Source organism: Chiroxiphia lanceolata, chromosome 3, assembly GCF_009829145.1.
Source record: "Chiroxiphia lanceolata isolate bChiLan1 chromosome 3, bChiLan1.pri, whole genome shotgun sequence".
Taxonomy (NCBI): domain Eukaryota; kingdom Metazoa; phylum Chordata; class Aves; order Passeriformes; family Pipridae; genus Chiroxiphia; species Chiroxiphia lanceolata.
Genome location: NC_045639.1, coordinates 19144184 through 19432541, shown reverse-complemented (window position 1 = coordinate 19432541; position 288358 = coordinate 19144184). Strand labels below are relative to the sequence as shown.

The window sequence follows — 288358 nt, the reverse complement described above, 5'->3', positions numbered from 1 at the left end:
GCAGAACAGCCATCCAAATAAAACAATTGCAGTTAACTTATAAAACATGTCAACCTTAAAAACCCGATTGTATTGAAACTGTTTATGACTTTGAACTCAGTTATCTTACAGTCCTTTTATTTCCTTACAGCTCACTACAGATACTGTGATGTAACAGACAGTCTGTCTATTCCTTTGCTATGAAATTGGTTCAAGGTTGAGAGCGAATGCAGATACCCAAAGTTCAGCAGCACTAGTACTGTTGGAATCTAGGTTCAGAAGGTTTAATCTTACCTTTATGCTCTTGCATCAACCATCCAGGGGTGCTTTGCTTGCTATACTCATGGATTTAACTTTTTCATTCTGCATTTTCCATTTTGCCCAAAAAGTAGCCCTAAAACCTTTGCTTTTACTTGCTTTGATGCAAAACTTTCTCATTGAAAACTAATCCTTGGATTATCTTTGAAGGCTTCCTTTAAGAGCATTCAAAACAGATCTGAAGAAAATTTAGAGAAGCATGTTACTAAATAAACTTTCACAGTCTCTTACCTTGTCTTTTTAAAGGTTTTGTGTTAGAGCTTCACTGAATATAGATTAACGCACACCTAATTGCCTTTGCAGTAGCTGCTCAGAAAAGCTTTGGAAAAATTTGGTGAGGATTATTTGCCACACTATTAAACTAAAGAAGACTTTCAGAAAATATGTGTTTGGTCTTAGGTATTTGATAAACACTTAAAATTACTTTGAGAGTGCCTCTTGGCCTTTTTACTCAATTTGAGAGGACTACATCCAGCAGTGCTGTAGAACTCAAAGCCATATAATCTAAATATTTAGTTATAGTAGGCTTTGGTTACCTACATGACAACTCATTAACACCTCTGGGATTTATGGAAATAGGCACATAAAGCATACATCCCTTCATTTGTGCATACTATGTTGTCAAGCATTTAGGAGTTGGATACCACAGTGCACTACCCAGGCAGCATAAATCCTGAGGATGAGGATGCACTGTGTGAGCGAAGCAACTCTGTCTCTTGGTAAACTCTGGTGCTGCACATTTGAGAATCATCTGTATGAATGCAGTCAGAGGATGAACTGACATGAAGAGTTTACTGAAGAGCTAGTGCTTTCAGGGAAAAATAGTATCAATCTGGTGAAGATAGACTCAAAAGAGAGGCAGCACAAAGTAATGCTGATCTTGAGGATATGCTTTTAGGCTTTTCAGGTGTGAAAAACACAGTAGGCCAGAGTTTGGCATTATAGGTGTTCCTTCTCATTCCTTACAAAGGCCTCTGGGTCATCAGACTGACAAAGTCTGTCACCCTTTCAGCAGTGCACTTGAGAGAGAAACCTGTTCCAATCAGGGAACTTATTTTTTTCTTCTTAAATGTGGGTGAACTTAGTGATCACACTGACAACCTCAGAAACTGAAACCCTCTATTCTGGCACTCTAATTCCCAGACCATTTTTGCCATCTGCACTATGGGTTGTTGGGTCTGTTCAACTGGAGAGCACCACTACATTTAAAACTGCTTTTTGATACCTGCAAACTTTAGCTCACTAGGTCTCCAGTCAGAAGGTCTGTGGCATTAAGATGCAGGTTAAGCAGCCATTTATCCACTTATTTTGGCCTATAAATGTCCTCACTTCCCCTGGGATCAGTATGTTTGCAACAGCAGCTGTGAAAATCTAGTTCAGAATATAACTTCAATGCAGCCTTCCCAAGTCACCTAGGCATTTAAGGCTAGTGCCTCTCTTCATTCACACATGTATACCCCAAAATCTCTCCTAATTACAAAAGCCTGGAAAAAAAAAGATACACCTCACAGCAAGCCTCAGAATAAACAAACTCACTCTGCATAGGTCCAGAAGGAGAAAGAAGGTGTGTTCTGCATTTAAGTGGCTGCTAGCTTACATGCCACCTCTTATCTGAGAGGCAGGCTGCTGGTGCACACTGAGATAGGAGAACCAAGATCCAGCAGTGTTACCACACAAAAAGCTCATGTACATACCCGCTAAACTGTACAAAGGGGAACGTAAAAAGCAAGCCACTTGGCTGCTAACACAGAACGTGTTTTATTTACTGAATTGTGAGCTGTTCAAAGACCATGAGGTCCCTCATAAGAAGATGAGAGCTGTTTCTCACAGGTCCTGGACATTTTATGGATGGCTTAGTGTCAGATGGGTTGGGCTGGGTGACATTTTTATTTCCTACTTCCCCCCACCTCCCTGTACAGATCACAAAACGACAGAACAAATGTTTTGTTCATGTTAAATCTTTATTAATTTTCTCAAGACAAACAACAGAGAATTACTATAATCAGACTAACGTGGTGCTTTTCAAACTGCGATCCCTCTAACAGTTTAAAACTGTGTATAAATGAGTAGAAGAGAAAGTTACACTGACCTACATGAACAAGAGTAATTGGATCACTGTGTACAGTAAAACAGGCTTCTGTATTTTTATGACTAACTATAAAGGGCATGACCAGTATTAAAATTGTCTGGTATTTATTATAAGAGCATAATTTTTTTTCAGCTGCTAATTACTGTGCCACATTCTTCACCTTTGTGCCAAAACTTTCTGCATAAGATACAAGATTTCAAAGTTGTCAGAAAACTCTGGCTAAAGTCGCTCTGTCATTTCCAGCAGCAAGAAAAGTCTTTTGTGAATTTTAACTCCTTGGAAAAGTTTCCTGGGGAAGCTTTAATTTTTCCCTGTTTTGGCAAGTATTTCCTGGATTTCAAGTCAAAACAATAACTAGTCTATGATGGCCTCTGCCATGGATGGCCCAGCTGGCTCAAGTACCTCTACACAGCAGTTCCTTTAGAGACAGTAGAAATATTGTTATACCTGTAGTAACTTGCTCTGGGTCAGCATCAAAAGAAAGAACAGGGGCACATCCTCCCTGTACTCTTGCTGACCTCTCCTCCTACTCCTAACATAGTGTGGGGAACTACACTTGTCTGAATCAAGTGCAAAAATGGACCTTAATTCAATTAGGTGGGAAGACACAGGTGCTTACAGCTGGCAAAGGGGACAGACAGGAATTTGCACAACAGAGAGAGAGACAAAAGGGAATGGCAGCAGATGAAGACTTAGGAAGTAGGACACAGAGGAAAAGGGTAGCAAGAACCAGAAAAAAGAGAAGGGTGAGGGACAGAAGAGTAAGGGATGAGAGGCAAAACAAGTCTAGTCAATGGGTGGAGGAGGGAATTGGCTCTGCCTGGGTAAGCAGAGAGGGCAACTTGGAAAAACTTACTTAACAAGAATGTTTGTACTAAGATGAGCCCCTGAGGTGTGGATTTTGTAATGAGTTAAATGAGAAGTACAGATGTAGAACAAGGGAAAAGGATGGAGAGCTGGGTTGACACCTGTAAACAACTCAGTCAGTGTCCAGACCTGACTACCAAGGCTCGTTGTAGGCACATCTCACTCTGCCACTGCTGTCAGTAGCACCCAGGAAACCCACCAGCTAATTTTCCATCCCTGATGGCAGACCGTGCAACAGAGAAATGAGATGAACTGTTGACTGTGGTGATTAATTGTGGCATTAATACAGGAGGAAGAATTTGTTTCAGTGGATTTAGATGCTCCTGCTGCCCTCAGCACCCACAATACAGCACTGGACAACTGAACCACTCTATTTCTTTTTTGCTTTGTGTTTTTCTGACAATCACATACAAGAGAAGAGAGGGCTGTTTAAATCTATTCCTACTTGGGGAACAGAGATATGAAGGCAATTGTCCACTTTCCCTAGAAAGCCTTGGAGGCAGAGGGCTACTCTAAAAATCTTTACCTTTCAGTGAACCATGTGAGGAGACTCCTCAGGTGTCACTAAAGGTATTGCCCGTGGACAGCTGGACTGCATCAGCAAGATTCAGAAACCATACCCATCTGCTTGAATTTCTGCTGCTGATGCACTAGAAAATTTGCCTTGACTTCCATCTTCAGGAAAGAGCATATTTTCCTCATACGTATAATGACAAAAGAGATATGGAATCCCTTTTTTTCCATGTTTTTTTATACATTATATATATGTAGAGCATGTGAGTATACTTTTCAGAGTACAGCTATTAGGGGATTAACATTTCTTCTGAAAGAAAAGTAATAAAAATCCTACTCAGGTTGAATACAGAGAGAATTAGAGGAAATTAATGTGAAATTTTACCGAAGTGGGAATTACAAAATTAAGTCCAGAAGAAAGGAGCATTCCCTCTACAGTATAAAATGGCATTATCTTACCTGTAGGCACTACTGCAAGCAGGGAAGTTTCACCATACCAGAAACAGAGAGGTAAAACCACCCGCTAATCTACACACTATATTTATGGGATGGTACGAAATTCGTCCTTGGTTCATGCAATTTAAATTCAGTTGAAAGCAAAGTGGAATTATCAGGTATTTGGACAAAAGTCTATTGGACAGAGAGGGATGGCTGTGTTGTCCCAGAGATTTATTAGGAGTAGGATCCTGGAAATTCAGTGAGAACATCATTTAGCTGCACAGTTGCCATTAATTTCAGTTAATTTCCTTATAAGTGCTGATGTGTTCCTCCTCCCTGACTTCACCTAGAAGCACAATTTCAGAAGCTGTCTTCCAAGAAGTCACCATAAACAGAGACTTTGTCAGGAATTGCTGACAGTTCCCAACACAAAAGCCTATTAAATCCCTCAGCTAATTACATATCACCACAACTTAAGTCTAAGAGTAGCTCAAATGTTAAACAGTTGGGCATCTAAACACACAGGCACCAATATCAGTTATGCATCTGGGTTTGATGTTATACACCAGGAAAGTTAAAGCTTCAATACGATCTGCAGATACCTTTAATAATGAACAGAAACATTTTCCAATTCAAGACATTTTCCAATTAAACAAAACACATTAAACACTAAAATATAAACTTTCAGTTTTTTAATTTCTAATTCCAAAGCCTGGAAGTCAAACACAGGACTTACCTCACCTCAGCTAGAGCAGTATATAACAGCATATAACAGAAGATGCTTTTTCAGGTGGGGTCTCTCAGCTTTCCCCACAGCACATCCAGGTAACACTTTGCAAATATCTGGCTCCTATCTCAACTGAAATATTACTATTCTTAAGAAATATGTTTGTATGTGTATATAAAAACATACAGAGAGAGAAAAAGAACTCACATGTATCATGCATCAAAGAAAGTGAAATAGCTGCTGCAGGAATGAGAAAAACAGTCCCCATCTCTCCTCCCAAATGAAGAACTTTTAAATTCCTACGCTAGGACAAATAAACTAAAAGGCCAAACCTCTGTGCATCGAACAGAACCTTCTGCAAAAGATTTTGTGTAGCAGAGAACCTGTTTTTCCTCTGCATGCTTTCTCAAGCACAGGTTAACAAAAATCAGCAAAGAATACTTCAGCTCCGTAGTCACAGTTTTTTCAGTCAGTTCACAAACTGTGAACAATGCTCAAAGATAACCACATCTTTGACAAAATTTATAGCAGAATTACTAAAATATCGAGAGTGGAGACTGTGGATGACTGATATCTCAGGATTAGGTATTTCATAACAAGTACCTCCTCAGGGTGGCAGTATGCTTTGTCCCTTGTTTGGCCGGCCAGTGGATTAGGGAGAAAATTTCTCCTGCAGTTCGCTGTACACTTTAGAAAGACAATACATACACTGCTTGCACATTACTTACTGATAAACACATATGGTGGTAACTGGAAACATGCATGGGTTCAGGCACAAAATCCACTACCCTCACTAACAAAAGAATGAAGAAAACTACGTTTTACATGCCCATCTCAGAGAAGCAGTAAACAGTCTCTATAAGAGTCATTAAGCAGAAGTGTAGAGGGCTGGGAACGCTGAGCAACCACATGAGGCTATTTACCTGTTTCAGTGTCTCCGCGGGGTGCACGACAATAACAGCAGTCCATGAAGATAACGTAGTTTAACACATTGAAGAACAGACCTGAAACCCCAATAATGAGGACGAGCAGTACTTTCTCAGTCTTCTGAGGATTGATAAACCTCTTGATAGCCTCGACGAAGATGCTGAACATCAGAGCAGCGGCAAAAACAGAGTTGCCAAAAGCTCCCAGCACGTCTGCTCGGCTGAAGCCGAAAGTGCTGGCCTTGTGCCACTTGATACGGCTGAACCTGACGCCGAACAAACCGATGATCATGGAGATCAAATGAGAGAGAACAGTAAAGGCATCTGAGGCTAAGGAAAGAGAATTGCCCACGTAGGCTACGGAGATCTCAATGGCAAAAATGACAAGGCTCAGCACACACATGGCGATGAGCCTTATGCTCCGGCCTGAGTAGCGGCCCATTTCTGCTGCTCTCTTCCCCTCACTCCCAGGTTCAGCAAGACAGAGCTGCGTGGGGAGCAACTCACTGCCTGTGATTCTGCCCTTTATCTGTCAGTGCTGCTCACATGTGGGAGCCACTTTTATAGGAAGCAGTAAAGCAATAAATCAGTTTAAAGGGCAGTTTAGCAAGATTTGTCATGTGAAGGCAGCCTGAGGGCTCCAGTTCTGCAGGTGTTCCACCCTCAGGAGGCTTTTTTTCCTACAAAACCAAAAATAAGCCAAGGGAGACTACTGGGAGCACCAGCACTTGCTACTCTACTCAGTGGCAGTGTCCTAAAAAACTGAATAAGGCCGAGAGCATAAGAAGGTGGCTCAGAATTTTAAGTGGTTAGACAAGGCCTCTCTTTTGCACAAAACTCTCCTCTCATGTTTGTTTCTGCCATTTCTGTTGGCAGTAATTTTAATACTGAAAAAAATCTTATTACATACCTGTGGAAGAAGACATTTTAAATCCATGTTGAGTGGACATTATTTGTAAGAACATGCTAAACCTGTGAGAGTCACTGAAGATGTCGTACACAGAGTAAGCTTCAAAGACAACTGAATTTATCTTTCATTTTAGCAACCTAGTACAACAACTATTCAACTTCTTGTTCTTTTGTCATGTTTTAACATTGCCCGTGGAAATGGAGAAAATTTGGAGGCTATTTGCTAAACAAACAGCCAGTACACATGGAAGCTGAGGCTTAACAATAAACCACATTGTTTATTTCCCATTTAGAAAACCCTGCCTATCTCAAAATCCCAAAGTAAGCCTCATAGGCTTGCATGGGAAAGTCAGAGTTGGGGAAAGCACAACCAGAAATGAAGGGGGAAATAAGAGCTGCTGAAGTCCTTGCTTGTACTTTGTGCCATTTCTGGAACAGAGTAATATCCTGAAGCAGTAACATTTTTTGTCCCTCATTGTAGTGCCTCTTGAGCTCCCGATAGTTAACACATACTCAGAAACTGCAGCGAAGAAAATCTGTAGCACACTAGGCAATATGGGCCATAAGACCAGGTGCCTTCCTGAAAAGCTTGTGCTCCAGCTTTTTGTTTAAAATGCCCATTGTTGTACATATATACACAGTTAAAATGGAAGAAAATTACATGCAGTACGGCCGTGGAGAGATAAGATAATAATACTGATAACCTGAGCTAACCAACTGTCCCTGCTGACCTCAGACTTCCCCAGGTGAATTAACTTCACGTTAAAAACTCAAACACCCACCCCCAATTTTCATCTGGATTTTTGCTCACAGGGTTTCAACTGCCAAAATATTTATGTTTAAAGTCCAGTTTGTTAGAAGAAGCCTTGACTGTCAATACATGTCATTTTTTAACATTTGTTCATTTGTCTACCTACACACTGCAGCTGCAACTTGGAGGTTTCCCTCCCCTTCACTTTAAGAATACAATTATTCACCCTGGAAGGGTGAATTAGAAGAACTAATTATAAAATTGAAAATTGGTATCTACTCCTCTTCCTCTTCATTGTGTCCCACCTGTGTTATTACTTCTATTCCAGCTATTTCTATAGTAGTTTTTTCCTTCTTGTATTAAAGTGATGTTTAACTATGTATTTTATTATCGTAACTACAGAGTTACGATGAATTTTTTTTTCAAGTTATTCTCCTTTCAGTGGGAACAGTCGAAGGTCAAAGTTCAGAGCTCTCAAAATTCCTGCCTTAACACAAGGTTGAGATTACCAAAACAAGAGCTAAATGAAGCACTTCCTTTGCTCACCTATGCTCTATTTTTTAATAAGGAGCTGCTAGCACCATGTTAAGGCAGTTCGCTTACATTCCCCCTTACTATTCAACCCAAATTTATCAATATACAAGAACTAAGGAACATCATGAAATTTGCAATTCTATTATAAACATAAAGCAGTATTATTTAATCAACGGTGGTGTATTATTCCAATTCATACACCTATTTTTCTGACAGACAATCTATTAAGAGTCTGAAAGTTTTTTTCTATAATGCCTCACAGATAACTCAGATTGTGCTTTTGTTGAAAGGATGCTTGACATGAACATTATCTCTCCCAGGCAAACATTAGCCTCCCTGTGGAAGATAATCACAGGGAGATCTGCACTTGAGTCATCCACATTCCAGGCACTTACTATGGCCAGGAAGACACGTGTTTGGGAAAAGTAAGGGAAAAACAAAAGAAAAAGCAAAGGCTGGCCTTCCGTGAAATCTCTGGCTTCAAACCAACCCATCTGTAGGTTCAGAGCAACTCATTTCTAAGAACAGTGTGTCAACATGTTTACTCATGAATTTGATCAACTGGTTGAAGGCTGGTTGTTTGTTCAAACTGATAAGGCTGCAGCACTGTTAGAGGCTGCATTTAGTTTTGCCTTTCTTTTGTTCTGAGCTTTAACAGCTTCCACTCATTTTAAAAATATGGGTGTTGTAGAGCATTTCAATGGGAGCTGAAAGAGCTCATCTACTCTTAGAAATCTGGTCAAAAAACCTTGGCACACTCCTGTCTCTTACACCTGCAGACATTGAAGCTGAGGGTTGCTGCCTTTCCCCTTCCCCAGCACCAGAGAGCTGCCATGACAATCCCTCTGAAGGCTACTCTTACCCATCATTTCAGGCTGTGAAAACATCACTCTGGTGTTCACCCTCTTTCTCCAAGTACAGTTCCAGCCAGCATTAGAGGCAGCATCCCAGGAGAGACCTCTACCAGAATAGAATAGCCCTTTAGGGCCATTCCTCTGGTTTGTCAACCGAAACCAAAGATGAATGCATGCACTGATCTTAAGATGCAACTGAAGCAAACTCTTCAGGACTAACCACCACACAAGGAATATTACAGAGAATTTCTAAGTGTTCAAGCACTCTGATCAAGTTGATCTGAAATATTTAACCATTTTTGTACTTTTCTGTGGGAAAATTGGGGTATTATCACAAGGTGCATGATCCTAAACTGGACAGGCCACTGGTTCAAATTTAATATTCAAAATTTCGACCAGGAAGGCTGACCACAGGAATCCGGGCAAAAGCAAATATTTTGCATGTTTTTGAAAAGCAGAGGGGGGTGAAGATCTGGGAACAGCATTCTGTAAGTCTCCTGTATGCTTCAGTCTATGGCTACTACATAAAAGTAGGGGTTTGGAACAGGCAGCCACCGAGTGTTGTCCCAGTAAGAGTTGGGGGAGGATCTTACTAGTCCAACTTTTTAATTGCCAGGTTTTTACTCAACAATTTTCAGGGAAAGGGGTTTATATAGACAGCCTTAAAACCATACAGGAGAAAAAAACCCTAATACATTATGCATATGTCTTCCAAAAGTTATTTTGTGCGAGGGCTATCTTTTTTTTTTTTTAAAGCCAATCTTGTGCCCAAAGCGGAAGCAATGTTATTTTTAAAATAATTTCATAACTCTGTGACATCCAGCCTCCTCTGCTAAAGCAACACTTAGCAAGTACAGGAAAAGCAAAGAAGATTTTATGAAATATGTTGTAGATATAACCACAGCCTAAAATATTTAGCATGGAAAATCTCTCTCTTTGCATTACCTCTGCCTTTGCATTACTCACTGCAGTGTCACTCTCACACAGCTATAAAGGCCAGTTTATAAAATAAGAGAAACAGGCTTTGCAAAATATCCGGAAGAAATGGCATCCACCTGCATCTTGCTAACAATGTGGCATTTAATCTAAGAAAGCCTTTCAAACTTGTTTTACAATGGGGTGAAAATTTGGGAGGTGATTCTCCCCTCTACATTGCTCTTGTGAGATCCCACCTGGAGTACTGCATCCAGTTCTGGGGTCCCCAACACAAGACAGAGATGGACCTGCTGGAGAGACTCCAGAGAAGGCCACAAAAATGCTCAGAGGGCTGGAGTACCTCTCCTGTGAGGACAGGCTGAGAGAATTGGGGTTTTTCAGCTTGGAGAAGACAAGTCTTCAGATAGATCTCAAAATATCTTTCAGTACCTCAAGGGAGCCTACAACAAAGCTAGAGAGGGACATTATACATGAGCAGGTAGTGATAGGACAAGAGGGAATGGCTTTAAACTGAAAGAGGGTAGGTTCAGATTAGGTATTGGGAAGAAATTCTTTACTATGAAGGTGGTGAGGCACTGGAACAGGTTGCCCAGAGAAGTTCTGGACTCCCCATTCCCAGAGGTGTTCAAGACCAGGCTGGATGGGATTCTGAGTAACTTAATCTAATGGAAGGTGTCCCCATCCAGGGCAGGTGGGTTAGAACTAGATGATTTTTAAGGTCCCTTCCAACCCAAACCATTCTATGTTTCTATGAAAATATTCCTTGAAACAACTGACTCCAGAGGGAGTTTGCAAAAAGGGTAGTATTTACCATGCCTACAGGTTAGCAGCAAGTCTCTACTGAAAACTGAAAGATTTAAAGGCAAAATTAAAAGGAGATGTTTTCTCTATAAAGTAGATGTAGCACGCTAAACTGAATTGTAGTGTTTATGACATTCTCTCCAATCTTTCAGGAATTTTCTCAATGCACAAAAAACCACAAGTACCAAAACAGAAAAAAGACATGAGCAAAGGGTACCTATTCCTCACCCCTGAGCAACACAGCAAAAACCACCACAGCATATTACAGCTCACAATACATGTTTATTATTAGAGATGTTTACAGAAAAGTCTGTGAATTACTGCTAGCCTAAGATTGACAACTGGGGTGGGGGGTTATGGTTTATGGCTTTGTCTTTGAATTATGTAAAAAGTCACAAAACCGATTAAAGTTTAAGGGGCTATTTCAGTCTTATTAAAAAAAGTTCAATTCACAGATAAAGAGGAAGGTTCTTTCACTAATAATTTAGTAACTACGACCAAATAGGGTGTAAAACTTGGCAGGGTTTTTGCCGCACACACATCTTTCTCCACGCTGGAGTTCACGGAGAGGCTGGAAAGGTATGCAGAGGCTTTTTGCTCCCATGGAAGGGGCACCAGGCTCAAGATCTTGATCCCTGAAATAAAAGTATATTCATAAATAAATACTTTTATTAAAAAATAAAGGTGCAATAAGGTGTATTATACATAAAATCTTAAAATTACAGTAATTAATCTGAAAGTTCCAGAACCAAGGGAAGTAAATACATTGAATTATGCAGGAAAGTAACAGTCAAAGCCGAGAACTGTATGTGTTACACCCAGAGGCACTTTGCATTCCTGTTTTATAATCAAAACATCCTGATTTTGATCTTGGTAGATACTTTCCAGTTCAGTTACATTTAGTTGTATTTTACCTGGCAGTGGTCTTCTTGATCCAATCCTCGCACTCAACTTCCCCACAAAAAGGGATTTGTACAATCTGAAGGGAAGAGAGGAGGGGAGAAAAAAACCCCAAAAGTTATACATCTAAAAAAATCATTTTTGTCTCTGGAAGATTCCTAAACCTTCATATCTCATATGCACTCAAATTGGGAAAAGTTCCAATTGTTACAACTAAATTTTAATAGCTCTTTTTCATCAGAGATACAGATAAGCACAGTCATCCCTCCTAGTGCAGCATGGAAAAACATACACAAACCCAAAGTAGCATTGAAATTTAAATCAATTTTTTTTTAACCCAATACATCTTCCTTCTGAGGAAAGTATAAAGAGTTTTCCCCTGAAATGTTCCATTTGTTTTGTTTAGGAAAAGTTTCATATTTTCAAACTGCAGAACAAATGTTCGCTTACACACCGCAAGACAGTGCCATCCTAACAAAGTTTCCATTTTAATTCCATTACTATGAATTTTCATTTTGTTCTGAGCAAGACAATTTTATATATACATATTTTAAGAAAACAGAATTGCCAACAGCACATTTTTCTTGGGACTGTGGGGGTGGTTTCCTGCTGTTTCCTTCAGTTAGCTTAACTGAGGAAAATCAGGAAAGTAAAGTTGAAATGATAATGTTATACACTCCTCTCAGTAATACTCTTAGCTATTGCAGCAAATCTCTTTTCCCAACCATTATATTCAGTTTTACTGATTTTTTTTTTCATTTTTAATGGACTTTCAGAGAGAAAATTCACTTTGCTACTAAGAAGTAGCATTATTGTTAAAAAGACACCCCCTACACACGTTTGAACACTCAAGTAATGCTGACAGCTGAGGGCAACACCAGCTACTAAATTCAGTCTTCAGAATCTCATTTTAATTCTATCCAAACTGTGAATAAGGTTTATTCACTATGTCTTTCACCAAATTTACATTCTTACTGCAAAATTCTCAATTTGCCATTAACTGGTGTATACACCTTTATTAACAGACTTCACTTTATAGCTTCCCTTTCTTGCAACTGAAAAAAGGAACTATTACCACTCTACTACACTGTTCTTGCATTAATCTTTTATTAGTGAAATGAAACTGCTTAAATATCTGTGTAATTACCCTTTGAGTTTCAATTGACTTTGCATGAAACTTAAAAGAACACAGAAACAGTCCTCATTTTTAAAGAGCTAAGAGTCTGCAATTCCACTAAGGGAAAAACAGCAACAGGAATTAAACAGGGGCATGTCAGCTTACAAATTTTCCTATTAAACAGTAGCTAGTGTTAACAGAATGCTATAAATTTTGTTCCTATAACATATATAGGAACAGAGTGAAACAAACACAAAATGACATATCTTTTCAATTTTCTTCAATTCAGATATGCTGATTACAATAAACTTGTATAACCCAAGGACCAAAATGGTCAAAGTATCCAACTTGGAAAGTAAAAATATTTGAAGACAGTCAATCATCGATTCAGAGTGCTTGTTTAATTCAGAGATGAAAGATATGTGATGACACATCTTGAAATCATGACACATGAGAGCAGTAGTACTAGCTAAATATCTCTGCAGAGCACAATTATTTGTTAAATAAAGACTAAAGACTTGTGTTTAGTTTTGTGGAGGAAAATAAGGCAGTACTACTATTATAGCACCTATGCACAGAATGACATTTAAGACATCTATATCCTTGGCTTCATAAGCATGCTAAATCAGTCCCTCCTCTGAAGTTCATCATTATTCCTTTAAATTTTGTTCTAAATTGAATTTAAGTGCAACAGAAATGTAAGAAAATAGTGTGATTGAAGGTCAAGCCTAACCAGGAATAACTACTTGTGAATTCTTGGCACTCATGCATTTTTCATCAGAAATTTTCAGAGTAGATCTAACTGGTAAACAAACCCCCCTGATCTCGCTTTATAAAATACACAACCTTAATGACTTATGCTGGGGATCCTACCACTTGAACACTTTAAATACATCAACAATTTCACAAGTGACAGAATTTCAGGGTTAAAAAATTCTGTCAGTGCATCCCTGAAAAAGAAACAGTAGCTCAATTCTGTACTGAAGACTTCATCTCTCATCTAAACTTCAATACTTTCCCACAGATGTCTAGATCAGTACAGCTCAACCATCCACATGATGGGTTATTCTTACTATCATCCCAAGGAGGTTTCTGACTTGCAGTAACTCTTAATGAACCCGATGGCTTCTACTCAGGGGTCATTAAGGTAAAACTTCTTTGACGTAAATAGATCGTACTTTAAACTCTTACTTGGACTTTATTATGAGACTTAATAAGTGTTTTGTCACTGTTGGCATTAGAATAATGACAATAAGGTTATTGCAACCCAAATAAAATGTCTACATCAATCCCTCTGAAAAGCATATTCTGATAAAAACATCACATTTTATATGCAAATTAGCAAACTGCAGCATTGTAAGTCACTTCAAGACCCCCTGTCACCTCTGGCACAGGACTACATTTTGAACGGTGGTAACGCGAACACTGTATTCAGTAAATACCATATTTTAGCAAGAGAAGAAAGCAGCATGTATCACAAATCTTGGTAAAGGCAATTGATTTTTGTGCAGCTTTACAGGAGAGGCTTCACCCGCTTGTAAGGTGGGAGTCCCATAAAAATGACAGTAGCATTTATATATAATCTTTGAAATTTCTAGACCTTGATTATTTATAAGGGATACAAAGTGTGTGGAGGCAGAGGATTAGAAGTAGTAGATTTCCTTACCTTTCCTGAATCAAGCTCTTTCTGAAAGTCCTCCATATTATTGGCCACCACCATATGACTTCTTAGGTCCTCAGACGCTCTAAGAAAAGGCAAAAAAAACTCAGTCAGGGCAGATTCGTGCACATAATGTCACTGGCCAAATTAAGTTTTCAGAGTCAGTCAAAACAAAAAGTTACAAAACCAGTTATAGATTCATCAGAGTCTTCCTAATCAGTTTATCTTTCTACTGCTTCCCAAAGTGCTAAAATTGTGATTGATTGCTGATGGAGTATTCTCCAAGTTGCTGCACTTTTCACCATGTTAATTCACACTGTTGTGCATGTCAGTTCAACACTAACCAGATGTAGATAGAAATAAATATTACAGAGGTACACTTTTCTTTTTAAATTATGTTCTAAATCTAAATCACAAAATGGCTTTTAACTAGGTAAAAAAATTCTGCCTGTAAACAACTTTGATAACCACAGAAGAAAAAGGAAAAATTCATCTGCCACAGTGTTGCATCAGCACCTTGTTCTTTTCAGTGCAGCTATGAACGACAATTTGCAGGGACAGACATGTGAGGGATTCTGGCATATGCAGTAAGGGCAAATAACAGTTCCAAAAGCATTTGATTGCTTACAAGAAAACAATCCTATGGAAGTCAATAGGGTCTTAAAAGTTCTGAACACAGAACTTCAACTGCTGAAGTTTCTTGGACACTACCATGAACGGTGATTCCATTACTTCGCTGGGCATCCTGTTCCAATGCTTGACCACCCTTTCAGTGAAGAAACTTTCCCAATATGCAATCTAAACCTCCTCCAGTTCAACTTGAGACCATTTCCTCTCATCCTATCACTTGTTACCTGGTAGAAGAGACTGACCCACACCCAGCTACAACCTCCTTTCAGGGAGTTGTAGAGTGATAAGGTCTCCCCTGAACCTCCTTTTCTCCAGGCTGAACACCCCCAGCTCCCTCAGCTGCTCCTCATAAGACTTGTACTCCAGACACTTCAATGGGACAATAGTGTTCCATGAACTATTTATGGTGTATGTGTTTATTAATATTTCACATGAATTCACAGAAGTATTTTTTAAAATAATTTCATGAGAACAACAGGAAACTTATATCACTGTATGTAAAGAAGTTTAAGAGGCAGAAAAATTATATGTCACAAACAGAAAGATGTGCCTAACCTGTCTGTCTTCACAGATAAACCAACAACATGAGAAATTCTTCTGACAGGTAAAGTGCATCTGTGATTAGCACAGCCATTCACTGTACCTCTCAATTTACCTGCTGTAAAGGTTAGCATGGATCTCCTCCAAAATCTGCTTCAGTTTATCTTCTGCTTCATGTTCAGATAAGGTCAGCTTCTGTCCCGTGTCTCTTCTAACAGCTACAAACTGTTGGCTCTTCATGTCTCGTGGTCCCACTTCAACCCTGACTGGAACACCCTTCATGAAAAAAAAATTAGAAGTTATGATGAAGAACTAATTTTCAGAAGAGTTAATTTTCTCTCTCTCTCTCTCTCTCTCTCTCTCTCTGTGAGTAATTTTTTGTTTGTTTTTTTAAGCCCAGTCTTAACATGGAATCAATTTACACATATAAGTTTCTTTGGAAAAAAAATAAATTACCATATATTCCACAGCTTTTATGTATTTTTCTCTTTCCCATCCACACTCTCTTCACTTGTGCATTACCTTGCTTCACTAGTTTCGAGACTGCATTCGTGCCAACATTAAAGAAATATTGAAACACAGCTGATGCTGCCCTAAGACAGTTATCCCAGATAATGCAAATCAGGTTTATGAAGTCTGAACTATTAAGTCCTTTATAGTAATTATGTTCTTGCTCATCCAGTAATACATTTTAATTCTGTTTTCACAGACCACTTTCAACTGTATTAACAGCAAATAGCAATAGCCCTAATATCAACATTATTTGCATAGAACATTTGACTACAAACAGATAATTACCTTAGCAAAGCTTTTATGCTTCATAAACTTTGGTGATAGGACCACCTAATTTCTCATCTCCCATATACCATCAGATAAAAAGAGTCTCCATTTTACTAATAAGTGAAGAGTCCACTGAGTATAACTTACTGTCTCTATATCCTAACATGTATTGCAATCTGTACACATTTCTTCACGGAAAATGAAGAAAGTAAATGCAAATGCATTTTGGGGGATTCTTACCCCCTCACCCAGGGGAAATTGAATCAGTAAACTTATAAGCTAAAACCATTAAAGAGGTGAACAGGAGAATCAAAACATGTACCTAAGCTTTCTGCATGTGCTCTGCATTCGCTTCAGGTTCACAGCTTCCAAATGATTCCCTATACTTCCCCTGCCCTCCCACCTTATTTATGTTAAAAAGGTGAATAATGTAGTAAAATCTATTTGAAGGGTGAGATATCTACTCCTACTACAAAGCTACATAAAAAGCCATTCAGAACTGTTATTAAACAGCAATTTAAACAGAACGTTCTAATTTATGACACACAAAAAGCTGTCTCCATAATTAAAACTTACAGGAAAGTATTTGGTACTTTCCAGTGAAAGAAGAATGCCTCATGATCTCAGGAAAATTTCCAAAGAAAGCAACAGAACTAATACCAGACATTATAAACGAAGTACCAATAACTTGGTTATTTTAGGAAGTAACATTAGAAATCTGCTAAGCTGAAAAGTACGTAAGGCAAAATATTTTCCAGTTAATTCCTGTACTTTTTATTCAAGCACCTTTGTATTTTTTACCTTATGAAATTCATTATACACTCAATAAAATGAGTGTACTGTGCCTGCAATGAGCCTGAAGATGCAGTTTATGTATCATGTTGGACACATTAGTAGATTTTATAAAAAACATCAAGTCTGCCCCATGCCATGCCTCTTTGATAAACCTAATTTAATTTATAAAGTCTTCCAACATGGATTCATGGCATTAGAAATCCCTTTCAAAAAAAAAAAAAGCTTCACAAAGTAAAGAGGACTTGGACAAAATGGGAACTTTGAACAACTTGGTTAGCTTCTATCCTCTTACACTAACAATTAATATATCAAAATTAACTTTTAATTCAGAACAAAAATACAGTATCCCATAACATCACTCAACACATCATTCAATTTCTAATTACCATTACTACCACTGTTTCATTTTGGTCACTTATTTTGTTTTATAAAAGCCTCTTATACTTGAAAAAAAAAATTGCTCCTTTCTTTGCTGATACTGTCCAGGTCCGTCTTCTCTGCTCCACTGTGTGCACAGAAGGCACTGCTGTGAGCCTGGAGGCACTTTAGTATAAATTTTTAAACATGTAAGTAATTTATAATATTAATTTACTGACATGTAAATCCTCGCAAACAGAACAAGTCTCAGAAAATATCTTTTCTTCATTTATTAATGAAAGTGAACTCTGATTATCAGGCATCAATTCTTCATTTAGAGAAAATATTTGCCTGCAGAATACAAGGCACATGTAACATATCTTGTACATATTCCCCGCACATGGGCTTCAAAACACCTCCTGGAAAGAAATGTACCTTAAGTTCCCAGTGGTTGAACTTCCAACCAGGTGAGTAGTTGTCTCGTAAATCAGCCCGGACACGGATTTTAACACTAAGCAGCCTACTACAGTACTCATTACATTTCTTCAATAGAGCCCCTCTGTCCTCTTCAGAAAGGGAATTTGTGATGCCACAAGGAATAATTACAACCTGCAATAAAACATGACATGTACTTTACTTTATAAAAAAATTAGCTCCTAGTTATTATAAAAACTTAAAACTAAAATTGTGGCCCTGTATTCCAGTAATTTCTTTCAAGTTCTCAGAAATAAAGGATGCATTTCCCTTTTCATACAAACAATACAGGTAACATTATTTTAAATGGATGGACTATCAAAGGGGACTTGTTCACTGCAAGTTCCCTGATGATTTGTATTAAACTTTATACAGCACACTCTGTAATCAGCTCCTATCCCATGTTAAGTCTTCCAGCTGCCCAATATGAAATGTTCCTGAATTACAAGACAATAAAGGAAACAAAATGGTAGTTCAAGGCATTTTTACACACCTGAATACAGGCTACACGAGGTGGGAGTACCAATCCCATGTTATCTCCATGAATCATTGTCATTACACCGATAGTTCGAGTTGTAAGGCCCCAGGAATTCTGATAAGCAAACTGTTTTTCTCCTGGTTTCTTGGGATCTTCAAATACAATTTCAAACATCTTTGAGAAATTCTGCCCTAGATGATGTGATGTTGCTCCCTGAAATAGATGCACACAGAAAGTTCTACTCAGTGGAAAGTTACGTCTATCAAGCATCGGTTTAAATCTTTCACCTTACTGTATTCACTGAAAAAAAATTATTTTAGTAGATAAATACCTGGATAGCTCTTCCACTGGCAGATATAAATGCCTCTAAAGTGGTTGTATAATCACCCCCAGCAAATTTCTCCTTCTCTGTCTTCCTTCCTTTCACAACAGGTATTGCTAGGAGATCTTCATACACTTGAGCATACAGATCAAGTATCTGCAACACCTATGATGAATGTACTCTCTTAAGAATTACTCAGTATTTTGCATTTGTTACATCATGAAATAGTTCTACATGACAGAGTCTGAAATCTTAAAAATTTAACATTTTCTCAAGACTGTATTTAAAAACTAATCAATTACTTTAATATTTGGATGTTATTTTCTCTGAATCAAATAGCGACAACTATAAATCATGATAGAAAACTTCAGAAGAGTCACAGCAGAAATGCCAGTCCAATGGTTATACTGACTTCTAGTTTTCACCTAAGAGTCTGAACGTCTGCTAAATAAAGATATGTCATGACACTCAATGAAACAGCTGTCTTGTGGGCAAAGAAAACGTTAAAACTTCCAGCACTTGAAATGTGAATGCATTATTTAGATTTTTAAGAAAAAATTATTTTTAAGGAAAACAATTTTTAAGGAAAGCACTCTATATATCACTCTTCAAAATCCCCATATTGTTTGTAGACACTAAAGTTTCAGACATAGGTTACATTTGAGAAAAAAATGGGTTCGCGTATACTTTGCATTTTTCACAAGGGCTCCAAAGAAAAGAAGAGAGATTTCTATATGGTCATAGTAAAAGATCTGTTTGTGTTGCTATGGAGTAAGGTAACTTCCTGAAAGCAAAAGCACCAGTGCATTGTTTTTTACCTCCTCTGCTGCTTCTTCATATGTTGCAAATGCTGTATGACCCTCTTGCCAAAGGAACTCACGAGTGCGAAGGAAGGGTTGGGGATGTTTGAACTCCCAGCGCTGGAGGGGCAGAAATTAAAAAAATTGAACACTATGATTAACACCAAAGTGTCAAATTATTGTTAAAAATAATGATTATAAGCAAGTGGTAGAAAGTTCTCAATAAAGATAAAAAGTCAACTATTCACAGATTTCTACTTAATATAATCAACAGTATACATTGATAAAGATGTTTCATTAGAAACAGTGAGAAAAACAAATCATATAAAGCACATTAACACTTGTCTTGAAATATGTGCTGTGATCAGTATCACCATACCAAGTCCACATAAAATAATTCTCCTACAGTGTACTTACAATAACATAACCATAATAATGATACCCAGGAATCGTGTACACACATACCACAACACTGCACCACTGATTCAGCTTGATGGGAAGATCCCTGTGTGACTGCACCCACTTGGCATAGGAAGGATACATGACTGTAAAAAGAAAGCAGCTTTGAGTCTCTGCACAACACAGAATTTATGTCAAACCTTTCCTTTCAATACATGCAAACTTAACATTCTCTGCTCTCGAGGACTATGTTTTTATGTTTAATTTCCTTTAAAACACATTTTTTGTCCTAATACATGATACTTTCAAAGGAGTACTTTAGCTTCATCCGGAGTCTCTGCAAAATTGCTTCCTTGCTGCTGGTTAAAGTACAACCCCAAGCTTATTATTTAATGACACCAATTTTGAGTCACTGGCTTATAATATGTAAATACATCTGAGTTCACAAATAGGAATTCACTGACCTCACGATTTCAGGATGCCTTACTAGACCTGACTCAAGTAGGAAGTCATCCAGCCTCAGGTTTTAAAATGCTTCCTTAAATTACTCAGAGGACATTTTAGTAAAGGCTCATCTCACAACTACAGTCAAAATATATGCAAAACTGGAGAGAATTATCAGTTGAAGAATTTTTCTTACACTCTAAACCAAAAAGCAAATACATTTTTCAGACAAAGTAAGTCAGTCTCCAGGATATTAATGAAAAAAATTCCTAAACTGTGCATTTCCTTAAGAAGTCTAGTTAGGGGAATGTATAGTTGTGAGAGTTCCTGTAAGCAGCAGGAAAATGAGGAAATTTTTATAAGGAATTACAGAAAACATTCTAAAAAACGGGGGTTTCCACTTTTCAAAAGGGACTCTTGTCTATCAGCTACACTATACCTGTAACTGCTCTCTTTACAGCTAAACTACATGAAAAGAAGCCTACCTGTTTCACTAGTGGGACGTATAGCAATTGGTTCAGCCAGTTCTGTTTTCCCAGATCTTGTGACCCAAGCAACCTAAAAGAAAGAAAGAAAAAAAAAACCACAAAACCAAAACAAGTTTGGTAAAAAAAACCCAAACAAACAAACCAATCCAAACCCAACTTTCATATTCAGCTGCAGACTAAGTGGCTGGGTTTTCTTACAGTCAGATTAAAACAAATTTCTGAAGCATACCTCAGGAGCAAAGTCAGCAATATGAGACTTCTCTGTCTCTAAGGCAGCCTGGGACACAAACATGGGGAAGTAACAGTTTTCCACTCCAAGTTTCTTGATCTCTGCATCGAAGAAGTCTCTGATAGCTTCCCAAATAGCATGAGCCCAAGGACGAAGAACATAACAGCCACTCACATCATAGTATTCAATCATCTCTGCTTTTGTGATCACCTTTCAAAAGATCATTTGGACACTGAAGTTTCAGTTTATACACAAAGAACGCTCAGTAATTCAAGTGTATGGCATGCTGTTTAAGAGAAGTCTGCTATTCAAAAGTATTTGTGCTCAGAAAGTGAGCAACTATGATATAATTTAAGATGCTTGTATTATCTAGAGAAAGTTAATCAGGAACATTAAGTTTAATAATAGATCCGAATAATGTAAACACTTAACTAAATCTGAATTTCTTGAACCCAAGTAAGAGACTAAAGCCAATTTCCAGGAATCAAAAAACTACACTTTTGTAAGAAATGTCTCTAACTCATGTCTGAAGAGATTTTTATTCCTTATGCAAAAATTATACTACTGAGAGACAATGTACAGACCACTGATACCTAGTTACAATCTCTCCTAAGCAGACTAATCTAAACTAATCATTTCTACTCTAGTTGTTTTGAATCTCACAAGCCAGAAAACTCATTCAGTATCAACAGATTCTAAATTTATTATGCATCACCTTGAGCTGAAATAAAACTCCCAAGTCTGTGAAATTCCTATCACTTCACTAAAGTTTTACACTCTTAATGGGAAGAGGAATTCAGGTATGAATTAAGAAAATCATATATATTTATCATATATATGGAGTGGGGTGGTTGACTCTTCCTTTTTACAGTTTCCTAAATTTATTCAGCTCTTTAATCCAGGCACTTCTATTTAGACCATGATAGCAATGTAAGACATACAAAAGGAAAAGTACTTTGCTGTGTCTTAAAAAAAAAACAACAACCAAAACCCATAAATATAAGATATAAATTCATAACAGACTTTGATTTATAACAGAATGAAATAATTAAACTGATATGCACTTACCTGAGAGAACCACTCTGAAAGATTTTCTTCTTTTTTAACTTCTAGACCCAACCTATGGTATTAGAAAAGAACCAGATTTGTGCTGTACAGCATTTACCAGTGAAATTTATCCTAATCCTTTTTTTTTTTGGGGGGGAAGCAGGTATGGGGTGGAGGAGGGACAGAAAAAGAGGGTCATGGACCAGAATATTTAAGTTTTACTTTATAAAGCTAACTTTTGGCTGGGAGGAATTGCTAGTGTTTCCTTACCTTGGCTAACAAGAATATTTAATAAAGAATAGTTTCTTTACTACTGCTTGAACCCTTCTAATTGTCACCACGGTTGTATCAAAGAATCTCACAATGATGCGTTAAAAAATCCAATTTCCTCCAGTAAGAACTTAAGACTAACCAGACCTGTGTGTAAGCTGTTTTACTCTTTATTTCAAAACTTCTTACCTAGTCAGTGGCTACAATTTCAGGACGATATGCAACTTGAATTTACCATTCATGTGAATATCAATCACACTGTTCAAGATAGAAAACTGACACTACAATCAAAAAACAACAAGACTCTAAAGAAGGTTAAACTCACCAAACTCAAATGACAGTAGATAGAAGTAAAGTTTCAATATTTCTACAAACAGAGAAGTTTTAAGGGTGAAAAATCTATATTTCTGGCATAATTTCTATACAAAATAACCATGTCTCTGCCTCTAATATGTGATTTATGTATATGAAACAGGAAATACATAGTGATGCATAATACATGCTGTAGAAAGACCTCTAAACTTTCAGGATGGAAGCAGGAGAGGGAATGCACAGCAATCATCACTGAAAAGTTCCACCACCACCACCTTGCTCTGGGTTGGGCTATACTTTCCAAGGTCCTGACAAAAAATATTCTGGAAACCCTGGTACAAGGGTTTGTGTTTTTTCGTCAGGGATTATACTGAGCAAGACACAGCAGCACATTTGTAGAAGCAAATAATGAAGCACAGCAAGTTCTCAATGACAGTAACAGTACAGGATGCTGAGGCACAGCTAACACTAAATAAACTTTGGTAACTTGCTTTTGGCTTGATCCTAACTACGAACACAGTTATTTTGCAGATGTCCACATTTTTTCAGTGAAATGAGACACTTGTGAAACTCTAAATCTGAATAGAGATAAACAGCTGAAGTTTCTATCAAATAAGATTTAAGATTGTATCTTTACCTTGTTTGTTTCTTCGGGCCTTGACCCTCTCCTGATCCATCTGAGGAACGCTCATTACCACCCTGTCCTTGCAAAGGTTCTTTTTTAGGGCCATCATTTTGCTTCTGTTGCTTACTCTGCTTTTCAGACTTGTTCTCTTTCTCTTTCTTCTTCTTGTCTTTGTCATCTACACCACTAGCAGAAACTGGCTTATAGTCAACTCCTGCAACAGACTTATACTGGGCCTTCAGCTGAAGAAGTTCCTTAACAGCTACATCTATCTTTTCCTTGCAGAGGAAAAAAAAAAAGAAAAAAAACCAAATTTATAGAGAAATCACAGGAATAACATGGCTCTAGCCCACCAAAAAAACCAAACTATATATGGTATCATGGACATTTACAGAGTGTTGAGGTAAAAATCTGCAAAAGCCAGTACTTAACTTCCATGTTTTAACATTTTAAGGACTATATCTGACAGGACTGATTTTAAAAGTATGTTTCAGATCTCATAATTCAAATGCTACCTATTTTAAATGTACATTTCTACTTCCCATAACCACGCTGAATTTCAAATACACTTTTAGATTTAAATACACATATTACATTTTTATACTACAGTATGTATGTTCTTACCTTATCTGCTTTTTCTGCTTTTAATTTCCTAACTTCATCTCCTTGAAGAGCTACTTTGCTAAACAAGGCTTTAGCTTCAGGAGTGTCTGGACCACTGGGTACTGTGTTTGGTGCCTGAGGCAAAGCCCCTTGAGCTGCTGGTGGATGTCCTGGCTTGTACTCCTGCCCAGTCTTTTCCTTGTAGTCAGCTTTTAGAGAGAGGAGGAGTTTTACTGCTTCATCTATTTGGTCCTACATGGGGGAGAAACAGCAAGATGTATTGGTGAGAATTAAAGAGAACTGACAAGAAGCATTGATTTTCAGGCTATGAAAATAAAATTTCCACCTAGCAATAAACAGTGTTTTATAATAAGTGGAGGACTCTTCCCCAAGCAACAGGAGTGTTTTTGAGAGCTGTCACATTGTATCAGAATATTCCCACAGCCCATACGGTCAGTATAACCTGTTAAAAATTGCAGCAGAACTTACATTAAAAATACAATAAAGTCTTTCAAAAAAGATCTTTAAAAAACCACAACAAAACCAAAGCAAGCCAACCAATCATCACTGATGATGTTTTGTGAAGTTTAGAACAGTCCTGCTATTGTTGCAGCACACTAGATACTTTTTCAGTCACTTGTCTCAAATATAGCAAGAAAAAGTAAAATACATTAAAAAGTTCTGCAAGGTTGGCATCTGCCATGCTTATGCCTATTCATCTAGACATGAGAGGTTAAGCTTGACTTTCTAAACCTCAGAGTCAAGAAAGTATCCAACATCAGAATAGTCTTGTTTGGCCTTATCAGACCATGCATGACGTGGATACAGGGGAGTTTGAACATCACTTGGTGAAAGATTTCCCCCCAGTGGCAAAATGTGGTAAGAATTACAATTGCTTACTCTCACATTACTATTATACCTTGGAAGCTTTCTCTGCTTTGAGCCTGCGTACCACTTCCCCTTGTTGAGCTACATTATCATAAAGTGCTTTCCCATCCACTAAGCTACAGGTTGCCAAGTTACTGCAGCATACAGAAGATGGAAGTGCAGAAGAAGATATACAAGGAGGAGCTGAAGGTGGATTTCCAGGCTTGTACTCTTGACCTGTCTTTTGTTTATATTCTGCTTTTAGGCTTAAAAGAATTTTCACAGCCTCATCTATTTTTTCCTGAAGCAAGAAAGAAAAAACAGCAGTTGCAGATAAAGGTAGAAATAACAGAGATGTAACACAATAGCTGAGATAACATAACCTTTACCAGAATGGCACTAACACAGCTGTTGTAATAAAACTCCTAGAGCTATCTTGTTAGTATAAGTTGCCATTATTGAGTTTGTGGTAAAACTTTTTAGGCAGAACACCTACAAGTTGTACATCAAAGGACTGAATCAGGCAGTATATGTAAGGGTTGATTTCTGTGCCCTTGAAAGCCTCCCATTTAGGTGGCTTAGACCCCTCCAGTTACAGCAGTCCATGAGTTGTACACTGGAAAACAGCAGCAAATACTCAGATTCTGAATAAAGAACGGTTCTTTGGTCACAATCAAATAAGTCCCTAATTTATTATCACCATTCTGGCTTCGAGTTACAGTCTTTTTCAAGTTACTGCCTCTCTTCTGCTTCACTTATCACATATCACTAAAAGAAGAAGTTACTTTGCACTATCACAGAACTCATGCAGTCAGCCATATCATCAGCTCAGGAGAACCTGGGAAAGCACTTCACAGAACTTGTTTCTATTTTGCTCCTCGAGTTTCACAAAACTTGCAATATTAGGTTTTAGTCTAAACTGAAGATACTGTTGCACTCAGAAGTATCCACAGCTAGTACACCTTTGAGGCTTTCTCGGATTTGAGCCTGCGGACCACTTCGCCTTGTTCAGCTACTTTGTTGTACAGAAACTTGCTGTCTACTGGACATGGGGACGGAAGAGTAGAAACAGGAGAAGACTGAGGAGGGACAAGGACCACAGGTGGGCTTCCAGGTTTGTACTCCTGGCCTGTCTGTTGTTTATATTCAGCCTTTAGGGATAAAAGGACTTCCACAGCAGCACCTATCTCATCCTGAAAGAGAAAGGAAGGGGTAGAAAGAGGGAGGAAGAAAGATATAGAGACATAAGACCCTCAAGTGTACCATAAATACTTTCATGAAAAGACATGCAGTTTATGCACACCTATTCCATTTTCTTAAGTATTTAGTAGAGTTGTTCAGAGAAGTTTTCCCTACTGCTTTCCTATTTTAATAAATAATTCCCACTATGTAATATACAACCTTCACTGTCCTAAGTAAAATTATAACAATAAATTAGTTTAGAACTTCCCATTTATTTGGATTTTATGGTGTCACCAAGGCACTACTATTAACATTATTCAACCACCAGACACAGTGTGTTATTTTCTACCTTTTCTTGTTCTGCATTAGAAAGAACAGAAAGAACACATAGTAGCTACATTTTCTATGCTCCATTCCAGAGAGGAAGATGTCTCAAAAATATCTGTAGTATTTGGACCTTCCCTTTCCTTTTTGATTTTGGGGCTTTGTTTTATTTTTCAGGTCTAAATAGCAACAAGTCAATCCTATGAAGTCACATAATTTGACCATATTGAGTTAAATGAATAAATAAACGTTGTAGGACCAGATCTGGATACTTAATCAACTCATGCTGTGGGATGAACCCTGTCCACATTTCAGAACAGCAGTCTAAGAAATAGGGGAACTCACATGTATCTTTATGAATATTAACACAAACTCTGTCATACACATCTAATTGAAGAAGTAAGTACTGGAAAACACGAATCTTGACAGAACAGAGCCCAGTCCAAACAAAGATCACTATGAAAACCTGGATCCACAAGCACCCGTTCACCTCCACAAACAGAGAACAATGGGTTATGGAAACCCAGACCAAAAAAAAAAATCAGCCACCTTAGATGCTTTCTCAGCTTTCAGTTTTCGGACCACTTCTCCTTGTGCTGCTACTTTATCATACAGAGCTTTACTGTCCAGGGTACCAGAGGTCTCAAGCTTTGATGACTGTGCAGGTATGGACACTGGAGGATTTCCAGGCTTATACTCCTGGCCTGTCTTTTCTTTGTATTCTGCTTTCAAGGCCAGCAGTTGTTTCACAGCTTTATCAATATCTTCCTTTGCTGCCTTCTTAGCTTTCAAGTCACGAACTGTATCACCCTGTGCAGACACCCTGTTGTAAATGATCAGGTGACCTTCAGATACACTACAGGTTGGAGTAGAGGTGTGACCAACAAGTGGAGCAGATTTTCCTTTTACAGCTGAACTAGCCTTGAAAAAAAAAAGAAAAAGAAAGCCAAGTATTCAGCATGATAATCTTGTACAGAAATAGATGTACAGTAATACATTTTATGGCACTTTTCTAGACCACAAGCTTACCTCTTTCTTTGCAGTTTCAGCTTTGGTTTTCTCTTTTGACCCAGATGTTGGCATTTCCTTAGTGTGTCCATCAGGGATGTAAATCAAAATGCACGGAGCATCCTTACAGCTGTAAGGACTATAAAAGGATTTACAGAAAACACAACAATAAAGAATATACAAGGTACACATTAACCTTTATTGAAACAAATGTTCTACTCTTCCTAGAAGATGCCCACGCACAACTTTAAGTTTACCTTTGTACACAACTGCAGTTACCCGAAGTTACATAAATGGGGATCTGCACTGATTCCTCTTATACACCATTTTATTTTATAATATTAATATATATACTTATGTTATTACCTGCAGTGTAGGTGTTTGATAGCTTGCTAAAGAAGTGTACAATACTATGTGCATGCTCTAATTGGGAAAATGCCTGTTTTGTTCTGTAGCACTGTTCCTTAATTCTTGTACTTCAAATCACAAGGAGGTCAAAGTTAGGTGGGGTGCACCAAAAGTGCCAGGTACTTGGCTTAAAGACAGTTTGAAAAGGTAGGAACATACAAGCCAAAAGCCTGTCCACAGAAATACTCCACAGAAAGGTCATGGTGAAGGGGAAAATATTTGCAGACAACATTACTCTTGCCAATATGTGTGTGAAAACACTAAAACACAGCAAGCTAAAGCAAATTCTATGATGTCTGTTTAGGCCATTCTTAGGTAGCTTACCTCACTGGCTCATAGGGCTGATCACAAATAAAGAATCCTCTCCTCTGAAGTTGGATGATGTCCCCTTTTTTTAAGTCTCTAAGGCAAGGATCACCCAACATCAGTTCTTCTTGCTGTTAAGTGTTAAAAGAAATCAGTCCATGTCTAACAGAGCACAAAAAACAGTAGAGCTGTAGAAGGATAGTAGTGATTTTCTCATTTTGGAAGTGCTGAAATGTTAGTTAACTACAAGAGCAGCTGAACAAGTACTAGCAAGAAAATGCCACATTATAAGAATGTATCAAGACAAAAACTCAAACTATTGGTCCCAGAGGTATGAAAGTCAGGTAACACTTGAGAAATGTGAGTCAAATTTTAATTTTGAAATTATGAGAGGTTAAACGGAAACTAGATACACCAGCACATGATTTACTTGCTTGACAAATTAATCCAACCAGAAACACTGAACGTTTGAAAAAACCCCAAAAAACCACCAAACACTAAGCTTTGTGGAATTAAAGGGGACAGAAAGATAACTCACCTTGCTATTTCGGTTGATATATTGCTTGAAGTCTTCATCCTTGCCTAAAACTGGCTTAGTGATCAGATGCTCATAATTAACACAGACAGTTGGGATGAGGGGTGCACGTGGAGTTTCTGCTAACCAAGTGATCTTAGTTGTTTTTTTGAAGTCCTTATTATCCAAATTCAACTTGGCATTGATGGACACAATTTTTCCACTTGAATTTCTACAGGAAAACAGAAATAAGAGGAAAGCCTAAATGATTAGTTCTGATTCAATGCTACAGATTTCAGTGAATAGATTCACTGAAAAACAAGGTTCAGAGTTCATTTTTGAAGTGAGATACTGAAAATAAAAGAGTGTATTCACTCCTGAAGTTTTCCTTCAGTTTTGTTTTCTTAAATATCAATATAGAGTGAAAAGCAGGGGAAAAAACCTTTACATATTTATGTTCAACATCCCAACTCACCCCACTCTGCCACTGTCTCAACATAACCATTTCAAGGATGCTATGATGACATTAACGTCCCCTTCAGCACCTCAACAGTTCTGCAACTGACACTGACAGGTTTAGTTTCTTAGTACACAAAAGCAGGATTTGTTACAGGGTAGAAGTTGTTAAAATTACAGATTTTTCTTTCTGTCTGAAAAAACTGTTTCATGGTGGAAATATCACCATAGAAATGAGAGGGACATGCACTATCAGGGCTGACTGGTGATTTCAGACTTGAATCTGCAGTAAAATACACTCTATGCTAAAATGCAGTTTTGTGCCATATTTCAAAGTAGAGATCTATATACAGAATAATGGGATGGACATATATGAGCAACCATTAATATTTTATTGTTATAAGCTTCCTATTAAAAGAAAAATCAACAAAAAGCTGTAAATGAAAATTTAATTTCATCTCCCACTAATCAGGTTACCTGTTTAGTTTGGTGATGATAATATTGCCCCAATTTATGAATGTAACAACCTCTCCCTCTGTCAGGGTCTCTGCATCTGCGCCCTCGATCAGGACTCTGGAGCTGTACCACACAGGTTTCAACCCAACATCGGCATTCTGTGAATGATGATTTTAATTTCAAAGGATAGGTTGTTATTATATAAGCTGACTAAAGCTAGTGCAATGCTAGAACACCATTTTATTTATGACAGGAGACAGATGAAGATAGAAGATGGACAATAAAAGTAATGCAGAGCTACAGTATTCTTCCACAACTCTCTAGTTTCTTGTTCACAGGTGTTGCATGCATTCCTCTGACAGTACACCAGAAAAAATCCTATCTTCTATCAAACACTAGCTCCAGCACCACTGATAGCATATCCCTTTTCCATAAGGTCCATACATCTTTAAGATCTCACAGGTAAAAACAAAGGTTTTCTCATGCTTCCATTTTGCTATGCAAATTCCCTTAAAAACTAATGTCAAAACTCTCACTTTTGTTTTTTTATACAATTAATATGGGAATATATATGGACCTTCTTCCAGCTGCATATATTTTTAAAGACAGAAACCAGAACTATATCACTTATAACATTAAAAAATATTCAGCTTTAAAGCATCTCAACAATCAAGATAAAATTTTTTTTTAAAGGCAGACAGTTGTGAGTTCAGACTCTGTCAGCTGGTCAAGAGTTTGCAATTTGTTTCTTCTGGTCAGTATTTATTTCATTATATACTGGAGGCAGCATTTATTATTAATATCAATGTTTTAATAGGCTGGTTTGCATCTGACCAAACTTCAGACTTTTTGACCCTTGAAGAGTCACTCAAGGGTCAACTCAAGGTGCAATTCTCACTTGCACCTGCTCAAAACCTGTTTCCTTGTTATCAGCCATGGGGAAGAGGGGAAATTAGATGTCTGACTGTCAGTTACAAGAAATGGCTACAGGAACACTTGGAGCAACAAAATCAAAACAAAGAAACGAAGGAAAGCCTCAGCAATATTCACTTGTTTCTCAGTGTAAGTGTATATATAACTAAGAGATGCTTTCAGTGAAGCCTAAGTACAATTTGAGATGCTACACTCAAAGGAAAGCATCTTTGTTAATTGTAGTGCAAAAAAAAATTGTATCTGTAACATACTCCCCTTCTTATGGAATATTATTCTGTTCACTGGATACTAAGAGTAATAAATTTGCAAGTTCTTAGCCTTTGATAATAACTATTTGCTATACAAATGTAAAAGTCTTAGACAGTATAATTAACAGGTCAATATATCACTTCTCCACATAAGTCTAATTTTATGAATTATTTAAAAAACATCTCTTGCATTCCTCACTGTTATGAATAAGCAGTGTCTACTGTAGTATATCCATAAAGCTTGAATAAGATTTTATATTTAAACTTCTCTGTGAAAAATAGTATCAAACAATAAAAAGTCTGAGCAGCATTTCAGACTTGTAATGTCTCAACTCTTCTGAAAACTCCCAGAGAGGCCTTTCAATGCACCTTTTGTGTGCATTCTCCCTATTTACAAAAGCAGCTTCCTACGTGCTCTTAAAAGAACAAAGACGTTTATTTGTTGCCCAGTTTTTGACAATTCTGAGGAAAAAAAAGAACACCTTGGGTTTATCTCATGCTGTCTGAAAAAGGTAAAAGCAGAACTCTCCTTGCTGACTGCTCCAAGCCAAGGTACTTTCCAAACTTACTGATCTGCAATACCAGAATATTAAGAGAGTAAAGCAAGAACCTTTGGATGTTTAGCCACTTCTTTCATCTCCTCTTGAGCTTCAGGAATATTTACTGGGACCACTGCATCTTTCAGTAAAGCAGTGTACCGAGGTGCTACTGGGTCTATAACCTACAGAAAACAAATGAGGTGGATCATGAATATATGACACTGACAGAGAAATAAGATGCTGTACAAAACAATAACCACAAAAAAAAGGAATATTAACTGGTATTCTTTATGTTACTGCATTTTTTTAAAGTTTGCTTTAATATCACTTTCATCCAAAGCTATAGAATAGTGAGAAAACAGTGGTAATACTTCACAGTTTCCAATCTTTACTAAAATAGTCAGAGTAAAAACTATGAATTAGGTACTACTGACACCTGAAGTAACCAAAACTATGACCCATTGCCTCATAGGGAAGACATCAAAATATGCTTTGATATAGTTTTACTACATACATAGGCTATTACATCTGGAACACTTTCTCTCTAGGTAGCTGAATTTAAAGCAGTAATTTATCAGTGGAGCTTGTTCTTTTTCCAGCAGCATCAGACCTGATCCCATACTTATTTTCCAGGTCAGTACTCCAGCAGAATCTGGGACAGACTTGGCTATAGAGGAAGCACCAATTAAGTCTGCAATTTTCATACAGACACATTAGATACTATAATAAGGCAACACTGTAACATTGACTTCATTAGGATTTCTACAACATGAGATTGGCAAGAAAAAGGTGCCACTAAGATGTCTTCCTGGATTTTTGCTGCCTTTTATCAAACTCAGCTGCTGTAGTTTTTCACAGCACTCTTAATACCTGAAATACTGGTTTGCCAGTATTGGCTCAGAAGCACTTATATATCTAACTCAAGTAAAACAGTCATCTAAGGCCAAAAGCAGTATCAGAGATCTTCCAGTTTACCTGGAAACTAATACAGAGGAAAACACCTGCTTTTATTAATATGAAGTGACTTTTTTCCCCCCTTAGTTTATTCCTGTTCAAGTGAAAAACTACAGTTATATATGTTTCTATATTTTTGAAAAAATATTTAGCATCTAATTACTTGACATTAGCAAGTAAGGTGATATGATGACACACTTTTAAGAAGTCACATATTTGTAAGTTAGTAGTCACTGAAGTCAGACTCCTAAATGTTTGATGCACACTTTAAAAAAAGACTTGTGTATGTATCTCAAAATGTAGGTGTATTATGTGATTTTAATATCATAATTTTGATAACTGAACGACTGAATTTTAAGTGTTATTACCAGGTTCTTTATTGTACTTATTAAAACTCACAATCCTTCCTCAGATGACTAATGCTAAAAAGGCAGCAGGATCACATATAAAATATGAGCTCTCACACAGATGAAGTCTTTGAGCTCAGCAACCAATAACCTGTAAGCAACTAATTGTTTTTGTTCATATTGCAGATTGCACAAATACATGTAAATGAAATTGGTTAATAAGTTATGGTGCTGTCCGAGGGGCTGAGTCAGAGGTCTAAGAAACTCAGTTTAAAAGCCAATTAAAAAAGAAAAGAGCCCTGAAAGTTCATTGTGGGTTTTTCCCCTCAAACCAGTCATTAGTCATAAATGTATTTATGCAGCAACAGAAAGAACCAATTCATAAACCTAGGTGTATGTAGCAGATAAAATGCAAAATATATGGAGAAATACAAGACACATGCCAGACAAGCAAAAACTATTAAATGAACGGATTTGGTTACTATCTAAGCAAAACCAAGCAGGAATCCCAATGCAAAATAACAGGTGTTTCCACAATCACACAAAATATGCAATCCGCATTGAAACAATTCGCCTTATTATAGTGTCCAAGCATCCGCTGCCAAAAAGCGACTAATCATGTCAAGATGCAATATTCCTGATTTGACATCCAGTCAGAAACTCCAGCAGTGCTGGCTTTATCTCCACAGGCAGGAGGATATGCAGCGCGTTAGTCCTTTCGCCACAGAAAGGAAACGCGGCCAACGTGGATCGATTCGAGTAAGATTTGTGTTCGTGTTAACAAATAAGTCAAACCAGAAATGGGCGATTCCAATTAAAAACTTAGGAATAATGCATTTTCAGTGGGTTTGTAGAGCTCCTGTTATACAAGCAAATGTGACTGTGCTATGAAGCTGCAAAATGATAGCTTATGCTATGTATGCTTACAGCACTGTAAGCTATATGCTAAGGTAAAAAGCATTAAGTAATACCTTCTTACAGATAGCTCGCAGCTTGAAAGCAGAAAAATGAAATGCAGGTTTCATATCAGATTTACAGCAAATATCATTATCTTTTCCTGTACTAAGGCAAGTAAGTATTGGCATAGGACAATCAATAGGATTAGTGCTTCTTCAGGTTAGAAAGGGGTGGGGACATTCCATTTTCCTGAAAGTGTGCCAAATGATGCAACAGACTGCAACTGCTACTTGTTGTGATAAGCACTCCAATGAACGCCGGATTCTCTACATATCCCAGAAAGAGGGTATCGGGAGTAGCATCAAATTCAAGTAAGCACATACCTTTTTATTAAAGGACCAAATTTTATCCCACTCCATATTCACAACAGATCGAGAGGAGCCCTGGAAAAAAACCCAAACCAACACATTAATATAAATATTCTAGCCCTTACATTCATTTAAAACAAAGTCCTTTAAACTATAAACCCTCTACGATTTGCTTTAATCAAAACAGTTGAGAAAGGTATCTTAAGCTGCCAAATAATCACTTTTTGAAGTAAGAAACCTCCAAGTCCATTTTGCCATTGTTGAAGCAGTACACATAAAAGGAGCAAACCTTCATAAAAAGAAACATCCCAGTGACAAGCTTCACAAAAGCTTGCCCTTATCAAGAGAGATTCAAAGAATCAGAAGAAAACACCCACCTGAGCAGCAATAAATTGTTTTAGCCCTTCAACTGTCATGCCTCTTCTTAAGACACCACGTACAGTGGGAAATCTTGGGTCATCCCTAGTAGAAAAATGTTGCATTAGTGCCACACGCTAAATTCTACCTATTACTTACACTGATAAAAAAACTTAAATAATACTGCCACACACAAAAGGTGCAGCTTCAGTGTATTTTTCTCAGTGAACTAAGAGCTAGATGAGAAGATCTAACTGAAAAGACTGAGCTCTTATCCATACAAAATGTACTGCGCAGGTTTTCTTCTACTTCATCTCAGAAGGGAAGCCATCTGTCAGTGAAGTAGCTCCTTTCCTATACCTGTGAAATCTTAAGTCTCTCAAAAATGGGCATGGCAAAAGTTATATCCCTATCCCATTACTTCTTTTCCAATGGCAACTGAATAATGGAACCTGAAACAACAGGGTTTGATTCTTTCTTGCTCAAGAGAAACCAGAAACAGGTGAGTGACCATGACAATGTTATCTCTTGACAACATGATTCTATGATTTTTTTTTTCTCTAATGCAAGAAATAATTAAAAATACCTAATCTGAAATGTAACACATGAGTTGGTGGGAAAATAAATCAAACCTTGCTGAGGACCTAAAACAAGGAAGCTTACTGAAGGAAAGGTCATCATAAGACCAGCTATACCTCTAGGAAAAGAAAAATGCAGGGGGGGGGAAGGATAAATTTGGCTTCAGCAGAGGGGCTCCATACATAAGGTAAGAATCTATGCTTCCAACACAGTTGACAAACAGAACCAACCAAAAAAAAGAGCGCACTTGGCACATGTGAGCATGACAACCAGGTAGCCTAGGAAATTGTGTAAAATGATATTCTCATGGGCTGAGCACAGAATCACCAAACACCAGCTCAGGAAAAGCACTACCAGCAGCTGGCCAACTTGGAAGAAATCCATGGATAATGCTGACTCCTGTACTATGAGATGACTTCAGATGGTGTGGTCCCACAGCCAGCCCATTGTGGGAATGGACAAAGGAACCCCTCTGGACTCTGAACTACTTATAGAAGTGTAAACCCACAGTTCATCCCTTCTAGGTAAATACTGAGGTTACCAGGCCACCAAGCACTATCTGCATAAACAAAATAACATGAAAAAATTAACAGAAAGAAGGAGGGGGAGGGCAGGTGGGAGGGAAGTAGGATAGATTTGATGAGATGGATAGGACCAGAAGTTCTTCAATCCAGGCCTTCTTCTGACATTACTTAGGAATGCATCCAATGACTCAGAGTGGAAAATGTGTAAGTGGTACCCACAGCAAAAGCCAGAATCCAAAAATAAGCTACCTCATGTTTATAACAGGACATGAATATGTATGCACACAGTTACTGCAGAGTAGAAAACAGACACACTGTACATGCAGAAGCCACTGTAATTAATCTGTGTTCTTAAATATTGTTTAAATATTCACTCGTGCTGTCCAAAACCAAAAATGCATGTGTCAGTCACAAGTACCTTAGGAAATAATGTTGAACTAGAGACATGTAACATACCATCCATCCACAAGCCCTTCGTTGACAAACCACGTAAGCTTTCTCTTAGAGAGCACAGTGTTGTTGAGGTTTAGCCTGCTATACTCCCATATATATGGTTTCCTTATGCCCAGTGCCTCGATGATCCAGTAGAATTGTTCATCTCTGTCATGGTATTCAGTCGTTCTCAATGCATGTGTGACACCTTCAATACTATCAACAATAGGGCAGGCAAAGTCATATGTGGGATAAACTCTGAGAAAAAAAGACCTTTGATTAGCAGGGCAGAAGAACAAAACACTTTCCTCCCATGTAAACATTTAAACTAAGCATAATTTATATTCATGTATTACAGATATTTACAAACATATGATCCCGAAAACTTTCAAATCAAGACTAAAATAACACATACACAATGAGTTTTCAACAAAAAAATTCAAAGGGTAATACATTTTTAAAACAAAGAAAGCCTTAAAGAAATTAACTGATCACAGCCTTAATATTCAAGCCTAAAAAAACCAACCCTACACTGCTACTGTTCTTTTCAAACACAAAAAATGCTGACTTACAGGGTTTTTTCCTTAAATATCAAAAGGAATCATTAATAGATCAAATAATGAGCAAAGCTTTCATGCTTAAAAACAAACCCCTACCCACAGACAGTTTTACTGTTATAAGCACATTAAATCAGTGTTTCCAAAAATGGAGTTGTATAGCTGGAAACAGAGGTTTCAAACAGGTGCTGAACCATATCCTTGACCAATTTAGTAGGCTGATTTCAATGCACAATGTAATAAATTTTCCTTCTGCACAGCGACAGCAGTTGCTGTGAAAGTGGAAGCAGCCACCCAGTTAAGTAGATCAAGGAGGTTTTACAGCAATATAAAATCATAGCAATGTAAAATTGCCATAATTCTGTTTAAGCTCTGAGAGCTAGAGCAAACAGCTTTGTTGTCCAAGATACAGCCATCATACTTTGACTCAAAGTTCTCCATTGCATAGAATTTATGGTATTTATAGACCAAAACTGAAATAATATTCACTGCTGACAATGACGGTCAACTCACAGGCTTTAAAAGTCATTTGCAGAAGTTTCAGAAAGTCAGGAGATTCATTACATATTTGGATGAAAAAATGTTGCAGGTTCCAAGTATTAAAAGAAGCTTACTAAGGAAAGGTAAATGCCCTGAAAAGAGCAGAAGTTACTAGCTACACAAGGAGGAAGTGACATACTTGTAGGTACTTCCAGTACGAGGGTGAGGCTGGTTTTTACAACGATAAAGAGTTGGATCCCTCATACATCCATTATTACTACTCATATCTATTTTTGCTCGTAGACAACAAGTTTGTCCGTATTCTGTTCCCTTTTTCATTTCTTCCCACATTTGTAGATTTTTATTAACACCTAAGAACAACAAAAAGAAAGCATAGAACCACGGTTTATTACTGCAGTAATGAAAGATCAATGTCACCCCCCTCTTTAGATACTGGAATTCATCTTCATGCACTTCACGTGTTGAATTTTTTAAGTGGTAATAAATGGTGATGAACTCATACATATGCAAGTCTGCTGAACCTGTCCAAATATACACTTATTCCAGCCTTGCAGAACAAAGAACTAAATGCTTACAAGTTCCTGTAAGGACCTTAAACCTATGCAATTAGTCATCATATTCATATTTGTTAATAAAAATCAAGTTTTGATGCCAAATCAAAAAGACAACAAAGCAAGACTGACACTTAAAATATCTTACAGTTATTTCTGTGTTTAGATTCCATTCTCTGCTCACGCTCCGCTTTCATTTGTTCTGCAGGAGTATCATCCACATATGCCTTCCCTTCTTGAATAAGCTTCTCAGCATATTTCATTATTGTTTCAAAGTGGTCTGAGGTATATGTAAATTGATCTGGTTTGATGTGCAGCATTGCAACGTCTTCAAGAATAACCTGCAAAGTGTGAAACTGTACACTGTAATATTCAGGAAAGCAAATTTTCTTAAACCTTTATCCTCTTCATGCCAGATGTGATGCTTCTAATGCTCCACTGTCTAGGAAGGATAAGCCATAAGAATAACCATGAAAGAATAGAGAGTCACGCACTTATCATTCATTCACAGCCTATAATTACATGAGATCAGACTTAAAGAAGGAGGCAGGACAAGAAAAGGAGATGAAAGCCAAAGCAAATTACTTATTACACACTAAGGAGTGACTATGCAATGAAAACAACAGTGTACTGCAAGAGTTGCACATCTACATATTGTAAAATAAACATTTGAGAAAGGGAAGAAATATCTTAGCTGCCAGTAAAAGGCCTTTAAGCTTCTTAAGGTAAAGTTGACAGCAATGTCTTCCAAGCATAAGACTTAAATGTAATACCGTAAAACCGTACTGTTGCGAAAGAAGTGTGCAACAGTAGATTTGTATGCCATTTACCCCTGAATTAGCTGCACAGTGAATGGATTTCTCTGCTGTCTTATCATACCTTCTCAAAGTCTTCTTTCTCTTTTTCTGGATTTGTGTCATCAAATCTCATAATAAGTTTTCCTTTAAAATTAACCTGGTAGTGCTGATTTAGCAGGGCAGCTTTGGCATGACCAATATGCAGATACCTAAAAAGGAAGTAAAAAATAAATGTATACACTAGCACTACTTCAGCTAGATTTCTTTTTTTTTTTCTGTGAGAGAATGAGAAAGAATGGAAAGCAATACCTAAGTGTAACAAAAAAAGCCAACCCAGGATATTTGTTGAAATACTATACATTTATGAAAGCATATTATGTTTCTTCTACCATAAACTTAGTAGTTAAGCATTAAAACTATCTAAATCTATAAATTAGAGTGTCACTATGGATATAAAGACTGGACTGCAATTATCTCCAATTTTACAGACTAACTTAAACCAACTGCTGATGATACCCCATCACAGCTACCAGATAATCTGAACCTACCCAATTTCAGAAGAATGGAATTTTCTGAAATGGTGGTTGCAGTGTATTTTTAACATAAGCTATAAAGGTACTGACATTTTCAACTAAATATAAATCCTCAAATCCACAAAATAAAAATCACTTTCCAAAAAAAAAAAAAAAAAAAAAGTAATGTGTTCCTGAAGAACAGTATTTTAAATAAAACATCAGAATTAAGACACTGAAAACTACTAAAGTAAGTTCAGAACAGTATTTTCTACACATATACGTAAATAATACATAATTTATAATATTTGAGTAACACTTTATAGTGGACTAATAGAGTAAGATACACAACTACAGAAGTCACATGATGCTGAACAGCCAGTTTAATGAAGGAATGTAATCATGGAAATTTTACAGGTCATCAGGCAATTCCAAAAAGAAACAGGAAATGAAACACTGGCTGAAAAATGAATTTATTATATTGGCTCATCACATCTCCTCTGTGTGATCTTTAAGGGGTTTGTGCTTTGGTATTCCACACAGTCTAGACCCCTGGGCCTCTACCTGGTGTCAAGGTTCCCCAAGGAAGGCCATCCCATACATCTTTCCCTTCTCAAATCTAAGCTTCCTTGAAAAGCACTGAGTCCTTTGACCCAACTCACAAAGCCTGGACGTACACATCACAGCTCCTGGCAGTGCACACACCACCATCATCCATGGAAATGTCATCCTCCTGCTTCTCCTCATCCCAATGCTGTGCAGAACCATGTTACCTGCTGGCAACTAATCTTCCTATTCCAAGTTCAGGCAACAGTGCAATGACGTATAGAGGAGAAGTGAACACACAGTTCTAATGCAGACAAAGCTTTAAACACCCATTTGGCTTAACAACCTTGTCTGATAGGCTGATTAACCTCCTCACCAAAGCACACGTGGTTTTTTTTTAAGACAAAACACAAATAGAACCATCTCAAAGTATTCATGTTTCTTACCCACTTGCTTCAGGAGGGAACCTTACAATGACCTTTCCCATCTCTGCACCAGGAAGTTCAACAAACTTCCCAACATCCGCTTTCTTTTCTTTTTCTGTTGCCTTAAAAAGAGATATAATTACAGATTGCATTAGCTATATAATCAGATAAAAAAACTAGATAATAGCTTCTGTATCAAGGTCTCCTTTCAAACCAGACAAGAAAAAGCTGCCATACTGGACCCCAAATTCATCTCTTCACAACTTTGACATTACTCATAGCACACCAAAACAACATCAATTCTGGAGTTTTAAGTTATTCTGTCTTCCAGTCTGATCCAGGACTCAAAAGTCCCACCAAGTTGTCTAATTTATTCCATAAAAGAAAATAGTTGCAATCCAAGTTTTTATATCTCAATGTTCTTAACCCAAACATGATCAACAATTTCAATCAACCGAAGAGTGCAATCTTTGCAGGTCAATCAGGACCTCAAACGCTTTTTGGAAAAAGGAAACAATACATCTAAAGAGCAGCGTTGATTAAAAGAAGAGGTGCCAAATTTTCACGATTCCACTTAAGCACTGGAGTACACCATTCATCCCTTTCTAAATTTGAAAGTGACAGCTTTAGCTGTAAACAAGAGTTTACGAAAGTTTAGTTTACCGCACAACTGGTTCCTTTTAATTTTTAATTCTCTAACTTAAAATAACAAAATAAAGTTTTCTTGCAGTGTATCCACGAAAATAAAGCTACTCTCTCCAGAGGATCTCGGTAAACCTTACCATTTTAACCTTTGGTGTACCAGCAGCCCACTTGGCTCCTACTGACCGAAAAGCATGCTGTACCTCCAGGAAGGTGAACCATCGCTTTGCATGCACAGGAGCTTTGTTTTGCTGTAATTGCTCTTGCCATACATTATTATCTGTTAGAAAAAAAATAATTTTTCAAACTACTAAATTATAAAAATAAAATGATTACCAATAGCAGCTTTTTAAGACTAAAAAAAAATTATGGTTTTAAATAATCTACTTACTCTCTCTTCTGAAGACATATTTAGTCAAAGGGACACAAGCCATTTTTAAAGAAAATTAAATAAACAAACTCCCTCCAAATCCAAAACATACTGCATTCTTTCTTGGATTCATCAAGGCAAAAGGTGAGAGGGATGGTGAATATACATTTTTCTTTGTATTATCCATCTCAAAATTAGTAACAACTTTATTTCAAGGCAGAAATACAGGATATCCCTCTGTTGTGTCTACATTTGATATTTTCTAAGTTTTATCATAAGTGAAGCTTGCATCAATACTCTCCTTTATCTTTGAGGGGCTGTATTCCCACAACCTAATTTTCAAGGAACACAACTTCACTAGAAAGATTCAGATCGGGAAAAGGAGAGAAAAAAGGACACTTCCTTCAGATTTCTCTCAAGAGCAGTAACTTTAAAAAAATAACAAAAGCTGCTAGCTTTTAATCTTGATTATGCACTTTACTTCCAACAGGAATTTGGTTATACTGCATGGTAGATTGTCACCTATCACCTTAAGACATAGAGCTAAGAGAATATAAAAACTAAACCCATAAAAAGAGATCATCAAAGCTTCTTTTAACCCTCAAAGACTATTTCACAGAGTAACATATACCTCTTCTAATAATTCAAAGTAGACCAAAGAAATTTCCTCTACTAAGATAATATCATAGAAAGGTCCATGTATATAATTTTACATGGCACATTTTCATACTTAGGCAACAGGTAATAAAAGACACTCTTACAATTAACACAAAAGAGGTTAAAAAAAAAACCACCTAGGGATTACATCTCATAAATTTCCAAATATAACAATGATTTAAAAAAAAAATCTAGGGTTTCTAAGCTATACTATTGCCATCACTAGTGATGCACAGGTGAAAGCAGTGGACATGATAGTATATAGTCTCTCATACAGCTAAGAGGTACTAATAGCATCCATAAAAAAAGGAAATTTGGAGATTCCTGTTATACATTGATTGCAAGCCAATGAAACAGAGGACATGTACTGATACCTTTTAGTACAGCCCAGACACACAAGTCTGCAAGGCTCAGGGAGTTCCCGACCAAGTAGGTTCTTAGGGACAGACAGTGGTTCAGCTCTTGGACTGCTGAAAGAAACTGGGTGGCAGCAGATAACTTTGTGGCACTGAACTCCAGCCAATGGTCAATCTAGGTTGAAGGGACAAAAGATAGCTGAAGTTACTAAAGGAATGAGAATTAAGCTTGTTAGACAACTGAAATAACATACAATCCATTTAATAGTTGAATAGAAAATATTAACAGGATCATTAGCATTAAATATATCAGATAATGCATCATAATATATGTTGAAAGAATGCTTAAAATAAATTATACTGAAAAATTCATCCAGAATAATACTAAATGATTAAACTTAATTTCTTCCTCCAGCATGAATTCAAGCTGCTGAAAATACCAACTTTATTGAAGTTACTCTCATTGTTCTTAGGTACTTAATTATCATACAGAGCATATAATAATCATCCTTATCTTTTAACTATTCAGATACCATATTTGTGACTTATTTGATCTTCCTGGTACTGTTACTGGTTAAGTATACCACTTTCCCCTCAGTCCCTATCTTCTCTTCCTCATCTCCTTTCAGACTTGAAGCAATCAAATCCCTCCTCCGTCAGATCCCTCCCCTTTCTCCATGCAAAGCAGTTTTCTCCTATATCTTCATACACAAACAAACAAAAAAATATTAAGAATTAGATTGGGTAATAGTGTAGCCCTCTCTATAAATTGCATCCCTCAACTCTGTAAGAGACTAAGTGTCTCTTCTAGTCCTCTGGCCCTATTTCATGTGGAAGTGTTCCGTAAACTGCAACGGGAAGTTTTCCAATATTCAAGGCAACGTGGCAGGCACAGATGTAATTACAACCACCACAGAATTCAGTTCAACCATTTGCAGTTATGTTCCAAAATATGTGCACCACAAATGCAGCTGTCACGGTACTTCTCAAAGAACAGCTTTTATTTTTGAAAGACACGAAGCAAAAAGAACCATTTTATCAGCAACACCAATCTTTAAAGTGTGTTTGCCGAGGATTGGGCTTAAGTTAAAAACTAGGGGTTTGTACCTAAATAGCTACAAGATAACCTACAACTTTTTAAATGCCTTAAAAGTAAAATACTAAGACAACACTTCCCTTGAGACCAGCTATAAGGGCTGAAGAGTGATTACCACTAGCTTCAAGTAGTTGTAGAAAATACCTGAATCAAGTCCTTCAATTCCTTCCCCAGTTTCAGATACAATAAATTTCAATTTGTTAGTTTCATTTACCAGCTTAAATTGGTTGATTATTCTGAGGTAGACTCAGGAAGAAACTGTATTCAGGGTTTTGTTCATCAAATACAGCAAAAAGGACTTCAGCATTTCAATTTCACAAGGTGTTCCTTGGTGTTACACTGAAGTGTTACAAGGTAGCAACTGATGGCAACTGACAAAAGTGAGGAGGGAAAATCACATCTGTCACCTTCCAACTTGAATTTAGTGAACTCTCAGCTTAAGAGTTGTTATTGCAGGAGTGGGAAAGGGCAACCCTCTCAAAGCTCAGGCTTTTTACTCTTCTTTGTAAGAAAGAGAAAGCTTAGCAAAACAAAACCCTCAGCAACCCACTGAGTTGGAACCTCGGTCTGACAGTAAAGTGTAGAACAACGGATATGAGTTCAAAAACAACTAACCCAAAAACAATTCCCTCCCCAATTCTGAATGCAGGCCAAGAGAGAAAAAAGGTAAAAAAAACCCTCAAGCGAGAGGGGTGTGATTTCAGGCCAGGCAGGATGGGGTTTTGAACAACCTGGTCTAGTGGAAGGTGTCCCTGCCCACAGCAGGGGGTTGGAACTAGACGATATTTAAGGTCCCTTCCAGCTCAAACCATTCCATGATTCCTTCTCACCTCAGTGTGTTCCAACAGATTGGAGCCATACAACCCGGCAGATGCAGCAACTCTAGCCAGATACCGAGCTATCGAATTCACATCAGTAAATGAAACATGCCTAAAAAAAAGGAAGAGGCAAGATATAGGTTTATTAAATTACTACCTCCACTTCAACTTTAATTGTACACACATAGCTTAAACACGTGTAAAGCAAACAGAAAATAACTTCTGGGTGAACCAACAGGTACCACGTCACCAGCATAAAAAAAAAGAATTGAATAAACCTAGCAAAAGAATAAATAAGTCTTTGTTTCTCTATCACCAGATGGAATAATAAGCTCCTAAACTTAGACAGAAATAAAGAAAATAAAACTCTTTATTATGCTTTCAAATAATAAAACACTCGCTCCACGTTCTGACAGCATAACCTGAGCAATGTATTTTCCAGAGTATAAGGAGCTAATCAATATTTGTTTCCTTTTCATAGAAGAAGGGTGACTTTGAAGAGAATTCGTAGACAATTTACAGACGAATTCTGAAGTCTTCACTGTGGTTTTAAGGGCTAGATTCAGGGAAAGAAAAATCCTCTTAATTTTTTTACTCACTCAATTCATACTTCATTGAGACCATCCCTTGATGAACAAGCTTGCCTGACTATATTTCTTCTTTTTACCCTGTCTTCTCCATATAAAAGACTAAGTTTGAATTTGTTTTTCCTGTTCTCCTTATGAAAATTTGAAATAGATCTGGAGAAAAAAGGCTTTCCAAAGACCGTACTTCTATGTTTTCATCTTCCTTTTCTACCTTACATACAGTATTAAAAAAAGCTGCATACTGTCAGAAATCTAGCTTCCAATTCATCTAAGATATATTTGTATTTACTAAAGAGCTTTGGAAGAAAGAGGCATTACAGCCATCAGTTCTCCAGATAACACTCATCTCTAGAGTCTTGTGTAGGTGTAGATTGAAAAACAGAGCTCCAATTGCTCCTAAACCAGCACTGACATCAACAAAAGGAGTTCCTCTAAGTGTTCTTCTGAACATTTACTCAATTTAATGGATTGAATGCTACACTCCAACTTTTCCAACCAAGGTTACAATTCTGTTCTGTCATTGTTCTACACTTCCTTTTATACCTACTGCATCCCTGCATCCCGTATAAAATCAAAAGAATTTTTGGTAGCCCTCAAACCTTGCAAAAATCAATTAAAGTTCTCAAAATTATACAGAAGACTTCTTGATATATTAACAATTAGAATGAGTTCCATTTTTAGTACAAATGGATCAGTCAGTCTCATTAGGTTAACTGCATTAAAACCTAAGGAATATAGTCCTTTGTGGAGAGGGATTTTATGCCTTTTTTTTTTCTTCTTCTAGCTTTTCAAGCATCCAGGATCCAGCACATAGAAGACTCATAAAACATAACCAAAACCAAAAGCCACAGTAGGGTGTTCAACTTACACAAAGTATGTCCTATTATAATTTGACACTGCTATCAGATTTTAATGAAGCTTTTTCAAACTGAGGAAAATAAAACATTTTCAGTACATTTGCACTTGAGAAGTCTGTGAAACGTATTTTTATTGTTTTCAGTAGTTCACACTGAAACAAAACCCCATGATTATCCAAGCAAAATTGAATAAATGTATGAAATGGGACAATGTTACTCTGAGTAAAATCTTACTTGTTCTTGAAGTTGTTTATTTTCTTCAGGAAAAAAAAATACTTCCACCCAAACAGGGCTAATTGGCCTCTTTGGAAAAGTTATAAAAGGCTCTTTGCAGTTAGTGCCTGCTAACTCCAGGGCTAAGTAAGGAAGAATGAACAATGTAATGTTACAGGCAAAGAGTGTCTCTTCAAAGTGACACAAAATGCCACATAATTAAATACCAGGGCAGATATTCAAGAAGTAAAAGATGAGAGAAGGGGGGGAAAAAAAAGCAAACACAAAACAAAGTATAAACGATTTCCAATTGTAATAAATCTTCATTGAATTAATTTGTAAAAAGCATTGCAGAATGCTTGGATTCATCTACCTACAAGTAATTGCTCCCAACACAAAACAGAAAAGCTGTACTGCAGTTAGTAATCTGACAAGAGGCAGGTACACTAAAACACTCCAAAAAGCCACCAGCTAGTGCAGGCTGCTAAGTAGCTGAGTGGTTTGCTTAGGAGCTATTACTATATGAAATTTTGAAGCTAAGGCTTCAAAAATGACCTTTAAAATAAAATTTATCATCTCAAATTATCATCAAAAGTTAACTTTTGATTTATCATCAAAAGTTAATTTTTCAGCTAACTACCTGACAGCTAAGTTTCAGCTAGTTAGCTGAAAAGCTTGTTACCAGATTTTAACTAAGTTTCAAAAATAGAACCTAGAAGAATCACAAATTAAATGTTCTTTTTTTTTATTTCAAGTGAAGTCATTATAACTAATGTATTCCTGGAAAAGAAAAAAACCAAATCTGAAACATCCCAAGTGATTTTCAAGTCATGCCAAAACAAGATAGCTTCAGCAGAACTGATGCCATGAAATCCATTTACCAAAAGCATTAGTTGAGATATGAGTTCAGCTGATGCTTCCCACGTTACAGATACACTTTTAACAGACTTTAAAATAGAGAATCAATTTTTAAAATGATTGTACAACCAAGCAAGACAAAATTAATGCAATATTGAGGTTTGGAATAACTTTTTGAACATAATCCAACACCAGGGCTGAAAGGACACTAACAGACAAAAATTTCCATCTGATGGAACCATGACTCTAGACATTACCCTTGTGGGGCCAAAGTGCAGAAGAGCATTTGCTTTACATTTCTGACAAGTTCCATTACAGCCAAAAGAAGCATTTTTGCAATGCAGTAGGAAGAAAGCATGGTAATACAAAATTATTTAATAAAATATTATTTCAAAGCCAAGTGTATAAATTTATAATATTCCAAGATAATTCCCACATGTCAAAGGATTGTACACTATATATGCATATTTTTTGGTATATACATCCATACACTGCCTAAACTAAGTAAAATGAAACCAAAACCTGACTAATGCTACTTATGGGGAAAACTTTCTCATGCAACTGAAAAATATCCAATTAACTCTCTGTTATGTAAGCTGTATCCCACATGTGCATGACACACACTGAAAATTATTAAAGCTGTACCAATTAAGTCCCAGTACAACCTGCCACAGTTCTCTTGCTTTAATTCAAAAATCGCAAATTCAGTGCCATCACTAGGCACAGCAAAAGACAACATGCAATATCAGATTACAGTAAGAACTCATATCTGAGTTCAGGTCTAACATTTTAAACAGAAAAAAATATTTGCAACCTGTAAAACAACCACAACTGAAGACTGTGAGTCTTCCTGTGCTTCGATTGTTTTGCATTGATGCACACAGTGACAAGTTCTTTCCCTGAGGTTAGAAGACAGTGGAAATGCTCAGCTAGTGTTAATGTACAAGGATCTAGTCAGGAACTCTGCAACACAACACGAAATATGTTGCTTTTATAGCCATTCTACAGACATCCAGGTATACCAGTTTATGGTGCACTGATGGCTTTAACAGGAGCTTCTACTGAAACAGCTCACAAAATGAGAGTTTGTCAGCAAGTCTTTGAACAACAGATTTGCCCCCTCAATCTTTCAAAAACTAATCAATATTCAAAAACTACATTTATAATCACTAATTCCAAATTCATCATAGTGTTAGTATACTTTCAGTTACAACTGCAATGCTTATGGGTACAAATATGCTCCTTACTGTAGATACTAGAGGTCAGAGATTTCCACTGATATGTCAGTGGTACTTTAAGTAGCAGGATATCTCCTCTTGATATATCCAGATGTCCTACCTGATGTGGAATCCAATGTGACAGTGCAGCTTCCCAAAACTAACAGTGTTAGTCCTGTATTTCTGATATGCATTTAATCTTACTCAGACTGTAAAGACCATCTTCACGCCCTAAATCTGAAATTAATCATTCCAATGGCAGAGTATTTTTAGAAGGACAGACAATAGATTACTACAAAAATTTCCAATATCCTTTCCACAGGATGCAGATGGGATACACTGGATAGCACAGCACAGTTAATTAGCACTTTTCTGAGATAAAATCATGCCTTCACTTATATATGCAGCAGTGAGCCTAAAATAATGTCATATAAACATTTTAAATCCAGTCCACCACACACACAGAAGTCCAAGAAATCTTGTATACCGATCTTACCTAATATAAAATGGCCTTGCTTTTGATAATCCATGGCACCACAAAAAGTCCTAAACAATAGTGACTGGTGTAGCATAAATGATTATATATAAGTGCATGAAAATAAGAATACAAGAGTTTTTGCCATAAAGCTCTAGTTTAGAATACACTGTAAATGTTTTGCCCATGCTACAAAGAGACAACAGTAATGCAGTGATGAATAAAACTGTATTTTTTCTCTTCCACCTACTTCAAAAGGTTACTGTCAATGTTAAAACCATGTGACTTTTAAAACTGCTGACCCAAAGCTAGAAGGAGAGATGCAAAGTCACTTACTCGGACACACGGAGGATGGTTTCTTTGCCTTCTTCCACTGAAATTTCAACATCATTCTTCACATGCTCCACTGTCAGCAGAGCTCCTTTAAAAAGAACAAGAGAAAAAGATACTGAACTTCCTTCCAGGGAAGATACCTGAAGGAGTCAGTTCAGTCATCAGGTCCTATTGGAGAAGAAATGTAGCTGCTAGGGTATTGCTGTGAAAGGTAAGACTGCCCAGGGGAAAAAAAATCAATGTTCAGTCTTATATGCAAGAAGCTTCTCCTTCTTGGCAAGCCTTACAGCTGACAGTGTCCAGCATACAGTGATCTGCAGTGAGCTCAGCAAGTGTCAGCAGCAATACAATTTGCTTCCTAAAGGGTACTGTAAAAATTACATATATTGTCCCCCAATATATGAAGAGATGCTAAACAAGGTGCTTTTAATTATTGAACAGTATTACTAATGCACTCCATCCCAGCCCTGACACATGCAACAATGGAGATGAATTACTGAACATACCAGTACTTTCTGAAAGAGAATGAAACTATTTTTAACCTGAATTAAAGTTTATGAAAAGATTAGCCATTCAAAACCAATAAACTCTATCTATGTGAAAGTGCAGGAAGTTGACACAGGATTCTCAGAGTAAGTAGTTCAGTAGTGACGGTAAAAAATGGTCTCCGGAAAGAAAATAATTATCCAAGTTTTTAGGCTACATCACTGATTGGAAGACAGCTGTGCCCACATTCAAAGTGGCTTGATGCAAACCTGCTCTAATCTCTAGCACAACACAGCACAACACAGCAGCTCAAACAAAGCACTGAGCTAACTTGGCTGTATTTCTGGATTGGCTCTGGTCCAGAGTCAGCCTGCTGAGCATAAGCAGAGGATCTTGTGTTCTTCAACTTTGCTCAGAAGCACGTACAAAGACAGCAAGCTTTTGCATAGGTAAATATTACTTAAACAAAACTAGATAAAGGACTATACTCTTGGTCTTGAAAGACATCTAACCTGTTACAGCCTTCATGGTGTGCTGTACACTTTATCTTCCCTAGAACAACGCACGAACTACCCAAGGCAGATGATACTGGAAGCTATTAATACACTGGCCTAAATACAAACCACTGGAGCTAGGAATTCCCTAGCTCTCACCTCTGCCCAGCTGAAAACCCTTCTTCTGGCATTAACAGTAAGTCAAGGTTCTTCTTCCCATCCCTCAGTTATCCATCTGTGAAATTCAGGATGACATCCCTTATGCAATACATTTGTAAGACATTCAAGTATTTTAATAACATGCACGGAAATGCTTTGAAAATGACAAGTACTACGTGCACCAAGCTATGTAATTAATACTAATGACATTAAAAGCTACTACACTTTTCCCAGAGCACAGCAGACGTGAAGAATTGTATGAAGTAAGGACGAGTAGGATAGGCGAGCTTGTCTTCTTGATACAAATGTTTACCCTAATGTTTCATCTGTAACATTTAATATTTCTGACAATCACGCAATCTCCTGAATTAAATCTTTAGTGCTACTCACCAGCTACCAAAAGAAAAGAAGTCTCCAAAGCCCCTGAACCTAATGTTAATCATAATCCATGTTGCATCATTTTCTGGCAAACCATTATAAACAAGTATCAGAAGAAATTTTATTTAAAAGTTGTATGTTATTGTACCTTAAATCAGTAGTCATGCAAGTTGTAACTCTGGGAATAACATTCCCAGCTATCATTTGGGAACACGAAAAAGAAATCAATAAACTATGACAAAGAATGGGAAGTAAATTTATTTTGAATAGCTGTAACAAAATGGAGAAATGGTATGTAACACATACGAAATGCTGTTTCCAGATGGCTGAAAGTGCAATGAAGGAGGCTCTCATATTTTTAAAGGCAAAATAACCTCGAAGGGCAGTGAGCGAGCAACTGAAAGAGCACGGATTTCACAGCGCAACTTTGATCCAGCTCCCCGGGCAAGCCGAATTTTAGCAACAGATTAAAAACTGAAAATAAAAGATAGCAGCAACCAAGCAGAGCTCACAAGCACGCAGTCTGAACCAGGGCTGCCTTAAAATCCAGCCCCAACGCGCCAAGTCACTCGAGGGCTCCGTCCGTGACCGAGTTCTGGCAAGTGCCGGCCGCTGTCACCGCTGCCCGAGCGGACACCGAGAGGCACCGGGGACCCGCTGCCTCACCCGGCCGTGCCAGGGCCGCAGCGGGCACACGGCCCCGCGAAGGACGGGAGGCAGCGGGAAGGACGGGAGCGATGGCAAGGACGGGAGCGATGGCAAGGGCGGGCACGGGGCCCCGCGCTCGCCTCCGCACGCGGGGACAAGCGGCGCCGCATGATGCAACACGGCGGGCACGGGAGGGAGGGAGGGAGGGAGGGAGGGAGGGGACGGAGCCCGCCGGATCTCCCGGGAGACTGAGGATTGCGGGGGGGAGAGTGGGGCGGGAAGCGAGGTCCGGGCCGCACTTACCGAGCGGGGGGCTCCCCGCGTCCACGGTGAGGCTCAGCGCCGCCATTCCCGCCGTCGCCGCCGGAACCAGGGCAGGGAGCGGGGCGGGGCGCGCAGCGCTGCCAGCTCGGCAAAGGCCGGCCCGGCCACGGCGGCCCGGCAGGACCCGCCCCGGGGCGGGGGATGGACCGTCACTTCCGTCGGGAGAAGCCACGGAGACGGCGGAGCGGGAGGGGAAGGAATGTGATTTGTCCCGAAGTCCGCCGGGAGGAGGCGGAGAGGTCGGAGCCGGGCGGGAGGTGATGAGTGGGCGGCGCAGGGCGCTTTCCCGGCCCCGGGAAGCCGTCCGGGATGGGCGCCGGGAGGAGGCTGCGCCTCAGCGGGGCCAGGAGCCGGCGCTTCTCTTCTCTTAGCTGAGCCTTCCCGAGGGCTTTGAGGGAGTTGCTGCAAGAGCTCTTAGTTGGATGCGTGGCAGCAGCCGTGGAGATGCCTTCTACCCCTTTTCTGTGTATGATGGTCCAAACGAACAGCACGACACGTACAGACACGTCTGTTTTTGTAGGATGTTATTTGTTAAACTCCTGAGAAACGTGCAGATTTTGCAGCGGGTCAGATGAGTCATACAATATCCCGACTGGGAAGGGACCCACAAGGATCACCGGGTCCAGCTCCTGGCCCTGCACAGCACAGCCCCAAGAATCAGACCATGTGCCTGACAACAGTGTCCAAATGCTTCTTGAACTCTGCGAGGCTTGGTGCTGTGACCACTTCCCTGGGGAGCCTGTTCTAGTGCCCAGCCATCCTCTGGAGTCTTGGAACGAATTACAAAAATGCTGTGTCACCGGTTTTTCACAGGAGACTGACTCAAGTTCACTTTGTTGCAAGGACAATGCAGTGTCACTGTGATTTCCCCCCCCCCCCCGGTCAATTTTAGAGTTGTTACTGTAGCACCTAATGTGCTAGCAGAGAAATTATCAAATGCTTGACTGGTGGACCGGTGCTTTTTGTGCAGTGGATGCAGTGGTACAGACAGAGCATGACTGCACATTAGGTGCTGGGTTTTATGACTGATTCCTGCTGCTGGCTTTAATCTCAACTTTACTTAATATTCTCCTGTGTTAGCAGTTTTACAGTTTCTGTAAGCATGGAAAGTGTTTCCCTACATAAGTGTCTTTACACATCATGCAGAAGCTGGTGTATGCTATGTGTGTTCTACTGCTATTCAGGGAGAGCAGAAACAGAAGTTACAGCAGAATTAGAAACAGGCTTATGCTGAAGAGATTTTCAAACCTATTACAAGTTTCAAATGAAAATAAGGACATAGATACATAGATGAAAATTACTAACAGGGGGTTCTGTACTTAATACTTTAATGATTACATGGAAAGAATTATTAAGGCAGGCTTTACATTGTCTAAGTTGTTCTACATTTTATCTTAATGTGTTTTGCAAATTCACATGCAGATTTTGATGGGAAAGCTAAAGCATGCATAACAAAGAATCCTATATAAGATAAAGGTGAAAATTATGTAAAACTGAAGCAGTGAAATGAGAGTAATCTTGTACTTGCTATATGGCTCAAGCTTCAGTCACAATCAATATGTGGAATGACTAAACTTGTAATGGGCCAAAACATGAAGAAGGTTCTAATTAAAACAGGCTGAATCTGTCTTGCCTGCTCTTACCAGTCATGCACTTGAGGAAAGAGAAGGAAGGTAGGCTTTAGATCAAAGGATTAGAAGCACGCCTCATTCCTATATATGCGGCTTTAATCCAGTGTCATGATAGAATGAGGTAAGTCCTAATCTTGCTAATTTATCTAAATGTTATGCTAAGATGACCTCACTAAGGAAAGACCTTCCTTAGATCCTGTTCCATGTGTGCACATGGAGAGACTGGGAACACCTTAGCAAGAGTTGCCATGTTCATATCTTTTGGTGTCAAGGTGCTGCTTGCTGGAAATAGAGCCAGCTTTCAGCCAGTGAAGTCATATTGATGTTATCCTGTGGTGATGAAAGGATATAATCTAAGGACTCTTAAGAAAATTAGAGTTGTTAAACATCTTGTGTGATGAAAGGAGAGAGAAGTAACTTGAACATACTGCTGAAAACTGAAATTTGAAATTTTCTTCTGTATGAAAAAACATAACTTTTGTACCTTGAAGTGCTAGTTTAAAGATGTTTTGTGTGGATGAAGAGGGGCAGAGAGGAAGAAAGGGTGCAGTGGAGCCTGCAGGCTACTTTGACATTTATGGTGTCAGCACAGGTAACAGCAAAAAACCACGTAGGAGAGGAGCTTAGGGATTCAGTCTTTACATAAGCGAGCAGCTGTGTTCAGGCACCCTCCCTGACACCACATGCCTGAGAACCTGACATATGCCACTCTTTTCTCCACATGGAAGACAGAAGGAAAAGCAAAACTATGTGTTGTCTGTTGAAACTGGCATCTCTTCATGGCATGCCTCAGTGTGCATCACATTGGTAGGGAAAGGGAGGCCCTAAGACTCCTTAATTTGAGAGTAAGGGACTTGGGGCACAAAATCTGGAGAAAACGAAGGGCATAGAGGCCTCAGGGGTTCAAAATCCTAACTCCAGAATTCCAAATTCATCTTGAAGAGACTTCGCCTCTTTTGGCTAAGGTTGCCAATTTTACTAGTCATATGTAATTTAGTACTTGTTCTCTTTGTGTTCAAGTGGACTGAGCAGTTGAATCCTGCTTTTCTAACACCCATACCTATGGGAAAGCTGACTGAAACAGGCTCTCCAATTTTTAAGTTAATTTTTTGTGATATTGTCATTCTTCTTTCTCCTCCCCTAACATGCCTATGTTTCACAGGGAGGGCAAGAGGTACTGTCAGGTTCTTCAACTCCTGGGGCTGTTGGAAAGGCACCTGTTTATCTCAAAATTTGGACATGACAAATTTTAAGTTCTCCAATTTCTGTTATCCCCATGTATTTCAAAGTGACCTAGGATGTCCAAAGTGCCCAAAGACTGCAATGGCATAAGCCCTGATAGGGGCATTTCAAATCAGAGAGGTGCTTGGAACTCCTCCCCTTGTCACCTTTTCCTTGGGTTTTCCTCACCTGAGGTGTCCTGAATCCTGCTGTATTAACGCTTCACTGATCCTCAATGGATCCAATGACCCAGGAACCCCTATTTGGGATGCTGAAGGCCTAGATGGACTGTGTCCTGCCTTCTGCAAAACTCAGACAACCCAACCCACCACAAATAACAATTTCGGCCATCCCAAAACTGAGTGCAGATTGAAAAATTCAAAGATTCACTTCTAAGAATCAAACTGGCAACTTTATAACAAATGAGCTAATCCATCCAGGCAAATCCTTAGTCCATTTGTATTTAACACAATAACCTGTATTGGCTACATACAACAAAAAACATTGAGCAAGATCAGGTAAATGACTAACGTGATTTTGTGCCCAGAATTTTTAGATGATTTTTGGTCTGCAGTGTTATGATTTACAGTATATCATGCACAGTCATGAAGAATGAAAACTCCCAGCGAATACAGAATATAGCTATTGAAGAAATGTGACCATTTTCAAGTTGCCTGCTAAAAACAGCAAAACAATCTGATCCAACATTTACTTAGGGATTCTGTGTAATTTTGAAATTACTGAACACCTTAATAAAAGAATTCCGTTCAGATTCTATACAACAAGATTTCAAGCTCAGTTCTCTTCTTTCTTTCTTTTTCCCCAAGTTCACTTTCTCAGCCTTCCAGGCCAAGTGAAGATGCTTCCCTGCTTTAAGGCACTAGAGACTCTTTCACAGTGTTAGGAATACGACTGGCATAATAGTCATAATTCCTCAGAGTGGCGAGGACCCCAGCTGAATTCATGTGTTTCACTTCCTTGTTATACTGAAATGAATTTCCACGGATATCAGTTATCTTGCCTGCAAAAAAAAAAAAAAAAAGGAAAGAAAGAAAAAAATATTGCAGCAAAAAAGAGTTGGGAAGAGAGCATTTATTAGTCCAAGTGATATAACTAAAGCAGCACTCCTTAGTGTCTTCAGATGTGAAGTATCTTTGCTTCTAGTTTAAGCATAACAGGTTTTTTATTGACTGAAATCAAATAACTAGTGGGTTTTAGTTTTGTTTTTTTTTTCAATGATACTTAAATTCCTTGTGTCTCAGAAAAAGGAAAACAATATTTTTCTCTCATGGATTACTTAAAATGCTTCCTGACTAGCTTTTACATTGGCCATTGACAAGAAGGAAAGAAAAATCCTCAGTTCAAGTAAAAGCCAGGGTAAGTCTATACAACTGTAACATAATATAGAAACACACCAGTTGGTTTTGAATGAGTTCTAGAACAATGGAGATCTTCACACAAAATTTTAACCAGGAGATACCTCCTTAACAAGGAGGCTAAATACAGCACTGTGCTGCTCCAGACTGGTTGGGCTGCTTTGTGCTTGAGCTAACCTGTGTAAAGCTATCCCATTTATCAACTCTAGAGACTGCAGAGTTAAATAGTTGTAGTTAAATAGAGTTAAATAGTGCCATTATGAAGCCTGTTACCATTGCTTGACAGAATTGAGGAGATAAAACCTCGTAATTTTAGCACATAGTGGTAAAAGGTCTATCAATGTGAACAGCAGAAAAAAAAAAATAATAATATACTTCAAATCTTTGCCAGTGAGACTTTTCATAGCTTCTCAACCCCTTACACCTAGATAGGTGAAGTGGCTTATATTGTCTGGAGGTCACTAATTTTACTCAATTTTGGAGTTTGTACATCTGAGGAACAACATGATTTGACCTATTTTTGTTGGTTTGAATGATTCAATGTCCACATATTACATAATATGTTACTAATAATAAACCACTACATCCAGTTAGTAGGGCAGTAGGATTTTACTGAGAGATAGTAGCCAACAGAAAAAAAAAAAAGCCATTTGTTTTGAAAATATTAAAATTAATATACTCAAAATTTTGGAATTGGCTTTGTTAATTATTTGATAGTTGTTGACTCTATTAGTCCAGAGCAAAAGAGATCATGTCATGCTTTTCAGAGCATAGTGAGCTTGACCCATTGGCATTACTGTTGATTTCAGAGGGCTCAAAGCTCCTAGTGAGTCATAACTATTAAAAAATATGTACATATTGTCATTTTTCTTTCAAAAAACATGTTTGGAATTCTTTTTTTTTTCCTATGAAAAGTATAAATAAGTGAAATTGCATCAATTTTAAGTTATCTTGGAATTTTGAATGCTATGAACTTACCTCCCACAGCATGTAGAATAGCTTCAGGTGCACACGTATCCCATTTCTTGCACCCAGGGCTGGCAAATACATAAGCAGATGCCTTGCCTTCTATAAGTTGAATGACCTATTATGAATAGAGCATGGCAATCATTGCAAAGGATCTAGGCATTTAGAAACAGGTAGAAATAACACCAGGGAACATGGTTTAAATCCACTTATTCTATGTACTTACAGTCAGAAAAGGTACATCAGCCATTTCCTCTGATATTACAAGAAATTGTATTAAGATTTGGAAAGCTATACTGAGTTACCATACTCAATTCAATATTTTTGATTGTTGTAAATACACTCTATAGGATGAAAATCTGCTCTTAATTTCAGAAACAAATTCCCTTCTTGTGCAAGTACTAAAAAAATAAAGTGGAAACTGTCTACTCGTTGTGTTGGTGCCATTTTGGGCCTTGCACATATTGGAGAAGAGAGATCAGAAGGTCTGTTTTTGACAGCTATGACAAAATGAAGCTTTAAAACTGGTAGTAAAAGAGTATGCAGACAAGTTTTGCAAAAAATACCACTGCGTGCTTGTATTTTTATCCTTTCATATGTGCTGCTAGATAGTTGGAACAAAAACTGTATTAACATGAACTGGAGGACATGACTAATAATTGTGATTAAATTGAATTCCCATTTAGTCATCCTGGTCTTACAACTTTTTATTTTCACCCCTAGAAACAGAATACTGGGGAAGACAGACCTCAGCCATGACCAGCACAGCCACTGTTACAGATACACCTGCACAAATTCTGTTTACCTCACAGCAGACTGAATGCTAGAAGGAGTTGTGCTGGGGAAGGAGGAGGAAGTCTCCTGTACATTCATGCAAGTAAGCAAATGATTTCTGTAAAAAGTCTCTTTTTTAAAAAGGTGCCACTTTCCAGTAAAACCAGGAGATTTTGAGTTTTCATACCTTGTTTCCTGCTCCTCCAGCTCTGATGACAGTGTCTGGGTTCAAGGCACTGATGCACTCATTTACCAGGGCACTGCTGTGGGAACGGGTGGTAACGATGATGTGTTTCCCAGCAGGTGCTTCTGTGAGCTGAAATCCAAAGGCACCTATGCCCAGGACTCCCCAGATTGTCCTGCCCAACACAGCACCAGCTCCTGCCTGCAAAAAAGGTACACAGGTCCAGGTGATGGTTCATCACAGTGATCAGCATTTAGACCACAAAACGAAAGGAATACCTAGAGGCATCTTTGCATTTCAGGGAGTATAGTATTAATACTGGGTTATATACTTGAACAATGACACTTGAAAAAACCTGCTTTAGAGCCTAGAGTGAGAAACTGGCTCTCTTTCCCTCTATGGCAATGACATCATTTACCCTTTTCTTATCTGTGAGGTTATGCCGGTGCATTACATCCTAACTCCAGTGACTGACAGATTAATATTTGTATATTTCTGTACTTCAGGCACAATCTGCAACTGAAAATATCTTGTAATCTTAAATATTTTGTGATACATACCACATAGAACATGATAGGCATTACATCCGCTCAAGACCTTTTCTTTAAACTCCAGTAAGTTAAATTAATCAGGTTGCATCATGAGCTTCCCCTCTCCCCCTGGATAATACTGAAATAATCTCCAAATGTGTAAATGCCTGTAGGCTGGCCATCCTGGACTTAACACCTGAGACCTGGCATGATACACTCTAACCCAGCTGTCAGCTTGGTTTATTTAGAGCTGCAGTTTTATAGCAGTTACAACACATCACAAATGGACCGATTGCTAAAAAATTTCTAGCAAAGATTGCAAAACCAGTGATCTGTACTTGTTTTATGGTATGTACTTTACATATACCGTAGTAGCATGTACAGCATGTATGCAATATATACTGTATTAGTGGATTGCACAAGCCTTAGGATTCAGTATGGCTGTTAAGTAGGTCTCTGACATTCAGTTCCTGGAAACCAACATTTAAAATTGTATATATTTAATAAAAAACCCAACACCTTATATGACAACTTTAACTCAACTACACGCCAACTTTTCAGTTGAAAGTGTGCTAACTGAAAAGGCTTAGAAGGAACAGTTAGAAACCACTTAATGCTTTAAATAAACCAACAATTTAATACCTCATAGTTGTAATATGGCTGGTTAATAACTCCTGCTATTGCTTTGCCTCCATACGCAATTCCAATAAGAACCGTTACGTGGTCAAGGAGACCTGTACAGAAATATTATGAATGTAGTTATGTTTAAAAAGAGAAAGTGTATATATAAAAAAATAAACTTTCAGTAAAAGTCCACGAATTGATGCACAGGGTGGTATCTTAAAAATTCCAATACTAATCACAATTTTCAGGAGTAATAGGTTGGTTGATTTTTTTAGTAATTTAGTCTTGAGGTCTGCTAAAAAATGTCCCAGATAGAGTTCTCTTAATAGAACTACCTTATAATTATCATATAATGAGAAAGAAGTTTAAAGTTGCAACTAAATAGCAGTCTATGATGACATTCTTCTATAACTGTGATGGGAATTCTTTAGTGATTTTCGAAACCAGCAATTTGTTGGCAGTTGTATATCTCTTTCGCTGAAAAGGAGAAAAAACTCTGCCTAAAAAATTTCACATTAATCAACTAAAGGATGCAGTAGGAGGCTAGAGTGAGGTTTCATCCTACTGGTTTTTAGGGGTTGGGTTTTTTTTTCCCTTTCATTTTAAGGTCTATTTCTATGGAGACAAATTAGGCTTTGCCGAAAATAGTTTCTTCCCGTAAGTGAAGAACTGTGATTTGTGGGAAGATGCTTGTTTCATTTTGAAAAGGCTACAAGTACAGCTGTGGCATTTGGATCGTTTGAAGAGGAGGATGAAATAAAATTCAGCATATTCCTGTGTGAAGGGGAGATTTAATCCTTCAATTCAAAGTATTTGCAAAATTGTAAATTTAACTAAAAACTTAAGACAACCTGCCAGGAGTCAAAAGCAGCTCTTTGCACCCTGAAATGATAATCACTCAGTAGCCCATCAGAAATATTCAGTCCTGGTTAGAACTGAATGGAAGGATTAAAAAAATTCTATGGCGCTCAGAAAGCACAGAAACATCAGCCTTATGAAACAATATTTTAACTTCTATGATAAAATTATCTACATGTATATGCTACTTTATTGCATTGCTATTTTTTTAATCAGCAGAAATAAAAGAGAATCCAACCTTCAGTGTACTCCTTGGTTCCATCCAGAGGATCAACCCATATTACAAGCTTTAAGAATTAAAAAGTAAGGATAAAATTAACAAATACAAATCATGTCAATTATCTCGCAAAGTACATATTTTACTTTAGTGCTTTTATTTCTTTATGGCAGTAAGGAAATAAAGAGATCCAAAGTTTTAACATTATTATATGACTGAAGCCTGTAATAGTATTTTACACCAAAAAGAAAAGCTTAAAAATTGACAGGAATGTCTCAGCAAATCTCTTAATTGAAGTATGAAGGATTAAACTGAACATGGAAATGAGATTACTTCGTTATGTCCAAACTAGATTCTTTCCAAATTAATTTGAATCACAAACTGTAAGAAGCAAATTTCTACTTCCCATTACTGTACAAAGGGACATGCAGCATTTCCAGTTCTGGAGATGTGATTGTCATAACTACATTTCAGTTTTCAAATGAAAAAGAAACATTGACAACATTGAAACAACCATTTTTATTAACACACTCTTAGCTAAAATCAGTAAGTAATATAGATATTTATAATATGAAGACATATGAGTAACATTATCATATTACCTCCTCCTCTTTAATTCCTGTGTACTGAACAGGACAAGGTTTCTTCAGTATTTCTTCACAGTGCCCATCTTCAATTAATTCCTCAGTTACATCATCAGTGGGCAGATCCTAACAAAAGAATTCTTAGAATTATTAAAGAAAGGTGTTGGACTCACCTCAATTTGCTTTAGAACTGTGTATTTGCTTGTAGCTTGACAAAGCTAATGAATTGAAAAGGTGAAATGGGATGGAAATTTGTTTGTTTGGGTTGTTTTTAATTAAAACAGAAGGTTTCCTAAACCCTGCCAAAGTAAATTCCAGTGCAACTGAGAGCAAGATAAACTGTTAGTATGAAATACTAACCCTTAGTGAAATACATACTGTTAGCATGAAATAAACCAGGTACTTACTTCTTCTCCTATGATTGTCACCTTGGGAAACTTCCGTGCCAGGGAAGCACAAATGCTCATTTGTACAAGTCGGTCAGCTTTGGTCTGCAAGTCGTTGGGTCCAGCCTGTCCAAGGATGGATAGGAATTTGTGTATGAAAAAAAATACACCATACCAGCACAGTAGCCCATACAGCACTCTGAATATCTACCTTGTAATGAAAAAGAAGTCTGATTTGATTAATCGTCAACCCAGTAAGTGATTTTTGTGAGAGGCAGGCTAAAAACTGCAAGAAGCAGAGTTTCCCTGTGTACCCCAGAGCTAAGACAGACTGGTATGACATTAGAACAACGTTTACTGCTGTGTTCTTCTCATGCAATTGTACTCACTATGTATTTGTGCAAATACTACCCTATGTACAGAATGAATCAATACAAGTACGAACCCAGATACAACATATGAAGAGGGAAAGGCAAAAATGAAGATGTTAACGGGAAAAAATCATTATTCTAAGGCTCATTGGGTGGACGTGGCAAATTAGGAGAGAGGAGAAATACAGGGAAAGTGTTAATCAAAGGTCATTTAAAGGTCCAATTAATCTAGTTTGTTTAAAAAAATGTAACAGAAACAATTATGATGTATAAACTTCTAATTAGTGAATGGTTCCTTAGTCTAGCACAAAAAGACCATGGAAGGCCAGAAGATAACCAGGGAAATTCAGCTGGTCAATAACATCCATACATTTTTTCCATCAAAAAATACTTGAGAAGAAACAGTCGATTTGGTGTCTCAAGATGATATAAAACAATGAGGGCAAACCTTCCCAAAAGATATGACGTAGCCAAACACGTTGCCACATGGGTTACACTAATTTCTTAAATATTGATAATCTGCTATATAGTGAAAGTGGGTCATTCATTAACAATTTTTTGCCTTAATCTTCATGTATCTATGAATGGAGAATCCTTTTAGGTCCAGAGATAGCATCCTAATAAGAAATAATTTTGTTAGCACTGCCATCAAGAAAGACAAAGTTCATCCAAGACTTGCATCTTAATTGAATCAAACAAAAGTTTTATTTTATCTGCTTGTATCTTATTTGCTGACAACATGAAAAGTGTTTTATCCAGCTATGGAAGTTCGCCATAGGAATGGAATATTCCATTTGGAATCATGTTATGGGTTAATTTTTGCATACTCAAATCCTAGTCTGTCCATTACCCAATTGCTAATTTTTGCAAAATTTGATATTTTTCTTTGACATTTCCTTCTCATCCCCTAATAAATTTGATTGAAATTGGTCCTGAGCTTAGACTCAGAAAGATCAGGTTTACTGCAGAAAATGTCCTTTGTTCCAGGACATCAACCTAATAAACCAGGATAAAGTAGTTCTTCAAAACCATCAATAATGTGAGAATGGCTGGACAAGGTGTCTACCTACCAACTGGGAGGAAAAAAAGTGCAAGTGCTACAAAGAGAAGCAATATAAATACAGAGCTTAAAGCTGACTGAGGGAAAGAAAATTCTGGATATTAAGGAAAGGAAGAAGAGGAGCTAGCTAAAAATTCAGCTGTTGTTTTCCTCTCAAGATAAATGGATGGGAGGTAACTATGTTGAGGGAAAAGGTGGAACATTGCCTTCCGAGATGTTCTAAAGCTTCCAATAGGGCCAGTTGGAATTGGTTTTGGTGTTTGCTGGCTGCAGAAAGAGGATGAATGATGAGAAGCAGCACTCTCTGTTCATCTCTTCCATCCAGACTGCAAAGCAAAGGCACATACAGGTTCTCTCTCTTGCATTCTTCCTCTTTCTTCAGCAGCCACCTTTGGCAAGAAGCTTGTAGGAGTTTCAAGATCTCTAGTCCCTCAAACAGGAACCTTTTCTGTTGGTCATTGCTTTTGATCTAATTTTCTGTGAGTAGTATTCATTTAAAAAAAAAATTAAAAGTATATATAACGTCTTATTTAAAACCAATATCACCTGTTAATTTCGATAATTTTTGAATAACGCAAATATCAGCAATTACTTCAATGTAAAGACCAAAACCAATAAAGATATTTAATGAAGTCCATAATCTTGTGACATACCTGTAAAGCTAGAATTAACTTCAGAAGTTAATTCCATCTATTCTAGTACTGTAATCAAAACAAAGATCTTGGCTCATCAGTGCAATTTACTAATTTACAGCAAATTAAGAACTTCATGTAGATGATTGTAATTTAATTTCTGTTTTGTAGTTAGAATTAGATTTGAAGCTCTGATTTAATTTCGAAAACTGTGATTTATGATAAAATCTAAGGTTCTTTTTTGTTCTAGGAAATAAACACTGATTTATTCTAATCCAAAATTCATCAAGGGCACAGTATTTTAAGCTGTACTAAGGTGTTAAAACATAGGTGTAGAAACTAACAGGAAATATGCATTATTATAAATTTTGACGTGCTATCCAGAGCTTGTGTTTTGTGAAGGAAATCAGGACAAAATTATGGTGTTTCTTTTAAGTGTCTGAACATTCTTTAGAAATGCTGGTCAAAAGACACTTCTCTAGTGCTCTTTTAATCCTTTAACAAGGAATATTTCTAGTCTCAGAGGGGTGAGGACCGTATTCCCTTCCCCAGTTGCTGATTTTCAAAAATACCACTTTGACCTGTATCTAACTCAGCATTAACAAGAGAAATTGGAACAAAGTAAAAGCAATACCTTCTCCACTATCCCCAGGTCTCCTGTAGACATTACATTTCTAACAATTGTTGCAGCTTTTTCCGCCACAGAATATGCAGAGGCGACCACACGCATGAGCAGAGCTGGGGAGGCCATCCCGAGGGCTGAAAAGAAACAAAGAGCAAACTTGTATATTTCTCTCTTCACGAGAAGACAAAAAGTAAAATATTTTACATAACATTCCAAAAAGATACAGCTTAAACTGACAAGAAAGGGGAAAGCAGGTAACTGCCAATGTGAGTAGTAACGAAGCGAGCTTTGGCTTTTTTAAAAATACAGTTAACAAACACAGGGATATAAAGCTATTTTAGACAAGATTTTGCAAATATCCATGTTCTGTCTGATAGTGAACCTAGTTCTCACAAAAATAAAATAAAACCTGACATTAAAAAGAACAGCAGCAGAAACTCTATCATAAATATTAAGAAAAAGCTCAGTCAACACACCGTACTCATTTTTTGTACATTTTGAACATAAGTTCGTTTTCTCAGAACTGAATATACAGTGATGGTTTGTGCCCAGATTCAAGCACAAGGCTGCCAGAGAGGATGACATGAGCAACTTCACCTAATGTTTTCCTTTGTTTAAATATAAAATACATACGCTTTTGTAGATGGCCTAATTGTGGACAAAAAATAGGTAAAAGATACGCAGATACTGCAAACTTGTATGTGAAAGTCTGTTCATTGAATTTTACCATTCTTTCTGTAGTTCTTTAACTTCTCCTGATTTCTCCAAGGAAATCTATTTACATCTTTCTTCCTCCCTCAATACTGCATGCCCTGTCATTCTCCCTATTATGTTGTCTTCTACATCTGTTCCCCAGCATGCACCAGTGCAATTCACTGTGCCTTTAGTTCCCAAACTGAAGAGTAAGTATCACTCTTGGAAAGGCTAGCATTCCTCCCAGCTTGTTTTGTGCCTCGGGAAAAAAAAAGTATTGATAACTGTGCTGTATTCTTCAAAATGCAAAGCTAATTGCCTTTTATGTTTTCCTATCAGTTTTTTCCATCTGTGTAGATAACATGCTTTTTGGGTTGGGCTCACATGTGTGACACACTTCCAAGAAAATACTTGAGCACACAGCCAGAACAAAACATAGAGGAACTCATTAATCACCACACAGAAGAAGATATATTACCTGGGAAGTGTAATATAACAATCATTTCACCAATATCACAATCAGTATTTGCAGCAATTACAGCAAGCACTGCGTAAGTGGCAACAGGTCATTACAATACAACCTTTCCTTTCTTCCTTGAGAAACCAAGTGCATGGCTGTTCACAACAAAGGCAATGTCAGAGGTATCAAAATCCCAAATTTATCTGATTTAAGAACTTCTTGAGCACTTTAGAAACATTGTACCTGTATCTCTAAAGTCAGAAGCACTTGGAAGCTGAAGGAGTAGTGTGATTGTGTAAGTACACTCAAAAAGCACAGTTGCTAATGTTAATTATTATTTACTGCTCCAGGATGGGAGCAAAGTGCTCTGGAGTTCTGTAGAATAGCCAAGGTCCATACCCAAAGTGCACAGCTGGGTTATCTTGGCCTGGTAGCAATGGTTACAGAGGAAATTTTGGAAATGCCACCTGTGGCAAAAAGCCGCTCCCAAACAGCTGGAAGTTGTAGAGCAAATAGCACATGTGTTATAGCACATGAGCAGAGAGACACTATTTTAAGTCTGTACCATCACGTGAAAGAAGTCACCAAGAAGAAAAAGGGAACGTAGTTCAATCCATACTATCTGGAATACGAGTATTTCTGAGAGACGGCGAAAAAAATAGCATATTAGATGGGATGTTTGGATTAAAGAATTGAGCTCAGAAGAAGGTAATTAACATTTTAGGCTCAGCTTCTCATTAGTCATTTGACTTTTTACTGTACATTTGACCCTGCTTCATAAAATGAGATTAAAACTTAATTGTTTTAAAGGTTGGATTTATTTAACATTTGCATAAAGTTTCAAAAGACTCAGAAAGCAATACAGAATACCATCTTACACTCTTGAAGCTTGACCCAAGATGTTTCTTGGGCACATTTTTCTTGGCCATTCCTAAGGCAAACAAATATACTTTCTGTGGTGAACCCGAAATCTCTAGGCAAACCTTAAAAGTTAAAATATTTTTATGAAAAAACAAGATCTATTAAAAGAAACTGAAATGGGAGGTTCAGCACTCCCTCTTCAGCAACACAAAGTAACTAATTAATGAATTGCAAAGTATGGTATTACTGCAAAAGGTGTCTTAAATTTTTACAGGGCTGCATCTCCTGCATGGCACATCTTCTGGTGTATTGGACCTTTTTGGTTAGATAAGTGTGTGTGCTAGTTGGCTGTAAGTTTTTCACCCCTGTAACTTTTTGATCTCAAATTACCTAGTTGACTTTTAAGTTTATGGCACATTCTTTCTGATGAGGGCAATGTCTAATGTATACTTCCACAAGACATTCAAGAGTATATTGCTTGCTTTGGACAAAAGTAGTTTGACTCCTAGAAAACTGTATAATGTACAAAGACTGCACAGCAGCTGTCTCTCAAGTTAAATTTGCGTATAATTGTCAAAACACACCTTGTCCTCCAAAGACTATCCCTCCTTTCTCCTGGCCTAGCAACCAAATTATTGAATGGCCTCAACAAATCAGCCTGATTTACTAGCTATCAAAATAAATGAGTTCTTCAGCTTCTCTTCCACTTTTCAATTTTGATGTCTGTAAGTATTACAGGCTGGCTTCAATTAATTTATCGAAGCACACATAATGGATTTGTTGACGTTGCTATCTCAGACCCTTTTATGCAAATTTCCATTTTCCAAATTTATGACTTTGCCTGATGAAAGGAGAAAGTGGACATCACACAGAGCACTGTCTTTAAATGCAAGTGCTAAGCCACAACTTCTTGCTCGGAACTCTTCAACATCCAAGTGACCAGAGGTCCCTATTTCTTTACAATAAACTTCGGCACACATTTAGCAGAATATAAACTCTCCATCATGTCAGGAAACAATGTTTACCCGGCAGAAGCAAGCTAGGACTCGGGAGTGTGAATACCTGGCTCCCTCTGCGGTTCACCCACAGACTTCTAGGTGGGCTGTGTTACCTCATTTCAGCAATCAGGTAACATTGAGGTTTTAGGGTCAGAGGCCTTTTGAATTTGTACTAAAAAAAAAAAAAAAAAAGCCTGTTCTGATTCTCTTGCTATCGGTATTCCCGGTGGTGCACTGCCTGCAGCGCAGCTGGTATTCCTGAGCGCTGAGCGAGGCTCTCCAGTGCATCCAGCGGAGCGGGGCAGGGCACACCACGGGTGGTCGCGGGTGGCAGGAGCAGCTCTGCTGGTGCAGCAGCCAACTCACCGTCTCCAGTCTCGCTTTTCCCTGGATCTCCTCCGTCACCGCTCTCCAGCAGCGCGCGGGGCGCTCCAAGCTTCCCGGCCCTCGCCTTGCCAAGGACGGACCGCGGCCTCCGCGCCGGCTCCTCCGGAGAAAACTCACCGCCCTCACAGAAGCACCTGGGAACGCCCCAAATCTTCCGGCTGCGGGCGGGCCCGGAGCGCTGGCCCGGCCCCTCGGGAGCCCCGGCCCGGCCCCTCGGGAGCCCCGAGTCGCCTCCCTCCCGCCCTCCTGCGCGGTGTGTCCCGGCCCGCGGCCCGTCGCGCAGGCGGAAGCGGCGCTGAGGATGTTTCGGGCCTGGCGGGCGTCGCCGCTGTGCCGGGTCCGGGCCGGGGCCGCCCGGAGATGGGGCCGCGGCGCCGCCTCGGAGGCCGCAGCCGAGAGCCGGGAGGACTCCCGGTACCGGGACACGGTGCTGCTGCCGCGCAGCCGCTTCCCCGCGCAGCTCCCGGGACGGCTGCAGCCCGAGACCGAGCTGGAGACGCAGCAGGTGCGGCCGGGGCAGGGCGGGGTCCCCCAGGTGCGGGTCCCGGGGGGCCGTGGGGCTGTGCCGGGAGGGCCGTGGGGCTGCCCCAGGGGGTAAGAGCGAGCCCCGGCCCGGCAGGAGGGCGGGGTGGCGGCGAAGGTTCGTGTGCGGGCTCGCCGTGCTCTGGTGGGTCCGGGCTCTTGCCTGGCCCTGCTGCCTGAGGGTGGGAAGGTTCGGGGTGTTGAGGTGTTTCTGGTTCGGAGACTCACAACTTTGTTACAGCTTTCTTTGGAGAAAGAGTAGCGACCCTCCTGATAGCGCAGTGCCAGGGTATTGAACTCAGACCTAATATTTCACCTCCCTCGGGCTTTTAAATACTTTTAAACCACTGATGTCTTCTCTTGTGGAGAAGTTTGTTTTGCCCGCCTGCTTTGGTTGCGCATTTTGCTGTCTAGCCGAAATCCAGACTTGGATTTTTGGAAGTTTCGGAAGTGCAAAGACCTGTGGTGATTTTGGTGGTTTTTTCTTGTTGTCTCCACAGAAATGTGGTTTTTCAGAGCTGTACTCGTGGCAAAGGCAAAGGAAAGCAAAGCAGGAGTTTTGTCTGCACGACGGACCACCGTATGCCAACGGAGACCCTCATGTTGGCCATGCGTTAAACAAAGTAAATATTTACTTGTTAGTACTCTACTGTTCTGAAGTGGTAAACACTTATTGTCGTGTGCTCTGTGTTCTCCATTCACATTTAAATCAGTAACACTGTAAAATGTTTGGGGTTTTGGTAGATGGGGCTTTTAAAACAATATGTAGATTCCGTGGTGCCCTGGTGACACAGATACCGTACCACGCTATAAATACCACATGCTCAGTGTTCATTTACGAGGCTGAATGTTTCAGTCAGAACAGAACAGCTTCTTCAGAGAAAGTCCAGCCGGTTCTTCATTCCTAAGCAATATTAAATGCACAACTTATTTGTGTATTGAACTTACCACACATACACATAAGTGAACGTACATTTCTATATGTGTACATGTAATGATGTTGCTGTAATGCACGATTGAGCTGTGCCTTGCTGTTCTTTTTTTCTTTTGAGTGTTTTGCAAGTTTGTTCTGTTGCCTTTATTTTATTTTATCTGAGCATTTAGATCCATGGAACCACAATGATTAAATGCTGATGACTTTGAAAAATAAATTTCAGCTTTGAAATACTATTCCTAAATACTTTTGGTTACTTTTAGATTCAGTCCTGAGAAGAACAATGTTACATTGGCCGTAAAGTGGGAAAGACTAAAATGTCACCATGGCTTCTTACAGTACCAAAGCCTGGGCTGCAGCAAAATGCACTAGGCCAGGGCTGTAGATCCAGCTCAATGTTTTAAAAATGAGAGCAAGTAGGATTTGTTCACTTCAAGTCTTGCAAGTGTATAAACTGCATCTCTCAGTTACTCTGGTTGTGAATTCCTTTGATCAGAGGTCTTCTGAGATTCTGCCAATATACAAAATGATGGGCAAGAAAAATCACAAATGCGTGGTCTTGGAATCATACAATGGTTTGGGTTGGAAGGGACCTTAAAGATCACCTAGTTCCAAACCCTCTGCCATGGGAAGAGACGCATTCCGCTAGACCAGCTTGCTCAAAGGCTCGTCTAGCCTGGCCTTGAACACTGCCAGGAATGGGGAATGCATAACTCTTCTGGTCTTACATATAAATTTATCATGGAGCCTTTGATATTTCTATTTTTTAAGCAGGAGGATCTTAATCACAAATGTAGCTCTTCCACATGGGGGAGCTAAAGTGATAACAGACCTTTGTGGCTTTTCAGATTTTGAAAGACATCACTAATCGCTTCCACGTGATGAGAGGTTATAAAGTACATTATGTGCCAGGGTGGGATTGTCATGGATTGCCAATTGAGTTGAAGGCATTGTCAGAAGTCAAAGGAGCTGAAAATCTTTCACCGATGGAAATTCGGCAGAGAGGTAAATGAACTACTGTCTGCAGTATCTTTGTGGGAAAAGCTGCCTTAAGTATTAGTATGTCCTACTCGTGTTTTGTATTTGATGCTTTATAAATAACATTTTTACTTTATTGTGGGCTTTTCTATTAGCTATTGGTGACATTTTCTGTGATCACTGTGTGTGAATCCTGTGAAGTGGGATAACTGAACAGGCTTAGTTTGCTACTGTAATGGATATGCAGAGCATTGACCCTGGGTTTAAAAAAAAACAAAAGGAGGAGAGAGAATTTGGATGTCTGTTTTGATTAACTGTGCAGTGGCAGGAAGCTGATATTTATCAGATCAACATTCTTTTGGTTTTTGAAGGCTGAATTTGATTAGGAGCTAAAAAGATGCATGTAAAAGGTTCCATCAGGACAGCTTGGCTCAGTATCATAGGTAGGAATATATTTTATTGACTGTGTTTTAACAATGCTGCAAAACTATAGGGGGGATCCCTTTGGAGAAAGTCTATGTAGAGCAATGTATGGAAACTGTTTTAAAGAAATAATTTCAAATGTCATATGTGTTGAAACACATCATCATTCAGCTCCAAAGCTGTTTGTAATGAGCAATTTAAACTGCTTTAGTTTGAAACTGTGGTACTGAAATGGGCAAACGTATCTTCAGATGCATGTTACTTTGAAAATTTTGGATCAGCATCAACAGAGAGAGTTAACTTTCACTCTATTTTATGTTGAGAATGTGTTTTGAGAATTTTTTTTATAACAAAATATACTTTTTTTTCCCTTTTTCTTAGAAGTTAAGTTTATATTCTAAAGACATGTGCTTAATATCCGTGTTGTATTCAAAGTGCCACTCCTGAATCTCTTTACTCTTTGCAGCCATTTTATGTTACAACTAGTCTGAAATGTTTGTTTTGAACCATAACAGTTACTGCGTAGTTTCACTATGTTCAGGTCTGACTTTGCTGAAGAACATCAGTAGGGTATTTTAAATGGTATTTTATTGATCTTAGTGGGCTAAACTACGTGCTTAATGGAACTATTCCCTTCAGCCAGAGAATTTGCAGAAAGAGCAATTGAGAAACAGAAATCCGCCTTCATTCGTTGGGGTGTAATGGCAGATTGGGCCAACTGCTACCTTACATTTGACCCAAAGTACGAAGCAAACCAGCTGAGAGTCTTCTATAAAATGTATGATAAGGTATGTTGAACTTTTGTTGAAGTGTGTTTTGATTTGTCATGAGTTTTGATTCTCCTAACTTTCTTTATTCTCCTCCCTTTTCTCTCAGGGTTTTCATTTATCAAGACTATAAACCTGTATTCTGGTCCCCTTCAGCAAAGTAAGGATCAACTTACTGTTTGTCTTCAATATTTTAGCAGGGATATTGATAGCTTTTCGTTGTTCCAGTGTGTTAACTTTTGTTTGATATTACCCAGAACAGCCTTGGCTGAGCAGAGCTCGAGTACAATGAGCAGCACGTCAGTCGGTCTGTGTACGTGAAATTCCCGCTGTTAAAGTCGCGCCCTAAGCGAGCTCTGTGATAGGTATGACTTCTTGATAGATTTAAAGACTGACAGCTTTTATTTTTGTTCTAATTGTGAGTAAAGTACTTCTAATTTACATCTGTAGATGGATCCTCCCCTGCTAGTGTGCTAGTCTGGACCACGCAACCCTGGACTGTGCCAGCCAATCAAGCAGTTTGTTACATGCCAGATTCAGCGTAGGTGTCTTTAACTTAGTTCAGTACTCTGTGTCAGTCTTACTGATGTTTAGCAGCAAAGCTAAATGTTCTGGACTACCATTACAGTTTACTTAACCACCTTTTTTGTGTTTGGTTTGGTTTGTGGTTTTTTTTGTTTGTTTTTTAAGTGACACAGTTGTGAGCTTTGTTCTATATCTATTAGTATATTAATTTCTGCTTAATTTTTTTTTACTTCACAATGCAAGTTACCTTGAACTCTTTGGAGATTTATGAGTGAATTGGACATGTAAAACATACTTGTGTGTTTTTAAAGAGATGAAGCATTTAAAAAATCAGTAGCTTTGTGGTGGTTCTTTATTTAGTATCACAATGCACGTTTGCATTGCAGATACTCAATTGTGAAATGTAAAACTACTGGAGACCACTTCATTCTTGCTGCAGATAGAGTGGAATCTACAGCTGCTGTTCTGGACACGCAGTTTGAGGTTATATCAACGTGTAAAGGTAGGTTTAATATTGTTAATCTTAAGTTGCTTGGAAACCTCCTGGTAGGTTTCTGAAAACTGCTTTAGTTTGATGTATAGTAAGTTGTTATAATTTAAGGACATGCTCTACTAAAATAATACAAAGAAGAGTAGTAGTAGGCTGTCAGATTTACTTTAGTGTATGTAGCTAAAATTTCGTCTGTAGATTTCAAATTAATTTTTAAAATCTGTATTCATGCTTGGAAAATGAAACATGAAATGAAAGTCCATTCAGTATGAAAATCTTATGTACACTGAATGCACTTTGTCTTCCCATCCACTGCAGATGAGAACCAAGGGACTAATTACCAAGTACGACCTATTGCAGTATCACAGGTGGCTGGTGTTTGTCTGACAAACTAAAACAGTGAGTTGGCATCCTAACAAACTGCACAGTGATATTTCTAATAGCAGACTTGGATTCAGTGTCATGAGTGGGATTTAGTGTCATTTGTGAGCTTATTCATTTGCTTTTATCAGTGATTCAGTGCTGGAAATATGCATATCTGAAGGAGGTGAGAAGTCTGTTTCTATGACTTTTCAGGTTGCTTTGGTGGCTTTCCATGTCTTCTTTTTCAGAGGAAATCTTGGTTTTACCTAATGATAAATTTACCTGGAGGTGTTTTTTCTCATAGCTCCACCTTCTTGAACGTATGATTTACATATAACATACAACAGTGGAGTTGAACTTTCTTAAAAAGAAATTTCATATTGGAACCTCTTTTTATCTTCCCATATATCAGTAATTAATTATATTTTTTACCTTTCTGGTTTTGTATAGCTTAAGTGTCTGACAGCAGTTCTAAGCATGTTCCCTTCTAGGAGGAAAGCATTTGGTGAAGGCCATTTGTCCATAGGAAGCATCCTCGAGCTCTGTGATTCTTGACTTTCAGCAAGTCTTTTAATACTAAGATTCTTTCAGTGTTTCTTTAACCTTAAATTGTCCCTAGCTTCGTTTTGTGCTGCAGTCTCTTTATTAGTATGTAATTGGAGAATTTAAATGAATTGTTCATGAATATATTAATACATAGTGGCAACTAGGAGTAAATCCCAAATTCAGGGTTTTTAGCCTACTAAATAAATATGGAGATCTGTTTTCCAAAACACTCAGATAGTGGTCCCCAAGGAATGGGAGTGTGTGGAGTGTTTCTAGATGGAATGGCACTACTCAAGGAATTCCACTGTCTAAGGTAGAAGGAAAGCTTGTTCTTCAAAAAACAAACTGTGCACAGAATGAGGGACCGCAGAGAATTTGAAGCATTTGGACAGGGACCCACAGACCAGACAAAGAATAGCACATCTGAAGAGTATCCTGTGCATACACTTGGTGATCAGTTGCTCTTCTTCTGTTCTCTCATAAAAGAAGCTGAATGCGGTGAATTTTGTTGCCCTGTTTTATCTTCTGGGTTTTTTTATTTTTCAGGTACAGATTTGGTAGAGGGTTCTTGTGCTCATCCCACAATTCCTGGCAAAGTCTCTCCTTTGTTACCTGCAAATCATGTGACAATGGTGAAAGGAACAGGATTAGTTCATACAGCCCCAGCTCATGGAATGGAAGACTACAGTGTAGCTTCCCACCATCAGCTACCCACGGTACTCTTATTTTTTCAGCTCTTGATTTCCTGCAACTGTTTGATTGTGTGCCTCTAAAATGATTGTTGTAATTTGTGCATAAAACTTGAAAATGTTTTGAAGCATTCACAGAGGTGTATCACTAGTGACCTGCAGGAATGCAAGACTAAAGAAGTGTGTATCAGGATAAAAGGATGAAGTTTTTCTTCTGCTAGTTAAAGCTTGCAGGGGAGTGGTAGAACAGAATCAGATTTTTCTGCTCTTTATGTGGTTTTGTTTTTTAAAGGATGATGCAGACAATAATTCTCAGATACTGATTCTCACTACTCAAAATTGTCTGCTACATGCAGACAAGTAAATCACCAGTTTTGTAGGTCATTATTGCTATTCTTTTTTTAGCAAAGCTTGTTTTAAAGACATGCATAAATTAGCTCAGTTATGCATGGTCTGTTTGTGATTGGTTAAATGAAGATGCAGGATATGGGGAGGTTTAGGTTTATTTTTTATTTTTTACTCTTAATTTGAAAAGTCATTGAAATACCAGTGACTTGATGTAAGACAACTGTGGTATATCTGCAAATGCAATGGTGCTCATTTCTTCTGACACATAAAATTCACTTGCCTGATAAATTACTAACTGGCAGTTCACTAAATCTGAAGTGTACCTAAATATTTTGTTATTGTCATAAAGGAGTTACTCAGTAGAGTATTTAACTGGCATTGAATACAAAATGATAATTAATTACCATATGATATTTATTGACATGATTCATATATTTATTTTTAGGATTGCCTTGTGGATGAAAGTGGATTTTTTACTGAAGCTGCAGGTCCTGAACTTAAAAACAAGAATGTCCTTGAAGAGGGGAATGAAGCTGGTGAGTATTTGATGTTTGACCACTTGTTACTTTGTCGGGTACAGTCCTGTAGGTATTTTTTGAGGGTTCATATAAACTGAACACGTTTTGAACATGGATGAGGTACAGGCCCTTCTTGCTGTGTGTTGATTAGGGAAAGGACTGAGTTGAGGTTAACAGTAGCCCTATGTTCAAATTGGATTTTAATCTTGCCTCACTTTTTTCTCTCAGTCATTCAGATGCTTCAAGCAGCCGGGAGTTTGTTGAAAGAGGAGAAGTATGTGCACAGTTACCCCTATGACTGGAGGACTAAAAAACCAATGATCATTCGGGCCAGCAAGCAGTGGTTTGTAAACACAGCAAATGTGAAGGCTGCAGCACAGGTACATAATTTTACTTTCTTATGGGACATTTCAAGACAACTGATTCTGTTTGGCATCAGCAAAACAATCTTGCTGTAGCTCACTCCAGAATATGTTCTTCTCTAGGTTTTATGAACACTAGTTGAAAAGTGTTGGTTATTTGTAAAAGTTATGAATATTATCAAGTTTTTTTGTCAATATTGATATAATCCAGGGTAGATACATTGACTGGCATATTTGCTCATTGTTTTCACAGATGTATAGGTTTCTTAGAGGTACTGATTTTTTTTTTCTACAAAATATCTTTAAAAATACAATGTTTCAAGGGATTAAATCAGGAGACAAGTTTATCACTATCAAAATTATCTTTTTTGTTACGATAGCCTTGTGTGGCCAGACATCTTTGTTTGCTCCCCTGTTCATTTTGTCACAGTCCTATTTTAAATAACTTAAAACCATATTTTTTTTTTAATATGCAGTGCTCTTTGATATTATGTACATCCACACAGAAAATTTAGACCAGCACCTTAGGCTGTCTTGGGTAACAGTGATTTTATTCTAATTAGAGCATGAGGTGCATATTCCATATTCATCTTTGTCTAGAATGAAAGCATGATGGTTACTCAGCAGGGCTGGGAGTGAGTGGTAGCCCGCACTCAGTACTACAGTCTGTATGTGTCAGGGTGGGATTTCAAAGCAAATAACAGCACAAGACACCATGAGCTTTTAAACTTTAGATAGAGTTACTGATGTCATTCTTAACTCACTTCAGGGTGTGTCTGCTAGAGAATCAGAGTTGGCAGAAAAGCTTCGGTTGGGGAAATATACAGTATATACAGTCTTCAAATTGAAGAGCAACCAACAGTGAAGTAAACAAAGTAAACATGACAGTTGCCCAAGAACATCTTATTTAATACTGGGAGTGGGAGCATAGGCCTGTACTGTTTTTTACTGGCAGCATAAACAGTGTTTGTGTGAATGCTGAAGTGTGTTCAACAGTTCACTGTCTGCTTTATAGGACGTGCTGAAAAAAGTGAAAGTTATTCCTACATCTGCAGTGAACAGGATGCTTGAAATGCTGGACAGAAGGACGTTTTGGTGCATATCACGGCAAAGATGTTGGGGTGTCCCGATTCCTGTTTTTTATCAGAAGAGCACAGGAGAGTGCTTGCTAAACAGGTATCTGTCTAGCTGTATACACTAAGAAATTATAGAAGGAGCACTGTCTGTTGTGCTGCAGTTCCATGATGTTATAAACTTCTTACTATTTTAAGTATGAATACATGCTTTTACTTGTAGTTGTTTATACACAGAACTAATTTAGCTAGAAATTAGTACAGTCAGAAACTTGTTGCTGGAGGTGACTTGTATGTAAAAGGAATCAATTTACTTAGATACTTAAGTTACCTGAAAAGTCCCCTTGAGATTAATTGCTGCTTTCATCCCTCATTTCAAGTTAAGTTAGCTGGCAGTCATGACTGGCCTTTACATTTAAGCAAGCAGTGAAATCAAATAGTAGTTAGAATAGATTGCAACTGTAATTGTAGCACTGTAAGTTGAACAGTACAGGTACTGTGTCAAAGTAGGTTTTTACAGGTAAGTAGGTGCAATGAGATAACTGAAGTGGAATAACCATAACCACATTGGTTGCAGAATAAATAACTGCACTTTGTTTCAAAGTAAAATGAGAGTGGTTTTGAAAAGCCAGTCTCAACTGTAAGTAAATGACCTTTAGCTGTATGATTTGGTATGTCTAAAGCTTCACATGCTAGCCTGGTTCTGCTGTCTTTTGGTTAATAGTATCCAGATACTGCAAACACTGCATTTCAGGAATTCCAGATAGTAATGCAGAGGAAATCCAGGCTAGGCTTTAAAACAAGAAAACTCAACCAAATATGATTCTTTTCTGTTCTTTAAGGAGTAATAGAGTTCTGCTTCTACTCCTTTGCAGAACAGAGGTTTTCAGTTGTGAATGCCCTCTAAGACGTGATTTCATAAAAATAGTACTGTGGAGTTCCACATTCATTGATTATTTCCATAATTGTTTCCTGCCTTGAGATATGCTAGTGTAACTCAGTTTTATACACCTCAACCTTACAGCCTTTTGTACAGATTCATTCTGGGTAATAAGATTGCATGGCTGGAGATAAACTTAAATAGTGTGGCGGAACTTTTTTTATTCTGATATTGAATAAATGGACTGCAAGAGTCCAGCATGTTTCTCAGAGACTGTACTGAGCACACAAGTATAGTAGTAGGTGAGGCTTAGGGTGTGGAGGGCTGGGAATGGACTTTAAACAGTTAGTCCTTAGCTTCACCTAGTGTGACTGGGTGTGTAGGTGCACAGAGATGTACTTTGGCTCTTTCACCAGAGGCAGTAACTGTGAGAAAAGACCACAATGGCCATAGTCGTTTATAGTACCTGAGTAATGCTGACACACATCAGGAAATAAAGGGATGGAGACTTCGAGGGGTGTAAAATCACTTTACCTGCAAAAATCGTTACCATGTTAAAAAGTGTGTGTCTGTATAAAAAAATTACCATTTCTGAGGAATACTTATTGTATTCTACCTGAAGAGTAGGCTTGAGTGTGTGTATGTGTTGCTTAAGATGGTTAAAAATGTGGCTTAACAAGAAAATAAGAGTGTAATGAAAACCAGTTTAGCAGTTATCAGTCAAATGTGAAGGGCACCACGAAGCAATAGCTTCTTCAGAACATTGAGGAGGTGACCCAGCTGGGTACAGAAGGCATTTGGAAGGAGGAATGCATGGAAATTCCTTTAGGTTGTAGTAAAATTACCTTGAAAGCCAGTGACCTCTATTAAAAAACATGCCTTTTGTAAGTGCTTGAGCTGGGTGTGATTGTTGCTGGAGTTGTGTGAAATGTGGCAATCTGGGCATTTTGTTGTGATAAACTCTGCAGTAGTTTAACACCTTGACCTTTCTGTGTAGGTAGTGGCCCAGCAGTCACACATGTACCTGAAGGAACAAAGGGACAGTATGGCATGTTTGGGTAGAATTGATCTGGGGAATAAAAGACACACATTAAGGAAAAAAAACAGACATATCCATTATGCTTGAAAAGAGATTTATTTGGTTTGACTGACAGCTTCAGATGCTCATTTATAGCCAGTACTCTTTACTTCTAACTTTACTTACTCTAGGTAAAAATTTTAAAGACTAGTGTAAAACAGTAATTTAATATTTAAAGTTAACCATAGGAGACTTTTGTAACCAGAGTAGGAAAAGTGCACAGAATATTGGCCTATAGAAGTGACAGGCAAATTTAGAAGACAGTCTGTCAATTCATAGGTCATTTTCCTGGACACCAGTTCTTATTGAAATAAACAGCTAAGCCTCAATCTTTTGTTGCATTTACGTTATCTTTTGAACATTCTATCACAACAGGTTGCTGAAATATTTCTCAACACTTATGAAGTTTCATATTCAGATGGTGTGAATAATTAAAACAAGAGTAAATAACTTACATTTCAAACAAAAGCTGTTTTTAACCTGAGTGCTGGATAAACATGTTCCCAGTAGCAGCTGCTCTGTAGTTTTTGAGTGGCTATCAAAAGTAACAGCATCTCACTGGAAGTCAGTGTAGTCCCATGGAGTTGCTGTTACATATGAGAGCACCAATGGTCGATCTGGAGTGATCTTATTTATTTATCACCTGTAAGAAGACTTTTAAAAAGAAAAAAAAAGCCTCTAAAATAACTACTGTTTCCCTCTGTGAGAGTTGCCCCTGAATTTGTCACATGAAAAGCTGCAGAAAGCTCAGCTTTCAAGATGGAACTGCTTTCTCCAACAGAGTATTTTTCCCACACCAACAATTCAGTCTTTCTAACTTAAAAGCCAAGAGGTAGGTTGAAATCTTACATTCAACAAGCTGGATGCAGAATCTCCATGAGTCTTCTTTTTCTCCTGCTGTGGCCCCTCATAGCTCTAAAAGACATTTGAGTCCACGACACTATTGTCTGTGGTTATAAATTTAATGTGCTGGTGCTGATTAAAGTCTTTCTGTAGCCTATAATGCATCATATTGTGATCAGGAATTTTAAAATTACTATTAGAAAAATCTTACATGAAAGAGAGAGAAAAGAGAGAACTTTTTTTCATTATTGCCATTTTCAGTAAGAATACAGAGGTGAGATTCTGTGTGGTTTTTCTAAAGGTGGAGAAAAAAGACTTTAAATAGAGTGCATGCACAAATAGATGCTTATACTGTTTGTCAGCTTTCAAGATCTAATAGATTTCAAGAGAAAGCATTCTGATTCTAGGAAATTTTGTAACTCACAGAAGAGAAGAAAGAACTCCAAAACTAAAATGAGAGAATTGTATTTCTAGTAGTAGCTCAGAGCAGGTAATAAATGTGAAATACGTACTTTAATCTGACCTCATGCAGTAACTTCTTTACAAATTCACTGTTCAGATGCTGGTAATAAATAGTACTATTGCAAAGATTATTCTGATACCTGAAAACTTTTGTCAGCCTCCCTGTGACTTTGATTAACAAGTAACGTGAATTTCTGACAAAGGAAACCCCAACATGTTTTTGAAGTACCCTGTGCTCTGATTTTCTTTTTAAAATGTTAAGACATTTCAGTGAATTGAAAGCAATAGCAACTTACCTAAATACTTACTGGTGCAGTATCGATGTTCACGTAAAGCAGAAAATAACTTTTCCCCTTTGCTGCTGTTTGAAAAGAGATCGAGAGAACATCAGCTGCTGTATTCTTCTCTTCCTGACTATATCTTAATGCTGCCTAATTTCTGTTAAGAGATTAAATAAGTGTTCAGCATAATCAATATCAGACTCCAGAGTGATTGGCTGCTGTCGTGGTAGCGTGAATTGCCGTAGGGGTTTCAGTGTGAAAACGTAGCAGTGACACGTAATGCAAGTTCTTGTAGATAGCGCGTGAATACAGGGCAAAGTTTTACAATGCTGTTTATTGCTAACTCGGGGAATTATCATGCTCACATTGAAGCCTGCAGATTATAAAGTGATGAGTAGTTATTTGAGAAAGGTGGTTTTCACTGGCGACTTAGAGAAAAGTACTTTGCAAAAATCCTTCTCCTCACAGCGCAGATACCTTAAAAATTGTGATTTCTCTCCTTTGTGGTAAAAGTTAATCATAAGGATCTTGGGACAAGAGTAGAAGCGGAAGGGCAGAGGCTATGTTTGCATGTCTTGGGTTTTTCAAACTGTAGGAAGAAAAAAGATTCGTTGAAAAGGTACTATCTCCTCTTATGAAATAATTGCCTGTTAATGTTCACTTATATTCTCTAGGGAAACACTATATAACAAAAAGACTTGCACTGCTAAAATGTTTGGGGTTTTTTTAAACTTGATTTGAGACTGTGATAGAATTTTGAGAATATTGGTCAATAACAAATTGTATCCTGTAATAACAGTCACTGACCCCTTATTTCTTATAAGTGATTGATAACACAAATCTGACCTTCTTTTAGTTATCTGAAAACTTCTATCTGTAGCATAGTGAGTCTGTTGGTTCATGTGTCACGAAAATGCGTCTTGAAAAACATTCTACTCTTCATAAATTAATGGTGTAAGTCTTGGCATTGCGTAACAATACACTTGATAAAAGGTTAGTCCCTAATATGTTTTGTGATAATGGGTAGACAACTCTTGTGTGACATTGGCAATCGTTACTGTAAATGAAGGCAGTCATTTTATGATGGTTTCCCAAGGGAGAGCAATAGCAAGGTTTTATTTCCTTCTCCTCCCATCCCCCTCACTTCCAGTGGAAGGAGAACAGTTCACTCTCACTACAGGTAATGCAGTTTGCACTGACACAGTCTTTCATGGTCCCCCCCCCCTTCCTTAATTTCTCAAAATATTTATGTGATAGGCATGACCTTAATCATTTCTCTTCTGCTGAGGAGAGGTGTCATTGCAGTTAACAGTTGCAATGTCAGAAAATTGGTGGCACTTCAGGCTGTATCTCCTTTACTGAAAGTTTAGAATATCTGACAAACTGAAATTCCTGCTGTGATCAAACTGAATCCAGACAATTGCTGGAAAAAAATTTGTTTGTTAAGAGTATGTTTCTACATGTTGTCCAAGGAAGCTGCTAGTTTGGGTCTGTAGCTGGATTTATCACCTTTTAAAAATCCCTTCAAACATTGATATCATGAAATACTTGTTGAATGCTTTAAAAATGCATAGGTTGAAAATTAATTCATCACTAGAGTTTATGTCCCTCCACTAAAGTGTATTTGCAATACAAAAAAGATATGTGGTAGACAAGCTTAGTTCCTGTCTGAATTTTCTGCTTGGTTTACGGGGCATGCTGGTCGTTTTTCCATAATATTTGTGGGTATGACTCCTAATTAGAAAACTTTTCTGACTCTAAGTGAGGCCAGAGTAATTAGCTGAGCACTGGATTATGTCTTCCATGAATCATTCAACATAAATACGTACATTTTTTGTGGTAATAAACATGGTTTAGGGTAAATCATCCTCTTTTTAATTTAGCTACTCTTGTCTTCTGCTGCAGAGTTCCATGGGTAAGGCTTGGCCATTAACAGGAAGGCACTGAGACTGTGAAGAGAGCTCTTAAAATACTCATTTGAAAACAAATGGTTTTCTATAATTGTATTTAAAAATACACTCATAGAACGTTTTAGGTTGGAAGGAACTTAAAGATCATTTTAAAGGTCATTCCAACCCTGTGCCATGGGCAGGGGCATCTTCCACTAGATTGTTCAGAGCTCCATCCAGCCTGTCCTTGAACACTGCCAGGGATGGGGCATCCACAGCTTCTCTGGGCAACCTGTTCAAGTACCTCACTACCCTCAGTAAAGTGTGTAAAAAAAAAAAAAAAAAAGAATTTTTTCCTAATATCTGATCTAAACCTACTCTTTCAGTTTGAATCCATCTCCCTTTGTCCTGTCACTACATGCTCTTGTAAAATGTCCCTCTCCATCTTTCTTTCACTGGTAGTGTATTTGAAAAGAATCAAAGATGTTGGCAAGGAATGAAAAATACTGTCTTATATTGCTCTTTCTAAAATGTTCCCAGGGGCTACGGTTTGTGTCGTCACTGAAGGTCTGGGTGTAAAGTGAGGTACTGACCCTGTAGAAGAGAGAGAGAAATTCAGTGGGATAGTTTAGTCCAGGCTGAGACAAACAAACTTCTCCTTGACTTATTTGTTTTGGGTTTTTTTCCTGAGAGCTTTCCAAATTTGAAGGTTTAGTGTGAAGGAAGCAAGACCTAAGGATTACGTATCAGCTATCTGTCAGGAATCTACCAGGACTGGTGGTGGTGTTTGCTTTTGTCGTGGAGAAGTAACACTCTCACAAACTGAAAGTACAGGCAAATAGGCCTCTGTGCAAATATTTCTAAAAAGAAACAATGCCATTCAGAACTGGAGCTCCTCAGTGTTGTTTTACCAAGATAAATGTTAGCAGATACCAAATGTTACCAAGCCAAAAATTGTCCTGTCATCATTAAACTGGAAGGTGAATGATATCCATTCTGGTCTGAAAGGGTAAGAATGGTGGTGGTGTGCTAGCTGGCTGTTGATGTGTGAGTGTTACTGGGTAGTGGGGTTTACTCTTCAGAAAACCTGCTGGAATGTTCTACAGGAATTTACTTTGAGAAGTAAAGTGATTAACTGGTGATCGATTAATATAAAATCGTTGTTCTATCATTGCAATTAGAGCAATTGAGAGCAAAACTGCATTTTCTTTTTGCTGTTGCACCTCTTGTCATGAAATGACAGCTTCTTGGAGAGAACATGGGTTTTCTTTCTTTAACTCTTTGTGTAAGAGTCCACTAAATGTTTTAGTGACGGAGCTCAGCTTTTTAACAGAGCAGAAGAATATTGTGCTGAGGTCCAAATACAAAACCAAGTGATGACTAAAGATGATCATCTGCCTTTTTGTTTTTGAGATGGTTATGCCAGACCATTATTTTACTTTTTTCCCCTTTCACAATGCTGTGTCAAGAAGTTAGTTAAGTGATTAAATCTTCATTTCTCGAGTTATAAACAAAACTCTGGTGGCTTGAGTAACACATTGGGTTTAGTTTGAAGTTGGCAGGTCATGATGGTCTGCTGTACTCCTTAAACACAGCAGATGTCTTAAAAATCATCTCTTCAGTAAGTGCTCTGTGAGTCAGCAAAACAAAGTGTGGGGGGTTTCTTTTGTTTTTTCTAAGGTACCTAATTTATGTCTAGACTTGGCATTAAGCGATATTAAAAATCAATCCCCCATAGCCTTACCTGCTGGGGACGGGGATTGAATATGTCATAAATAGTGTGCAGAACTGCATGCCTTGTGGCTGCCTTATCTGTTCACATCAGAAAAAAACAGTTAGGTTTTTTTATTTTTCTTATTTCCGTAGTATTTGTTTATTTAAGGACCTTTGTCCTGGCTGGTGCTATGTGATACAAACTCCTAGATTGCCTTCAGAGTGTACAGTGAATGGTTGCTTGTTATCACCCCTCTGCTGGGTACAGAGGTTTCAGTTTCTTACGCTATTGGGATTAATACATTTTTATATATATATTTTATAATTTAAAATATGTATTGCTAAAAAGAGGGAATCCAGGCAACTGGAAGTCTAATATATATGTACATTTTGTAACTTCATTCCCCCATGAGTTCTCGAGGTGTCTTTATCCAGTTAAAAAATAAGCATGTTGTCAAAAAGAGCAGATATTTTAAGGGGAAATAGTTATGCAGTTTCTTTAAATTCAAGGTGAATAGCAAGTGAAATGGATTTTAAAAGTTTTCAAGCTGCTGGCGTCTTTTCTGAGTACCTGATTATTGAGTATTTGTAGAAAAAGATGTTTAGAATCCATGTGGGTTTCTGTATGTTTTACACAACCCTACCCATTGTGGAAGACAAAACTAGGAAGTCTTTAATGCAGGCAGAAAGCTTTGGAGTCTTGTCTGGATTAGAAGCTGGAAAATCACAGGTTCCCATAGCTTGGTCTCTGTATTGGTCTATCTCACTGCTTTGGGTCTGGGATACTTGTAGAAAGATACAATGAACTCATCAATTCTTCCTTCTAACGCAGTGAAACTATCACAGATGTCATCAAAGTAGTGGAGCAGCAAGGAACAGATGCGTGGTGGACCCTTCCTATTGAACAACTGCTCTCAAAAGAGGCTGTAGCGAAGGTAATCAATCTTTCGACTTCAAATACAGAACGTGCTCGAGACAGCTGAGTGATGGGAAATAATGGGAAACCTTCATATATTCCCATGATCCTTTTCAGCCTTGTTGCCCTCATGAGAAGGTGTCCTGTGAAAAGAATATTCAGACAGTAAGATCTGAGTGTGGCAAAATACATGCAGTCGGATCTGTGCTGTTAATTCAGGGCAGAGATCTCCATTCCCCTCCCTTTAGTTCAGGTCCTCCTTCCTGGGTGACAAACTAACACCTTCCTAGGTGACATCCTAAGTAACCAAATTATGAGCCCAAATATATATTAAATCTTTGTCATCAAAATTAGATTAGAATTTTTATTAAGTTCTTCCTGATGTTTTATTGTACTTTAACAATTGTGTACTTAAGCTAGCACACAAACTATGGTGTTCCTCTGCTGTTTGAGGTTTTTATTTGTAATTTTTCCTTGCCTTATTTTGGGTTTTTATCAGTAGTTATCTGAAAACTATTAGGAATAATTATCTAAATTATTTTGTGTTCACTCAGAGTTGGTAGCAGAGCCTGTACAAACTGGTCCAGAAACCAAATTTGCTTTTTTTTCTAGCTTTGAAATGCATTGATGATACGGAGTATTCTATTTGCATTATTTAATAATTGTTCTCTCAATAGGCTGGTGGTCGTGATGTTTCGGATTATGTCAAGGGACAGGATGTCCTAGACATCTGGTTTGACAGTGGAACTTCCTGGGCTCATGTTTTGGAAGGTACAGAATTAATATGTTGATCTTTCTTTAAAAATACTCGGAGAACAAAATACAACTGTTTTGTGTGACAGTGTTGGTGTCAGCGAAACTGAGGCAGATTATGGCAGCAGCAGACTGGTTGTGACTTCTTGTAAAGCTGCCTTTGCTTGTAAAGATAAGGATTTAATGTTGGCAAACTCATTTTCAGAGTAATTAAAGTTGAGATTTTTCTAATATTCTACTCTGAACGATTCTGCTATGTGGCAGATAGTGTATCTTCTGATCAGAACATACTTGTTTGGAGTGTAGATGTTTCATGGCACAAAAGGTATTTTGCTGCTAGTTGGTAACTCTTAAATCGTTTTCAGGTAACATATTTCAGTTTGTGCTCCTGTGTGCTATTTGAAACAGGACAAGATTGAGATCAGCTGCTGAGTCTAAGTTTTATAATTTAAAAGTGTAGGTGTGCTTTTTCACTTTTGATTACTTTCAGTAACTGAAGTAGTATATTGTGGCTTAAAATATTTATACTTGCTATAAGCTGTTTATAACTCCTACCACCAGTAGTTGCTACTTAGCAGGTAGCAGATATATATTTGTCTAAAAGTACATGAAATATACACTGTTTGCCTGGAGGATAGTCCAGAGTCAGGAGTCCTTTCCAGAGGAGGAGTCTGGTCCCATACATCAAGTCTGTTGGACTTTAAACCCTCTGTACACAGTTGCGTGATAACAATCTTGTTGAATTATAAAACACGTTAGTACCAGAGGCTTTATTTCTTAGCAACATGGTCAGGCAACAGTACCATCAGCAAACATTAATTTTCTAGAAGACCTTTACATTATATTGAAGTTTAAAATGTTTCAGATTTGATTTTTGAAAGGTAAAATAAAGTAGTGGTATTTTATGCACAGTTACGCACTTGTGTCCTTCAAGGGCTTAACACCTCAGCCTGCAAAAGTTACCTCTTATCCTGTGTAAAGGAAAGACATCTTTTAGTAAGGAACAGCAGAATCAAGACTTCTTGATTCACTGTTAATTTGTGTAAGGCTCCCCTGTTGATTCTATAGTTGATTCTATAATAAATGCTGGGTCTTTCACAGTACAGACTTCTTCTTTCATGGAAATCATTACAAGTTTCTCTTCTCTACCTAGTCCTCTCTTTCCATGAAATTTGCTGGAACATGGTGCATGTAAGGCATCTTCTTTTGCTGTCTGACATGGATGGGTGGCCCCACTGGTTCAAAAGCCAGGGATCTGACTGACAAGCAGTGTGACCTTGTAACCCTTTTTATCTTCATAAATGACACAAAAGTTGCATTACCTTTTTCTAATTGAGGCTCCCAGCCAGAAGTAAAGTACAGTTTCAGTGATTCATATCAAATTATTGTTTTAATTTACCCTTTATGAAAAATGCACTTTGCAAGAGAAGTTGTTGAATTAATAGTTTTGACTTCTGTTTCCCAATATGCTCCAGCTTTTAAAACTTTTTGCAGAACTTCTTCCAATGTCGATGAAAGTAATCTGCAAGGCTTGTGAACAGGCTAGCTGATGGTATTCTTCTCCAAAGTACTCTTGGAGAAAAATGGATGAAATTCATGGAGAAATCCAAAATTAGAGAATGTCATAACAGGAAGAAGAACTTTCCATGGCTAAAACTCAGGGAAGCACAGAGGCATATGGAAGCTGTCATGCTCCCTGTACTTGCTGCCTGTTAATTTTTTAGTAGGAGGTCAGCGATAACAGCAGTTGTTGCTGCCTCTGATGCCAGTGTTGTGGGGCAGTGGTTCTTCTGCAGCACATGAGTCACTGAGAGCAACTGGAGGATATAGGAGATGGCTAAAACTGAGACTATTATTTGTTTCACTCTGCCCTAAACACAAGCTACTGAACATTATAAATCAATTATCTATTAGTGACCAGCAGGAATTAAAGTTGTTACAGATTTCCCTGTCAGTTCCAACTTGCAAAAATAAGTCATTCTCTCCAACGTGTCTGTGACTCGGGGGAACTTGGGCTTGAGTTTTCACTGCACTTGAACCAGCTGTGTCTGAGCTTACTGAATGAGATGCAGCTGTGGCAAAATTCATCCCTTTAGCTGATGGCCTCACAGGTTGCTGTCAGAAAATATGGCAGGTTAGGAAGGGGGTGAAGAAGAGGAAGAAGAGACAGAGATTTTGCTCTAAGAGGTTAAAGGAATTGCTGCTCAGGGACAGCAAGCTCAGTGACCTAAATCGTAGGTTGCGTGCACAGTCATATTTCTAATGCTTGCCCTGCTGCACTTCCTATGAGAGACTGGGCATAGTTCTGATGGAAATGACTTAAAGTTGCTCTTGTTTTGGTAAATTATGATTGGCTTCCTTTTTTTCAGTCTAGGTGTGTCTAAGGTACCACTTCTAGCTAAATGACAAATTAACCAAACCGTTCTACATCAGCAGTGTGGCAGGTAGGAAGGTGTGATTTACTAAGATCAAAGATTTGGCTCCCACAGTCACAAACACAAAATTGTAGTTATAACTAGATTATGTGTGAAATAAATGCTGCTTGCTGGCACCACTGAGAGCAGATCCACAAGTGCAACATGCTCTGAAAAACCCACTGCTCCCAAAGTTTTGTTTTCTTAATGCTCTGTTTGCCTAACACTGTTTTCACTCAGTTTATTACTTGTACCTGCTAATTCTGTTTGTTTCTTGCTACACATGCCTCAAATATTTTTTTTGAAGAACTATTTTATGCAGTGTTAAAATTTTAAGTCCAAATGCCTCATACATGAATAAATTCATTTTCACAATGCTGCTGTGAGGTAGAAGAGTGTTAATCCACTACCTCCAAAAACAAACTGTGGTAAAAGCTTTTGTTCAAAAGCATGTGCTGATTTTGAATACTCAATGCCATGATGCCCAGGACTTCTTTTGTTGCTCTTTTGCTTTGAAGTTCAGCCTTTTGATAGTGCTTATTTCAGTGGCTGTTTTTAGAGCATCCATGTTAGAGAACTCTCTTCTGTCTTAAAATTCCCTTACGGGTCTTGACGTTTTCCTCATGGACAGAGTGCCATCTGCACTGCAACCCTGAGATGATTATTTTTTAAAATATTTCATACAAAATGCACACTGGACTCCACTGTGATCTGATTTGCCACTGGTAAAAGTCACACAGCTTCTTACCCATAGTTTTATATCACAATTATGGTACTTTTCAACATCATAACTTTTTTCCCTATCTTATTGGCTAATATTTAACTGAATGAATGCGATTATTTTACAGCTTGCCTATCTAAGTGTTTAAACTTTTGTGCTGACTGAGAGCATTGAATTTATCTTAGCTGGTTCATTCCTGGCATTAAAATAAAATACATTTAATCTAAAAGTCAAAGTCTGTAAGATCAAAGATATGGAATCTTGAAATCCAAACCAGAAGGATCATAAATTCTAATTCCCTTTAATGACCTATGTACTACATCTCAGTGTAAAATAAACAACTGAAAAGTCTCTTCAGGGTTGTTGGACATACTCTTCCATTTACAAAAAAAAAAAAAAAAAAGGCAGTGTCTTAATTAATTTATATATAAAATCTCAACTTTAATGAAACCGAGGTGGGGGAGCTATTTAAAAGGCAGGCTTTGTATATGCAAACCCCATGTTTGTGTGTTAAAGAGATAAAATGTTCAGGCCTCCATTAACTTTGCAAGCTACAGTAGCCACCTTGTCAGATGTACAGGTTCCTGTCAGAAAAGACCAATACAGGTTGTTGTTTGTAATCAGTTTGTTTAAACTCTTCTCTAAGTTGTAACTACTGGCATTTCCATGAAAAGTTCTCCTCTCTAAAACCAGTGGCTAGCAAACTAGATGTAAATAATGAACACATTTTTACAGATTTTCCAATGTTACTGTTTTCCTTACCCCAAACATTCTCTTTTATCTTGTCCTCACAAGTATTTTTGCAGTCTCTTAATATAAAGGCTGATCCTTACTTATTCTACTTTTAAAACCCAAACTCTTTGTAGATTTTGTTGAATGAATAAGCAAATGTGCTAAAAACCATAACATCCACCCACACATTTTTCCTGTGCTAACTGGCTCTGTATGGCCTTGACCTTTGTAATGTTGAACTTCCTTTTATTGCAGGATGGATCTAAATATCGAAACTTCCATTAAGTTAAACAAATAAATCAAGTATGTCAGCAGCAGAAAGAAGAGTTGTCTCAGGGGTCCTAGGAAGAGGATAAAAGGAGCTAGTAGATAAAAACTGAGCAGAGTGACTTTTAGTTGAATACTTGGAATCAAACCTAAATTCCTGACAAATATGTGTATGGTTTTACACATTTGTGGGCTTTGACTTGCATGTTCTGCTGTGTTTTAAGTTATTCTCTTCTCACTCTGGTGACCTGTCTGGGATTGCTTAGGACAAGGAGGGACTTCTTGAGTCAACAAGTCTTGTACCTTTTTGTACAGTGACTGAATTCCACCAGTAAAGCCATTTAAACCTTGCTGTCCTCTCTCAACCCTGGGGGATAGCTGGGTTTGTTCTGTTTTTAGTGTGGAGTCAGCTAATACCCAGCCTGTGTGCCTTGTAGCCCATTTTTCTCTGATGCCAACAGTACTCATTAGATCCAGATGTTCTTCCCTAGCATTCCTATTTTTTATGTGTGTGTATTTATAGTGAATAGTATTTCCACTCAGCCTTCACCTGGATAAACATGCCAGGCTCTTCCAGATGCCTCTGTCTCCCAACAGGCTTTCTTGTTTCCCATGTTGTCCCAGCCCTTTCCTGAAACTTTTAATTTTCCTGGAACACCAGTGACCAGAAATAGAAGTTCTGTCACAGGTGAGCTGGGGTCACTGCCAAAGCTCTCTGGACTCCTCTAAATAGCTGTGCCTTACACAGGCTGGTCAAGCACCTCTGTGGTTTGTGTCCTGAGTAATTCCAAACTGTGAAGTTTTGGATTGTGGCATAGATATTTATTAATTCCAAAGTATGTGATCTTTTCTTGGGTCTTTCACTTTGTTTAGGAGCACTTGGAAAGTATTTTTCCAACTCCTTATGAAGCACTCTGAGTGTGATAGCTTGTTTTTGTACTTTATTATTTTGGTTTGGGGGAGAGGTGGGTCTTGTTTTTTGTTTTAAAAAAGTGACACTAATTAATCCCTTGTATCATGGTTCAGTAACCACACACCATTTATGAAAGTGACTTATCCACTGACTTTAAACAGCAGAATAAATTATACTAATCACATTTTGTGTATTAATTGTTTGAAGATACAAGCTAATATTTCAAACAAAATTTTCTGCTTTTAAAGGTGCAGAGCAAAGAGCAGATACCTACCTTGAAGGAAAAGACCAACTGGGAGGTTGGTTTCAATCCTCTCTATTAACTAGTGTGGCAGTAAGGAAAAAGGCACCATACAAGTAAGTGTGTGGATTGCAAACACATTGCTACTCCTTTCATTGAGTATCAGGCTTTTGGTAGTGTGCACAGCAGTATATAAACAAGAGACATCAAACCATTACTTAGCATCTGATTTATGTTCTTATATTTTCAGTATAAAGTTTTTTCAGATTAGATTGGAAGGAATTTACTGTTTAATTTTTTTCCATCTTAATTTTAATAGATATTTTATTTCTCAGTCCTTTAGGTATTACATTATCAAATACAAGCCTGGCTTTTTGCCATCTCTCCCACTCCCATAATCAAAGGGATTCTTGTGGGAAGTGCAGTGTGAAAGTCTCCTAAAATCATTGACTTGTGAATTGAATGTTAGGCTGTAGGGAATTTGGAATGACTGTATGTTAATCTCCTGCTGGAGCTGTGGAATACTCTTTGTCCCCTGGAAGATGAAGAGCAGAGGGAAGGGTAATATGGATCAGTGGCAAGAAGGCTGCACAATTTTGGGAAAAGTGTTGGCTTACCAAGACAATAATACTTTAGTCTTTAATAAATCTGAAATCCATGCGTCCTGGATATCTAAACAATCTGTTGCTTGCACGGCAATATTAAATGAGGAAAATAAAGTTGTTTGCAGTACCTGGAAGGTAGAACAGTGTATTCATGGTTGGTTGAACTCAACGGATGGAGCCTCAGGCTTACTGAAATAGAGGGTTTCTGTATGTTTTGACTTAGGAATATCCTCATTAGAAATCTATTCTGAACACAGAATTTCACTGGGATTTGGTTTTCACTAAAATCTTTTCTTCAGGACTCTGGTAGTTCATGGATTTACTCTTGGTGAGAAAGGGGAGAAGATGTCTAAATCTATTGGCAATGTGGTTGACCCTGATGTCGTTATCAATGGAGGCGAAGTAAGTGAAACTCTTTGAGTTCTTAGAATCACTAGTTACAGCTTTTCACAACCAGATTCTGCAGCTGTCCTGTGGTGTGGTTGTCTCTAAACAGCTGTCTTGTAGCAGAACTCTGTAAGGCTCTTCTAAAGGCTTTGGCTGCACTGCAATTCTCTTTGGTTGGAGTGAAAACCTTGAGTTGTTTTGCTTCAGCTGAAGCGCCAAAACCCCCACATCTTTATTCTCTGCTGAGAGAAAATGCTAAAAGAAAAGAAAATTATGCAGAGGGTGTAGAATAGTTCCTTTTTATGTGGCCACAGAAACCCAGTACACCTGGCAATGCTGTTGATGGAGTAATGGAGGGGGGGACATTAAAAAAAAAATTAAAACAATTGACCTTTGCTTTCAAACTGAAACCTACAAGATGGTCCTGACAGCAGTAGAGCTGTCAGATGTAGCAGTTGCACCCCAGCAATCTGTCTGCTCTCAGCCTAGACTGTTACTGACTCTGGAAACTTCATTCCATGGTCAGGAATGTTGCATTGCAGGTGATGCTCTGATTTTTTTTTTTTTTTTTTCCTCCCTCTCCAGTCCTGCTGTTGCTCCTTCTGAGGCTGCAAAGCAGATTTTGCAACTCTCTCGACAAAAGAATCAATCCTTGCAAAGACTTATCTGATTTAATTAAAACACACAATTGCTCCTATTCTTTTGAAAAGGGCAGAATCCATTTTCAGAGTTGAAAACAGTCTGAAGGGGAAGAAAAAAGTATGTCACTTTAGATATTAATGTTGCTATTTTAATGATAAGCATTTGAAGAATTCAGGGCTGTGGGTGAGTTTATCTCAACTCACCCGGGTTCCAGCATTGCCTGAACACAGACTGCTGCAAGTATCTATTGTAGTCCTGCTGAACAGTAAATCCTGCAAAAAGAGGGTGAAGGCCTCCAAACACAGTGGCCTTCTGGGCACACGTACAGAGTTTTAGGTAGCCCTGCGAGGAGCAGGGAGCTGGACTTGGTGATCCCTCTGGGTCCCTTACAGCTGGAGATACTCCATGGCTCTGCAGCTCACAGCACTGCTCACCAGGCTGCAGGACTCCCAGCAGCTGTGTGCCTTTCTGTCCATCCTTAGGATCACACCAAGGATCCTCCCTATGGTGCCGATGTTCTCCGCTGGTGGGTGGCAGAATCCAATGTTTTTACGGAGGTGCTGATTGGGCCCGTGGTACTCAATGCTGCCAGAGATGACATCAACAAGGTAAGAGCCACCTATGCTAACGCTGTTCACTCTAATGACAGGCCCTCTTCGTAGTGGCTGCAAAGCTTTTCAGGCTTTAGACTAAAGGAAGCTTTTCCAAACTCATTTAGGGAGGTACTACTGTGGATCAAAGAGTGTACTAAGAAAAGGACTGATTTTTGCAGCGTGCCTTGGTAACAGCCAGTCTTTATTCTTCTGTAGGTCCTTTTGGCATATGTTCTCCATCATGCTTTTGTAACTATTCAAACAGTCATTTTGAAAAGTAGCCAATTTTAGTTAATTCATCATAGAATATGAGCATTTTGCTTTTCACCTGAAGTGCAGACCAATAGTGTTTAACTTTTCTGGGTTGTTTCTAGCTCCGGAATACACTGCGCTTCATGCTGGGAAACCTGGAAGGCTTCAATCCAGAGACCGATTCCATCCCCCCTTCAGAGATGTACATAGTGGATCAGTACATGCTGCATTTATTGCATGAGTATGGCAACAAGGTAAATTGTATAAATGGTAAATTAGATAAATGTGTGTGTACTGTTTTTCATTGGTTAGAAGCTCTAGGGAAAACTCTTTAAGTCTGTAAGTAGATTATGTGTCAAGTAGGCACATTACAACCACAGAGGATCCTTAGATGCAGTGTGTGCTCTCTTCAAGCCAATTTCAGCTTTTGAGGAAGGCTTTGTTTTAACATTCTTAACTTGGTTTTGACATCAACCAGTTTTTTTCCACTCCCCACCCCTGCCCAAGGTGTCAAATTAGAAGTCTCTAGAAATAGCTAAAAAAGGATATAAAAAGCCAAACCCAAAGAATTCTAGAGCTTTGGAAATGTGCTGTATGTAGTCCAGAAGTTTGTAATTTCTGTCACTCAGAACCATTCTGCTGAAACTATGAGCATAATTCCTGGGGTTCCCCTGGTTCACTCCCCTCAAACTCGAATTGAAATTATTTCTTTGGCCTAATGGTTAACTGAATTAATATTGTTTTTCCTTTCCAGCAACCTTTTAAAGAAAAGGTTCTCCCAGACTTTGTGTCACTGATTACAGTTTCTCTAAGTTTGGGTTTATCAGGGGCTGTCATTATGTGCCATGTGATGGAAACTGATACACTGTTCTTACCGGCCTCTGCTCCCTCTCCCAGGTTACAGACGCGTACAAAGAATATGAGTTTAGCAAAGTTGTCCGATTACTGCAAGCATTCTGTTCCAGAAACTTGTCTAACTTCTATTTCAGCATAATCAAAGACAGGTGAGTTCCTTCCTGCTGCCTTCAAAAGGGAGAAAACATGTTAATGGGTTTGAGATGGAGGTAGTAACATTGCAGGTGAATGCTGAGTGACTACAGGTATCTCAAAGAACCTCTGAGATTGTGCCCTAGTGCACTGCAGCTCCCCATGAAAGCTCAGCTGCTCTCAGCTGTTTGTCATAGTTGTGCTTCAGTGTTCTGTCCACTCGGGGTACTGATGGCTTTAAAAGGTAATGAAACATGCACATTTAAAACCAAATAAATATTTGAAGATAATCTTGGATCTGTATTTCTCCACAGAAGGGTGTACATCTGAACTTGGGAAGGTAGGGGGAAGGGCTTTTAGCATTTACCTGGACAACTGAATGCATTTATCTGGTTTTTTTCAATCAGCAAAAAATCCCAAGAGTGTGACAGATACCTTTGTAAATCTGAAAGGGCTGTTTCATGTTGGTAGGAGATGGGGGGTTATACTGGTCTTTAGATGCCAGAATGTGAGTAAAGGGTGGTGGGGGGGGAGATAAAAAAAATCCCTAATGCCAGGTTTTACAGTTGAACCAGAACAAAGGGCTGACAGCTGCAGGCTCAACTCCCTGATGACAGATTCTCTCTGTACAAATTAACAGGTACAAAATGGCCTTTCCTGTGACAATGTGGCTGTATATGCAGATGGTCCTGTCTGTAGCCCACTGCGCTTGCCTAGGAAGGGCTCTTAAGGGAAGCTTTTCTTAGGGTCAGACTTCTGTACTCTCATGGCTGTACTGGAAGTGTGGCTCTTGAGCAGGAACACTGACATGAACACAGGAATACTTTCCCAGTTTCATGGCTGTCTTGCAGGCTCTATTGTGAAGAAGCAAAAGATCCTAAGCGTCGCTCGTGTCAAACCGTGCTAGCGGAGGCTTTAGATGTAGTGGTCCGGTCCTTTGCACCAATCCTTCCTCACTTGGCAGAGGAGGTTTTCCAGCACATCCCTTATAAGAAAGGTAAAGCACATACAATATCTAAAGAGTTCTTTTAGTGCACTGTTTAATTGCACAGTTAAAAGAAATGCAAATACAGAGATGTGCCATTCTTTTTTATTCATTTAATAGACGCTCGAATAGAAAGAATAAACTAAGAATTCCTTTATTTTGCTTTCAAGACTCAGAGGGTGTGTTTCGTACCGGCTGGATTAATGCAAGCTCAGCATGGAAGAAGCCTGGCATTGAGGAAGCAATAGAAGGCGCTTGTGCAATGAGAGACTCTTTCCTTGGGTCCATCTCTGGCAAGAATGCTTTGGAATATGAAGTCATCATTGTAATTGAGCCTGGATTGCTGTTTGAATTAATGGAGGTAAAAAATGCAACTAAGAATAGTGTCCCCTGTGTGAAAAATACTAATTTCCATAAACTTTCTTCTGCTTTTTACTTCCCAGAAAACCACAGAAGAGTTGAGGCTGGAAGGGACTGCTGGAGCCTGTACAGCCCGAGCCCCTTGCTCAGGCAGGCTTAGTTAGAATAAGTTGCCCAGGACTGTGCCCAGTTGGGTTTTGAATACTTCTGAGGATGGAGACCCCACCACCACTCTGGGCTACCTGTGCCAGTGTTTGACCACCCACACAGTAAAAAGTGGGTTTGTGTTTTCGTGGAGAAGGATCATCTTCAACCTGCTGGCAGTGCTCTTTCTAACGCAGCATCCTACTGCGGAATGCTGCTGGCCATCCCTGTTGGGAGAGCAGAATGCTGGCTCATGGTCAGCTGTGTGGCCACCATGGCCACCAGCTTTCCAGCCAGCTGGGGCAGAGCTCGATGAGGTTGCCAGCCAGTTTCTCCATCCCACTGAAGTTCCTCTGATTGACAGCACAGCCAGCTGGTGTGTCAGCCCCTCCTTGGAGCACTGTCAGCAGCAAACTTGCTGAGGGTGTGCTCTGCCCCAGCACCCAGCTTATTAGTGCATAGGTTAGAAAGTACTGGACCCCATATTGACCCCTGGGCTACACCACTAGTCACTGGCCTCCTTAAAGCACCTGTTCTAGTGCCAGTGTTCCTCCAAAGTCATCTGCTTTCTTGATGTGAGGGTCAAAGTGAACTGCAGAGAGAACCTTTACACTGCAGTTCAAGTCTGTACTCCTGCTCCTGGTAGGAGTAAAGAAATTAGATCTTGGTTCAAATCATCCACTCTGAGTAGGAACCATGAGTTTGCATTTGCTTTACAGAGTGGACCATCTTAGAGTTTGCAGGGGTAGATGCCAGTTTGGGTGCTGGACTTTTCAAAACTATAGATATACACATATTTAGACACACGTGTAAACAAACTCATGCTCTCTCCCTGACAAGGCTCTGACAGCTGCTGCAATCACATACATAGCAATTTATTTTTGCTTTAACATCTTCTAGCAGAAGGAACAAAAACAGGTTGCAAGTCTGAATGTTCCCTCTCTCCCCTAGGCACTGCAGGCTGAAGAAACTTCTACTGATTCACAGCTGAATGAGATAATGATGGCTTCCCAGACAACCCTGCTGAGCGAGCTACCCAAAGAAACACCTGCAGATGCAAACATCACCAAAGGGACCTTTCTGATTAACTTGGAAGGTAAGAGAACTATTCCAGACAGGCACGAAGCAGGTGGTTCTTTCCTGCACTACAACATACTTGGTGTTCACATTGTATGTATAGTTGAGTTTTACCTACAGCTACAGCCTCTCTCTCAGCAATAACACTTCCTTTAACAGGTGGTGACATCTGTGAACAATCTTCCTATAAAGTTATAGCCCGACCAATTGCCAAAGCCAAATGTCCTCGCTGCAGGAAATACACTTCCGAGTCCTCAAGCACTCCCTGCCCACGGTGCCTGAACGTCCTTGCTGGAAAAGGGAGCACGTGAAGACAAAATGCCTGTGCCCAAGCTGCTCCCAAGTCCTGAGTATGGAAGTCTAACATAGCAATGGCTAACCAGCAGGTCTGCATACTGAAACCTGTAGAACCAGATGCTTGAGCCCCAGCCTGAGCAGAAGTATCATGTATTTTGGGGAACCTTATGTGTATATGTGTATATATATACACACACCTCCTTGTGTATATCACTTTCCAGCTGAATAAAAAGGGTGGTTAAAAATAACTGACCGATTTACTTGTTCTTAGCACTTCCATTTAAGTGAAACTCCCCCGTAAACCAGCTCTTGTATAACTTTTATACTGTCAGCTGGTAGTTCTGCAGAACCCCAGAGAACCCCACTACACTGGAGTGTGTACTCTTGTAAAAACAGAAGAAAAGGTGATGACCACCATTCCCAAAAAAGAAGGAAAAAACCACAATGAAACCTCAAATTTTATTTAATCAATTTACACAAATCCACAGCAAATTAGACACAAAATAGCACTATATACAGAGTATTACTTACAATACATTACAGATTTGACTGGCGTAGTGTGTCAGCTCTGATGTGATACTCAGTTACAGTAAAATCCTTTACGCAGCTGTACCAGGATCAAGGAATGTAATGCAGCTAAGAAGCACTTCTGGTTCTCCTGGGGTTCCTTGATGACCAAATCTCAAGCCTCCTCCTTTCTGCCTAAGTGTGAAGTGCTGCCAGGCGAGGTGTCAAGTCACCTGTACAATATTGCCATCTCCCGTTTCTCCCTTACAGCTGTTTTACCCTCAGTTATGGAAGGCAGTAGAGAAGTACACAGAACATAGACCAGGGCTGGCACTTACTTTTACTGGAATTCCTGCTATTCTTTGCTCCATCTGCAGGAAGTCAAAACATTTGGTATTAAATCAAGAAGCTGCCATCAGAGTGCAGGGGTAGGAAGTAGGGATGTGGAACAGATGAAGGAGGCTGTATGGAACAAGCCACCTGCATAACCTTTTTTGTGGGGGGAAGTCTAATCCTTAGATGACAGCAGCACGTACTTCAGAAGGAAAAAGACCAAATTCTAAATTCTGTCTCCAGCAAGGCAGAATATTATGAATGTTTCTTACACATAATGCAAGAGGAGCAGCTTACAAGACAGAGCTGTTAATTTCAGCCGACTTCAAGACAAAAACAGTTTACACCAATTTCATTTTTCTCTCCTGGCTTCCTTCAGGCAGACAGTGAACAGTAACTGATGCAAAATAATCATGTTCAATTCTACTCCAGTAGTGAAGATACTCACTATGTGGTTCCCTGTAGGTACCATCAGTAAAAGTGTTTATTTAAGGCTAAAGTACTCAGTACTACAGGTTTTCAGAGAAGTTGGATCAACTTTTCAAGCATTTTTGACTACAAGTTAACATGTGCAGAGATTGATAGCAATACTACGTCTTCTACAGTGATAGGATGGAGGAACAATCTTACAGTAAGACATTCCTTGACCTACTTAAACTCAGCAGAGCTTAATAATAATGGAGAGGGATGTAAATCCAGTTTTAGCTGAAGCCCAGCAGCCTAGAGACAATACTGGGAGATCCAGACTAAAAGATGAGTCCATATTCATGTCTGGAGAATTGGATTCTCCTTCCCAGGCTGTTCTCCCTTTGTATGAGGCCCCAGCACATTTGATCCTATGTCTAGTGCAGTTGTCATTCTCACATGTAATGCAGTTACAAGGCATGAGCCCAACACCAGCTCTAGCTTCAGAAAAAGCAGTATTGGCTTTACATGGTAACTTCAGAGACTGAAGTTCTTCTTGGGTCTAATTCTAAAGCTTCTTTTGAGAAACAAATCATACATGGAACATTGAAACTGCAGCAGTTACTGCCAGCATGAAATACAGAATTTCACAAGATGTGCTTTTGTTAAGAGACTAAAACTGCTGTCAAATATACCCAATTCAAACAACTGCATAAAGCACTCAAGTCAGAAATAAATAACAAAGCAGTTCAGATACTGACAAGTGTACTAGGAACTAAACATATTCGTACTAGTGCAGAATTTAAAATATACTCCAATTTAAAATTACCTCCTGAAATTCTGGGGTGGGGAGCATTTGTTCTTTTCATTGCTTAACAAGAGCCACGTGGAAGTTTCCCCTGTAAAGTTCAGCCTCTTTGTGTAAAACCATGCACTCTCCCTGTGCAGCAGATCACGCCGGGATGGCCTCCACAGCCTCGATGAGGTTCAGGGCCAGGCTGTACTGCCCGTGGTTCTCCGGCAGGTGCTCGATGACCTTGTTAACCAGCTTCGCTGTTGTTGCAATTGGCACTTCTACATTTTGAAGTTCCTTGGGGTCCTGTATAACAGAGTAAACACAGCGTTAGAGTAACTCTGCAGATTAGCCCTCCCAAACTTGCATAAAACAGATTGCTTAGGTTTATAAACAATTAAGCTGATGCTTTGACCCATGAAACTGCTTCACCCTCCCTGAAACAGAGCTTGCACGAGGAAAATCGGGACCAAATCCTTGTTTCTATGATTAAGAAACGGCCATTCAGATGTAATCTCTGTCTCGATGAACAGAAGCTTCTGAAAAATCAACCTGTTTTCCAAAATTGAGCTTAACTTACCATGGCTTTGAGCCACGTACAGAGTGTTGGAGGAAGCCTAGTGAGGAGCTCCATGCCCTCCTTTGTCTGCCCATGGAGTAAAACGAAGGCCAACCTCTGCCCAGCCAGGATGAGCAGCTGTGATGCAAGCACTTCTTTGTCAGCCACCTGAAGAAAGGCCTGAAAACAGGAATGTAAGGCACTAGAAACAGCTTCAGTATGACACAGCTCACTCATCTGGAGGCCTAAAAAGTGGTATCAAAATGAGGTGCTCAATACTAAAAGGACAAATAGTTTTTGATACTGTTTCTTGTGCTGTGTTACTGTAACGAAGCACACGCAGAGCCTCCGAGCAGCAGAAGGGTAAACAAAGGCAGAGAATTACTCTGTACTTTACACAGCGATTAGCATGAGCACAAGATCTGTCTTACAGTTCAGCAACATATTCCTAACTTCCATGTAATCTCTTGTTTGGTTTCACCCTCAAGGAAGGGGAGGGTTTTTTTGTAGCTTTTTTTTCTTTTCTAAAAGAGATTACAGGCAAAAAAAAGCAAATTCTTGAAACTATCAAATATAATAAAATAAAAATGGCCATGCTGGTTTAGACCAGCCATATAACTCCCTGTCATGTTTCCATGTATACACAGATTCTCAATGGGGGAAAAGGAAAAATTTGGGTAATTATTGGTCTTAAAAAAATACTTTTACAGTCTCTAACTTTTCAGCCTGGGGATTTGTCGAGCTTGATAAATCCTGCCTAACCCTTCCAGGCATCTTAAGTAAGCGAAAAAGTAATTTTAGCAGAATATATGACATAATGTTGTACTGATTTAAAAACTCTAAAAGCTGCTATTACCTCTTCACCGAGATGATCCATCCCATAACTATACAGTTCACAGACATAATGCCTTTTGACCAGATCCTCAGAGATCTGAAGATACTGAGCCAGGTCTGCAGCCAAAGTTGGCCAATTCTTCCCCTTTTCAAAAGGAAACAATTCCTCTTCTGAGACTTCTTTGTCCTTTTGTGACGAACACAGTGTTTGAACCGCTGCACTCACAACTTTGAGCAAGAACTGGGAAGCAAAAATTGCAGGTTACTTCAGTATTATTTGAAATTTTATGAGTTTAAGAATTTAGAGTGCAAAACTTATGCCTACCTGTTGTCGTATGGATAACACATTTGGATCCATATCCCCACTAGGTAGCAGCTGAATTGATGTGAGGTCTTTAAAAAATGCATTTTTGCCCTAAAATTGAGAACCAGAGACAGGCCTCAGGGATACAGGGGAATACAAAAAATCCATTTTGCTCTAATACTAAGCAGCCCACTTACTAATTTGCACTGCATCTTCTGTTTTGCTTTGAGGACAAAAATTAGTACTGTAAGTTAAAGCCACAGAAAAATCCAAACTTCTGTTCATGCAATCGTAACATGTCAAGGATTTCTTTTCAAACTTAAAACCACCTGCCTACTAAATTAGGTAGCTGATACCAGCTGGAGCTGAAATTTGGATATATTTCCTGGTCCCTGACTTTACACCAATGTGTCAAGTAGGAAGAAATGCAAAATAGCTGATAGGAATATAAATTTTATGTATTACCTATTGGTATAGTTGACACTGCTTAATTGTAAGGTCATTTGAACTACAGATCAATCAAATTTCAGGTAAAGGCCTGAATGATGGAACATGGTAGCCCTTGTTCCAGCCCACCATGCTCCAGCAGTGACATGATCAATGCCAAATATCTCTGGAAGTCCTGCTCTGCATCACTGCAGGCAGAAGGCAAGCTGGTACCAGTGCTATGTTAAAGGAGAGTAATGAATGTGTAGGTTTAGTTAGTGACTTGCCCTGTCACAAATTAGGTAGTAAACAGTCTTTGAAACTTTTAACCACCTTTTCAGCCATCAGTCAAAATTCTCTAAAGACCTGTTAGAGATTCTCTCAGAAAGCTCACACAGCAAATGGAAATCTTGAGTAAGTGAAGGAAAAAAGGCAGCGGCTGAGAATAACAGTTGTGTGTAAAAGAAAGGCAGGACAGGAACAGGACCCAATTTTGCATTTTTAAATGACAAAAAGTAGTAAAATGCTTTCTGCTAACAGATAAGCAAAAAGAAAAATGTATAAAACCAATGGAATTTGACTAATGGTAACCAGACTCAGTTTACAGACAAACAAGAACCTATGGCAAAAGGAGAGCAATATTCTGCATTTATTAAATTTCAGGAAATCATTAAGAAAGCCATGCAGTCTGACAGGATTAAATCATTTTCTCCCCAGCAGGAATTAAATGACATTTACACGAGTACTTTGTATTTAGATTTTCTTAAAATTCTAGTGTGGTGAAGCTAGGAGGAGGAGGAAAGCTCAATTTCTGGTACCTGCTTTGTATCAGGGTCAAGCTCTGACTGTAGATACACTGCATTTTAAGTGCAGTGACTTTTTGTAAGTGGTTTATATGGGTTAAATGACAAGTTGTTTATTCACTTTGAGATGCTCAGAATTGTGAAATAATCACGAGCAATAATGGATACAACAGTGACACTAACATAACATTTCTGACCTTTAAATATTTGTGTTTTCACTGATCTGGCACTTCTCAAAGCAACTAGAAAAACCTGTCATCCAGTGTTCTTGACATGCAGTATTTTCAGGCCAGCTAGTTATTAAAGAGCTGATCTTCATGCATCTAAGGTCACTACAAATCTTTTATTCATAAGGAAATGCACCAAATTTGGGTCTCATTCTGAATTCTGGTGACAACTTCATTAATGCACCACAGTGGACTAAGCATCTTTCATAAAATTATCAACTGTTTAAAGAGTGAAAGCTAGCATATATTACAGAGACCAAGAAGAAGGATAGCAATATTAAAATATATTCTTCCAAAAGTCATACCTTGCTATCAAACAGCGTCAGAGGCTTCACACTCTTCAGGGAAAACCTCATGATGGCATATAAGACAGTACACAACACAAACTGGTGTTCCACTAGTGGGTAGTGAATGCGTTTCTGCTCCAGGGCGAGTTCTACTATGGATACTGGTCCTTCTACTGACACCCAGGCATCTTCAGTGTCCAAGACAGGAGCCTGCATTTCATCACTAGTAACATCTGCCTGCCAGAGCAACACAGAAAAGCAGTCATGAACAAAATGTTATCTATACTGGCCTTCTCTCCAAAGGACACAGCTTTAACCACAAGTTCTCTGCACTGAAATGAAAAAGAAAATTTCCTATCGTCTAAAAGTTCATTAATATTTGTCTGAACTGAACAGTACCGAAGTTGGTAAAACCACAGCCTTTAAAATCAAATGTGAATCCATTAGTTCCTGACTTTCTATGGGAAAAATAAAAACTTACCTCCAGCAAAGTTTGCAGAAGTTCTGAACAGCAGCCAAGGAAAGCTGTCATCGCTGTGTCACTCATACCTACGTCCTGTTAACAAACAGTGTGATTTAAATTGTTTCAGTTGGAATTGAAACATGCTTTTATTAGCTCTGTATGTTTGAGAAGACAGTTGTTAACATAAAACACAAAGTTTGGCTCAGTTTATTAACCTGTTATATTTAAATGTAAACAAATACTCACTGAAGTACAACAAAGAATTAGAAATAACATGAAAAACTGGAATAAAGTTAAATGTAGCCATTTACAGTACTGTATCTCCAAGACTGAATCAAGTAATCCCATCTAGTAAATTTTATTTCCTGATCACATCAGTTGTCAGCATTAAATTTAGGGATTTCTATTTATTTCTTCCCACTTAGGCAAAAGTAGTATTACTTACCCGTCTGCATAATCTGTCCTTTGGAGCTTTTCCAACCTGTTTAAAAAAAAAAATAATTCATCATAACTAAGTAATTTTCATTGTAATATCTGTTACTCACATTTTAACCTTTTATTACTATTTTCCTAATACAAAATAAGAAAATAGTTCACTACAGCATGTTGGATATCTTGCTTTCAACCAAAGATTTGATGCAGATTGTACAGAAATTAACATCACTGATGTCCATATTTAGCTCATCCTTCTTAAACCCCAGGATTAGAAATAAGGCCCCAGGATCCTCATTCAAATCTTAAAGACAGCTAAGACATTCCCAGTGATTTCTAGAATACAGAACTAAAGCTGTAACACCAAGTGTGACCTTAGAAACACTAGGGAATAAGGGAAAAGGAAAGGAAGAGTGAACACTCCACCATATTCACTGACATGGATAAGGTCTAACAAGCAAGTTATTACATGGTTTCCATGCTTTTCCCATCTGAACTCTTCAGAAGTGACACCTCAATCATATTCTGTTTAGGAATGTTACTACAAGGTCCAATTTCTACAATGCTGCACATGATGAAGCTCATACAGGTAAGTGGAAGTTCTCTATTCCACAGTACAACATAAAAGTAATGATTACAAAATCATGGCAGAGTCTGAACAACAGCTGAAGTGAGATTCCAGGGTCCCAAATTATGGGACTATTTAAACTCAAGTGATCCATCATGCTGTTTCACAACTTTCAGCTGTCGATTTTGGGACTGATTAAATGCCAACAAATATGGAAACTCCATTTTTCTGGAAGTTGTGCTACTGCTTTGATAACATAAACCTTGAGAATTAATCATTGTCAACACTTCTCTTTGCATCTGGACTTTTGTGCTGAAGAACACTCAGCTGCTGCTGCACATCTGGCAAAGCAACAGGGAGATTCTCCTCACACAATTTAAACAGATCTATCACTAACTAGCACTACTCTTCCTAAACTGTTTTCCAGTAAACAGATCCACTGCCTAGTTATAAGCATGAAAAAACCTGAAATTTAGCAGGGACAAAAGACTGCTAAAATTCAAAGTAAACAAGCTACATACTAGAACAAAAGCTGAACTACAATAGTAGCAATAGTTAAAAGTTCTCAACAACATCCACAAAGTGTTCTGTGTTTTGCAGAATAAGAGCTTATATGTGCAAACCTCGGACCAACATTAGGAAAATTTGCTGCTTGTGGTAGTTTTGTGGTAGTAACTTAACAGGAAATAGGCACAGAGAAAACACTTCAAGCTGTTTGTTGTTTTCTAACAGAAATAAAAACTGTTTCACAAATACTTCTCATTTAGCAACTACAAACCAAATAGTGCACTTAAGTTTCAGCACACATCAGCCAGTGTTGATCAGCTGCCTATAGCTGATCATTCAACAGATTTGGTATTTTAAAACATGCATTCCTCACCAATTTCAAGAGTTAGCTACATAAAGCAAATAAACAGTGGGGGTTTCCATGGTTAAATGAATGACATTCCAAATACCTTAAAAAACCAAAACATTGTTTATAAAATCGTTCATAAATACTAGTCTCACTTTTCATCTAAAAACAAAAGCACAGCCTCAAAACCACTGTCCCACTACTGCACTCACCTTGTCCATGAGATATGTAGCAGAAGAAAGCCTTTTTACTATGAATGTATTCCACATCATCAGAGCGATACCTGGAACAATCACACACTTCTAAACTCCACATGAATAGAACAGGGATCTTACAAGATGGTGAATGAAACAAGAAGGATTTGTGAGTTATCCTCACTGCTTTATACTTAGAATTTAGATTTCTCAGGAGGAGGCTCCCTTGGTGATCAAATACAGTCACAAATGCAACGAATCATTGGTTAAAAATATTGTATTATGCAGACTGGGTTAAACACTGTAGGTACACAAAAAGAGTGCACCTTATTTGCATACATAAATAGTCTACAAAAAAAGAAAATGGTCATCATATTCATTAAAACAGGCTATAAAAAATACATGAAAACTAATTGACTGCAATTGACATGTTTCACTATTTAAATACAAATAAAAAATCATTTCAAAGCCATTTTATTTTAAAATGTTTCTAGTTAAACATACTGACTTTATCTAACCAATTTATTTTCACAGTTCTGATGGAAACTCAGTTTCATTGTGAAAAACAAAAGCTTGAAGGCCAGCAGAAAGTTTTGGGGTGCTTTGTTTTTCTTTAAGACAAAATGGCCATCACTACTATGTACTGCATACATTTACTCTAGTCAACAAACATCCATTCTTTCATTTTACAATTTCAACAAAGGTAATTTTTAATAATAATTTTGTACTTACCATGCTGAACGTGAGCATTAATGATGCATCTTAGATGATCTATAGACCTTGTGAGAAAACATGCTTCCTTATGTAAAAAAAAAAGGTAAAAGAACAAGTCATTACATTATTCAAAACTTGTCTGAAATGTAAATTATTAATTCTTAAAGGGTCCAGGTACATTATCCTAAAGCTACTATTTTAAGAATTATAAAACTTGTAACATTTACTGATATTGCAACTTTCCCTACCCGCATCTGACAAACGCATGTGCACATGGCAAAGTTTGTTTCAGTATTGTAATTTTAGGGTTTTTGGTTTTTTTTACTATATGTACTGCTAACACACTCTTTGCTGAAAGGCACCTCCAATGACTACAGTCATTTTTCAAATACAAAACTCCCTTTTGATAGATTAAATTTACTCGATTTTGTTATGATGGAGTAAGTTCTATTCTACAGCAAGTTATGTTGCACAGATCTAAGGAGTGCTGATTTCAGTTTTAATATCATCTGAACTTAGGACAACGTTTTCCATTAGAGAAACTATACGACAGCAGCAGAAAAGGAGAAAATTTTTATCTTTTCTGACAATTCCCAGCAGTGGCCAGGGAATCCAAGAACATTCAAGAAATCCCTCTCCTCCTTAAACAGAATGGATTCTAGTCTAAAAAATTTAGTATTCTGTGATCTGTTTCAGCATATCTAGAATGCAGAAAAAGTTCACCACTATTTTACAGTACCTAAACTGTTGCACACTTGCACAAAATACAATCAAAATCCTTTTCCAAGCTGCTTACTTTTACCCAGTTTCCACACTTCCACTTTTGAGAGTCTGATAGTCCTGGCATTGTGAGGTGCCATTCAGCCTCAGGATCTACATTCATCTTCCCAATTCAGTTTCTGCTTACCACTTACAACAGAGAAATCACAACTAGTAACTGCTTTCAAAGTCAGTTTTTCATGTCAGCAATTCATGTTTTTACGAACTCATTACTCTGTGCAAATGAATTTCTCTTACCTCTGGGTCCTTATTCCACTGCACTACATATTCCCAAGAGCAATGTGCATGGAGTACATCCACTTCAAGACTACATGGAAATTGCTGATATGCAACTTGCAGCAGCTCTAGAAGAAGAAAATCTGAAGTTAGAAGAGTGACCTCTTTCCACTGTAATTTCTGCTACAAAGCAGCAACTAAAACACCTCTGCAGATATTTATAATTTGAAAAATTCATGCTATTTTTCTTACCTAGGATTGTTTCCAAGCCTGCATCTGCTTCTGGTTCCTCAAGAAAGAGGTTATTATGCATTTCTACAGATTCTTCAGTACTATCTGTATTGGTTTTGTATTGGGCCAAATTCAGTACAAGAGGACTGAAACCTTGCTTAAAAACCCACTTTGCTACAGTGTCAGCAATACCTCCTAAGATATTAAAAAAAGAAAAAAAAAAGTATGAGGTATAGCCAATGTATTGCAGATTATTTATGATTCAGAATCTAAGGACAAGAGAAAACACAGGAATTTTAACTACTACCTTTAATTACGTAAGGATAACTCTACCATTAAAAGAACTTTAAAGTCATACATTTTTACAACTTTAAAGCACTATTCTACATGATGTGCATTGGTTTTTTAATTAATAATGGTATCCAGTAGAACAATTTCCAGTGCAGTGTTCATCATTACACAGGTAAGGATGGCTCAGAAGTCTATTAGAAAGACAATTAACAATGTCTCCAAGAGAAAAAAATGTACCTTTTCCAGCTTCAAGCAATTTCTTTACAGACAGCCTGCCCAAAGGCTCAGTCTGGAGTGATGAAACTCTTTTTGTCCTTTTGGTCACTTTGCTGTGCAGTAGTGTTTGAAGTATCAGACAATCCTCTAACTGTTTCAGCAGAAGCTTCCAATATTCAGTATCAAGGGAAAGTGCTTCCCAGGATTCCGTGTCTGAACCTACAACTATTTGGGAAAACTAACAGAACATATGAACTGATTTAGGTCTGTTCACTTAAAGCAGCACAGTTTTGTTTACAAAAAAAGTATAACCGAAAGCCATAGCCCAATACTGCTTTTTAAAGAATAATTTAGTTCAAAGTATGCATTAACTGCTATGTAAAGATAAGTTAACATCTCACACTTCTCAAAAGATGCACAGATCCTTAAATAAAAGCTTAAGGAAATAAAACAATCTAAAAGATCATATTCCCTTTATAATTTCCTATTTAGTCAAAAAGTGGCTTAGAATCCCTTCAAAAATATCTCCTTTTAAATCCTTCACTCCATACACCTTTTCTACATGTATGAATAATCCACCTATATTTCCACATCCTACCACCATACTAAAAATTCTTTACTGTGAGGGTGTAGAGGTACTGGCACAGGCTGCCCAGAGAAGCTGTGGATGTCCCATCCCTGCAAGTGTTCAAAGCCAGGTTGGATGGGGCTCTCAGCAACCTGGGCTAATGGAAGGTGTCCCCACCCACGGCATCATTTGGGGTTGAAACCAAATGATCTTTAAGGTCTCTTCCAAACCAAACCAAGGTTCTATTTACAAGACTGCATATCACCTAAGCCCCATATAATCTGTAGTAAAACACACATATGCCTAATACTGTTTAGAAATGGACTAATATTTTCCATCTTGAATTGCAACAGTGTGCAGTTTCACAGTCTTAATCACAACTTTGTGAAGATATTTTTTGCCAAGAAAGCCAAGCACCCATCACCTTAAGAAGGGTTAGTAACATAAGTCCTATAAAAATTCAACAGTACGCTTAAAAAAATAAAATCAGATAAAAAAAATAAACCACAGAAACGTGTTAAAACGTGTTTACCACCCAAAGTTCAGTGCACTTAAATTTATGTGGAAGCTGTGTAGGCTTTAAGATTGTCAGCATCATCTGCTATCACGAGAAAAACTCAATGTACAGTTTCCATCACATATTTAAATATGTTTTGTCAATGATTTCAATATATCATTAATTCACCTCAGCATAATATTCTTTAAGTTCAAATGCAAATTTTCAGGCTTGCAGGATGGCATGCTTATGCCCATGTTAGAATGGCAACAAATGAATGCTGAGGATGTTCTTTTATTACGAAGACAACAATTTGCACGGAACTGATATATTAAATAAAATAGAAGGGGCAGGTCCCAGACGACTCACCTTTTTCTCTGTCACACTGTCGATTATCTGTGCAGTTACAGAGTGTCCAACGTGAGCAGACAGCAAGGCAGCTGCGTTATTTTCCGACTGAACACAGGCCGTGCGCATTTGCTGCCACCAGGGGGAAACCGACTGAGTGTCCCATGACTCATCTATAGCGACTGAAGGGAACGGGAGAGCAGGAAACACCTTGGATCACTAGGTGTCAAAACTAGTACAGTAGCAACCAACCCTGAAACCAGCACTAATTAATACAGCTTGTATTAGGAGCAATTTCCAATTATTCTACATTATCATTTTTTTTACATGTTTCCAATTACTCTACATTATCATTTTTTATATATGCAGCACACAATTTCTACATTGTACAATTTCTACGTTCTACTTCAATTGAAAATGGAATGTGAATCACTCATTCTCCAAAATTCATCTGTAGGAAACAGACAGTAGATCTAGATCACTAGATAGCAAACCTGCTGTACACTCACTAGATCTAAGGAATAGTACAAAAAGACACTTCACAATGCAGACAGCTTCATTTGTGATTTCAAGATACCACATTCCGTGCATTCAAACTGTCTCTCTTCAGACTGCCTCATGTTCAGCAGCATTAATTTATTCAGACAGCAGCAGCAGCTTATTCATGCTTCCAGTGTCAAACTGATAATGGTGCCCCTATGGTCAAGTATATATAAGGGAACCTGGCACAGACTTACCCATAGCAGCTCTGTGTGAGGTAGGAGAATCAATATTCATTTATATGTACAACCTACCCCCAATAATGGCAAACTGACTTTACAGAGTACTCCTCAAGTTACAGAGATGTTTAATATACAAATGCTGCTAGAATAACAGTGCCTCAAGAACATCTGAGAGTCAGCACCAAGTAGAGACAGGACTATACATCCCAAAAATGTGAGGAAAATGAGCTGGACAGCTGCCTTTTGGTGCCAAAAGAAGTTGTGTCAACTTAGTGTTGAGTGAAAATACAAGGCATGAAACAGGCCTTTAACTGTGGCACTCTTCAGACTTTTACTGTATTTTTAGTTAGTCCATAAACATGCAGTACTTAGTTCTGGTACATAATTTGTGAGGCAGAAAAACCCTAAATGATAATACAGGTTAGTCAGAGTAGTAGATTTCTAATAGTAACAGCTGCATTTAAGTATTCCAAATGCACATCTCACCTTTCATTTTGCTCAGAAGTGACAGCATAGTGTGAAGGCAACTGACAGAATCTGGTTTGTCTAGAATATCTTTTTCCTTGGAAAGCCATAAATTGAGAAGGAGTGACTGTAAGAAAAGAGAATATGCAATTAAAGCAACAGAATGAAAGTTTAATATTGTAATATACCTAATGCAAATACTTTCTCAAACAAATTTTGTGTCACAGAACCTAAATGTTACATCCATTAACCATTATATTAACACGGGAAGTTAAAAATACACTGCATAAGGCACACAGTGACAGATTTTGAAATTAAACAATACCATCTCTAGCTTTAATTTAGAAAGATATTCGAGAAAACATTCTCTTTTAAAGGCTCAACTTGGCAAACATTAGTAGTTGTTAATGCTACAGCTGAAAACTTTATCACAGGCAAATAGTACCGAAATAAACATTTCCGTTGTTAAGTAGTGAATTCAGATAAAGTAGCACAAAACTACAATTACACGTAGATGAAAGATAAAGATGATTGTCTGAACACTACTACTGATTCTGAAAAATTTACTTTTCTTTTAAATTTCCTTGTTTGCTTGCAAAAAGGAATTCTAACAAACTAATTAGTCCCTGAAATTACCTACTCTCATAATTTTTGCTTCGTTGCAGAAGAAATGTTCAGCAAAATTTTATAACACTTGTAGTTATAAATGCATATTTTAGACATTCCCACATTTTCTACTGGAGAATTTTCTTTTCTCTTTTTTTTTTTTTTGGTATCTCTTAATGGGGAAATACAAATATGAGCAACTAAAGAACTGAATATTTGAACACAGCTTGAACACAACATTAATCCAAGAATCAACATGCAGAATTTTTCTTTTCAGTGTTTTGTTTTCAAAATACTAATTCAAAGTTTTAAATTATGCAATAAGTATCTTACCAACAAGGTTTGTGGAGTAAAACCTGCTGATTCCAATGCATCACACATTTCCTTTATGGAACTCTCCCCACACAAACACTTCCAGAAGAAAAAGCTGCCTGAAGCAAAAAATCAGTTGACATTATAAACGGCATCTAAAGCCACAGCCTCTCCCCTTACACTTATGTGAAAGATAATCTATTGATCAGATCACACTGAGTGCAATACAAAGGACTAAGTTACATCCAAGATACCCTGATGGTTTTCCCTTAGTGGATAAGAAGCTTCATTATACAGGACATGAGTGTTCTACTTTCCATGACTCCTGCAGTGGCAGGATTTATAACAAAACAAAGGTTATTGTACTGTTTGTATCTCCTGGTTTCAGCTGGGATGGAGTTGGTTTTCTTCCTAGTACCTAATACAGTGCTGTGTTTTGGATTTAGGATGAGAACAATGTTGCTAACACACTGATGTTGTTAGGTATTATTTACACTAATTTAAGGACTTTTCAGCTTCTGGCACCACTGCTCACCACTCCAGTGAGCAGGCTGGGGAGCAAAACAACTGGGAGGAGACACAGCCAGGACAGCTGGCTGAACTGGCCACAGGGATATTCCATACCATATGACATAATTTTAAGTACATAAACCAGGGAGGAAAGGTGGCTGGGGGCTCCTAGGTATCGGTCAGCAGGTGGTGAGCATTGTGAATCACTTGCTTTGTATACTATAATTCTTTTATGATCATCATTATTATTACTTTCACTTCCTTTTCTGTCCTAAACTGTTTTTATCTTAACCCACAAATTTTGCTTCTTGGGATTTTTCCCCAATTCTCTCCTTTGCCCTACTGTGGAAGGGAAGGGGAAGAGAGCACAAGCAGCTCTGTGGTGTTCACCTGCCCACCAGGTTAAACCACAACAGTCTTTTCTGATGCCCAACATGGGGCACAAAGGGTTGACACGATGACAGATCTGACCAGAGCATGTTAAAATAAATTTGTTATAAGCATTCATTATATTTGTTTAATAGTCAGTGGTCACAATGCTGATGTATTTGCTCTCAGAGTTGTTTTTTATGCAGCACGTTAATTGCTGTACGTGTTCCCTGCTGTGCTGTTTGTCACTTCTGGGAGCTGGGTTCAGGTTACAGCGACACAGTAAGATCTCTGGTCATGACACTCAATGGTATTTGTCCTCAGCATCTCTGTCCCTCGGGAGCCATCCAGCGGCAGCTATTCGCAATTACACCTTTTCTCCTCCAAGAGCCCATCCAGGGGGAAATGGCTTCCTCCACCTTCCCCTTCTCCTCCAGGTGAATCACAATCCTTCTCTGTTCAACGCTGCTCAGTACCCTCCAGGGGAAGTAAAGGTTTCTGGATTTCATGGCAAAGTGACAGGCACTGTTACATACTTCTTCAAGGCAAGACAGGCTGCTAAGGCCCCCAAATTAAGGCTAAGATATTTATAGCATATTATAATCAGTCTGAGTAATTTGGCAAACAGTTCAATACCTCTTACCTAAAGCCACATATTCTCCGTCTTCCATATTTTTCACATTAATCACATCCTTTTCATATTCCAAATATTCCAAGAACATTTTCACAGACAGTATGTCATCCTTCTCATCAGAAAACTGTACAGTGGTTTGAGTATTTTCTTTCTTGTAGTTCTCCAGTAAAGTTTCAAGCCTATGAAAATCTTTTTCTTCAAGCCGAAGCAGTTTAGCCAAGTCCTTAAAAGCAAAAGCCAAAAAAAATGCCACATCACAAGACTTACACAAATGGATGGTTTTCAAAACATAGTAAAAACTAAAAAAGGCAGAAGTCAAAATATCTCATCTTGAACATTAAAAAGGTCTTTCAAAAGGTCCAAAATGATTGAATAATCTCCAAAGCAGTTATTCACATAGCTCAAATGAAGACCTTGTCTAGTTTCCTTTTTAAGGACTAGAGCAGATATATTTCCCATTTTTAGATCATGCTCATGGTGTAACAATCGCCCATTAAGCAAACAAGCCTATATAATACCAGTATGGCTTTTAGCAGCTTTACAAATTATATCAAAAGCAAGTCAAATTATGCTGTTACAAAAAACAAATATCAAAATTTTTAACTTCTACTGGACCCAGAATATCCCTCCAAAACCAAGAATACGCTATGTACTTTCCATAAAGGACTGAAAACAGGAGATCCTGGTTCTACTTTAGTTTCTATCTCAACTTCATGTGACTCCCAAAGAACACTAGGTAGATGAATTACTAGACATTTTTACAAGGATGGAGGGAAGGTATAATAAACCATTATTTCACTAAAAGTTCCAGACCACAAAAATGGGTAACTCGCTTACCTATATATTTTACCTGAGGCCTTGAAAACATAATTTTATGCTTAAATCATCACTTGATTTTATAAGACAACCGAATTTTCAAGTTACTTACATTATCTGAAGGTGAAGTATCTTTCTGTATGCTTTGGGAATTTAGTTTGCTAATTAGTTCATAAAGATGTAACAGTTTTAACTTGTTTGCACAGAACTGCAGCAGTCCTTCATCCACACACTCCAGCTCTGAGGAGAAACAAAACTGCATTTGAACTTGAATATATAGCCTGGAGTAGTGAAACATACTGAGAACCAGAGGATTTCTGTCTCTCAGGTTAATTTTCTGATGCACTGCTGCTTGCAATGATTATATTCCCTTCACAGCAGTATAAAACAAGAATTATTTTTACAAGAGGTATTGGAGAAAGATATCAGGTTCACTTTTAAACTGAAGGAGGCTGACAATGTGGAACTGAACCAAGGCAAATCTACTGTCTTTTCCTGGTTTAAGGTCAAACCAGAGATTGTCAAAAATAAAAATACAGTTCCTCTTTCCTTTTACCAAGAACAACAACCTATAATCTTTTATTCATTCTGCCAACACTGTAAGCATACTTCTTGCATCAGAAGAAATTTAGGTACCTACTGACATGAATTAAATTTCATCTCAGCAAGACACTGTTTTTTGTATTTTGACAATCTTTGACTCAGAAACTTCATTATCTATTGACATTCAAATTCCACTAAGCATTAAAGCAACCAGAATATAGGAAACTAACACCAACACAATGTCAAAACCTCTGTTCCAACTTATTTATTTAACAGAGCATTTTGGATAGATCCTAAAAGGACCTTTCTATACAAAAGATACCTCTGAATATATCATTTTCACCTGACACTGCTTCTAGACATGATTTTCACCCTAGGAGCCCTTAAACACTTTTGACACACTGCTAGTAAAAATCATACAAACAAGAGAGGAACACACAGAGCTTGTCACACAGTCACTTAAACTTGTCTTCACACCACAGCACTCAGAGAGCCCAGCACCTGCTTTGCTTTATCTTTTACCTACTAGACAGAAGTGGAGATATATGCTTATGAAATTAGAAGGCTGGAACATCAGCCAAGTTTGTTCTTTATTGTGACTGCTGGGAAATACTGCTATGTATGACAATAGGAGCTTAATGATGAAAAATACACAAAGAAACAGGCCTCAGGAAGTACACAGCTCTGTCAACCTCTCTTCAGTGTTAAAGGCCATGTTTCTCTTTTAGTCTGGGTTTTTTTAAGAGTTCTAGCAGAAATGGATAATGCTAGCAATTTAGAATGCCAAACCAAAATTAGGTAGAGAACTGCATGTGTGAAGCTCTCAATTCCCTCTATCTTCTTCAAGAAAACTGTAAAAAACCATACCACGGATATAAATGAAGGAAAGATTTCTTCAAGGGTTTGAAACCACAAAAACACATTGTGAGTCTCACTCAGGCAGGAGAAGGGACAAATGATTTATTCAGTACTTGCACATAACAGTGGTAGGGACTTCTTGACTCCTGTTGCTAAAGACTCATCCTCTAACAAATCAATATGAATCCAGTGACAACAACAAAAAAAAAGCAGCAGGCTTCTATTGCTGAGAAAGTCCAGCACATGCAAAGGAAGTGGCAGACACATGCTTCTCCACTTTAATCCTCAATACCCAGTTGGGTTTCCAAAATGGGGTCACCTCAAGCACAAAGAAGTTTCACCCAATTTAGAAAGATCCAACTGCAGAATTTCAAAGAAACAATCCTGCAGAATTTTAGCAACAAGATTTTGAATTGGCAATGCCATTTCCTGACACAGGCTCTGAAATCTCTAGCAAAACATGTAGTATTTTGTAAACTTCAGCAAAGTTTACCAAAAAAAAAAAGGTACCAGGCATCTTATCACAGCTCAGATTCTCAGTGATAAAGATTTTGTGCTTCCACTACATTAAAATTCACAAATCCAAGGTACCAAATCCTTACTTCCTTCCTTGAAGAAAGAATAAATTGAAACATCCACAGGCCTGTGAAAGCTTTTTTCTGGAGGAAGCTTTTACTGGACACAAGTACCCAGCCCAGTTGTTGTTGTTGTTTGTTTGCTTTTAAATATAATCACAAGTTACCAGGCACACAGCAAGCATAGCAAAGCATACTTCCTAGCAAGCTATTTGCAGTCTGCATTTAAAAAAAAGACACGTGAAAGCAACAGCCTGTGATATCTAGCAGCAAAACTAAGCAGACCAAGTCTGGTCTCCCTGTGGAACAGAACAGTTCTACAGTAGTCTTACAGCACTGTAGACAAAGTGCAAATGCCTCTCTATATTTGCAAAATAAATATCCACCTACCCTGTTTTTTTAAATTATCCATTAATGTCTGAGTGATGTTTGTGAGAGATGAAAGTGGCACACGTTCACTTGTCAATATACTTTCCAAAGCCTGTTAAGCAGACATTCAACAGAATTAAAAATTTACTTAATTTTACCATAAAAAAATATAAATTAAGCCAACAATAGCTTGGACTATAGTTTTTCATCTGTATGTTGCCTTCACACATAATACGGAAAGGTCTGTCCTTTCTTTATTATTTTGACTTTTATCATGGAAGATGCCTTGGGGAAGTCATAAGTCAAAATTAATTCCAGCCAATGTGTTGTAAAAAAAAAAAAAACCAGAAAAAACCAACAAAACCTCAAACACGTCAATTATTTGCCTCAAGTAGCTTTAGGGAAAAAATGAAATATTTTGAACCATTTAAAAAGATTTAGCACTCTAATCTGATAATGCAGTATTTTTTCTAATATCAAAGTATACTGGCTTCTATATGTTCACCTGTTTTTTTGTAGCAGGGTATTTGATATCAAGTATTAATTCCTTTGCTTCAGCTTCAATTAAATCTGCAAACAAAGACACAATCACAACTTCAATTCATCTTTCTCAAATGCCTTATGAAGAGCAAGTCAACCTGCACCACAGTTAACATGCACGTGGCTTCATGCTATCAAGATGAAGAAGTTGCCAAGCTTGGGGAAAATGAAACAAAATAACAGTTCAGTGACATCTCTTACTCCAAGTCTGTCTTTTGGAAGAAATATACATTACTTAGAGGAAGAAGGATACCTAGACTCAAATGCTGAAGTAGATTACAAAGCACAGTGAATTGGAAATACACCGTGTTTCATGCGAGCACCCGAAGCAGTGTTTAATTGTGGCACAAGATTTACATGGCACACAAGGCTTATAATGGATTCTGGTATGAGACAAATTTAATCTGGTAGTTTATTAAACACAACAAAATAAAACAAAACCAACAACAACAACAAAAACCAACCAAACAAAACAAAACAAAAACCCACAAAAACAAACAAACAAAAACCCCCAAACAAAAACAAACAAACAAACAAGCAAACACCACAAAAAAACCAAACAAAAAAAAACCAACAAAACCCAAGCTACCTGAATCCTGTAACCCACAGCACATACACCTGTCAGAATGCACCACAGTCACCCTTGTGTTTGTACACTTACAGGACAGATAACCCAAGCAGCATTTGATAACATACAGTCTTAAGAAACTACACAAAAGAACCTACCTGGATCTGAGGTTTTAGCTTTGAGTAGAGCATTTAATTTCTTCACCAGATGCATATCCTTTGCTCGCTCACTCTTTTTATCACTGAAGGACAAGAATTTTAATTGTATGAGTGAAGAGAATTAAAGGGAATGATTCAAAAGGTTTGTATTTTTTTTTTAATTATTTACGCTATTTTAAGGTAACATCACATTAATGAAAATCAAGTTAATACATACAAATCAATTGGACTATTACAGAGTACTATTCAACTTGAAAACTAAAAACAGAATTGCTCTCTCTAAATAAAATACTGTTTCCAAAACCAAAAATGAAATTAATTTAGTTATATAGGGCTCAGAATGTCCTTACCTCAGTGCTAAATGGAAAGGTACATGGACAGTTTTCACACTTCCAGAGACTGGATCAACAAGGCATATCTGGTAAGTCTGGGGCTGCCATCCCTGACTGGTCACATTGTTTAGACCCATTATTTTATAACCAGGATACAACAACCTGAAACGAACAAAATATGGCCTTTAAAGAGAAGAACAAAATTATCAACCTTCCCCTTTCATTCACTAGATAAAAAGGCAACAAGTTTTACAAAGCTCAGGTTTAACAATGGCTAAACATGTTCTTCAGGAAAGACTGTAGAGTGATAAAATATGACAAAGTCCCCTTCTATAAAACAACACCAAGCTGCATTCAGTAGAAACACTGTGGGCAGCACAAAAGGTGCCTGCCAGCACTGCTGGCACTTCTACCATATCCCCACATCACTTTACCACCTGTTTCTTACCTACAATATTTCCCCACATTGAAGGCTCCAACCCGAGGCCCTTGCTGAGTGCTCCACACTTCCAGAATGCCTCTCCTTGGGGCATAGATCACAAGGAACTGAGCTACCCTGCTTGGACCCTGTGCATTTCCAAAAGGAGAAGAATCCATCTTCTCACTTTCCCTCTCCTGAAGGTCCTCTACAGTCTGTATCCAACCAACTTCTGCATCTCTGTATCCTTGGTAAGAGAAGATAGAAGTTCATTAGTATACACCAATTTATACACTGCATAACCTATTAAATAGGATAAGTTTTTATTCATATGTTTTCATCATTAAAATGCCTTTTTATGGAGACAAAAATACTCATCTTCTCTCTCTGCCACATAAAATCATCCTAGACAAGAAAGGCAGAGACGTTATCATGACATCACTGAACCATGTAATGGTTTAGCAAGTAGAACTCAAGACTCCAAACCACAAGTGAAATACTAATGTATAAACCAAGTTTATAACAAGATATATTATACTGAGAAGGTTGACAAGTATTCACAACTCAATTCATGACAAAAGGTATGATCCAAAACATTTAATTTAGCAGACAGTTTTGCTTAGAAAAGGAAAAGAGGAAGCTACTTCACATCTCAACAACCTCACTGGGGAAAGGCTGGCAAATTCTAAATATGTATCCAACTATCAAATAAACCTTGGGACTCTAACAGTACTACCTAGATAACGTGAAGCTCTCAGTAACAAAGAAAAAACACCAGAAAATATCAGAAAGCATAGATTATAACTAATAAGCTTCAAAATATAAGAGAAAAATGCCCAGGGGAAACATGATTACTCCAGCTATTACACTGTCAGTATGTCACTGAAGTAGCTACTATATTCATGACCACTAATCTTCTGAATTGGTTATGTGGAAGAGAGAGAAAAGAGCTAGAGATTTTCCACCTATTCTTAAAACTTATTTTCCACCTCATAAAAAGCTTCAAAATTGTGATTCTACAGAGGAATTAAAAATTGTAGTGGCATTAGATATAATCAAAATTTGAGAGCACTATTTTACAAAGAGCCCTCAATTTAGAAGAGATTGAGGGCTCCCTTCTTGCTCAATCTAACAAGCTGTATACCTTCTTACCCATTTTTCGAAACGTTTACTTTCTCAGTAGAATTAAAGAGGGTACTAGAGCTTATCAAAAGAAAGACTTTGGACAACAGAGCTAAAGCTCTTCTAAAAAATTGTTATGTTAAAACCTTTCTCTTGAGAAACAGTCTATGAACATAAAAAATTAAGAAAAATCTATATAATACAAACAGAAACAGACCAGATTTTAACTGTAGGCCACATAAGTATTTCAGGAATTTACAATAATACCCTTATAGACTTTATATTACGCCTGACTTGGGTTTGTAATAACGCAATCTATCAAAATTCTTGACATTTAAAGTCTGAACATTAAGAAGCCACAGTGTTTTGAAGAATATTATTTGCTATGCTAATATACCCCATCATACCTTTCCACATGCGAACCGCGAGTCCTCTTGTAACATCCAGTAAAATAACCCTTCCAAATTCATCTGTTACTGCTGCTAAAGTGTTACACGGGGAAAGACATATTCTTTCACCATGGCGACGGGAATCTGGAAGTCCAAACCTAAAAAATATAAACAATAAGCAAGCAAAACCACTAGATACCTCTTTTTCTTCAGAAATAGTTAACAGATTTTCTTATAAGGACTAAGATTTCTTTTGTTAAGGTAACGTAAGGTACGGGTAAAATTAAGAGAAAATTATGAAAAAAGTTCTTGTGTTGCCTACCAGGATATATTATAGATCTGTCTAAGTCCTACTGAAAAATCAAAGTTCAGAAACTAGGATAAGTGATGGTCTCGTCATGTGTCAGGCAAGGATCTCAGAGCACTGGGTTATTTTATATGCCCTCTCTTATTGCTGAAGAATCTTGAGAATACTTAAAAAAAAACAAGGGAGAACCATCAGGAATTAATTTAGTCTTTTATCAGATTTCTTGACAACATTAGGTTACAGTCTGTTGTTCCCATTCTCCTCTCTCCACAATCAACAGGGGAACAGGATACCTGCTAGTTTTTGTGAGGGGCATTAAACTATCATAATCAGCAAATATTTCATGTGGCTTCTTTGAAGCACTTTGGTGATAAACTTCAGGAGTGATATTTGTGTGCTTATACTGTCATTAAACTGTGCACACTGTTCTGGTACAGTAGCAATGAGCCCATGCATCGGAAGTGAAAGATATGAGAAATTATTTGTCCAGAACAATGAACTGAAATGAAACAAAGTTTAAAACAAATGACCTGCAAACTATCATCACTGCTTAAAGTCAAGAAAAATAAACATATTCATCAATTATTCACTTTTCAAAAATCATTCAAATACATAAAAACATACAAAATCTAAAGCAACTGAGACTGAAAAAAGCCAACTTACCTCACTGCCAAGGGGGTTGCAGGTTCCACTTTTGGTTTCTGTTTTTGGACAGGTTCTTCTTCATGTTTACTCTTCCAACCAAGCCAGCCACTTGCAATAGAAAAACACATAAGCAGAATTATACCAGTGGTCCTAAAAATCCTCAAACTATTATGCAGCTATTACTAAAACAAGCAAAAAAAGGTAATTTATTACCTGGCAGCATTAAACAATGCTGAAGTCAGTTTACTTGCAACTGCTAAGGCAACATGAGACAGCAGTGGCTGTGAACTACCCTGAAAGAAAGGAATAACGTGCTTAGAAAGTCAAGAAACAGTCAGCTGCGAGCCACCCTGAAATGAAGGAACAAAGCCTTTAGAAAGCCAAGAAATAGTTCTTACACTGAACTCAACTGCAGAATAGTTTTTCAGGCCTCCTATGGACTTTCAGCTCAGAAAGCATAGCTTTAAGACTCTGCAAAATTTTAATTCATTGCCCCCAGAAAAGCCATTCTGACATCTCTTTACCATTTCAAAATCCTCCTGCAAGTCACTTGGTAGCTCAGTATGTTTGTCTGCAACAGAAGTTAAAAAAACCCTGTGTATGATTTATCATGGAGAGTTAGCTGGTGCATGGCTTTGGCATCCTTGCAAATATCAATATAAGCAGTTTTTTCATAAACATATTGGAAAAGTAAGTACAAAAATCGAAAGTTGATTGATCCTGATAAGGACAGCACACACATAGGGTCTGAATGTACAAGACACAGCTACACCGACATCCTTTTCCTCCAATACAACAGAAGATGGTGTAAATGTGCCACAGGTTAAGCATAAATTTCAGTTTTCTTCTACAAGAAATCACTACAGTATACTCAGGCCATGTGTGTACATGATCAAAGGTCAAAGACCTCAAAAAATTCTTCAGATGCATGTTTACACAATATCAACTTAATTTTTAAAAAAAATTTAAGTCACTTAATTGGCAATAAAGTAAAAATTTTTTAACAATTAAGTTACTTGACTATCACATTCATTTTAGGATAGAAAATAAAAATTCTCATTAGCAGACATTACTATCATATCCACTCCAAATCATTCCAGTTTTAGAAGATCAAGAAGGGGAAATGTCAGCATAAAATGAGCATAAGAATACTTCAGAAATACTCATACAGGAAAAAGAAGGATCAATTATTCAAAGTTTCAGCAAGTCAGCTTTGTAGTACATACCTCCAGGGCAAAAAAGAAACCAGTGAAAGGATTGGCTCCAACAGTAACATACTGAGACATAGCAGGTGGGCTGTTTTTTATGGTTGCATTATATCCTCCTATATTGGAGGCAGTCTTCATTTGATCAAAAGGACACAGTGTCATGATGCCTAACAAAAACATTAAAGTGAATGTCTTATACTTCCAGAACAAAGGCATGCAATTGCTATAGAAGCCTAAATACATTCCTGCCTTCTGGACTGACCAGTCAACATTCAGGGGGAAGGGTGGAGAAACAGCTTTAACCACAGAAATTCCAAAGAATGCATCAGAAATAACCTAATGTACTTAGGTTAATTATGAAGCACAGTTCATTTGTTCAGGGGGGGAAAAAAATAAAAAAAAATCAGGAGAGTTTAGCAGCAAAAATACATGTACCAAATTCACTTCAGCTGTTTTGATAGCAGCCTTCTGACCTCTTACCTGCTTTTGTAGAAAGCATGGAAGAGAAATGAAGCTTACTGTCCCTCAGATCTGCCTCTCTGACAAGAACCTAGGCTGAGGGGTAAAAGTCTTTGAGAGCCTAAAAGTCAATTTGAATTTTTTGGAAAGGAACAATCTCAAATTTTATTTTCTTTGTGTGCTAGACTCAGGAAAGGCCCCTACCACTCTTAACCTGCCTGCCAGATGGTTCTTTGACCTCACAGAAATGGTAATAAATGCATCTGATCTAGTTTCTCTCAGTTGCTTCTTACCAAACAACAAAAGGACAAGACAGTTACAACTGTAACATCCTTTCTCCCCTCAAGTGGAGAAGGAAGGCTCAATCAGACTAGAAAAGAAAGTGAAATGTATTTTTGATAATGGTTAATGAGATCATTCACTATGACAGCCTTTTCCCACTATTTATTTCTATCCAACCAGTACCACTAAGTGCTCTCAACCCAAATTTAACAGTATGAAAGCATTAATTTCATTTATTTAAATACTTGAAATTAAACAGAAATGCTTACCAATACTAGCATGGTCAACAATCGTATCCACATCTTGCAAACCCCATTTCTTATAAGCTAATGGTGGAGGCTGAACATTCTCATTGCCAGATGCTGCAGCTGACAAAAGTTGACAAAACACAAAAAAATTTCTACTGAGTCAAAGACAAAGGAATAGCATAACAGAGGGGGGAAAACCCTGATGCAATCTGAAGTCAAAAAATAACCTAGTTTTAAATTCACATGCATTTAAACACCTCCTGAGCGAAAATGGCCTTTTGAAATATTTGCCTCCATGAAATTAAAATATTTTAAAAAATAACTGAATAGAACTGCATGTGATATTCCATCACAACTACATCTCATACTTGCAGAGAGCTTTGTTTCATGAGTTATTTATGGTATAATATTCTGTACAATTTTAAAAAGCAACTACAATTTATTTCTGTGGTCTGGGCATGTTTAAGTGCAAACTCCTCTGCCCAAGTACTTGCAAAGTCAGCACATTCATTAGATGTGTAACAGTGAGCAGTAAGAACAGTGGTAAAACTAAATGAATGATTGAAACTTTCAAAATACCTATTACCACAAGCACTGATGATCAAGAATGAAGGAAGATATGGCACTCCAGCTGCAGATATTGCAAAAAGCTGTAAGTGCTTCTCTGCAAATGGTGATCTCTCACTGAAAGAGTAGAGTGTGTCTTGGTTATTAAAGTAGATGGGTGGCTATTTCTCATTACAGTCTGTTTTCTTTTGCATTTGTTGCATGATTCACAGAATATCAGGTTTTAAATTTCTGATTTTCAAGAGTTTTGTCTTCTCTCATATTTTCATGGAAGCACTACCTTTTCATTAAGAAGGACACGCATTATTAGATAGACCCAGGGAACAATTTAGCAGGGCAGATCAGGATCTGAGAAGGGCTAAAACTAGATGTCTAGAGAAGAATGTTAGAATAAGGACATATATTTGATGCTTCCTCTAAAACAGTTTCTGAAGACAAAAAGAATCAAGCTCTAAGCACTCAGTAACCTCCACAGCTTTCTTCACTAATTTGGTAGTTTCCCTCTGAGCTCAAGCGTGCCTTTAGCATCCACATCAACCTCAGGCAAAGAATTCCACAATCTACCTCACACTGCATAAACATGCCTACTTTTTATCTTCCATTTACTATCACCTAGCTTCATTTCATGCCACTTTGCCCTGAACTGAAAGAAAAAGGGAACAATCCATTCCTACTGGCCATCCCCACGTGATTCAGAGAAGAGCTGTTTCACCACAGCCACGTTTCTCAGTTCTTTATCACTCATCCCTTCTAGACAAGACTCAAGCCTTAGTTTAAGGGTGTTGCTGCCCAAACAGTTCAGGACAGCTGTCAAGCTGGCTGATCCATTGTGTTTCCCACCCACGTTCACCCTCATGATTGTCTGCTGATGTGACTTGCTGGAGGGGAAACAAGAATCTCACAAATTTGAAGTTCAATGACAACAATCATCAGGAAATTCAGGAGAACAATTCAGCAACAGCACTTGTTTAAGGATTTATCATGCAAAATTGTAACAGCACCATACCTGTGCCATCTACCACACTGTACTGTCACATAGTTCTCCTCTCATGCTTGAAAACTGACCTTGTTTCCAAACTAGAGCATGAACAGGGACTGTACTAAAGGAACAGGATCAAAGTCTGCACAATCAAACCAGGTATCCAAAGCTCTTAGACATGAACACAAAGAGCAGTGACCTTTACTGAAATCATCACAGCATTATCACTTCCAATAAAGTCCTTACTGGGAAGAAGAGCATTCCACTGACAATGAAATCAGCACCATGACATGCTAAGAAGCACCTTAGCAGTTTGCTGTGGGTTAATGTCAGCGGGCAGCTAAGCATCACACAGTCACTTGTTCACTTCCTCCTATGGGGATGAGGAAGAGAGTCAGAAGAACAAAAGGGAGAACACTTGTGAGCTGAGATAAAGACAGCATGCAAATAAAGCAAAATAATTAATTTTCTTCACTACTTCCCATCAGCAAACAGGTATTTAGCCATTTCCAGGAAAGCAGGGCTTCATCACGCATAACAGTTACTTGGGAAGTTAAATGCTATAGCCCTGAAGGTTCTCCCTTTCTCCTTCTCTTCTCCCAGCTCTTATCATCTGACACATCATCATACACTACAGTATATCTCTTTGGTCATTTGGGGTCAGCTGTCCCAGCTGTGTCCCCTCCCAGTTTCTGTGAAGCTCACCGTCAGGGCAGTGCGAGAAACAAAAAAAGCCTTGACACTGTGTAAGTGCTGCTCTGCCATAGCTAAAACATTGGTATGCTACCAGTGCTGTTTTCATCACAAATTCAAAACTCAGCCCCGCACAAGCAACTAAAAAGAACATTAACTCTATCCCAGCCAGAAACAGTGTACAGTGTTATGGTGAGCAGGTACAAGGCAGTCAATACTACTCGGACAACTCTTTTGGTAAAGGACGAAATTTTCCTGTATGCAGTAGGTGTCAATAGTAGATGGACAAGCAAGGAAGACCTAAATTCCACCTTGATTTGATATTTAACCTAAGTAAACTTCATATACCATAAGGTACTATTCACAGAGTCAAAAATAAACCCCTCCCCTTAAACGTACCTCTTGCTACCTGATTGCGACACGCACGAAGGGACTGAAAGAGGCTAAAACCATCAATTGTCACAATTGCTGCTGGGTACAAAATACTTAGCTCTTCATTCTGTGGAAAAAATAAGAGAACAGAGACAAAAAATAGATCACTGTTATTGTTGGAAGAGCTTATTTTCTGATATTTTATACTATTAACTACACAGAGATGAGGATTACATCCAGAGAGTTAATATCTAACAAACCACAGGCAACAGACTAAGGGCAAAACTACTGGAAGTCAGTATTAAACTGTCCAAAAAATTATTTAGGCACATAGTTTTATATTTTTATCTTCTTTTAATAACTTGTTTGCTTAATATACTTTACGGCGTTTACGGAAGTAAACGCCTAAGTTACAGCAGCTTGTGAAGGCCACAGAAAAACAGGTTCTTCTAGAATGTAAGAGCCAAATTCTGAAAGTGGAGTAGCCACTGAATTACCACTTGGGCACTTAGATGCTAATCTGCTGATACAAACTGAAGACTCAAATTCCTTAATGCTTCTGTATTTTAAAACTGATCCCAAAAACATCACGCTAAGTCACATGAGCATTTGTACAAAGCAAACTTGGAAATTTCTGTAACTTCATTAATTTTCTGCATAAAGCAAGCCAATTCAGCCAAGGGCAAAAGAAAGCTGCATTCTTTACTAAATAGCCTGAGCTCTGCAGAACCTTCTCTGCAGGAAATACTCAGAATTACATGCAGGTTCCTAGCCCTATAAATATTTTTTAATTTTCAGCCATCTTCTCTGTGAAATAATTAAGATAAGTTCTTATGAATGAGTACAAATAGCTCTTGGCACCTGTCACGTAACATTTGCTCCCTCCATCAATGCATTATTGTACTTTGTGCTCACAGATGAATAAACAGAAAACGAATGAAGGATTCTTTTGCAAGGCTATTACAGAGAAAAATACTCCAAAAAATAAAGACATTCTGAATCCTCAAACTATACAGGCATGAATACTTCATAGAACAAGAAGTCGAGAGTCTCTTGTTCTAAGGAACTGTCCATCCCATCAAAAACTGGTAAAGGACACAGAGGATTCACAGAGAAGACTCCCTTCCATACCCCATAACACTGCCACTTCGCTTTTGAAATAATCTGACAAAACCTGTTCTGTGACACCAGGATGTCTGGGAATTTCATAGGTTCTGCACTTTAGCTGTAGGACAGGATCTTCATTCAAAAGCTGTGCAAGAAGCAGTACTCCGCTCTAGGAGAGAAAGAATAATAAGCATGAACGTTTCTGCCCCTTTTCCTTAGGGAAGGCAAAAAGCACTGTCTGCAGAAACAAAAGTTTAAAATACACAGATGTTTATGACACCATCTTGCTCGTGGCCTGCCATGCTGGGGAACATACCTCGGTGTAAAAACGAACGTAGCCAGAGGTGAAGCCAACCACAATGCAGGTCCAGTCAGGGCGGCCTGTGGAACTCCTGTTTCACAAAGACAGACTGGAAGTTAAAAACTGTTCTAAGCTATCCGGGTATAAAAGTGTAACGTAAAGAGACGAGTGATGCATATACATGTCAGTCCTTACCTCTTCTGACTTGCCAGTGGAATACACAGTACACTACTCACACATTCACTAGAAACAGAAAGATAAAATTAATGAGGTTTTCTCCAGTTTTGTAATTTTGCTCTACACAAGAGATCTTGCCAAGTCAGCGTTTTAATTATTTAATAATATATTAATGCAGCACATCATATGTATTCATAGTAAGAAGCAAAAAAAAAGTCCATTTTAAAGCCATTTTCAATTACAAGTTCAAGAATGCCCAAGTAGATTGCTTGAGTGCTAATTACACCTTGCTAATGATGTCTTTCGTAAATCATAGAGTGATTATTCTGTCAGTCCTGTTCAGTAGATTCCAGTTAAATTTCAGGTACCTAAGGGTAAATAACTTTTTCTGATCTATAACAATATACCAAGAATAACCACTTTAAAAAAAAAAAATTCAACGGAACCATACTTATCAAAATAAATTTTTTTAATACATTATGCAATTAGGTAGACTTTATATCCACTGCATTTCACTGCCTTATAATTTGAGAGCATCAGAAGAACTAATATGATCTTCCCAGATAATGCAATAACCAAGCATGCTCAGTGCACGACAGGCAAAGCATGCAGAAGGCAAGCAGATTTACTTGTTACCATGGTATAAACTTTTACACTGTCTGGGGAAACAGAAGTAGTACAGAGGTTTTATGAAACAACATATACATTCAAGATGACACCCCAAACAGCACTTAAAGCATAAATGCCCACATTACTGTTTATTATTTGCATTTCAGGTCACTTCCAATCCCCAAGGATAAACAGGCTATACAATTAGAGAAAGCTTTCTAAATGCAAGTTTGAGATGAGTTGCAATTCCATTACATCCTCAAAGCAACATTATTTATCTTGGTGAAATCTCATCTACCAATAGCAAAGCTTAGCCACCACAGAACATTGTAGGTAACTTTAAGGAAAGAAAAAAAACAAACAAAATTAACCAAAAAAAGTCAAGTCTTCTGACAATCTGACAGTAATTGACATATTTACACTTCCACAGAACAATAAATAAAAATAAATCAAAATGTAGTGAATATAACTGCACTTATCTATAGAGAGCTACCTGTTCTGAATGGAAGTGTCCCTCAGGGCTGTAACAGCAGCGAAAAACAAACTCTCAAACAGAATTTCTTTTCTTTTCTTTTTTTTTTTTTAACAAAAGATGTCAGGGTAATTGCAGCGGTAGCACAGGAGGAGAAAACCCACAAATTCAAAGATGCACATACATAACAGTTCAAATGTGTAGCAGCAGCAGTTTTATAAAAGGGTTATGATTTTTACAGATTGGAGAGAAGCTGATTAAGTCAACACCTCCTGCAGCACAACAGAGGGTTGAAGCCAATAGGGAGCACATTCAAAGGCAAACAGCAACTCAAGGCTGCAAACTTAATAACAAAGTGCAAAATCTTCTTCCATATGGAGATTCAAGTAAGGGTCTTTCTGGTTGTTTGAAGAGAGATTGAGCAAAAATATTGTATAAATGCCAAACACATGATCAAAGCAAATTTTCCAATGACTTACAGCCCAAACCCATTTCTTGATCAGAGAGATGACTTTAAAATTCCTTGAGGTTTTGAAAATGAAGAGAAGTATTTCTAAAACAACTTCACACATTTCCATTTGCAACACCCCCAACAAAATTTCTTCTCTACTATAAAAGTAGATTTTTCAAAAAGGATACTCTTTTTTTCTCCTACTAGGACAAGAACTTACAGAAAGTATGATAACCCAGATTTATTAAAATGCCTAAAGTATACACAAATACACTGATCTGCACAGAGAACATTTCTTCTAATTTGTATGAGCCTGTCCTGAGACATCACACAATGCATGAGTGACCTTTGCACACAGTGTTTCTGATCACCCAGGTTACTTTACGTCGGTTTCCAACAATAAAATACATAAGACCACTAATGCACTCAGACAAAAAAAAAAAAAAAAGAAAAAAAAAGCACAAGTACCAAGCATTTTACTAATGCTAAACATGAAAAAAGCATTTTAATCACAGCTGCATTTCAACACCTACCCTTCTTCAACATTCAGAGAGCCACTCCAGCCAACAGCATATTGCATTTCCTCTTTCCCCTTGTCACTGTGCTTCCATTTAGCTGCCATTAAGAATAAAGACACCATCCATAAAACTGTAATGTTTTGCATCTCACAATCCTTCTCTTCTGTACAATACATCCTACCACACTTAGATTAAGTACCAGTTACAGACCCTGAAAATCATAAAAGCAACAAGACATTCTTAATGACTTTTCTAAAGAACCTGACACATGGGGACACTTCTGCCACTGTGTGGTACAGCTGCCACTGTGCAGTTCAGCAGAGGCAGTTCTCCAGCAAAGTGAGTTGAATCACTTCTTTGTGCTTGATGCAATAAGAACGTTATAAGTAGTACTGCTATCTTTTCATTTTTGGTGACAAATTAGCAACTAGTCTACATCAGGCTTGGAACACACAACTTTGCAGGGAATGACAACGCAGCGTGACAACTCCATGCAATCTGCCCAATTATGCAACTCTGAGCTTCAACAGCCAGTTTTTTGGTTTAATATTCCCCTTACCAGGAGGTTTCTCTTCATCATGCTCACGTGCCACCAAATGCAGCTGTTAATAGCACCAGCACCCCAGACAATAGCACGTATGTAAACAGCAGCTGGAGGTACCTTTAAAAGTTCCCAGAGCCCTACTTTGGAGTGAAATATAAAGCCACCCATTATTCAACATGGAGAAGAATTTTCTATCAAAGGTGGAAATCTCAAAAGCAATTCACAATAATATTCTCTCCTCCAAGTGACACTGGTTCAGGTGGGTCATGTTTTCCAAGGGAAAATTAAAATAAGGTCAAGTATTTCTTAATGGCTAAAACTAACACAAAAGTTTTGTTTTTCTTATTGAGCAAAATTAATGTCAATATCTTTAAACATCTCAAACAACTGGGTAGTTATAGTGCAAATGAATTATACATGATAAAAAAGTTCTTGGTCAAAATATAGCTGAGAGGCAAAACCAAATCAACTTACTTGCCAATCAATACCTAGAAAATGCATGATGTAAATTATAAAACACTCCAAAATTCTTGAAGTCATGACTTGGTCATAAGCAGATGGGGGTGGGGGAAACAAATCTTGCCCTGGTTCCTATAAAGTGCACTAGAACACATAGTTAGCAGCAGGTATACTTACGCACTAGAAAGACTGCTTTCTGTTCATTAGCTATTACCATCAGGTCATTTGTTGGTGACAAGGACAACACACAGTCCTGAAGCCAGTAATTTCTCTGGTTCTTGGAATTAGATTCCTCTTCTTCCTACAGGTAAAGCTTTAGTCAATGTATGCAATAATTTTTAAACACAGAAGAACTTGCAAGACTCATGACAACAATTTGGCTTGCCCTCCATAGCAGCACTAAATGGACTATTATTTATCATGTCACACAACTCCACCTTGCATGAAAAGTCACGAGAAAAGCATCAGCCCTGCACTAATTCTGTGTGTTTACAAAGCAGAAAACAAAGAAGTATTCATCACTAGCTCTACTCCTCAAAATCTTCTCCTTTCAAAGAGACGTGAGGAGAACGAGATCTAAAGTTTTACAGTTATTGATTAAAGACAGGAGAGAATCTCTTGAGTTATTCTCATTACAATCCATACTCAAAATGAACAATTTATCCAAGCTCACACACTGACCAGCATTAAGTAAACACATGCACATAGGAAGAAGGTAATTAAGGTGCTATTCACACTAAGGCCTCATGGTAACATGCAACAGGTATCAGGTGCCTTTCCACAAAGTAACTTCACAATGAAACAAATCCCAACCAAGTGGTGCCAAGTTTTAATGCTATAATGATGAGTAAGTAAAAACTTAGATACCATCCTCATGTATAAAAGCAAAAAAATTGCATCTTTTTTCCTTGGAGTAACAAGCCAAATATTTGCTCATAGTAGCTCCTGCTAACCACAGTTCAAAGGCAGGCAGTAACAGGTTTTGAGTGAAGTGCTACAAGGTCTCAGAGTTGATCCTTAGATCCATCCTCTTACCCGATACCACACACCCCATTTCCATAGCCACACATTCAATCCTATGTCCTTCTCTGTCTCCAAAAAACATTACTCCATCCTCTTGCATTTCAAAGCAGCTATGCACAAATAAAAACCCCAACAACTTCAGTGCAATCATTTTCTGATCTGTACTGTTTATTCTCTATTATAATAAAGTTGCACCTGCTTGAAAACATACAAATTTACTCCCAGCAGAAAAATGAACACCAAACAGTAAGAATAATTTGCATATCATGCTCTTAATCAGCTATTCATTGTATTTAGTTCCTTTCATAAGGTTGTACCATAAAAATGGTCACTGTGCACAGAGTAATACCCTGTATATGCATCATAAAGTCTACATTAGCACACTTCAAACATTCTGCTAACTACCTTTGTTCACACTCTCAATTTGTGCAAGAGGAGAACCTATTTTCATGTCATTTTTGTCTGCTGATGTATGTCAAGTTCTATAGCAACAATTACTCCCTATTTACTGGCATTTTTCAAGACTTTACAAAAAGGCAGTGAAGTTGACTGAGATACTCATGACAACTTTAACTCCTCCTGACAGAGATAAATGTATTATGTGCAAAAACACACAAGCAAAAACCATGTACTAATTTTTAATGGCATGATTTTCAAATTGAGGAAAAAGAAACAGAAATGAAAGGTTTGTTGAAAGATTTAAAGGAATTAAAATTGTATTTCAGACAGAAAATTTAAAGTTATCTGTAAACATAAACAAAGAACTTGAAATCTAAAGACATAAAACACGGCCACCTCATATTAGTGACAAAAATAAGCTGAGGGTTAAAACAAGAAAAGCACTGAACTTGTCAAAACAAATTCCTCAAAAGTGAAAACCAGAATGATTAAAATCAGCATTGAAGAAAAGACATCAACATCATCATTCGTACAACACAGCTAATCAGTTCCACAAAAGAACACCTTATGGAAAAAAACCCCAAAACTTTTTTCCACTTTCAATACCTTCTCAGAAGTTATGTTCCATGAAAGAGATACTTGTCAGGGGACAAGCAATTCCAAGAAACAATTACTTTTTTTGCCAACCATAATACAAATTAAGATTTAAAGGCCTTAACAAGGGAATTCATTGTTACATTATACTAATAATTCTCAACTCTGTGCTAGACTCACGCAGTCATTTTTCTGTGTGTTCAGACAGAGACTCACATATTTATATGCTCCTACCCAGAACAACCTGTTTGTTGTGTATGACAGCAAACTCCTTCTGAAGAGTTTGACCTGGAATCACTAGTGACTTTAGAGAAAAACATGTAAGTAGAGGATGTAGTGTTCAGCAGGAAGGGTGTGAACTACCCGTTGGAAGAGTGTGACAATTAAAGAGCAGAAATTTAAACAATTTCAATTTAGCAGCACCTGCTGCTTCTATCAAATTACAACATGAAGTAGAAAAAACAAGCATTTGTTCTCCTCATTCAGAAAGTTATACACATTACAGCACATCTAACAAAGATGTGGCCTGAGAAACACACTCATTTCATGGCAATTGTAGAGGAGTTGAGTAACAATCCTATTTAAAACTTTTTATACTCTTGTCATTCCCAACATCAGTGTCAGCGATTCATCCCTGAGCGACACCATGCTCAACTTGTCACCTCAGCTGAAATATCTGTTTCCCTGCTGAAATAAGCAATCACAAGGATACTGCCCAACTCCTTAGGCATAATTCCTGCCCACTGACATGATGACAGCAGATAAGAGCATTTTGTTAGCACAGTGAGGTCTGGATTCCTCAGTCTACCCCATGAGCTCTTAGAGGGATTTAATCAAACAGTTCTGTTGAGATGACTCATTCAGCTGCAAAGGATTTCTACAAAGACAGCTTCTTTAACATCTCAAGTCAGCTGGTAGCTAGAAGTCTCAGTCTTACAAACAATTCACAGACAAGCCATGCTGCTCTTAGCTGAACTAGTTGGGCAGAAGAATGTTTTCCCCCTTTAAAGAGCAACTATGCTGTTCCACATATGTAGCTTAATCCCTCCTGTGACACCATTCACATATGACAACATAAAAAGAGTATTACATGATCTTTAGGAAGATGTCTGTGCCAGCGGTTCCTGATTGAGTAGCTTTTGATTTTTATTAATTCATGAGAGATTATTACAACTTCACTGCCATGCCCCACTGTCTCTGGCTAGCTATAGGACAAAAGAGATGTCCCCAGCTGCAGCAGCACAGAAAGATGTGTGTATACTCTACTGAGAAAAAAGCCACAGAATACAAGAATATCACAATAGGTAACATCCAAGCTATATTTAGAAACAATTACAGGAGCAAGGGACAAAAAAGCAGTCACACTTAAAACACAGGTCGAGATGCTTCTTGCCTAGGTGATAGCTATATAGCAGAAAAAAAAAATAAATCACACACACAAACCTGTGGAACAGTTTCTAGAATAGGCAAGTTAGCAATGAAAACTCATTTAGATGAACTTACAGGTTCTTGTAACTCTGCTTCATTCCAGGCTCCCCAGCCGCCATCTTCCCAGCTTGTTGATTTGCCTGCTTTAAGGGAAAAAAGACTTGTAACATGCATACAGCATAGGCAAAAACCAAACCAAACCAAAACAAATCACAATTAAGATGATTGCTGGTGGTCATTTTTCTTTCCCCACCAATGCATTATAACTCTGTTTATAGCAGATACTAAATGAGTCCTACAGAAAGAACCATGAAGTGGTACAAAGGGCTGTCTTATTTCTCTGTATTTTATTTACTTCCATTTCTGACACTTACAGCAAACAGTGCTTGGGACAACACATCACTGATCCTTCAACAGGGCCTTTCTGCACTTTACTAAAAAAATTATTCAATTAAATTTGTGCTTTCTCAATTTTCAGATTTTTCAAGAGACCCAAGATCTATTTGTAGTTTTATGTTGTAAGCTGAAGTGAAGAGTGAGGGCAAAGGGGAAGCCTAAGTGTTCACTTGGCAAAAACCCTCTCCAGCAGGTACAGAGACCTAAAGCCTCATTGAAAAATCTAAGCTTTAGCTTGATTTATCTAATTTCTACTACTCCAAAGACAAGAAGAGCCCCATCTTGTACATATTAGGCAGCTACAAAAGGAGAAGGGACAACAGGCTCCCTCCAACCCCTCAGAAGTTTATGTATATGCCCCCAGATGCTTTACTAAGAGAACCTGTAACGCGCTACAAGAACCACAAATGTACCATTTCATGAGAGATAGTATTTCTATACTTAAGTATAGTACTTTCCTTTTCATAATGTGGATTTTCATTTGGTTTAAGTCAATTACAGGACCAGCCAACAGCAACATAAGTTCATTTTACAAGGGAATGATTGTACACAGAAATTCATCTGTGACCACAAAACATCTGAGCCCAGAATAATGCAGATCCTACCACCAAAGCAAAGCAAAAACTCAAGGTATGGCCTCTGAGGAGAAAACAAGCACAAGATCCTTGGCTATTCAAGTCTTAGCAAGACAACACAGGAAAATTAATCAGTTTCAATTATGTCATTCAGAAACCTCAGAAATGACAACCTTACAAAATACCTCAAACACTTGAGAAAAGAGATTCATAGAGACAGGTCAACTTCTCAGTTGTCTTACAAGAGTGAATGTAGAAGCCTTATAAAAAATCTGAATTTTTTTCACCTAAAAATACAGAACTTGATGTGAATTTAACAGCCACTGGCATTTAGTAGTAGTAGATATACAATTCTCAAACACCACCATTATTGGGACCCTCAATAAATCAACAAGCATCACTGTAGTCGAGTAGAAAGGCCACGGACTGACTTCCATCCAGCTTGCACTATGGAAGCAGTAACACCAATAAGACTTCAAGAGTTTTCCAAGGATTTCTTTCAAGTTTTTCCATCAACTGTTGTCATGGCTAATTTGACCTTAAGAAGTTTAAATATGCCTCAAATTAGTTTAAATTTAGTTTTAAGCAAGCAAGATTTTACCATTTTGGATGGTCAAACAGTACAGACAAAAAGGCTTGTATCAAGGCCACTCCAATCTTATTTGGTTTAAAAACTCTAGTTCCTTTACCACCAAGCAAGGAAAAACAAAACAGTGTACAGTAGAATGAAACAGAAATCTGGTTTTTGTCTTTTATAGGCAGATTTTAAAACTTTTGTATGACTAATGAAGACAAAAATCTTTGAAAAAATCTTTGGAAAAAATATTTTAGCTTAAGAAACAAACTTTCTACCAATGCTGTTGAGAACAGCAAGACAGTATTTCACAAGACTGCAGAAGACAAAATGCCCACTCCATGAATAATCTTTGTAAAATTAAAAGGTCTGTATCATTTACAAAATGGATGAGTCAGACAGTTTTACTGCATCATCATCAATACAGATATAACAGCATGGTTATTTCAGGCATAGCTATATAAGCAACAAGTTTCCAAGGGTCACGGTCTCATCCTGTACTTGAGGTTGAAAATTTTCCAGCGTAAAAATATAAACATACAAATGAGAATTATGGCAGATACTGTTGAATATAAACCACAAGAAGAAAACAGTAGCTAACTTCAATGTTTAGTTTTAAGATACCTAATAAAACTCTACTAGTGTTTGCATTTTATTATCTCAGACAGTAACAAAATCTCCTTCCTATAAAACTCACGAGGGAAAGAAATCTGTCAGCGTGCCACAGTCCAGAGAGAAACACAACCATATCCAAGGAACACAGTCAGGGACCAATGCTGGCCCTATGGCACAGAGCAGACCAACATTCCCGAGAAACATCAGCCACTTCAGTTCTGAGACTGAACACCCACAACAGCAAACTTCATCTGCGAGAACTCTGGCTGCCTCTTTGAGAACAGCTGCACTTTCATGGTTGTTGTCATCTTCCTTAGGTGATACTAAGTCAGCCAAAAAAGATGGAAAAATTACATAATGGTGAGTCACCATTCTACTGACAAAACTGCAGAGATCTTTTGGAGCTGTGACCTGCTCTGCAAAGCCAGCACCTCCTCCAGCTTACCAGGGTTTACAAGTTTCCTCCTTCATGTCCATCCTCCACATCAGATAGATTGCCCCTGCATGCACTTTCATATGTATTTCTCAAGCCTTTGCATCCAGTCTTTCCATATACTGTTTCTTTTTTTAAGAAGAAATGAAATTACAACTGATTTCTTACTCATGTTATTTAGATACCTCACCTATGCAATGGCTACTGAAGCAAGGTATTAAACAATAGACAACCATCTCTGGAACAATGGACAGAGAGGCACAGAGGACACACTGTCATTCAGGAACTCAAAGCACACAGTTATTCACCTGTGCCAATGAATTACAAAATATTCCATGGACACTGTCAGCTTGCAGAGACTTTCCCATCCACCAGCAATTGATAAGGTCAGTCAAGTGAGAGATGGCACGGGGTCCAAGTTCTGATACAATGAAGATTAAGAAATACCCCTTTAGTAACATTACAGATCTGAACTAGCAATTGTGGAATGTAATGCATTATCTAGAAATCAATACCTAAACAAGCCCTAAACAATTCTTCACTTGCAACATGTCTATTTTTCCAGTTTCCCACTGGGAAAAAAAAAAAAAAATTAAAAAAATTAAACTTTCCTGCACAAATCTGTATTTCCATTTCATCTCTACCTCTTACTAGTAGTAAATGTCTTATAAACAGTTCTCCCTACTGGGATAAAGCAGCAGCAATATTCCAGATTTTGCTTTACTGCAGAGATTGTAAAAATAAAAGTCCATTCTATTTGGTCTACAAGAACCACTTAATCCTTTAAAGCATACAGCATTAAAACTCCATTAGCACATTTGAAACTTCACAGTCGGTTTACACACTGCACATGTGCAACACTGATGTTAATCCAGAAGAAAATGCATTTCAAGCATGTTTATCATAAACTTAATACCCACAAGAACAATTTCTACTGATAGGCATGTTTTGCTTAAAAGACAAGGACAGAGGAGAGATAAACAATAGCAACAGATCTAGACCAATGAGGTCTAACTGGCATTTTACAGGTCAAACTCAAGATGAAAGATGATTTTACTCAGTCTAATATTTTCTCCCCAGATTACAGAATATATATCTGAACACAGAAAATTGCCACTGTCCTCCCTTCCAGAGCAAGAAGGGATCTGGGGCAGGCAGCAGAAGCCTTTTCCTCCTGCCCTCACATCTATGTTCCAGCTCTACAGAGTAGGTTATCAGAGGACGTGCTTGGACACATGCAATTAAAAGTGTGTAGTTTGTTGGATTTATGATCTTCCAGTTTGTTTCCCATCCATGCTTTAAGAATATAAAAAACCAATAGGTAATAGCTCAAGAAAAGATTGCTTAAGTGCAAGAGTTGCAGATTTTTTTGTTCTATGTACATTTACTACAATTCTGATACTGTTGCATTGCATAATTAATGAAGAAATAGAAACAGTTTCTCTTCAGGCCAAGGAATTTTAGAAATAGTTTAGAATCTTCTTGCTGTTCAGTAATCACAGGCTGTTTATTCCCAAACCTCCTCCACTGTGGGGACTGACAAATATATTAGGCTATTTTGCCTCTTTTGAGACTAGTATTACATTTGTTTTCTCTTATCACTTCAGATATTCGTAATTGGAAAAAAAACCCAAACCACTCAAACTAAGTTAGCTCTCTAATCTCAAAAAGAACCACTTGAGTACTTTTTCCTCTTTAAGGTGGTCAGGCAGAGTGAGTATTCTTATGATATTTTATGTGAAAACTGAAAGAAAGGAATCTTAAATGTACATAATACCATCTGGAGAGGGAGGATCTGATTAATGAGGCAATAGAAAAGATCTTGTCACAACAGTCTAATATAGGAATATACCAAATTCAATAAGATTGATACAGAAACAGTTAAGAACAACTCTATTGCTAAATGCAATCTAGAATTTGACTTTGTAATGTAATTTTTTCTTTGTAACCTCGTTGGCAACTCAGAAATAAAAAGCCTGGCCTTCCATATTTCTCAATTAAATTAGCTGATCCAGATAAGGCCAAGCGTACAAGCACAACTCCAAACACACTGTTTAGAGGAAATAGGCTGAAGAGCACGATGGTGTCAATGTAACAGGGCAGGATTTTGGAAAAGAGTTTCTCTGACAGGCTTAAGTCATCATTTCTACCATAAAAAGAAGCAGCAAAGTGATGCCTCATAACTCTGAGCAACCCCCCAAATCAGGGAGTCAATTTTTTTCTTCCCCTGAATAAGCACAGAGTCACTATCATAGATACAGGTAGCATTGCTTAGGAATCCCCAAGGTCAAGTTTGGTTTTGCTGGCTTTTTTCCTTATTCATTTCATTTAGGTAATGGGAGATAAAAACACCTGGGAACGAAAAACATCAAGAAAGTACTGATTTTTTTTCTTTTGCCTTAACACCTCCAAATCATATCTAGCAGCAGTCCTACCTGGCTATGTCACTGAGTTGCTGTCATCAAGCCTATCAAATGTTCCAAAACACAGTTCAAGCTGAGTCTACTGAAGGAACAGAGACACACATCACTCCAAATAAATTGCAGTTAAATTCCTCAATTTATAAAGATTACAGAAAATGTTATCTGTCTTTATTGCTCTGTTTTCTGCTCTTTTCAGTTAAATATCCATTAATTTCTAAATGCTAAAATTGTTATGCCTGCAAAGCTCTATTACATCTTGCAAATAAGATGGATTTTTTGTTCACATGTCTGCCTTATTACAGATAGCTGTATAATGGAGTTAACTGTTACAGCTGTTTTCTGATCTAGCCAACAGGCATCCCAAAACATCTTCAACACAGCAAGCTGTCAAATTAAATATGATGCAAATACTTCCTACTCCCAGCATTTGCACATTTGAAGCAGCAGTTTTCAAAGCCACTTAGGTACCACTAGGCTCAGGATCCACAGAGGATTTGTGCCTTATTAGCAGCATTTACTTTTTCCAAGAATCTTAAATTCTCATGCTTTTTTAGTCCTGTTCACTAAAATACGAAAAAGCATTCAAAGCAATTTTTTTTTTCTAGAGAATAAAGATATGGCAAATCCATAAGAAGCACCTTTAACCAACTTACTCTGTATTACTGGGCTTATTTATTTAAGCCATGTGAGGTAAGATCCACCCCAGCACCTGTTATTCTAATACGTGCTGTGAAGCAGAATACAGCTACTTTTTTATTGTACATGAATGGTCACCTCAAGCAGCCTAAAAACATTTGTCAGGTTATTTCAGCATTGCATGACTAACAATTTTAACACATGATTGAATCAGAAGCACATGAACCCTTCCTTCCAGTGTTTACTGACCGAGCAAGGAACAGGCACCTGCAGAACTGACTTTACACAAGGTTCAAAGGAGGAGGGCACCTTTTATTTTCCTCCCCAGTTTACCAGACAAGTATATCCTTTACACAAACTAGACAAACTGGGTGCCTGCAGGAAAAGATTCAGTGAAGCTGTGGTTGATAGGATGCTTTCCATTATCTTTTTCTCCCGTTGAATGTTTTTTAATGTTTACCTGCTCAAAGCAAGGGAAAAAAACCCTCAAGTTCCCTTAGAATAGAAATACAGATTTGTTTTTTAGTTACCTACATCCGGATTTTTAATATATGCAGCACTTTATTTAGCCTTTTCAAATTACATTTGAAATTGACAACCTAGATTAACTTATTTTTGTTACACAAAAATATTTAATATACATTTATTTCCTTAAGGCAGCCAGCATTTTTCCTTCAACTACAACTTTCAAATACCAGCAAGAGTTTCCATACAAAGGCAGTGTAACTTCAAAAAAAAAAAAAGTAAATAAAAAGTGCTAGTCCTCCAGATTAAAATAAAAAAAAAAACTTATAACTTTGACATGTGTTTACTGATATTTATATAATTGGTTATGTGCAAATAAACACAGTTTAGGACAAAAGTGGTATTTCATAGAAAATGAACATATTTTCTTTGTTGAACTTATCAGTAAAAACAAACTACTCTTTAGGTTTTCCTCCTAGAGAGTAAAAATACAAAAGGAGATGAAAATTCAAGTTTTTAAACATGCAATTTTATTAAACTACTGTTTTAAAACAGTATGTTCTGTCAATGGAACAGTTTTAACTGAAGCATTCCCTACTAAAACCCATTTATTTATATCTTGCTTAGTTAAAAATATTTGCCTTAGTTCTTTCTGCCATAAAAGTTCAATATGCACTTAAAAACCACAAACAAAACCATGAAGAATGTGCTTGGACAAAATTTTTTTCTTTCCTTGGTGCACAACATGAGAAGCAGAGATTTGTCACATGTTCTCACACTACCTCATTTAAACTTTATTTACAGCAAAGAGCCCTTCCTTGTGAACAATAGAACAGTTAAGGTACACAACAATCATCCAGGAGAAAAGGGAGCAATTCTGGACTGCCATGCAACTAGACACTTGCTTACTAAGAAAAATGAACATATTAGTGGGGGGAGGGGGAAAAGGTAAAGAAAGAGAGAATGAAAAACTGAATTAAGTATTTCTAATCAGAGCAAGAACTGAGGGTGCAAGACCACCAGACAGGCAGTAACTGCAGGATCCAGACCCTCCCATCTCAGCCCAAGTTACAAAGCAACCCTTTAGCTCAGCTGCTCACCTGGTTGGGACACAAAGCAGCAGCAAAGCAGAACTGAAGGAACGAGCATAATGGGAAAACAATCTCCAGTTCCACACAGCCCAACCCAGCTTTTTCTAACTTAGGATACCTCCACAATTTATTTACTTCTAAGTTAAGATACCTCTGCAAGTTGTAGCAGCACTTCTCCCTGTCACGGACAAATGCACTAAGAATTTCTGCTTCAAAATCACTAAGTTATAATCCTGTGTCTAAGCCACTTCGGGAACTCTCGCTTGCTGGTATTTATGCTCATTTATCCTAAACCATGAAAACAGCTGTGGTATCAAAAATCCCAGGCACAAATCCAAAAAATGTCAATAAATCTAAATGAGCAGTATTCTGAAGAACACTCACTTCTGACACTCTGTCTCAATGACTGAATGAGCAAATATAAAAATAGTCCAGAATATAGCCCACTCATTAAAATATCAGAATAGCACATTTTGGAATATGCATCTTTGCTTCTATCACTGCTTCTGCCAGCTCAGGCAGTTTTACAACATACTAAATATTTTCCCCTTTTCCAGCTGCCATTTGACAAATCCAATCCAACAAAAGTATCCAAAAGACATTTTATAAAAACGTCTGTCACACGTACCACCAAATATGAGAGATACCTTTTAATTTCTTTCAGCACATACTTTTAGAAACACAAACCCATAACAATCCTTTGCTTTTATCTTCAGAATTCAAGACACTAACAAGAACCTTCCAGTTCCAGAATCACTCCTTTAGATACAGATACTAAAAGAAAAGCCATATGGAACCTGCATGGATTTTTCAGAGAAGTATCAGAGTCAATGAACAAGCACAAGTAGCAGCAGAAAACTGTTTTCTACCAAAACTTTTGCACAGAGAAGTTTTAGTGGCAAAATTAAGTAGCTGAACATATAGTAAGTATCCTTTTAAACTTTTTTTACAGTTGTTGTATCATCTTTTTGACAGGACAGGGGCCAACAGTATTAAACTGGAAGAGAGTGCATTTATATCGCATATTAGGAAGAAATTTTGTAACAAAGAAGATAAGGCACTGCAACAGGTTGCCCAGAGAAGCTGTGGATGTCCCATCCCTGGAAGTGCTCAAGGCCAGTTTGGATGGGGCTTTGAGCAGCCCTGTCTAGTGGAAGGTATCCCTGCCCATGGCAGGGGGATTGGACTAGATTAAAGGTCACTTCCAACACAAACCATCCTCTGATCTCCCCCTCTTTTAATTTCCCCATAGACATTTTAAGCTTTTTATATAAGCACCTTGCTGCTTTCTCTCAAAGCTGTTGACAGCTGTGAGGACTTTTACAAGCATCCTCATTAACCGTTTCGAACACTTTCTTTCCATACTGTTTCCAGATACAGTTTGCATATACAGTTTTTATATATACATATACACACGCACATATATGTACACAGTTAACGCAGTATGGCAGTAACAACAGACAAGAAACACTGTTTCCACTCCCTGTGCTGTCTGTCCTGGGCACGGATCTGCTGAGAACACAGCTTCTGTGCTGGGCAGCTCAGCCTCACACAAGAGAGACCTGGTCCACAGCTCCAGGCTGTAGTTGCTGTAAGATCTGCTCCCTTTAAATTTAAGCTGCCAAACTAAACCTTTAGCATACTTTAAGTGTACTATGCATTATTAGACAACCTTGCATGCACAACGTGTGGCTTTGTGATTCTTTATTAAGAGCATCTTCAGACAACTGCAACTTTCACCTCGAAGTTCGAGGCACGCGGGGTCACTGGCCAGAGAACTTCACACCACAGGGTAAGGGCTGACACCTGAAACTTCTGGACATCAGGAAAACCTGACCTTGCAGGTGAAGATGTGGCAGCTGTGGCGAGACACCCACCCCTTAAGGGCCTTTACCATGGTAACGACCCCGAGTGCTCGGGGCTACCGCGGTCACCCGGGAGCGGGCGGGGGGTTCAGAGAGCGGGGACGAGGGGGTGCAGCCGGCACCGGCCTCGCCGTCAGACACGCCCGGCCGCGGCCGGCGCGGGGCCAGTCCCGCGGGAGGGCCGAGCTTGCCCCGCCGCCCTGAGCCCCGCGGGGGCGGCCCCGCCACTCGCGCCCCGCCGGGCCGGGCCCCCGCGGCCCCGCACCTCGGGGCGCACTCACCGCTATCCCTGCCGGCCGCGGCGCTGCCCGGGCGGCGGTGCGGGCACAGGAAGTCGCGGGCCGCCTCCAGGTCCTGGAAGTGGCCGAAGGGGACGAGGGCGCAGGACATGATCCCTGATCCTGATCCCGATCCCGGTGCCACCGCCCAACCCGGAAACCGTCCACGACTTCCCTCAGGCCCGGCGCGGACCCGCGCACGGCGCATGCGCCCCGGGAGCTGTCACGTGGCGCCGGCAGCTGTGGGCGGGGCGAAGGGGGCGGTCACTGAGGGGCGGGGGCGGGGGCGGGATTTACCGGGAGGTGCTGTGGGATTTAAAGGGGAGTGCGGTGGGGTTTAACGAGAAGCGCTGATGGGGTTTCACGGAGTCAGTTAGGTTGGAAAAGACCTCTGAGATCATCGAGGCTAACCTCCGACCCAACATTGCCGTGTCAACTAGACCACGGCACCAAGTGCCACGTCCAGTCTTTCCTTAGGCACCTCCAGGGACGTGACTCCAGCACCTCCCTGGGCAGTTCAACCCAATGTCTAATCAACCCTTTCTTGTGAAGGAATTCCTCCTAATGTCCAACCTAAACCTCCTCTGGCACAGCTTGAGGTTATATCCTCTCATCCTGTCGCTACTTCCCTAGGAGAAGAGACCGACCCCCACCTGGCTACACCCTTCCTTCAGGCACTTGTAGAGAGCAAAAGGTCACCCCTGAGCCTCCTCCTCTTCGGGGTAAACAATCCCAGCTCCCTCAGCCGAATTTCACCATCCAGGTCTAATGGTGAACTAGCAGGGCCCCAAACACCCATGTTACTGTGAAGAATAGGTAACACCTCCAGTGGGTAGTGAGAACAGGGTTTCTTTCAATCTTAATTGCTCTTGCAAATACAAAGAGGTTTTATGGTTTTATTGCCAACCGATTTCTATTCCTCCTCTGGATGCTGAGGCATGGGAGTGGCAGCAGTGATTATGATGAGTGAGATTTGCTGTGGAGTGACATCAGTACAGTGCTGACAGCCGATCCTCAGCCTCAAAAACCTTCCCTCAGGACAAGGAGGAAAAAAAAAACGTGTGTGGGAAGAACACCAAGGAATGTTTTCTGGGCCCCAAAGAAACACAAATTGCCCTGTACACAAGACTTGACAAATTTTTAAATGGATCCTAGTCGACCATGAAATTTCATATATATTTATATATGTGTATTTATTTTTGCTATATTTTTTTTATTATATATCTATAAATATAAAAATTCAGTTTCTTGTTTTCACACAGGTGTCTTTTATTTCATAGATAACAATATGTGTCCTTGGATACCATCCAAGGAGTCCTTCTGTTGTGCCTTTTGCAACCAGACTTGTCTATCTCACATTGGCCTCTTTAGCCACCAGCGCACTTGTAGCAAATGTGGGTAGAGTCCTTCCCAAATCTTTGTTTGCGAAGCCTAGCTATGATGATGATGATGATGGAGAAAATAATGTGTGTCTTGAGCAGTTAAAAGCAGAAATGATTGAGCAAGTGGTTCAAGTCCTTCTGCAAGTTTGATTTGTGGTCTAGGTCTTCTGGATGGCATTTAAACACCTTCTAAGACTGAACAGATTTTTAATAAGAAGTTTCATGCTGGATTGGGTTCTCAGGCAATACACAGGTTAGACTTGAATTTAAGCGGATGAATAATCCTGTGGCTATTCAATACAGAGTTGCTGAATGCTGTTTTTCTGATTGGGCATAAAATTCCAAGCTGTGGAACAATGGGAATTATGTTATTCGAAAACAAGGTCACGGTGTAGGAAAGGCTGAGACACTGTTATAAGGGATGGATAATGACACTGAAGACTTGAACATGTAAAGCCTGTGAGGAAAAACATATTTCATGCCATTTTAGACCCGTAACATGCACAGTCACTAGTAATCTCAAGTGAATAAATAAAGAATATGCAAGTAATTAAATTCACAGAGTTTTATCATTCTTTAGTGAAGCTTTCATCACATTATGAAAATCTTCTTTAGAGACAAGTGCACAGTGTAAGACTGTCATATCCCTGCCTCGTTTGCTGTACACAAAGAAGTCAAGTTACAAAACTGCCAAGATACCAATTAAAGCATAAAATAAGGCAATGAATAATTTAGCGAGTAAATTTAATAGGTTTAGATTAGATAGTAGGAAGAAATTCTTGACTGTGAGGATGGTGAGGCACCGACACAAGTTGCCCAGAGCAGCTATGGATGCCCCCTCCCTGGAAGGCTTCGAGGACAGGCTTGGAGCCAGGCTTGGAGAAAGCTGCTCTATTGTCCAGGGTGTCCCTGCCCATGAAAGTGGGGGGTAAGAAGTAGATGATCCTTAAGATCTTTTCCAGCCCAAACCATTCTATGTTGCTCCTGTCCCCACACCCACGCCAGAGGCCCCAGTGCCCAAAACACAGAACCCACCACGCTGTGACATCAGCCCTGGGGACGAGGCCTTCACGGGCAACGCGGCTGCTGCGGGCACTGCGTCTGCGGCTGTGCTGGTGCAAGGAGCCCTCACTTCTTGCAGCTGACACGTGCCTCTGGCAGCCATGAATTGGCTCTGTCTCCTCGTCCTGCTGGCCATGTTCAGGCTTGCGCACGGCTCATGGGAAAATTGTGGGTAAGTGGCCCCAGGCTCTGGAAGGGAGCTTGGGCGATGCTTAGGGGGGTCCCTGGAGGGGGCTGGGCCCGCTTGTACCCCATGGCTATGCCACAGCTTCCCAAAACCCATGGGGGAGCCTCAGTTCCTTGCCAGCAGCCAGGTGCTGACATGGACAGACACACACCCCATGGGCTCCACGAGCCTGCTGGCCATGAAACAGCTGGTGGGGAGGGCAGATGGCTGAGCTTCAGCCTGAGCAGCAGCACAGAGCAGGACAGTAATGACTTTCTGCTTACAGAGCAATCTGTGGGCTCCGACCGGCAGTGTATGACTATGAGCACTTGGTTGATTATTTTGAAGAAACACGTGTCGTGGGTGGCACAGGTGCCAAGGAAGGGGCCTGGCCCTGGCTCGTCAGCATCAAGCATCCCAGGATACCAGGCACAAGGCATCTGTGCGGAGGGTCCCTCATCAGCGCAGAGTGGGTCCTTACGGCAGCCCACTGCTTTGACGATGTCAGGTAAGGAGGAGCAGGGAACGGGGATATCTCCACAACAGCAGCAGGTGTCCTGTCACCAGCACCACGTCTTACTCCCATCCCCTTTCCTTGCAGTATGCCCATTACCCAGGCCCTGTAGAGCCCAGCTGAGATGCTGCTCAAGAGAAGGCTAGTCTTGTGCCACTGCTTCCTAGCAGCCCCCAGCTCACCATTCCCACAGCCTAAGGCATACTAAGGCGGTCCCACCCTCCATAGCACTGAAGGCTGGCAAGTGCTGGGCTGCTGCAGCACCTGGATCTACTCCCTCTCACCTCTCTCTCCATCTATCTTCCAGAAATATAAGCGTGTTGTACTTGGTGATTGGGGCCACCCAGCTGACTAAGCCAGGCCGGTGGGCAGTATTGCGCAGAATTAAGCAGCTGCGGGTTCACGAATCTTATAATAGAGATGACATGAGCAATGACATCGCTTTGCTGGAACTGAACAAGCCTGTCCAGTGCAACAGCTACATTCAGATGGGCTGTGTGCCTGACCCCACGCAGCCAGTGTCAGAGCTGGAAAACTGCTATGTCGCTGGCTGGGGTGCCACCACTGCAAGAGGTGAGTTCCCAAGAAGGACTCATATCCTGAGGGCAAGCTCATCACTCTGGGGAAACAGGTTGGGCTTCCCAGCAGTAGAGGCCAAAGCCAGAGTCCTGCTGCAGGACAGATGCCTCTGGACAAATGGGCCTGGCCTGCAAGTCACACAGCAGGGACACAGGACTCCAGAGGCAAAACTAAGCTCTAGGGACAGGGAGCAACCCCAGACAGGGTAGGAAAAATGGCAAGGAGCTGCTGAGTGCTCACTCCTTTCTGTGCTCACAGCTCAAAAATCAAGTGATCTCCTGCAGGAGGCCAAGGTCCACCTCATCGATCTGAAGCTCTGCAACAGCAGCCGATGGTATGCTGGGAAAATCCACATCCATAATGTGTGTGCTGGTTACCCAGAGGGCAAAATTGACACCTGCCAGGTAGGAAGGAGTGTGTGATGAGCCTCTCGGCCCCCAGCAGCACAGGCAGCCTGGTCAGCACTGCCCAAACACAGCCCCAGGCGGGCCTTGCCCAGCCAGTCAGTCACCCTCCCAGCCCCACATCCACACTGCTGTTGGGGCTGCCCTCCCATTCTCCATCCATGGGTCCTTGCTCAGTGCTCCCATTTTCCCAGAAAGTCCACTGAGTACTCTTGGCAGCCCAGAGGTCCAGGTGGAACCTCTGTCCTACACACATCCACAATCACACTGCAGAGGTGAGAGCTCCCTACCTTGCAGGACCCCAACCCACTCACAGTCAAGGTTCTGGATGCTCCAGCACCTTGCTTTGCTGAGAATATACCTCTGGCAGGGACTATTAGAGAGAAGGAGACAGCCCCAGTACTGACCGGGGCCACCCAACATGACCCTAATCCTCTCTGCTCTGCTGCAGGGGGACAGTGGTGGTCCTCTCATGTGCCAAGACAGCAACGCTGACTATTTCTGGATAGTTGGAGTGACCAGCTGGGGAAGAGGCTGTGCAAGAGTAAGGCGGCCTGGAGTCTACACCTCCACTCAGTATTTCTACGACTGGATCCTGGTCCAGTTGGGCCTGAACCCATATGGAGGTGCTTCTTGAGCAGCAGGACAGACAGGATCCAGTGCAGGCTGCAGCGCACCACAACTGTTTCCTGCTGGGACAATGCCTGCTGATCCCAAGGCAGCCTCAGTGTCAAAAGCCTGCTCTGTCCTGCCCACACCCTTCTTCTGCCTGCAGGCAAACAGGGAAGTTGACTTAGTTGTTGAAATAGTTACCTGTGTTCACGGTTAACCATGTTTTTGCTCCAATTCCAGCTCCTGGGCAAGGGATAGACTTCCATGCTTGATTCCTGCAAAATGAACCATTAGGGCACAAAGGGACGAGGTTTCTCCCAAGGGCTGCAACTGGGCATGGCCAGAGAGGAGAGTGCTCTGAGCCACAATGGGATGGAGGAATCTGGCACACCAAGCAGAGACAGTGTCTCAGTTTAATGAGACTGAACTGTTTTGCTATGAAGGATGAGTTATGAGGTAGACCAAACTCCTCTCTCTCAGCAACTGTAAATCTAAAATTAAAAGGCTCCAATCAAGGAAGTATGGAGAAGAAAAAAATAACAGCCCTATATGAAAGAATATATGTGTATTGGCAGAACAACAAAAGAACACAAAAAAACCCAACACTAATCCTGTACCCAAAAATCCTCTTCAGAAGGAAACAGTTCGGTGCATTTCTGCTTTTTGGCGCAATTCTAACCACGGTCAGCAGTGGGTGCTGCTGGATCACTGGAGGAGCAGAGCCTGCAGTTGCTCGATGGTGGTTGGTAGGGGGTGCTGTTGGGCTCTGGCGGTCGCCACGTGAGGCCCCGGTGTGCAGGAGAAGCCAAAAGTGGAGATTTTCCCCCCACCACCGAGAAGGTGAAGGGGAAAAGGGGAAAGAAGAGCTTCTTCCCACAAAAACTCACGCTGTCTGCTGCTGGTTGTGGCCGGGATTTCCCCCTTTTGGTGGGCACAAACTGCTGCCAAACAAGGGAGCGGAGGAGGGAAAGGGTGACCTCCTCCCAAAAAGTTCCTCTGCAGATAGGTCAAGCCTCTCCCATGAAATCCGAGCAGGTCTGGGCTGGGGGCAGAACATGGTGCAGGCAAGCCGGGGCCAGAAAACAGCCACATGACTAGGCCGAGAACAAAACGACCTCGGAGCCTTTCCAGCATACACCTTGCCTGAGTTGAGGCAAAAGTGAAGTGCCCCCGTTTCTGAGGAGAGAAGAAAAAAACACATCACCCGTCCCCACAGCCTTAGAGAGGGCCATCACCTTGGAATGCAGGCGGGCTAGTTAGTTCTTTTGTGGGGGTCAATTACCCCTTCCCCTCTATCTGCTCGACATCTTTCTTTTACGGAGAGGCAGGGGAAAGAAAAAATTCCCTGCTTGGTTCTTTCTAGAAGTAAACCTATGACACACCCTTTGAACTGTACCAGGGACTCCACACGCCCTGCTTGGCATGAGGGACACAAGTCTCTCCCCATGCAGGTCTCCACAACCCTTCTGTGTCATAGGAGAGACTCGAGCCCTGTCACCTTGCACCTTACAGGGGCCTACACAGCTCCTCAATGTGTGCCTTACTCCGACCGGGCTGCGCACCCGTTCTTGACCCACTACCAATACTTTCACCAAATCTGCACAAAATGCCACACCAATGGAGAGACTCAAATCCACCCTTATAACGTATACAGAATCTGCTCAGGGAATTTTAACGCTCACCCTTTGGCTCCTCCCTGCTCCAAAGATTCCAATTGAATGTGCCCACTGCCATCAGCTGCATGTTTGGAGAAGAGAGGCTCCCGAGGTATTGACCAAGGCTCCCATCTAAGGTGCCAAACTGATGAGGAAACTTTAGTCTGACCATTCAGGAGTCATGGGCAGTTCCAATGAGCCGATAGGTGACCCATTTGATTCCCTACACACCCCACTCTCACACAGTGAGACCAGGTGATTGGCCCCCAGGTTTTCTTAGCAGAGTTAGAGATGTCCCATTCCATAAAGCCATTTATTCATGATGCAGTAACACAAAAGCAGCTCAAGCTGGAGGTAGAATTCTTACAAGGGCAAGTAGTGATAGGACAAGGGGGAATGGCTTCAAAATGTCAGAGGGTAGGTTTAGATCACATATTAGGAAGAAATTCTCGATTGTGAGGGTGGTGCAGTACTGGCACAGATTGCCCAGAGCAGCTGCAGATGCCCTCTGCATGGAAGGCTTCAAGGACAGGTTTGAAGCCAGGCCTTGAGCAACCTGGTATAGGGCAAGGAATCCCTCCCCACCTGCAGCACGGGGGTCAGAACTACATGTTCCCTAAGGTTCCTTCCGGCCCAAACTATTCTATGGTTCTATGATTCTATGTTGCTCCTGCCCCCACACCCACGCCAGAGGCCCCAGTGCCCAGAACACAGAACCCACCACGCTGTGACATCACCCCCGGGGACGAGGCCTTCACGGGCAACGCGGCTGCTGCGAGCACTGCGTCTGCGGCTGTGCTGGTGCAAGGAGCCCTCACTTCTTGCAGTTGACACGTGCCTCTGGCAGCCATGAATTGGCTCTGCCTCCTCATCCTGCTGGCCACGTGCGGGCTTGCGCACGGCACATGGGACAACTGTGGGTAAGTGGCCCCACGCTGTGGGAGGGAGCTTGGGCGATGCTTAGGAGGGGCCGCAGGAGTGGGCCTGTTGTCCCCTGTGGCTATGCCACAGCTTCCCAAAACCCATGGGGGAGTCTCAGTTCTTGCCAGCAGCCAGGTACTGACACGGACAGACTCATACCCCATGGGCTCTGCAGGCCTGCTGATGGGGAGGGCAGATGGCTGAGCTTCAACCTGAGCAGCAGCACAGAGCAGGACAGTAATGACTTTCTGCTTACAGATCGGTGTGCGGGCTCCGAGCCATGGGTTATGACTATGGTGCCAGCGCTTATCAATACAACTACTATGGCATGACACGCGTCGTGGGTGGCACAGGTGCCTACGAAGCGTCCTGGCCCTGGCTCGTCAGCCTCCAGCATCAGTGGATACCAGACACAGGGCATTTGTGCGGAGGGTCCCTCGTCCACCCGCAATGGGTCCTCACGGCAGCTCACTGCTTTGATGATGTCACGTAAGGAGGAGGAGGGAACAGGGGTATCCTCACAACACCAGCAGGTGCCCTGTCACCAGCACCACGTCTTACTCCCATCCCCTTTGCTTGCAGTGAGCCCAGATGAGAGACTGGGCTCAGGAGAAGGCTGGTCTCATGCCACTGCTTCCTAACAGCCCCCAGCTCACCATTCCCACAGCCTAAGGCATACTAGGGCAGTCAGTGCCCCATAGCACTGAAGGCTGGCAAGTGCTGGGCTGCTGCAGTGCATGGCTCTGCTCCCTCTCACCCCTTTCTCTACTTCTGCCTTCCAGCAACATCAGCCTGGTGTACGTGGTGATCGGGGCCACCCAGTTGACTCAACCGGGCCCTGGGGCACAAGTCCGCTACATTAAGCAGCTGCGCCTTCACCAGTACTATAATAAAGTCAACATGAAGAACGACATCGCCATGCTGGAACTGGACCATCCTGTCCAGTGCAGCCCCTACATCCAGCTGGCCTGTGTGCCTGACCCGACACTGAGAGTGTCAGACCTGGTCTACTGCTTTGTCGCTGGCTGGGGTGCCACCACTGCAAGAGGTGAGTTGCCAAGAAGGACTCGTGCTCTGAGAGCAGTCTCAGCACCCTGGGGAGACAGGTTGGGCTTCCAGACAGCAGAGGCCAAAGCCAGAGTCCTGCTGCAGGACAGATGCCTCTGGACAAATGAGTTTGTCTTATGCCCAAAGTCACATAGCAGGGACACAGCACTCCAGTGCCTCTCCAGAGGCCAAGCCAAGCCCTAGCAATGGGAATCAGCCTCAGGCAGGGCAGGAGAAATGGCAAGGAGCTGCTGAGTGCTTATTCCTTTCTGTGCTCACAGCTTCAAGAACAAGCGATCTCCTGCAGGAGGCCCAGGTCCACCTCATCGATCTCAAGCTCTGCAACAGCAGCCAGTGGTATGCAGGGAAAATCCACAGCTCCAACGTGTGTGCTGGTTATCCACAGGGCATCATCGACACCTGCCAGGTAGGAAGGAGTGTGTGATGAGCCACTCGGCCCCCAGCAGCACAGGCAGCCCAGTCAGCATTGCCCAAACACAGCCCTGGGTGGGCCTTGACCGGCCAGTCAGTCACTCTCCCAGCCCCACGTCCACAGCGCTGCTGAGGCTGCCCTCCCATTCTCCATCCACGTGTCCTTGCTCAGTGCCCCCATTGTCCCAGAAGTCTGTCACTCTGCCCAGAAAGTCCATCATCCAGTCCTCTTGGCAGGCCTGGGGTCCAGATGCCAAGCCTGGAACATCCATCCTTGGCACATCCAGAATCACTGTGCAGACATGAGAGTGAGCCCTACCTTGCAGGACCCCAACCCACTCACAGTCAAGGTTCTGGATGCTCCAGTGCCTTGGTGTGCTGTGAATACACCCTGGCACCTTACTCTGCTGGGAATACAGCTCTGCTGTGAGAGAGAAGGAGACAGCCCCAGTGCTGACCGGGACATCCCAACATGACCTTAATCCTCTCTGCTCCACTGCAGGGGGACAGCGGTGGTCCTCTCATGTGCAAAGACAACGTCGCTGACTACTACTGGGTTGTTGGAGTGACCAGCTGGGGAAGAGGCTGCGCAAGACCAAAGCAGCCTGGAATCTACACCTCCACTCAGTACTTCTACAATTGGATGTTGGCTGAGATGGCTGCAAGCCCATATGGAAGTGCTTCTTGAGCAGCAGGACAGACAGGATCCAGTGCAGGCTGCAGCGCACCACAACTGTTTCCTGCTGGGACAATGCCTGCTGATCCCAAGGCAGCCTCAGTGTCAAAAGCCTGCTCTGTCCTGCCCACACCCTTCTTCTGTATGCAGGCAAACAGGGAAGTTGACTTAGTTGTTGAAATAAAGTTACCTGTGTTCACGGTTAACCATGTTTTTGCTCCAGTTCCAGCTCCTGGGCAAGGGATAGACTTCCATGCTTGATTCCTGCAAAATGAACCATTGGGGCACAAAGGGACCAAGTTTCTCCCAAGGGCTGCAACTGGGCGTGGCCAGAGAGGAGAGTGCTCTGAGCCACAATGGGATGGAGGAAAGTGGCACATCAAGCAAGGCTAGCAAGAGGATAGCAAAAACAAGGCCACTCACAGACATCTCTGGGGGGTGATGCAGCATTAGGGCACACAAGCTGGTTCTTTGGGTGAGGTGTAAGCCTTGGCTCATGGGGCAGCCCTGGGAAACTCCTGGGTATGCCAACCAAAATTCCTGCCTCCTGACAGGAGTCACAGTGCCCTAAGGAAGAGCCAGATGTCATGTGTAGCTAATGGGGAGTGATGCGCAAGGTGGTCACACTTCACAGATACTCGAAGGAAGAGTTGGGGTCATTCTGGGGAGAGGAACCTGGCAGGAACAGCAGGAGCTAGGAATCCCCATCAGTAATGCCACGGAAGGCCATGGTGAGCCAGTTATCAGCACTTGCAACACCAGGTCTCTTGATAGGCAGGCCAAACGTGGGAGCCAGGGGGAAAAAATCACAAGGGTTGGCTCTTTATCTGGGAGGGGACAAGGACAGGGAAAGGGAGGAGTCACGGAAGATGAGAGGAGAGTATAAGTGTGGGAAATGGAGAGAAGGGGGGATTGAGGAGCCAGTTGCACAGGCACAAACTGCTGGTTGTTGCTCTAGTTTGACTGGATGCTGCACGTAATCTCCACAAGATGGGAAAGAAACTTCTTATCGCCACCTAATATTTAACAAGTCATCTAATTACTGCACAAATTTGCCCTGTAATTTTCGACCATTAAAATCAACCCGTTACATTTTATAAACAAAAAAAAGTGGAATTGGTAGTGGATCCAGTAAAGCCTCGGAGTAGACATGTCCAAGGCAGTTGCTGCCTTTTCCAGGTGAAGGCAAGCGAAGGTTGACTTTCTTCACCTAACGGAATGCTTCCAAATCCCTTGGGCCAGGTATTGGTCTCTCTGCTTCTGGATACTTTTCTTGGCTCCCAGGGCAATAGGGTCCTGTCTCGTGGTGGGTGGCACTCTTCCCTTAGTTTTAATAAATATGAGCTGCCCTGAGACCAACCGTCCCACATCTCTACTGGTCCCTACCAGCCTGGCATATGCTTCTTAAAGTATTTCCTGATGTGAGGGGCTGCCTGCTCTATAGAGACACTAACTGCAAGTGTGTCATGAAAGTTTAGTGTTGGTCATTATCCTGAGGAGCTAGCAGACCAGGTTCTAGCTGGCCAATCCCCCTGGCACATTGTTATTGCACGGTCTTTCCAAAATTCTGCTCTACATAACAACTTCACCCAGTTTTGCACAACCTTGACCAAGGACGTCCCCTTATCTACGCCGGGGATAATTCCCATCATGTCAAAGAGAACGAGGGACTTGAAACCCCTTTTACATGCTAAAAAGGAACTTCAGCTCCCCTTCTGTATGTGCCAAGGGACCCTACCTCCCCTTGCACTGTACAAGAGACTCCACACGCCCTGCTCGGCATGAGGGACACAAGTCTCTCCCCATGCAGGTCTCCACAACCCTTCTGTGTCATAGGAGAGACTCGAGCCCTGTCACCTTGCACCTTACAGGGGCCTACACAGCTCCTCAATGTGTGCCTTACTCCGACCGGGCTACGCACCCGTTCTTGACCCACTACCAGTAATTTCACCAAATCTGCACAAAATGCCACACCAATGGAGAGACTCAAATCCACCCTTATAACGTATACAGAATCTGCTCAGGGAATTTTAACGCTCACCCTTTGGCTCCTCCCTGCTCCAAAAATTCCAGTTGAATGTGCCCACTGCCATCAGCTGCATGTTTGGAGAAGAGAGGCTCCCGAGGTATTGACCAAGGCTCCCATCTAAGGTGCCAAACTGATGAGGAAACTTTAGTCTGACCATTCAGGAGTCATGGGCAGTTCCAATGAGCCGATAGGTGACCCATTTGATTCCCTACACACCCCACTCTCACACAGTGAGACCAGGTGATTGGCCCCCAGGTTTTCTTAGCAGAGTTAGAGATGTCCCATTCCATAAAGCCATTTATTCATGATGCAGTAACACAGAAGCAGCTCAAGCTGGAAGTAGAATTCTTATAATGGCAAGTAGTGATAGGACAAGGGGGAATGGCTTCAAAATGTCAGAGGGTAGGTTTAGATCATGTATTAGGGAGAAATTCTTGACTGCGAGGGTGGTGCAGTACTGGCACAGATTGCCCAGAGCAGCTGCAGATGCCCTCTGCATGGAAGGCTTCAAGGACAGGTTTGAAGCCAGGCCTTGAGCAACCTGGTGTAGGGCAAGGAATCCCTCCCCACCTGCAGCACGGGGGTCAGAACTACATGATCCGGAAGGTCCCTTCCAGCCCAAACCATTCTATGGTTCTATGATTCTATGTTGCTCCTGCCCCCATCCCCATACTCAGAACACAGAACCGACCACGCTGTGACATCACCCCCGGGGACGAGGCCTTCACGGGCAACGCGGCTGCTGCAGACACTGCGTCTGCGGCTGTGCTGATGCAAGGAGCCCTCACTTCTTGCAGCTGACACGTGCCTCTGACAGCCATGAATTGGCTCTGCCTCCTCATCCTGCTGGCCACGTGCGGGCTTGCGCACGGCACATGGGACAACTGTGGGTAAGTGGCTCCACACTGTGGGAAGGAGCTTGGGCGATGCTTAGGAGGGGCCGCAGGAGTGGGCCTGTTGTCCCCTGTGGCTATGCCACAGCTTCCCAAAACCCATGGGGGAGTCTCAGTTCTTGCCAGCAGCCAGGTGCTGACACGGACAGACTCATACCCCATGGGCTCTGCAGGCCTGCTGGTGGGGAGGGCAGATGGCTGAGCTTCAGCCTGAGCAGCAGCACAGAGCAGGACAGTAATGACTTTCTGCTTACAGATCGGTGTGCGGGCTCCGAGCCATGGGTTATGACTACGGCGCCAGCGCTTATCAATACAACTACTATGGCATGACACGCGTTGTGGGTGGCACAGGTGCCTACGAAGCGTCCTGGCCCTGGCTCGTCAGCCTCCAGCATCAGTGGATACCAGACACAGGGCATTTGTGCGGAGGGTCCCTCGTCCACCCGCAATGGGTCCTCACGGCAGCTCACTGCTTTAACGATGTCACGTAAGGAAGAGGAGGGAACAGGGGTATCCTCACAACACCAGCAGGTGCCCTGTCACCAGCACCACGTCTTACTCCCATCCCCTTTGCTTGCAGTGAGCCCAGATGAGAGACTGGGCTCAGGAGAAGGCTGGTCTCATGCCACTGCTTCCTAGCAGCCCCAGCTCACCATTCCCACAGCCTAAGGCATACTAGGGCAGTCAGTGCCCCATAGCACTGAAGGCTGGCAAGTGCTGGGCTGCTGCAGTGCATGGCTCTGCTCCCTCTCACCCCTTTCTCTGCATCTGCCTTCCAGCAACATCAGCCTGGTGTACGTGGTGATCGGGGCCACCCAGTTGACTCAACCGGGCCCTGGGGCACAAGTCCGCTACATTAAGCAGCTGCGCCTTCACCAGTACTATAATAAAGTCAACATGAAGAACGACATCGCCATGCTGGAACTGGACCATCCTGTCCAGTGCAGCCCCTACATCCAGCTGGCCTGTGTGCCCGACCCGACACTGAGAGTGTCAGACCTGGTCTACTGCTTTGTCGCTGGCTGGGGTGCCACCACTGCAAGAGGTGAGTTGCCAAGAAGGACTCGTGCTCTGAGGGCAGTCTCAGTACCCTGGGGAGACAGGTTGCGCTACCAGACAGCAGAGGCCAAAGCCAGAGTCCTGCTGCAGGACGGTGCCTCTGGATAAATAGGCCAGGCGTGTGCCCAAAGTCACACAGCAGGGACACAGCACTCCAGTGCCTCTCCAGAGGCCAAGCCAAGCCCTAGCAATGGGAATCAGCCTCAGGCAGGGCAGGAGAAATGGCAAGGAGCTGCTGAGTGCTCATTCCTTTCTGTGCTCACAGCTTCAAGAACAAGCGATCTCCTGCAGGAGGCCCAGGTCCACCTCATCGATCTCAAGCTCTGCAACAGCAGCCAGTGGTATGCGGGGAAAATCCACAGCTCCAACGTGTGTGCTGGTTATCCACAGGGCATCATCGACACCTGCCAGGTAGGAAGGAGTGTGTGATGAGCCACTCGGCCCCCAGCAGCACAGGCAGCCCAGTCAGCACTGCCCGAACACAGCCCCGGGTGGGCCTTGACCGGCCAGTCAGTCACTCTCCCAGCCCCACGTCCACAGCGCTGCTGAGGCTGCCCTCCCATTCTCCATCCATGTGTCCTTGCTCAGTGCCCCCATTGTCCCAGAAGTCTGTCACTCTGCCCAGAAAGTCCATCATCCAGTCCCTCTTGGCAGGCCTGGGGTCCAGATGCCAAGCCTGGAACATCCACCCTTGGCACATCCAGAATCACTGTGCAGACATGAGAGTGAGCCCTACCTTGCAGGACCCCAACCCACTCACAGTCAAGGTTCTGGATGCTCCAGCACCTTGGTGTGCTGTGAATACACCCTGGCACCTTACTCTGCTGGGAATACAGCTCTGCTGTGAGAGAGAAGGAGACAGCCCCAGTGCTGACCAGGACACCCCAACATGACCTTAATCCTCTCTGCTCCACTGCAGGGGGACAGCGGTGGTCCTCTCATGTGCAAAGACAACGTCGCTGACTACTACTGGGTTGTTGGAGTGACCAGCTGGGGAAGAGGCTGCGCAAGACCAAAGCAGCCTGGAATCTACACCTCCACTCAGTACTTCTACAATTGGATGTTGGCTGAGATGGCTGCAAGCCCATATGGAAGTGCTTCTTGAGCAGCAGGACAGACAGGATCCAGTGCAGGCTGCAGCGCACCACAACTGTTTCCTGCTGGGACAATGCCTGCTGATCCCAAGGCAGCCTCAGTGTCAAAAGCCTGCTCTGTCCTGCCCACACCCTTCTTCTGTATGCAGGCAAACAGGGAAGTTGACTTAGTTGTTGAAATAAAGTTACCTGTGTTCACGGTTAACCATGTTTTTGCTCCAGTTCCAGCTCCTGGGCAAGGGATAGACTTCCATGCTTGATTCCTGCAAAATGAACCATTGGGGCACAAAGGGACCAAGTTTCTCCCAAGGGCTGCAACTGGGCGTGGCCAGAGAGGAGAGTGCTCTGAACCACAATGGGATGGAGGAAAGTGGCACATCAAGCAAGGCTAGCAAGAGGATAGCAAAAACAAGGCCACTCACAGACATCTGTGGGGGGTGATGCAGCATTAGGGCACACAAGCTGGTTATTTGGGTGAGGTGTAAGCCTTGGCTCATGGGGCAGCCCTGGGAAACTCCTGGGTATGCCAACCAAAATTCCTGCCTCCTGACAGGAGTCACAGTGCCCTAAGGAAGAGCCAGATGTCATGTGTAGCTAATGGGGAGTGATGTGCAAGGTGGTCACACTTCACAGATACTCGAAGGAAGAGTTGGGGGTCATTCTGGGGAGAGGAACCTGGCAGGAACAGCAGGAGCTAGGAATCCCCATCAGTAATGCCACGGAAGGCCATGGTGAGCCAGCTATCAGCACTTGCAACACCAAGTCTGTTGATAGGCAGGCCAAACGTGGGAGCCAGGGGGAAAAAATCACAAGGGTTGGCTCTTTATCTGGGAGGAGACAAGGACAGGGAAAGGGAGGAGTCAAGGGAGATGAGAGGAGAGTATAAGTGTGGGAAATGGAGAGAAGGGGGGATTGAGGAGCCAGTTGCACAGGCACAAACTGCTGGTTGTTGCTCTCGTTTGACTGGATGCTGCTCGTAATCTCCACAAGATGGGAAAGAAACTTCTTATCGCCACCTAATAATTAACAAGTCATCTAATTACTGCACAAATTTGCCCTGTAATTTTCGACCATTAAAATCAACCCGTTACATTTTATAAACAAAAAAAAGTGGAATTGGTAGTGGATCCAGTAAAGCCTCGGAGTAGACATTTCCAAGGCAGTTGCTGCCTTTTCCAGGTGAAGGCAAGCGAAGGTTGACTTTCTTCACCTAACGGAATGCTTCCAAATCCCTTGGGCCAGGTATTGGTCTCTCTGCTTCTGGATACTTTTCTTGGCTCCCAGGGCAATAAGGTCCTGTCTCGTGGTGGGTGGCACTCTTCCCTTAGTTTTAATAAATATGAGCTGCCCTGAGACCAACCGTCCCACATCTCTACTGGTCCCTACCAGCCTGGCATATGCTTCTTAAAGTATTTCCTGATGTGAGGGGTTGCCTGCTCTATAGAGACACTAACTGCAAGTGTGTCATGAAAGTTTAGTGTTGGTCATTATCCTGAGGAGCTAGCAGACCAGGTTCTAGCTGGCCAATCCCCCTGGCACATTGTTATTGCACGGTCTTTCCAAAATTCTGCTCTACATAACAACTTCACCCAGTTTTGCACAACCTTGACCAAGGATGTCCCCTTATCTACGCCGGGGATAATTCCCATCATGTCAAAGAGAACGAGGGACTTGAAACCCCTTTTTACATGCTAAAAAGGAACTTCAGCTCCCCTTCTGTATGTGCCAAGGGACCCTACCTCCCCTTGCACTGTACAAGAGACTCCACACGCCCTGCTCGGCATGAGGGACACAAGTCTCTCCCCATGCAGGTCTCCACAACCCTTCTGTGTCATAGGAGAGACTCGAGCCCTGTCACCTTGCACCTTACAAGGGCCTACACAGCTCCTCAATGTGTGCCTTACTCCGACCGGGCTACGCACCCGTTCTTGACCCACTACCAGTAATTTCATCAAATTCGACGGATTAGTGGGATGGGGGAGACCTCCAGGCCTTAGGCTGCTAGCCCATTACCTGCGAGGTGAATGCTCTTCCCCCCTGCCCCCTGGCACGTGGCCCTGCGACCCCGCAAGGAGCACACAGACCACCAGGGAGGGACGGACGAAAGAGGAAGTTTATTGTGGGGTAGGGGTTTATAAGGCATTCAGGAGGGTCAAAAGGGGACCAATCACAAGTTCAGGGTCACGCAGAAAAAACCATCAGGTAAAGGGTCAACAGCCAATAGGAAGGGGTTAACAAAGGACCAATGAGAAACACCTCAGGACAACTTCCCAGGACACTCTGTATGGGAGACAATAGCTTCACAGGGGGTGTCGGGAAGAGCGAGACAGTGACTCTGCAAAAAGGTAAAAGCCATTTTAAAACCTGTTTAAACCACCTTAAAAACTTTGGTTTCTATAACATTTGAATTGTTTTCATTTTCTTCACTAGTCCATCTCTGACAGGACTTCATCCATCCTGTATATGACAAATCCATTGCCACAACCAAATCTGCACAAAATACCACACCAATGGAGAGAATGAAATCCACCCTTATAACGTATACAGAATCTGCTCAGGGAATTTTAACACACCCTTTGGCTCCTCCCTGCTCCAAAAATTCCAGTTGAATGTGCCCACTGCCATCAGCTGCATGTTTGGAGAAGGGAGGCTCCCCAGGTATTGACCAAGGCTCCCATCTAGGGTGCCAAATTGGTGAGGAATGTTGGACCATTCAGGAGTCATGGGTAGTTCCAGTGAGCCGATGGGTGACCCATTTGATTCCCTACACATCCCACTCTCACACAGTGAGACCAGGTGATTGGCCCCCAGGTTTTCTTAGCAGAGTTAGAGATATCCCATTCCATAAAGCCATTTATTCATGATGCAGCAACACAAAAGCAGCTCAAGCTGGAAATAGAATTCTTACAAGGGCAAGTAGTGATAGGACAAGGGGGAATGGCTTCAAAATGTCAGAGGGTAGGTTTAGATCATGTATTAGGGAGAAATTCTTGACTGCGAGGGTGGTGCAGTACTGGCACAGATTGCCCAGAGCAGCTGCAGATGCCCTCTGCATGGAAGGCTTCAAGGACAGGTTTGAAGCCAGGCCTTGAGCAACCTGGTGTAGGGCAAGGAATCCCTCCCCACCTGCAGCACGGGGGTCAGAACTACATGATCCGGAAGGTCCCTTCCAGCCCAAACCATTCTATGGTTCTATGATTCTATGTTGCTCCTGCCCCCATCCCCATGCTCGGAACACAGAACCCACCACGCTGTGACATCACCTCCGGGGACGAGGCCTTCACGGGCAACGCGGCTGCTGCGAGCACTGCGTCTGCGGCTGTGCTGGTGCAAGGAGCCCTCACTTCTTGCAGTTGACACATGCCTCTGGCAGCCATGAATTGGCTCTGCCTCCTCATCCTGCTGGCCACGTGCGGGCTTGCGCACGGCACATGGGACAACTGTGGGTAAGTGGTCCCACACTGTGGGAGGGAGCTTGGGCGATGCTTAGGAGGGGCCGCAGGAGTGGGCCTGTTGTCCCCTGTGGCTATGCCACAGCTTCCCAAAACCCATGGGGGAGTCTCAGTTCCTTGCCAGCAGCCAGGTGCTGACACGGACAGACTCATACCCCATGGGCTCTGCAGGCCTGCTGGTGGGGAGGGCAGACAGCTGAGCTTCAGCCTGAGCAGCAGCACAGAGCAGCACAGTAATGACTTTCTGCTTACAGATCGGTGTGCGGGCTCCGAGCCATGGGTTATGACTATGGTGCCAGCGCTTATCAATACAACTACTATGGCATGACACGCGTCGTGGGTGGCACAGGTGCCTACGAAGCGTCCTGGCCCTGGCTCGTCAGCCTCCAGCATCAGTGGATACCAGACACAGGGCATTTATGTGGAGGGTCCCTCGTCCACCCGCAATGGGTCCTCACGGCAGCTCACTGCTTTAACGATGTCACGTAAGGAAGAGGAGGGAACAGGGTTATCCTCACAACACCAGCAGGTGCCCTGTCACCAGCACCACATCTTACTCCCATCCCCTTTGCTTGCAGTGAGCCCAGCTGAGAGACTGGGCTCAGGAGAAGGCTGGTCTCATGCCACTGCTTCCTAGCAGCCCCAGCTCACCATTCCCACAGCCTAAGGCATACTAGGGCAGTCAGTGCCCCATAGCACTGAAGGCTGGCAAGTGCTGGGCTGCTGCAGTGCATGGCTCTGCTCCCTCTCACCCCTTTCTCTACTTCTGCCTTTCAGCAACATCAGCCTGGTGTACGTGGTGATCGGGGCCACCCAGTTGACTCAACCGGGCCCTGGGGCACAAGTCCGCTACATTAAGCAGCTGCGCCTTCACCAGTACTATAATAAAGTCAACATGAAGAACGACATCGCCATGCTGGAACTGGACCATCCTGTCCAGTGCAGCCCCTACATCCAGCTGGCCTGTGTGCCCGACCCGACACTGAGAGTGTCAGACCTGGTCTACTGCTTTGTCGCTGGCTGGGGTGCCACCACTGCAAGGGGTGAGTTCCCAAGAAGGACTCATGCTCTGAGGGCAGTCTCAGCACCCTGGGGAGACAGGTTGGGCTTCCAGACAGCAGAGGCCAAAGCCAGAGTCCTGCTGCAGGACAGATGCCTCTGGACAAATGAGCTTGGCTTGCGCCCAAAGTCACACAGCAGGGACACAGCACTTCAGTGCCTCTCCAGAGGCCAAGCCAAGCCCTAGCAATGGGAATCAGCCTCAGGCAGGGCAGGAGAAATGGCAAGGAGCTGCTGAGTGCTCATTCCTTTCTGTGCTCACAGCTTCAAGAACAAGCGATCTCCTGCAGGAGGCCCAGGTCCACCTCATTGATCTCAAGCTCTGCAACAGCAGCCAGTGGTATGCGGGGAAAATCCACAGCTCCAACGTGTGTGCTGGTTATCCACAGGGCATCATCGACACCTGCCAGGTAGGAAGGAGTGTGTGATGAGCCACTCGGCCCCCAGCAGCACAGGCAGCCCAGTCAGCACTGCCCGAACACAGCCCTGGGTGGGCCTTGACCGGCCAGTCAGTCACTCTCCCAGCCCCACATCCACAGCGCTGCTGAGGCTGCCATCCCATTCTCCATCCATGTGTCCTTGCTCAGTGCCCCCATTGTCCCAGAAGTCTGTCACTCTGCCCAGAAAGTCCATCATCCAGTCCTCTTGGCAGGCCTGGGGTCCAGATGCCAAGCCTGGAACATCCATCCTTGGCACATCCAGAATCACTGTGCAGACTTGAGAGAGAGCCCTACCTTGCAGGACCCCAACCCACTCACAGTCAAGGTTCTGGATGCTCCAGCACCTTGGTGTGCTGTGAATACACCCTGGCACCTTGCTCTTCTGGGAATACAGCTCTGCTGTGAGAGAGAAGGAGACAGCCCCAGTGCTGACCGGGACATCCCAACATGACCTTAATCCTCTCTGCTCCACTGCAGGGGGACAGCGGTGGTCCTCTCATGTGCAAAGACAACGTCGCTGACTACTACTGGGTTGTTGGAGTGACCAGCTGGGGAAGAGGCTGTGCAAGACCAAAGCAGCCTGGAATCTACACCTCCACTCAGTACTTCTACAATTGGATGTTGGCTGAGATGGCTGCAAGCCCATATGGAAGTGCTTCTTGAGCAGCAGGACAGACAGGATCCAGTGCAGGCTGCAGCGCACCACAACCGTTTCCTGCTGGGACAATGCCTGCTGATCCCAAGGCAGCCTCAGTGTCAAAAGCCTGCTCTGTCCTGCCCACACCCTTCTTCTGCCTGCAGGCAAACAGGGAAGTTGACTTAGTTGTTGAAATAAAGTTACCTGTGTTCACGGTTAACCATGTTTTTGCTCCAATTCCAGCTCCTGGGCAAGGGATAGACTTCCATGCTTGATTCCTGCAAAATGAACCATTGGGGCACAAAGGGACGAGATTTCTCCCAAGGGCTGCAACTGGGCGTGGCCAGAGAGGAGAGTGCTCTGAGCCACAATGGGATGGAGGAAAGTGGCACATCAAGCAAGGCTAGCAAGAGGATAGCAAAAACAAGGCCACTCACAGACATCTGTGGGGGGTGATGCAGCATTAGGGCACACAAGCTGGTTATTTGGGTGAGGTGTAAGCCTTGGCTCATGGGACAGCCCTGGGAAACTCCTGGGTATGCCAACCAAAATTCCTGCCTTCTGGTAGGAGTCACAGTGCCCTAAGGAAGAGTCAGATGTCATGTGTATCTAATGGGGAGTGATGTGCAAGGTGGTCACACTTCACAGATACTCGAAGGAAGAGTTGGGGTCATTCTGGGGAGAGGAACCTGGCAGGAACAGCAGGAGCTAGGAATCCCCATCAGTAATGCCACGGAAGGCCATGGTGAGCCAGCTATCAGCACTTGCAACACCAAGTCTGTTGATAGGCAGGCCAAAAGTGGGAGCCAGGGGGAAAGAATCACAGGGGTTGGCTCTTTATCTGGGAGGAGACATGGGCAGGGAAAGGGAGGAGTCAAGGAGATGAGAGGAGAGTATAAGCGTGGGAAATGGAGAGAAGGAGGGATTGAGGAGCCAGTTGCACAGGCACAAACTGCTGGTTGTTGCTCTGGTTTGATTGAGTGCTACACCTAAAAGAAATTTTTTTCCCCCTGGTTTCCTGCCACAGAATGGCATGGAGAATGGCCTGTGTGATTGAGAGTGGAAGCATCCTTCTCTGCCTATAGCATTCAATTGCAATATGTCCCTGGCCAGGCACACTGGCCACCACAACTGCACTTGTCAGTGTTAGCCCAGAATATCAGTAGATCTCATAGACAGAAAGGCATGGAGCCTGTTAGAGGGTGTTGCTGTGGTTGATGTGGCCAGAGTGGACTGTGCTGCATCTTTGTTTCACTGCACTTTGTACGGGAAGGGTGACACTGCTTGGGTACACTCGGCTTTTTGGGCTTGCACTTCACTGCTCGGCCACCATGGCTGTAACATGATTGGCTCCTCCACACCCAAACACACACATGCTTCCTGCATTAGCCATGTTCCCTGGGCTGTGTGTTTTGTGGAGTTGGTGGTAAACAGCTGCAGAGAGCGGAGTGGTGGTGAACTTCCCAAAGAGGCTGCAGTGTAACATCTGGTGTCTTCCTGGGAGACGTCAGCAGGCAGTGCTGGGAGCCAGGCACTGCTGCCTGCCCTGGGGCCTGCTCACCCTCATCCACCAAGAAGAGGACCCTAAAGAACGCTGTAGACAGAATTCTAACATGGGCAAGTAGTGATAGGACAAGGGGGAATGACTTTCAAGCAAAAGTGGGTAGATTTAGATTACATATTAGGAAGAAATTCTTGACTGTGAGGGTGGTGAGGCACGCACAGGTTTCCCAGAGCAGCTGTGGATGCCCCATCCCTGGAAGTGTTCAAGGACAGGTTTTGAGCATGTCTCTGAACAACCCAGTCTGGTGTAAGGTGTCCCTGCACATAGAAGGGGGGTTTGAAACTAAATCATCCTTAAGGTCCCTTCCAGCCCCAGACTATCTTATGATTCTATGACCTGTGGAGTAATGAGAGTAAAACTTTGCCTTCTTCATCATCAGTGATGATCTTCAACTGTCAATCATTAATGCTAGTTAGCATAAATGAATGTGATTATTCTGTCATAGGGAGAGTCCCACATTTGACCTTTGATAATAAATGAAAATGAAACCAGCAATTTAGTAATAGTTAAAACAGACACATCTGTATCATATTGTCAATCTGATACAAACAATTACCTTATCAAATACATGCATAAGTAGCTTCTGGGTAATGCGGTTAGTACTCACGGGGAGGGAGCAAGAATTAATCAGCATTTAATAAAATGCAGAGAACAGAGAGAATACAGAGAATCTCAGTCAAACATCCATACCTATACCAAGCCTTTCACTGCTGTCTAATCACAGCTAAGCATAGAACTGCATTGTTATATGCCTAAGTCGTGTCTGTCTCACATGTGCCAAGTATCTGCGATTCACAAAGCTTCAATATATGCTCAGCTTCAATTATATATTCATATCTTAGTATAAATTTCTAAAGGTATATTTTTACAAATATATAGGCAATTTAAATATGTACAGAAATAAAAAAAAATAAAAATAGCTGTCACAAAAATATTCTCTCTTGAGATATCTGTAACAGACTTGTCGGTGGACAAGGCATTGAATTCTTTGTTCTGAGCTCCTACATGTGCACGAGGCAGAACGGGGGCAGGACTAGGAGCATGAGGATTCATTATTGCTGTCACAGACATTTTTTGAAATTTAGTAAAGGTTGTATTTGAAGAACAGAGGATGGAAAGATGCACTTGATAGTTCAGTTTTCCTATATATTACACTTCTTGCATATAGAAAAAGAATTTTAAACCTTAATTTCAGAGACAAAACAACAGACTGGAGAAATTCCATCCATTTTGTCCCAGGACTGGAAGTTCTGTCTCACATCGAAGGCAGGATAGGGGTGAAGATGTGGTAGGACAGACAGCATGTCTCATGTGATCACTCTCTCATATATTAAGCCTGGATTTAAGCAACATTTTTTCTCTCTGCATACTGAGGTGGGCCACTGCAGGCAGCTCCAGCTGAAATTTATTTACAACAGCCTGTAAGGCTTAAAAAAATTCTGGCTGTGCCTTGCTCCAAATTCATTCTTTGCAACTTGAGGTAATGTGGAAGGCATTTCTTGATTTTCACCTAATGATGTGACTTAAACACAGTTTAAAAAGAGAAACATATTCCTGCACAAGTACTTAGAGAGAAAGATGAAAGCCCTCAAAATTTTCTTCCACAGTTTCATCTGCATTTTTGGAAGTTAGTCTTGGGAGACGAGATCTGTACCACAAGTTGTTTGTATCCGTGTTGAAAATGCCAGACATCCTGGTTTGATATTGCAACACTTAGCCCCCTAAATTCTGTGTAATAAAGTTACCCATGTTCCTCCTTAATACACTTCAGGCTTATGTAAAGTTGTTATTGTTGGGATTTGATTAATTATAATCTGTGTCTAATGCCTAATAATAGAATGTTTCAGATCATGTATACACGCAATCAGAACATACTCTGTTGTGTGTACTTCACTCCTATCCTATACTGAGACAGGATTTATTATTTGAAAAACCAGTTCTGGAAATGAAAGCAAACCTTGCCCTCTGACATACCTGCCAGTGCATAGCAGTATGATGTGCAGCATCAAAGCTCAGAGGGAGACAATCTGCCTTGCTCCTGTTTTTTCTCACCTTTCTGGACCAGACTTGCAGGCTGACATCCCTGCCTGCCCTTATCTCTGCATGTGGAGGGGAGCTGTTGCTAAGCAACTGTGGACCAAGGACCATAGCCTGGTTTGAAAATGAAGAATTAACTAAATTAGTTTTAATAAAGACAAGATACAGCTGAAGAACAGGCAGGAGAAAGGAAAAAAAATAAAAGGCAGTTGTGATTTGCGTTAGAGAACAGAGAGTGTCCAAACAGAAAAGGGCATTTTGGAAGCAAAGAGCAAATGATATATAGCCAAAGTGAAAGAAATAAATAGAGAATTAGGTGTTCTTCATGTCAAGCACTGTGTCTCTGGTTGTACTTCACCTAGCAAAACTCAAATCTAGGGGTCTTCAAGGACACTACCATAATAGAAACAAGTGAACAAAAAGTGTTGCCACAGAACCTTCCACCTCTGCCTTTCATTGGTCCTGATTTAAACACAACCTCACAGCCATAGGAGATACACTAGGAGATAAAGAGTATGGAAAGAAAGGTGTGGGAATTTAGTAGTTCAGTTTTTTTGTCCTGGGAAATTGTTACTTCCGTTGACTCCTTGAGCCACCCTGACTTGCATGACATCAAGCTCACAGCAGCCTCAGGTCATTGCCTAGTGACTGGGGACTCACCATATGTTTTTTGTAACCCTAACAATGTCACTAAGTATTCATGCACAGCCCATAAATAATTTTTCTTCCACTAGGACGTTCTGTGCTAACTAAACGTGGCCAAATCTCATTCTTTTTTATTGCCTGAGTTCCCAGACCTCAGAATCTGGATCATAGCATTCCATGAAAAAATGCATTGGCTATTTGGCTTGATATCTTACACCATTATTCCAGACATACAAAGGCCAAGCAAAAACTATGCAAATTTTTCTGAGCATTAAAATGTTTTGTCCTTAATTGACTGCAATAGTACTTATTCCCATCTATGTTCACTTTTTATGAATATTTCAGCAAACTATTTCACAGCCTGAAGTATTCTTAGAAAAAAGTAAGCAAATATTGAAGAACACTGTCAAAAAAACCCCTGTACTATACTGTGATGCTATTGGTTAAATCCTCCCCAGTCATATAACATATGTGCACCTCACTGAACTTTTGGTCTAGTTATGACAAATCCATACAATGAGAATTTCAGTATTGAATATTTAGACTGGAAAATTTACAAGCCAATAACTCTTTGTTACAATTAATTTGCACATAAATCTGAACAAACTCAACACTCTCCTGGTGTTCAGAACACTGAAAACAAAAGCTGAGAGAAATAAGTAAAGATGACTGTTTTGCACCAACACAGCTTTGCACGTAGTGGGTATCAGTCAAATATTTTTTTCTATTTATCTCCTGCTTTTAGATGTCTGCAATAAATTGTTAGAAATCTTAGTTCACATATATATCTTCAGACAACTTTCAGATACTACCTAGAGTTTTAAATAAAACAAAATAGCTAAATCTCATAGGCTTATTCAGTGACAGAATCCAGTTGGATGAATTTCTTACGTAATTCATATCTCTGAAGTACTTTTTAAAAAAATAATTGGTTGTTTCAGTAAAATATTATATACTTGTATATATTTTGTATTTCAGCATGTAAGCTAGAGCTTTCTAAAGAGGTTCTTAAAAGTTAGGGACTTCTCTTTTGGTTTTGGTGTTGTTAGGAATGCAGCTGACAAACCCATAGATGCTGTATCATTCCTGCTTTGCTACTATGCTATCAGTCAAGAAAAAACCCACTCATTTTCTGTATTTGAAGTTCATCTTTTCAGTGTTTTTATTCATTTCAGTGAGACTTTGATGTCATAGATCTGAGAGAAATATCAGGGAGAGCTGTAGAGAAGAAAGGATGCCTAATCTTCATGATCCCTAATGAGACGAAACCTGAATGTCAGCACAGCAAATCTGCCACCTCAGAGGATGAGTTCAGACTGCCATCTGGGGGATTTAGGGCTGATAGATCTGGCTGAAGGGCTGAGAAATTTAGAATGTGTTGTGGATCTAATGGTATACCTTCCAGTAGTCAAAGCATTCTCTGCAAAAATCTTATCCATTAAACTTTTTACTGAGTTCTTCAGTTTGCAAGCTGTTTGCAAACCTTGCCTGATTTCTGAGTACTTGAGGAAGTGTTTAGATGAATAATTTTTGATCTAGAGCTTGTTCTCTAATATCCCTTCAATATGTTTCTGATTTGTGACTAGTTACTTAATTGGCATGGGAATTTTGTTCAATTTTGGTTGTTTTGTTTTCCCTTGGTTTCCCTTTAAAGAAGGAAGTAATGTATACTAAATAGTAAGGCGTAGTTAATAAATGGAAATCATGCTATCATAGGTCGTATGGCCATATAGGTCATATCATCCGTCTGTGGTCATCACCAGAAGAAAAAAGGATCATCAGTCTTTATCCAGGCCTTCATAAGAAGCTGGGGAAATGCTTCCCTAAACTTTGTGTGTACAATATTGGGTTTGTGCAAAAATTTTATGAATAATGTAGCACAAATGCCATGTAACATGACAGCTGGCTAGAGAGCTAATTGCCACCCACAAATACTTGTAGGAAAATCGTCACTGGAGTGCAAGTAGAAAGGGGGCTGGAGCTGTCAAACCACAGGGGTATGCAAGTCAGCTTGATGTGGGTCAGCAGAGGCTGTTACAGAACAGATCAAGCTACATTCATCCACACCCTACTGTTTCCAGGTACTGTCGTAATTCCCTGGAGCAAGAGAAAATTTCTTATTTCAAGTGGTGGATTCTTTTAATCTTCTTTGGGTATTTCAGCTTATTGCCACATGTTTCTCTAGTGAAACCCTTTAGGGCAGGGAAAGGCATTCCTATATAATTTCCTAGGGATGTTGGAATACTACGTATGTACTGTCTATACATGTTTTTGATGTCCCTAATTTCACAGGCTGTTTGTGTTATCTTTACTCTTAGTATCTGTGTCCAGACAAGATTTTTGAGTGAATGGCAGGTTTTGTTTCTAATATTGATTGATTAATCACAGCTTATGCAAGACACTTAATTTCTTTGCATCTGCTTTCATCTATCATGAAGGGCAATATCAGGAAGAAGAAATTATCCTAAGTCTCTGTATGCAACTAACTTCCCTTTTATAAAACTTGAGACTGTTTTCTATGGTCATGATAAAAGTAAGATTCCCTATCAACTGTTAGCCTAAATGGTGACTCTAGTTAAAGACCTGGAAGAGCTGAATCAAGTTGTTTTCTGCAGTAACTTAAATGTTTACATGAACTGTACAGTGAATGAGAGTACGTATGATTGCAGATCCACTCTACATAGGTGTAAGTAGGCTGGGACTGAGTAAAATGCAGACCCCAAACAAAAACATTTATATAGTGTGGGTTTTTATGTTTTTTTCTGAGATAAATATATCTGGTCAGCAGTCATCAGACATGTTTTCCTATACACAGAGACAAATCTCAACCTCATCTGTGCCAGAGTAAGCTGTACAGGCATTACATCTGGTTTTCATCCACAGCTTCAAAACAGGAGAGCTCAGCAGTGCATCTCAGCAGTGCACTTCAGTGATTTTTTGAGAACTACAAAATTTGTTGTTTGTAAGCCATGTAGCCCTTTCCAGCTGAGGATAGTAGTAGTATCTGAAAGTTTCTGCAAACTGAAGCCTGCAAACTACTATTCTTTCTTTAGTACGTTGACTTTATTACTTATTACCGTGAAGAAAAAGTAAGAGAGGAGATCATAAGTAAACTAAACTAAAGAAAGTATATTCTAGAGATGCACACAGATACACAATATTGTCTGTAATTTCTCTTTCATGTTTCTGCACTGATCTCTAAATTATTTCCTTTTTTCATGGGGAAACACCCCATCAGCAGGAACAACTGAATTTCCCTTATCACACTCAGAATAAGCTTTATTCCTATGAATTATTCATGTAGTGAGGGGCTTATCCACACATGAACAGAAAGTTAGAAATCTGTAGTGAGCTTCTGAGGAGACCCTCATGGATATTTTAGAAAGGAAAATGTTTTGCTAGTCCTCTTGACTCTTTAATCCATGGCAGTGGTTATTTGTGGCCAGAGCAGAAAAGCAATTGGCACCACCAATTATTGTGAATACTGTGGATGTGATCAGTGTGACTGGATTTGCAAATTGGATTAAGACTGTAGACACAACATTTCTGTTGCAGTGCCTTCTCTATCACCTTCCCAGCAAACCAAGGTAGTGAATAACTTCAGAATCAGAGTGCCATTTATTAAGGTATACTTAGAGATGTGCGGACATGTTTTCTCAAATGCTAAGCAAATAGTAATTTGCCTTTTAAATACTCAGTTAGGAGCATCAGTGGATAACCAATCTGTTTATATCATCACAGAGAATTAATGCCTGTTAAGATATGACCAATTTACCTCCTGTCATCATCTGTTCACTTCAGTGGGATACTACTAACTTTCGTTGTTTCTATATGTAACTCCAGAGAAGTAGAGAGACCAAAGTAATTCTCTCATTGTTAGAAGACACAAGGAAAGGGGACATCCATAAATGCCTCTGAGATGATGTGCTGAATGCACAAAGCAAGCAGATGTGTATTGCTGAGCTGGATGAAATGGTTAGGAGTCCAGATCTCAGCTATAACTATGAAAATTGCATGATTTGTGCCTCCTGAGAGGAATAAATAATCTCTAGATAAAGAAGGCAGACAGAGTAGCTGCTAGCTTTAAGCTCTATGTAATTTATTTAACTTCATAGTGCCATGGGCTCGTTAGATTGGCCAGTGCCACAAGCACCGAATGTGCCAGTGGGCTAACAGTTAATCCCATTAGCATTAGCTGCTTAGTTTCTAAAACTGGAACTGAAATACTGGATGACAGTGTTGTTCAGCTTCATTATTTTAGCTAGACTTCTCCTTCAGATTTGGAGACCTACACAGCATGAAAAATAAATTCTCAAAAGAAATTATGTTGGCAGAGAAAGAGTTTCTCTTTACCCTTTCAAACTTCCTGCACAGAACAGTGTGTGTTTATCATGCAGAACAACAGTGCAATTACAGTACTTACATAAATGGCTTTCTAAATTGGCATTTTAAACAAACGTTTCAAGATGATCATGTTTGAATATACCTATTATACTAATTTCAAATAATAAAAAAACCCTAACTCCCTTCTCATGCTACTGTACTCGTATAGGTTTCAGGAAGAAAATTTTATTTCCTGTGTTTCTGTTTATGCTGTTGCCCTTTCAAGAGTCAATCAGAGTATTACATTCATGAAGTGGAAGCAAACTGAGTAGCTAATACAGCCCCCTCTTCACAATACCATCTCAAAAATGGCATTAAGTCTTTCTGTACATCATCCATGTGGTTCTAGGGAGAAGATATCCTAAGTGCTGTAGCACAGACATTCATACCTTAGCCTCTACATTTTTTTTTATAGGTCCAGGAAGATTACATGCCTCTGAAATTTAGTTTGGAATTATTTTTTTTTAATAAATAAAACTGCATTTCACTCAGTAGCAATCAGACTTTGTGTACAGGAGGCAGAGCTACTGAGGAAGGGAATACAAAATAATCAACCCAAAAGACCCTTTGTTCCCTAGAAGGGTTGGTTTTGGTTTGGTTTTAAAATGTGATGCTGTTGGGGAGAAGACTCCAAGCTGTGCTTCTACTGATAGTCCTTTCATGTTTCTGATGGCTGATTAAAATCAAAGGAGTGATGTCTGATAGGCAAAAGCTGCACACAGGTTGTCTGATAAGGCTACAGAGAAAAAGAAGCAGTGCACGCTTCTGCAGTTACAGGAGACAGGAGGGTCGGCAGCTCAGAGCAGAATCTGATCCTGTGTTTTCCCATTTACTAGTAAAAAACAATATGTGATTCCTATATACTACTGTTAGAGGGCAGCAGATATCCTAAATAAGGTCTCCGGACACCATGACCTAGTTCTGCCAGGGTTTTGTGGCATCTGCACTGGCCCAGAGATGTTGCCCAGCACTAATTTCAACCTCTGGGTCTAGTCAGCTAGGAATTTTCCAAGTTTTCATTTTTCAGATTAATATTGTCCATGCTCAGCCTTTCTTGGCTCAGGTTTTTGGGAGAATTTGAATGGTTTTACAACTATCTTTGGGATGGCAATTAATCTAAAATCTATCATTCTGCTAATGCCAACAATATTCCTGCCAAGCATCTTTTTAAATCACTTAATGTTTCTAACATTCAGTGAGATTTTCAGAAAATTTGAATGCTGGACTATAGATATTTTTTAAGTTTTAGAAGCATACTGAATTCACAGAATCACAGGACAGTTAGGGTTGGAAAGGACCTCTGGAGATCATTTAGTCCAACCCCCCTGCTAAGGAAGGGTCACCTGGAGCAGGTGAGACAGAAATGTGTCCAGATGGGTTTTGAATTTTTCCAGAGAGGGAGACTCCACAACCTCCCTGGGCAGCCTGTTCCAGTGCTCTGCCACCCTCAGTGTAAAGAAGTTCTTCCTCATGTTGAGGTGGAACTTCTTGCGTTTTAGTTTACGGACATTGCTCCTTGTGCAGTTGCTGTGCACAGCTGAATTGTATGATTAAATTCTGATACAACCACTTAAACCTATTGAATATCTACTTTTTAAGCTAGAAGCTATTTCATCAATATTGTGCTTTTACTCTCTTTATCAGGATATCTCCATGACCTTCTCCTCCTTCAGCTGTTATCACACATCTGCCACCTTGGGAGTGGGGGAAAAGCAAGAAAACAATGAAAAAACTGGCTGAGGTTTCTGGAAGCTTTTTAAACTTCAACTCTTTCAATTATGGTAATTTAACAGCTAGTTAAATTGTTAAGCAAACCTGCAGATCCTGATCTAGGATCCTGTGGCAGTTAATTCCTGCAGGTTCAGTTCCATAGCATAGGAAATATATCTTCAATTTAATTTTTGTCCCTTTGACCGCACTGATTTCCAAAGGAAATTGTCTGTATGCTTAACTCCATATAAAGATCACTCTAAAAAAGGCATTTAATTGGCTCCTCTGGATTTTTTGTTTAAACAGCAGTAACTTCAAACATGAGTCTTCAAAATATATACTCTCTGGGAAGGGTAAGTTCTCCCTCTAAAGGTTGTATGAAGTAAAAATGTAGCAGCTTATTCGTTTGCTGACTGCTTGAACTCAGCAGCCCAAGAAATCTAATAAATGAATCCAGGAGTCACCATTGTCATTGCACACCAGTGTCATAGAGTTAAATATGTGAGAGCTCAGTTTTCTTTCAAAAAGTATGCAGTCAACAGCATCAAGATCAAGCTGAGTTTGTTTGTTATTGCTCTACACAAATAACCAAACACCAGATACCTGGAAATGCCACAATTAAGATCACAGCCAAGACTTGCAAGCACACTTCTCCCCATAACTCATGGCTCATCCTCTGCCAAACAACCTTCATGTGTGAGGTAAGCAAGATTCTACAGAAACCAACTCATCCCAAACACATTCCTGCTATATTCTCCATGTGTCCTGTACATCTGAGAGAACGAGTCTGTCCTGGAGAAAGCAGAATATCATTGCATAGGTCTGATTGCAATGTACACATGTAAAGGAGAATGGAAGATGTGCACAGAGCCTTAATTCTGGCATTTCTGACTCCAGGTGTTTTACTTTTAAAGTGCTTGAGCTACATCTTCTCTTAAAAAGCACATCACTTTACTTTGTTGATCCCACATTTACCCACGACCTCAAAGGTCCTGATTCCTTTTCAATAAATGTCAAAAATTCTCACTGATTTGAAGAGAAATGGGACCAAGCCTGTACTAAAATAACGGAGTGCCTGGACCAGTTTGAAAGCTGCTTCTCAAAGCTGATGGGGAAAGTCACAATCCCTGTGCATTCTCCTCTGGCCACAGCAGCACTTGGATGGCAAGGGCAGCAGCACCTCCCCCACGCCTCACAGAATGGAAGGTGTTATTAATATCATAGCCAAAATCATGCCTATAAAACCACAGGTGTCTTATTCCTCTCTGGCTTTTTGTCCCCGGAAAGTACCCCTACACAGCTTACAGTTAGAATTTTAGTAACTCTGAGTTGTAATAAAAACTCAAGGGATTTGTTATTGCACAATAACTTCCTGGTAGTAAACACTCAACATAAAACAGCAGAAAAGTCAAACTGTAATTTGCTATTTTAACACATGAATGTAGCTTTTCTTCTGGACAATGAAGATAAAAGCCCTTTCAACAGTGGAGAGATTTATAAGTCTATGTCTCATAAAATTTCTAAAGGTATGTGCATAAATAAATCTAATTAAGTTGACTGCTGAAATAAAATTGCTTGCTTCAATGTAGTTTCCTCAGAAGGTCCAGTTTCAGCTAAAGGAGAACATTGCCCATTGGAAGTGCTTTTACCTACCTTCATTACTCATTACAAGATTTATTTAAATAAATAAATAAATTAGTACCTCTTGTGGGATATAGGCATCCTGTTGATGAAGAAGTTATGTAAAAGGAATACTGTTGGACTACTTTTCCTTGTTTATATTGAGAAGAAAGAAAATTCAGCAGTGAACTGATAGAAAACTTTGCTTTATGCAGGCCATGTTTTACCTTGGAGAAATCAAATGCAACTCCTTTGAAAATCTGTGCCCAGTAGAATCAGCTAAGCAAAATATTTAGGTGTGGCAAAGGAGGGATCCATTTTATTACAAAGTGAGCGTTTGATAACCTCTTGTGGGAACTCGTAACTCATGTCCATGGGGGCCCAGTAACAGCACCTCAACCCATCTGGCTGTGCCTCACTACTTCTTCCTACTCAGGGTCTTTCACAGAAAGGCATTGGGGACAGAGTTCCTGCTGATCTGTGCAAGCAGACCAGTATAAAAGAGCTAAGATAAGGTAATAAATGTGTATTATTCCACATTTAGCCCTCTAAGTTCAGAATCTTACCTCACCAGATTTTTGGAGGTATTTTTGCATGTTTTGGTAATGCAAATTTGGGATGCAAATTCTGCCTAGAAGTTCAACTTCATCATTAAGTATTCTGTAGAAACATGTGTGTTCAGGAGTCGTTTCTTCTTCCTCCTCTTTGCTGGTGAGTCTATTTTGGATACAGATATTGTTTCTTCCTGTGATTTTGCATTTCATGCTTTGGAAGAAGGTTTCTGCTATACAAATAATTAGTGATCTGCCCAAAAAAGAGACTTTCAGGAGTTGCCTACTTTCAGACTACTTCTCTTGAAAATTCTGCCTAACCATATCAGCCTGATTAAACATACTGAATATAAATATTTCCTCATAAATAAAAAAATTAAGGAAGTCAAGGATTTGCATGGGTGATGTTCACTCACAACTCCAATATTTAATAAAATTCCGTCACAAGGGATGTTACTAAAGTGTAGTCTGCAGAGAGGACTATGCCATGAGAAATTTTTCATCTGGACAGTAAATGGCAGTCTTTTTTACAGGCTCAACCTAAATAAAAGTTAGGTTTAGGGTTGAGAGAAAGAGAGTGCACGGAGAGCTGCAGCTGCAGTGGGACTAGAAAGGCGCACAAAAAGGGAAGTGTGGGCTGTGGAGACAACTGGGTTGTAAAAACCTTTTTCCTGGGTAATGGCTAGTTGCTATTACCATTGCCATGTGTGGAAGGATAATCCTCAGATTATGGTTATTTTTAGTGTTAGGCTTCAGGTTTGGGCTGAGTGTGAGCCTAGAGCTGCAGTTGGAGTGGGTCTGCAAAGGGGCTGCCAAAGGAAAGCACGAGATATAAAGAGAACAGGCTGGGAGAAGTTTTTCTAGTGGGAAAGATAATACGGGGTGGGGGGGACATCAGCCAGGGCAGTGAAAGTTGTCTGCTCTCCTGTTGAATGAAGATAATGCTCAGGCTCCACAAAACTTAATCTAATGTTGTCCTCCTTCCCTTTCTGATATTTCTGCAGATGGACTATAAGAACAGCCTATTTAGACAGAATATTACATGGTTAAATATGCCAACATCCAGAACAACCAGGCTCCTGTACCAGTTTTATTCTAACCAATTAAAGGAATAATTTATTACTTCATTGAATACCTTCCTTTTCTCTTAAGCATTTCTGCCTGACCTGGTAATTTAAGAACTCATTCCTTTTTCCCAATCTCTTATTCTTCAAGTCCTTTTCTAATCCACTTCTTTTTTTTTCCTGGTGCATAGGTATTGCACCAAGGTCAGTGACAGAAACAACTGAGTTATATTTTTGGTATGCGTTTAATGTTATTAAAGAAATCAGTTCACAACTGCAGAAACAGTTTTTTACTAATTGCAGGAGTAAATTGATTTATCTGAAAGCAGAAGAGAAAATGTCAATGTGTTAATTTGTTTGTATTTATTTGTTGGTTTGGTTTTGTTTAAACAGAGAGAATACAGTAGCTCTAGAAAATAAAAGGTTTCTTTGTACCATTTTCTCACTGTAGGATCTGAGGCTATCTATGAAAAATTCTCTATCTGGTTCACTGAGATCAGCCTGCAGATGGAGAATTAACAGTGATGCATTCTCAAATCAAAGCTTCAACCTGCAATCCAGACAGAAATATCCTTGGATTTTCATGGTGTATAGAGCTGCACCCAGATGTGAATTTCACTGATGATACTTACCTCCTGCACAAACAATGTAAAGCCTGAAATCTGAATAGAGTAGATAGCAACAACATTCTTCAATGCTTTTTGCCAGCAGACACCCCAACAGAAAACTTTGGATATGTGCGCAGGTGCCTGCGGGCATTTGTAGAATGGAAGGAAGAAATATCATACAAAACAACGTCATGGGCTTTTCATTTTCAGAATGACAGGAGCAAAATAAGAATATTAAACAAAGAAAAATAAATATTAAATAAACAAAAAAGGAAGAAACGTCCATTGCCTTGTGACAGATCCAGGAGCTTTCTCCAAAGGAGCCTTTGTCCATGCAATCTAAGCTGCCACATGCCTGCTGCTGCAAGCTTTGGGGGACTGTAGCAGATGCAGAGATGATTCTTCCCTTGGCAAAGCTTTCTGTGAGGTGTTTTAGGCTTGTTTATGCATCAGATATAGCACAGAATGAAAGCCTGGAACATGCAACTGCTCTTAGCTTATGTGGGAGCACATTGGTTCAGGAAAAGGAGTGGGTCCTGGCCTGAGGTTGCTCTCTGGCCTGGCTGCCCTTTCCTGAGGTGTCCACCTACACATCTCACCACAAAATTTGTTCAAGTAATTTCTGAAAGATGTCTGTAGTGAAAATGAGAAGAGCAGTCCATCATGACTTTTAGAAGATATTTTTATTGCTTGGATACTCTGACCTAGCTGAATGTAGAAATATAATTTGAGCAGACAGCCAAAATACCCACTAATTAACTTTAACATCCTCCAGTGTCACCCTAGGAGCAGTCTGTAGCTGGAAATAATTAGTTATAGGAGACCTCTAAAACTTTACTGTTTCATTTTTTAACTACTTTGTCCTAGTTGACTACAGCACAGAGCCAGAGAATGAATTTGTTTGCACTTTGTTGCTAACACTGGCCTGTCAGGAAGAGCACTCTATGGCTGTGTTTCTGCAGACAGGAGGAATGTGACTTAAATGTCAAGTCATTATACCAGATTAAAATGAGAGATGCTGAGTTTTACAGACCACCAGCAGAATAAAAGCCTACAGCACACAAATGTAAACCAGCAGATGAAGCACATTCCCTCAGCCCAGGGAATATAGGCTGAACTTCTGCAAGCAAAGGCTAGAAAACGCTTTTTGTCTGGAGTTAGAAAAGGAACAGAGACAGCAATGCTCTTTTGCCTCTGTACAGGGCTGTTCCAGGTATTACCCTATAATCCCTCCAGAAATCAAGGTCAGTTTTTCTTATGATCTTTATAGGCGGCAGGCTGAGCTTTTATTTTTACTAGGGAAAGATTAAAAGATTCAATACAGGTGTACTAAGATCACACAGCTGCACTTATTCCCCTTCCCACAGAGACAGGAGCTCCCTTACCACCACCCACTGTCGACTCATACAGAGATTTCCTTTCTGTGTGTCTTTTGATGACTGAAAAAAGAGAGAAAAAGAAACCCAGTGCAAATAACTAATTTGGGGAAAACAGACATATCCTGGCCAAGCAGGGAAGTAAACTTGCACCAGTACTCCAAGTACAGTGTCTTCCTTTGGAGTCCAGAATATCTGTCTTCTGAACAGACCAAAATGTTCTTATGGTTTGGGTTTTTTAACTGGTCTAAGTTGTATGGCAACATCCTGCTTGTTCTCCACACGCTCATGTAGCCAATGTCCCACCTACCTGCAAAAACTGCAAAACTGTGAGTTTTCTAAAGCCCCCAGTGCCTCCCATGCCTTTTAACAGTTAACCTGTTGCCAACAAGCACTCCAGCTGCAAGAGAACCTGGAATACAACTGTGCAATCCCCTTAGCTTTGGAGATCTATTTTACTGTTTCTCTTTCTGCCACATGGAAGAAAATCCCTGCGCAAACATCTCCTAAATGCATTTGTAAGACTTTTTTTTTTTTTTTAACTTTACTATCCTGTGTATAAATTTCTCATCATAAGGCAAACTCCTCAGCACAGTTTTACTCTTTCATACTGTCCTGGTTCCAGATCAGGTCACAATGCAAAGGGAGCCTGGGCAGCTGACTTAGCAGGCCCTGGACTGAGAAACATATCTCTATTCTAAACATCAAGCTTCAGTCTACCTGCAGTTGTTCTGAACCACAAATCCCACCTCTCCTGAAGAGAATATAACCCTTATCCTTCTTACTACCTCTACCTCTGCATTGCCCTCTGCTCCTAAATAGAAGGCAAGCCTTGGGTGTTGCTCTTTTATTACCCAAACCGCACCCCCATCACAGCCCACCTCTTCAAAAGAAAACTCCCTTCTGGACTGTAACCTTCTCCACTCCAGTATTGAGCCCCCACCTTTCTCTCAGGTGGGTGTAATTTAGGTTTAACACCAGCTTTATTTGATTTCTTTTGGGTTTAGGTGACATTTTCTTTGAACTTTAAGTCTCTATTATACGCAGTAAATTAGTAGGCAAGACATTACAATAAAAAACCCTCCTACATCATGAAAAACAGGTTTTATTTCATTTTCACTGCAAAGCTGACAATTGTGTTGCCTTTTCTCTTTTTTAATTAAGTCCAGAGTCTTTCTGAACTTTATTTAATTATTTTATAATAGCACTATAAGCAGTGATCTTATTTGATAATTTATACTGGCCTCTATTTAAATGAACTTCAATATCTTTTGCAATCCTCTCTTGAAATAAAGTTAAACTGTGTCACTTCTATCCAAATCCACTCCATGCAGAGGAAAATTCATTGCCTGTTTAATAGATGTTATGCCTTAGAAACAGATTTTTCTGTAAATCTTATGTTTTCTCTCAGGTTTCTGGAACTTTAAATTTACAGAGAACGGTGCAGTCAAGTTGCTGGGGAAACGCTTCAGCTCCACCTGACCTTCCTGAGCCCCAGTGGAAGGGGCTGAAGCAGGCAGCTATGTATCAATTCTTTCATTTTTGGAAAAGCACCTGCATTAGCTTTCCACTCCCAGTTCCGTTGTGCTGCACAGGCAACTTCAGGTCTGCCCTCTGCGCTGCACCTACTAGTCCCTCACAAGAATCTTGTTTCCACAAACTCACACCAAACCACTGTTGTCCTCTCCAACACTGCACCTCAAAATAAATCCAGAAGCCCTTCTAGAGTAATGCTCCACCATCAACAAATTCCTGCATGAAAACTCCCACAGAAGCACTCCACCATCAACAGACTCCTACAAGAAAAATGCCACAACAGCATTACCCCATCAACAAATTCCCACTTGAAAATTCCCACAAGAATACTCCACCGTCAGCAAGGTCCTACATGAGAACATCTATGTTAGCATTAAGATTTCCATGAGATATTATCAAGAAATTAGGACACACCTTGCACCAGTGGTGAGGAGGTGGGTCATACTGGGAAGCACTGGGCTGCTCCTTGGCACAGGCCTGGAGGGGTCATGCCTGGCTGAATGGGGGGCACCAAGCTTGTGGGGACAGAGGGCTGCAGAGTGCCAGTGACGTGCACCCTGACTGCAGGGCTGTCACCCTTGCCTGGCTGTCAGTCTGAGCCCTCCCTCAGGAGCCAGAGGGGATCCGCTAGTGCAGACAAAGACCTGCCAAGCCCACGTGGCCACCTGGATCACCAGCAAGCACAAGGGGACCACGTACCTGGGATGCATGGAGGTTTGGAACACTTAATGAGCCAAAGGGCTTTGAGGGTTGTCAGGATGCCGCTGTGTAGCACCCCAAGTACAAGGCTGCCACACTGCTCAGACTGCCAAGAGGGGCGCGGGGTCCCCTCCTGCTGCCAGGGGACAGAGGGTACAGAGGGCTCGAGTCCCCTCACTGGTGAGGAGAAAGGAATTCTCGCCTTCATTACATCACCTCAAGCAGCCACCTGGTAAATCAGGGATGTGGAAATCAAAAGAAAAACATTTTAAAACAGATTTATTTTTTTTCCCAGGCTAAGATGAAACTGGCAGCAGGGTACCATGGCCAGCCCTCTCAGCCGCACAGATGCTGCACCCTGTGAAGGCAGGACCTACCTCATCCCCCAGCAGGACGTCCTGCAGAAGTGTGGGCGTGCCACACACCGTGGCTGCTGATGTTGAAAATTATTTAAGGCACAGAGGGCAATGAGACAATAATTTCTCAAGCGAGCTGCCAGTGCTCATACTGATCTTATGCTCTCCCAGTGGATTAATGGGAGGGGGCTGAATTCAATCTCAGCTCTTAATCCTTTCAATGTCACAGGAAGAAAACATATCAATTTTCTATTAAGGTTGCTTGTAAGGTCATGTGGGCCTACTCTTTGTCAAATTAAACATAATTCCCTCTTTCTAAAGTATCCTGGGACAAGTATTGATCCAAGGAAGAGCTGAGAGACATCGCTGCCAAACAGCAATGGTGTATTTCTATTCTCAAAGAAAACATCCCATTCCCTTAGCGCACAATTGTGGGTTTGGGCAGATAGTGGATATGAAGCAGTATTACAGAAATTTGTTGTCAAAGACAATTCCATGACTTTATTTTAATTTTAAAAGGTAAATGTAGCTGCTGAATAACACCGTACGAAAAAATAGTTTTCAGTAATCCTGCATTAAAAACGCATGTCTTCATTTGTCAAATTTTCAGTTAGGCAACGGTGAGAGAGTGTGTCGGTTTAAAAACATATCCAAAACATTCAGAGGCATTTCTTTCAATGACTGACTACTGAATATTTCACCTTTTTCTAACATTTTTGCAAATAAAACAATTACCTTTTTTTTAATTTAGGTTTTCTATCACTATTGTATATTAATTTATAGCTTTAGCATTATTTTCTGAGTATGAATTCATTTAGTTATCCTGCATAAGTTAATAAAGCCACAGTCTGGTCTTTTAGCCTAAATCAGAAAAATATTTTCCATTATGAATTTTGATAATTCTTCCATATTTTTTCATGCACATCAATGTATTCCATTACTGTAGTTCATGGTATTTTATTCCTGACAGGTTAGAATTCCATTTGGCAAATACCAAAACTAAACAACCTACCCATCAACTTACACATTAAGTTAATTTGTTGATGTGCATCAACTTTGACATATTATCGATGATTCACTAAGCTGCAGTTAGAAGAAAAAAATCTGCTATTTATTCTGTAATCTCTCCAGCTAGAGATCAAACATCTGTGAAACAATTTTTTATAGAAGCATGGGGAAGTCTTCCTAGCACCCATCTGGTTAATATATATTCACAACTAAATTTCCATTTTTCTGGTAATTTATCCACTTGCTTTGTGACTTAAAATATCTTGCAGTGGCCACTGACTACAAATCATGTGTCACGCGCCTTATTTCAGAGCTGTACTTTGTCTGATTTATTGTGAAATGCAAAGAAGGAGTTACCTTAGCCATGGATTTGAAGTTTCACAATAAAGTGCAGCCTTAGTCTCACTTCAATAGCAAGTAAACTGAAAGCTAAACTAAATATCAAGTACATCTGAGATTCAATACCTATTAACTTTGTTTTGTCCAGAAAAAAAGAAAAAAAGTAGGTGTACATTTACCTTTGGTCAACAACTGGGTTTATCCCAATTTTTATTTTCATTCTTTTTAAAAGAAGTAGCTGCAGCAGACCACAAGTGCCAGCACTGCTGAGATGAACCTCGAGAACCTGTGTTCGCTCCCTGCTTGAAAGGGCTGTTACAATAAAATATTACTCTAGATCTAAATTATCAACCCTTCGGGGGCTTTTTAGGCATTTATCCAGTATCTGGATAAATGATCCAGTGGCTGGATCATTTGTGACAGGAGCATGTCACAAACAGTTCCTAAGAGATTCCCTGAACTCTGTGTCCCCAGGCTCTGGGACAGCATCCTCCGTGGCTCTGAATGCAGTCTCAGAGGGGAGAAGGATACTATCAGAAGTAACTGACTGTAAGTCCCTGTTTTAATTCCCTTTGAAATTGCACTCTTGATTTTTGAGGAAAGGCACACCAAGAAGTGCAACAACTGGTTGCAGGGCTACATCCAGCTGCAAGGACAGTCCCTGCAGTCGGGGGTTAATGTGAGCAGGTGGTTGTTATAAGAAGGACTTGATTGCCACCATTTTAATTCAAGGCATGATCATGACTTTCTGTTTAACTTATTTTTGTGAGGCTTTTTTGGTTTGGTTTTGTTAGTTTGGGTTTTTTTTGTTGTTTGTTTGTTTTGGGGAGGTTGCCACTTACTGTTTCATAAAAGTGATTTGGATGAGCTTCAAAATTTAAAGCAAAAGCTTTAAAAAGCACATGGATACTTATAAACAAGTTCATTATGCATTAGCAATCTTTGTGTATATTTTGACCACTAATAAAAATTCTAGCCAGATCCTCAACAGATATTATGTCTGAGCTGCACCAGTGCACATTACTTTTGGGTGGAGACCAAAGAATCGAGCGACCTCTGAAGTGAATCTGGTGATGATAATTCAACCATATTCAAAAGGAGCTGTTTAATGTTGGAATGTTTCATCAATCTCAGCAGAGGTCAAAGACTGGGTGAAATAAAACATTTTTCCTAGATGCAAGCTTGTAAATTCCAGGCTAAGAAGCAGTAGGACAGAAGAGACAGAGAAACTTCAGCTTCCAAGAAACAATGAGCTTCCACAATTTCCTCTCAATTGGATAAAATCCTCCCAACTGTGAACCAAGCACCTCACAGTGGATTTTAATTCACACACAGATGTGGAGAAAACAAGGCAGTTCAGCTGGGTGGTTTTGTTGTTTGAGCAAAGTAAGACAAAGAAGCATTAGTCCAGAAAATTGAAAACTTCCTGGAAATTAATCTTTCCATTCTTTGACCCAATTTAACTCTGAGCTGAAGCTGTGAAACTGTATGGGAGCATTTTATAAACTTATCTGAGAGCATGATGTGATTCTATATACACATTTATACAGAACATCTTGCATAGCACTCTACAAACAATGACTTATATACTGGTCATGCATTAGCTATGTAAGCAAACGTGCCAGCAGCTCTATTTCAGTAACAGCAGGCACGAAGTCAATCCCATCTTACGGAAAAAGAAATGTTGGCCAGGCCATCAGAAGGAGTATTATTCCCCAGGCTATTTCTAAAGGAATGCTGGATTCCCAGTCCCCTCTGGATGCTGGTAGCACAAGGGAAAGCAGGACCTGGATCAGGAAGCCTACAATGCAGGTGCTGCAAAATTTCACACTGGGTGTGGGCACCCCCACCTTTTGTCCCATCGTGCTTTAGGTGTATGCGATGTCACCTCGTCTCATGCCTGACTAATGACATTTTATAAACACCCCTTAATTTTAGCTTTTAAGCACTTCTCAAGCAATAGTGACAAGAGTTGAAAGGTTTATGTTCCCATCTGAACTTGAGAAGCTCATGTCTTTAGCAGTACTGCTAGTCATAGATTCACAGAATAGTTTAGGTTGGGAGGGACTTTAAAAGTCATCCTGCCATGAACAGGGACATGTTCAACTAGATCAGGTTGCTCTGAGCCCTCTCCAATCTGGCCTCAAGTGTGTCCAGGGACAGGGTATCTACCACCTCTCTGTGCAACCTGTATTAGCACTCTCATGATTAAAAAAATTCTTTCTTATAGCTAATCTAAATCAACCCTCCTTCAATTTAAAACCATTACCCCTTGTTCTATCACAACAGGGCCTGCTAAAAAATTTGTCCCCATCCTTCTTGTAGGCCCCCTGTAGGTACTGGAATATGCTCTAGGGTCTTCCTGGAGCTTTCTCTTCTCCAAGCTGAACAATCCCAACTCACTTGGCCTGTCTTCATAGGAGACATGCTCCAGTCCTCTGTGCTTCTTTGTGGCCTTCCTCTGGACCCACTTCAACAGGTCCATATCCTAGACTCTTTCTTTTTGTCAGCAGATTTGTAGCTGTACTCTTGCTTTATAATGATCAGCATTCTTCAGGGGAGAAAAAACGAGAGTTAAGTAGTTATCACAGTAGAAAGACCAATTGGTTGAATTAATGATAATGCCACAAGATGGTGCTGGACATTTCACTGATAAAGATCCTTGAAACTTAATTTTTTGTTTAAGCATTGTTGGCTTTCTATTTTCCCTGACTAAACCTTTCCCCAGTTGAAGTTTACTCTGAAAATGCCCTGACGGACTGACAGCATGGGGATATCCAAACAGGCTGGCATTTCACCCAGGCTGGATAACAGGGTTTATGCTTTATACTTTTCTTAAAACATCTCTGCAGTTGTGCACCCCAAGACACTTTCATGGCAGGTCAGCAAAGCTTTGACCTTACTATGGAAAAGCCCTCCAGATTAATAGTGTTTTCCAAGACTCCCTGTTGGCCACAGCAACCCAGGATGGTGACCTGACAGAGCAATGTGATTTTCATGGCCAATATAATGCTTTTTTGTTTTGAAAGAGAAAAAAAATCATACAAGCAGGACCTATATAATTTCATTCAATTCAATAAAAACTCTAGAAAAAAGACATCTTGGAAAAGATATTACCTGCCTATTATGGTTGATAATGCACTCCTGAAGAGAATGATATGGTCATTATTTTTTTTCCACTAATGTATTTGTAAAATGAAATTTTTGGCATTGTGAGGTTTAATGGACCCCTTCTGACATTTCCAGTCCTTGACTGATAATGCTGTTGACGTTCCCTAAACAAATGTTTGGGAAAAAAATAGAGAGAACGTTAAAACTTTTAGATCAGATTCTCAGTGAGATGAATGGACCTACAAAAATTTAATACCACTGCAGATTATGCCTTGAAGTATAAAAAACATTTCATTCAGACTCTTATGAACTTGATGGAGTTTGGATTTGGGTTCTGAAAAAAACACCATGTATTTTATAAGTGGAAGCATATGGAACCCTGAAGTGCACAGTGTTTATGTTCCTATCTGAGCTTGAGGAGCACATCCTACCTTTAATTTGTGGGGCCTCTGTGCTCCACCAGATTTGTGGTCTCCTTTCCCACAGACAATATCTCCTACAGTCTCTTCTTCTAGCTGCTCTGCTGATTTTATAACCAGTCAACCGAGGACAACACAGCAGACACAGACTTTTAATATCCAACATCAGCTGCATCTCTCTACTTGTTTATTTTCCTTATTGGTGGAGATCAGTGGTTTCAGTGGCAAAAAGAGTAAGGTGTCCAGCTGCCCTTTTGCCTCCAGTTTGGAATATGGTAGTCATCTTTTGTCCTACTTCAGTTTTACACCTCTTCTCTGTAATAGGGCCTTTTTCCCAACTCCATGCCATCCACTAAGGTAGATGAGGAAAGCAGGAAGGGTGTAACTTTTGTTTATAATCATCATTGCTCCAAGGCCAGTGCTAGCAATGTTGTTAGAGACAAAAAGTTAAGACAAAAAGTTAAAATCTACTCTTCAGTATTCACTGAAAATATTGATTGTTGTCAATGTTTACATTTTCTATATGTAAAATGGGAATGGTTTGTATTTATGAATAAAATTGTATATGGTGATCTCGAAATGTTTTATTAGGATAAGAATGCAGTATTTTCTCAGACTGAAAGACAGAGAAATTAGGACACAGAAGATTCAAGAGAATTACAGAAAGATGAACTGGGTCCAACGTCACATCTAAATTCCTGGATTTCTAATTTTCTATCCATTCCTTTAACACTTTGCACACACTGCATATTATCAAATGAGAATTACTTAGTGTTTAACATTCCATTTTAAATGACGCCATCAAGTGAAAAATCAGCAGATCACAAACTACTAATTCCAGATCCATTTTTAAATTCAACCATCTAAATATTTTGCCATAACTTCTTATTACTGATTTATTACTTCTTGGTACTTTTTCAGTAATTAATGTGCCATTTTTGTTTTGCAGTATCAGACTTATTGCAACAACAGATACTGGTAAGAGTACAATTGTTCTTAAAATGGCATTATGGTAAAGGGTAGCTTTTCCTGAGAATTCTGCTGTGAGTGTGTTACAGGGTGTGACATTGGTTTTCCTCCCTTAATTCTTCAGTGTGGCTGGCAGAGTTATTTGGTTTCCTATTGTTATTCTAAATGACGATGGAAACATGGTAGATTGACACATAGGAAAAATTAATTTTTTGATCTTAGGAATTATGTGTTTTCCTAAGCACATTCTAGTTTGGAACACTACATGGATTGCAACAGACTCCTAATGGGAGCAAGAAGCTTTGTGTTTGCATAATGTCTTCTGTACCAACTGTCTGGCTTCTGGAAAATGTGGTGGAATATTCATACTCCACACCCTATGTGAATGATATAGTTATTGTAGCCTTCTGACTAGTGTAAATTACAGAACAAAATCTGCATTCAAAGTAATTCATAGAGCTCTCACACTGTCTGTCAGTGCTGGAATACCTGCCTGGTTTAGGATTCCTCGGCTCTACAGGAGTCTAAGGTGGCCTTAATGAAAACTAAACTCTTAGCCTAATGCTTTGATCGTCTCACTAGTCTGTCCACTGCATCACCCTTGCAATTACCCAGCCAAGAGTCAAGAGGAGGGGGAAAATCTAGGATTTTGCATGCTACTGAATTTATCATTACACCTGTTACAATGTTATTGTTATGACACTTCCTAAATACACCTGACTACATGTAATGAAATAACGAAGAACTAACGCTTTGACACTTCCTGCCTCATCCTTGGGATGTTTAGAAATATGGAGAAGCCACATTGTCTTGTGATTTCCATGGGAACAACCAAGCCAGCCATTATCCTGCCTGTCCAGGCGTGCGGCATCAGGCAAGGGAGAGCCAAGAGATGGAAAAGAGACTCCATGTTTGGGGCTCGATTTTCTGTTGTACTCAAACACGTAAATTGCTTATACTTAAACGAAAAAGGTAAAAACCCTGTACATATAGGTGGGCTGTAGAGTCACTTTGTATCACCGTACTTGTTCCTCTTGCTTGATCCTTACTTGGCTGGTTGTCCTAGTGCAATTGTTTGTGTTCCTCTCTCTGTGCGTTTGCTTGTGTACCACTATGCACCACAATGTACCATTCTGAGGGAGCACACCCTGTGAAAAAGCACACTGAGAACAAGGCTCGAGTCTGTAAGGGAACATTCACAGAACTTTGGGGACGTTTTGTCAGAAACTGTTCCTAATTATGTGGAACCACAATTGAGGTTGTATAAATTCTGATGTGTATGTGTGCTAAAGGAATAAGTAATACTTTATACCGCTGGGGGTATTATATTGCTATTCCAGATAATGTTCACCATCACAATACTGACTTAAAAGTTGGCTTAGCAGAGTGTAATATATGAGTTGGAGCAGTCATTGAAAACTCTCTGTGAATACTGTGGCAAAGGCTAATGTAAATAAAGGAAGATCAAAGTAAACTTTGAAGTAGGAATGGAGCCTGATGTAGCCTAGCGAGATGTACTGTACTTAGGCATAACCCAACAAACTGGAAATATTTCATTTTCAATTTCCTGTCCAGTACCAGCCTTAAGACTTATTTTTTTATTATTATTTTTATTGTCCATTTTGGTTCTCTCTGCCATTAAGTACAAGCTGTGTTGGCAACTTCTTTTACAGGCTTTCCATAAAGATATGAACTATATTTTCTTTTTGTAAACACTGTCCATAGTGTCTTATCATACAGCAGAACAGTGCAGTTTACCAGCACCACTAGCACACAACAAACGCTGTCAGTCCCCCCACCAAACCACACTGCAGCAAACCACTGAGTAAATGCCCAAGATAAGGTGTAAGTGCGTTTGCACACTCGTCTTCTCTTATCCATCTTTATTTTCATCTTCATATAGCACCTCTCATACAAGCTACAGTGCTGGAAGCAGCTGTGCCAAGTCCCATTTTCCAAACCTGTCAAATATGCTTAGAAGGGGCTTATCTCATGGTTTCAGCCCTATATGTCTATGCAGGCTCTTGAGGAAAGCAACAGCTTTGACTCCTATCCACAGAGATCTCCATAATTCTCAATCTCCAATGCTGGAGGCTCCATGGGACAATTCTTCTGCCACTATGGATGGATCCAATGCCTATGGATGGGGCCTTTTTCCTGCCTTCCATTCCACAGAGGAAGGTTGAATGAGCATCTATTACAAATGCATACCACCTGTACCCAGAGTCTTACACCTGAAGGCACACTCCAGTCGAAGTGATTCTCACCAGCATGTGCAGTGCAACCTCTCGACCACTGGGCTATAGCAATGAGCTAGAGCAAAGGCAGAGTCAGTCTGGGTGAGCTATGTCTCCTGGAGACAAGCCTGAGCAAGCAACCCCAAATCCTTACCTGGATTTCCTCAGGACCCACGTGTAGTGACATCCTACAGGGCAATAGGCACCTTTTATTGCCATATGACAGACAAAATTTAAGTGACATTATTTACTACTTGTCAAGCCATTAATAATGACTTCTGATAATTTTCTCCTTTGCATAGACAGTACCGGCTCCACTCTCCTCCTCCTTTAGTAGTGTGAAAGTGGCAGAGATGTTGTATTCTGTTCGTTCCTGGAATACTTGAAGGACATAGTTCTGGGGGAGTGACATGGCTGCTCTGGACTCAGCAAGATTAAAAACAGCAGTCTGGCAGCCACTTGCCACCAGCACTCCTGGATGCTCTTCCACCTGAAAGTAGCAGCCACGAGGTAAACAAAAACTTCTTTACATTCCCACCACCTAACTCAGCTGCAGCCAGCAAAACACCTGGAAATCAGGACCCCATTTTGAATAGTTCTTTAGTGTAACATCAGCACAATAACCATAAGAAAAGCCCTAGGTCTAAGTGATCCCCAGTAGATCAACTATAACATACACACTGACGTTTCCAAACAGACCTAGCCCCTTGTGGAGATTAAAGTAAATCCCAGCGTATTTCATTCTAGCTATAATCCTAAATAACAACAAATCTGGATCTGCTGTATAATATTAAATAACTCTCCCCTTACTTTTTGTCTTCCCTGTGTCAAAGAACATCATAAGCTGTGACAGTCAAGAGCTCAGAAATAAGGAAATACTCGAACGCCAGCTGTTTTTTTCATAGGGAGGAGCGGCCGTCCCCTAACACCCTGTGTGCCACTAGCTGGATTAATTGCATTACATGCCCTCTTCTAGAGAGGGAAACTGTACCCAACTGAGCAATCTCGGGGCCTGCACTCAAAACGCTGATTGCTGGGTCAGTACTTTCATTATTACGGGTTCATGGTAGAAACACAAACCACAAGAGCAGAGAGCTCTCATGGTTTGTACAGCTCAGCAGAACATACAGACTGCTCAGTTGGAATGTATTTTATTAACATTGAGCATTCACTTCACGCACAGATAGCTCTGACATTGTTGGCACTTAAGCAACAATTAAAGCCCCTGTTATCTAGTCTATTTTTTTTTAGGTGTTTTTCAAAAGCATCTCCCTTTGCAATGTGGGGTGTTTGTATCATCTCTTTGCCTTAAGGGATGTGGTATGATTGGTGTATCACTGCTTGTAGAAAGCCAGGCTCTGGGGATGCAGCTGTGTTGCCAGAAAGTCTGCACAGTAGAGTTACATCTTTTGTGCATTGCCAGTAAGTTGTGGCTGTGACTATATCCCCAAGGGTTCCCAAAAGATTTTGAATTGTAGGTGTATCTCTGTGCTGCCAGAAAGAATGTGATTGTGTCTACAGGGATGAAAAGTTGTGGATTGCTGATATATCAGTATGTGCTATAATAAAGCCTGTGTGCAGTAGGTGTATCCCTCTCTTCTGCTAGAGGTCTTTGGACAATTCCAGAGTTATTTGTCTCCACAGCATTTGGGACATTTGCTGTTCTATTTGCCCTGGCATATCTACATGGTAATAGAGTTGTAGGTGTGATAATACATTTGTGCCAAATTACACCCTCTGTTAGCATATACATCATCCCTCTGAGGATCTCAAGATCATTTAAAATTGCTAATTAAGCTTCCCACACTGGAGACACATTAGGATTATTATGCCCATTTTACAGATTCATGTTGCCATGATCCCTGGAAGGCTGGTGTGCTGGATGCCAGTGGTGCACACAAAACCCCCTGTACCCATTCGGTTAGCCCTTCACCAAGAACATTGATCTTCACAGCAGCTGAAACTAGTACTCTGCACAAGTAATAAATCTTGAAGCTGAGGGCAAAGGGAGCTTAGCTGGCATGTATACAACATACAGAGAAAATACCACATGCATTCATTTTCTTGCCTTCAGGAACTGCAACTTTTGATTCAAGGACAAGCACGAAGAGACTGCCTGGGCTCTTGTGGCAGGGCCTGTGTAGTCTCAACACTCCTAAATATCATCTTCAGTGTGACTTTGTAGCACAATATAGCAGTCTGTACTACACACATCCCAAAAGGGTAGAATTATCCAGCAGGACACAGTGTACAAATATGTACCAATGTTCCCATCTGAATCTTTGTATCTGTGCCTGCCGTGTATTTCTTCCTGAACAATTAATCATCTATAAGGATTGTCTAGACAACACTTTCTCTTTCTTTCTCAACCTAAAAAATAAGGAACTGCAAAAAGATGCTGAAACCAGAAAGATATATAGCCCACTAAAATTTTCAGAAGATTATAGGGATTTCACTTATAATTCACTTACTACAGTTGCACTTTATTTTATCCTCAGAGTGAGAAGAAATACTGATTGTCACATTCATTAGTAACACAAAGCTGACAATATTTTTCTCCAAATACTCAAAAAATAGAGATACAGAAATGTGTTTAGCCAGGAAATGTATCTGATCATGTATCTAGACAAAAAAAACAGGCTCCAAATGCCCATCTGGATTCAGAAATAAACTCAACATGTTGGTCTCATCACTAATGGAAAGAATGACACACACAAGCATGACTTCATGGTCATAAGGCCTTGAAAATGTACATCCAAAATGTTTGTAGCAATATACATTTTATCAGTTTTGGAAACTGCTAAAAATAAAGAGCCAAATGATGAAACAATGTAGAGTATCTGCAGGGAAAATGTGCTTTATGCCAGTAAGTCAGGGATATTACCTATGGCTCATCAGTCTGCATTATTTTTTGGCCATGCATTCAAACTTGAATCATGCAGATCCTACAAAAATGTAAGAGAAGCAAAAGATGTCACTTGCTTCCTTAGGCTCAAATCCCACATTTTAAAAACTATGCTGAACATTGCACACAACATAGGTTTTTCTATCTGTTTTCCCCCCCCCTTATAATAAATATAGAAAAACAGCCTTAAAATTGGGTGAATATTGCAAGAAGTTTTTGCATAAATATGTCCCAATTTGAATGTTTAACTGAATGTTCTCCAGGCATAGCTGTTATGTATGCACTTGCACTAAACTTGACAAGCTGGAGAAGCCCAGGAGGTGAGTTGCGAAGAAAAAGTGAGTAATGGCTTTTGTACTACTTGTGGCTGTATCTGGGCTGTCCTTCATTTCCACCACCAAAGATCCAGATGAACTCTGTTATCCCACTGGCTTGCTTTGCTTTGGATGTGTTTATACCCATTTTTCTACTTCTACTTTGTAAGAATTCCAGTAAATAAATTTACTGGTGATGGTATGTGGCAACAACAGCATTGTAAGGAAATATCACAGAAAGATTTGTCAAAGTTTTGGTTTTTGAACCTGCCACCCTGAGGTTTTACGTGGCAAAGGTATTTCCAAGAGCTGCCTTCCTCCTGTCAGAGAGCAGAGCAGTACCTTGTGAGCTGTGTGACAAGGCAGCTCGAGATGGGAGATGTAGTGAGCCTGGATACTCCTTATCTTGCACAGACAGTTGTTCAGCCCAGTGGAGGGGACCCTCAGCTCCACCTTCAGTTACTTCAAAAACATGGCTATGTCCACCTCCCTGATCCTACTGGGGAAAGCTGGCACCAGTCCCAAGCCTATTCTAGCTCTTTCCCGAGGCTGCTATGGATGACCTGCCAGCTGGGCTGACAGCCAGGATAAGTAGTAAGTGCCAGATTGCAATGCTCTTCCCTCAGGCAACAACCAGTCAACCCAGAGTGAAACGGGTGAGGAGCTTCGGGCTGATCTGGAGGTGGTTTGGGGGTTTTTTGACCCACAGAATGGTCTAGATTCTCTGAAAATGGATAAGGACATAGTATCAGGCAGGAGAGTCTGTGGTAGACTCTTACCCATGGGATGTGGTAAGGAATAATGTGAGGAGAGTGTGGGGGACGAAATAGTTTAGAGGATCCCGTGTGTCTTTCAGGCAAGGAACACCACCAGATGATGGCTGGAGAACTTTGTGCTCGCTCTTCCTTCCCAGGCCTGCTGTTTCATCTGCTCTGGCAACTTCCAAGCATTGTCAGTGCCATATTGGTTCTCACAGCTGCATTGGCGGTACATGAATCTGTCTCTTAAGAATATTTGTGACCAGCTACAATTTTGATGTGCTGCCAATATTTTTTCTTTCAACAATTTCTCCAGGAGTGAAGAAACAGTAAATTTTCAATCATTTACATTGTGGCAATACCTAAAGAGAAATTCACAGAAGAAAAATGAGGTACTTTCTGTGCTGATTGCTCTCTTCCTGCCAGATTTCAAAGCATGAAACAATTAATAAAGGTGCTGAAGCTTCTCAAAAGAGGTGGCAGGAACCTTCCCCTGCATGAAATGCTAGCCCAGTGACAGAGATCACAGTGCATTGCCTAGCTCAGGTGGCAGGCAGGTGAATTTGGCCCATGTGGATTAAACAGTCTCACAGAAGGTGTTAAAGGAAATTCAACCCTAGGTAAACAAAATAAAGACACAAAGCTCTCAGAATCAAACTCCGTTTTGTGAGAAAAATCACCTAGAACAATGGTAATCTTAGTCTTCCTCTCCTCCTCCTTCCCCAGGGAGGTGTCCTGTGGTAAGACCTGGAGAGCTGCTCTGTTTCTGTGACACCCTTTTGCCTGCAGATAAAGTTCATGAGAGCTGATCAGGATTTTATTCGCAATTTTCCGTTGCATCATACCAGACAACTACAAGCACAATACCCAATGTTAGTTGTACTAGTGTGACATGGGTTTTATTTTAACTCAAAAGAATGTCTAAACCTGTTCCATCAACACTTTTTGTCATGTATGAGACATGTAATGATTAATGGGGAGAGACTTCATCAAGAAGGGCCATTTCACACCCTCATCCACGTATTACCAGTTCCCACCTATAGAAAACATGTCTGGGCAAGACTCAACTATATTTGCTTGGTGAGATGTTTTCTCAGGAAAATAATGAGATTATTCATCCAGAGATTAGGGAGCTTGATTTAACCTCTCCTTTGAAGGAACAAGACTCTTTAATGACACAGCACTCTCCTGGCAATATCACACAACTGTATTTTCCATGTTGGACTCAGACCTGAACCACCTGGCTCGTGTGTATGGGTTGTGCTAACTGCTTTCCACTAAGAAAGCAGTGCTAGAGGATGTGTAATAATGTCTATTTTTTTTTTTTACTTAAACTGAATACTTAGGCATAATCACTGCTGCAGATGCATAAAAATGTTTCTTACCAGGAAATAAACTGTATGCTGCAGAAATGCTTCAGTATTACAGTTAATTTTTATTAGTTTGTTTGTTCTACCCTTTCAGTTATACTGTAGTAGTTTAAGCATTTTCATATGGACAAAGGATTTAGGATTTGATGGCTAGTTCAGTGAAACTTCTATTGCGTGTTTATAAATTCTGGTTTAGACATTTGTAAACATTTGTTTCCTGGATGCCATTAGTTAGCTCAGCTCAGACTCTAGCATGGAGATATTTTTACAGGGAGAAGGTAGCTATTTTCACTATATGTGATGTTTATTCTGACAATTGTCCGTGTGCCCTTCCCCAGCTCCTCACTCGGGGGCACCTTCACAAATGTTTCTGTTGAAGTCTAAACACAAAAAGCAGGGCAGTATGCTTTCAGTTCAAACTCCATCTCAAGGCAGCTGGAACTGTATAGAAACAAGCACATATTTGTTAATTTTTTTCCCCTTTAATTGTCTATAATTTGTCATTTTGTTTGGCTTTTTTCTTGAGGATTGTTACTAGAGAATGGCAAACAAATAAAATGCGCTGTGGTTTGAAGCAGACTGACTGCCAGCTAGGTTGAAAAAAAAAGGCTGTAACAAATCAGTGAGTCATCTGATATTCACAGGAAAAATGTGGGATGTACAGTAGGAAGGGAAAGTATAGAATGGAAAGGGTTGCTGTGGCTTGCCCTGTTCTCCTGCCGTGCCTGTGTTACTGATGGCTGGAGATTGGATCTTAACCACCACAGCCATTCCATGTAAGAGAGAACCTGCTTCACAAGTATTCCACAGTAGGAATGGGAAGAGTGGAGTTTATACCTTGCATCAAGGGTATCACCAGAAATAGAAGGTCAAGAAAGAAAAATTAATACAAATTACCTCTGGATATTTTTAAGAATGGGATAGGTTGACAGAGACCAGAAAACCTTTCAGAAAGCCAAGTGAAAGTCATTAGTGACTGTGACTATGGGGAGACTGTAGGGCAGGAAGAAAAATGTATTCTCTATTAATTACACTGTAGATTTTTTCCCTTGGGTTTTCTCACAGTTGGAGTATTAATGCTTTGTAGTTAATTAGCTCTTCCTTCTTTGAAACCAATTTTATGGTATTAATTAATATAGCATTGTTAACCAATTAATCCTGCCAATTGGCTTGAGGTATTGCATAAATGGTTAAAAACAAACAGCAACTGAAACAGAGTCATTATTCACCAAACTGGTTTTTTAAACTTGAAATAGGCTGCCCAGCCATATAACATAGAGACTCCAGGATCCCTGTCTGTAGGAGATTTTATGCAGGCATACTAAAGGCCATATGGAAATGTAAGTCCCAACCCTGAGATACTGTTCCAGGTAAAACCTTAAGTCCTGATCCAAGAAGCCTTTTCAAGTCATTCTTAGCTCTCAAGATGTGAACTGTCTAACGGAAATTAAAAAATTTCCAAAGACATAAGTGGTGCCTTGAAACCCCAGTGGAGCTGATCCCCGTTGTCAAGGTTCACTTCAGGGAGGGTTTCACATGAGTGTGGAGCTACAGCATCAAGGCCACTTGGACTGGCAGATGCCAAGATACTTTGAAATTTTTGAAGCCCACTGCAGATGTCATTATAAATGGCTTCAGGGAAGATGTGAGAGATAGTAAAGAAGGAGGAAGGGTTGGTTTTGAGATGAGCAGTAATTTAATGTCCTGCAAAGGGTTGTCAGTAAAATATGGAGAGTACTGTGGTTGAGTTTAGACAGCACTTGTACTGAGCTATACTTGTGGTATGACACATTGGCACCTCTCATGAGCTGGTATTTTATTCTCCAGAATGTAAGGTTTCTCTAAAGAAATAGAGAAAGATAGAAAAAAAGTAAATAGAAATTAATAGAGGCTGGGTGGATAGCAGAGAGGAGCCTGCACAGGGCTTGGAACTCAGCCATGGAGAGGTCAGAGGAGTTAAATCAGCATGAATATCAACATTTTAACTGCTGTATTTGCTTGTATAGTGGCTGAATGCATGGACTGGGCACACCCTGCAATCACACCCCCTGCTGACGGTGAACAAAAGATCTACGGTAGCTTTTGACTGCAGGCACACAGTGGCAAAGCTCTCCTTTTTAAAACAAAATCCAGGAGAGAGGGATAGCTATGGCCATTGCATCAGCACATTTTCATCACACAAAAGAGAAGGCACAGGGTCAGGGATCTACCCTCTGACTGCAATTTGCCATCTTGCAGAAATGTGGTTTGGTTTTTTTTTTCTTCCTGTAAAGATGGGACCAATCCTTCAAAATCTACTAAAATTCCCAGATGTATTTAATATATGAGGCAAACTCATAATTCTCCCTTTTTAAGCCTTCCTTCCTCCCAGGTGAGGATAAACCAGGGAAAATCGTGGGAGTTACTTGGATAGGTTGGTTCCAGGTGGAATTTTATTTGGAAGAAAAACATGATTCTCACAGAATACAGGCAGCATTATTTCTTGCATTATTGGACAATAAACTATAATACATTGCATCTCAGCTTTAACAGAGAAGCTTCACAGTCATATTATAAACAGGAACATTAGCAGTTTTATCATCTTGTTCCAGGTAATCATCTTGTTCCGTATAATTATTTAGCTTTCGCTTCTTGGATGAAGTAATCTTTGAAAATCTGTTCCTATTTAATTAGCCACATTCCCTACTGACTGCCACAGGCATCTCCTGTGCAGGTGTAGTCTTGAAACTGTAAATTCATTTTCAGGAGCGATTCCAAGAAGGAGCTGCTCAGGCTGGAATCTGCAGCAGAAACCCTCTTCTGCATCAGTCTCACCAAGTAAGACAAGAAGACAACCCACTCTGAGGCTGGGTAACAATCTTACTTCTGAGCAGGGAACCAACCGAGCAATGAGACCTGGTCAGGGGTAGGTTTCCTTGTTATTCTTTTGTGCTCAGTGCTTGGAAACCTTAGTCTTAGCTTCCACTGAAGTAACCCGGAGTTTAGATGTACTCGGAGTCATCCAAAAGTAGGTCCTAATTAACAGATCAAAAGGCAGGACTTCGAATGAATAATGGCCTGGGGATGGGCTTTGTATTCCCACTGACTGAAGGATAAGTCCTGTGATTGCACATGCATGTTCATACCCTGCCCTCAGTCTGTGAAGATCAGCTCCATGTGATCCCAACTTTAATGCCAATGAAAAGGATGTGCATTGAATCTGACACCAATGTATGGCCACTCCCAGATTTCAATCTGTTTCATGACTGGCTAGGGATTTCTTTTTAGGCAAAGAATAATGGTAGCTGTGGTTTCTGTGGAAAGACGAAACTGGGAACCTGCATAAAAGATAAGAGGAAAATAAAATGGGACTTCAGTATATTCTGCAGTAAACCAGAAATCACCCTCTGAGCACCCCTGCCAAACTTCATAGGGCACAATCTAAACAGGGTGACTCTGCCATAGCCTTGTGACTAACAACAGCAAAGAATGAAAGTTTCTAGCCTTCTTTCATTTGCAAACCACAACTATGTCAACCTGCCCGGGGCACAAAGATTACACAAGCTTACAACATCTCCATTAGAAAGCAAAAAAAAAAGGCATATAAGGAGTGCTACCAGCCATGGTGATCCAGCAGTCTCCAGTGTTCAAGGAAATGAGGGACTGGGGAGAAAAAGAGGAATAGAAAGGCTCTAATGAGGCTGGAGCCCTTGAAAAGGTCCTGGTGGCAATGCCAGTCTCCCAGCACCAAACATCATCCCCAGGAATTTCACATTTGTTGCTTCAGTACAACTGCACCTACTTTGGAGCAGCCATACTTTGATTTTTAGGAAGAAAAAAGTTCTGTATTTAACTCCCGTGCCTGAGCTTTAGATGATGTCTGACTCAGCGAAAGTAATAGCCACCTACCGAGAAATGTTAGTAATTTTGAAAAAGGAAGTCTGGGACTTCCAAAAGATCTGATGGGGTGCTTATCTCAGACCACAGACTTCAGAGAATCAAAAAAAAAAAATCCCCTTTTTAACTGCTCAGATTATCTGTTAAGCTTTTAAAAGTAGATCTCTGTAGTCTTGCCCAAGAGTTTCACATGGAGCTTTGGAAATCAGTTCCTGGATTCTCTCTCCTAGTGCTGCTTTTATAGGAGCATGTATTTCCCCTGACATTGGCCCAGCCTTTTGCCTCCACAGTGTTACACAATGTGCTTTGGGTAGTGGCAAATTCAGCTCTAATCCAGAAGCATCTGATTTTCTTTAGGTGCTGTAAGAAGAGACTTTGGGGATCCTCTGGAGGGGACAGACTGGTGAGTCAAATTCTACACTGTGTTCACAGCTAGAACAAATAGCCTGAGGTAGAGGGAATCCTCCTCTGCTTCAGAAGGTTTATTCCCCTGGCCCCAGGCCATAGCAATAAAGAAGTCCTTTGAAATTATTCCCCAGTCCACGATCACCTTTGTAAATCCCACATCAGGAAGGGATTTGGCAGAGTTATAGTTGCTGGTGTTGACATTATTCTTTCTTTGACCATCATCCAAAGCATGTTTGTGCTGCAGTAGACAGAGTGAATTTTCCCTGAGTGCCTGTGCACAGCATGGATGGGGAAAAGCTGTGAAGGGTCTCTGCTCTATCCCCTCTTTTCTCCACACTGCTGTGCCGGACTCCGGGAAGGGTAAAAGTGAAACTTCATGCAATAGTATCATAATTATTATTAGTCTTGGCTAATATCCCAAAATGACATCAAGCTCACTAGAACATATAATAAGTCATTAAGAGGATTAAACTGAACTTAAGCTCTTCCTTGCTGTCAATATATATTGCTACCTACTGGCATCTGAAACTGAGGGGAGTCTCTGTCAGTCAGAGCCTGGTTTTCATTTCCACCGAAGGAATATCACAGAGGCAAATCCACCAGTTTCAGGAGAGATGCTTCTGGTTTGAATGAATACAAAAAAGATGAGAATCAGGCTCCTAATATTAATATATTAACCTTCTGCTTGGCTACCCACCATAATTCCTTATTCATGCCATAAAGACATGGATGCCCATTTGGTTTCTGGATATAGTTAAACAGGAGCCTCCTCAAGGGATTTTGCTGGAAGGAAATTGGTAGTGTACTGCTCTGTGCCTGCAGTTGGTATACCTGAAGGCTCATCAGCGCCCTGCTCATCAGTACTCTGCTTTTCCTATGTGTTATCTTTGATGTGCACCTGATGGTCTCTGAGTATTTCAAAAGCATGTGAGGGTTCAAGCTCACAGTGGCCTTGTGTGATGGGACAGTATCCCATTTTACATGGGATTATATATTCACTCTGCCAACCTTTAAGCTCCTGGCTTGGCACATAGGAGCCTTAGGCTCCTTATAGAGTCAGTTAAGTCCCCTGGCACCTAAATTAGGTATTCTGAATTATCACAAGAGATTAAAAACCTGACTTTCAAACATGGTTTCTAATTTAGGGATATGCCATTCCTGATTGTTCTGGGAGCACCTTGACCTTGCTTTTCATATGGCAAAAACTGAGGTCCCACCAACTTCACATGGACTTGGAGGTGCTAAAGGCCAGGCCTCCAACTGGGCAAGCAAAACCAAACACCACAAAGCCAGTTTTGAAAACAAATGCTACAGTTCTCTGCCAAAGGAGGCCTTGGATAACTTGTGGGGGATTGCTCCTCTACATTTGGAGCCCAAATGCCATACCTTAACTGCAGTACTATCCTTTCCTCTTGATGAGAGAAGTTGCAGAAAAGTCTGGAAGCTACAGGCCAAGTCCAAGTGTTTTGTATGGAGTTTTTAATCAATAATGCAAACTTCAAGCAAACAATGTTATGGGAAGGTATTGGCTATTTAAAGAAGGGGAAAATAATTTACTGGGAGGAAGGGAATATGTTTTTCTTCCTACATAGATATATCTTTTACTTGTAATGACAAAGTTATGAATAAGCATGTTATTTCTTGATCTGTAATCATTGAATTTTTTCTCTAAATGTTCTTGTGGTTGCCTTGCCTGTCTCTGAGAAGTGCAGGGTTTTATTGATCATCATGGTGTTTTTAACTATACAGCGTTGATTTGGTCTTTTACCTTTTCGCTCCTCTTTTTTTTTCTTTTTAACTTTTTCACTTTCTTTCCCACCAGGTCTGCCTGCCTGCTTAACATGGTGTTCTGTCTTTCTTATAGTGAAATATATTTCTCAAATACTATAAGCTATGAAATGTGCTGGGCCATGCACGTAATGTCCCTCACATATCTTCACTGTATATTTGGTGCAGTGAGCAACAAGCACTGCTGGAAATTTGCACCATCTAAAAAGAACTTCTTGTAATGAAAGAATAGGGAGAAAGGTAAATTTTAAGGCCATAATCTACCTTATTTACTCAGAAGGCAAGGAAAACAGGGTTCAGAGAATAAAATAACTACATAGCTGCAGTATTCAATATTGCTGGATCCATAGGCAGAAATGAGCCCTAACTAGCAATGCCAATGAAGTACCATAAAAAGTGAGAAAGTAAAAGATATGCAATATGCTCAGATAAAGAAAACTGACTTTTTTTTTGTTGTACTCCCTTTCAGTTGCTTTATTCTCAGACATTGCTACATAAAACAAAACCAAAATCAGTGGGGAATTCTGAACTTTCCAGCCTGAACTACTTGATAGTGTAGAAACAAAAGGCCTTTGAAAAGACTTCCACAAATCCTCAGTAAGTCCCTGTATCTTAGACAATCCAGAGTTGGCTAACTGAATGATAAAAATGCTCAAAGATAAAAAAAGGCTCCAAATGAGCCTCAAGTTTTCTTGTGAATCAGATCCAATTTCCCTAATCTCTGCTTCCTGACCAAGCAGAAAACTACAAGGGTTACATACTAATCTGTGAACAGAAGATTTCACAAGCCCCAAATGGGTAGATTTCTTCTCTGTATTATTAAGATTATCTGCCTTGAAAGAAATACTTTTAAACTGAGTTGTCATTTCTCTATCCCTTGCCCTCTTTATGATGTTGAAAGGCATCATGAGAAGATTTAACCTCTAAATAACATTGCTTTGCTTTTCTTTCACCTCATATCATCTGGATTGTCAGTTCTGGGTCTTCACTATTTTTGCATGAACGTCTGCTGGCATCCTGTAAAGATGTCTGTCAATACTTCTCAGGCACTGATTAAAATCACCAAGAGGAGGTGATGTGAAGGGAAAGACACACTCAGTGCTGGATAGCTTTGGAACAGAGGTTTCCTTCTTCCAACACATTAATTAATTTAAATTCCAAACAGACAAGTGCTTTCTAGGAGAACATGTGGATGGAAACACAGAGCCATCATTCCCTGACTCCCTGTAAGCTAGTATTGCTGAGTGAATGCTGATGTCATGCCATCAAACGAAGCCAGAGTAAATCCAGCCACCTTGTTTATTCTGAGGCTACATTGCCCCACATTAGGGCAAAAATTTGACATTTTGGGCACACAGAAATCACAAAGAGCTAAAAATAAAAAATAAAAATCTGTCTTTTAATGTTTGGTTTTTATTTCCACATGGTAGGTCATTTTCAGCTGGTACTCTGTGAGCAGTACAGTAACCTGTCCTGTCTGCTCACCTTCAGATGCGTTTGGACATCCTGAAGAAGGCTGTGTTGCTTGTGTCTGTCATCACTTGTTGGTGCAACTTTTTAATTAAAAACTGACAAGACCAAGAAGACTCACTGTTGTCAGTGATTGATTTACAAGAAGTTTCTTGAAAGATCTCTTTATGAATGGAGGTTCTTTGTTATTCAACCAAAAGAAGAGCACGCAAATCCCAGACGTTCTCATAATCTAAGAAGGCATTTGTCATGACTGAGTGAGAGTATTCATTTGAAGTGCTCAGGAAATTTGGCACGATAGATCCCATTTTAAAATCAATCCATTTTCTCAGCCTTGGGGGCACAAAGTGAGACACAGAGGAGAAATCTGACATCATCCAGTTGTCTGACAAATCAAATGACTAATAGAGTTGTTGTTCGAACAAAACGTTGGGATGGGCAAATGATTCACAGCACTATCCAGGGAATGATCTATGTGGAGTCTCTGGAATGTGAAGTCGGTCAGTGGTAAATTTAAAAGACTGATGTGCTGCTCACCTCTATCAGTAACTGCTTGCATTTGTGTTAATTTCTTTGGTTAAAATTGTCTACACAATGCTGTTGGGAGAGTTCAACGACAATTGAAAATTATGTTTCCGTCATAGATATTTTTGTGGTCATTTGTTCAACTTCCTAATTAACCCTCTTCCACTGTATTAATTAGCTGGCAAAAGACAATTGCTGCAAATTTTTTGTTCCCACAACCCTGTATGTTCATCAAATCACTTCAGCAATAATCAGAGTTCATTTTTACAGAAGAGATCAATATGTCCCTTTTATGGATGCTAAAATGAAATCAGGTGTTCCTATGTACTAGTGTACTATCACTTCTGGCTTGAGAGTGCGAAACTGGCCACTGTGGCAGACAAGGTTGGCTGATGTGGTGACAGAAACCTCAGCACTAGCCCACACCAATTTCTTTGTAACTTATATGGTGGAGTTTCGTGAGGGATCTTAAGGGGAAGTGCAGTATATACAGGTAATTTGAAAATTTAATATAACAGCAAAGTTCTACCTTTCGGATTGGAATAGGATGTGCATGCATTAATCACATAGCTTTAAGTCTCCAGAAAACACTCAGAGTGTGAATAGCTGTATAGCAGATTTCAGAACCTGTGTTTTCACAGAGAGGCAGGGAGCAGGTTGCTATAACCATGCAAATATTCAGTCTGAAGAAATCAGAACAAGCTCCTATTTTAACAGAAGCACAGACTATAAAATTGTAGTGTGTGGCTAGTGACTATCACAAGCAGTGGTACAAAATGATAGATTGCAGTCCTGCAATGGTGCCAAGGAGCAAAGCTGAATTGTGTTGTGATGTCTTAGAGCTTGAAATCAATTTTCAGAGACAAAATGGAAACTAGCAGAGCAGCAAGCAGGTGTGGCATGCGAGATTTCTAAGAAAGTTACTGTCAGGAACAACTTCGCTAAAGAAAGCAAATCTTATTGGTCTTGTAGAATTTCTATACTTAGAACCACATCCTCCACACCTCTGCTTCCTGCAACTGTTGCTGCTGCTCGTGGGCTCAAATATAGGCCATGATCACTGCCACCTCACACCATGCAGCTCTGTGGTATGTAAGTGTTGGCAAGCTGTGCTTAGCACTGAGACTTGCCAAGTTTCCCAGGCTGGGCTTACATTAGGAACTGGAAGATTTGGGGTCAACACTTCATATGAGGCTAGTTTTGAGGTCTATGAAGACCCCAGGTTGCAATAGTAAGTGTGAATTTGCTACTATTTGATATTTTAAAGAAGAGTAACTACAAGCACAGTGTGCCTTTTCTGAGAGAGAAGGTTTCACTGGCACTCACAGAGACCTCTGCAGTCTGTCCCAGAAGAACCACCAGAATGCAGACAGAGAACATTTAGAGAACACTTTCAAGAGAAATAGGGGATAATGAATACACCACACTGGCCACTCTCCTAAGGCAAAGCTACTGAGCTCCAGGTGAATGAATTACCCAAGAACAAGCTGGATCACCTCACTGCAAGTATTACAGGCAGAGGCTCTGAATTTTACTTGGTGGTTATGTATTTGCAAAGCACCCAAGGCTGCAGTGCAGGCACTGAAGACAGCCAAATAAACAGCATAAAATCCATTGCAAGCTCCTTTGATCTTGTGTATGCATTGGGATTCAGTCAGGAGATTTATGAGAGCTGCCATTGCTGCACAAACCAGCAGGGCTGAAAATTACACAAGAACCCAGCACAGAGAGGAATACTGAATAAGCCACCGGGCCATCATTGTAACAAAGTCCTTCCCCTTGCACAGGACTCTTGCAAGACTCTTTCTGATTCCTGAGGCTGTAATATTCTCCTGTACAAATAGAACTGGGAGTTCAATGGAATTGCCAACCTTCAAACTGACGTCCTCTATTTCTACAAGCCACCACAGCCCCTGTCCCCTCCAGCTAATTCCCCTGTCTTACCATACTCCAAAGCATCCCATCACTTCTACATGAAGACCTACAGCAAGCAAAAGCAATTTGGATTACACTTTACTGCCCTGTCTAGACTCCAGAGCATGAACTGAAGATGGAGCAGTGTTAAGGGAGCAGTTTTGTTTCATTTAGCATGAGGACTGATTTTAAGAAAGTATAACTTTAAACCCCTTCCTCTTTTTAAAGATCTGCTTTAGGCTTTCTGATGTCAAAGCTCCCCTGAAGCAGTAAGTAGTGCACACAGACAGAATGACCAACATGTAGTTCAAAAAGAAAAAGGAACAAGAGAGGGATCTGTTCCAGCAACTACTGGACCTAATCCAACAGAAGGCCCTAAAGCATTTCCCGGAGAATCCTCAGAGGACTGAAATGGAGCTCATTGCCCTGGAAAGAGCCCTGACACAGACATTGCAGGGAGCAGTGTCATGGATCAACTTCCTTTGTGATTGTCTCTAATGACTGCACCCTGGAGTGCTGCACTCTGGAGAAGATACACCATTCAGGCAGTATTGGAGGGCCATCCCACAGCATGCGATTGCAATCACAACCAGAACATGGATGACAACAGAGGCATTACCTACGCTGGTCATTCTTAACCTGTGGTCTGTGTTTTGCAGACCTCTAGCACTTTTCGAGCAGAGGTCCTGATTTGTATTCAAATAACTTACACCATCTTCTTGCTTTAGTACTTACCTTCCTCATTACCAAAAGGTCAGTCCACCAGGGTCTCGTTATTCAAGACACCTATATTTTTACATTTATTTTCTGTTATTGTTTATCGCAGAATAAATTTATCCTGATATCACTCAGTTGTACAATTTCATTGCAGTACCACCTAAAAATAGCATAATATTCTTCCATGCTGTTAACTCCAAGAATAAGTAAATGTAAGCACATATTCTTGGTTACATGACATTCCTTCCCTATTTTCTGGCCTCTAAATGGGAAAATAATGCCTCCCTGATCCTGTTTCCTTGACCACACGAGGCAACTTGCCAATGTATCCTTTTTGGCTTACATATGTCCAGAGGATCTCTTGACCTCCTGATCCCCAGTCCTTCAGCAACTTTCTTTACACTCACAAATGTGCAAAAGCCGTCAGACACTTAGCATGACAGACTCAAGATGCTAAGAAACATCAGCTTTTACATAGGCATTGCTACTAACTCAGTAGCTACTTATTCCGAAGCATATTCATAGCACTCTGCAAACTCATAATTCAGAATTAGACCACTGTTTTCTTCTGTCCAACCAACTGATGAAAGGTTTTAGAAAGCAGAGAAGCATAAGGCAAGGTGTTTTTTTGTATAATGGTATGAAGCACTGAACTGACATATGTCAGAATCCACTAAGAATAACCACTCTCACTGGTTGATGTCTTTGCATGAAGGGTGTGAAAGGAATTTGGGTTTGTACAAATTACCTCTTCACCAAAGCAGGAACCTGTGTTTTGGGGTATGTGATTTAGTTTTGTGTGGTCACCTTATTTTTCATGTTATTATTAGTAATCAAAGTATTAATGTATCAGCTGCTAAAGGTACCTGACAAAGCCCATTTGTCAGAAACTGGAATGCAGTGCAACTAATATATTTTTTTGCATTGCTATGTCTTATTAAGTGATACAGCAGCATCATGGGAATCACAAATGCCTATGTAACAACAAACTCCACAGTTGATCAGTCATTGTAAAAATGGATTTCTACAGCCATTAGCAATTTGGAGTGGTATCTTAGAAAAGCTTTGTGTGAGTGCCTGTTGCTGATGCAGACAGGAATGGAACTTTTAGCAATAGTCACTCTCTTTGGTGCCCCAGGATGGCATTTGTACCCTGCTACACCCATCACTGCACCCAAAGTGGTGCTGCCCTGAGCAGGACTGTGGCAGGTAAATGTTCTGCTGAAGTACTAGCTCGGATTTTTCATCATCAATACTGTGAGAAGAAGCAGGGATATTAATTTCCAAGCCCCAAGACCCTACACTTTATGGTGGCCATCCCTTAGTGTACTGCCAGAGAAACCACCAGATGCAGAACAAAGGGGCATATCATCACAACAGGGGCTATCTTCCCAGGATACCACAGCATCCCATCAAGTAAGGTCAACACAGCAGTCAACCAGGAGGATACTATAAACACAATTTAATGATGTTTTGGCAAACAAAACACAACACAATATCTATGTGTAAATGCACAGTTGTTGTAGAAAATAATGCAATGTTAGTTCCACAGAGGGGATCTCTGTGCCTTAAACACTTCCAGAGGGGACAATAAGCCAGCTCAGCAGCTATCCTGAAAATCATCCTCCCATTAAAAAGAACTGTGTGAATGCACAGGCAACATGCATTACAAGATAGCCCATGGAAATGTTTCAGGAGCCTTTTGGCTGAGATCCAGCCTTGAGTCAGCTGAGCCTCTGCAGGAATGCTGGGCTCCTCACTGCAAGCATTGTCTTCCAGGCTGACAGCACCACAGCTGTGAGAAAGCACATGGAGGAGCCTTGGCAGCACACTCCTCTTTATTGGTGCAGAATATTGGTGTAACATGATGTTTGGAGAAACTATTGGAGTTATCATTAAAACTCTATAAATGTGATGATACTCCTCCACTGCCTGAGGCTCACAGAACCATCAGTTTATCAGATATGAATGTGAGAATTTGGATCACACTGCAGAATTTTTTCATGTCATCCCAGTATAGGCTGCCTTAAAAAAAATCCCATAACCCCAAAAGATAAATTAAAAAGGAAATTCCTGAATAAAGGCAAAAAGTTCATACCATATATGGCCAGGAATATTTGAGGAAGACATGCTGATTATTAAAAAAAAAATAAATATATCTACACGGACTATTGCCAATTTTTTTTCTGACAAACACTTTTGGCATGTCTCATCTGATGGTGTCTAGTACTTCTCAAGCACTAAAAAGAACTGATGTAGAGACAATTAAAATAAATGGAATCTGTCTTGTGACCCCACTGGGAATTGGAATTTAAGTGCCAGAATGCTATCAGCATTTTATCACAAGCTTATGCACTTCCTAGTGGTCTTTCTGTCTCTTGGATTTGAAGATCGCACCCCTTGAATAGAACACAAGAACTCCAGAAAGGGAGGCAGGGAAACCTTTATAAATATATAACCAGGGAAAAGGATAGATCCAGTAGACTAAAAGCATGACAAGGATGGGCATGAATAAAAATCATATAATTACTCTATGGTCAGAATCATAGTTGTTGTGGGGTGGTTTTTCTGTAGCTGGCCTCTAAACTGCAAGGGATGACATTCTTGCCCTACTGAAACAAGTGGGATTTGTGCCATTGACTTTAAAGACAGCTAGGGTTTTACCCCATGTAATGAGCTATGAAAAAAAAGCCAAAAAAATCCCAAGTGTTCCTTGAACTCTGATGAACTGGAAATCCAGTTTCAAACTGCAGAGCCCATGTTCAGCTCAGCATGAAATAGATGCAAAGCAGAGGCTGTCATCTGCAGAAATACATCCGTAGGGGAGCTAGTCCGACAGAAAATTTTGGGAAAAAAGAAAAACAGCCCCCAAAAAATCTGTTTTTCATGTTGGTCTTGCTACTGCAGCTGTGTTCAAGTCAGTATGCCTCTCCAGTTCCTGCCAGTCCGAGAGTCTTTTCCCCCTTTTTTCTTGAAGGAAAGCAGCTTTTGCTAAAATTTTGCCTCTTCATGTCCCAAGCTAAACAAGTGAATTATTCTTAACAAAAAGGAAAATATCATTTATTACTGTATTTAGAAGATAACCAGGTTCATGGTCATTTTTATGATATATGGGAGTTCCCTGCAGAGAATTTTCCCAAGTACAAGTCCCTGTTTAATAGAAGAAAGAGATTCTTCTGTTGATGATTCTGTAACACAGAAGAAATTGGGGTTTAAACATCACATTTATTATATGCTATGTGTGACTTTATCTGCCAGTGTAATAGCTAATTGTACAAAAAGAAATGGCTGCATTGCCTCATTGGTAGTATACAACAAATTACTTACAGAAAGAGTATGTGCCCAGTGGCTGCAAATTCCTTTCTAGAAGGAATCTGGAAGAATCTTACTTTCTGGAGGAAATCCTCAAGTGCAATAGTTGATAGGCCATTTTTACTATCCTCTCCCTTTTCTATCATTAATGTGTCCTCTCATGCCCACATTCATTTTATATTGATCTCAGCGGACTTCAAACTCAAAGAGCTGAGAGTGGCAGAATGATACTCTACTATGGGGAAATGAGAGAAATACGTTGCAAGCAGAAATCAGTAATGGATTTGGGGGCTTGCCTTCCTCTACTTCCTTCCCCTGCACCTTGTACAAGGGAGGTTTTACATCTCCCTTGAGCAGACATTAGCAGCGTAGGGAATATCTGTCTTGGAGTAACCGATGTGTGGAAAAATAAGCCAGAGCTGGCCCTGAGGGCGGGATGTGACATGAGGTGGCTGCCCACTGCACAGACTTGTCCATCTTTTTAAGTGACTAACTGCAGAACTGGCAGCATAAGGAACAATCTGAAAGCTGGGAGGCATCCTGGATTCATTCCTGACTGAGAATGTTGAGAAATACAGGCAGCCAGGGACCAGAAGACTTGCAGAAGATTCCTCGCCTGATTTGCGGACTGAAGTTAGGAAATCTTATTATAGTCAGGCCTCGACAACAACATCCTGAAAACATTTAGCAATAATATGTTTCCATTATATTTACAATATATTCCAAGACAGCTATCCACATACTGTAGGCCATCAGTAGCATGAGATTATCAACACCCTCCCCCACATGCGAAAGCACAGCGACAGAAACTTTCACCTAAATTCCAGCCCTGTGGTTTTTTAGCAGTTGGATGTTTCTGTTTAGTCTTTCTCTGGATTTATTAAAATTGCAGGGGTACAAGAGCTCCCTGAAATTTTTATTCTGTACTATAAAGCTTGATAAAATATTTTGCAAGCAGGAAAACACAAGTGAGATGTTAATGGAAGCACAAAGCTGTATCCTGGATACAGTATGGTCCATTTACCTGTATCAAGGAGAAATGTCACACTGCAATGTGTGTGTGTGTTACCATGAGATAACACATGCCTTATGGGAATTAGGAAACACTTTGCCTTGCTTGTGCCTTCAGCAGACCGACGAGAATTATCTCATGGTAATAAGTAACCCAAAATGTCTAATTCTTGCAAGAAAGTGGCAAGGAGAAAACAAACAATTACTTCATTGTTATGAAAGATCACGTTCCTTCCCACTGACAAAAATGTTAGTGATTGAAGACGCCTTGGGAAGGTATCTGAACTATCCATATGCCCCTACCTAGTATGTCTATGGGTGTGCAGTTTATTATGCACACAGGTATAAATGCATAGAGATAGGTACCATTTTCAGATGTGCATAGACATTTTAAAAAAAACCTTTATGCCTATACCTAATAAATTATACACATATATTTAAATTTATAACTGTTTAACATGATGTTACTCTTTAACTGGAATTTGGAATTGCTTTGAACATATGGTACTGTTGCACCTTTTTAAATGTCCTAAATGCTTTTACTACAAGGATTTGTGTATAGGTTCATAACTCAGTTTCAGAAGCATCTAACAAGAAGCGTTTAATTTTGAAAACAACCAAATAGGCATATTTTAAATGATTTTATCAATTGCTTCTATAAATGGCAGTTAGTTTTTAACAGACTTTTAGGAAGATGCAGCTTTAATCCCGAGAATAATACCTTTTGTCCCCAAAATTTATTGTTTTATAGGTATTGAACCTTCTCTTGATTAGAGCAAACTGCAGGATTGTGACACATCATAAAGCACCTCCCTGCATACTTAACTTTTGAGGTTACTGCAGACTTACATGCCTGAAATCTGGCACAGAGAAGCAGGGACATGGCTATCTCATTATTTTCATCATCTCTGGGCAAAATTCTACCATTCTCAGCCTTAGGTTCTTCAGGAATTTGCCAGAAGCAAAAAACAAAATGAACCAAAACAAACAAACAAAAAAATACAAAAAGAAGGAAAAAAGTATGGGAGGATGTTAATATTTGACTTAAGGAATAGAATGATTTTATGTTAATTATTGATTTGTCATTTTTAGTGTATATGACATGTCCCTTGAGATTGATGAGATAGCTATAGAATATTAACAACCTTTACCCAGACTAACACTAAGCAAAATATTAACAACAAAAATTGCATTCCTTTAGTCTTATTATTGATAAAAGATCAAAGAACCAATCTGTAGCTCCATAAACATGGGCCTCGAGACACATTCTTCAGACTAAGGAGAGGGAATCAGCCCCTTCATTCATTTACAGAATCTAGCCTTCAGTGCTCATTACTATTTGATACACGACTAACACAAACATATTGCAGCCAATGGCTTGCTCATGAACTATGCATTAGGACAACTGCTTTGAGTACCAGCTGCCTATAATTTGGCCCGATTTGTTAGATGGCAGCATTGCTAATCCCTGTCTGTGCAACTCTCCAACCCATAGGAAGATTTCAGGATGGTTAATTCATGCAGTTTATGAACTAGATGAACACTTACACAGATATTTGCAAAACTTTCTTGCTATCTGGATATGCTTGCAAAGGAAATTCTGTTGATCAGCATTGTCAGAGGAAGCAAAACTGCGTTTTTATTTAACTCAAGACCCAAAAATATAAGAAAAAGAAGAGAGAAGCTTGGATTAACATGTAGAAAGTATGGTTCCACAAAAAGAAATTCTTGGTAGCCACAGTAACATCCCGCATGTGAGAAGATTAAGTTTTGGGGGTCTCTCTCTACTGTAGACTTTCTGGATAGACTCATTTATTCTTTTCATGCTTTTGTTGCCATTAGTACAAAGGGTATGAGATTTCCTAAGAATCCCAAGACAGACAGGTAAAAGTGAATTTTGCAGTTGCACTGAGCAAGTCTGAAGGGAGGAGGACTGGTAAGATCAGTGAAATGCAGATGGGGATAAGAAAAGAGTTTACTTTCTTTCCCCTTCCCAAAAGCAACAGCATTCTTCTTTCCTCTAAGAAGGAGCAGCCCCAACCTCCTCTCGTGCTGGGGAGAGGAGGTTGGGGCTGCTGGGAATAGAGGGAAAGAAGACTGAGATAGTGGCATAGTCGTGCTGCAGGGAAACCAAGAGCAAGGGTAGAGAGAAGGATGAGGTGGGATAGGGAGGGCTTGGAGCGCTGCTGCTAAGTGGTGGTGCCAGCAGCTGTGCTGTCAGGGGGTAGGGATCAGGTACTCAGGCTAGGACAACCCGTGCTGGCTGTGCAATCCCTGGAAGCCTGCCTCCCTCCCAGGGATGCCTGCTGCTGTGGGCCTTCTTTAAAGCTTCCCAATTGCATGGGATATGAGAATTACAATGAGAAAGATGCTCAGGAGGCATGGTGAAAGAGGTTGCATAAGTACAGGGATAGGATTATCCCAGAATCATATAAATGGTCTGGGTTGGAAGTGACCTTAAAGATCATCTAGTTCCAATGGCCCTGCCGTGGACCGAGACACCTTCCACTAGACCAGGTTGCTCAGAGCCCCATCAAACCTGACCTTGAACATTGCCAGGGATGGGGCATCCACAGTTTGTCTGGGCAACCTGTTCCAGCGCCTCAGCATCCTCACAGTCAAGAATTTCTTTCTAATATTCAATCTAAACCTACCTTCTGGCAGTTTGAAGACATTTCCCCTTGTCCTATCATTCACTACATGCCCTTGTAAGAAGTCCCTCTCCAGCTTTCTTGCAGGCCCTGGAAGGTGCTCTAAGGTCCCACCAAGTCTTCTCCAGGTTGAACAGCCCCAACTCTCAGCCTGTCTTTTCATCTTGTCAAGGAATTCCCATCTTCATTGATGGCTTTGTTTTAGATCTATATTAAGGGGCCTGATCAGTACTTTTCTGTAGCCTTTCATTAGTGGTTTTGCTGTCACAATAAATGAGTATGTGATTGTTAAATACTAGTCAATTTTGTTGGACCATCTTCCCTAAACTAAACAATATTTTATTGGCTTTGTTCCTTGGTATTCCACTCCCACCCTGCTATTTACTATGCCCATTTATTGTTTAATTTGAATTTTAGGCTGCTCTGCCATTTGTCCTCCACATCTCAACATGCTATATACCGGTAATAATAATAATAACCAAGATCCATATTCTGAGCTTGTTAACAGAAAGATAAATTTGAAGCTTCTGTGTAGGCTTCACCAGAGGTCTAGAGAGCTTACAAGAACCATGATCCTGACACTGAAGTTGCATATATATGCACTGCTTTTAGTGCAGATCATGTTGTAACATCAAGGGTTTTTTGTATGAAGCCTTAAACTCACTAGCCTCCTGGTCTCTCTCAGAGTATTAAAACAAATGAGCCTTATAAAGATTAAGTAGCACTTGTAATTAGTACCACAATTACAATGAGAGTGGAATCTATCACCATGCACTATTTAGATATTATTACTATGTATTAACATTTGCTTTGGCCTGTAAGATGAGTCACTGTCTGCATTAATGATGATGGGGACCAGATTGTCTGCTGGTATATACTGGGATAGCCCCAGCGGGGTCACCAGAGAGGAGCTGTCTTACAGCCCCAGGGATTAGGGCCCTGGCAGCTCTACCATGAGCCTCACTGGGAGTCAGATCCTGTCTCTAGTGTGTTTTCTCTAGAAGGTAAATAAAATGAATAGCTAACTAGGAATGAAAATCAGGGAAGGAAAAAATACTTGCACAAATGTGTGGTTCACTTTTGGTGATTCAAGTTTACTGTACATGCTACGTCAAAACAAATCTTTGCAATTACATTTTTCTTGGGGGAAGGGAGGTGGTTTTTTTTTTCTGAACTCCTACACCCTGGTTAAAAGCTTAAAGCAGGCTGAGTTGTGTAAGGTTGTGTTGAGACTGATTAGACAGGAAAGCACGCTGTGACACTCCCATCCGTGTGAAAGAAGAACGAACCAGCTCCTGAAGTCCGTCCTTGCTGCAGCTTGATCTTCCTCCTACATGTTCATGTCAGCAGTCCTGATGCAGGAGCAGCAGATGCATCCAGTTCTTACTCAGCAACAACTGCTATGGAAATCAGAAGGAAGAGTGTGGGCTCAGCTGGTTTTTATCCATCAGGATTTGAACTATTGCAAGTTCTCTTTCTAGTAAAAACTCAGTAAAAACTGACAGGAGGTCTCAAGATTTCTTCCAGTGCATTTTCAATGTACTTCTGTGGGGCAAATATGAGCAATAGATGAGAAGTGCCAAAAGTTAGGCTTATGACACAAATCTAACCTGAAAAATTTGTATATATATTTCAGTTTTGCAACAGAAATAAACTTTGGCATTGTCAAAGATGGATTTGCAAACCATACCGGAAAATGTTTTGGTACCCCAGTGAGATCTTCTATCCCACACTTCATTGCAATCACATCGGGTCTGTGTGAAAAATGAAATCATTCTCTCAGGTAAACCATTAGCCTACTAAACTTATTCTCAGATATTCTTTTTAGCTTTTTAGTGCTCCTAAAAGGTGCTGGACTTTACAGTACTTCAGCTATATGTCCTTAGTTCATTTTACATCACTGTCACCAACACTGGGTAGCCAAGTTTCGAATATCCCAGAATAAAGACTGGCATTTTCTTCCATCCCTGTAAGCGCCGGCACCATCACAGAGCATTTTCACTGACTTTAAACTAAGCTCATAATTTACAGAGGGGAACAACTTTTCCTGTAGCAGCAGAGGCATATCAGGTGCCAGATAGGAACAACTGGCCATGGTTAACCCCTGATAGATTTGAACAGTGACCTAGATATCAGAAGCAGCATAGCACATAACAACATGAAATACAAACAAAATCCATAACCTCTATTAAATATAGTGTTGCATTTCATCCTACTGCAGATACGTCATTATCGTGCTGTGGGCAAAGATGAAAATAGCATGCCTGATATTTTGTATTTATATAATGCATAATAATGCTTAGCATACGTAGAGCACTGTTCATTCTCAAAACACTTAAAATCATTTAAACCTCAAAGAAACTGTGAGGTGGAGCAGTATATTGCTTCTATTTGGCTTTTTTAAATCATTATTTTTCCACTAAAACTTACAAGTGCATCACATTCAAGGAACAATAGACCTATGGTCAAATTCTGATCAAAGTGCTTTCGTGAAACTGCTAATTATCTTTGAAGCCAATGGAAAATTTCCAGCACTATGACCAAAATCAGAACTTGGATCCTATTCATACATGCCATAAAGCTGAATTGTTATTGGATAGCTTGGTACATCTAAAAATAAACCCTTTGGTTTATTTTTATCTCATTCTGGAAATCGGGTTGACATTGTTTCTTACTTCTCTGGATAACTTAAAAAGTAGAATCTGACAACATGCTGCTTTTCTTGTTTTCTGTGTTCTCCTCTCCATTTCCAGGCACCCTCATTTCACAGGCTGGGAAAGCAAGATGACATGGTTTTGCACGGCGATGGTACTGGTGGCAGACTTGGGCCCTGTACAGTCAGTTATCACATCTCAGCAGTGACCAGGCAACTCAGAGTAAGGTTCTTTTTGCTCTCCCTCCACTTGACTTCAAGGTGTTGTTTTTGTGCAGACATTTAGTCAATTCAGAGTGAACTCTGGTACCTTGCAATTCTCATCTGGTTGTTCGATACCCCCTTAGGACTCTTTAAAGGAGACCTCTAGAATCGGTCCTCTTTTAAATCCATCCCTGAAGCTATTGCAGACGAGGTTACTGCCAGCTCCAGCTCAGTGGCTGTTACAGGAGGTCCAGATGGCCTTTCTCTGCTCCTGATTACCTTGGAGAAGGAAGGACGGATTTCAGATTAGTCTTCAGTCCACTGTAAAATGCGGTCAGTAAGACTCATGGCAGTAAGCAGTGATTGGCCACTTTGTTCCACATACAAGTTCTGAGAGAAATAAAATTTACTTTCTCTCATGGAAGTAGCGCATTCATTTGAACAGGTCATTGTGGTTGAACTGTTAAAAAGTCCAGGAATGCCTGTGTCAGTTCTTCCCTTCCAACATTTTATTCTATCCTGTCATTTTGTCAATTAAGGCTATTTTGCCAGTTCAGTGCAGTCAGCGGAAAACAAAACGAGGAGCCTGCTTTTTCTGGGGGGGGTGGGAGGGCTAGAGCAGAGATGGAAAAAAAGTACCACACAACCCCAGTCATATTAAGTCTCTAAAGTGGTAGAATGACTCAGTAAAAAAATGAAACCTAGTACACTCAACAAAGTATTTTAACTAAATAAAATATTACAAAAATAAGTCCTAAATAAGTAAAGAAATATACCCATCCCCTCTCCCCCCATACACATGCTGAAATGCTGCAGTCAGGAGTTTAGCTCAAATCTTTCTTTCCTTGCTCTCCTTAAAATGGGCAGAGGAAAGACTCCTCAAACTGCCCCCATGCTCCCTGAGGATTACATAGGGTCTTTGCAACAGTCAGGGACTTTCCTGTTACAGAATCATTTATTGCATCAACTCATAGCAAAACCAGGAAATTGTTCCTGGATCAAAAGCTGTTCTTCCTTGGATCAGAATATGCAATACTGCTGCAGGATAGCTTCACACCTTTCTGCATCAAGGAGCTCTTGTTGTGCTAATGTAGAATACATCTTCAGAAAAATTAAGATTTTTGCCAGGGGTAGCAGCTCTATTTAGCACAGAGTTTCTGTTTCCACAGAAACCGCACCACTGAAGTCTGCAGAGGGCAGATGCAGAGTGAGAATATCTGTGACCACTTAGGTTAATTGCCTTTCCCAACTCTTCCCCCACTTCTGGTCTCTGGTGGCCCTCTAAAGATCAATGGCAGATCACCAGGCATCTCGTTGCAGGCTTTCTGCCATCCTTCCCCATCTCCTGGGGTTATCTAAAGCTGGGTTTAAGACAGTACCCAGAGGGTCCTTAAGGACCACTTTTATCGAGTCTGCTGTCTCCTTTGTCCCTGGCTTCCTCTCTGTTCCTGGACAGGCCATTTAGTCCCTCTGCTCCTCAGATCCACAGCTGAGCAACAGCTAGGAAAGCTTCCCAGCTCTAATGCAGAGCTGCGTTATGTCTTGTGTGATAGCTCAGATACAGCTATGATAGGAATTGTGTAAGTACCTGATTTAAATAGTTATTTTACTCTTTAACATGTTTTCATAACAAATAAATATTTTCAGATAAAAGGAATACCAAGATATTGGATATACAGATACATTACAGATACTTCCAACATGCTACATTCTCTTTTCATTGTTATTACTCTCTGATACATAGTCTTTTCTAAGAATATTAATGTTTCCCCAAAAAAATGAATAGTAAAAAAGATATTTTCAGTGCTGATGCATGAAAATGATTTAAGCCTTACCTCCTTTGCCAAGAAACTTAATCCAAACTCAAGCTACCAAAAAAAAAAAAAAAAAGGAAAGAAAATGAGACTTTTTTAAAAAGCAAGTTTGAAACCACTACTGAAAGCCACAACAGTCAAAAAATGCTGCAGCAAATGAAATCAAGGGGTGAAATTCATGCAGTTGCCATTGCCCCAGGTTTCATTGTGGTTCTACCTCAGTGCTACAGTGGCTTGCTCGTTTCCTTTCTGAAACTTTTCAGATGTGGGAAGAAGCTGGCTCTGTGGCTGAAGAGACTGGGGGCATCAAATGAAAGATGAGATATCAAAGCTGAAGGAAACAATCAAAACTACCTATTTTTAGCAATGAGAACCAGTGCAGAGATCTTTAACAAAGTGGGACCAGTTTACTACACACTTCTGTTTTTTTTAGGCCATCAGAGCATGCCCGAGGACAGAGCAACTACCCTTACAAGCTTCTTCAGACCATTGGCAACCTATGTGTTTAAGAGATAGTTCTTCCTACTCCGGAGTAAATTTGCTGATACCATTTTAGAGGCCTTTGAGATGTGCAAGAATGCTCTGTAACTATAAAGTTGTACTACGATTTTATTATACTCCTCCCAGGCTGATCATTGTTTCCATATGAAGTTCCTACACGGGCATTCTTATGGCAGTTCCTCATACTGGCATCAAAACAATAAAAATCTTCAGTTACTCAGAAAATGTGAAGACACAAACTTAATTACATTTAGGGAAAAAAATATCAGTACAACTGACCTTGAGACAAATTCTGGCCTGTTAAGCGTATCTAAAACTTTTTTTTGTTTTGCATATACATGATAAGAGTATTCACAAGGGGTATGAGTTGCTATTCAAATTAAAAGAAAAAGCTAATTTGTTTGCAGGTTTAAAGTATTTGGGCAAATTATGAGTTCCTTAACTTTTCACTAAGACTGTACTTTCTCATGATTCTTACGGCAAAATCAGAATCTTGACTGTAACTAATAATATATTTACAAAAGCTACACATATTCAGAGCACATATAATTTTGCCCTGTGTCCCTCATGAAAGTAAACAACCCATGGAGCCTTGTATCTGTAGTTTGTAATGACTCCAGGACTCCCTAATGCTATTGCAGCTTTATTATGTGCAGCTGGAGGTATTTTACTCTTTCATATTTGCCAGGTCTTTCATTTAGTTTTCCACACTACAGATGTCCTGGTGTAATGAAAGGCAATACACAGACCATGATTTTGCTCTATTTTATTCACATCTCAGTGGTCACCTGTTCCTGTGTTATTACTGAACCTCTTACCCTTTTGCTGTTGAGAACTGAATTTGAACATTGTGGGAAAAGGTTTCATTCAAGTCAGTGTCTGAAATCACTGCTAAGTAGTGGATAGGATCCAGTTACTGTTAAGGTGCTGAAATATCCACACTTTTAAGTGCTGAAGTTCAAGTCAGTCACTAAATTAATGACAGACCATCCAAGGGGGGTCCAGAGGGAGTGCTGGAGCCAGGAAGCCAGCCTTGTGCCTGGCTGGAGGGACCAAGGCTCCTGTGCTTGTCTGGCTGCACTCCTCCCATCCAGCACATCCCTGTAAAGAAAAAGAGCAGGCCTAAGCACCAGCCATCTGGCTTCATGGAGGGGGAGGCACATGGGCTTGGCTTTACAAGGCATAAAGAAACGAGACTATTCTGCCTGTGTGCTGGGAAGCTGCAGCTGATTCACTGCTGGAGCTCCCCTTGGGAGGGAAAAGTGCCTACAAAGCTCACTGACACCTCAGTTTCCTCACTAAACAAAGTTGTCTAGTCACCAATAAACACGCCATTTCTGGCAAAATGAAGAGAATGAGCGCTTTTCAGAATAATAACGGTGTAAAAGTTTAAATCTTGAGATCTGCGTCCTTTCTCTTTGCCTGAACCAGCCAGGAACAAAACAACCAGGTACTTGCCCGGGGTTGAGCAGGCATCTGTGCAAGTTTCTTGGAGCTCAGGGTAAAAGAGTACAACCTCTAGTCAGAGCTTTCTATTGACATGAGTCTGTTCTTTTCAATTCTGATGTGAGGAACCAAGGCTTCCTCCAGCTTCTCAAAACATGGTCTCCCAAGAAAAACGCTCCTACCTTTCCAAAATGACAGCCTTCCCCTTGCTGCCTGGTGCTTCCACCCCTCTACAGCTGCAGAGGCTGTGCTGCTGCCACCACTGGAGCTTGTGTGTGCTCTGTGACTCACATTGGGCACTGGGTAGGACTTAATGCCACTTGAAGCAGCAATAACTTCCTGCATATTTTATTGCAGGTCTCAGATAGTTTGGAGCATCCTCCTTCCAGGCCATTTTTGTGCTCAACCCATTGCCTCTCTTCTCTTTTGTCCGTTTGGAGAGTGGCCAGTGGATGATGGGACCATCTCTGTCATAACCTTCTCTCTTCCACGCAGCTCTTCAGTCATTGTCCCTGCATTTTTCCCACCTGGAGGAAAGAAGAAGCCTGTAGTAATAACACAACAAAATTAAACCGAGCTATTAAATGACTGAGTGACCTTATCAACAAGAAAGATGATAACAGTAACAACCACAGCCAAAGCAACTGCAAAGTAGATCTTCAGAAAACAAGAATTATTACATTATTACACTTTTAATTTCTGATGACCCAACATTTTGGGTCACCAATTTGAATTACTGACCAAAGCATATTCAAATTGTAAGGCAGGAAGTCTTTCTAAGCTTTCCTTTAGTTGGTGGTGCCATTAAACACACTTAGGTACGTTGTTGTGGTCAGAGAAGAAAGGAGTGCAAACTCCAATGTCTTTCTAAATCCATACCATGATGGGTTTACATCAGCGGGAGTTTTGACCAAGTAAGGGTTGCAGAGTCAGACCCCACGCAGAGCCCCAGACACAGCCTTGTTCTTATTTGGGATAAAAGCAAATGCACTTTGATGAGCTAAGCAACTAAACTGGGTTAATATCCAGTTTGTCAACAAACTTGTTTTGACATGCTGGCTCGACCATGGCTGTTTACCTCAAGCAAACCCAATCCTGGATTATTTTGTTCCCAGTAAAAACAAAAGACCCTAAAATTTCCCTTGCAGTCAGTAGTGCCAGCTATGTGCGGAGAGAGCCATGAGCTCACAGAGGCCCTTGCCAGGATTTGGGAGGCTTTGGTCAGAGGACTAGCTGGGAACCTCTGTCATTCCAGACTGACGAATCATGAATGTTCAGAGCAACGTGATGCTGAATGTGCAAACAGTGAGTCCACTTATGCTGCTCATATAACACAGGGATGTTCTCTGCCCATCCCTGCATCAGATGCAGAGGAAGTTTTCTAAACATGTGGAAAACTCCACTCTAAGCTGACCAGTGCTGAGGAGCTGGGGGCACCTCTTGAATCATACCAGAATTAATACAGCCAGAATAAAATATCCTCTACTAGTGTATCTATAAATATAGGTGTGTGTGTATATATTATCTATAAGTAATGTATAACAGTCCATACTCTTTCACAAGCACCTAAGGGCTTCCTGAAGACAGACATACAACTTATGAAGTGCCTTCCAAAATGTTTTCATAAGGAAGATCTTACAGAAAAAGGATTGTGTTTACACAATTTATGAAGATGTTTACAGCTCCAGCTACCCAGATGTGTCGAAATATTGCAATGGAAATTCAGACCTACTGTTTTTCTTTTTTTTTTTTGGTGCAGGCGAGGTTGTTCGTATTTTTGCAGATTATTTTTAGAATTTGGTGAAGGGTTCAGCCGGTTTTATAGCAAAAGCTGCTGCCATGTAAACACTAGTAACTTCTCAAAGATAAAAATGTGTATGGTTCTAATTTTAAGCACATGAGGTCACTGGTTAAGTGTTCGAGGACTGCGCACCCATCGGACATGAGTGGAAGGATGTTCTGCAAAGTCTTGTTGATCCCATTTCAGCTTCAAGTGAGTAAGGGAGGCCAGTTGGCCTTAGCAAAGGTGCAGAAATAAATGTCTTGATTTACACAGATGTTCTGCGGGGTTTACAAAGCTCCAGAAAGTCAGTGCCTTGTGGACTTGGAGCTGTGGGAGGGGCAGGCAGGACTGCTCCTGGTAAGAAGAGACAACTGAGAGACAAGAGACAATCCCTGGCAACCCACTGGCCACGATAAGCAGGCCCCAGCACCCCCGCGGGCTCCGTCCCGCATCCCTCACACAGAGGGTTTAGGAATCCCCAGCTCCCCGAGCCCCGCTGGATTCCTCATCGCTCCCGGGCCTCCTCATCCCGCCAGGCTGAGGGACACGCCCGGTCCCCCGGCGGGCCCTGGCCCAGGGGCGCTGCGACACGCCCTTCCCGCGGCCTCCCTCACACCTGTGCCACAGAACCACAGGATATCCCAGGCTGGAACGAGCCCACAGGGATCATCGAGTCCAACTCCTGGCCCTGCACAGGACACCCCAAGAACCACACCATGTGCCCGAGAGCATTGTCCAAACGCTTCTTGAACTCTGTCAGGCTTGGTGCTGTGACCACTTCCCTGGGGAGCCTGTTCCAGTGCCCAACCACCCTCTGGGTGAAGAACCTTTTCCCAACATTCAGCCTTGACCTCCACTGACACAGCTTCAAGCCATTCCCCCGGGTGCTGTCACCGGTCACCAGAGAGAAGAGATCGGTGCCTGCCCCTCCGCTTCCCCTCGGGAGGAAGCTGCGGACAGCTATGAGGTCCCGTCCCACCTCACCCCGGCCCCCACCCGGGCCGGGCCCGTGATGGGGCCGCGGCCACAGCGGCGGTGGCGGCGCCGGCCCCGCCCGCCCGCGTTTGCCGCGCCCGCCCGCCCCGCGCGGCGCTTCCTGCGGCGGGGCCGGCGGGGCGGGGGCCGGCAGGGGGAGGAGGCGGAGGAGGAGGGGACAGACGGGGAGGGGAGCGGGGAGGAGGGGCTGGTGCTGCTGCCGGATGCAGTGAGGAGGCGCCGCGGCCCCCCTGCGCTGCTGGCCGCTCACCTGAGCGGGCGGGAGGGCGGAGGAGGAGGAGGAGCCGCTGGCGCCCGAGCTGCGCGGAGCCCGGCGGTGAGGCGGGCGGAGGGTCGGCGGGGCGGGCGAGGCGATGGCGCCCGGCGCGTAGCGGGCAGGAGGCCCCGCGTCCCGCCGTGTGCGCCCGGCTGCCGGCGGGGGCGGCCGGCGGGCTCCGGCGCGGCCTAGGAGCGGCCTCTCCCCTCAGAGCGCCGGGCGCGGCGCCGCGGCGGCCCACACCATGTCCACCCGCACGCCGCTGCCCACCGTCAACGAGCGGGACACCGAGAACGTGAGTGCCGCGACGGGACGCCCTCTCTCTCCCTCTCCACTTCCCTCCCACCCTCCTCCTCTCCCCGGCACCCGCGGCGGCCCGGCCCGCCGTGCCGCCCCGGCCGGGTGCCCCAGGGGCGGGCGGGCCTTGGCCGGGCCGGCACCGCCGCCTGCCCGTGCCCCGGGCTCCTCCGTGCGGCGCTGCCGGGGCGGGTCCGGCCCGCCGCGCTCCACGTCGCCCCAGCGCCCCGCGGGCCTGGGCCTCCCGCAGGGAGCGCTCCCGCAGCCCTTTCCAGCGCGGCCGGGCCGGGCTGGGCCGGACTGCCCTTATATGTCCTCGGCTGTCGGCGCACACGGGCCCCCGCCGGGCAGAGGCCTGTAGCCCCCGCGGGCGGCAGCCCCGCCTTAGGGCGTCCCCCGCCCCGGGCACCTCCGCGCCTGGGCCGGGATATCCACTTGTGGGCTGTCAGACCGCCCGGTGCTTGGCCCTGTTTGGCTTTCTGGGGTTCAGCGGTACTTGCTCTTTGTTCAGTTTGCACCCCCAAGACGGTCCCTGGTGTTGCTGTATTCCTTCCTCTGTTTTGCTTTGTGTTGCCTCTCAGAGAGGCTGTGGTCGGGTCCTTGATTCCTCCCGAGTTCGTTATATCTTCCTTTGTGCTCTGTTTAAACATCTTTGCGCTCTCCTCTGCTCCGCCCGGGCTCGGCGGAGCGGGAGCACGGTGGTGTTCTCTGCTGTGGTAGTCTTCCGTAGAAAACAACCAGTCTTGGCTACGATAGACAGTGTGCCTGACGAATGCTGGACCCTGTCTGGTCCTGTCCATCAGTGGTGATTATTTAAATTGGCGGTAGTGTGGGAGGTGTGACGTTTTCCTCTTGGGTGAGGGGACCAATGTTAAAAGTGGTATGTTTGCAATGTAGGTATTGTTAGTTGCCTTTGGGAAGGTGGCAGAAGGAGGGCAAAAGGAGCCATACCCACCTTCTACTTGGGTGGAAAGTGATTGGTAAGAAACGAAGAAAGATGGCCTAATGGGCTGAAAGTGGTTGAAGAAGCTGCTTGTTTGTATTGAATCAATCTACAGAGGTTCTGGTCAACAGTAGGAGCTTATAAGGTTTGGTACTGTACAGGCCCAAACAATAGTCTCTTCTGAATAGCTTACTGACTGATATAAAATGAAAAGTGAATATGAGAAGAGGATTTGGAAGACAGAGGTAACAGAAATGAGGTAATATAGCTAAAGAAGTGAAACCCTAGCTTGGTGAATTTTTATAATGAACTTTTAATATCAGTTGCTCCGTGGAAGTTTAATTGACACAGCGATATCAGTGTTATTACTGGTTAAAGCAAATAGACGTATTCGGTCTGTCCTTACTCTTCATGGGCTGATGAGTTCTGTGTTATTGTCACAACGAAAGTAAGTCCTTGAGATGGAAACTTCGATTTAATTAAATGATAAAGCCCAGGTTTGTGCGATATGTGTTACTCATGAGTCTCCATTTCAAATGTATATGGGAACGTCGATGAGAGAGAGATGACAGGAAGGGACATATACAGGCATATATCCAGTAATATAGTGCATAAGACTTGCAAAATTTACACAAGGCAGATGGAAATATTCTAAAATGTCATCATCTTTTATAGGATGAAAACTTCAATTAAAATGTTAGTAGTTCATTTAAAAGATATGCTACTTGGAATGGCTCAATTTTGACACTTAGGGAATAGTAAGTGTTATTTTTTTATTGTTGTAATTTCAGGGAGTGCATTGGGTATCTAAAAACCCCCGTGTTTGTACAGGGTATCAGAATACTGCAAATTGCACATTTGTTTCTGAAAACCTTGGTGTAAGTCTGCAACCTAATACCAATGAATATAATCCTCCAACCAGATAAACAGCAAAGAGCTGTGCAGTAGTAAGTTCCTAAATCTACACAAAGTAATTCCAGTGCTGTCATTAGTGTGGCGTCTGCTGGGTTTTGGAGCAGAGACCTTGAGGTTTGCCCATCAGGCAGCCTCAGGAAGCCGTCTTTGCTGCCCATGGTGTCCCTGACTTTTGCTAAAGTGGCAAATGTAGGATGGAGGAGGTGGTCCGTTGCTGACTTCCTGATCAGCAGCATTCCTTGATTTAAAATGGATTCTGTGAGGGTGAGGTGAGACTCTTAATTTACTTTTAATGTGCTTCCTTCTGCTAATAAACACTAATGGACTGGGGAACTGTTTATGCTGATGGGTCTTGATGTACAAAGTGGAGCTAGTAAGCTCTGGGTAACTGAGGCAGTGAGAAGTTGCAGGAAAAGGGAGAAGTAATTGGAAAGAGTGAGGAGTTAAGGAGCAGGTTTTGGCCTGGTAAAAAAATACATCTTTATAGTGCTTATTTCTAATCCTCGAGTATGTATATTAGGAAAGCTCTCCCAAGTTCTGCAGCTAGTGGTGATCTTCAGGAGAGGCTCTTTTCTTCCCTCTCATGCGTGTGGCCATCTTGACAGTGTGGCTCCATTGTGTGACTCCCAAGGGACAGACTGTAGCTCTGTATCCCAGAGAGAGCTGATTGATGGTTCTGACTACAAACCTACGTGCCCGTCCAGCTGTGCTTTGCACATGGTGTGAGGTTGTTTCATGAAATCACAGGGAACTACCCTACCACCACCACTCTGTCTCTTGACAGCTGCTTTCAGTACTTTAAAATAGAAAATAAATAAAACTTTAATGTGTCTTTCCCTCAGTGTGCAGGCATCTGTTACATCCTTTGAAAAGTAATATAATAATTGGATATAGCACCTATCATAAGAATATACATTCCTTGAGGAATTACAGGAGTTCCTGATGGGATGGGTGACAAACTTGCATATTTCCATAATTCTTTGTGCCTTTTATCCCACTGCGTCCTTTGAAAATAGTCTAGAAGGGATAAGATCATGCAGCATATTCCTTGATAAAGTCTTATCAGAAAGCTGGAGAAATAATTACAGGAACCATCAACAACGGGCACACAACAGGTGGAGGGAGCCAGCGGTGTGGAGCAGTGTGTGTGTAACTGATAGGTCTGCCTTGTGCAGATTCACACCCTTTGTCTTTTCTTTGCCTTTTTGCTGTTTCTGACATCTCCCAGCGCTATGTTGAGCTTCTCTAGCAAATGTCCATAAATACTTTTCACTGGAAATGTTATTTCTCTTTCGTGAAAGCTGTGTTTAAGGAAAATAAATAGATTATGATTGTCAAACACTTATTCTTACTGAACAGTTTATTGGGAAACTTGGGGAAATTAATGGGTGGAGGCTGTACTGTATTTTCATGCCTATTACCGGATTTGTTTTTTCAAATGAGGGGTAGGAGTGGTATTCAAAATAATAATTTCCCTGTGTTTTGATTTTGTACATGTAACTATTTACAGCTTCCTCTTGATACATTTTACGTAGGCTGTGACGGGTAATGTGTCAGTGCATTGAAACACTTGCAGTTGGGGTTAGTTTGGGTGAACTGAACTTCCCTTCTCTGCTGTCGCTGGAGAAGGAGAAGGACAGGAATCAAAAGCTTTGAGCTAGAATCTCTTGTTTTCTTTGAGTTGGTATTAATTGAGGAGAGAGGAGCTTCTATATTTTTCCCTTCATGGTGTGTTGTGTTGTGTTGTTAAATTGGGGAATGGTTTTCTTGAATTAAGGCAAAAGAAAAGACATGCATCAGTAATATATTCTCCTAAATGTTTTTGGGGAGCTCTGGATAAGAAAATACTCATGGAGATTCAACAGTTGATTGCTGTATAGTACTTTTAATAAAATTAATAAAAATGAGAATGCTGTAGTTTGCTTTTTTCTGATTTAAGGCTCTGTTTAGTTTGGCATAAGAATACAATTTTTTTTTTCTCTATGGTAAGTGTAATTCAATCTTTCAAAGGTATTACTGTTACCTGTGAGGGTATTACTGTTTATTTGTGTTGTGGTCTCACCCATCTAGCTAAGTTTTAAGGTATTATTTTGTTTTGTACTTTTCAGAGGCATCAAAGTTGTTTAATTCTGCTGGGGCAATCTGGCACGTTTACAATAAAAGAAGGAACAAACAAGGCAGGAGTGCTGGATGATAACTCTGGCCAGGGTCAAGGAGGAATGTGGGAATTGTGGTTTGTCTTACCTAGCCAGTGCTGTATGAGAATGATTGAGATGTCACATCAGGGGGAGTTTTATGGAAGGATAAAACAGTGACCTATGGTCATGTGATTTGCTTCATTATCATATAAATAATTATAATTTTGACTCATGCACACCTATTTGTGGGCTGTTGAGGGAAGGGTGATGTCTCAGATGCCAGCTAAAGTGGGTGTGGTTAAGGATGCCTTTCTGATAGGGGAGACTACTGGACAGCTGCATTTTAAAGAGGAAAAAATTGAACACGGCAAGAGATAAGAAGATAGAGTGAAGTAGTCAAGTTGGGATGATAATGATTATACCATGTTTAATTTCTTTTTTTTTTTTTCCCCTTCTGGATTTGCTTTTGCACAATAAGAACACATGGTTTTGATTTGGACAGAGGGGGCGTGGGAGAAAGTATCTGACAAGAATTCTTTCCTTCAGTGCCTTAAGCAGAAGAATGGCCTAGTTTCCAAGCCTTATGGGTTCAAGAGTACATCTGTATCTCTCTTATCCACAGGAGATGGACTTGAGCAAAGTGAGGAATGCCTGTGTTTTTTCCTTGCAAGATTGTTTTTCTTGATCATAAATACACCATTAGGTTGTATGTTTGTTTGAACAGGGTATGTTCTAATCTTATTTTGAGGGTTTGTGTTTCCTCTGTGCAGACTTTGTTTTTGTTGTTTTGCTTCACATCTGGAGCAAGCTCCTATGTTGTGAGGGGAAGACACATTTAGCTAGAGCATCGTGCACAGAGAGAGCAAGGCTCAATTTGTTATGAAGTATGATATCCATTTTGAAGTGAACCTTCTGCGTGGGTCAGAGAGAGAGCAATTGGACAGGTGGTATAGATGTTTAGTTTCATTTTCCTTATGTAAAGAGAAATATTTTGGTACAAAGAAGTGAAAATGTAGCTTCATGCTTCGGTGTTCTTTCTAGACATTGTGAAAGTATACAGAGTTAAAGTTCAGAAAGAGTTAATGCAGTTTGCTTGTAGTACTTGTTTCATTTCATACTTCATGGGGCTTTTGAGGTTCGTAGGTAAACAGAAAGTTAGATTGTTTGTGGTCGACATTCTGAAAACTGTACTTCCATGGTCAGTGGAGTTAAACACTGAACTAGAACAAGGAGGTTATGTTCTAGGGAGACTTGTTGTCAGTGAGGTCTTTACTGGCATATTTTTCTTGATCGTATGGACTTATTGTTTATATTAATACAATCTTTTTTAAAAAAATTGACTCTACACTTAAAGTGTTTTAATCATCAGCAAAGGTATGATTTTTTTCCCCCATAACACCCTATTATATTTGCGAATTAATGTTTCCGCTATAAATGTGTTAAGTTTCTACCATCACAGTTGCTGTTGCTTAGCAGAGGAAGCTCCTGATAACTTCTAATTGACCTCAATAGTTTAAACACAGAAAAAGGATTAATTTCATTTTTCTTTTAAGCACAGATACAGTGATTTCTGTAAAATTATGTTCTTGATCAGTGACTTGTATTCACACTTGCAGATCTTTTTTCTTGTCCTCAGAATTTATTACAGACCTGGCCTTTATATCTTACTGATGCTTGAGAGAACTTTAAACAATTTTCCAGCAGAGCAGATTCACTGAGAAACTATCCTGTTAAGAGGAGAGATGATTTTACTATTAATGTGGAGCTATAAATCTATGGTGCAACTAAAGCCCTAACACAGGTTTCTACATGTTGGTCTACAAGTTTTAGAGTTTGAGCAAACTTTTCATATGTTGCAATATTGGAGAGAAAGCATTTTACCAGTTCTGTTTAGTTCTTATTTTTTAGTAGCTTCAGCCTTTCCTTTATTTTAAAATACGCATTTGCACTCTGTGCTGCCCTCCAGGTTAAACATACTACTTGTAAGCTGCTGCAGACAGTGACAAGTTTCAAACTTAGCTTATTTATGTTGTGGTCGTGACACCATCTATTTTGTCATTGTTGTTGTTATTAATGGAATGCTTGCTTTTTGTGGTTTGGTTTGTTGCTGTGATTTTTTTTAATCTTTCTGGAATTTCAGAATAGCCAAAAAAATTCTTTTAAGGCTTGACAGTTTTTTCTGGGTCTTGATTATTGAATGTTTACTCCGCTCTAGATAGAGGTAAATTAAGAAGAAATATTCTCCACAGTTGACTATTTGTGAAAAGAGCCACGAAAACAGGAAAGTTTCACCAAAACGTTCTCATTGTTCAGTGTAATGAATATAATGCAACTCAATCTGAGTTTTAATAAGAAGCTCTTTCTCCACATCAGCTACCAAGCCTGTTTAATTGTTAGCGTTTCTCTACTTGTTCACATTCTAAATTAGCTCTTTTTTTGTGTGTGTTCTCCGTGCTCAGTGCTAAACTGAGCTTTAAATTGGGCCAGTTTTATTTCATGTAAGAATGAATCATCTTTGTTTTTCTGTGAATAACTTAGTAAAATAGCAAAGTCAAAGGATTGATGAGATCTCTCGAGGTCAGTTTAAGACTTCATAGCTGTATGTTATGATGCAGCTTAGATAGTTTTCTTGAGCATCCTCGTGAATCTAAGGTTAAAAATTCCAAGAGGATAAGATGGCCCTTGTTTTTAAGATACGTTTCCCTGTAACTGTTTCAACTTTTGTTTCCGAAGCAGTCACCAAACATGCTATAGCTGTGGTGGTAAAATAGTTGAAGGCAAAAGCATTAGAAAGTAGCTCTCTGTGCTTATCATAATCCTGCTTTTTTTTGACCTGAGATGGCAATTAAAGAAAAAAAAAAGAAGATGGGTTGATGGGGGTTTTTTTTGTTGATTTGTTATTTTGGTGGTGGTTTGTTTGGTTGTTTTGTTTTTTTAAGGTAAGCATTTTTATCAGGGTTTTCTTTTTGTGTGCTTTCAAAGAAAACAGCAACCTATGCTGAAAAACATATGTTCACAGTTGTAGTAAGGTGCCTGCACAGTTAAATTCAGCTGGGCTACAATTAACCTTTAAAGCAGTGAACCAGACACGCTCATGGAGCAGTGCCACAGCTTAGTCTGTAACGATGGATCAATAGAGTGTATTTATGTGAAACCCAAAAGCACAGGTTTAGTGGGCATCTCTGTAGAATGAAACATCATTATGTTATTCTAAAATTCTCCATCTTATCAGGACAGCTGAGGGACAGACACCTGATATTGCTTAAATCACCGTGGAAAGCAGGCTCTCTTTTGCTGGAATGAATGTGTTGTCCATGAGTTTTCAAGTTTTCCTGTTCTGCTGTTTGTTGTATATGGATTAAGGAAGAAGTAATTTTCCTTCTTTTATCTTGCTGTTCCTGTGCTTGTGGGACACCTTAGGTTTAGATTCTGGTTGTCAAAATGAGAAGTGGTCTGCACTCCGTTTGTTTGATTAGCATGATGTCCTGCAGAGCTGTTCAAGATCTAAGTGCTCAGTACCAACAACTCCTGTCCCTTTCTGTGCAAACTATTTCAAATTAGCAATGTTTTATAAAAATGTAAGGTTGTTATAGAAACATACATTCAAAATGCAGCAATACAACATGTACTGGACAAAAGATGTTGTTTTTCTTCACATTTGTTTTCTTCAAAAACCTGACAATACAGCAGAAAGAGGACTCTTGGTTATAGTTAGCTTTAGCCAGAGTCATTGTTTTAACTTCCAAGATGTATACTGAATCTAAAAAAGCATTGAATGCCCACACATTGATATGTGTGTTCATAGGTGTAATGATTTCCAAGGTGAGGATTGTTATACGTAGTGGAGTTATACTGAGGTCAGAATGAAACACGTTCACGACTTCAGATCAGCCTCTGCCTTGTTCACTGTGACCTTGGTGGTGTGTTGGTAATTAGCAGAAAAATAATCCTGGTTTATGTTTAAGCATCTGTAGAATTCACAAAAGTAGCAGAATGTTTATCAGATCGGAGAACGATGTCCAAACTTAATATATATTTTAATTGATTCTTCATAAGGAGCTTTGTCCAGCTGTGTTGCAGAACTGTATTTTAAACATACACAGCTGTGGGATGGGTAGCTTGAATAACAAGACAGACCTTCACCTCTGATGAAAGCACTTGTGTAGTACATTGATGTTCATGTAACTAAACATAGAGAGTTACTGGATAGCCCATGGCAGTCTTTTGCAAGAGCAGATAATGGTAATAATACTACTGGTGACAAAGTCTAATTGTTTCTATATTATAAAGTAATAGTAGTACATGATAACTTTTAAAATCTCAAGCAGAGACAGAATTAGGCAAGGTTGTTAGAGAGAAGTGATATGTTTCATTAGGCAGATGTGGTTGAAGAAAATAGATTAGATTTGGATAGATTAGGCTCTAGCAGGGCTTGCTGTAAAGGCTCTGCCCAAGGCGAGCCTTGTGGTAAAACCTGTAGAGCCTCTGCTGTGCTCCTGTAGGAGAGCCCACGCCTTACTCATGGTGCTGTAAAACACACACCTTCTTGTAAGCGGAGGCTCAGCCTTAGTCACTGTGGTACAGTGCTATTTTCAACTCTCCTGGAAGCTTCCCTCCTGGCTTCCTCCTTTCCCCACTGTTCTTATCTTCCTCATCTCAACCCAATAGTCAAGAAGAAAGTAATAGAAAAACAAAGTAAAACATCTTTTACTTGTCTACAAGGGGAAAAGACCATTTATTTGTAATCTTAATGTTAAGGGTTATCACATAGATAATTTATCTTATTTAGTCCCTCAAATACTTGACCAATTTTGTTTTAAACCTGGTACTAGTCTATAACCTGCCATCACAGCAGCTTTGTCCATACACATTTCCCCAATATCCATCTTTCTGAGTTTCTAATTGCCTATGTGAATTCATTTCTGAGGGAGCTGGGGCTGTTTAGGCTGTACCAGGGAAGGTTTAGGTTAGACATTAGATAGAAATTCTTTACAGAGAGAGTGATCAGACATTGGAATGGGCTGCCCAGGGAGGTGATGGAGTCACCATCCCTGGAGGTATTTAAAAACAGACTGGATGTGGCACTTAGTGCCGTGGTCTAGTTGAAAGAGTGGTGTTGGGTCATGGGTTGGACTTGATCATCTCAGAGGTCTTTTCCAACCTGGTTGATTCCGTGATTCTGTGATTTGCTGGCCATTTAAAACCTGCAATTTGTTATATATCACATTGTTGCTCCTCCCGCCTTGTTTTGTCCCCCATTTTGCTTAGTAATGTGTTTTTGTGCTGGAGCCCGGTGTGCTCATTGCCAGCTTCCTTATGCTTCTCACTCGTTCTGGGACCTTTTCCAGTTTTACTCATTTAATGACATAAGCAAACCCAATACAAAGCTTTGCAAAAGCTACATAGTTGTAGCTCCTGTTTATCCTCCAAGTAATACCCTCCTGTATGAATCCCAAGGAGCATTTTAATATGGGAATGATCTGAATTGTAAAGCTAAAGGGAGTGAAGAAATGCTTTGCTGTGGGTTGGTTGGGAGGACTTTTCTGTTTTGGGGGCTCTTTTTGAGCTAAAAGGATTGTTACAACTTGAAATACTCATCAGTTAAACCATATTTTCCTCTCTCCACGTTTCCTTCCCTCCACCCTACTAGAGTTCCTATGCTTTCTTCTCTCAGATAACATCAGAGAGTAATCAAAGCTTTATAATGATTACTTAGGAATTTTATAATGTTCTTTTAGAGATTTTCTTGATACACGCAGATACTCGAGGATTTTAATGGGTGAGAATTGCAGAGTTGAAGTGGAGTGTAGGATGTAATGCTGAACATGTAGCAGTAGTGTAAATTACTTGTGCTAAACAGTAAATATCTGAAATTCCTTTTGAGAGTGCATGCTTGGCTTCAGTTGTATGCAAGTATCTTTCTATTTCGTAGATGTTTCTGTCGTTACTTAAAATAAGCAGAGACATAGCTCAGAAATTCAGAGAATCTGGTGTTAAGAAGAGTCTTACTTCTGCCTTAAAAATTACCTTAGCTTGTGAAATGCTACACTGAGCTCTTGCAGAGGATATGGTTGTTTTCCACAAATGGATTACATGTGTAATGTATTTACTCATATCTCTATTCCAGATAATACTATTGATTCAAGGTAATATAATTCTTTAAAGCGTTTGGGTTTTTATGTACTTATTTTTTTTCCCAACAGTAATCAGATTTTGTCCCCCTGCCATTATTACAGTAAGGACAGCCTACAAGTGGTTAAAAAAAAAACCAAACAAAAAAACCAAAAAAAAAAACCAAAAAAACCCCAAACCCAGGAATATATATCTTTAATTGCTGGAGGACTAAAATAGTATTTTCTCCTTAAGATCAGACTCTAGAAGGAATAGCAATTTTAATCATTCAATACAAAGAAATGTGTACAGAAACTATTAATACTACTGTGCTGAGCAGTCTTTAGTAGGCATACCTATGTATAATATCTTTTCAAATTTGTATTTTTTTAATTTGATACTAAATGAACAAGACTGGCTGCTTTTAGAGTTCTTTCTTCCAGTTATGGGCATAAGATGCACATGAACAAAGAAAATTTATAAAAGCACTTCACAATGAAACTCTTGCTCCATCTACTGCATAGTCCAGAGAAATCTTATCCTCAGAAAGTTGGTATGAGCAATGAGGGTTGAGCTAAAATAGGTGCTGAAATTAGTCAGTGGAAGACATAATTACTATTAGAGAATATATGACTACAGCAGTGTTCGTAGTCAGGCTAAGGGAAATCTAATCCCTCAGCCTGTGCAAAGTAGACTGATAAAATTAAAACTGCATTTAAAGGTCCTTTTTAAGAAAGCTATTTTTGCTTACCCAATGATTGCAGAAGTATAGTGCTCATATAAAAATGAGAAACATAAGAATGTTTTCTAAATACTACAAGATAACATATTGATTATTATTACTGATGCTGTTGTTACCATTACTAGTTTTGTTTTACCTTTTGTAAACCCTTGTATTTTGTTATTGTGTGCAGGCTTTTTCACTGTTACTCGTTAAATCCATTTCCTAGTGATGTGTAATATTAAGTTTCAGTAGAATGGTTTTCAAAGTGAGTGATGTCAAGCCTTCTGGAGTAGCATAGAAGAGACAAACTGGACTCCTATATCCATGTGTTTGTTGTCTTTACTGTCACATGATAATTACTAACCTGAAGAAGCTGAATTAAATGTAACACTTGACTATTAACTAGAGTTGTTATGATAAAGTGAAATGTTAATGGTGCATGAGCCATTTTCCTAATATTATCTTGATTTAATTGAAGATATTTATTTCTAAGACTAGCTCAGCTAGTGACAAACAGAGGAAAATAAAAAAGCAAGCTGGGAGACTGTCAGGTATGTTGGCAGGCAGCATCTATGTATATTTGAGTAAAGTATACCTCCACATAATTTTTGAGAAAGGGTAGGAAGCTATGCCTGATTCCAGGTCAGCTGTTGGGTCATAGGAAGGCAGTAGGAAATGAACAGCTGGTTTGTTAACTGCTTGGTGAAATGAGAAAGATGTTTAACACGGTAGCTCTCATCCCCTGAGATTGGAAGCATTCTAGTTAGTTTGGTAAATTAAGGAAAAAAATTCCCATTGAGTCTGTGATAATTTAGGGGTTGCAACATTGCATAAAGGATGCGTGATCATCCTTCCTACAGTGCAGTGGCTTTCCTCATCTTTTAAAAGGCAAGGAGCATTTTAGGACCCTTGGCAGGTTGATGGTGGAAGAGAGAACAAAACATTGCTGACAGCTCATCCTAAGACTTGGAGTGATTCAGTGATGTCCATTTGAAATCTGCAGAAGGATAACTTTCCTTTGAGATTTTGAGGACGGATTCCCAGTTTCTGGTAGGGAGATTGGTAATTCCTGTCACTTGCTGACATTGCCCTCAGGTTCCCATGACTTCTCTGCTTTCTCTTCCTTGAGACTGAATCAAATTAATCCAGCTACTCGAGCTGGAGATTTCCAGGCATGTTGTTTTAATGTTACCCAAACTGTTTTGATGTCCAGCTCATGACAGAACCAAGAGTTGTCCCTGGTAGTGGAGGGCTGGAGGCCACCATTGCTGCTACGGGTTATTTGTTGTATCTCACCATCTAGATAAAGAAGTCTGGAAGTGTCCAATTTTGACGTTTTGCAGGCTGGGATATGTGTAAAGCCCATAGCTGAGGATCTGGGATTCCTCACCCACAGATTATCAAGGACTCAAGAGAAAGTCACGTGTCTTTTCTCTTACTGTTGGATTGGCTGCTAATTTTAATGACTGTATTCATTTTGAATATATACTAGATTTGTTCAAACCTCTAATCGTAGATTATTTGGCTTGTCTTAAGTTTTAGCCATATATATGTATATACATGTACATTAATTCTTCCACATTTTCTTACCTTTTTATTTTAGTGGGCTGGGTAAATCCAACATCTGTTGGTTTTAATTTTTTTATGCATTCTGTGATTTATATTTTTTCACTTCCTGTGACTTACATAACGTGGACTATTTTATTTATTCTTGTGCTTGGCTTTTATATCTCAGTTACACTCACACACGATTTCTGTTTATGATTTGAATTCAGGACGTTGACATGTATCTGGTGCCTATATGTGATATTGTCAGTATTTGTTATCTGCTGTATTACTGTATCAACCAGTTGAAAACATCTGAAGAAATGTATTCTTTTTTTTCTAGCTATGTTACATACTTTGCAAAATCTTTTAGGAATATTGCTGCTTTTTTTTTTTTTTTTTTAATTGGCTTTCTAGTTGCATGCATCTCTAAAGTGCAAAATTACAGTAGTTTCTGATTAATAAATAATTGAAGCCCAAAGGTTAAAATAGGTGGTTGCACAAGTTTAGAAACAAGGGGCTCCACGGAAATTGTAGTCTCAGCTCTGTGTAAAGCGCACTCTTTGATCATAAGATAGGAGCTGGTCCAAGGGCCAGACAGTGTTTGGACAGCTTAAAGTTAAGCATGAATCTGTTGGGAATATATTTGCTAAGCTGAAATGTGGGGTAGCATTATCCACGTAAAGGTAAATAGTTACTGCAGCCCGACTGAGGACATTTTATTTGATCTGTTAATTAACACTTACATGAAAAACAAGGTAGAGAGCACTCAGCAGCAGGCTGTCTTCATTTTGCTCTGTTTGTTTTCTTTGAGTTCACCAAGTTCCACTATACTGGTTGGCTTGGATACATCACCATAATCTTGCTCTGTATGAAAAGCATAGTTGGTCTTCTGAAAGCATAAACTTAGTGGTGTCCTTATAACTATCTGCAGCTCCTACCATCAGGTCAGGCTCTGCTAGACTGCTCTCAGTAGACAAAACCATTGTAACTGATTGCTGCTTGAGTGCAGGCTCCTTGGTAGGAATGTCCTGTGCCATCTGAGGTGCTTCCTCCTCTTAGGAAGGTGTCTGCTTTTCCTGTGACAAAATGTGTTACTCCTCAAAGTCAACCTTTGTATCAATGCTTATGAAAAAAAAAAATGTCTGCGGAATGCTGGGCCAGATGATATCCTGGCTTGAATATGAAAACTGCCTTTCCTTGGCAGATGAGGCCCAGTAGACACTCTGCACTTCAGTCTACTGAGGCAAGACTTGTTAATGACGTCAGAAGTCCTTGTTGCAGAGAGCTGGACCAGCAAATACTATTAAACCTCAAAGCTGGAGAAACTGAGCTCGTATACTCTAGTGCAAGAGGCCATGAAAGTTCTCTCCAGCTCAGGAAGGTTCCCTGCCCCCTCCCTTGAAGGCTGCAGCTCCTGTGGAAGGGCATGAGATAGGCCTTATTAATCTGCTATAAATTCATGGGTCTCCCGTCCCCCCCACCCCGATCGGGCAACAAGTTAATTTTGAGGATTAGTTTGTTACATTTATTTTGTATGTGCTGTATTGTATGAAGGGAGATATTACGATGAGTCTCTGTAACCTTTAGATTCCTAAAAGGGATATGTCAAGAAAATATTGGAAAACCCTTCTGAACATTGGGTAACTGCATTTGAAACACAGCTTGACATCATCCTAAAACACTGCAGAGTCCTGCACTGCTCTAGACAGTTTCTTTTCTAGGACATGTGTGCATCAATTAGTATGTATTGCTATCAGGTTGGATATTTTAATTGGTCGTCTCATCACTTTTTAGAAGCCGGCTTTACTTCAGGAATTTAATAAGACCTTGAGGTAAAATAGTCTTCAAAATGAGATGGTGATCTGTCTTGATGAATTCATCATTGGATGAATGCAGTAATGTGGATGTAAAGCCTTTAGAAATGCTGTCCAGCTTGCTAAAGGAGTAACTTAACTTTCTGTTTTGTGTAGCAGAAACGTTAGGGGTGCTTTGCCCATGCATGTCACCCCTAAAGGGGAGCTTCTTAGGCTCACATGGTGCACTCCTCTGTCTCACACACCCGGTGCAGGTAAACAACACAAATAAGCAAGTCTGTTTATTTGTTTGTGGGATTGGTTTTGATGGGTTTAGGAGTTTGTGTTTTGGGAGATTTTTGTTGTTGTTTTGGGGTTTTTTCCCAGTCCTCCTGTGTTTTTTACGTTGTTGTGGAATGGGAATAAGTATCTCCTAGCTAAAGTTTCACTACTGGTGTCAATTTGCCTCTGGATTATCAAGAAAAGTGGTGTGATCAATTTTCTTTTCCATGTTGTTCCTGTCCTGATAGTGTGGTTCCGTGAGAGCTTAATGCAGAGCTGATGTGGTGCTGAATTCCTGGTGCTGGATGTTTCCCTTTCTCCATGGCCCTGTGCTGATGCTTGGGGAACTGTTTGGGGGTCCATGTGCTCAGGGAGCTGGAAGTTACCTGGCAGAAGAGTTGCCAGGGTTTGTCTGGCTTGGATGCCTGTGCTGGCTGCTTATCCTGCTGCCCCACTGGTAGTGGGGTTGTAAGCAGGTGCAGATGTAGGCAGTGTTGGGTTGGCTTCAGAAGCCGTCATGCCACGTGGGGACTTATCTAGAGTTGTTTTAGATATGCAATGGATAAGGAAAACATTCCCGTTTCCTAAACTTTGAGAGAAGGAATGAGTTGAGATTCAGAGCCTGGTCCCAGTTAGCTGCATGTATGCTTTCATTCTGGCCCAGAAGAGTGGTTGGTTGATCTTGTGTCAGACACACTTCACACTCTAATCTGGTCGCTCTTTTGTGAGTAAACCTTGCCTCATACTTCTGTTTTCCTTGTCTGGAGGAAAGCCTCAGGTTTCCAGATTGTAGTCTCTAGACTCTAGAGACAGCCCTTTCCCCTCAGTTTTGAAGTTTGATTTTATAGCATTTTTCACTTCTTGTGTCCCTGAAAATGTCTGAGAAGCTCCATGTGCTTGACATGATCCTGAACCATAAGTTGTTCCATGTCTCTTCTGTCTTTTATGAGACCAGTTGAAAAATTACCTGGCTGCATCATTTGTAAGTGCAATAAAAACTCCTGCCAGTTTCCTTTGCCAGAAGTTTCGCTTTCTGGGTGTGTTCCTGTTCTTGTTTAGTTGGTTGAATTAATGGTGAACATTAGCATGTAGTTTTCTTTCTGTTTCACTGAGGGTTTTGGAGCAAACTGTGGGTGCTGTACATTCAGAACCAGTAGTGCCCTGTAGCTGCCTGCATCTCTGGGTGTTGGCAGGATGTTCTGGGTGAGCTGGGAATGCTCACTGGGAGCCCTGTGCTGGCAGGTTTGAAGAGCCCATGTAATAAGTCAAAAAAGATTGATGAAGTTAAACTGATCACTTCCTGAGAAAAGAGCAATGGCTGGAAAGAAATGTGGAAAGAACTCTCTGTCTCTGAAGGACTGTGTTTAAATATGTCCAGGAGTCTTCCCCTTTCCTTCCCTCTTCCATAAGTGCTTTTCTTCAAAAAGATAGATTTGTGTTAGGTTTTGTGGGTGAGGGACCTTAGCCATTTTATTTTGACAAGGTAGAAAATGTTTTACTCTTTTGCTTGGTAGGGCTGACTGTAGCTTCTAGTATTGTACCAAATGACAAATAAAAATGAGTAAACAAGAGGATCATAGGAAAAACTTTGGGTTTTTTCCCTCCCCTTGGCTCCACCTGTGGTTTGCTGCAGCAGCTTTTAGCTGACTTGTCACAGTTTTCACTGGGGCTACAGGGAGGGTTCAGTTTTGTCGTAGCAATTAATGGAGATGATATGGGCTGACTGTCCTGAATTAGCCCTGGAAAATCTTGTTTGTGTGTTTGGGATGAGTCAGGAAGGAAAGTGCCAGGTTGAAATAACTGTGCCAATTCTGAGTGAAATGGAACAAAGGCAGGAAGGTCCTGTTCTGCTGCACCTGCACGCCTGGCCGGGCTGAGGGCTTCGGGCCCAGGGGGAGGAGGAAGCGTGTTAGTTGAGTTCAGGTTACAAGACCTGATTTAATGCTACGAAGGTATTTGTTTTTCTGAAATGTTTTCACTGACATCTCAGGGATGGACTAGCACTTTTTTTTTTTTTTTATCCTTTGAATAAAAAGGATCTGTGATTCCATGTGATAATGAACTCCACCCTTCCACATGATGTTAGTGCTGTGTTTAAAAAAAAAAAAAAATAAAAAGGGAGCGAGAGTAATATACCATGCACAGGATTAATACAGGTTGGTGCACCGTATGAAAATTAGAAGTATTCTGAAGATCCTTGTGTATGAAGTTCTGAAACTCTTACTAGCTCTGTCTGGTGCTGCACTGGTAGATAATGGGCTGTTTCCTATCCTAGATTGCTTTGAGTATGGAGCTGTAAACATTGCAGCCTGTGTAGCTTGTGAGTAGAAAAACAATTCTGTCTTGAAGTGTGCAAGCTTATTTCTGATGTGTCTCATATGTTGATCTATGTTGAGCACTTAAAAGACAAACAAACAACAAAAAATCTCAAGCAAAACAAAAAAAATTCACCAAAACTTTTAAGGGGTTTAGATTCCGTAGTAACAAACACAGAATAAGATTTTACTCAGTGCTCAGCGTGAGTTTACTTCTCGCCACTGTACATTATATTTTAGAAAGGGAACTTTATTGTCTATTGGCATTAAGGGGTTGTATTTCACCTTGCAATAGAAATGTTTTGCTATTAGCTTTGAAATTGTTTTCATGAAATACAGAATATTATAGCTGGGAAGAAAAGGAAAAAGATGCAAAAAAAAAAAGAATAAGGGGAAAGTTATTTTGTTCAGTATCTCTCTTAATACTGTATATTGGACTTTTAATACTATAGATTGCCTTTAGATTGGATTTTTTTAGAAAGTTTTATAAAATGATTTTCAGAATTGCAGCATCAGTTAATTAAATGTTTACCTATGCTTGACTGAGGCCAGCTTTATTCAGAATCCTTGTATCTTATTGCTGATAGCTTCAAGCTCTTTCAAAAGTTCATGCCTGGAATTTCTACGTATTATGTAAGTCTGATCTAAACAGAAGGAGGCACATGCGTGTATTTGATTATTTTCTTCATGCACTTCTGGGAAGCATGCATGAGCAAATGTGGGGTATGCATACATGTTAAATTTTGTCACAGTTTTGTCTGCTTCTTTTCTGTCTCTGCCATATATGGACCTTGGTATCTCATTTAAAATCTGTATATATTTCTTTTCTCACTCTATATGTTTGTTGCTCGAGTTTTTCTGAGCTTAGTCCTGCCTGTTATCTGCTGTTTTAATGGAGAAGGTTGGTTGCTTTTCTTTTTGGAGGTTTTTTAATAGCAAAGTTTCTATCATGCATTCCCAATCTAGTGTGCATTTAATTATTGATAAGAAGATATGAAAAAAATTGTGTACATACATTCGGTCTTTTTAATTGCCCCTTCCAAAGCACTCCTTCATGTGTCTGAGAGATGGGAAAAATTAATGCTTTAATAATTGTGGTATGAAGTGATGTGTACATGTGGCAAGGGTAGGCTGTAGTTTTGTGCAGATGTGAGGTGTACCTGGAAGAGGAGGCAGTCTCCTTTTTCTGATGCAGGCTGAGGGGTCAGGTGCTATAATCTCGTGCGTTGCACCGTGCATCACATCTGTGTGCCTGGACCTCTGGATGCTCTTCGTGTGTATGCACAACAATCCAATCTGAACAGCTCTGTTGGTTTCTACGCTGAGGCTTACCCAGAGCTTTCAAAATATTTGACTCTTCCAGCTTAGTTTGATTGTTACTTCAGTAAAAGAAGAGGACTTGCTTTAGGTGGCTTGCTGGAAGCTCCTGTGTCCTAAAGGAATAGTTACAGACAGCAGGCAGTTAAAACATGAAAACAGCTGGACATCCAGGACGTTAATTCACACCTCTATCCCCTTCCCCTGTATTGTCTATCCAAGCTCTTAGAGATCACAGCAATATAGAAGATGGTCTTCTCAACCCCTCAGACTCCCTGTCTGGGCTAGCTATTTTGAAAAATATTCGCATATTTGCAAAATATGACATCTGTTACAAATGCTCATGTGTGTGGCACGTGCTTGAAACTGTTAGGAGTTACGAATATAAAAATTGGCTGCAATGTACTTAAGTCCAGAACAGGATATAATATTGAGAGAGGAAGTGTGATGATGTGCCTTTTCTAGCACTGCATGTGCATACTTTGCTTCCACGGGCTGACTCTACCAAGGAATTTGCCTTGGGATAGTTCGAGATGGGGAAAATTCAGCACTAAAAGGTTTGTTTAATCAAGTGAGGTGTGTTTGTCAGCAGATCGATGTGTGGAAATTACCCTCTTACTCTGAAGGACTATGGAGACCTTTAGTGTTTTTTGAGCAAGAAAGGCTGTGTGGACTGGTGGCCAGAATGGTTTTGGGGAATTCTCAAGACTAAGCTGTAAGAGCAGTTAATACAAGTTATGCTGTAAATTTAATTACAGTGTATAATCCATGAGAATACTACTCCAGTGGCTAGTAAGTGGATATGTAAAGTACTGGAGCCCACACTTTGTACCTACTTGGTGGGGTTAGTTCTTCTGCACTTTCTCAAAGATAATGTGTCTGGCCATCGGGTCATCTTGCTTTGGCAAAGTTACCTTGGGTAAACAAAGAAAACGATAGCTTTGAGTCTTGGGGAAGCACTGGCTCAGGTTAACTCTCTTGTAATCTTAGTGCCATTGACTTTCTGTAGTAACTCTGATGGAACATGTCAGAAACAAACCTAACTGGGAGTAATAAGTGTTAATCATGCTCTCTTCAGTAACAATTTAAACTTGGATGCTAGAAGCACTTTTTTGAGAATTCTGAAAACACAGTAGATTTTGTTTTGCATGAGTTTTTGTGTTCTTATTTTTAAGTACTTGATTAGTGTGCAAAATACCTAAATGTCTGCTCTAGTAGTTCCACCTCTAAACTTTTGTTTCTGCTGCACTTTGTTTTTGTTTAAAACTGCATTTTATTTTAAGAAACGTCTAATTTTGTTTTTATTTCTAGACACATTATTTTACACTGACATAAACTGAATATATTGAGAGTCATATTCATGATGTACTAGTAAGGTAGTGTTTCCCACTACACTATACATAAATTGAGATATATGATCAGGGTATGTAGAGAAATAACATAATTCCGAGTTAAAATCCTGTGTGGGAAATTCAGGTTGTTAGCTAGAATTGTTTTTAGATGGCAGTGAACTTCAAGAAGAGAGTTGGGTTTTACTATCCCCTTGTTTCCAGCACCCTGAAAAATTTCTCAGAATTTAGAGATTGTTCTACTGAAATGGCATTTTAAATAGCCACATAGTAACTGATGCATAATGAATGACTGTATTGTAATGGACCAGAAGGATCTTAAAACTATGTAGCCTGTCTTTCTAAACAGTGTGGATGTTGCATGCTTCTGTGAAATTCAGCTTCAGTATTGTTTGGAAATAGTCTCTGAGATACTGTTAGTTGACCTTGAATTTTTTTTTTTTCAACTTCTTAAACTTTTGTTGTAATTTTTTTGAATGCTAGTTTCTAGAAGTTGATGAGATTCTACTTTAAATCCCTCTGTACTTTCCAACAGTAGCAAGCTGTTTATGTGCAAAAGAGAGGCCTATTAAAAGACTTAAGAATAATTTGAATTTCGTTCAGTGTTGTTCAGATTCAGAAATTGTATATATTTATTTACATGTGGCTCCCAAACTAGGAAACTTGACCTTCTTTATGCATGATTTCTGTCATAATTGGGAATAACTGGGGAGAATGGTTGACTCTGAAGATAATCTGTTTAAGAGGGAATAATTAGGAACCATGCAGGCTGGCTTAGTTTTTCTGTCACAGAAAGACCAAAATCCAGAATCATCATGACCATGAACCTTTTTACTTTTTTTTTCCCCTCTTTGGATTTGGTCCTGTGCTATGTTGCCATTATGATTAAATGATCCTTTCCCTGTTAAATCTGCATTAAAATCATGTGTCCTGTGAGGCCATCTTATTCTTTGTCCATGGCACTGGTTTAGCTTGCCTATCCAACTGTTTATCTAAGACATCTCTCCATTGGGAGGAGGCTAATCCAGTGAAGCATAGGAAACTGGCAGTTGGTATTAGGGTTGCTAATGCTTCTGGTAGGTATTGTATTTCCTGTAGTGAAGATGTAATTCTGTGTGTAAACAGGCTCAAAAACTTTCAAAACTTGCTTGTGTGGCACAGTGCTGTAGCTCCAGACAGGGTTTTAGGTACAGCTAAAATATTCATTATTAGCACCATACAGATACTGATCTCACAGGGTGTATTTTTAAGGAAGACTTTTGTTTGGGCTGTGGCTTATCACGTGTGAGACTAGTGTCCGATTTTTGAAGGAATTTTTCCAAGCCTTCTTGCCTGAGGCTGTCCTTCTGATCTTCTCTTTCCAAGTCCACAGAAAATATTTTAATTATGTGCTTCTAAAGGGTAAATACTATTACTAGAATGTTATTTCATGGCTGAATAAATTTGTCTGATATACAGAATCTAAACATGCCTGGCTTGCTTGGTTCCCCAGTAACTTGGAGAACAGTTTAGCAGTGGGAGTACAGTAGTGTTTTGCAGAGAGACTCAGGTAACGAAAAGACAAACAAAATTATATTTAGGGCCATTCTCCTGGCCATAGTGAATAATTAATAATGCTGGAGATGATGTAAGCAGAGTTGTGCTACATTTGGGAAGAACATTCTGGTTGTGGCAAACTCCTTGTTTTTTCCGGTTGTGTTGCAGCTGTTTGCTAGTTTTCCCAATTCCACCAGTGCTTATGTCCTGAAATAATCTCATTTGGTTCAGTGGGACCTTAGTGTTTACGGGATGGGTTTGACTTCAGTCTATAATAAATGCACACTGAAGCTGGAAGCACTGATTTAAATTCTATTTTGTATACGAAAATAATTAATTCCGTAAGGAATGATGGGTGAGATCAGCAGAGAACAATGTTAGGTTGAGTATCGGGAGAAACAGTGAAATCTCTGGCTGCCCTCAGTCTGCTGAAGGTCAAGGATCTAGAAACAGGCTCAGTTAGTGCTCTGTACACAGATATCCACTTTTTAATTGAGGCAGTCAGTAATGGGAAAATATGAAGGTATCTCTTGAGCTTTGCTGGTGCTTTGTGCTTAGCTGGGAGTAAGCATGCCTTTCTGTTATAAAATCTAAAAACTGGTCTGGGAAGACACTGTTTCTACCTCCAGTATTTGCCAACCTTAAAAATCTGTAACTTGAAAGATTAGAAGCTAAATTATACCTGTTAAATGTTTGTACCCATCTGCCACTGTTAGAAAGTATTTGAAATACTGAAACACTTACCACCCCTTTGATATTTTTCATTACGTGGATTTCTCCTTGGAACATTTCCAAGCCCCATCTGTATCTTGCCCCTTATATACTTGGAAGTTAGAGTACAGAAGCACTGCAGATTTCAGTGACTAACATCTAATGTGGGATGATGTGTTGGCATGCATTAAAAATAACTTCCTTTTAGTTCTTCAGACTTTTGATACTTAAAATATTTTATGAGACATCACAGACTTTTAAAGAATAGGTATGTTTAAATAAAACTGTAGATTATTACTCGAATGAGAACTTTTGTTACTTTTACAGAAAGATGCCAACATGTTTGGGGAGCAAAGCTTACTTGAAAAAAAAATTTTTCGGTAATGTTATTTGAGTGAAGAAAGTTAAGAAAAAAAAATTGAGTAAAACCTTGTTTCCAAATATATCAAAGTGCAAGTATATTTTGTACTGTGTATTTTTAAAAGACTAAATTTGATTACGATTAGACAGGCAACATAGTGCTATACTGTGTATTTGAGCATATTTTAAAAAGGTCTGTAATGGTTTGTTGATTACTGCCTAGATGTCTCTACTTTTAGTTTTGGAGCTGGTAAAATCTTTCTGCATGCTTTTTTTCACGAGACACGGATCAAACTCTGCCCAAAGACAGCATGTTCCCCTTAGGCCGCTGTCCAGAATTATCAGTTATATTGTAAAAGTAAATAAATGACTCCCCTCTGCACCTTTTTATGCTTTTAGTCTGTTCTGTTGCAACTGCCTAAAACCCAAGTAGCTAAATTCCCAACTATGTTGTCTGCCTTCCAGCATACCTCTGTGGATGGATACACTGAACCACATGTCCAGCCTATCAAGTCAAGTAGCAGACAAAACATCCCCCGATGTAGAAACTCCATTACATCTACAAATGAAGAGCATCCTCACATTGGAAATTATCGCTTACTGAAAACAATAGGAAAAGGAAATTTTGCCAAAGTGAAACTGGCAAGGCATGTGCTTACTGGAAGAGAGGTAAGCCTTTAAAAAATAAAAGGAAAAAGTCTGACAGTCCATTTTATGTTCCCTTTGGCTATCTTTATAATTAGTATTTCTTCTAGAGGCTGTTTCAGGATATAGAAGAAGTTAACTGAGATGCTTTCTCCTAACCACCCACCTCCTTTTTTAAAATGTAGCTTCCCGGGGAAAAGATCAAAAAGTTTGTTGTGCATCAGGGGATATTTTGGGTCTGGGAGGGGGTCTGTTCATTCCCAAACATTTCCAAAACTGAAGAGAAATATATTGGTGGGTAGATTCCATTGATATTGATAATTTGTTGATAGATTATCTGTGTTAAGAGAGCCTGGTTTTGCAGTGGACAAGATAACATTGTTCTGTCCAAACACTGACAGAAGTATAAAACAAATTCCTTGCTGGCAAAATTCTGACATCCTAATAGGTCAGACAGTTTTGCTTGATGAAATGTATAGAAGTAGATGCATATGCATGTCTTAGAGGTGAATCTGTGCTTTTGCTCACAGAGGTGCAATATATTTTCATTCAAACCTTTTTCTGAGTTTAGTAATTCATGCTTTTTTTTTTAACCGAGGTTGCTGTGAAAATAATAGATAAAACCCAGCTAAATCCTACTAGCCTGCAAAAGGTAAGAATAGACCATAACATCTGAAATTCTGTAAACAGATGAACTGTGATCCTTTATTTACTTGACAAAAATATTTGATGCCTTTATCCTGTTTAACAACATCTTTCTGTACGTATGACCTTGGGAGAGGGTGATATCCTATTGTCTTTGCTGTAATGTGCACATACCATTTGTCTGGGGGCAGTCACTCGATGTGGTTCCTATATAAGCATTGCTGTTTTGCTCTTCCTTCCTCCTCTAGCTTTGCTCTTTGCCAAGAGTAAAATTTGTTTTTAATTAGGTACATGAATACATTGTCTACATACTAAATCAAGATGTAATGCTGTAAAGGATGGTATTTTTCTTGGATTTTTCTATAATGAAGTAATTGGGTTTTTGTGGACTTAGAGTACTGGTTTTTATTGCTTTAATGGGTTTCTCTACCTTCATCTCTATATTCTTTCAATTTTAATAAAATGTTTGCTAAACTCAAGGGACATGTGGCCATTACTTTTTGTGTATAGAATTGACAAAATGACCAATATAATCAGAACAGTCTTGTGTGTTTATGCCTCTAGAAAGAAATTCAGAAGTCCTTTATAATCATGGTGATAATTGTTTTATCAAAACCCTGGGGGTTTTTGTTTGGTTTGGGTTTTTTTAATATTTAACTCTGCATGTGTTTTGTGGCTGAAGGACAGAAATGTTGTATTTCCTACTGGAGGATGCCCATGAAAAAAATTTGGGATTTTTTTGTTTACAAATACTAGACTGCTGCGTTGGTAGCTGTTGAAATGAGAGAAAGAGGCCAGAGCTTATTGCTGTTCTTTTATCTCTGGCTGCCATTACTTTTTTTTTTTTTTTAAATTGTGTAACTTTGGTTACGGGGAGTTATAAACAGCTTTGCTTTAGTTTCTTTTTTCTTTTATTTCTTTTATACTTGATTCATTTACTTTAATTTCTCTTTTGTAGTACTTTTGAGTGTGAGTTCTTCCGGATTTGGTTTTTTTAATTCAACCTGCTGTGCAGTCCATGCAAAAGCTTTGCTGTTGTTAAGTCCTGTATCTTATATTATGCAAATCTCTTTGCTGATATTTGAGCTAGTGAAGAGGGACCCACAGAGGCAGTATGTGACAGAGGATATTGTGGAAATCCTGTGCTGCTCATGTAGCTTGTTTCCTACCTAGCTGGCTGTTCACTTTTGGAGAGCTAGGTGAGTTTGTCTCATTGTTCAGCAATAAGAGGGTAAAAAAATGTTAAAACTTTATGGAAAATTAAACAAGAAAAACTTAGTTATGAGACAGTTGTTTTTATGATAAATAAGTTACATTTCACAAAATATATTCAATAATAATTCAACAAGTTGTTCCAAGTATAAATAAAACTTTCAAGGCCTACAAAAGATGCTGTCAAACTGCACAAATAGTACACAGAATACTCATACAGTAGAGCATTGCTGCTATTATTTGTCTTTCAAGTGCAAAGCTGGTAACAACATAAACAGTATTAGGTACAGTTAGAAGCAACTGATAGCAGGCTAAGGAGAGAAGTTTTAAGTTTAATGATTTAAACACAATTTCATTCTTCAATAGCTTCTAAGAATATTTATCCCATACATCTTCTGCCTATACTGGAAAGTGGGATCATTTGTTGATATGTAGTTTTCCTTTGTAGAATATTCATTATAACTTTCAGAAAAAATAATCTTTGTTTTGAAGCCCTGTGTGTCTTCAACTGTGACTGAGCGAGTGACCGAATACTGATTCTCTGAAAGCTTTTAAATAAGCTTAAGAACAGTTTTTGCCCAGTCACTGAAGCAACTGTAAATAAAAAGCAAATAAGGGTGAGAGGGTGGTTCATCAGCATGCTCAGAAGAACTTCTATTAGTGTTTTGATGGATCATTTGTGAACTCTGAATAAAACAACAGAAATTCTTGTTCTGTTCTATGAAATCAGTCATCCTTATTTTTCTTTCTACACTGAACTATTGTGTAATGTTTGTGATTCTTTATGTACCATTTAGTAACTGTAAGGTGAATTTTTATAATTTTGTCATCAGGGTTATACTGTACGTAGGGCTGTTAGTAGTTAATTTTTTTTTGTCTAGAGGTAATGCTGGGAATGGGAAGTGGTGATAGTAGTATTGTGTTAATAGGAAGAGACACTTCCTAATAAAAGTTTACAGAGGATCATTTTAGTACGTTACTGCCACAAAATACCACTCCTAAGTTTGAACCCATCTAAACTCACATGGTTGAGAGGAAAGTCTCTAGAACTTCAAAACTTATAAATTATATGCAGTTCAGCAAAACTTCTGGGCCTTCAGTCACTGCTGATTGTTATTAATCAAACAAGACAGATTTGTAGTGATCTTAGGCACAGGGTCATTGACAAAACCATCCCCTTTCCATTCACTGGATGCTAAGTGCAAGTAGGTTTTGCCACAGTACTTGCTACTGACCTAATTAAGTGAAATGAGTCATCACAGCTTGGCATGCACCATTCTGTTTTGTAAACAGAAATATTTGAGCACATACTTCAGTTGCTGAAAGTGTCATGCAAGCTGGGTCTGTAGTTAGTCACGGGTATAAAAGCAAATAGCATTTAGTTTTTTTGTAGGTGTTCTCTCCAATGGCATTCATGCCATGTAGGATGGAGAGGGTACTTCAGACATAGTTGTTTTAACTGGGGTTGTCTCCTGACATTTGGAGGTTTAAGCTGACCTTGGGAATTTTTAATTTTACTTTCTTGTGCATGCAATGTGATAGTCTTAAGTTACACTATGTATCTCACTTCAGGACCTCTACCTCTTTAATTAGGAAATCAATGTCGGATTTGTTTTGGTTTTAGTTTGTTCCGTATATAGTTCCCACCTTACTCAGTGGCCACCTGTTTAGAAGACAGAGCTGGCTTTTTTGTTGACTTTGTTACTATCTTGATAGTAACATATTGTAATGACTTAGCTTTTCCACTGTCATTATTGTAATTTGTTCCCAAATGTAAGTATTTGGGTTTTGTCATAACTCAAATTTATATCAAAATAGCTGTTCTATTTTCTGCGTGTCTACTGCATTGGAAGTGTTGTCTTGTACTGGCTTTATCAGGGATGTTTCTGAAATAGCATTCTGCTGCTGTTCTGCAAACTGCCAGTGGAGTAGAAGGTGCTTTTTTCCCCCCTTAATAGGTTTAATTAGGAAATTATATTTCAGATTTTTCTCCTTTTAAGGATGAGCGAGCCTTTTATTCTTGAAACATATTTGAAGCCATGAACTTCGGTTCTTTCTGTTGTTAAGAAAAACAGAAGTAAAGAAGTAGTAGAAGATTTGAAACAATTTCAATATGTTGCCTTTTGAAAGCAATTTTTTTTTTTTTGCAACATCCGTTCTCAAATGGTTTACAAACTAGAGAAGTGTTCAAGTACATCTTTCAAAACAAGAAGAACCCTTGGTTAACTGAAGATTTTCAGTTTGATTGTAGTGACTTAAAATAGTAAATCTTAAACATAGCTGTCAATCTGGCAGCAAGTAGAAGTGTTATCAATGGTGTGACATAAGATCTTTGTACTTTCTGCAATCTGTGCCCTGAAAAATTAAGCTGGGAATGCAAGAATCGAATTTTTAAGTCTTGTGCCTTTTCCTTAAGTACAAGTTTTAGGAATTCAGTATGGTGCTGACTGTTCTTTTCTGTAAGTGAAGCTATTAAGGCTACAGCCTCTTTACAACAAGGAGATGCTTGTTCAAGAGGGTTTTCTCGGATTGTAGCACTTTTTTAAGAATGAAGAGCAGTCCTATAAATGTGTTGTAGAGCTGGGGGAGAGAAGTCAGGGAGCACTTATACCTTCTGAGAGAGCAGTACACTGCTGCTCAAGAAAAAGAGATATGCATGAATTCTGAAAATGCTATTTTTTATCAGTAAAATAGATTATAATCCTGCAGGTTGCCGTGTCGTGAAAGGAGAAGCAATATCACTGTTATGTCCAGATTTGTATGAATTTAACAGACTTGACTTTGTAGGAAATAACTATAGTCTTTTTGTTTAAATACCTCTATATGCAAAGAAAGACATGTATCCCGGGTGTTATTGAGGGGTGTAGTAGCTATTTTTTAAAGGTATCTATATTTGTAAATATATAATTAGTGATGTAACAAGTGTTAATGACCAGGGGAGATTTATTGCAGAGTTGCAATGTAAAATAATGTACTCTAATACTTGAATATTGTTAACTCTTTTATTGAAGTATTGTCCATCATTCAGAGATTTTCTGGATTGTTTCTCTCTTGTGAGAGAAAGTTGGGGTGCACATTGGCATTTCCTTAATTTTTATGAGTATGCATTTATACTGGACCAAATGAAATCCTGAATATGCACCAGGACTTCAGAGGACAGTTCATTTGTCCAAATTCCATCCTGTTCCCTTTCTGCTGTTTTGAACTACATTGAAATAAGATTCCCTGTTCTTTCTGGGCACTCTGCTGAGAGACACTTAGACATCCAGTTGGACCCTATGGGCCAGGAACTACCCAAGGAACTATCCAAGTTCCTGTAATGTGGCTGTGTTTGTGGTCTCCACACAAAGCTGCTCCATTATTTCAGTTCTTCCAGCCTTTCAAACATTTCTTCCTTCACGGGTTGGAAGGTATGTGTCGCATCAAGCAGCTTTGGTGAAGCTGTTTGACTTGGTTACGTAGCAGTATTACAGACTCTGTAAGTTACATCTGCCTAATTTACAAGATGTCCTTTACCTGAGTTGCTTCAGAAAAAGGTCTTGAAAATGTCGAGTTACAGGTAAACACTGCTGGAAACTTGTCAGAAGCTGGTAATGGCTGCAGAGCACAAACTGAGAGGAATGTGGATTTCCCCGTGAAGAAGCCAACCTTGTGTAATGTAGTTTCAGTAGTGGCTGGGCTTTTGGGAAAGGAGTTTTATAGGAGTACAACCACTTAGGGTTTTTTAATCTTTTCTCAGAGCATACCATTTAGTCAGCAGGTACCTGCAGGTAGAGTCCAAGTTTTAAGCTATTCTTTCAATTCTTACTCTGCTGATTTCTTTCTTTCCCTGCTCTCATGAGTTTATAGGGAGACTGACACTACAGGATAGGTAAACAAAAAAATTCATTTTTATAAATAAACCGCCCATACTTCCAGTCTTGGTGATGTAGTCTATTCAGAACTGGACCAAAATGTTTCTTTCATATAACAAAGTATCTGCATCAGACTGGAGGTCAGTAATGTTGTGTCTTGAAGAAAATAGACTTTGGTGTCTGTTTTCTAATAGGCTTTTCCTTTATGGAAATAAAAAATACACATGGAACAAAATTTCATGATTTCATGTCACTGTAAGATCAATTTGAATCCTAAGCTATGTGCTTTACTTGAAATATAAAATTGTGAAATTACTTTTTATAGAAGTCTCATATTTTAATCTTGCTTATGAAGGTATGTGCTCATTGCTGTAACTTTTATACCAGCATTAATAGAGTTAAGTTATGAAATATCTTTCTAATCTTTTGGCAGGAATTGCAGTTTTTCAAATACCTGCTTAGAAGCTCTTCTGAAGGTGTACCATTTATTGGTTTAGATTTGTTAGCTACTGACCAGCTGATACTGATTTAGCAGAGAAATTTATTCTTGTGCAACAAATTCAAATACTCAGAAAAACAAAAATGCGCAAAGAATGTCCTGGTGTGATGTTCTTTTTCTTGGCAATAACTGACTTTATGAGGAAACAAGAATATTTGCTGAAGTTAATTCTGGTGCATAGGATTACATACCCATGTGTTACGTATTGTACACAAGCAAACTGCATCATACTGTTCACGTTTTCTCAGAGAAATGCTTTTAGTCTTTGCTTCCTTCTGAAATTGTTTTAATGGCAATTTAGGGTAAATGCACAGTAATTAGTGTGAAATTCTTAAATAATTTAAGTATAGAACTGTATTATTATTTCTTAAGCTGTAGTGATAGTACTTTATCAAAAGCCGAATTTCAAGAAGACCTATAGTCTTAACTTGTAGAATAAATGCAGAATTTTAGAAACATTATGACCAAGTTGCACAAGTGGAGTGAAAAACCATTAATGTTGTCTAAGCAAAAGAATTTTAATTTCTCTTAACTTGTAGCCATAGCCATCATAAAATAGACACTAAAGTGCTACTCATGAGGAGGTGTTTGGTCTCTGGCTTGCATCATTTTACCCTTTTGTGAGGGTTGGATCTGAACAAATGGGACTAATTTTGGAAATGGAAGGAGAGATGTCTCAAAGACATCAGACAGGCAAAACAGCAACAATGCTTAGGGCTATAAGTTTGTCCAGTTATCTCTAGTTATGTGACTCAGGATCATAAAGCACACTTGCAGGAATCGTAATCCTTCAGACCTTGCTGGGGGGAGAGGAGGCATCACTGCTTGTGACCCAGTGTAAAATTTGGTAGTTGTGAGATGTTAACTCACCCACTTCAGCTCTGTGGAGCACCAGGACTGGAGGACATCAGGATTCTTGGTGTCCAATTCCATTTGAACACCTTTTGGACTTGTAGTCCTGCACCTTGTATTTGCACCTGCAGTTCTGTCTGTATTCAGGGTAGTTGGCTGAGCTTGCCAGTCACCATAGAAATAAGAGCAAAGAGACACTGAAAACTTGTGTGAATAATCTGTTCATTTTGGTCAATGTGAAACTCCAGAAAGGGTTATAAAACTTAGTGTATCTGTATAAAGCTTAAAAATTAATCTGGTTTTCATATGTAGTGGTTCTTTTTATATAATGCTTAAGATGTATATTATTTTCTGGAGTTCATAGCATTATATTTATCTGTATTTTATGCTAATGCTACTTTCTTTGACCATTTCTGTCTCCTTTTTGATACTAAATTTACCTATCTTGTGTAACTTTCTCCAAATAAACATCTTCTAAGAAAATTGTCTTGCTTCCTTGACAGTTGTTTCGAGAAGTACGAATAATGAAGATACTGAATCATCCCAATATTGGTAGGAGCCCTACATTTCTGCAAACTTTTTTTTTTGTTATAATGTTTACATTTTACTCTATTTGACTTTATTTGAATGTACTGCTATTAACTTTTTTTTGAGATAATAGGACAGTAGGCATCCAGTAAATACTTCGTTGTCTCACCTTCTTTATTGACTCTGCTTGCAACAAGAATTTTGCTCTAAGGGGGTAAACTGCTCAGTCTAGGAAAGCCTTACATAGAGTAGGAGATGTGGAGTGCTCCGGTCTGTCAAGAGCCCTAACTCCCCTCTTCCACTGAAATTACTCTTGAGACCCAAAAGCATGAGTTTCTTAGGTGAGAGGAGAAAAACTCCATTAGTTCAGTCTAGGAAAGACTCCTGCTGACTGATATTTCCAGAAAATTAGAATTACCAAGTATGTAATTTTCCCTTTCTGCTTTAGTTCTTTCACCTACCCCACAGCTTCAGGGCCCTACTTTGTGATGACAATTCTTCTGGCTGAGGAGGGCTGGACAGTCTTGTTCCAGAGACAGTTAATGGTCCTGAATCGGCCAGAGGGCTTGTTGCATACAAGGTATGGACGAGGTGTACAAGTTATTACATGCTAGGCACTCCCTTCTCATCCCTTGAATTGTTTGTTGCTTTTTCAGCATTCATAGCTTCTGCTGTTTTTTGTTTTCCTGGGGGTGGTGGTGGGGCTGTGTTTGTTTTAAATGAGTGGTTACTGCTGCAATCTGAGGAAAGTCAGACTTAACATTTCTGGTATCCATTTGGTTCTTAGTTGGTCAGAATCTCAGATTTCTGACTGTGAGCAGTTTACTAGCAAAACAGGGGAGGTTTGTATGATCTTAAAGACATCTGTGTCAAATTAAACACTAATTTCAGCATGAACTCATTTGTACAGTGTGCATAAACTTCTGAGAAAATTATGAATTAATGTGCTTTATTATCAACTGTGGTTTAGAAATTAATTTTGCTTTTTTCCCCCCTCAAAAGAATGCTAACCTAAAGGATATAAAGTTTCTGTATGATATCATGTTATCACTGGCCTTAAATTATACTCATTCCATGAGTGTAATTGTTTGTTTGTGCTGTACTTTTACTCCCAGCTGCAATCTCTTTCTCATTCGTTTTTCTTGCAGTAAAATTATTTGAAGTTATTGAGACTGAAAAGACGTTGTATTTGGTAATGGAATATGCCAGTGGGGGTAAGTGGATTCTTAAATCTGCGTTAAAGATAAACTGAAATGCCAGTTACATGCCTAGAAACGATTTAAGGATTTAACAGTTAATGGGTTATTGCAATCTGGCCTTCACAACAGTCCTAGCAGATCTCCCAGGGCAGACTTTCTTCCTTGCATCACATTCCATAAAGTAACCTCTTAGGTTTGTGCTTAAGGGTAGTTCCCATTCTGAGGTTTCTACTGCAGTATCAGGAGATAATCTGGTGCTGATTCTGGCAAAAACTCAGCTCGGTATTTATCTGCTATATTTAGGCAAGCACTGGTGCCTTATTTTATCTTGAAATTGTGTGCCAAAGCAATTGGAGAGGCAGATCTGGGAAGGGAATAAGGAACACGGGAAAGGGCACCCACAGGATCATAGTGAGAAGGGACAGTGAGTGCTTGCTTTAGAAGCTGCCTAGCACCTGAATGGGAAATGTTTGAATGTGGGAAGAGAATCCAGCACAGGGCTGGATTCACACAGCTAGGAAAAGCTGCTGTCAGACGCTGCAAAGATGAGGTTCTGAAAGGCATTTGAGCAACTTTATTAGAAAGAGAACAAGATGGAAAAAACAAAAGTGGTACAGATAATGTTAAGTGAAGCCACTAGATATATGTGAAACAAATCTGGTACATAAGAAGTTGCCCGATTCCCACTGTGTCTTATATACAATATGAATATTTTTCATTATTTTGTTCATTTCACAGTGGTTATTAAGTCAATTTATTTTAAGAATTGAAGATGCCTTAGTATAAAGTGTTCCATTTTTACACTTGTTGGTTATTACGTGTCTACAAAATTAAATCCAGTGCAAACAGTAAAAAGGAATTTTCATTGGCTGCTTCTATTTCCTTTCCATTCAAGAAAGGAGGGAGCATGGGGTGTGTGTTGTTTTCAAGCATGATTTGATTGTGCATGACAGTAAAAAAAAAAAATAGTACTGATGTTTTGTGCTTGTCATGATCAGGAGAAGTGTTTGACTACCTAGTTGCACATGGAAGAATGAAAGAGAAAGAGGCTCGTTCCAAATTCAGGCAGGTACGAAATTAACGTTCACTCTTCCTTTTGTTTCTATTTATGGTGTTTTCAGATAGACATGAGTGTAAGCCTACTTCTTTTACTTTAGAAAAATATTAATTGTTTTGATAATGTTTATTAAAGCTGCAGTGGAAAAAAATCCCTGAAGAGAAAAATATCTGCTTCCTACATGCTGTCTAAAAATAGTAAGATTGTTTTACATTCCTGTAGTTGATGTTCCTAAGAGTCACTTTTTTTAATTGTGACTCACTTGAGGTTTAAATCCTTTTCTGAATATTTTAGAATTTAACAGATGTTCTATCTACAGATGTTGATATGATGACATGTATTGCTGTGTCATGTCACACTGTTTTGTATGAAGGCTATTCTGTAATAGGATTTTATATTCTTCTTACAAACTTTCTCATTTTAATCCTTTTATTACCCTGGTTTTAGTGATTATTTTGGAAAAACTTTAATTAGATAAATAAAACATGTTTGGTATTCTGCAGAATTAAAGCTCTGTAATTAACATGCGAAGAAACTGCTCTGAACTTGCTGTTTCAGACTTGTTTTTTGTTATATATATGAAAGACATATATGAAAATGTTGAATGAATTGTTCTGTTGGGGGTGAATTGCAGAGATACGCAATTGATATTTTAGAAGATAAAATCTGAGATGATACATATGGCTATTGGGTTGGAGGGTGGATTAATTTCCTTTTAGTAGTTGCATTTAAAATATATTTCTCCTATTACCTGGAAGAGTATATATTAAACTTATTTTTAGTAGGAAAATGAGCTACTTTTAGTGACCTTCTAGTATTTAAGCTTTAATGAAAGAAACCTAGATGAATATTTTCTAAAATAAAAGCCTCATTTATTAGTTTCTTACATTCTAGTGAATCATATCAGGAACCGAAATTACTAAATAATATGCAAAAACTTATACTGAAGTTGAAATAAAATAATTCACTGTTCATCTTGGTGTTTCAGATTGTATCTGCTGTACAGTACTGTCATCAAAAATGCATAGTTCATCGTGATCTTAAGGTAGGTTGTTACTTATTTTACTTTTTACTGCCTGACAGTGTGGTCTTAATTTCATTCTGTATATTTGTCCTTGCCACTGTCTGTGAATGCCTCAAACACGTGAATGAAAGAACTATCACTTTTTTATTCTTAGTTTTCTGAAGCACAAAAATAACATAGCTCGCCTGTTGGAACAGGGAAGAGACAAGAATAGAACATATGTTACTTTCATTCCAATTTTGGCTTTAAGGAAAGGACATGCTCTCCAGAGAATTATACCTGCTGTCGTGCTGATATCTACTCTGTGAAGCTGCAGAAGTTCAATTGATACCAGTCAGCACTACTTAATTAAAATATTTTCAGTTAAAATATATCTCAAGGATATGTAGAAGGGTTTTTTCTTAGTGATTTTTAAGAAATATGTTAGATTTTTAATCCATTTGAACTTCTGGTTTGTACTGTAGTGTTTAATTTGGGCAGAAAAATAAATTGAGGGTAAAGAGAAATTAGTTGAATTTGCTTTTCTTTATGCTTTCTGGTAATCTATCTATGTAAACCACCAGACCATATTAAGAGTTCAGCAATTGCTGAACAACAATAGGTACAACCTAGCCCTTCAGCGTGAAGTTGTCTTAGTGCCAAGTTTAGATATCATGAGACTTGGACACAAGTTCCACTTAAAAGCTGTCTTGTGCTCTTGCTTTGATGTCTTTGTACATTTACAAAGAAAACATTGGTGTAGGTTCTTTTCTACTAATGTATCTAAACACTTGTGAAAAGCTGAGGCTGAATAATTTTTAAGGTGATTTTTTTTTTTTTCCCACCAGTGTCCTTTGTCTTAATTTTCTTATAATACGCTACAGTGTTCTCTGAATTTCAATCTTAAAAATCTGTTCCCTCATATCTGTTGATCTGCCAGCTCCTGCTTGTGCACATGGTGCTGGATAATAAATCCTTTTCTGCTGAGTCGTCCCTGCCCCGGGATTGTTGTCATCTGATGGTGGAGGTGCCTGGCCAGCACTCTGAAGTCAGAATGCAAGGAAGGAAAGGGCTGGGATCTCACTGAAATCTTGATTTAAAAAAATTCCTCCACGTCTTGCGCGGTGTTTTGGAGCCTGTGAATGTTTTGTCAAACTCCCTGGAGCTTACTGCAGCCACTGTTGTTGAGCTTTCCAGAAGGCTGCACCTAGGGACCTGTTGGCTTGCCAGGACAAGCCACTTTTCCTGGTTCTCTCACTCCTACACTTGGCTGGAAATAGAATGCCAGCCATCTCTTCATGCTTATCTAGCACTGGCTTATTCAGCCCAGCTATACTACTGAGTCTTGCTGCATTAACCCCTGCAGTTACTCAGTATCTTGCTCTTTCTCCCAGAGCCTGTTACAGCCTCCACCACTCCTTCATTTTTTAGTTCCATAGCACACACACAGCTCACTGCATTCCTCGCAGGCCTGTCCAAAACTACTTTGCAGCGTTCACACAGGAATTACCTGCCACAAGTAGTCTGCAGCTGATCTTTCTATTTGCAAGGCAGGCAGGCAGGCTCTAAAACAACACTTTTGTTTGATATTCTCTCTCCATCATCTCTTGGCTGGAGTTATGCTAGACTCATTTGTAAAGTTCAGTTAGGTGTAATTGAGAGCCAGCCAACCTAGCCAACAAAAAATATATTTCCCAAAGGAAAAAGGGCTAAATGTATGTATGGCTTTGAGGAGGTGTTCTTGCTTCGTCTCTTCTTTCCAAGTGTTATGCTATGTCTCCTTTAAAACTATTCTCATGGAGCTGCAGAGAAGGAAAAAGCAACTTCAAAATTGTGTCTGCATTCTCATCTGCTTCTGTTAACTCTCCATGGTATCAGCACATTGAGCAATTGACATTGCAGCACCACAAGGCAGAGGTCTACCACCACTTTGGATATTTTTGATGAGACTTTTTGACTTTAATAACAGGTTAAACTCTATCAAATTTAAATTACTTCAGACTAAACTGTGAAGTTGTTTAAGAAAATGTGCAAATTTGTCCAAACTATTCTGGCAGAAGAGGAGGAAGTGCAAGGCCCATGGGAACTTAAACTGTCTCCTTTTAACTTTCTGTGATTATAAACAGCTATAACCAATTTCAGCTTTGCTCATCCCTTGATGCACAAAACTTACCTTACCTTTTCTGTTCGTATTTTTTTGCCCTGAACATGTAACCCACGAGAGCATAGTCTTTCTGTTTGGCTTATTAAAAAGGTTTTTTGGTGCTTTTGTTCGAAGTGAGGAACCCAAAAGCATGAGGTACTCGGGTAGCAGAGTACTGTTGAACCAGGAGGACTATTGTAATCGCAGAGCAGCTGCACTGACAGTACTGTTTTCACCACAAGGAAAATGAAGTCTTTGTGCAATAGTGTAAAAGGCTGTTAAATCTGGAAAATAGCTCTGTGAGTCTGTCTGCAGGCACATCAGCTGGAACCAGCTGGGATCACAGGTCCCATGAATTTCTCATGAATTGGGAAAATAAAATATTTTCCAGGATAGAGTTTTTACAAACAGGCTGTATTTTAGTCCTGATAAAGGCTGAGTTCTGTTGCGCAGCTATTAGCTTGATGTACTGGTGGTTAATTGTCTCCTGTTCTGTTCATTGAGTGTAAGTGAAATTATTAAACATAAACCCAAACAAACAAGCAAACCCAAACAAAATCATATTTACTCTTTTAATCAAAGCAACTAACTATTAGTTAGCTACTTCTCTGATGGTGAGCTAAGGCATTTTTATATTTTTCTGAGCTCCATTCTGGCACAGCATCTGAGACATGTCTGTTTGCTATAAAACTGATGTTTGGCAATTAGGTGAACCCTTTGCACTGGCTATTGTCTGTCCCCCTGTTGAAAGAGGATTCCTGCACAGCTCAGTGCTGCTCCTGTGTTGCTGATATGCAGATCAGGAGCTGAGACGAGCTTCCTTGCATTTTGAGAAATGCGGGTTTTTTCCATGCTACTTATTAGTATTTCTGTAACTTCACCCTTTTAATCTTCTGACCTACCTGTGATAGTAAATATAAGATACTGTTTACTGACTTTCCAGGTACTTGTATACTTGCATCTATGTTTATGTGATACATTGGTGCATGGGCATTAGTATTCTTAGATGTATGGAATACATACGTTGTGTATGAAAAAAAGTAGATACTTGAGTGTTAACACCTTGGTGTAATTGTTGCAGCAAACTCTAATAATAAAAGGGAGAGAATTTTTTGGTACAGAATGCTGAGATACAGCGTGTAGCTTGAAGTGTTTCATCTTGTAGGCAGAAGGTGCCTTCTTCTAAAGTCTTAAATCCCTTCTAACATTTACTTCACAAAATGGTAGATGATGTCTGAGATTAGATTTACTCTCCTTGGCATCAGAAGTTGGCATGAACCTGTCAAAAGCTGCAGCTGCTATTCTGAGATGTCTAGATACTTCAATCTAAAGCTGAACTAAGATATTTCTTCCAGAAAATAAAATCTTTGTAGTTGATTCACTAGCTGACTTTTAAGTCTATTTAGCTGCTTTTAACAGTTTTATTTTCCTGAGTAAACATAGTCAATTTTCAGTCCTTGTAATGTATTTGGGGATATTAGTTTCTTTTGTTCTGCAAGAAAGATGCAGATGGTGAATCATTTTAGAAAAAGAAACGTTTTTTATTGATCGATGATGCAATGTACTATATATTTATATATGTACACTTATTTTGATACGAACGTTGTCCTTTTTCCCTTTTATTTTTCTCTTAGGCAGAAAACCTTCTCCTTGATGCAGATATGAACATTAAAATTGCAGACTTTGGCTTTAGTAATGAATTTACGGTCGGTAATAAACTGGACACGTTTTGTGGAAGCCCGCCTTACGCTGCTCCTGAACTTTTCCAAGGAAAGAAATATGATGGTCCTGAAGTGGATGTGTGGAGCCTTGGGGTGATTTTGTATACACTAGTAAGCGGATCATTGCCATTTGATGGACAGAACCTAAAGGTACAGTTACAGTCTGAAAGCTTGGCTTTTTGCTGTCTTTAAATCTCCTGTGTCATTAGGAGCTCACCTTTTAAAACTCTATTTTAAAGGAACTGAGGGAGCGAGTACTGAGGGGGAAGTACCGCATTCCATTCTATATGTCCACAGACTGTGAAAATCTACTTAAGAAGCTACTAGTACTGAATCCAATAAAACGAGGCAGCTTGGAAGTAAGTCATTTCATCTTGGAAAAAAGGTTTTTAGATTAAGAAAGCGTAACATACAGTAATTTCTGAAGACTTGTTATTTTTCACAGTAGATACTTTCTTTCTGTTTAAAGGGCCCCAAAGTTTTGTTAAAAAAAAATTAATGAGGAAATGTCCCAGAAACAGTACAGCTTGAAAATAGAAAGCGTTAATGAATGAAAGTCTAACCTTTCAAATTGCAGCTGACTATCATTTAAGAGCATTTCCAAGTGCAAGCTGCTCCCTGTTGTTTTAGTCAGCTAATAGAGATAGTTCAAAATTTGTGGAAAGCAGGACAAGATTGTAAATATCTTCTTCTTGGAGTTTTTCAGAAAAAAAAAACAAACAAAACAACCAAACCAACAACAACCAAAAAACCCAAAACAAAAACAAAAACAACAAAACAAACAAACAAAAACAAACAAAAACAAAACCACAAAAAAAACCAAACCAAAACAAAAAAAAAACCACAAAATACAAAAACAGCAGCAGGCAGGACCACAATTTTTTTAACTTAACTGTTTTCAGCATGACTTAAAATATATGTACAAGAACAATAAATGTGATGGAAAACTGGGATTTTTGCTAGTTTTAGTGCCATAATATGTGTAAACACTTAGGACTGTTTGAATGATAAGCTAATAATTGCTAATTACTTCTGTTCAATCCTTTCTTTTCCCCCTCCTGGTAGTTTTGTTTCTGAATAGCTGAAAAATTAATATATATAATAGTACCTGCTGTGTCCCTTAGCTAAAATCTATTTTGAGGATTTCTACTGAGTTATAATTTTTTTTGTTAGTAAATTGGGTTTTCTTTTCATAGGATGTAGAGTATATTTGTGCATAACTTGTAAAGTGTCTAAAAGGTTCAGTGTTTTTTAAGGGGCTGTTTTGTTCAAGATTGCTGTATTGGCATGTAATTACTGGATAACTCCAGAGCTAGTATTTAACAAATATTTGGTGTAGAGTTCACTCTAAAAGCTGCTCTGTTCTATTTTGTGATTTCTTTAACAAAAAGAGATTTTTTAAAAATAGCATCTACTTACCATAGAGATGAAAGTAGAGCAGAAGATAAATAGAATGCTTTTAAAATAGTATTTGCATGAGTTAATCACCAGTGACTTTTGTTTCATCTTTCTACACATACTTGTGCAGCAGTGGTTGGTGTCCCAGAGAATAATCCCATTTAAGCAGCTTTTTATTTGTAGTGGCATGAGTTATGCTCCCTGGCATGGATGCTACCTGTGCAAGGAAGCTTGCATTCACTGAGCTCTGTCTGCATGTACCTCATCTCAAACTGATGCTGCTTTATGACTTATTATAAATAGTTTTAACTTGAATAAAATCTGTGCTGAAGAGAATAGTGAATGATGGGTTCTACTTCACTGATATTCATTAATTATAGTCTATTATTATTGTCTAGTGGACATAATGATAAGAGTGTAGTCACTCGAAGATGCTGAAAGATCGCTGTTTTCCTGTCTCATGTTTAAGTTTTAGGAAAATAGATTTTCCCTTTACTGAGTTTTCTTCTGGATTTTCAGCAGTTTCTCTTCAGATCTAATTTCACTTTCATTCTAGATATTGTAGTGTTATCCAGTTCTTCTAAAATTCCTTCCAGTCCCTGGAGAGAGGTGTTGAATAGGCAGCCTCGCTGAAATGGCAAGCTTGTCAGATTGTGTGGAAGAAAGCAAGTGAATTTTGTGTGACGGAGGGTCTTGAGCCAGTACCAAAACACTGATGATAACAGGCAATGATCAGCATGATAATCTGAGAGAGAGAGAGAGACATCACAACCTTTTGTAAAAGGAATATTCCTGAAATCACATTTGTTGAATTAAAAAACTATGGTGTGTGGTTTGGAAAGAAATTACTGTTTCTTCTCTCTGAGCACTCCTAAAAATACATGTTTAGAATGAAAGTATATATTTATTGCAAGTTTCTAAAAGTGGAAGGACAATTTCATCTTAGATGGGGAAGATTTATTTGTGCATTGTCTTTTTGATTATTTGCTCAGTCCCAACCATAGACCCTCTCAGTTCCTATGCATGTTTTTTGCAGACCATCCCTTGAGGATGTTTATCAGTGACATTAGCATCAAAGCTGAGATTCACACAGGGTCAGCACTGTATGGGTTAGGCTTAGCACTTGTCCTTCGGTAAGGACCACACAAATTTTTATTAAAATGCTTCATCTAGACTTTTTTGTGGTTGTAGCAGAGAGAGAACATTTTAGAAGCAAGAAAATGTGGTTACAAACCAGTAAATCTTCCCAGGAAGAAATGGGAAAAATGCATTGTCATAAAATATGTGGATCTCTCTGTCAGGATTTCAACAAATTCCTCTTTCCCTCTCCTTCAATCTTCAATTCTTTTGCATAGTATTGCTTCAAAATTCCTACAGAGCAGATTTATGCTTATGAATTGTAATAAAGCAAATAATTTTGATACAGACAGGTCTTGAGCCAGACTAGATTTTTATTAGGTAGTTTTCTAAAAATTGAGGGAAAGTTTCTTAATAATACCTAGTTGGTTGAAATTTAGTTTGGGTTGATGTTTAAGAAGTACAGTTTGGGTCAGATTTTTAAATACCCTGAGCAAGGCTGCTGCTCTTCAGTCAGCTGACTGGAAGCCCAGCTGAACTTGCACAAATGTAATATTGATCCTGGAATTGGATTGTTTGTGTCGCTTCAAAATGCTTGATTGTAAGAGCCTGTTTAAGAGTTGTACAATAACTCAGTGTGCCTCTGAGACTGTGTATTTGAAAGACAGAAGCTAGTTTAGATATTTAACAGATGGAAACTGAGAGCAAATTACATTGAACTACAGATCCACCTACTGAAGAGACATGAAAAACTTCAAGTGGGCATTGTTGGGTTTGCCTGTTAATTCAAGAAGCATCAAGATTGGGAGTAGGATTTGAGCAGTGATTCCTGTCATCCACTTCACTGTGCTTAAACTTCAGATTTACTTAACTTCAGATTTATTTAATGGTATCTTTAAAAAAGATACCTTTAAAAAAGGACTGCAGATACTGCACAGTACTCTTTGGGGAGTTGCTTATGTTACTGCAAGACTGCAAATATGTAACCGAAGTCTACTGTCAAGTAGACTCATGCTCTGTGTGTCAGAAATACAATATAGCAATGTGTTCACAATCCCTTCTCCTCAAAAGCCAAAAAATCAATTCCATGGTAGAACAAATCTATAAGTCTTACTGTCAGCAAAATATAAACTGGCCCAAGTACAAAGTTCTGTATTGTTCTCGTAAGGGTACAGCTATTGGGGTCTGTAATTTGGCAGCAGCAGCACTACATAGAAAGAATTTGGTTATATCAATGGAAAATTGAGTCTTTGGCTCTTTGTGAGAAATAAGTTAATTCTCTGTTTGCAAGGCATATTTGGAGCCTGTGGGAAACTTAATTTGCTGGCACTTGTTTCATTCTTCTGTTTGTGTAGTGAGCAGTATTAGCATCTGTCCCTAAAGAGACGTGTGCCTGTTGCTATAGGAGGGAGAATGGTGTTAGGTGTTTTAAAGATGAATATGCCCTTACAGAGAAATTGTGATGGTTAGGGATTCCAGATGATCAATCTTAAAGGCATATAAAAGATCTGGAATGCAGCAGAAGGAAATTTTCCAAAGAATGCAGAAGAAATTTTTGGAGTAAATAACTACCTGGCATAGAGAGAGTTAAGAGGCATTTCTCCCTTCAGCCAAACTGTGAACATATTTAGGTCAAGTGCAGTGAGAAGGTCCATAGGAAAAAATGACCAGTTGGCATCATGATCTTGAAACTAATGACTGTAGGAAGCATCAGCATGCTCCTGAAATATTCCTTAGTTTCTAAACACTTTCCTTTGCTATTATTTGAAGGAGTTATTTATCGTGGTAGAGTTGGTATTGTAGTAGCATCTAGGGATCTTAACCAAGATTAGGGCATGAGTGTCAGACACTCTGCAAGATGAGATTAGGAGACAGTGGAAGTGAAGGGGACAAAATGAAAGATTTTTGTGTTGAAACTGCAGGGGTTTTTTCTCTCAGTAGTTCTGCTGGTATTTCAGGCAGGGGATTTGTACTATAAAAGGTAAATTGTAGGGAAAATGAGCTAATGGAAACAAAAAGATGTGAAAAATGAAAGTAAAGATGTGAGGGGGGGGAAAAGTGTAAGGGAAAGAGCAGCATTCAGATTATTATGAATTTAAAATTGTTTTTCAGCAGACCAGCTAGCACATGGGGTCTGGTAAATGGAATGTTGATCTAAAGCTTATTTCTCTTCTTAGCAAATTATGAAGGATCGGTGGATGAATGTTGGCCATGAAGAAGAAGAACTAAAGCCATATACTGAGCCTGAACCAGATTTTAATGACACCAAGAGAATAGGTGAGAGTTTTACAAAGGTGTTACATCTGATATACACAGACAATTTTTGTCTTGTAAGCCAAACTAAACCCTTACTGAATTTGACCTACAGTCTCATCATACAAGTCAAATGCATTCTTTTTATTTAAATGAGGAATTCCATTACAATGCCCTCCTTTATAACTACTGTTGTGACTTCACTGAGCTGACATGAATCTACAAACACAGTAGACAAATAAGACTACAATGGGCTGAAGGGAACAGATTTTGTTATGAGGGCAACAATTTTTACCTGCTATGGTTAGACTAAGTTACTGTGTTGGCCCTGTATCTATTCATAGTTTCTATTTGCCAGTGCTTTATTTGTTTGTTGAAATAACATTGAGTGTTGTATAAATTAGTGAGGAGTTGTATAATATAGTTGAGAGTTTTCAAGATGAAAATAACACTGAGAGAGAGGAGTTGCAACATTTTTTATTTTTGCACAGCAAAAAAACTTCAGTGGGTTACATTGAATCTTAGTTACCTGTAAATTATAAGATTTTTTCTATTTTCACAGTTCTTAATTTGTCAGTAAACCCAAGCACTTATTCTGCTGATGCATCTGGTTCATTTTACTTTTAGACATCATGGTCACAATGGGCTTTTCAAGAGAAGAAATACATGAATCTTTAGTAAACCAAAAGTATGATGAAGTCATGGCTACTTACCTGCTTCTAGGTAGAAAACCACCTGAAGTAAGTGCTATCTAATTTACATTTTCTGTTTTAACCTTTATATATGGCTGGGTTGAATATTCTGCTTGTTGATGTTTGTATCGATTATTTTGTAATGTTTTTAAAAAATTGTAATTAATCACTTATTAATGTCTTTCCCTTTTCATATCTCCTTGGATATCTTGTTAGATATCCCATATGAAGAAATAAGTTAAATTAAGTATCTTCATGTTTGCTTATAAATACATTGAATCACTTTTTTAAAAAGGTGGCTGTTAATCTGGCATAATTTCTAAATGCTGAGTCTTCTTCCTGTCATGTGTGTTTTCAGTTAAAATCTAAAATAGTAAGTTTGACTGCAGCAATTATTCTTCTAACTACTCCGATACGACATCCTTTATTTCTCAGAAATGCTCGTCCTTTCTCGCTCATGTTTTGTTTATGGTATATTTTATTATTTAATAAATAATTGCATTGTAGTCATTAATAAATTGGTGGTATAAAGTTTTTCTACTATTTTGGAACTAGACAAATCTGTAAAGCTTTTGGAATCACATGGATTTTTCGAGAAATCAGACTGAGAACAAGACTTTCTTTTTGAAGGAATTTTTCCTGCTGCGTCATTGGCCTTCCTTCAGTTCCAAGATAGTGTAGATCTGATACATGCATCCTTGAGTGCATTTTCTCACATCTCTGAACCTGAATTCCCTTGTGATGGCAGAGCACGAAGGGAATCTGTCTAGAATCATTTTGACTCAAATTGCTTGGAAGAGGATATTTGTCTTTTTCCACTGCTCTTACTTACAACTTCTGCTTCTTAGATATCAACCAACCGGTGGCTGAGTTACATACCAGTTACATAAAGGTGTTTAGAAGGCCATAAAGAATCCTTTAATCAGTACTTGCATTTTTAGCCCTTCTGACTCAGTCCGATGCATTTTGAAATTGTTCTGAAGCTATGAATGCTTTTAGGCTTTAAAATAAAATAAAAAAAAAAAACCAGAGGGAGCCATTCCGTGGCTAAGGTTTTAAAATAGCACACTTTTTCTTTCTGTCAAGATTCTTCTAATTTTATTTTGAGCATTCATTAACTTAGCTTTAGCTGTGTGTTTTTAAAGCACGTTAAACATAGATGAAGTGATAAAATCCATCTTGAAGAATATTCTACTCTGGATACAATTTTAAACTACAAAGAAAAAAAGCCTTCTGTTGGGACTTTTTGCCTTATTATGCCATAAAAACACCAGCACTGTTGAATTTTGTTTATGCTTTGAAAAACTGTTTTTCTTGTAGTTTGAAGTAGGCGATTCCTTGTCCAGCAGCAACTTGGGTCAAAGATCTCGTCCCAGCAGCGACCTCAACAACAGCTCCGTGCAGTCTCCCGCTCACCTGAAGGTCCAGCGCAGTATATCGACCAACCAGAAACAGCGGCGGTTCAGTGATCACGGTGGGGATGACATTCCAACAAGTAAAGTAACATACACAATCTTAGCCTGGGTGTGAAGTGTTTTGTGAACCTGGCAGGTCCACCACTCTGTGCGTTTGTTGTGTATCTCATCGTGCTCTGCTGTGATGCTTCTATCTGTATGAACGCTTCTGGATTGCAGAGATTTAATTTTTTGGACTTGATACTTGGTTGACTCACTAAATAAGACATTGTGGGTGCGTTCTGTTTAGGAACTAATGGCAAATACTGGCCTGGATAATCCCAAGGGCAGCAAACCATTATTTTTATCAGTACATTTGGAGGCAGGGGCAAATTATTTGGTTCCAAGAGACAACAATTTTACCAAGTATTCAGGAAACATTTTTGGCTGAAAGTGCTTATGTCACAAAGTTAAAACACTAAATGGAAGATGATTTTTTTCCTCAGAGAGCTATCAAATTGTTATAAATACTTCTAAAATGTTTGGCCCTCTTCTCTGCCTAATTCACATTGTTCCCCCCCCCCTTTTTTTGTCCGAAAAAGCAACCCATATTATAAAAATTGTTAGCTGATGTGCTTTTATTTTAAGGGAATATAGAAGTCAACTGACGAAGGAGTTTTTCCAAAGCATTTTAAAGAATGATGGGGGGGGAAAGTGTAAAACATGCTTTTAAATAAAGCAGTCCTATGGTTTTCAGGGGAAAATAATCTTTCACGGTATTTAGAGGAAAAGGTATGTGGCAAAAAGTACTAGAGAAATACTTTGAAAAACATCCTCTAATTCCTTTTGTCATAATATCGTACAAATTGTATGGGTCTAAAATGAGAATTAAAATACTCTTCTAGGTTTTACATAGTGATATGAAATGGGAACTAATTCTGAACTGCAAATTGGTGGTGAAGAGAGAGTGAGTTAAAAGAAAACAGGCTGTCAAAGCTCAGTTTAGTAGGTTGGTATATGTGCTGAGTTTGCCGTCATAGTTGTTCGGATGCTTTTTTTGGACTCAGGGAACTATATTTAGACTACTTTGGCCAAGAAAAATGCAGTGACTATTTTTAGGTATTTATTAATACTGTTTTTATTTGGCAGTTGGTCCCTCAATTCCTCCTGCTGTGTCATACACAAAAAGGTCTCAGGCAAATAGCGTGGAAAGTGAACAGAAAGAAGAGTGGGACAAGGATGTATCACGCAAACTTGGCAGCACTACAGTGGGATCCAAAGGAGAGATGGCTGCAAGTCCTCTTGTGGGTCCAGACAGAAAGAAATCAAGTGCAGTTACCAGTGTGAGTGTGTGTGCTTTTGGCTCGTTATATTTATTTTTCCCTATTTTAACAAAATCTGCAGCACAGGGTTGCTATAGACATAATGGTTACTGACTAAGCCACTAAGTCTATTTCTGGTAACTTTTACTGGCAGACAGAAATAGGCTACAGTGGGTCTTTTAAAATAAACCTTTCCCTTCCCCTCACCAACTTTACTTTTTGTAACACTAACATAACAGTAAGCATGAGAATGTCTGCACTTGAGCAAACTGAAGTTTTGTCAAGACAAATAGTGGATATTTAGGGAAAGAACGTAAGAACAGAGCCAATATGGAGTGCTCTTTTTCTGGTTTTGAATGCTTGTGTATCTACAAGAAAGTCAAGGGACTTTCTGAATCAGAGATTTCATCTATTAATCCTACATAATATCCCTCATGAACCTTCTCCATAAATTTGGCTGTTACTTTTTCTGAAACTGCTTCATTTTGGACTTCAGGAATGGGGTGAGGTGAGGGGGAGCAACCCACTTGTTCCCTGCTGCATGTGCCTGTTGATGTTATGATTTACAACCTGGTTCTTGTATTCAGAAATTGAACAAGCAAATTAATATTTTTTTTTAAAAAATTAAATTTTAAATATGATCATTGTCCCCCACCCCCTCCCCAAGAGTCTTTGAAATTATGGCTGTGTGTATTGCATGCAGGAATTTTTGAGTCTTCTAAGATTTCATATCTGAGCTTTCCCAAAACTATATTACCCTAAAGCTGATTACAGTCATGTATGGTACAAGCTGATATGTCAAAAGCATTTCTCTGCTTTGTGAGAACTAATTAAATGGAGTATCTTTGCTATGAAGAATGAGAAATTGATTTACTTGCTAATGGCAACTTCAGTATTTGTACATTTTTAGCCCTGTTACTATTCTGGGACTTTGAAAGGCTTTGTGATGGGCACGATTAAGGAATATTAGTGTCTGATATTGCAACAGTAGTTCAAGGTTGAGCAGCTTACACAGAAAGTGAAATTGGTTTTTTTAAAAGTCAAACATTTAAAGTCAACAAAGCTAACTTGATGTGGGTAATTTTAAAATATTTTTGTGTAACTTTGGGGATAACATGATGTTATGGAAGGCAGAATTTCTTGAAAACATTTATCACCTTCAGTCATATTAGTCTAACTTATGAGAATTTAACTTCAGAAACAATTGCTGCAGTTGTTAATCTTCCTTACAAATTAGCCTTGAAACAGTTTATTCAGTAGTCTCTGTGGGGTCATATTAATGCTGAAAAATTGTAGGTGAGAGTGACCTAAGCACAGTAAATCGTGCAGAGTTCATAATGTCCTACAGTACCCAAGTCTGGTGTATTTGGAATCTTTTGCCAGCATGTGTCAGTATGCAATCTTAGCATGTTGCAACCTCTCCCACCCTAAATTCAATATCTACTGCATTAAAAACTGAGAATTGTACATCATGTACTAAAAGTAAGCCTTCAGCTGGTAACCTGTGTGTGTGATAGGGGTGGAGGAGAACATTTGTAGATGTTTTGTGAAGTGTATGCAAAGTGAAATTAATAGAAAGAAATTCCTGTCAGTATTTGCTGATACAAAACCTATTTGCTACGTTGTGTGCATCATAATTTCTGGATTGACTGACACAGGTCGATAATATTTTCATTTTCCTGTTGAAAGCTCTTTTGACAGAGGCAACAAACTGTAAGGCTGGAGCCCTTGCTGGCAAATTAATCTGTGCAGGGAAGCCTTTCAACCACCCATAGGTGTGTTCTCTGGTGTTCCAGTTTAGTTGATCTGAGGGACAAATAATTCTGTAGCACAGGAAGTGGGAATGGCATAATAATACTAAATTAAGCAAGTGTCAGCAAAATTAAATTCCTGTGTTTTCTCTTAGCATACTTGCAATGGTGAATGAGCTGTTGGATAAAATAGCTGATGATATAAATGATTTATGTCAACAGATTGATCTAGTACATCTGAAAACTTCAAGAATATAAATAAACAGTTGAAATGCTGTTTTGATTTGCTTCTGATGTTTACATTTTTGTACAACATAATTACAGTAGAAGAAAGTATTTAATTTTAGTCTTATTTTTCTTCTAGAATAATGTGTTTTCTGGTAGTGGAATGACAAGGAGGAACACTTACGTTTGTGAACGTTCTTCAGATCGCTATTCTGCAATACAGAATGGGAAGGACAACAGGTACTGTTCAACTTTTCTTGCTTATTAATTTGGGTACAAGAACTGAGGCACAAGAAGAAGCATGTTATGCAATTAATCAGTACCATTACGAAGCATGGTATGAAATACATGAAGTTCAAGTGTATGTTTTCATCTTGTCTTCCACTGCTGTTTCTGTGTTTGTGGTGAACTTTTTGACTACATGTGTCAATCAGCCTTTGCCTCTTTGAATGGAATCACATTTATTACCAAGGGTTGCCTTCCAACACAGAATAAAATATCTGTGCTAACAACTAACTGCTAAGTGGGCAGATATACTGTGGGGAACTTCAGATGGATCGCTCTGACAGTGTAGCTTGATCCTTTTTCATTTCCCCCTGTAATAGCTCAAAAAGCTGACACTGTTAAAACGTTCATTTTCAATACAACTTTTTGGTTTAAATAATATATTCATAGTGGTGGTAACCAAATTGTGTCTTTGTATGAGATGATAATTATGCTCAGTTTAGTATGTTTTGTTAAATAGTGTTGTTTTTAACAATGCCACAGTTACTGGCAGTTTTTAAATATGCCCTTTGTTCATCCTTGGTGTTAGTTAAGCCCTATACCTGACTGAGAGGCAAAATATTGGCTTTAATGGAGAGTAATAAAATCTGGATTTTTTTTTTTTTTTTAGATTCAAGTTACAACTCTTATACTGATGTTTTTTAAGCTATTCAAATAAAATGGTTCATGTAAAATAAACAAAAAAATACATAGCATGAGACAACATAATCTAGTAAACTAGTTTGGTTTTCTTTTCTGTCACAGAGCTTTAATTTTTTCAATGATGCATGTAATTTTGGAAATAAGAGAAGTATAAGGTTATTCATCTGTCATAAAATTATGAGCTGTGGAACCTATAAAATACAGCTATTTAAAAAAGTTTTTAAAGTCCTTTAAGGAGGTACATTAAAAAGCAGAAAACTAATTTTCAGTATTAGTTTCAAATTATTGGATGGGTGCTTTCAAAGTGTCTCCTCAAATTTTTGTGTAATGTTCAAAATATTTGAAACTAAGGTAGTAAGAATCCTTTTTTTGAAAAGAAAGAAAATAACATTTTTTTCAGATATAGGGTTAAAATATATGCTACAATATTTTTTTCCGATCTCACAAAGATAGGTAGTTTTTTCTTTCAAGAGATTTAGTACAAAAAACACTTTAAAAAGTCGGGATTTTATTTCAAAGTTTTTCATTTTACAGTTTAATTTTTTTCTATATATAGGAAATATATATTTCTATATAAAGATTCTTAATCCCTGTTCCTTTCGTGAGTGCAATGAATATCATACTCAGTTTTTTGGGCGTATTCCGAGAAATGAAGAATTTTTTTTTGAGTTTTATATGCCTTTCCCACAAGACATTGTGTTGCAGTTGTATTTGGATTTGGTGCAGATGAATGCCTTGTGTCGTCGAACTATTAATCTGAAATCTTTACCTCTTTGCTACTGGTATTATTTAGCTTTGGGACTGTAGTTGCTAATATATTATTAATGCAATTTCACTTAGGCTTGTAGAGGCAAAGCTGTAGTTTGCCTTAAGTCATTTGACTTTTCTTTTAAAAATTAATAACACAATAGTTTTGCCACTACTTTCATCTTTCTTGCCACTTTAGGAAGGAGAAATAAAAGTACCGGTAGAAGAAACTGTACTTTGAAAGGGTTGACTCAGCCTAGCAGTGGCTGGGATAGTCTAGAGGAGAAGTACAAATTGGTCCTTTAAAAACACAGTCAATTCCAAGTGATAGTGTGACAACAGTTCCAAATGTTTCAAGTTTTAAATGTTTGTTTTAACTGCAAATAGGGGTATCCACAAAAGGAGAGTCTATTTAATCAAACTCTTTAAGCCTTTTACAAACTTCTTTTTCAGTATTTTTTCCTATATCTATGTATTCTTTGTGGTCTTTCTTCATTACTTTTTGTGTGTAAGCTTTAACCTTGGGAGGAATGAAAAGGCCTAACTTAGCATGTGTGAATTGATTTATGGTGAATTGATTTATGGATGAACACAATTTTCTCACAATTCTGTATTCTTTACTTTAGCTGACTAAGACAACCTGGTCACTCAGTCCTTCTGGTTACTTAAACAGCACTTGCTGTGTTCTAAAAGAAGAAATCATTTAAAGGGTTTTACACTAACCTTTCTTTTTCCTTTCCCTTTGTCCATCTCTCCTGCCTTGCTGCCACGGCGAAAGCCTGACAGAAATGTCTGCGAGTAGCACATCTTCTGGAGGCTCTGCAGTAGCCTCCGTATCCACGCGCCCTCGACATCAAAAGTCTATGTCTGCCTCTGGTCATCCTATAAAAGTTACACTGCCAACCATCAAAGATGGTACTGAAGCTTACCGACCAAGGTAAGAAATGGCTGGTTATTTCTTTAGTGCTGTGCACTTCAAAAATGCTGTTGTTCAGTTCACGATAGGCCTCAGTATGTTTGTAGTCAAATCGAAACTGTCACATTGCGTTCTGTTTTGAAGCAGTAGCTTCCTCAAGTACTGTGGACATTACAGATGATTTAAGCCTGGTTTTGTTCATGAGAAACATGTTTGCATACAGTTAAAGAAGTTCCTTGACTGCCTCCTTCTGGAAACTTCTGGAAAATTCAAGTTAAAAATTTGACTACTTTAGACAGGACCGTACAACGCAGGCCACCATAAATTCAGATGAAGTACTGAAATGTTAACCTCTCTGATTTGTAGGTTGCTAAACTCATTTGTGTCTAAAAGCACCATAGTATAGTTGTCCTTACCATTAACTGCCTGAGTAGCTTTACACATTTATTTCTGTCAGACAATTACTTAAGAAATATCCATTAAGTTTTTTAGGAGTTCTTGTGTTAAAGGTTTCGATGAACACATTTTTTCAGAAGAGGGCTGGGAACACTTCCAGATTTTGCTACAGACTTTTCTACCTTTTTCCTTTGTCCTGTTCTCTGTGTATGCTTTTTTAACTGCTCCCAATGCTTAAGATAATTTGATTTTACAATGAAAATCTCTCTTGATCATTTCTAGGTACGAATCATAAAAGCAAATCAGTAGCAGATTCAGTTTTTAAAATAAAAAGAATCAAGAGCGGGGTTTCTTTCCTGTCTTCGAAGTTGTCATGTAGGAGGGTTTTTAGCATAGTCTTTCTCTTTATTCATGCTTCTGTTTTCCCAGCAGTGCAACTCAAAGAGTGCCTGCTGCTTCCCCGTCTGCTCATAGTATTAGCACTACCACTCCAGACCGAACCCGCTTTCCTCGGGGGAGTTCAAGTCGAAGCACTTTCCATGGGGAGCAGCTGAGGGAGCGGCGTAATGCCACTTACAATGGACCACCTGCCTCACCATCCCATGAAACCGGTGCTTTTGCACATGCTAGAAGAGGGACTTCCACTGGTATAATAAGCAAGATAACTTCCAAGTTTGTCCGCAGGTTAGTACCTCGATTTTTAAGAGAAAAAAATTTTAAAGAGCTCAGCCTGTAACCAGGGCTGTAATTGTGAAGTCTTTGAGAATTTACAGTTTAAGTCTGAAGTAAATATAAATTTAGTTAGAATGCTGCTTGTTTTGTGTGTTCCTTCCAGAATCTGCCTTGTTTTGCTTCTCTGTATATATTGTAGCTGTTATGTTTGACCAGCTATCTGGCTTCTTTATCTTAAAGGAGCAAGAGAATGCTGCTCAAAAGGAGTTTTTGCTCCTGCTTTACAGCTAAAATATACAAAGATGATACAGTGAAGTTAAAATCAAATTAATTTAAATACTGAAAACAGGGACTTCAAAATGAGTCATTATTTAATTTTAACTGTTTTACTTTTTTAACTGGATGCAGTTTGTTGCAAGGGCTGTATTTACAGCAATTACAATGATTTTATTAGTGTGCTTAGAAGGAATATGGATTACCAAATTATTTTGGGGAATTCTGAAATCTGCAAAGAAATGAGAAGCTTAGAAGCGGACCGAAGTCTGGATATCTGGAAGTAATAATATTTCAGTATCATACACCCTCTTCTATTATGTCACCAGCTTCTTGCAATTTAAGTTCAGGATTCTGAAAGAAGAAAGCCCACACATCCTGGATCTGCATTCATTTCTGCAGTGATGCTAACAGTAATAGTACTGTGAGAAGAGGTGCTGGGAAAGATTTTCAAATATGCTGTTTAATATCAAGTAACTGCTGACTTAGCAGTCAAAAACCTTTCTCAAAAGGGGGCTTAATTTTCAGTTTGCCTCTTTCTAACAGTGATTTACCTATAATTCTTAAGCCTGTTCATGGATGCGTCCATACCGCATTATTGTCAGTTTTACAACAAACTTATATACTGGAAATTTGTCTTTCCCTTACAGAATCATGCTGTTATGCACTGAATTGTCATTTGTGTGTAGGGGAAAAAAAGGATAAATTCAAGGCTGCATTAAGCTTGTAGTTGCAAATTTGTAAGGAAAACATTATGAATTGCATAAGGTGGGGCACTACAAGAGAAAAGAAGAGAGAAAGTTAGAAATGCAGTGATGTTCCTCATAAAATTGATTTCACCTGATGAGCTGATAGTGCATCAGTGTGTGTCTAAGTAATAACTCCTATGATGACCTAAAAAAAAAAGGGATATGAATTAATTTCTTTTTTCAGAAACCTGAAGATACAGGACTATGGTCCTCCATTATTGGTATCTCCAGCACTTACATAGGTGCAAGGAGAGAATTGTCCTCTGGTTTTAAAGAGGGGAAAAAAAAGTTACAGCAAATTAGTCAACTGTGGTGTCAGTGTAGATCTCTAAATGGGAAGAAGGTATCTTCTGTTGAGTAACTAACCAATTTAAAGAGTTCAGGCTGGTTTTTTTGTGTAATAGCTCATTGTTATTTGCAAGGAATAGTTCCTTGCTGCCTTTTTTTTTTTAAGAGATCAAAGAATTAATGTTTTCATTATGTTAAATCACAATATAAAAAGAGTATTGTAAAATGTGTTTAGAATTAACATATCTTAAATTGATGTATCTGTAGTATACAAGACTTTATACAATTTTCTATTATGTTTTATAGTGTTAAAAGTATATTTTCCTATAGCAAAGGCCTTGTAGGGAATGTGTTTGTTTTGTTGCTGGTGATGGTGGGGTGTTTTGGTGTTGTTTTGTTGTGGTTTTTATTTTGTTACCATTTGTGTTGTTTAAGACTTAGTGGCTGGGATTACATGGGTGGAGGTTCAGGGTTTTATTTTTTGCTGTTCTTTGAGTTGGATCGCATAACTGCGTGCCTTTTAACTTCTGTACTGTTCAGGAAATAATGCTTTAAAGCATACTTTGACTAGAAGGTGTCATGAAAGACTTTTTTTTACTAACTTTTGGCAAAGGTAAATGCCTTTCCTGGTAAGTATATAAATTCATGCCTAATGAAGAATGCTTAGTGAATAGGGTATTGAAGTACTTTGAATCAATGGTTTATGTCAAGCAATACTTCCCTGATGTTAGTTAATAAAATATTGGTGTTTTGAAGGTATTAAATTAATTAGATAATTGAAAATGGGTGCTAAAATGTTTGTACAGCAGCACTAGGAACATACCTAGGTGGCTTGTACAATGTGTGGATATATTTCAAGTTGCCTCATACTAAAAAGCTATAATATAAATTCCTTGTAAGAGATATGTTTAACCTCAAGCTTGCCAGCAATCTGACTGAAGTCAGTGTAACAGCTGATTTGCTGAAGCAGATCTTGAAGTAACCTTTGTGAACTGGGCTCCAAACATTTGGTCTCACAAACTCTTAGGCACATCTTACTGTTAATTACTTGAGTGTGCTTAAGCATAGGCATGTCCTGAAGTGCTTTCAGGACTGACATGTAAAGGCCTGACCCACAAGGGTGCAGAGTGGAGCCCCCCTGGACCACCTTGACTGACTGCTCCTCTGTGCTTGCTGGAATTACATGTGACCATTGCTCTGTCTGCAGTAGGTTGAGAACAAGGTGTTAATTTTGCCGTCAGTTTGGAAAAAAAACCCAAACAACAAACAAAAAAACCCAAACAATTACATGTCAGAGTTGAAAGAAGTTAAGGTATCATAAAGGGAAACTAAAATTACAGCTGTGAAAAAATACTATTAAACAATATTAGGCTTGACATTATTATACTGATCTTCTTTTTTTTTTCTTCAGTAGCTATTTAACATTGTTCTAGGTGTAGGTTTTCTTAACTTTTATTTTTCACCTTTATCATTGAATCTCAACCTTAACTTTGTTTTGAGGGATCCAAGTGAAGGCGAAGCCAGTGGCAGAACTGACACCTCAAGGTGAGGAGTCACTATTAATACTTCGCTCCTAGGTCTTTCGCATCAAGGTTTAAGTGATTTCTTAAAGGCTTTTAATCAGGATGTAAAATAGAATAGTGCTTAAGTAATCTGTATTTCAAAAATGTTTTTTATTTGGGGGGAGGGGGTTTTGGTGAGATCCTCTATATCCCTCTTTATATTCCTTTATATCTGCTTTCTTGCGAAGTATTTAATATAAAATTTTATGTAAGCATATTTCTTTGAATAATAAAGCCCCTTGTAGGAGTTAACCAATCATTTAGGCACTTCAAATCATGTTTTGGCTTATAAATATTTAATGGTGTTTACTTTTGGTTTCAGTGGAAAATGTAGTATATTTTCTGTGTGTCTGTGTGTATATATGTATCTATTAAATTTTTACTCTAGTTACATACTGTGCTCATTACTAAAGCTGCTGTTTGCCAGAAGTAAACACCTTATAGTCCCTGAGGAATGAATGTCCCTTGCACTGAGAAATAAAACAAGTGACATTCAGACGAAAGGGGTGGTGACTGCCAAATATTGACTTTGTATGGCAACCACTGTACACAAATCTATAGGTGCTTTGTTAGTAATAAAACATTCCTTCATGTGCTCATTTTCCAGTATATCTGCTCTTTTGCCATGTTTCAGCATTTGGTTCTGCATTTTTGGTGTGCTTAAGCACAGTGCATAACTCTTTGTTTTTCTGCTCTCTAATGAACAGGCATTGTAGTTTGCATTCTAAACTGGTCACTTACACAAAGTATCAACTTAGTTTTCAAAAAAGAAAGCCTCTATTTAAAACAAACAAACAAACAAAACAACCTAGCACATTTTTAACAGGATACACTGTATAATACACAATGCATTTATTTAAGTTAGCCCTTTTCAATTCAAAGTCTATTAGCTGTCATTCTTGGATGTGGAAAGGGAAAAGAGATTAATCAAGTGTTCAAATGAAACAAAGTGTGAAGTTGCTTTCAGCTCTTGCTTTCATTCTCTAGCTTTCTCTGCTTTTTGTCATCCTACAGTGTCTGTTTTGGGCTAAAAAAGTCATTTGAGACCTTATCTCTGCCATGCTCTATCCCTTAATATCAACGTGGTTCTTTGGGGATCACACCAAAAGTTAAATTAAAAATGCTTGTTTTGACTCCTCTCTGGAAAATGACAGTTTGTAGACTTATCAAAATGAGAACAGCACCTTTCCCCAGTGACAGATGGGGAGGCATCAGCATCATGGGTACCTGGGACAAGAACAGATGTAGCTAACTGTGGAGTGACTTTAAAATAATGAGTGCTGTTTCTCAAAATGCTTTCTACAGTGGAATAAGTAATCTACTTGGTAAGGAAGCATATCAGACTAAGAACGTTAATTGGAAATTATTCCATTGCAATTTTGTCCGAGTCATTGTATCAAATAAAATACTTTGTGTCTACATGTCGCTGTTTCTTCTGTGAAAAAGCTGCTGGCCCTGTACTCAAATGGTGACCTCAAGCTCTTTACAACCAAATTACAGCACAAAATTCTGCTTCATCAGTTAAAATAAAACATGTTATTATAAGGTCTTTTGACACAGAGAGAGGTCAAAAATACATAATAAACGCAAAAGGGGGGAGAGGTGAAAAAGATGGGGAGGGAATTAACTGAAGACTTGTGAATCACAGGGTGGGTTTTCTTCCTCTGCTGCTTTTACAGTATGATTTATGCTTCAGGATTGTGTCCCTCAACTTCAGTTTTGTTGGTGTATGGCATGCTCCAGATCATGAAATCAGCAGAACTTCAGTCATGCTTTTACATAGATTCCACTTTCTTTGGAGCAGTATGGAGTAACATGTGTCCGCTGCAGTTACCATTGCACATGTTGTCATCAGAACGTTGTAGAGCAGGGGTTTCCAAACTTGCTTTGCTCGTGTGCCACTACTGTGGCACAGTGCTGTGCTGAGGCACACGTGTGCAGGAGATGGGGCACGACTGTTCCAGCAGTATCTGTCTAACTCTTGGAATTAGCTTGCGTGTGACTAGTGGTGGGTCAGTCGCAGTTTAGAAACCCCTGTTCAACAACTGTATTTCTCTGCTATCTCTTGGTTCTACTGCTTTTGGTTTTGACTTTTCTGTATGTGACTTGTTCCAGGAGTGTTTCTGGGGAGCCAAAAGACAGAGAGAAGGAGGATAGTAAAGATTCGAAGCCACGCTCCTTGCGGTTCACGTGGAGTATGAAGACCACTAGTTCTATGGACCCGAACGATATGATGAGAGAGATTCGGAAAGTGTTAGATGCTAATAACTGTGATTACGAACAAAAGGAGAGGTTTTTGCTCTTCTGTGTTCACGGTGATGCACGACAAGACAGCCTTGTTCAGTGGGAGATGGAAGTCTGCAAACTGCCACGATTGTCGCTCAATGGAGTTCGTTTCAAGAGAATATCTGGGACTTCTATCGCATTTAAGAACATTGCATCCAAGATAGCGAACGAGCTTAAGCTGTAAAGAGAACCTAAATTCTTTGGGATCAGGGAAGATTCATACATGATCTACACTTTGAATGTACTGGTTACGCCTAATGTGATTGGCCTGTGAAACTCCCCATGTAGAAATTGCCCTTATTGCAATAAGGTTATACATAGTTATTCAGAATTGTAAAGTTAAATCCAGTATGACCTATATTAAATAACTGTAGCTAAAGAAGTTATGTTCACATGTACAGGTAAGTATATAGAGCATTCTGTTCATTTTATGTTCATAGAGTTGTATAATAAAAAGATGACTGCTTAAATTCAGATCTTGTATAGTTGTCTAGATTTCTGCACAGAAATGTATGTTTGATGCTTTGAGTTGAAAAAGTTCTTCCCTATCATTTACATTTTTGGTGTTTTTATAAGTCTTACCTCTACCATGCGTTTTTTAAAAAACTCGTGTCCTGAGTCAAATGCACAATTTCACAACTGTAGCATGACCATTTTTAATTATTTAAAGATTGTTCATTAATTGAACCAAAAGTCGAGGAATTGGCTTTTGTTCTACACGAGACTGTTCCTGCTTATCTTTGGCTCTTATCCTCGTTATTGGACAGTGTTTAGTCGAAAAAAAGAGACAAACTTGTTTACAGTGTTGGCACTTACAGTTTAGAAACTTTGTTTTGCCTTGGGCCAGCTCAGAGCTGTGGGGGAACAGAAACCAGGCGTAAGTGGTGTTCTGTCTGCAAATTCCAGTCCTTACTCCCATGGCCCATTAACAAATGTAGCACCAAAATGGAGAACCGGAATTATTTCATTTGAATATCATGGTGTAAAATATCACTTGTTTGCTGCCTTCAGAATACTACAAATTCCATTTTATGGAAATATATTAACATTGGGACTGTTTAATAGCACAAGATAATCTGAAGTGTTGACCAATTGTATAAGTTAATAATACCACCTCAGGAATTAGCTTGGCTTTTGGAACATGTGCCCCCCAAAGAGTACATGCAATTCCACGTAATATTTTACAGCTAAACATACATTGTTTATAATGATAAATTGTTGATTTATGCTTTTGTGGTTGTACAGTTTGTTCCCATGTAACCTGTTTGTGTTTAATATTTTACCAGATTTCTTGTATTTATTCCACATCATTATGCCTGTAATGTGCAGCTTTGTAATTAGGCACTTGCCTACAGAAAAGAAAAAAAAAAAACAGCCCCACATTTTTTTCCTTCATAATTAATGATTATAAACTGTGTAAAACCACTAGTACTGGTACATTTTAATACTTGTTCTTTTGTACTGAATTAACCATAGAGGTTGGTTGTGCAATGTTATTTAATGTCGTAATTACTGTAATATCAACATATGGGCCCCATCTGCACACTCTTGTGAAGAATAGAAAGTTCATTAAGAAATTGTCACTTTAAAAAATAAAAATTAAAAAAAAAGCTGTGGTAAACTCTGTAACCCTAAGTTAGAAGGCTGTAAGTGTAGTAAATGTGCCATTCTCTAATGGCTTCTTGACCGAGATGGACTTTACATACTGTACTGTGATGTAGCTTTCCTATGTAACAGTTATGTTCGGAGATGGACGTGTATTGTTGCCTTAGAAAAAGGGTGGTGTTTGGAAAGAAAGAATTGTAGCCCCTTTTCTTTTTTTTTTTTTTTTATCTGATGTTCATGGAAACAAAATCTGATGCAAGTCATCTTGATTCACTGGTGCACTCTATTAAAACTTACTTGAACAGTTCTCATACTAAAATACTTGTTGTTTGCCCTTTATAAAAGTGCAATAATTACCACGGGTAGCAAAATAGTTTAAAGGTGTGCAGGCTTCATCTTCAACATCATGTGAATTCAGGATTAGCATTGCAGCAGTTCAGTGATCCTGTGCTGTCCAGAAACTGTCAGTGGGTTAGAACTTCTTAGAAATAGATGTCCAAGAGCTTTTCAGAAACTCACCAAAAATCAGCTTTGCGAAGGGGTTGTGTGTCTGCTCGATTTACCCATAAATGTCCATAAATGTTCAGTTATCCTTGAAAATACACAAATGGAACATAACCACAGTGCTAATGCAAGGTTGTGTATGAACTTAGTCATGAAACAAAACCCTTTGCCTTTTCAGAAGGTTCAGTGCAAAAAATATAGGTCATGCTGTGAGACAGTAGATTAAGTACTTAGGATAGCTTCCCGCTTTACAGGCGCTGTTTTTCCATGGCTAACTTTGCCCTAGATTGTCACTGCTTTTCACTGTTCCATATAACCAGAGATGTATTAATGTTCCAGTAAACACAGATTGTGTTTCCAGAGGAGAGAGCTTAAAAATTTTAGTTTAACTCTCCCATGGAACAAAGTGCCAATTTAATGTTTATATATAGGGGCAGTTTGCAAATGGCATTATTTCCAGTGACTGCCAGCAGTGGGAAATGCCCTGATTCTCAAACCCTGCTGTCCTCCTCCCTTTTGCCTTGCTGCAATATGAGCTGTGAACCACCGAATGTTCTCCATTGCAAATACACCAGATGCTTCAGCAAGGGCATAATCTGAGTGTGAAAGGTGTAGCTGTACCCAAATGCAGCATTTGGCTTTCCAAATCTCCTGCCCCTGGCAGGAATAACATGGGAAGATTCAAGAAAGAGATTTTTTTCAGAACTTCTTGTTTTTATTGGCAAGTAGAGTGTACTTAGTATGAAAATCATTGAGATGGTGCATACTGAATCCTCAATGCCTGGTTTTTGGGTCTTTGAACAGCTGCCATGTTATGGACCTCTTACATATAAGTTACTCCTTGGATAAGAGTGGGATAAGCTGCATTTTGGATCCAAGTGTTCTTGGCTTCCATGTGGGAGGGGATCAGTGTGGTGTTTCATTAGCACAGCTTTAACTTGAGAAATTTGGAAGAGTTTTAAATGCTGTGTCATGTTTCACAGGTCCAGGCAGGGATAGAGATGCCTCAAATTTTCAGAAGGCTTACATATTCAACTGTGATTTCATGGCAGCATTTCTGGGGGGTATTTGGGATGGTATTTGGGGTAGGGTGAGCAGTTGGACTACTGCATAGTTTGGGTTGGGGTGGTTTTTTGAATTATTTCTTCAAGGTATACAGACGCTTCCAAACTTAGTGCATCCCTTTTCACACAATCCAGTTTAAAACATTAAAATGTATATAGGTCAATGAAAGGAGTATAAATGTTCACTCCTGCTCCACTGAGTGAACAACACTGCTGGAGAAGCAAGTGGTGTCATTAATGCCATATAGTTACGATGATGCTAAAATTCCATGAGTTAAGAGGTGAGATTTTGATGCCAAGTATCATACACCCAAGGGTACCTTGGACCTATTCATCTCAGAACACGCTGAGTCCCCTGCTGCCACATAAATGGAGACAGTAAATCTCAGCTGAGAAGTGTATTCTCTGAGGTTTTGGTAGTTGAATTTGGAAAATGACGCACACTTGTGAATTACAAACCCAGTCTGGGGAAAGGCCTGTCCCTCTTGAGAAGACAGATAATCTTTTGCTATTTCTGTTTCTCATTTAGGGGCAAGTATACATTCACTAATGGATCTATAAATAGAAAACCTATACATAAACACTTTCCAAAGCCCCAAAAAAATATTTAATGCATTTTTTTTTCTTTAGGATTTTTCAAGATAGCTTCTGGTTAACAAGATGAAAGATCCCATTTTGCAGCTGCTAAACGGATTATTGATATTTTATTTCTTGATGCTGCTACTTAATCAGCATCAAGCAATTACTTCAACCCTCAAACTAACTAAGAAAGTAGCTCATGAAAATCTGCAGCAGTGCAAAATTTACCTTCTATACCTTGCTGCTTCAGGCTCTGCACCGTCCATGGAGCTGTGGTGCTACTATGTTTCACTGTCTTTTCAGCTTTCAGGACACACCTGCAGCTCCAGGATGAAAGCTCAGCATCTGGCCCCAGGAGGTAGCTCAGAGACTGGCCTTGCAGGCGCTGCCACAGCCAGAGCCCAGAGGAAGGAGGAGCTCTGAGTGCCACGTGTGGTCTGTGGCAGGTGTTTGTTTGGGACGTACTCAGAGCACAAAACGTTGTCCTTGGTTTAGGTCTCCACCTCAACCTTGTGGAGACTTAAAAACATGATGATGGTAACAGGAGCGGTGACACCATTACTATGAAAGAGCACTTCTATTAGGAACAGACCTGAGACTTCACTCATGCCTCCCACCCTTCAGTGGGACTGGCCCACTTGGCCATTACAGCTTTCTGGCTGGAGCTGAGAAAGGGGTGAACCACCATTCTTGTGGCAGATGACAAAGCTAGGTGCAGGAGTTACTTGCTGAGTGTTATGGGAGCATCTCGGGGAGACAGAGATTCAAGGCTTTGCTCCTTGGTAAGAAAATTCCATGGTAAAGGATTAGTTTGTCCTTGTGTTGCATCTGCTTGTCCAAAGCGTTAGTATAAGTATCAAATATTGATAAATATACCAACTGGTTGAATAAATTACACTGCTCCTCCCTATACAGTTTTGCTTTTCTTGATCTACCCCAGCTTAGGAACACCGCTCAGGAAGCACAGTTGCTGAACTGCAGCACGCCCAGCTGCAGAGGCACGCGGCTATCGGCCTCCCGCAGCATCTGGGAAGAAGCCGCTGAGAAACTGCCTCTCAACAAAGGTTTAGGCACTTTCCTCTTGGCCAGGGGGAGCCGAACGCAGCCCTGGACGCAGGAGAGGCTGTTCACCCGAGCCTTTGGTAGGAACACCGATAGGGATGACCAGGGAGCTTGGCTTTTTACTCTGACGGGAAAAGAGCGTGACCTCTCAAAGCGGTGCTGTCGTCGGTCAGTGCGGTGCGTGCGGTGCCAGAGAAGGAGCTTCCAAGGGTTTCTCCAGCCGTCGCGGCGCGGAGGCCGAAGCTGCCCGGGGGCGATGCGGGGGCTACACCCCGCGGCAGCGACCCTCCCGTCCCCTCTGAGCTGACGGGGTCGAATCCCGGGCTCCCCGCGGTAGGTCCCCACTTCTCCAACAAGCCGAAACACAAGTTCCCCGCACCAGAGCGGCGGCGGGGCCGTGGTCCGGACCGGGGGCACCGCCAGCCCTCGCCCCCCGCCCCGGGCCGGTGTCCACACTGCCGAGGGGGGCCGGGGCGCCTCTTCCCGCAGCCGTCCCGCCCCGGGGAGGGGGCAGCGGCTGCCTCCGGCCACACCTGTGGCGCAGCGGCGGAGGAAGCGTCCGGAGGTTGGCGCAGACGGGTCGGCGCCCGGCAGCACCATGACTGTGGGTGCGCGGCTGGGCGCCAAGGTGAGGGGCAGGTTCTCCCGCCGCGGGCCCGGCGACGACCAGGTCTCCATCCTGCCCGGAGAGGAGGAGGAGGCGGCGGCGGCGGCTCCTGGGGGCAGCGCGGGGGTCCCGCGGGCGGCCGCGCTGGAGGAGGAGGAGGAGGGCACCGGGTCCAGGAAGGTGCGCTTCGCCGTCCTGCCCGGCTCCTACGAGCCGCTGCGCCCGCCGCGGGCCCCCACCAAGCGGCCCTACGGGAAGAGGCTGAAGAAGTACGGGAAGGTGAGGGCACAGCGCGCCCGGGGCGGCCGGAGCGGGGACCCTCGGCACAGGGGCCTCCGGCACAGGGAACCCCAGCACGGGGACCCCCAGCACAAGGATCCCTGGCACAGGGATCCTCGGCACAGGGATCCTCGGCGCGGGGACCCGCGGAGGGGGCGGGCGGCGGAGTCTCGCCACCGACTGTTTCGAGGGGCTCTGGGAAGTGCCCCTTGTCCCTCGGGCATTTCAGTGCCAGCGCCCAGCTCCGAGGCGGGGTCAGCCTTCGGGCTTGCTCTGGACCTTCCCGGGAATGAGCCGGTGCTGCTGGGGAGGGCCGGACACCGACCCTCGCCCGGATCAAAGAGTACAAAATCTGCCTCTTCGGAGTGAAAATGACACTAAGCTGATCCATGTGACGAGTACTTTGCCTTGCTTGGTTCTGCGTTTCCCTCGGCGTCATTGTTTTAACACTATTCCTTAAAACTTCCAGTTAATTGGCCTGCATTTTTTTCCACTTCTACTGAAGTGACCGAAAGAAATGGTAAACATCCCTCCAGTACATTCCTTGGCCGAGTTTGCCTTCTAGGTGCCCCCTGAAAATCACTGCTGTGAGTTACAGAAAAAAGTGCAACATGTTCTTCGTCTGTAACAGCTATTTTGGATCAAAACTGTTCTTTTACTCTGTGTGGGAAGTCACCAGTCCTACAGTCTGGTGGTTTGATTTTCTTCCCACCAGAAGATGAGTGTCTTTGGTTACAGAAGTGCTATGTGGAAGAATTCGATTATTTGTCTCTTGTTTATGTCACTTAAGTACATCTCAGGTGTGCCTTGGATATTTGTAGCAAAAAAATAGTTTCTGTGTTAGCAAGAAAAGCCTCTCTGTTGTCAGGAATCTTTTCCTACTGCAGAGATTGCAGATGTCAGTGTGAGCCATGACTTTCTACTGCATTCTTTTAAAAGTGGTGATTTTGGTAAAGCTATGCTTGCTATGTCTGACATGCAGAAAATGCCAGTCAGCTCGGCAAAGTTACTTACTTTTGAAATTGAGTTTTGAAATTGATGTCAGCATAGTCAGGAGCTCCCTCTCAAATCCTGCTGTTTCATAAAGATTTGAATAGAATATTTCATTCTTTCATGATGCATTTGATACTTTGAGTTTCCAGCACTGTGATTTCCAGGTCACATGCAGTAGGAAGCTGTCCCAGGCCAGCAGGCTCAATCTATACGGTGCAGTTTAGTGAGTGTGGTTACATCGCAGCAGGTCATAACTTTGCTTCTGGTCCTATTGCTGTATGTGCTGTTGGTATAGGGGCACTTATAACAATGTTCAGAGCTCAGGTCAGTTCTTGAACACTGCGTATTCCCTTTTGTGTTGGTCAGATGACATTCCCGCAGGGAAGGTTTGCCAGTTTGGCCCTGGCATAAAGAACAGCTCCTGAAAGTGCAGGTAAGGTCCAGGTAGGTAAAGTTGCACACATGGCAGGAAGGAGGAAAGAAGTCTCCAGTGTGACACAGTGAGACCAGGGCAGATGTGGGAAAGGAAGGCCACGCGTCTCCTCCTCCGGCCTCAGGCTCTGCCCCCAGGATCGGTTTGCCTTTTTTATTTTGGCATCTTAGTTTCCTTCAAGTGAGTTTCCATAGGAATAAAACAAGCAAAATTCAGCTATATAGTCGTATCACAACAGCTGAAGGTTTTCATGTGACAGTACCACTGTAATCCAGATTTAAGAAAACCAAGAAATATAATATTGACTGGATTTTACTGATTTTAGAGTATTTACTCTGTTTTAGTGTTTTCCATGTTAGAAGAGATGCTTTTGATCTAGTTCCACACAACCATGAAGAGTTACTAACAATTAATTATGATATTCCTCCCCAACTGACCACACTATTTATTCCCCATCCATATGAGCAAAAACCATCAGAAGTAAAATCAAAATTAGATTTATGTTTTCAATTAAATAGTCTGTAGCAAATTATCTCTTATGCAGTACACGGATGAGTTCTTAAACATGTACAGACATGAAAGTGGATTGACATATTCTTATTTTGGCCAAAAAATCTTATTTTGACAAAAAGCCATAAAATTTCCACAAATGTATTCTCAGCGATTACTGTCTTCTTGTTTAGCTCCAGTTTTAACGCTTTATGTGCTTTTACAGTTACTAACACAGCCAGAACCTGTGTGTGTGGGAAACATGCACTTCTACAAACTAGGGTGAATTTGAACTAATTTTATTCTTGAATAGGAGCCCACGTGAAAGCCTGGCTTCCTGTGGAGGCTGCATCCGTTCACTTCAACTATACCCTGTGGGTGTGTATTTCTACATAAAAATAGATGATAAAATGTTTTTCCATGCTCAAGCCCTCATTAGCTGTGGGAGAAGTTCATTTTCTGGGGCGGCGACACTGGTTGTCGGAACGATTTTATGCGAAGGTGTCTTCTACGGCCTCTCATTTTTTTTATCCCCTTTCCCCATCTCTCTTCGCAGAACGTCGGCAAAGCTCTGCAGAAGGGATGTCGCTACTTGGTGGTCGGCTTGCAAGGATTAGCGGCGGCCTATTCCGCTCCCTTTGGGGTGGCGACACAGGTGGCAAACTTCGTCCGCTAGAGCAGCTCCACGCACCCCACAGGGGGGGATGTGAGGCCATTGCTGCTTTCTCAGGATTAAATTTGAGACCTGCATCAGAGAAACCTCTTGGGCCAACAGTCCCAGCTCCACACCCCTGCGCCAGCCCCTTTCCCAAGACTGAGTGCTCTTCTCTGCAAAAACTTCCAGCGCTTTATAAAATCAGATCGGGTCAAGGAAATGCAAGAATGAGGGAAAATCTTTGATGATTGAGCAGAAGTTTGTTCTCGGGCATGAGTTCGTTTTCTAGAACTTCGTGCTATGTGTGAAAGAAAGCCAAGGAAGGATGGAAAAGCAAGTAGATGAAGGAGAGAGAAATGAAAGAAAATAAAGGATGAGAGAGCAGCTGGGGAGGTGGAGATGAGTTTGGGTAGGGAGAGGAATTGTCAAAGCAGCGGAGGAAACAGATAACAAAGGGTCAGGAAAAGATAGTATTTTGTTTTCTGAGGCATTTTTGTGGTTTGGTGTTTTTTTTCCCCTAAGAAGGTTAAGATTATGAGCGTACTTAAAAATATACTTGGATGTAAATGGACTGTGGCCTGAGACAAAGATAGCTTTGTTGCATCATGGTTCTTCATTTCAAACGCTGGACATAATGAGCCTTTAAATCTTAAGAATAATGTAAAAACCCAGAAAGAGAATGAGGTGTGTATGTCTTCTTATTTTGGGGCATTAAAGGTTCACTGTGATCAACATTTTAAACTTTTCCTCTGCTACTATGAAATCTGCAGATTTTTTTTTACTGAGAACAGAGTTTGTATCTGACATACCTGGTTCTGGAAGCTGGGGCATAAAAAAAAAATTGTTCTGTTGTGTTCACCAGGGAAAAAAGTGGATTGCCAGCTGCATCTGAAAAAAAATACATACAACATTTGGTGTAAGGATGTGCAACTGTTGTGTATAAGAATGGGACCAAAGAACCTGCCAGCTCCATCTTCATTTCTGTATCTGGGTTGTAGCCAGAGGATGTCAACATCAAATGGCTCAGCTCTGTAATGCGGGTGGAGCAGCTTCCATGTTGCACATCCAGGGATGTAAATCTTGTATTGATGACACAGGAACAAGGTGGTTTATGGGCCTTAAAAATTCTGTGGATTTTATTAGTTTGTTTCTGTCAGTCTTTTGTGGTAGCAGTAAAAGACTTCCCTGGTAGCACTTTCTGTGTATTATCGATCTTTCTAGTTTTGATAGTGTTTGTAATCAAGGAGTTGACTTCACTGGAAACTGCTTGCTTTGCCTTCTCTGAACGAAGGGGTTTGTATGTCTTAGCAAACCACACTGTATTTGTTTTAAATGTAGCAAATGAATCAAAGGGGGGGGGTGGGTGTTTTATCCTCTTTTCTGACTGATCTGTAAATAAAAGTAATGAAATCCATGTCGTGTTTTTTACCTACACACACAAGTAAGTGCACAGAGGAGGAGTCTCTCAGCAGTGGCCCAGCCAGTGAGGGGAAGCTGCAGTGTAAACTTCCCCACGTTGTTTTGCCTCAGTGCCCTTCCAGAAGGACACGGCTGTAGCCCAGACTGCATGGACAAGCTCAGGAAGGGCAAGGTGTGGAGATGGGGCTGCTGAGGATCTCAGGTTGCATGAGTTGGGGTAGGAATAGCCACAATGAGATTTCACTCATAGATGTTATGCCTCTAGTTGTTTGTCTTGAACTTCTTTGTGGGGACAGACCCGTTCCTCTGATTTGCCCCACCAGCAGGCCAGAGGGTTGTCAATATCAGCTGTCTCTTCTGCAGTAATAACAGGGCCATCCTACCACCCACATGCCACACCAGCCTGAAGAGTGTGGGATTAACTTCAGATTTTGTTACACTACTCTATCTTTTATAGTGCTTTTACAGCATGAATCATTAGACCTTTTTGTTTAAATTACTCAAGCCATGCAGGAGGGATTTGTGTCTCCATTTTTCTGCGTGAAGTGAGTGTTCATCTATTTCTCTGACTAGAAAAGCTGGTCACACATTGCAACATGCAGGGTCCAGCCCGTTCAGTGCAGGGACTTTCCACTAAGGTAAACATGAACTTTAGCTCCTGAACTTCCAGCACACTGACTTTTGCCTGCTGACGTATGGTCTCTGCTCACCTGGTGCAACTTTAAGCTCATCTGGTGCTTGCTATCCATACAGGACCCAAATGACATACATCGGTGTTTCTGTGTGAACCTGAGAAAAGCAAAGCCTGATGCATGTTGGTGGGTCAGCTTCAGCTGAGTGATGTTTCTAAAACAGACCAAAAACAAAGAAAGAGGAGGGAGAAAGAAAAAGTAAGCAAGTAACCTGCGCTGTTGCTATAAAACAGCTGGTGATTCATTCTCCTTCCTCAAAATGAACTGATGGTTCTCACTGAGGCTACCAATTAGTGCTGCTTATCAGTTCTCTTTGAGCAGTGATTCACTCCTGAGCTGGTGGAATGAATTCGTGAGGTCAAGCCTTGGCCTGAGGGTTTGCTACTCTCCTCAATAGCCCAGTTCAGAGAATAGCGTCCAGAAAATTTGAACCTGAAGCGTGAGGTTCATTTTTCAGTGAGGTAGATGGCAGAGTTCCTGTCAGTCATGGTAGCATCCCTGCTGGGCCAGATCTGGCTTAGCGCTGATGCAAACAGGTGGGACAGCACAGATCCTGCAGTGCTGTTGCTAAATGTTGTCTCAGTGATATAGGAGATGAGGAAATATTCCCTGACTAACTCAGCATTGAGTGGCAGGTCAGCCCACTCAACCAACAAGAAATGGCAACCTCCATCTGAAACAGAGCTGTTGTGCTGGAAGTCTGCAGGTGACTCGGAGGAGGTTGGGCTCCCCAGACAGCCCTGGGAGTGTGCCAAGCTGGGAGGGTAGTCCAGGGTTGACTTGGCTTCTACACAGGCATTCTGTGCTCTTAACAAGGCTGTTCTTGGAGGAGCCACCCCAGCAGGCAGAGCTTTCAACCCAGAGGTTCACAGAGGCTCTGTTATTGAAATAGTCCTGTCTGCAGCTTGTCCTGGTGCCTTTGAGGAACAAAACAGACACTTGACTTGCTCAGAAAGGTGAGATGTGATGGATACTACGGTACAGTGCATAGAGGGGGAAGATTGGATTTGACATTCGAGCTAGATGAAATATGTTCCTCCCTGAGGCATTTGTGTGGAGTTGCTTCACTTGACAGATTTTTGTCACCAGTGGTGTGCTACTGTGCTATCTGGTTCCCTTCAGATTTCTACACACCTTTCACTATGCTTTATAACAAATGGCAGGATAAATAAGTTTGGGAAGGTGCAAGAGTGGCAAGAAGTAGATAGTTAAGCTAGGAATGAACTCCATAACCTGACAGCCTGGCAAGTCACTTTTAATCTAAATCCCTGAGTATTCCTAATGACTGCTCAATGAGTCACAGAGCAGAATAAAGCATATTTTGGCTGTTTTTGCCAGAGTATTTGATTACTACTCTGGCTTACCGTAGGCTCTGAGGAAATGGCAAAGGACTCATAGCTATTGTCCTTTGTCCTGCAACATTAGCAGCAAGGAAACACTGAGGAGAGCTGTACCACACCATGGCACACCAGGTTCACTTCAGGGATGAATGACCTTTCTGACCTCTGGCTGTAAGACTGGGACAGGGGCAGGTTTTGTGTTGGGGTGCTGTAAAACCAGTTGTCTCTTTTTCTGTATCCTGAGCCCCTTGTTAATTGGACACTGGCCTCTTCTGAGACAAAACTGGTCCTAAAATGTGTATGAAGTTGCTGCAGTTAACAGTACAGTGTGCTTTGGAAATCCTTATTTCTTCAAGGAGCAGTAGAGAGTCTGAAGAGCTTGGAGAAGAATGGAGATAATTAAATTAAAAAGAAGTAAAGGAATAAAATCCTTGCCTTCCTTCTTCTTGTAGGAAGCAGTATGAGGCTGCCAGGCTTTTTCTGGGGTGAAGTCTAGCCTGAGCTCAGAGAGGGTGATGCACCTTCCTGTATGAGGACAGGGGCAGGGCTTTTGACTTGTTCAGCTGGAGGAGGGAAGACTTATGAAAGCCTAGACAGCAGCTTTTCAAGACCTAAGAAAGGGTTGCCAACAAGATGGGTCCAGGCTCTTTACTACAGTCTGCGGGCAGACAGCAAGAGGCCATGGTCATAAATTCGAACTGGGGAGTTTCCAGCCAGGGACAAGGAGACGCTAATATGATCAATAAACATTGAAAGGAGAGGTTTCTTCAGG

At 40.1% G+C, this 288358-nt stretch overlaps 11 protein-coding genes and 2 long non-coding RNA genes across 25 annotated transcripts; 7 read left to right on the top strand and 6 right to left on the bottom strand.

Annotated features, from left to right (window-relative positions):
- Positions 1-5487: 5487 nt before the first annotated feature.
- Positions 5488-6352, bottom strand: LOC116784020 (zinc transporter 10-like). Its single transcript, XM_032682191.1, has one exon. It carries the CDS (start codon positions 6297-6299, stop codon positions 5847-5849), a length of 453 nt encoding a protein of 150 aa, XP_032538082.1. The 5' UTR covers positions 6300-6352; the 3' UTR covers positions 5488-5846.
- Positions 6353-10904: 4552 nt separating this feature from the next.
- EPRS1 (glutamyl-prolyl-tRNA synthetase 1) lies at positions 10905-50571 on the bottom strand. 6 transcript variants are annotated; one of them, XM_032682171.1, is made up of 35 exons: positions 50448-50571; positions 47983-48067; positions 43452-43551; positions 41544-41700; positions 40283-40422; positions 39522-39622; positions 38100-38226; positions 37369-37561; positions 36848-37019; positions 35636-35869; positions 34097-34181; positions 33735-33794; positions 33426-33446; positions 31225-31335; positions 29455-29591; positions 28546-28753; positions 28026-28138; positions 27315-27432; positions 26835-27206; positions 25742-25972; positions 24832-25080; positions 23934-24164; positions 23322-23587; positions 22124-22175; positions 21056-21265; positions 20824-20896; positions 19961-20040; positions 19514-19615; positions 18705-18860; positions 18389-18586; positions 17857-18030; positions 15605-15765; positions 14326-14404; positions 11557-11621; positions 10905-11277 (listed from the first exon to the last, which is right to left on the bottom strand). In XM_032682171.1, the coding sequence occupies exons 1-35, from the start codon at positions 50491-50493 to the stop codon at positions 11127-11129; spliced, it is 5058 nt and encodes a 1685-aa protein (XP_032538062.1). In that variant the 5' UTR covers positions 50494-50571; the 3' UTR covers positions 10905-11126. The 6 variants fall into 6 exon arrangements, with proteins under 6 accessions (XP_032538062.1, XP_032538064.1, XP_032538063.1 ...); XM_032682173.1 differs by lacking the exon at positions 25742-25972; XM_032682172.1 differs by lacking the exon at positions 33426-33446 and having other exon boundaries at positions 50448-50568.
- Positions 50572-53710: 3139 nt separating this feature from the next.
- BPNT1 (3'(2'), 5'-bisphosphate nucleotidase 1) lies at positions 53711-66143 on the bottom strand. Its single transcript, XM_032682187.1, has 9 exons — positions 65886-66143; positions 62517-62641; positions 59841-59945; positions 59452-59559; positions 58871-58919; positions 57793-57884; positions 56624-56821; positions 55675-55780; positions 53711-54341 (listed from the first exon to the last, which is right to left on the bottom strand). The coding sequence occupies exons 2-9, from the start codon at positions 62631-62633 to the stop codon at positions 54193-54195; spliced, it is 924 nt and encodes a 307-aa protein (XP_032538078.1). The 5' UTR covers positions 62634-62641; positions 65886-66143; the 3' UTR covers positions 53711-54192.
- Positions 66144-66192: 49 nt separating this feature from the next.
- Positions 66193-95124, top strand: IARS2 (isoleucyl-tRNA synthetase 2, mitochondrial). Its single transcript, XM_032682192.1, is given in 23 exon segments — positions 66193-66411; positions 66929-67051; positions 68211-68367; positions 69403-69574; positions 69640-69707; positions 69804-69895; positions 69959-70071; positions 70442-70557; positions 72001-72170; positions 72937-73027; positions 73238-73389; positions 74387-74547; positions 82423-82525; positions 83184-83277; positions 88555-88663; positions 89452-89554; positions 90664-90789; positions 91149-91280; positions 91924-92030; positions 92865-93010; positions 93169-93359; positions 94454-94598; positions 94739-95124. Coding segments are annotated over 23 exon segments (3027 nt in total). The 5' UTR covers positions 66193-66207; the 3' UTR covers positions 94891-95124.
- A 197-nt stretch (positions 95125-95321) lies between these two features.
- On the bottom strand, positions 95322-140432 carry RAB3GAP2 (RAB3 GTPase activating non-catalytic protein subunit 2). Of its 3 annotated transcripts, none has more exons than XM_032682177.1 (35): positions 140227-140432; positions 130948-131012; positions 127606-127729; positions 126441-126522; positions 124394-124441; positions 124214-124289; positions 123965-124066; positions 122818-122917; positions 120201-120299; positions 119209-119357; positions 118196-118275; positions 118001-118090; positions 117049-117188; positions 115550-115766; positions 115120-115263; positions 114770-114852; positions 114009-114073; positions 113525-113615; positions 111271-111398; positions 110352-110565; positions 108851-108948; positions 107933-108038; positions 106746-106906; positions 105334-105550; positions 104827-105000; positions 104596-104702; positions 103597-103663; positions 102883-102953; positions 101263-101298; positions 100836-100910; positions 100373-100591; positions 98633-98722; positions 98330-98548; positions 97495-97653; positions 95322-97220 (listed from the first exon to the last, which is right to left on the bottom strand). In XM_032682177.1, the coding sequence occupies exons 1-35, from the start codon at positions 140429-140431 to the stop codon at positions 97074-97076; spliced, it is 4248 nt and encodes a 1415-aa protein (XP_032538068.1). In that variant the 5' UTR covers position 140432; the 3' UTR covers positions 95322-97073. The 3 variants fall into 3 exon arrangements, with proteins under 3 accessions (XP_032538068.1, XP_032538069.1, XP_032538070.1); XM_032682178.1 differs by having other exon boundaries at positions 130948-131015; positions 140227-140396; XM_032682179.1 differs by having other exon boundaries at positions 120201-120293; positions 130948-131015; positions 140227-140396.
- A 2160-nt stretch (positions 140433-142592) lies between these two features.
- On the top strand, positions 142593-145131 carry LOC116784019 (acrosin-like). Its single transcript, XM_032682190.1, has 5 exons — positions 142593-142839; positions 143120-143341; positions 143655-143920; positions 144185-144330; positions 144782-145131. Exons 1-5 carry the CDS (start codon positions 142769-142771, stop codon positions 144965-144967), a joined length of 891 nt encoding a protein of 296 aa, XP_032538081.1. The 5' UTR covers positions 142593-142768; the 3' UTR covers positions 144968-145131.
- A 2204-nt stretch (positions 145132-147335) lies between these two features.
- On the top strand, positions 147336-149752 carry LOC116784018 (acrosin-like). Its single transcript, XM_032682189.1, has 5 exons — positions 147336-147517; positions 147777-148007; positions 148301-148566; positions 148847-148992; positions 149500-149752. Exons 1-5 carry the CDS (start codon positions 147447-147449, stop codon positions 149683-149685), a joined length of 900 nt encoding a protein of 299 aa, XP_032538080.1. The 5' UTR covers positions 147336-147446; the 3' UTR covers positions 149686-149752.
- A 2698-nt stretch (positions 149753-152450) lies between these two features.
- LOC116784017 (acrosin-like) lies at positions 152451-154825 on the top strand. The gene is made up of 5 exons (XM_032682188.1): positions 152451-152592; positions 152852-153082; positions 153375-153640; positions 153920-154065; positions 154574-154825. The coding sequence occupies exons 1-5, from the start codon at positions 152522-152524 to the stop codon at positions 154757-154759; spliced, it is 900 nt and encodes a 299-aa protein (XP_032538079.1). The 5' UTR covers positions 152451-152521; the 3' UTR covers positions 154760-154825.
- A 3256-nt stretch (positions 154826-158081) lies between these two features.
- Positions 158082-160556, top strand: LOC116784349 (acrosin-like). The gene is made up of 5 exons (XM_032682892.1): positions 158082-158194; positions 158455-158685; positions 158978-159243; positions 159524-159669; positions 160177-160556. Exons 1-5 carry the CDS (start codon positions 158109-158111, stop codon positions 160360-160362), a joined length of 915 nt encoding a protein of 304 aa, XP_032538783.1. The 5' UTR covers positions 158082-158108; the 3' UTR covers positions 160363-160556.
- A 50104-nt stretch (positions 160557-210660) lies between these two features.
- LOC116784459 lies at positions 210661-213042 on the bottom strand. Its single transcript, XR_004356078.1, has 2 exons — positions 212263-213042; positions 210661-210987 (listed from the first exon to the last, which is right to left on the bottom strand). It is a non-coding gene; the product is annotated as an uncharacterized LOC116784459 (long non-coding RNA).
- Positions 213043-214896: 1854 nt separating this feature from the next.
- Positions 214897-218731, bottom strand: LOC116784187. Its single transcript, XR_004355988.1, has 3 exons — positions 218139-218731; positions 216388-216750; positions 214897-215860 (listed from the first exon to the last, which is right to left on the bottom strand). It is a non-coding gene; the product is annotated as an uncharacterized LOC116784187 (long non-coding RNA).
- Positions 218732-219326: 595 nt separating this feature from the next.
- MARK1 (microtubule affinity regulating kinase 1) lies at positions 219327-277789 on the top strand. 6 transcript variants are annotated; one of them, XM_032682506.1, is made up of 18 exons: positions 219409-219535; positions 242045-242248; positions 242823-242876; positions 249790-249838; positions 250963-251028; positions 252012-252082; positions 253059-253115; positions 256851-257087; positions 257177-257296; positions 261590-261689; positions 262293-262405; positions 263678-263831; positions 264901-265094; positions 267189-267289; positions 269502-269660; positions 270468-270719; positions 273518-273562; positions 275695-277789. In XM_032682506.1, exons 1-18 carry the CDS (start codon positions 219485-219487, stop codon positions 276047-276049), a joined length of 2382 nt encoding a protein of 793 aa, XP_032538397.1. In that variant the 5' UTR covers positions 219409-219484; the 3' UTR covers positions 276050-277789. The 6 variants fall into 6 exon arrangements, 5 of the variants coding, with proteins under 5 accessions (XP_032538397.1, XP_032538396.1, XP_032538399.1 ...); XM_032682505.1 differs by having other exon boundaries at positions 270465-270719; XM_032682508.1 differs by lacking the exon at positions 273518-273562.
- A 3422-nt stretch (positions 277790-281211) lies between these two features.
- On the top strand, positions 281212-285549 carry C3H1orf115 (chromosome 3 C1orf115 homolog). Its single transcript, XM_032684271.1, has 2 exons — positions 281212-281565; positions 284037-285549. Exons 1-2 carry the CDS (start codon positions 281278-281280, stop codon positions 284154-284156), a joined length of 408 nt encoding a protein of 135 aa, XP_032540162.1. The 5' UTR covers positions 281212-281277; the 3' UTR covers positions 284157-285549.
- Positions 285550-288358: the final 2809 nt, after the last annotated feature.

Bases quoted from the DNA above. Each gene is read 5' to 3' on its own strand.
- LOC116784020 (XM_032682191.1), bottom strand. From the start codon at position 6,299: ATGGGCCGCTACTCAGGCCGGAGCATAAGGCTCATCGCCATGTGTGTG.
- EPRS1 (XM_032682171.1), bottom strand. From the start codon at position 50,493: ATGGCGGCGCTGAGCCTCACCGTGGACGCGGGGAGCCCCCCGCTCG. The intron at 37,020-37,368 runs GTAAGATATTTT...TGTTGTTCTTAG, and splicing joins ATCTAAACACAGAAATAACT to GTGTTAATAAAAATCTACAA. The intron at 28,139-28,545 runs GTGAGTTATCTT...AACACTTAACAG, and splicing joins ATATCAACCGAAATAGCAAG to CAAGAAGAACTGATGTTGGG.
- BPNT1 (XM_032682187.1), bottom strand. From the start codon at position 62,633: ATGGCCTCCCCAGCTCTGCTCATGCGTGTGGTCGCCTCTGCATATTCT. The intron at 59,946-62,516 runs GTATTGCTTTTA...ATCCTTGGACAG, and splicing joins ACCTGGGGATAGTGGAGAAG to GCTGGACCCAACGACTTGCA. The intron at 59,560-59,840 runs GTAAGTACCTGG...TTCTTTTGTTAG, and splicing joins TGACAATCATAGGAGAAGAA to GATCTGCCCACTGATGATGT.
- RAB3GAP2 (XM_032682177.1), bottom strand. From the start codon at position 140,431: ATGCGCCGTGCGCGGGTCCGCGCCGGGCCTGAGGGAAGTCGTGGACGG. The intron at 104,703-104,826 runs GTAAGAAAAATA...TTCTTCTTCTAG, and splicing joins AGGCTTGGAAACAATCCTAG to AGCTGCTGCAAGTTGCATAT. The intron at 97,221-97,494 runs GTAAGTTAAGCT...TCTGTTATACAG, and splicing joins GTACGTGGCTCAAAGCCATG to GACCCCAAGGAACTTCAAAA.
- LOC116784019 (XM_032682190.1), top strand. From the start codon at position 142,769: ATGAATTGGCTCTGTCTCCTCGTCCTGCTGGCCATGTTCAGGCTTGCG. The intron at 143,342-143,654 runs GTAAGGAGGAGC...TCTATCTTCCAG, and splicing joins CACTGCTTTGACGATGTCAG to AAATATAAGCGTGTTGTACT. The intron at 144,331-144,781 runs GTAGGAAGGAGT...GCTCTGCTGCAG, and splicing joins GCAAAATTGACACCTGCCAG to GGGGACAGTGGTGGTCCTCT.
- LOC116784018 (XM_032682189.1), top strand. From the start codon at position 147,447: ATGAATTGGCTCTGCCTCCTCATCCTGCTGGCCACGTGCGGGCTTGCG. The intron at 148,008-148,300 runs GTAAGGAGGAGG...TCTGCCTTCCAG, and splicing joins CACTGCTTTGATGATGTCAC to CAACATCAGCCTGGTGTACG. The intron at 148,993-149,499 runs GTAGGAAGGAGT...GCTCCACTGCAG, and splicing joins GCATCATCGACACCTGCCAG to GGGGACAGCGGTGGTCCTCT.
- LOC116784017 (XM_032682188.1), top strand. From the start codon at position 152,522: ATGAATTGGCTCTGCCTCCTCATCCTGCTGGCCACGTGCGGGCTTGCG. The intron at 152,593-152,851 runs GTAAGTGGCTCC...TTCTGCTTACAG, and splicing joins GGCACATGGGACAACTGTGG to ATCGGTGTGCGGGCTCCGAG. The intron at 153,641-153,919 runs GTGAGTTGCCAA...CTGTGCTCACAG, and splicing joins GGGTGCCACCACTGCAAGAG to CTTCAAGAACAAGCGATCTC.
- LOC116784349 (XM_032682892.1), top strand. From the start codon at position 158,109: ATGCCTCTGGCAGCCATGAATTGGCTCTGCCTCCTCATCCTGCTGGCC. The intron at 158,195-158,454 runs GTAAGTGGTCCC...TTCTGCTTACAG, and splicing joins GGCACATGGGACAACTGTGG to ATCGGTGTGCGGGCTCCGAG. The intron at 159,670-160,176 runs GTAGGAAGGAGT...GCTCCACTGCAG, and splicing joins GCATCATCGACACCTGCCAG to GGGGACAGCGGTGGTCCTCT.
- MARK1 (XM_032682505.1), top strand. From the start codon at position 219,485: ATGTCCACCCGCACGCCGCTGCCCACCGTCAACGAGCGGGACACCGAG. The intron at 242,877-249,789 runs GTAAGAATAGAC...CTTCCTTGACAG, and splicing joins ATCCTACTAGCCTGCAAAAG to TTGTTTCGAGAAGTACGAAT. The intron at 253,116-256,850 runs GTAGGTTGTTAC...TTTTTCTCTTAG, and splicing joins TAGTTCATCGTGATCTTAAG to GCAGAAAACCTTCTCCTTGA.
- C3H1orf115 (XM_032684271.1), top strand. From the start codon at position 281,278: ATGACTGTGGGTGCGCGGCTGGGCGCCAAGGTGAGGGGCAGGTTCTCC. The intron at 281,566-284,036 runs GTGAGGGCACAG...CTCTCTTCGCAG, and splicing joins GGCTGAAGAAGTACGGGAAG to AACGTCGGCAAAGCTCTGCA.